General features: G+C 46.0%; 2 protein-coding genes and 1 pseudogene across 14 annotated transcripts; all 3 read right to left on the minus strand.

The window, feature by feature from the left end:
* Positions 1 to 2,794: 2,794 nt before the first annotated feature.
* Positions 2,795 to 47,007, minus strand: RASSF2 (Ras association domain family member 2). 6 transcript variants are annotated; one of them, XM_053200211.1, is made up of 11 exons: positions 46,959 to 47,007; positions 21,586 to 21,676; positions 18,849 to 18,924; positions 16,385 to 16,536; positions 14,055 to 14,143; positions 12,427 to 12,587; positions 11,495 to 11,596; positions 10,090 to 10,141; positions 9,471 to 9,592; positions 8,161 to 8,258; positions 2,795 to 6,687 (listed from the first exon to the last, which is right to left on the minus strand). In XM_053200211.1, the coding sequence occupies exons 2-11, from the start codon at positions 21,642 to 21,644 to the stop codon at positions 6,618 to 6,620; spliced, it is 981 nt and encodes a 326-aa protein (XP_053056186.1). In that variant the 5' UTR covers positions 21,645 to 21,676; positions 46,959 to 47,007; the 3' UTR covers positions 2,795 to 6,617. The 6 variants fall into 6 exon arrangements, with proteins under 6 accessions (XP_053056186.1, XP_026925421.1, XP_026925422.1 ...); XM_027069620.2 differs by lacking the exon at positions 46,959 to 47,007 and adding an exon at positions 46,737 to 46,916; XM_027069621.2 differs by lacking the exon at positions 46,959 to 47,007 and adding an exon at positions 45,786 to 46,722.
* Positions 47,008 to 78,595: 31,588 nt separating this feature from the next.
* On the minus strand, positions 78,596 to 212,407 carry SLC23A2 (solute carrier family 23 member 2). Of its 8 annotated transcripts, XM_027069611.2 has the most exons (19): positions 212,256 to 212,398; positions 186,055 to 186,178; positions 175,531 to 175,689; positions 174,680 to 174,743; positions 155,756 to 156,016; positions 137,024 to 137,122; positions 128,362 to 128,478; positions 126,120 to 126,277; positions 111,021 to 111,109; positions 109,950 to 110,020; positions 108,786 to 108,967; positions 100,667 to 100,787; positions 100,011 to 100,167; positions 95,492 to 95,639; positions 94,241 to 94,346; positions 88,863 to 88,992; positions 88,079 to 88,216; positions 85,162 to 85,257; positions 78,596 to 83,390 (listed from the first exon to the last, which is right to left on the minus strand). In XM_027069611.2, the coding sequence occupies exons 5-19, from the start codon at positions 155,861 to 155,863 to the stop codon at positions 83,158 to 83,160; spliced, it is 1,953 nt and encodes a 650-aa protein (XP_026925412.1). In that variant the 5' UTR covers positions 155,864 to 156,016; positions 174,680 to 174,743; positions 175,531 to 175,689; positions 186,055 to 186,178; positions 212,256 to 212,398; the 3' UTR covers positions 78,596 to 83,157. The 8 variants fall into 8 exon arrangements, with proteins under 8 accessions (XP_026925412.1, XP_026925411.1, XP_026925410.1 ...); XM_027069610.2 differs by lacking the exon at positions 175,531 to 175,689 and having other exon boundaries at positions 186,055 to 186,174; positions 212,256 to 212,407; XM_027069609.2 differs by lacking the exon at positions 175,531 to 175,689.
* Positions 212,408 to 247,587: 35,180 nt separating this feature from the next.
* LOC106980155 (60S ribosomal protein L10-like) lies at positions 247,588 to 248,220 on the minus strand (annotated as a pseudogene).
* Positions 248,221 to 288,358: the final 40,138 nt, after the last annotated feature.

Below are 288,358 nucleotides of genomic sequence, written 5' to 3' on the forward strand. Positions count from 1 at the left end.
TGTGCCTTACCTCTAGAATCTTCCCTTAGGATCATTTTGGGTTCAAGGTTTTCCATAGCCCCAGACATTCAATATTTGCTATGTGTGGGAGTTCTCGTCAGCAGTTTGTTCTTGAAATTATACCCCAGACATCTCTGAGACATAATTACTTTCCATTAGCAAGACATATCCACACTGTCCTGTGCCTTCTTCCCTGGTCTCTGGCACCAGCTACCCTCCTGGGAGCCCAAATTTCTCAGTGGGGGATACCGTAAGAGACCCAAAATCTGGGTGTTGCCCACCCCTTAGATGGTTCTGCAGCCACGGACAGAGTGACATTCAAAGCACGAGTTATGGGGCACCTGGGTGGCTCAGTCGGTTAAGCGTCCAACTTTGGCTCAGGTCATGATCTCATGCAGGGTTCATGGGTTCAAGTCCGCATCGGGCTCTGTGCTGACAGCTTGGAGCCTGGAGACTGCTTCAGATTCTGTGTCTCCATCTCTCTCTGTCCCTTCCCCGCTCACGCTCTATATCTCTTTCTCTCTCTCAAAAATAAAATAAACATTAAAAAAAAGAAACAAAAAATTAAGCACTAGTTAACGCTAATTTGTCTATAAAAAGTCCTTGGGAAAAAATGGATCTCACTGTAACACAAGAACGTTTAAATCAGTGTTATCAAAATATTGATATATAAAATATCCATATTATATTTTGCCTTTCACCAAAATTTGTGTTTAGATTGCAGTTCTATCATAAATTTTTTAGGTGGGAGGAGGGGCAGAGGGAGAGAGAGAGAGAGAGAGAGAGAAAGAGAGAGAATCTTAAACAGTGTGGGGCTCAATCCCATGACTCTGCGATCATGACCTGAGCCGAAATCAAGAGTCAGATGCTCAACCAAGTGAGCCACCCAGGTGCCGCTCTAGCATAAAATTTAAACTTAACTCTCAAGTTCCAACTTATGGCTCTGTCTTGAGGACCTCGCACATGAAAATTATGGTACGCTGTTTTCTAGCCAATGCGTGGAGTCAGCCTAAGTCTCGTCCACCCTGAGACATGTTGGAGAAATAGGGGCTGCTTTTGATCATCACAATAGACCAACAGGCAGAAACTGAAACTATCCTAAGGAAAACAGAACACACAGTCCCTACCAATGCACCCCTGGCTTTAAAGCTTCTGAAGTTAACTTCTATACTTCTATGACTTACATGCTTAACTCATAAGTAATCATTTTTATCTTCTGTAGGTTTAAAATGGAAAAACGCAATGTCGGTTTTACCCCAAGTCCAATTTTCCGTAGATTTGCCTGCGTCTAATCATCTTAGCAAAACCTATTCGACTGGATTCGAAACTTCACAGCTCAGTCTCCTGCTCCAACTCCGTTCAGTACTCGCTTCGTTACCTAAAATAGACAAAACCAAATTATTTCATAAAATCTGTTTCTGTAAAGAAAGCCAAAAAGTGCTGGCTCCTTGGGGGAGAAGGTTATTAGTATTTGCAGGGTAGTGTTCAGTACTCCAATGTTTGTAAGGCTTCCTGCCTGATTTGTGGTGTTGGTGGGACCCCAGATTATCTTTTGTCTTTGTCACCTACATGCACAATCTGAATAATACAAAAAACCTCACTGCCTTGGAAGGGTTAACTGCTCATCTGTTTCACCCAGCTTAGTTAATTCAGCAGCTAAAAAGCTACTGCTTGGAGTGATAACTCTAAATATAAAAACTCAAAACAGCACGTAAGGGGAACACTGATTCGTCCAAATTTTTCTCTCTCTTTTAAAAAGAAACCTATAAGTATCATTTGGGGTCATTGTTAAAAATCTTATCTTGGTTGTTAGCCTTTTTTAGAGGCCAAATGATGATGGTCACTAAATTCCTCCCGGGAACACAACTGTCGATCACATATTCAAATGTTGTGAACCACACAACCCTCCTGTGTTCTAGTTCTCCAGAAAAAGAGGACCCACGGGACGTGGGTACATAGAAAGGGATTTATTTTAAGGAACTGGCTCATGCAGTTGTGGGGGCGGCTAGTCCAAAATCTGCAGGGTGGGCCAGCAGTCTGGAGACCCGGGGAAGAGCTCGGGCTGTGGCTCAAGTCCAAAGGCAGTCTGGAGGCAGAATTCTCTCTCCTTCAGGGGAAGCACGATCTTTCTTTTAAAGCTTTCAACCTATTGGATGAGGTCCACCCACATTATGGAAGGTGATCTGCTTTACTCAAAGTCAACTGATATACAAGTTAATCTCATCTAAAAACCACTTTCACAGCAACATCTAGACTGGTGTTTGACCAAATATCTGGGCACCATGGCTTAGCCGAGTTCACCTAGAATTAACCATCACACTTGCCCTGCTCCTTGGGGTGGAACTTGGGCCCTCGTCTGAGGTCTTACATTTGGCAGCCTCTGGGGAGCTGCCTCTGACGGAGGCAAGTCCAGGTCCCCACACCCCCACAGGGTGGCTTGGCCATTTTACGGCTGGGGAAACCAAGTCCTAGCAAAAGGTTCCACGAATTGGTCCCAGGATCGTAAGAGGCCTGGGGGTAGAGTCAGGACAAAATCTTGCCTCATGGGATGGTGGCTCCCAGCTCTTTCCACCGCAATCGTTGGCTCCAGCAGGGCCTGAGCTCGCCGGGGACATTCTCATTTCACTTCTGACTTGGAATATTACAGCCAAGCCTGAGCCCATTCAAACCAGAAACTCTGGGGGAAGAAAATCAACTGACTTCCTGGATGTGCCTTCGCGTTCCCATCCCCCACTGTCCCACGGGGCAGAGCGCTGCGCCCAGCGGCCACACACAGAGCCATCCACAGAGGGACTTCTCTTTGAAAAGTGCTTTATTTCAACAAGATCTACGTTGGTGCATGGAAACATATCAAAATGTTACAGAAACGCGTCGCCCCTACTGAGGCCTTGTCAAATTACGACATGATCCCTAGATGCATCCGTTTGTAAGTTCAGAACCCAACAGTGAACCTGGTCATGTACCATTGCAGAGGGCAAATTATGATTAAGAAAAGGATACGTCACAAAGCTAAAACAAGTGGGGAAACCCTCAAGGACACTAACAGTAGTAACACACCAGAAACCATCGGCCGGGGAAGCAGGTTTGCGATCGGCTGGGAAGACTCCAGGGGTAAACTGAGGCTCTCCCTTCACCGCTTGTCCACATCTTGTGCTTGGGTAAAATGCAGGGGGCACTGTAACCTCCCACGATGGGGTCACCACTTTCAGTCCCGTCTGAAAGGCAGGTTGCTACATTCATTTTTCTCTCTCCCCCTCTCGGAGACCACTGCTCATCTCCTGACTCAGGCAGGAATTTGTGTACAACTTAAGCAGCAACTCAAAAACGTGGGTTGCGGCATGGGGACGCAGGAGACTTGCTCTGCTTGCTGTCTCGGCCCCCACATCACGGTTTGGCCACGAGGCCCTGAAATTCCCTTGTTCGTACAGAAATTTCTCTCTTGGCGATGTATCCAGGGCACCATATTTCTCCATGTTAATAAGGAGCTTTGCATTTTTTATTTTTTTTTAACAGAGCCTCTCTTAAGAGTTTCTTGCGCTTCTGGGATCCGTTGCTCCTCTTCCTTCTGACATTCTGAAATAACCACCCAACTCTGCAGAAAAGAATTCGTGCCAAGAAGTTTTGCATCTGAGAACAGATCTGTGTGTGTGTCATTGTATTTCAAAGTCTAAGCTACAGTGATGATAAAATGTCTTCATCTGGGGATCTCCAGGAGAGAGGATTATTGTTTTCTTTCCATAGGGAGGAGGGAAGGGTGCAAATATTTCTCCTTGAAGTCTCAGACCAAAACCCCAGTCCCCGCATTTTTCTCGAAGGTGGGTGGCTAATTTGAGCTCCTCCCTCCTCAACCTCGCTTAGAATCCAAGTCCACCGGCCTGGTGCACACTCCTCACCAGCACGTACAGGCAAGCCAAGCCTGCTATCTGTGCTTCTCAGTCTCTCCCCAAGGTATCCCCCCCACCCCATGTAACTCATCACCTGTCCACTCATGTGATCACCGAGAACGTGACCTTGTGCTTAATCTCACCATCACCTAGGGGAGCGGACCCCCTCCCCAGCCAGATGGACTCAGGCTTTTCCTTCATTTGATCACCTTGTAACATAAACCCCTAGAAAAAGAAAGCCAGATGTGGCTCTACTGCTTTTCACAAGTTAGGGGGAAAAACCTATAAATTGGCCTTTTGTTCCTCACACGATTTCAGGTTCATTGCACACAATTACATAACCCCTTACAAATCGGTACAGGAATTCAAAGCTGCCAGGCCATGTGATACCAGTGAGAAAATCCGGCTCCACACTGCGGTGAAGTGTCTCTGTTTCAGCCACTGCTATTTCAAAGGCCCTTTCCAAAATTCCTGATCGGGTTGTTAGGAAGTAAGAAATGATCTCCAAACAGGGTGGGCCAAAATGCCACAAGGTACGGCCCACATTACGTGGAATGTATCCTGTAAGATGCGATTTCCCCTGGCTTCCACCCTGAATCCCTCCCGCCCCCCATCTTTAAAAAGCCAGGTCTACCTTAGCATCACTTTCTCGGCAAGGGATCCGGCAAACCTGACGTTTTGCAACATCGCCATATTTAAACTATCGTAGTGCTAGTACAAATCAAAGAGAACGCTTATGAACCAGAAATAGCTGTCCCACAAAAGTTAGTGGTTAGTAGTTTGCTTTGTGGGGGTTTTTCTGCCTCGCGCACCAAGGAGAATTACTGGGGCCAACAAAGGCTGCGAACATTCAAAATAAAAAGAACTGGAAGAGAAGTTTAAGTCATTTTCTCAAAGGCAAGACTCAGGAAGTGTGTTTGCATTCACAAACCCGCTCTCGCCCATCTGTATGTAACAAAGGAAGCCTCTCCCGCCCCCGGGGTTTTCTGTGCATTTAGCAGCGGCCCACGGAGATGTCTGATTGAGACTAAGGTCGCCGGATTTCCAGTCCACACCCCACAGGGCTGGTGGCGCTGTCCCCGAGGAGGAGGTCGCCTTGCTAAGAGACCCCCGGCAACACGCCAGGTGGCAGCGTGCCATCTTTTTGAAAATCAACAATGAGACCACAGCTGTGAGCCACCTACAGAGGCCACGGAGGCCACAGGGGACAGCAGGGGGCAGGAACCTCTCTGCTGCAAACCTCCACCTTCCTTGCAGGTGCTGACCACTGGCACTCTTCCTTGGAGGGGAGGTGAAGAGATGGGGAATCTCTCCACCACCAAGGCTGAGACCCCTGATGTCAGGAGCTCCTGGCCTTGCTTGGTTGATCTCCCAGCCAGGCACCCTGCCCCCATGCATCTATCAGTCCCTCTTCAAACTGTGTCAGCCATACTGTTGCCCAGCTGCCCGGAAGTCTTCCTGATGGGGACCCCACGGGGACAGACTGTCCTGCCCTTTCCCTGCATTGGGGTCTGCTCTAAAGATCACCCAGGTGGCTGCTCAGAGGGGCCGAAAGAGAAGCTCCACCCTCCCTGTGCAGCCCGACCTGGGCCCCACCCCGGTCAATAGCAGCCTCCTCACCCTTGGGAAGACCATCTCCACACACGAGGTGAGGGCCACTTGCAAGAATCCAGTGGTTGGAAAGACTGAAGCCTTGACTTCAAACACATGGCTTCAGTATCAAGATAGTGCAGGAATCTCCCCTGGTGGTATGAAACGGGCCGGGCTCACAGGCCTGTCATTTCTGCAAGGAGCCTCTACACTTCCCTAAAGAGGGAAACTCTCTGGCCACCCCAGAACGAGGCCAGGCCCCGGCCACACTAGCCAGCTTGCCACGTACAAACTGGTGAGACCCTTCCCTCAACTCACGGAGGCACCAAAGAGTTGGGGCCGGCAGCCTGGCATGCTTAGCGCATCAGGCTCCTCTCCTGTCTCCTAGACGTGGCCGTGGAGGCGAGGACAGAGGCAGAATCCGCACAGATCATCACATATGTCTTTGTTATTTAAAACAATCCAAGTTTCCAGTGTAAAAACGTGTGGGCCTACTGCAGCTACCCCAAGGACGGTTTATCTTTTTCCATCGCACCCCCCAGGAGCATGGGGCTGTTATTTTGTTAATTTCCAATCCCCAATCCTGTTACGTGTACAGGGAGAATCTCTACTAACATATAAATATCCCAAATGGTGCGCTGGCTGAGTCCCCTCCCTTCTAAACGTGTGTGGCTTGCTCCCTGGCACTGGAGGAGAGAAATCTTCCCTCCGACTTAAACCCCTCGGATTGGTGACTCGTCTGATTTTCCCCGTCTCGGCCAGCCTACCTGCAAGCCCCTTGGCACTTGTGCTGGTTGTTTGGAATTCAATGGCATGTGAATGTCAGGTAGGCACGTGGATACACACACTTACAGTGCACGCACGCGCTCATGTGCGGACACACGCCCATGCACACATTTTGGGTCCTTATAACAAAATCAAAAGTCCTTGTGAGTGAAAGAAAGGAGTGGAGCACAGGGTTCCAGGGATGGGGAGTTGTCTGCTGGCTTCCCCATCCTGCTCCGGGCAGCAAATGGTGGCTTGGTGGGAGCTGGAGAGGTCTGCATCTAAAGGTTTCCACGGAAGGAAGGCACCCAGCTTCCTGTGCGTCTTCTCATGTCAGCGGCGGCCCCTGTGGCATCTGGATCCCCTCCCTCTTGTGGCTCAGATTGTTGCTGGGGTCTCAGCCATCTCTTCCAGCCTCTGCCGGATCATTAGCCGGAGCACGGTGTACCTGGGGACAGGAACAGCTGCGGTGGACAGCGGAAGGCAACACACACCCCCTCTTGATCTTTCCCCACCACCCGGGCCACAGGGGCCACCTGTCGCTCCTTCTGCTTCTATCACAGGCCCAGCCATCCGCCACTTTGTGGCTTGTGTTCATTTCCACACCCAGAGGACAGGAACTGAACAGACCAAATCCAAAGTGGACAACTTGACTATAGTTAGACACTCTGGCAAAAAGAAGGATGGGAAGGCGAAACCGAAACACCAACAGTAAGGGTTCCGCTAACCGAGTGCTGACTAGGCCCAAGGCTCCACGACACAGGAGCACGGGATCCTCACCTGAGCTGGACCATACGCAATTGCCATTATTTGACTACTTGGGCAGGGGGGGCTACAACAGCAGCGGCAACTTCGTATGGTTCAACCTAATATCAGCACCCGCATTTTGCGGGACAGGCTATAACAACTACCAAACGTGGGTGTCCATGACTTGTCTCCACCCTCTCCCTGAACTAATAAAGCAGCGCGGACGCTGGAGTGTGTACGGCTGTAGGACTAACGGGAACATTCCTTAAGTCCAGGGCTTGGCACCGCACAGCAAAAGCCATCTTAAAAGTTTGGCACATAGTAAGTGTTCAATAAATATTAACTGCTATCATACTAGCTATTATCATTGATACAGTAAATATTATCGGTGTTATTCGCCAGTGGCAGAAGTCAATCAACTGTCCCGCTGTATCCATGAAAAGCAGCCCGATTTATGGCTAACCATGGCAAAAAATATCATAAAACATAACCAAAAACATCAAAGTCACAATAAAAAAAAAAACCCACCCCCGAGAAATAGGGTGAAACAGGTGATGGGGATTAAGAGGTACAAACTTCCGGTTATGAAATAAAAAGTCACAAGGATGAAAAGCATAGGGAATACAGTCAATAATACTGTAATAATATATGGTGACAGATGGTGACCACACTTGCCGCGCACGGTGAGCACTGAATAATGCATAGAATTGCTGAATCGCTACGCCATACGCCTGAAACAAATATAACATTGTATGTCAACTATACTTCAACCAGGATTTTTTTTTTAAATCCTCCCCAGAGAGAAGCTTTACTGGGCTTTTCAACCCAAATGCAATTTCCAGAAGAGAAATGTTGAGAAGGGAGAAGGGTAGGAGGAAAGGATTTCATAGGTAGGGCTGTTCAGATTACTTTCCACTGCTAAGATGGCTTTCTCTGGCACGCTTTTATGTCCCACATCAAAATGAGACGCTGGCCTAAGAAGCAAAGAGACCAACACACTTATGTTTTGTGTCCCCATCTGAGATCCACATTTGTCACGGGAAGCCCCCAGAAGAAGGTCCATGGGACCCAGGCCCACACAGCTGCTCAGCACAGTCCCTGCAAGGCACCTGAACACCTGGGCTCCCTACGGCCCTGGGAGAAGCCCAACCAGCCGCCCTGGGGCCATGCGTACTTGCGTATCAGCTTCTTGACTTCCCGGTCTTCTTCCTCTTGGAGCTTCTGAATGAAGCTTTTAAGGACAGGCATCTCGAACTTTATGTACTGGGCCACCTGGGGAGGAAGAAGTAAGTCTGGGGCGCACACACACCCCCTCCCAACCCTATTCCAATTCCTTTTGGTGTCTCTCTTACGTAAGGCCCAAAGCCGCGGGCACCTATTTCTACACGGATCCAAGATTTCCTTAAAGGCGGTAGCCAAGCCTGTTCTTCTCAAGGCTGGCATCGAGATGGCTCCCTATACGTGATACAGATCTCCTAACTTCTCATTTCTCGTCCCCATGTATCCAGTCCACGACAAGGTGAAATCAAACATGGAAAAGCACTTTCTCCTGATGCAGCAATGCAGAGGAAAACCTGACCCATGGTATTCAATAAAACTCCGTGTTCGCCCCTAAGAGGATTTATGGAACCGTGGCTCAGGATGATGGTTTGCATCTCGAGTCTCAAGCAGGCGTCCAAATGGGAGCTTACTCTGGAGAGGCTGTGGGGGTGAGGGTGGTTCCCGGGTGAGCCATCTGTCACCCCCCACAAGAATCCCCACCCTACTTTATCAACTCTTCTCCACGGGAAAAGTGTATTTCTCCACCCTATTCATGGCTACGTGACTTGTTTTGGTCAATGGAATGTGTGTGGACGTGATGTAAGACACAACTGAGTGGAGGCTTCAAAGGAGCTTACGTGGTTTTGCCTGGTTACTTGCACTACAGGCACCTGCCATGAGAAGTGTACCTCAGGGAGGCACTACCCCTTAGGCCTGGGTCTCTGAATGAGACATGAAGTGCACACCTGAACTCAACCCACAGCCCCCAGCAGAGCTGCTGCTATTCGCCTGCGGCCTCCTGAGAAAAAGGTAAATGCTGTTGTAAGCAGCTAAGATTTGGGGATGTTTGTTACCACAGCAAAAGCTGACTGATGCATAAGATAAGGTAAAATCACTGCTAACTTCTTGAAGCCGCTAAGAGAGGTTTGCAGAAACTTCTCGGGCCTCTTACAGTACCCCAGAAAGGCTGAAGACATTTACTCCTTCCATGGAAACCACTTGGTGCCTGAGCCTACCTCCAACAAATCCCCAGGGCATACCCTCAGTCTAGCCTCTGCGTTCATTCTCCCTGCTAATGGCTTCAAGGAAATCCGGTATTGAGGAATGGCAGCAAAATGGGACATGGCCCTTGGCCAAAAAAGTCAAGCTATACCCCAGTTGCAGGTAACCCAACCAAATCCCCACCCACCTGAGGACAGACCAGCCGACCAAAAGGGGACTCACATCATAGGTGACTTCCTCCACCTGGTCCTTCTCCATAAGAAACACTTTGGAGACCTGCTCACACGGGCCCTGGAGGATTCGAGCTACCAGCGGGTAATCGGTGTTCTTGAGCTTCTGTTTCTCTGTAACACACACACAGCCAGGAGAAGCCCTGAGTTCGGCCTGAAGCCCTTCTCACCATAAGTATGGCCAACTCAGGGGCCCAAATGGCCCAGGCACCTTAAGAGATGCAGCCACGTAAATCAGGAGACTGAATAGTGAATGAACAATTCTTGTTCAAAGCAACCATTCCCTCCCCCCTCTCCCTAACAAAACTACCATGCTCAAATCCTTTGGAAGATACTCTACTGGAGGAATTGGTCTTATCTACCTCTTAAGAACATCCAGTTCCTCTTTAAATAAGCAGTTACGTTTTAGTGTTTGTTTCCTGACCACATACGGCATTCCCCAGTGGACTCAGCCAGTGAGCCCACTGGCCTTGGAGGCAAACAACATTTGGAGGTTTCCAAAAGCCAAACGACAAGCAAATGAGGCAGAGGTTTGGTTTGTTTGTTTGTTTGCTTTTTCCTGTTTTGAGTGAAGTAAAAATGTTCAAGTACACGGTATTTTTCAGACTTACCACCGCTGGTATGGACCACATACAAAGCAAACTCTTCTGCGGAATTCTCGATCTGAACCAGAAACAAAAGATACTTGGAGGAAGCACATATTCACACATCCCAAGCCCGAGCCATTCCTTCTTGAATGCCACAAAGCTCAATTAATTTTAGGCAACTTTTGAGGGGGGGCTATTTATCTACAGCTCTCAGAGGGGATGAGGAGAGGGGGCAGGCCAGGAACTTCACCAGTCACAGCAGATAATCAGGGCTGATGCTTCCTGCACCCTGCCAAGCACAGCGTTCCACACTTTGCATGCGTTCATTCATCTAAGGCTCCTGACAACCACTCAATGGGGTCCCATTAACCCTCATTTTACAGACAAGGGAGCAGAAGCACAGGGAGTTTTAGTAAGTTGCTCAGCTCATCCATGCAGCAGGTGATGGCTGGGGATTCGAACCCAGAGCCTGCGCCCTTAGGCCACTGAGCGACACTGGCCTCAATAAAAATAAGAATCTCTGACTCCAAAAGATAAGGGGATGATTCCTATAAAGGGATTGTGGAAAACAGAGTAACAGGACTTTAAAAAAACTCATGCACTATAATTTACACATCTACTGAAGTTCCTTTTTAAAAAAAATTTTGGGGGGCGCCTGGGTGGCTTGGTTGGTTGAGCATCCGACTTCGGCTCAGGTCATGATCTCACGGTCCGTGAGTTCGAGCCCCACGTCAGGCTCTATGCTGACAGCCAGAGCCTGGAGCCTGTTTCGGATTCTGTGTCTCCCTCTCTCTCTGCCCCTCCCCTGTTCATGCTCTGTCTCTCTCTGTCTCAAAAATAAATAAAAACGTTAAAAACAATAAAATAAAATAAAATAAAATAAAATAAAATAATTTTTTTAATGTTTATATTTGAGAGAGAGAGTGAGCATGAGAAGGGGAGGGGCAGAGAGAGGGGACAGAGGATCTAAAGGGGGCTCTGTGCTGACAGCAGAGAGCCTGATGCGGGGCTCGAACTCACAAACTGTGAGACTGTGATCTGAGCTCAAGTCAGACGCTCAACTGACCGAGCCACCCAGGCGCCCCCTGAAGTTCCTTTTTCAGAGTCGGTTCCCCAAATGTGTTTCAGAAGTCAGTCTGTACACAGAGCCCCAAACCAGGCATCAGGCCTGGGGTCTCAGAATCCCCCGCAAGTTGCCCAACAGGCTCCCGGCCTCACCTCCGGGCTTTGGACTCAGCGGGTCTAATTCAGGGCCAGGGCCTGAGAAGCTCTGCTTTGCTGACAAGCTCCCACGTGATGCTGATGCCGCAGGGTCTGAAGAACCAAACCGTCTGCCCGGTGCCCCCTTACCACACACTCTCCATGGCCCCCCTTTCCACCCCGGGCACATGCACCAGCCATCCCAGGCCAGCCAGCAGAAGGAACTTGCCTTAAATTTGTTAAGCAGCAGCTTCAGGACCTGTGGGGTGGTCATGGTGCTGTTGATGCGGACGTTGGTGACAGAACCATAGGCTGGCGTGAACACTGACGTCTGTCAATAGAGAGGTCTGGTTCAGGCTGGCAGTGGGGACAAGGACCGGGGCACTAAAACTTGGGTGTCCAGGCCCCGCGACCTGGGGTACAGGGCCCAGTGACAATGGCACTTACCCTGTGCACCCTGAGAGCCCCCTGATGGCCTGGCAAGCAGTGGGCCTTAATGTCAATAAGGCCGCCCTGGGCTTTGCCTAACTCAGGAGCTCATCGCCCACCCACCGCCCCTGAGGGAGTCTGGGGGTTCTGAGCTTGGCACGTGGCAGGGCGGGGGAGGGGGAATAGACCCAGATAAGGAAGACCTCCTCTCCAGATAAAACACGCACGAGGCCCCCTCCACTGTGACTTCCACACAAGGTCTCTGACCGCTCTCCCATGATGCACTTGCTTCCGGGGCTCGGTTCGGACCAGGCAGCAGGAGGAAAGAGGGTCAGCTAGCTTTGGGAGAGGCAGGCGGTGCAGGGACGCCCCTGCCTTGAGTCCTGCATCTCTGTGTCAGGGGCAGCACTTAGCTCACAGAAACGGGAGACCCCACAGCAGCTAAGAGGCACGCAGTGTAGGAAGTGGGTAATGTGTGGATTTTCCGGGGAGTGGGGAATGGCTCTGATGTTTGTGGGGTCATCTCACCCACCACCCTGAGGGGACTCCTGATCTGGGGTCCCTCACCCCTCACAGGGCCGGCAGAGCCTGAAGCCCACCCACAACCCAAAGACGGAACAGCAAACACTTGGCTTCCCACACGTCTGCGGCCTCGAGGGGGCGGCTGCCCGGGGAGAGACCTTATTCCCTTGAGGCTCCCCAGGCCCCCGACCCCCCCCCCATCCTCTCTACCTTGTGGTTGTAGAAATGGCCATTGATGGAGAATCGGTGGCGTCTGATTCGCCTCTGGTCACTGGGTGTCCTCACGTTGCCACGGCGACGCACCCCAACGTCACTGCGCGTGCGCATCAGCTGTGGGGTGTCTTCCTGCAGGGTCTTCAGGCCCCTGGAGTCTAAGAGGGAAGGGAGAAACGAGCTCTGTCTGCCTGGACCCGGGACGTGGCAGTTCGCACACAGTACCCTTTTTGTGGCCAACGCTACGGTACCCACGGCCGCCTCCCCCAAAATGTGTTTCATAAAAACAGTATTTCCCGCTGGGGGGGGGGTAGGGGTGGAAACATATGGTATGACGCACTGAGAAGCAATCCAGTGACAAGGTTCAGAGCACAGACTTCAGAGCCAGATTCCCAGGGTCAAGTCCCAGCTCCACCACTGCCATGTATCATGAACCCCTCTATGCCTCAGTTCCCTCACCTATAAAATGGGCATCACGGAATTGTTGTGAGAGTTTAGTGAATTAATTCACACAAAGCACTTAGAATAGCGCTTGGCACAGGATAAGCACGACATAAGGACGTGCAAGATATAGCAAGCTGACAATATCTTCAAGATTACACATGTGCATAGCCTCAGAACCAGAAATTCCACTTGGAAGAATCCTACAGACACTGATGAATGTGCGAAATGACACGTGTACAAGGCCACTAACTGCAACCTTGTTTGTCACAGCAAAAGCCTGGAATGACTTGGGGTGCCTGGGTGGCTCAGTTGGTTAAGTGTCAGACTCTTGATTTCGGCTCAGCTCACGATCTCATGGTTCTGTGGGATCAAGCCCCATGTGGGGCTCCGAGTTGACGGCATGGAGCCTGCTTGGGATTCTCTCTGTCCCTCTCTCTGTCCCTCCCCCGCTCATGTGTTCTCTCTCTCTCTCAAAACAAATAAAAGACTGGAATGACTTCAACGTCTATCAGCAGGGAGTGATCCACATTTCTTCACACAATGGAAAGAACACAGAAGTTCTTCATGGATTTGTACAGAACAGTCCTCAAAACAAACTAATAGAAACAGGGATGTACAGGGGCGCCTGGGTGGCTCAGTTGGTTAAGCGTCTGACTTCGGCTCAGGTCATGATCTTGCTCGGTTTGTGAGTTCAAGCCCCGCATCGGGCTCTGTGCTGACAGCTCAGAGCCTGGAGTCACCTTCAGATTCTGTGTCTCCTCCTCTCTCTGCCCCTCCCATGCTCATGCTCTGTCTCTCTCTCTCTGTCTCTCAATAATAAATAAATGTTAAAAAAAAAATTTTTTAAAAGAAAAAGAAACAGGGATGTGCAAAATGCTACCCCTTATGTAAATGGGGGAAGAAAAGAAATGACGTCCGACGATAAAGGTATGTTGCTGTGTATTTGCTTGTATTCATATAGAATATCTCGGCAAGATATTCTCACCATGCCTTCAGGTTTTTTCTAGGGAGAGAACCTCTAAGGTGAGTAAACAAAATGGGGAATTTTCACCTGTTTCCTTTGAATCCTCTTTGAATCCTGAACCATGTGAATTTCATTTATTTAATTTACAACATCTATAACCGCATCGGTCTTCACATAAGTGGGCCCAAAGCAGGAGCCCTGCCCTCCACGCACGTACCTGTGGGACTCGATGTCTGTTCACTCTCGGGTGGGGCATCCACTTCTGAGATCTGAATGTTGGGCACGGTGAGGGGCTTCAGGATGGTGCTGGGGAGGCAGAAAGCAAAAAGAAGCCTGGCTCAGCCCCTGTGGAGAGATACTCCCTCTCCTGCAGGGGGAGCACTTCGCCTGTGCCAGGCAGGGGACCAGCCACACCCTCATGGACGGCCCGTGCTAAGTGTCCCATGAGGCTGGCCTGGCTCCAGGGCTGAGCACTGGGTTGGGAGGGGGTATGTCGGAGAAGAATATGCTCATTCCCAGCATCTGCAGCAACATAAGCACCCAATTCACCAAGGCCAGGATGGAGAACACCGAAGAACAAAATCCACGTGCTATGTGCGTGCAGTTTCTAAGCACATACAGGTTCTATAGCTTCTTTGGGAAACCCTAATAATCTCCGGACAAGATTCCAGTTCGGATCCTTTTCTGTTGTAGGAGTGACTCTAAAGGAATCTAAAAGGAATGGCATCTAAAAGGAATGGAAAGTATCTAAAAGGAATGGAAAGTAACAGGTTGGTTGCCGTGAGGGTCAGGGCCTCATCGGAGGGGCCACTGATGATCGCGTTCTTGGGGCTCCCGGACGGAATGCTCAGCCGAGCTGGAGAAAGGATCACAAGCAGGCAGTCTGAGCAGAGTCCTGGTGTTGCCATGGTAATTGGCAAATGACTCCCCGAAGCCAAAAGGGATAATGACAGCAGCTCAGAGAAGCACACCCAAAATCAACAGAGGATTTGGCTCGAAAGGAGAATCATACTTAACCAATGAGGACCATCCCATAATGAGAAGAGTGTGGGCTCCCTGGCACCCAGCAGAGATGGGACTTATGGTCCAGGGATGATAGTTTTAAAAGACAATAAAAATTGAAAATCTGAAAGAACTTCCTGTTGTAGTAGAACTCTGGACTTCTGACCCTAGAATGGAACTGGTCAGAGCCTCTCAGGAACGGTGAGCACTGGACGCTCACAGGGCCACCGCCCATTCCCGCATCGAGGCAGAAACTGGCCTCAGCATCCTTCTGGACACAATGGTCCAGGCAGTCACGTTATTAGAGCAGGCATCAGAGCTAACATTCTTACGGTTCTGACAACTCTCTCAAAGTACTAGTAGGTTTCAAGAACCAACCAAGACCGCTTGATGTTGCAGGGATGGGGGAAGAAACAAGTGTGCAGAGTGAAGGACCCCTTAGCAGGCTCAGCCGAAAATCACGCGGTCAAACGGCATTTTAAAAATCCTCTCACTTAGGGGACGGAATGCAGCATAGTCTGGGCACTGGGATGCGGCTGTGGAAAGGGCTTGACCCACAGGAAATCAAATATGGTAGAAATGCTGAAATCAGAGTGGAGTGAGAAACCATCAAAAACAGATGAAGCCAGAGAACCTTGACTAGACATCGCAGCGCCTGATGGGATGGGCAACAACTTCCCTCCTAAAATTCCCTTGGAAAGAAAGCAGATCAGCTCCAGGGTTTGGCCACAGTGTAGCTTTCTCTCCACTTTAGAGAAAGATTGATTTGGCTGTGGAGTTTAACAGAACATTCAGCGTGCCCAACAGACAGGGCTTGGTTCTGGGTTAAAACAGAAAACACATCGCTGCGGTTTTGGCTGCGAGGTCGGCACACCCCCCCCACACTCCGGCCCCAGGGCAGCAGGGACCAGTGACAAGTGTCTGGATGGAACACAGCTAGTCGCTTGATACAAAGAACTAAAGTCCCAGAAAGAAGGCCCGGTAAAGAGGGCGGGCCTCACTACAGGTGCTCGGCCACCATCTGGCATCGGAGAGAGGGAAGGAGCAGACCTTCCCAGACTCCCAGCGGGGACCCGGAAGAGAGGGCCTCCCAGACATGCAGAGCTTCCATGTTGGAACCCTAAGTGTCTCCGCAGCAGGGTCATTCTATGAGGAGGGGTCCCCGTGGAGAGGTGCTGGGACACCAGGTGTCCCATCGGAAATCTGTAGGCTAGGCCTGGCTGGCCGCTGGCGGTTCCCCTCAGAGGCTCCGGAATTCTCCATGACGGAGGACTCACTGCTCAGCCAGGTGCTGGCTGGTGCGCCTCCCCTCTCACTCTCATCCAGTGATTGTGGTGACAGGCACAGTGGCCAGATCACACGAACATCTGCTCCTTCCTCCTCCTCCTAAGCCGAGAACAGGTGCACCCGCAGCGCAGGTGGGAGAGTGGGGCGCTGGGGTCAAGGCTCGCTGGATGAAGGTGGCATTTACCAACTCAAGAACACTCAAGAATGGAACCCCCAGACACGCCCGGTCCCCCCCCCGTCCCATCTCTCCCCACTCACCCCTGAGCCCCCAAGTTACAGCCAGAGTGCCAGGAGGAAGAGGATGGCGGGGGGCGAATGCGTTCATTGTCATCTTGCATCTGCAGGCGGATGGGCCGGCGCAACCCCCAGGAGATGTTCAGCAGCCCCTCCACGATGAACTCATCTTCCTCCTGCCCACGGAGCAACTGACACAGTGAGCCAGCCCAGAAAACCCCACCAGCGCCACGCTGAAGGAAAGCTGACAGCACCCTTCTTGATGTGTCCTTGCTGGGCACGCCCAGTTATACTCACACCCCAGCTCCAGGACGCGCCCCACTGCAAACTACCCCGATGACCTCACGGGTCAACACAAAAGTTGCCCTGAAATTCAAGTACATGTGCGTAAATTATAAAAAATGGGGTATTTTTTCAGGCGCCTGGGTGGTTCAGTCAGTTAAGCATCTGACTTTTGATTTCAGCTCAGGTCATGGTCTCACAGTTCGCGAGCTCAAGTCCCACATCCGGCTCTGCGCTGACAGTGCGGAGCCTGCTGGGGATGCTCTCTCTCTCTCTCCCTCTCTCTCTGCCCCTCTCCTTGTGCTCACGCTCTCTCACTCTCTCTCTCTCAAATAAAGAAACTTTAAAAAAAATGGGGTGTTTTTTAATACCTTGCAGAAAAAAGAATACATCTTTTAAAGTGAGACTAACCTTGCTAACAAAGCAAGAGCTAAATTCTTGCATTAGCTATTTCCCCTCCCCTACCAGGGAAAGTGATATGTGTTTAGCCGTAACATGTGTTTAGCAATCTGACCTGCCGGTTGAAGGAGATTCAAAGTAACGTTTCCCCAAGTTGATTCTACAGAATACTAGCTCCTCTAACAGGTCACCTGTTACCTTAAAAAAGGGTGTCAAGTGATCATGAGTTGGGAGACGATGTGTTAATCAGATTTCTTACCAGCAGAACTTCCCAGAGCCTTTAATTAGCTAATGTGCTACCTGACGGCTCTCCACGAGGTGAACAGGTCTTGTAAGGATTCCCAGTTTATACTCAAGGGTTGTTGACTGGTAAGAAATTAAATGTGAAACCCTTTTAAGGGCATCTGCATGTTTTATCCCCAAGAAATTAGTCTCATTGATGACCATGAAACCCTTTCATCATAGAACATTCTGAGAATTTATTCTGTAAGACGCAGCCCAGAAACGTTGTTCAAGGACCTAATCTTGCAAATGGCCCAGCCACAAATTAGAAGAAGTTTTCAGGACAATGCATAAAAGGGTCAGACCTTCTTTCCCAAGTCTCAGAAAAACCCACAGATGTTAGACCTGGGCCACAGCCACATCTTTATGCTGTATAGATAAAGATGACACCTGTCCAATGAACCACTGACCTGGATCCCAGGATCACCCTCAGAGAGGTGGGGGAAGAATAAAAGAAAGCAGGAGATAAGTGAAACAACTTTCATGTGTGGGGGAAGCTTGGGGGGAAAGCTTTATTTAAGAACAGGCCATATGGGGCACCTGGGTGGCTCAGTCAGTTAAGCATCTGACTTCAGCTCAGGTCATGATCTCACGGTTCGTGAGTTCAAATACCACATCAGGCTCTGTACTGACAGCTCAGAGCCTGGAGCCTGCTCCGGAGTCTGTGTCTCCCTCCTCTCTCTGCTCCTCCCCTGCTCCCACTCTGTCTCTCTCTCTCTCTCTCTCTCTCAAAAATACATAAACATTAAAAAACTTTATTAAAAAAGAAAAAAGAACAGGTTATATGTATGCCTTCTAGCTGGTCGAGGCTGGCATCACTACTCTTACCTCACATGATTTAGGCAAAGTAGGACTTTGCCTGGTTTAAGGGCCACAGAAAAAGTCACTGCATCTCACATACTATCCCCAACCAGCCTGCCTTAGTAGTTGAAATTCTACCATCTGACTGATATCTGTTTCTATGGATTAAATCGCCATGGCTAGATAACCTGAAAATGTGTTTAGCATGGTATTACACATATCTTCTTATCAGTCTAGAACACTTGAGTATAAATTACTCTACCAGGCTCCTATATAGCTCATCATCTACCTGATAACAGGCTTTACAGAAATGGATACAGGATGAGTAAGCTTAGATTCAGGATGGGGGCTGGGAAAAGACGGAAGGATAGCAAAGAGCATCCTGGGAAGACACCCTAGGAAGACCGCTACAGCTGTGGGGAAGGGCAGAGCATTTCCTCACAGACCTCACATGATTTGCCGATTTCATGAAAGTCCCCCTTTGGAGGACCCCCCTCACCCCCCGCTCAGCCTCACATCCCCAGAAATGTCCTTGGAACAGAAAAGCTCATCCTCTTTAGAACAAAATGAGCCTGGGGGTATCCTTCCAAAGAACTCCAGGGACACCACTGACATCCTAAATGAGAGGCCTCTCCCAGGGGCAGGAGAGGCAGGGACCCTGAGACCCTAGAGACACGGAGGCAAAGTCTGGCCGGCCCACAGGCCTTCCCCGGGGACGCCTTACCTCACGGTGCCGCAGCTGCAAATTCTGGCCTTCATAGTACAAATTGTAGGTCTTCAGATGCAGGAGAAGTTCGTTCCTTAGGGGAAAAAAATACAAAAGGTGTAACACTCTTAGCTGAAGCCACTGAATGCCGTCATTCCCTCTTTTCTCACCTCTAACCTGGCCTTCAGCCACCCCAGTCTGGGTGTCTGTCCACATGCATGTACACACACACACACACACACACACACAGCCACCACCCCCACCTTCATGTTCCCCCAAGATCCAGGTCAAGAGTAGACACCAACCGTAAGGAACAACTCCAGAAAACCAAGGCAGGCCACGCCTGCTGACGAAGCCTGGCAGTTCTGACCACGCTCCCTAAACCCAAGCTAAATACGCCATCCCCCATGAGGCACAGACTCAGAGGCCAACGCACTACAAAGTCCACAGACAAGGTTTCTCTGGCATCTCCACTGTCTGTCCTCCCTCACATATGCTGTGAGTTAGGACAGGATGATCCCTGTAGGCCTCCGTGAGACTCAGAAACTTCTGGGCTTTTCAGAAAGTTAAAAGGTCTGGACCCCACCAACTTAAGCTTCATAGACATGACCTTAGGGCGTGTTTAAAAACCCACAAACTCCCATCAACAGTGGAGTGGATGAATACAGGGAGCTGAGTCACATAATGGAATATCACATAGCTGCAAGAATATGAACGAGCTACGCACAACACGATGAATCTCACAGACGTTATGCTGAGCAAAAGAAGCCTCACACAAAAGACCACGTATCGTATGGTTCCAGGTATGTAATGTTTAAAATGGGTGCTAGAGGGGCGCCTGGGTGGCTCAGTCGGTTGAGTGTCCGACTTCAGCCCAGGTCATGATCTCGCGGTCCGTGGTTTCGAGCCCCGCATCGGGCTCCGTGCTGACAGCTTGGAGCGCGGAGCCTGTTTCAGATTCTGTGTCTCCCTCTTTCTCTGACCCTCCCCTGTTCATGCTCTGTCTCTCTCTGTCTCAAAAATAAATAAACATTAAAAAAAAATTTTTTTTAAATAAAAAAAATAATAAAATGGGTGCTAGAATTCAGGATAGTGGTTCACCTTGGGGAGCAGTGACCACAAGGGGGCAGAAGGGGGTTCTGGGCCCTGGTAATATTCTATTCTACAAACTTTTATCTTTTTATTGTATTCTAGATGCTTTCGGTTTATTTTATTTTTTGTTTATTTATTCTTTTAAATGTTTATTTCTTTTTGAGAAAGAGAGAGAGCACAAGTGGGGAAGGGGCAGAGAGAGGGGGAACAGAGGGTCTGAAGCAGGCTCAGTGCTGACAGCAGAGAGCCCGACGTGGGGCTCGAACTCACAAACTGTGAGATCATGACTTGAGCCGAAGTCAGACGCTTAACTGACTGAGTCACCCAGGTGGCTCCTTTCAGTTTATTTTTTAAAAAATTTGGGGTTGCTTGGCTGGCTGAGTGGAGGAGCATGGGACTCCTGATGTCAGGGTCATGAGTTCAAGCCCCATGTTAGGTGTGGAGACTGCTTAAGTAAATAAATAAACAAAAAAAAAAAAAAAATGTTTTTTAACTTGCCAATCTCCCTCCGAAGCCTCATATCAGGCCTCCCTAGCTGTTAGATCCTGGTTTCCAGGTGGTCCTCTGGAAACACAGCTCTCCTGAACAAGAAAGAGCAAGGACTTCCCGCCTTTGTGATCAGGGTGAGCCCGCGTTGAACCTGAGAACAGTCTATGGGAAAGTGCATGCTAGCGCCTGGGGGCTGGGAAGGGAGAGGCTTGAGGAGGCTGCCGTGTGCTTTTGCCTCATCTCAGGCAAGAGGTTATGAAGTTCGGTCCCTCTGACTCCAGCCATTTCAACACAGCGATGCGGGGCCACACCAGAGGTCAAAGCTGGCTTGAAATTCCAAGAATCTCCTGCCAAGCTAAACCTAGAAAAATCGGAGTAATTCTATGGAAGCCTAAGTGAATTAGCGAAAAATGCGACTCCAAATAACCTAACGCAAGAGCCGTTTGGCCCTTTTGAACACGCAGATCTCAAATTACTGGTCAGCAGAAGTCCCCGGGGAAATCCGTCAATGAGGAGATAAGAGCGATCCATATCTCACACAACTGCGTGTCTGTATATGGCCAAATATGTGTAAAGGAATTAAAACAATTTGGTGGCAGATAAGCTAAACATTTAGCTCAGATACAGAGCACCCAGCGTGAACAAATCCTGGTGCCGGATATAAAAATACATCCTCAAACAGATAATCTGGAAGAGTCCACTTTGGCTCACACGAGCCAAATATCTGAGCTCGAGAGATTTTCGTACATACAGAGCAATGAAACTGTCTCCTTCTGTTCGGGGGCACCTGAACGTTTAGTCAGAACACCGGCAGCACAGGGACCCAGCCCAGCTGGGACCCCCCCCCCAAAGGGACACCACAGGTAGCACAGCGAGCCACCACCATTAACTCCTCCTCCTGGGAGCCCTCCAGGACACCATCTCTTTGAGCACCCAAGGGTGCCGTGTCTTGAAGGTCTTTACTTCGCGGTCTATGGCCAGGCTCTGGGGGGGCATGTTTTTATCTATAGCACCAACCTTGCTGTGCTGTCACTAGTTCACAATCGGGAGCTTCGCTTCTTCCCCCCGACAGGAGCCCCTGCTCGCCCACATACGGAAGAGACTCCTATGCCAGGGGTTTCCAACCATGTGGGACTGGCCCCTGGGGACACAACACTACAGCAAAAAACCTTACTTGGAGATGTATTTATCTTGTCCACACGGGACTAGGGAGGTTTCGTGACTGTAATCCATTCTTCCTTTCCCTTGTCATCAGAAGGGGAGACCTATATTTGAGAAAAGACACAGGTTAAAGTCAAGTTGTGTCCTCAGGAACTCAGCAGAACCTGGACCAGGGGAGGGAGAACAGGGCTCCCTGTTCCCACCCCCGATCCACAGCAGGGACAGCCCAACGCTGACCCAGGGCTCGTGAGGTGCCACACTGTGGGCTGCTGCCTCCGCTGGCCACAGCCGCTGGGGAAAAACCACCCCAAGACGACAGCCCTTGGAAAGCCCCAGAACAAACGTTCCAGGCACAGAGAATGCTGACACCCAAGGTGGTCCCGAGGACGACCAACAAGCCTTTCCCGAAGATATCTTCACCACACAGCATAGAGATTTGTCTGACAGCGAAGGTTCAAATTCTACTGAGGTAGACTACAGATTGGTCAACTACCTAAAAATGCCCAGAGCGAGCTGGGCCCAATAAATCACAGCATATACATCTATAATCGCCATTAAAATATGACAGCGTTAAAGCCAATTTAATTACCTGGGAACGTGACAATACATTATGAAGACACAGGTTATAAAACTGTGAGTCCGATTTTGTTTAAAATATATGTAAGCATAAAACATGCATATACACATCTATATGAATGGATATCTATATTCAGATACTCAGCTATATACGTCAGGCTTTCTCAGCCTCAGTGCTATTGACATTTGGGGCTAGGGCATTCTTGGTTGTGGGGGCTGTCCAGTGCGTTGGAGGATGTTTAGCAGTATCCCTGGCCTTTACCCACCAGATGCCAGCAGCACCACCAGTCATGACAATCAAAATGTCCCCGGACATTACCCAGTGTCCCCTTGGGGCTAATTTGCCCCTAGTTTAGAACTTCTGGTATATGTACATCTGCATGTAAACGAATGAAGGATTGGCTCTCTCGGGGTAATGGCTTACCAGAAAGTTTTTTCATTTTGTTATGAGCATTTTCAAACATAAAGATTTAGAGTAAGACAATGAACAGCCATGTATGCATGGCTATTCTACCCTTAACACTTACTATATCCTTCATTATCACACATCTGTCCAGCTATACGTTCCTTTATCTATTCAACAATCTATCTTGTTTTTGATGCATTTCAAAGTAAACTAAACGCAAAACAAGTTTCATAACTTAAGATTGAAATCATGTCAAGTGTCTTCTCCAACCACAATGGTATGAACTAGAAATCAATAGTAGGAAGAAAACTGGAAAATCCACAAATATGTAGAAATTAAACAACACAATCCTGAACAATCAATGGGTCAAAGAAGAAACCAAAATGGAAGTCAAGAATACCTTAATACAAACAAAAATGGAAATTCAACATATCAGGGCGCCTGGGTGGCTCAGTCGGTTGAGCGTCCGACTTCAGCTCAGGTCATGATCTCGCAGTTTGTGAGTTTGAGCCCCGCATCAGGGTCTGTCCTGACAGCTCGGAGCCTGGAGCCTACTTTGGATTCTGTGTCTCCCTCTCTCTCTGCCCCTCCCCAGTTCATACTTTCTCTCTCTTTCTCTCAAAATAAACATTTTAAAAACTTAAAAAAAAAAAAAAGAAATTCAACATATCAAAGTTATGGGATACAGCAAAAGCAGTTCTAAGAGAGAAGTTTATAGCAATAAAAACCTGCATTAAGAAAAAAGAAAGATCTCAAATAAACAACCTGAAGGAACTAGAAAAAGAGTAAACAAAGCCCAAAATTAGACGAAGGGAGGAAATAACAATGATCAGAGCAGAAATAAATGAAAGAGAGAAGAGAAAAACAATAGAAAAGACCAATGAAATTAAGCTCGTTTTTTGAAAAGATAAACAAAATTGATAAACCTTTAGTAAGATTAAGAGAAAAGACTCAAACAAAATTAGACACGATTTGGACATCATTACAACTGATACCAGAGAAGTACAAAGGATCTTAAGAGAATATTATGAACAATTATATGCCAGCAAATTGGATATCCTAGAAGAAATGGACAAATTCCTAGAAACGTACAATCTACAAACACAGAATCGTGAAGAAAAAGAAAATCCGAATAGACCAAAAGCAAGTAAAATCGAATTAGTAATCATAAACTTCCCAGGTTTTGAAAAGCCCAGGACCAGATGGTTTCCTGGTGAATTCTACCAAACATTTAAAGAAGAATCAATATAGGGCGCCTGGGCGGCTCAGTCGGTTAAGCGTCCGACTTCGGCTCAGGTCGTGATCTCGCGGTCCGTGAGTGCGAGCCCCGCGTCGGGCTCTGTGCTGACAGCTCAGAGCCTGGAGCCTGTTTCAGATTCTGTGTCTCCCTCTCTCTGACCCTCCCCCGTTCATGCTCTGTCTCTCTCTGTCTCAAAAATAAATAAACATTTAAAAAAAAAAAAAAAGAAGAAGAATCAATATCAATTCCTCTCAGATTCTTCCAAAAGAGTTTGAAGAGGAGAGAACACTCCCAAACTCATTTCATGAGGCCAGTGTTACCTTGATACCCTGGTAGCCAGGTGAGCCTCCTACCAGAAAAGAAGCTACAGGCCAATATACCTGATGAGTGCAAATTTAAAAATTCACAACAAAATATTAGCAAACCAAATTCAACAGTGCATTAAAAAGATCATACAACGTGAAGGGCACCTGGGTGGCTCAGCTGGTTAAGCATCTGACCCTTGATTTCAGCTCAGGTCACGATCTCACAGTCTGTGAGATCAAGCCCCACATCAGGCTCTGTGCTGACAGCATGGAGTCTGCTTGTGATTCTCTCTCTCTCCTTCTCTCTCTTCATCCGTCCCTTGTTCATAGGTGCTCGCTCTCTCTCTCTCAAAATAAGTAAATAAATAAACTTTAAATAAAAAGATCACAGAACATGATTAAGTGGGATTTATCCCTGGGATGCAAGGATAGCTCCACACACATAAATCAATAAATGTGATACATTGCATTAACGGAACAAAAGATAAAAATCATATGACCATCTCAACAGACGCAGGAAATGCATCTGACAAAATTCAACATCCTTTCAGGACAAAAACTCCAACCAATTGGGTATAGAAGGAACATACTTCAACATAAAAGAAGCCAGATATGACAAGCCCACAGCAAACATCACACTCAATGGTGAAACCCTGAAAGCTTTTCCTTCTGAGATCAGGAGCAAGACAAGGACGCCCACCCTCTCCCCTCCTATTCAACACAGTCCTGAAAATCCTAGCCAGAACAATCAAGCAGTACAAACGCATACAAGGCATCCAAATCAAAAAAGAAGACATAAAATTGTCTTTGTTTGCAGATGATAGTATCTTATGTATAGAAAATCCTAAGGACTCTACCAAAAAACTGTTAGACTTAATCAATGAATTCAGTGAAGGTACAGCATAAAAATCAGCATGCAAAAATTGGTTGTGTTTCTATCCACTAACAGCAAACTATCTGAAGAAGAGATAAAGAAAACAATCCCATTTACAATAGCATCAAAAATAATAAAATACTTAGGAACAAATTTAGTCAAGGATGTGAGAGATTTGCACACTGGAAGTTACATGACATTGATGAAAGAAATTGAAAACAAATACAAAAACAAACGGAAAAATGTCCCGTGTTCATGGATCAGAAGAATATTGTTAAAATGTCCATAGTACTTAAGGCCATCTCTAGATCAACACAATCCCTATCAAGATTCCAATGGCATTTTTCACAGAAACAGAAGATATAATCCTGAAATGTGTATGGAACCATAAAAGAACTCAAATAGACAAAGCAATCCTGAGAAAGAACAAAGCTGGAGGCCTCGCATTTCCTGATTTCAAATCTTACTACAAAGTTATAGCAACCAAAACAGTATGATGCTGGCACATAGACCTCTGGGACAGAATTTAGGGACCAGAAATTAATTAATATTTATTAATTAATATTAATACAATTAATACAATTAATTATTAATACAATTAATATTTGACCAGGGAGCCAAGAATATTCAGGCGGGGGAGAAGAGTCTCTTCGATAAATGTTGGAAAAATTGGAAACTCACATGCAAAAGAATGACATTAGACCTCTATCTCACACCTGTCGGAATGGCTAGTATCAAAAAGATACAACAGGGGCGCCTGGGTGGCTCAGTCGGTTGAGCGTCCAACTTCAGCCCAGGTCATGATTTCGCGGTTCATGAGTTCGAGCCCCGAGTCAGGCTCTGTGCCGACAGCTCAGAGCCTGGAGCCTGCTTTGGATTCTGTGTCTCCCTCTCTCTCTGCCCCTTCCCCTGCTCACACTTTGTCTCTCTCTCTCTCAAAAATAAATAAACATTAAAAAAAAAAAAAAAAGACATGAGATAACAAGTGTTGATGAAGCTGTGGAAAGATGGGAACCCTTGGACACTGTTGGTGGGGAATGTAAAATGGTGCTGCCACTGACGACATGTGGTCCACGTGGCAGTTCCTCAAAAAGTTAAAAATAGAATTACCCTATGATCCAGCAATTCCGCTTCTGAGTATATATCCAAAAGGATCGAAAGCAGGATCTTGAAGAAATATGTATATACTCATGTCCGTAGCAGCACCGATCACAACAGCCAAAAGTTGGAAGCCACTCAAATGTCCATCAACAGATGAATGCATTAACGGTGTATGGTAATACCATGAAATATTATGCAGCCTTAAAAAAGAAGGGAATTCTGGGGTGTCTGGGTAGCTTAGTTGGTTAAGCGGCCAACTCTTGGTTTCGGCTCAGGTCATGGTCTCACAGTTCATGAGCTGAAGCCCCACGTCGGGTTCTCTGCTGACAGCACGGAGCCTTCTTGGGCTTTCTCTCTCCCTCTCCCCCTGCCCCTCCCTAGGTCTCTTGCTCTCTCTCTCTCTCTCTCTCTCTCTCTCTCTGTGTCAATAAATAAATAGATAAACATTAAAAAAAAAAAAGAAGAAGGAAATTCTGACACGTGCTACAATATGGATGACCTTCGAGGACATTCTGCTAATTGAAATAAGCCAGCCACAAAAGAACAAATACTGGCTGATGCCACCAATATGAAGTCTCCAAAGTAGTCAGTGTCATAGAACCATAAGGTAGAAAGTTGGTTGCTGGGTCCCCTGGGTGGGTCAGTCGGTTAAGCGTCTGACTTCAGCCCAGGTCATGATCCCATGCTTTGCGGGTTCGAGCCCTGCGTCAGGTCCTGTGCTGACAGCTCGAATCTCAGAGCCTAGAACCTGCTTCAGATCGTGCGTCTCCCTCTCTCTGCCCCTCCCCTGCTGGCACTCTGTCTCTCTGTCTCCCAAAAATAAATAAATACTAAAAAAATTTTTTTAAAAATGACGAAGCTGATACATTTTATGGGTATTTCGCCAAGATTTTTTACAAAATGGAAGGGGGAGGCAGAAAAGCCAGTGTTATCATGATACAATGTGAGAAGGACACAATCTGCTGTTGCTGGCTTCGAAGCTGGAGGAAGACAGGCACCAGCCAAGGAATGTGAAAAGCTGAAAAGGACGAGCAAGTGAATTTTTCCCCTGGGTCCTCTAGAAAAGAACACAGCCCCAGCTGACACCTTGATTTGAGCCCAGTGAGACCCCGAGATAATAAATTTGTGTCGTTTTAAGGGGCTACATTTCGGTGACGTGTTCAAGCAGCCACAAGAAACAAATACGAAAGGCCCCCCGAAAGGAGGGGCAATCAGTGTGGGGGAGGGGAGCTGAAGGGCTGAGTTCCATTCAGAAAATTCAATCCCCACCTGCATACCCAAAAGTAGTATCCTAAGAACACAACTGTTCTCTCTAAATTATAAATACTAATTTCTCTATTTTTCCTGAAGGGAAAAAATCATAAAAATAGGAATACATATGTACTGCAGGAAAAAAAAAAAAAAGAAGAAGAAGGAAACAAGAGAATCAGACCGGTGAAAAAGTTATTTTTTTAAAAAGACAATTACCCATAACTAGTGAGTAGTTTTTAAAGCACCCTTTCTATGCATATTTGAATTTACACATTTCACAAAAATGTATTGTATGCCTAGCGTGTGCCACATGTTGCGCTTCCTGATGGTGATTCAACAGCAAAGTGAACAGGCACAGTCCTGCCCTCAAGGTCTAGCGGGAGACGGACAGGAGGAGACTGTTCTGGCAAGGAAGGCAGGTATATGGCAGCACACAGAAGGGCTCTTAATCTGGACTTGGGGCGTTCCCGGGAGCTTTCTGGAGGAAGTGACCTCTCAGCTGAGACCTCAATGATGAGGTACAGCTGACAAAGGTAAAGGTGAAGGGCAGAGGGGTCCAGACAGAAGCAGCATGCACCCCGGAGCTGTGCAAGATGGGGCGGCGCCCATGGGGGCCCCTGACCATGCCAAGGAGTTGGGGTTCCACGGGAGGTGTGGTAGGCTGAATAATGGTCCCAAAGGTACCAAGGTCCTAATCCCGGGAGCCTGTGAATGTTACCTTATGAGTCCCCAGGTGTGATTAAATTAAGGTTCTTGAAATGGGGAGACCATCCTAGGTTACCTGGGAGGGCCCTAAATGTAGTTACAAGTGTCTTTCTAAGAGAGGCAGAGGGAGGATCTGCCACAGACAACCCCAGCAGAAAGAGAAATTTGAAGGTGCTACACTGGCTGAGGGTGGAGAAAGGGGCCATGGGCTAAGGAACACGATTTTCCAAGTCAGAAAAGGCAAGCAAATGGTTTCCCCCCAGAGCCCTCCTGGCACCATGGTTTGGGCCCAGTGAAACCATTTTCAGACTTCTGGCCTCCAGAATGTAAGAGAGTAAACCACCGCATCTGGGGTCATTTTTACAGTGGCAAGAGGAACACAAGGAGAGGGTGTGATCTGACTTGAACTTCAGAACGATTGCCCCACCCCACCTGCTTTGAGAAAGGATTATGGAAGGGAACGGTGGCAAGGGGACCCCTGGAGGGTCCTGACCCAGGGAAGGGGACAGTGGGGGTGGAGTCACAATGTCTAAAGGGTTTAGAGAGGTAGATGGAAAAGTCGTTGACGCATCAATAAAAAGGTTTGGAAAGGGGCACGCTGCCAGATTTGCTGTGGGGTTACACTTGATCTTAGCCAAAAGGCTGAGAAGCGATGGCCGTGGGCTTAAAGGCAGAGTCCAGGATGATGCACACACACAGGCTGCGGCTGGCAGGCACAGCCCGGTCTGTGGCCCAGTTAGGTGACAGCACGCAACTCCCAGGGCAGGAGGTCGGGAAAGCGTAGAAGGCTGAGGGGGCTGCGCTCCAATGCACTCCATAGGTCAGCGATGGGCAGAGGAAAAGGAGCCCCTGGAAGGGGAGCAGGGAGACACGGTACCCTGGAGGCCAAGAGGAAAAGGTGCCTTGAAAGGGAGGCTGGTTGGCAGAGCCGGGAACTGGTGGAAGGAGCCCAAGGAAGAAAACCCAGAGCCGTCATGGGGGAACCTCAGCCAGAGCCAACCCCACAGCCTGGCTGGAGCAGACACCAGGTTAGTGGCCGTGGACAGACGTCACCGTGAACATTCAAGTCTTTCCTCAACCAGGGAAATGTTATTCTATTCTTTCTTCGATACTCTTCTCTTCCTTCCATTCTTGGTTCTTCTTCGGCAATGTCTCCAATCCTCTTTCTCTAGCACTGTCTGTCCATCCATCCATCCATCTGTCCCTGCCCCGATCCCTCAAGTCTTGTATCATTTTTATTCAAACCTCCATCTCCTTCTTTTCCTAGAATGCTGCAGCTAACCTGGGGCGCCTGGGTGGCTCAGTCGGTTAAGTGTCCAACTCTTGATTTCCGCCTCAGGTCATGATCTCACAGTTCATGGGTTTGAGCCCTAAATCGGGCTCCAAAATGCTGGTGGAAAACCTGCTTGGGATTCTCTCTCTCTCTCTCCCTCTCTCTCACTGCCCCTTCCCTGTTGATGTGTGTGTTTTCTCTCTCTCTCCCTCCCTCAAAAAATAAATAAACTTAAAAAAAAAAAAGAAGGGGCACCTGGGTGGCGCAGTCGGTTAAGCGTCCGACTTCAGCCAGGTCATGATCTCGCGGTCCGTGAGTTCGAGCCCCGCGTCGGGCTCTGGGCTGATGGCTCGGAGCCTGGAGCCTGTTTCCGATTCTGTGTCTCCCTCTCTCTCTGCCCCTCCCCCGTTCATGCTCTGTCTCTCTGTCCCAAAAAATAAATAAACGTTGAAAAAAAAAATTAAAAAAAAAAAAAGAATTCTGTAGTTAATCTAACTCACAGATTGGGTTTTCTGCAGGACTCTTTTGTTCACTGCCTCCATCATAAGCTATAATTTGGTAATTTTGTTTTGCATCTGAAAGCAGTCTGTCCTGTTTTAAGACAAGTCCCTTTGATAGCATGCCCTCTTAAATCCACTGAACATACCAATTAGTGAATTTTTTTTAAGTTTATTTATTTTGAGAGAGAGAGAGAGAGAGAGCATGAGCAGAGGAAGGGCAGAAAGAGAGGGAGAGAGAGAAAATTCCAAGCAGGCTCCTTGCTGCCAGTGTAGAGCCCAACACAGGGCCCAAACTCATGAACCGTGAGATCATGACCTGAGCCAAAGTTGGGCACTTAACCGAATGAGCCACCCAGGCGCCCCTCCAATTAGAGAATTTAAGTCTTCTCTACAGTTATTAAAACAATCTGGTACTTGGAGAAAAAAACAGGCAGATCAATAAAACAATACAGCATATAGAAACAGACCCAAATATATTTGGGAACATAGAATGTGGGCTACATCTAAATAGCAGGGGAAAGATAAATTTTAAAAATGTTGCTGGAGAATTGATTAGCCTTTGGAAAGGGGAGGAGGGGAAAGTTAACCCCCTACTTTACTCCTTCCACCAAAAGAAATGATATCTGTATAAAAAATTTCAACATTAAAACATAAAATGCTGGAAGGAAACATAGGATATATATAAACTTGAAGTGGGAAAAACTTTCCTATGAAAGACTCAAAATCCAGAAGGCATAATTGAAAAAATACCAAAATGGAACCAATCTGTAAAGATTTTCAACTTCTGTTTAGAAAAAAATTTTTTACCCTGTCCAAAGTCAAAAGTCAATGACAACTTGGGGGAAAACATTTACAATACATGTGACAAAGGGCTAATGTCATTAATATGTAACATTAGCTAATGCCATTAATATATAAAATTAGCTAATGTCATTAATATGCAAAATTAATAAATTTATAAGAAGAAGATTCTACACCCAACAGAAAATCGGGCAAAGAACATGAATACTTTCACAGAATTCACAGAAAAATAAATTAAAATAGTTAACAAATTTACGAAGAGATGTTCAACCTCCCTAATCACTATTTTTGTATTTGCCAGATTGATAAAAAGCAAGTAGTCTCATGGCCCAAATGTGGGGATTCTCCGGGGTCCCATCGCTCTACCTGTGTTGGGTGATCTTAGCAAGACCGTCGCTATGCATCAGACCTACTGGCTCGTGTTGCCTCCATCTTTGTTTCCAACCTGAACTTCTCCCCACCTTTTTTCTTACTTTTACAAGTCTTGGGTGAGGGGTGTTAGGAAAATAATAGCCTACCACACGGTTGAATTAAAACTACAGGTAACTGGGGCCCCTGGGTGGCTCAGTCAGTTGAGCGTCCAACTCTTGATTTCAGTTCAGGTCACGATCTCGCGGTTCATGTGGCTCTGCACTGACAGCATGCAGCCTGCTTGGGATTCTCTTTCTCCTTCTCTCTCTGATCCTCCCCCACTTGCACTCTCTCTCTCAAAATAAAGAAAGAAACACAGGGGCGCCTGGGTGGCTCAGTTGGTTGAGCTTCCGACTTCAGCTCAGGTCATGATCTCACAGTTTGTGGGTTCGTGCCCCACGTCGGGCTCTGTGCTGACAGCTCGGAGCCTGGAGCCTGCTTCGGATTCTGTCTCCTTCTCTCTCTCTGCCCCTCCCCACTTGTGCTCTGTCTCTCAAAAATAAATAAATGTTAAAAAAAATTAAAAAAAAAAAAAAGAAACACAAAATAAAATAAAATAAAATAAAATAAGTAACTGATTCTAGGACCCAATCCTTTCTTTGTCTGTCTTGAGACCAACACGTGCATCTCCCTTCACAAGCTTTGCAACTATCACCACAAATCACTGGCTGCCTCCAACCAGTTGGGGGTTTTGGAGGGGGGAAGGGGACAGGGGTGGAGAGGGCTGGGGGAGACAGGAGTGAGTGTGGCGGGGTGGGGGGGGGAGTGTCAGCTAAATTAACATTCACTTTAAGTCAAACACAGCAGCAGAGCTAACAAAGGGCCGGAAATTTAGAGTTCAGTCTGATATTCCTTAAACAGAGTATTGTTCCTCGCACAAGGAGGGGTCGGAGGAAGATGGTCGATGGGGCTGGAATGTGGATTCAATTGGACACTTCCTCCAAGGCGCCTGCCAATGTCTGCAGCCTCGGAGAGAGGGATTTGTTCGGTGGCTGTTGCAACTCTTCTGCCTTGTCTCTTATTATCAAGAATTTGCGGAGCACTCTGGGACTCCAAAATGCCTTGTAAGGATCACTTACAAGCAACGCTTCCACGATGCCTTGAGGATGCACAAGTGGCAAGCCACCATCTCTCTGAGGAAGAGCCAACAAGATGGGGAGGAAGGCCGGGCTTCCCACATCGGCCAGCATCTCAGACACAGAACTGAAACGGCTCACCGTTCATAGCTTCCCACACAGAAAAAGAAGGGGAGAGAAAGGGGACACGGATGAAGGACAACTCTGACACAACACATAAACTTTATAGAAAAAGAACTTTATAAAAAGCTATTTATCAAAAATATTTTGTAATGTGGCACTGCTCTTTGGGAGTCTAAATCCTATTTACAACTACTGAACTTCCTCTGTGAACAGAGTCTTTCACTCGTCAAGCATTCTAAAATTTTTTTTTTAATGTTTTTATTTATTTTTGAGACAGAGAGAGACAGAGCATGAGCAGGGGAGGAGCAGAGAGGGAGGGAGACACAGAATCGGAAGCAGGCTCCGGGCTCCAAGCCGTCAGCACAGAGCCGGATGCGGGGCTCGAACTCACGGAGTGTGAGATCATGACCTGAGCCGAAGCCGACTGAACCACCCTGGCGCCCCTCCTCAAGCATTCTAAATCAGCACGACTTCCCTGTAGAAAGACTTTAAGAGGTGGAGTGTATGTTGAACCACATCTGCTAAAAGGTCTGGAGATGTGCGAAATATCGGGCTTGCCACATCGGGACATGAGCCTCCCGGGGTTTAGTCACACTGAAGACCCGCTGGGGCCACCAACGAGTCAGTCCTTCCTACTGGCACTGACATCATGCCTTGGCAGAATGTTCTAGGTGCTCCTCGGCTCCCTCAAATGCCTGGGCAATACCATGTACCTTGCTGGTGCAACCTAGTTTGTATGTTTCATGTGACTACCCATCCATTACTTCCTGCTTGCACCAAAGACAACCTGGGGACACGACCCTCCTTAAGATCCAAGAGAACGTTTTGACAGAGGAGAGGTTCCTACACAACTGGAGGGTGACACCCCAGCCACAGAGACTTTCTGGGTCTGCTTTTCACGCTCTGTGTCCATGCTCCTCTACAGACCCAAGCAAACTCACATGCTCCCCAGACCCTGATCCAAAACTTAGCTCCTCCTTCAAAGTGTCCCCGCTGCCCCTGGGCAGTGTCGGGGGCAGGCGCTCACGCCTCAACCTGCCCTCCACCCCAGCACTTAACCACCACACAGAAACCATCCATCTGGTGTTTCCATTATCATTATTTCTTCCAGGGAGGGAGCGGGTTCCTGCTGTCTCAGGTAAGAGGATTCCTAGAAGCAGAGCCCCAAACAAGGATTTGGGGGCACATGAGTTACTAAGGAAGTGTTTTCGAGAGAAACCTGTGCGCAAGTGAGGGAAGCAGGGCCGGGCCGGGGAAGGAACTGGGTCACCGGGGTTCAGCTGGACCCCAGCCATAGCCTGATCCCATGGGAACTCCGGCGTGTGAATAACTCCACAGAGTTGTCCCTGCTTCAGACAGGCAGGCCAGGCTTTGCTCCCGTGCGCCAGTCAGGCATCAGCTGAGAGCCCCTCTGGGAGGAGGGTCCCAGGACTGGGAACAGTTCCCAGGACTGGGAAGCAGCTAAGACTCATGAGCAATCCACTTTCTCCCACCACCCTCAGGCTGGGAGGAAGCAGCTGGGGGCAGGAGACAGCCAGGTGCCGCTGGCTGGAGGCTAAGTTGCAGGAATGGGGGCAGACTTGCCCCAGCTCCGGACCAGTCAAACCCCTGCAGCTGTTGCACAAAGGATCCCTCCCTCTTCCTTTTCACGGACTCCCCCACTCACAGGTGTCTCCAGCCTCCCCAAGAATAAATGAGGGGCCGTGCAAGCCCTTGAAAGTCACCGGCTCAGCTTCCTGTGAGGAAGGCAAACATTAAGCACTCAAGAAGCTCAAGGAGGTGGGAAAAGGCATCCAAAGCTCTCTTCGAAGAGAGCAAGGTCTCCTGTGTTCTCAGCTCTTGGTTGCTCCAGACTCCGGTGCCCTCACTCCCTTACTGTCAGGGGGCCTGGAGAACACACCATAGTTGGTTCTGGTCTCACAGCATCCCCGGGACGCTGGCTAATCCCTACCATTTCTGTTCTGGCCTAGACACAAAGGAACTGAAAAGCCCCCAGAGGGAGAAGGGCAAATGCAGAACAGAAAGGCTGGCAACCCCTGGCAGGAAAGTCCAGAGTGAGATAAAGAACCCCACTCCGTTTCCCAAACTCTCTTCCTGGTGGCACAGCAGGAGCCAGGCTTGAGCTCAGCAACCGGGGTAGGATGGGGGCCGGGGGCAACAGCCGGTTTCCAGCACCCAGGCAGTCCCAGTATCTAAGAAAGTACAGCAAGGAGAACGAGACAGGCTGGGGGAGGGGACGGCCTGCCGCAGAGAGTTCCCAGGGGGGCAAACCCCACAGAGCCGCCCTCTGACCAACGAGAGGGATGTGCAGTCTGCTAGGCCTCGGCCGAAACCAAGGCGGGAAGGAGAAGCAGCTGCCTTGAGTCACAGGACACCTCAGAGGTTCTCATTCTAGCACTCATTAAACTCTCCCTGAGGATGGGGCTCGGGGTGGGGGTGGGGGGTGGGTGGCAAGAGGAGTTGATTTTAAATTCCTGATATCCAGGCTGCAACTCATACTGATTACAGCAGACCCCCTGAAAGGAGCCCAGGCATGACCGCTTTTTTCAAAGTTTACTTATTTTGACTAAGACACAGCATGAGCAGAGAGAGCGGGAGACAGAGAATCCCAAGCGGGCTCTGTGCTGTCAGCGCAAAGCCCGACGCGGGGCCCAATCCCACGAGCCTCGAGATCATGACCTGAGCGGAGATCAAGGGTCGGACACTTAGCTTAACCGACTGAGCCCCCCAGGGGCCCCGCATGAGCAGTTTTAAAGCCTTCGCAGGTGGTGCCAATGTACAACCAGGGCTGAGAACGATCGTAAAGTCCGATAGGGATAGGGCTGTGTAGACTGAGGACACCACGAAATGTACCCCAAAGCAGCCTTTCAAGAATGGAAGGAATGGGATCTTCTCAAAGCAAACTAAGTTGGATCTTTAGCACCCCCTCCCCATTACTAATCTTTCAAAGGGGCGAGGGGATGGTGTAGAGCATCCCAAAGGATCAGTGTGTGCAGGGCCACAGCTAGCTGATGCAAAAGGGCTCCGTCATGCAGGGCACCGCACCGCAGAAGCCAGGAAGCCAGCCCCAGGCTCCAGATACAAAGGAAATGCTCGCTGGAGGCCCACAGCTTCCCCTTTTGGGGCCTGTCCCCACCTCTTCTCTGAGTGCTGCCCTGCCTCCCGGGGACAATCGGGAGCCCCTGGGTTGGAGCAGAAAGTTATCTGACACAGCACTTCATACTATAGTGTTAAAGACTTTCTTATCAGGTCTTCTGAGAGACTCCGTTTTGTCACCAAGCAGTGACAGAGGAGACAGTCCCCCTGCATTTCAGCTCCTTGGTATAGGGGCAGGAAGAAGTGTCGGTGGCAAACAGGAAACCCCAACCCTATTGCGCCACACGAGGAAGGACACAAGAGTTGTGGCCTGGGACCCTGCCAAGGTTCTAGAGATTGCAAGCGATTCCACCTCCTGGTTCCTGAACCTGAACTTGATCCTGTCCCAGACACAGGCAAAATTCAGGCTGCTTGGGAAGGAAATAGGGCACATTTTGCCTTCCACCTGCCTGCTTTATTCAATGAAAGGCCCACTTACTGGCCAGGACCAGGACCTCCCCGGGACCTGTTCACCCCACTGATCTTCCCCTCTCTGAATGCACTTCCTCTGTCCCCTTTTCCAGGCAGTTAGGCCTCCCAGTGACCCACCCACACAGCTCTCCCCATCACTCTGCTCGAGAAAGAGTCTGGCACCAAACACTGCCAAGGGGCGTAGGGTTATGGTCAAGTGTCCCAAGTGTATGTACTGCACTTTCTCAGCTTTACATTTGACCGTGAAAGGCTTTGCCAATCGCCACCTCAAAAGCCCGCTAAGCATCAAGAAAGGGGGAGCGGAAGGTATCTGGGAAGAGGCTGGCAGGTGGAAAGGGGCTTAGTGCAAGAGAACTAGCAGAACACCCGTCTCAGGAGGCACCTTGACACCTGTTTCCCCCACAAATCAGGAAAAGAACAATCACAATATTATCACCGTGCTAATAATAAAATACCAAATGCGAATAATAGACAGCTACCCTAAATGAGAGCTTACTATGGGCCACCTAGTATCTGCTTGGACCCATCGAATCCCCACAACAACCCCATGAAGAAAGAAACCCTAATACCCCCATTTTGCAGATGAAACCAAGGAGGCACAAAGACGCGAAGTAGCTTGTCCCAAAACACACAGCCAGGAAGAGACGGAGCTGGGGTCAAACGTCAGACTGTGTGGCGGAGAAGCTGAAGCCCTCGAGTTCTTGCCGGGAAAGCTTTCTTGAGGGGAAGGGGGAGAAAAGAGTTTTCAGCGACAAATCGGCTGACCCAGCCATATCCAGAGGGGTGGTTCTCACACTGGAGGGTGTACCCGAATCCCCTGGAGGGCTCGTCACATACAGACTCCTTTCCCCCCTCCCCCCCAGTTCCCGATTCAGTACTTCTGGATGGGAGAATGTGCATTCCTCGCGGGCTCCCAAGTGATGCTGCCACTGCCGGTAACAAGGCTCTAGAACCTTTATCTTACTCCTTACAAGAAAGAACCCATGGGGAAGGCTTTATTTTCACCGTTTTACAGATGAGGAAACAGAAGGTCCCAGAGGTTAGGCAACTTGTCCCAGGTCACAGAGCTGACAAGAAGCCCGGGGCTCCTTCTGTGGTACCTGGCGAAACGCCAGACATGGGGAACGGGCTGAGCAGGACAGGCAAGGATAGGCTGGCTTTAGCAGCCAGCCACGGTGGGTCCAGGAGTCCTGGGGAGGGGAGGTAAGTGAGACAGACAAGCCATAGGTAAAGCAGACCGTGCGGGAGCCGGGGACAGAGTCCTTGTCCAGGGACGGGGGCACCTGCAGTGTCACAGAACCACAGACCCTAAGTCACATCTACCCTCTGTCTAAAGAATGAGCTAGCTTCACAGTCGTGGGTCCCACAGACCACCTGCTCCCCCAGCCCGGAAAAAGCCTGGGGGCCTGACTGATGACAGATACGAGGCCTTTGCTGATGGGAAACTTGGTTCCCATCCCAGGAGGCAGCCCCTGCCTGCCTGTCCCACTGTCCAGATGAGCAGCTGAGACTCAAGCCATGCTGGGTTCCCCCCTCAGGCAGCTTGGTGTGCAAAGCCCCTGCTCTTTCCACGGTCGGCCGGCAGGGACCCCGGCCTGTTCTGCTCAGGCCTCCCGTGCGCTGATCTGAGTCCCCAGTGCGGTCGGGGCAGATATGAGGAAATGGTCCTGGGACTCCTGCCAGAAGGGCCTGCCTCCCACTCCACACCAGCGGGCGGGTGGCCAGGTGAGTGACCTGGAAAGTCACCACGGGTACTCACCCAAACAATCACCTCGCAGGCCCGGATGAGCAACTGCTTGTTTATAGGAAAGTCCCACCGGCGTCCACGAGCTTTTGACCTTCTGGATGGATGTTTAGGAGGAAATCCAAAGGCCCTCAGGCTCCCATCAGAGAACCAGGGTGTTGGAGCAGGACAGGAAAAAAAAAAGGCACTAAGGAAGTAAAAAAACGCACGCATGCGTGTGTGTAGAATTTAGACTCTGGCTCAGAGAAACTAAAGACTTAGAAATCTAACCCTCCAATCTGACAGACCTGCCGAGGAAGGGCCTGGTTACATCCACCTCCCTAAAGCAGCACCTTCGTCATCTTTAACCAGGAGGGCCTCGCCAAGATTACCCCCTTCAGGGGCTAAACTCCAACAACTTGGGAAACTCTATGGCTGATTTGGCCTGAGGAAAAGAACGGGAAGTTGGTGGAGGAAACACTGGCCCTAACCAGGCAAATAAGACAGCATTTCTTGACCTCCATCTCTCAGAACCAAGAGCTATTTTACAGGGTAGTTTAATGTTGTACCTCGGGAAGGGTGAATTAGGCTTTCCTCCGGCCCAATAGTGATGGGGTTTAGGTGGAGCCCCGACCCACGGGGAGGGCCCAAGGTCTGGATGAGTCCTTGCCTTGGGGCCCCCACTCGCTATCTGTGGTTAGCATCTCGGCTCTGCGGGGACGTGCTGACCGACCTGGGCAGGTGAGGAGGGGCTGCCTTCAGTTCTCTGTTTCTGACAAGCACAGGTTTCTTGCTGGCCACTCTTCCTGTTTACTGAGTGATTTCTCGGAGACCCATCTCTGACGTCACTTCCCCTTCCTCAGGGAACCCCAGCAGTTTTTCCTTTTTTGGTGCTGTAGGCTAAGATTCTGAGTTTTGTGTGCAGAGATCTTGGGGTTTTTGCTCCTGGCTACCCAGGGCCAGGATTGGAAACCCAAGAGCCAGGAGGGTGGGCCTCCTTCACCCCACCCACCCCCAAGTTGGGCAGGTTCCTTGCACTTCAGAAGCAGTAAGGAAGGGACAGCAAAGGAAGAATCCAATGTGTGCTGGGCCCTCCCTGGGGGCAGCCATGGTGGGGCATCTTACATCCACCTTCCTTTAACCCCCTTAACCCCCTGCGCGTGTGGAAAAATTCACTCTCACGCAGCAGATCTCAGACCCGTTCTACCAGGAGAGATGGCTCATCTGGGGGTTTCCAGCACATTTCCAGCAGGCTGAGGGGAAGTTTTCCACAAAACCACATTCACACCCTCTTCTGCCTGCCCTACAACCAGCCAAATGACCCTAAAGAAAAATCAACGGCGTGAAAAACAGGACTTCTCCTCAAAATGGGCTTCAAAGGCCATCTCTGTAAAATCTTTGCACTTCCCCGACTGTCTAGGATTACAAGAGCAGCCTCCCACGGGGCAGAGAGGAAACAGACAGGGCCAGGTAAAGAAACTTCCAGAGTCCAGTGGGCAAGTCTGTCCTTCCCAGACCTACATCCTATGGCTGACCCCCTGGAGAGCCTGACAGGCCCTTCCGGGAGCTCACTTACCAAGAAAGTTCAAGATTTTCCCACAGAACAAGGTGTTCCAGAGAAAAGCCACGTGATCCACTCCCGTGACACCTGAACAGGTGACCTGGTTTCCCAATTCTGGGTCCTGAAGCTTCCCGACCCCCTCTTACCTCAGACTCAACCTGAAGCTGAAGCATACACACCATCTCCCCTGTTCCCCACCCCACTATACCATGTGCCTGATTATCTTGTCACAGGCATAAGAAAGTACTCCTTATCCCAAATGTCTGTATGACCAGCTGTAAGATCCCGTATGGAGCTTTAGGAAGAGGGCACCGACTATCTAAGGCTACCACCCATGTCTCCAGAGCACTTGGGGCCTCATGGACCCCCACCAACTAAAGTCCTCCCTGCATGCCAGGCAGGTCACCCTGCCTGTGGACAGAACATTCAGCAGCCATAACCACAGCCACCATGGTGGGCATTGAGCAGGTCAAGTTGAGCCTCACAGCATGGAACACACAAAGGATGCTTGAAACTGAAATGGGGAGGATCTCATTCTCAATCTTCAAGGAAGATGGCCTCAACAACTCACCTCCACCTGGTTTGGATCTCACTCACTACAGGACAGCTCTTACGTTCAAGGCACAGTGAACCCCAAGACTGTAAGTGGAATAGGGGCTGTGGGGGGCTTGAGGATAAGGAGTGGGAAGCTAATGTTCAATGGGTACAGAGTCTTTGTGTGGGATGATGGAAAAGTCCTGGAAATGGATACTGGTGATGGTTGGATAACAATGGGAATGCACTTAATGTCACTGCTGTTGTCTGAATGTTTATGTCCGTCCACATTCATATGTTGAAATCCTAACCCAAAATGTGATGGTATATGGGGCGCCTGGGTGGCTCAGTCGGTTAAACGTCCGACTCCAGCTCAGGTCATGATTGCACCATCCGGCCCATGAGTTTGAGCCCTGCGTTGGACTCTGTGCTGACAGCTCAAAGCCTGGAACCTGCTTCGAAGTCTGTATCTCCCTCTCTCTCTCTGCCCCTCCTCCACTCACGCTCTGTCTCTGTCTCTCTCAAAAATAGACATTTTTTTAAAAACTTAAAAAAAAAAAACACGTGATGGGATGAGGAAATGGGGCCTTTGGGTATGATTCATAGGGGTGACTCCACCCTCATGAATGGGATTGGCACCCCCATAAAAGAGATCTCATGGAGCCCCCCCCCCCCCATCCTTTCTGCCATGTGAAGGTATAATGCAAAGTCAGGGACCTGGAAAAGGCTCTCACCTGCCCATGCTGACACCCTGACCTTGGACTTCCAGCCTCCAGAAGTATGAGAAACACATTTCTGTAGTTTTTAAGTCACTCAGTCGGTGATATCACGTTACAACGAACCCAACGGGCTAGACAGCCCCTGAACTGTACATTTAAAAGGGATAAAAGATGTAGATTTTATATTATGTATCTTTACCATAATTAAAAATAAAAAATATAAATATTTAACTTAAAAAAAGACTAAGATCAGGGGCGTGTGAGTGGCTCAGCCGGTTAAGCGTCTGACTCTTGATATCGGCTCAGGTCATGATCTCGCAGTCATGAGATCAAGCCCCATGTCGATGCTTGGGATTCCGTCTCTCTCCCTCTCTCTCTGCCCCTTCCCCACTCACGCTTTCCCTCGCTCTCAAAATAAATAAATATTTTTTTTTAAAGACGAAGATCAGTATCTCCCCAAATTTCACCAGAGACAATCACTATGAACATTTTGCCATACATCCTTCCAGAGACAAATATAAAACAGAGGGTATGATACATTTTACAAATAGCGCAGTTCAGTAACCTGCTTTTTAGAAATATATTTTTCCACAGGAATAGATGCACAGCTGTACCCTGTATTTTCTGTGGCCACACAGTAATCCAGCGTATAGATATGCGGGTCTTCCCTTCCATCTAGAAGCTGAGCGTTCCTGTGAAACTTTTGTGAGCCCAAGTGGTATACAGCGAAGAAGCAATTCCCATGAATTTGTATGGAAAAATGTTTTAGCACTCCTAGACCCCAAAAAGAACTTAGGCTTTTCCGACACCTCAGGACACATCTTGCTAACGGATATGTAACATAAATTGAAACAAGCACAGGTGCTCACAACCCCAGTTCAAAGCTCTGAGGCTCGATGCCGACATGCTGAGTGTTGGGCCCAGAGAAGGAGCCTGGCGGGACCACTCTCAGGGCTCAGGTTGTACGTAGCCTCTACATTAGTTTGCTGCAAAACAAACACTGAAGGCTATTTCTGCTTTTTCACCTATTTTCATAAAAGTGAAAATCCCCTTCAGATTTCTTTCTGTTAGAAAAAAACAGGTACAAAGGTAGATCTTTCATAAAAGCCAAGCAGCATAAAGGCAAAGAACTTTCAAAAAGCGAGGGATACCTTGTACCCTAAGAACAAGCTTCTTTTTGTTGGGATTTAGTCTCCATTTTGGTGGTGGTTATTATTACAAATAACGGTGCAAGGGACATCCCTGTGCACGTATTTTCCTGCACCTGTCCAATTATACCCTTAGGGTAAGACCTCCTACCAGTGGCATTGCTGAGTCAGGGACTCCCTCAAGAGGACTGTCAACCGAGACTTAGGAGTAAAACCGCACCAGGGATGCTGGATTCTGTCATACGAAAGTCTCCTTCTCCATGTGGACTTCTCTTGGCTTTCACTTGGAGGTCTGTGACATTGCACTGTGGTTCAGGAAAGTGGGGACAGTCTTCCAAAAGACACCAGCTCCTCTCTCCCCACCACCCAGGCCTCCTCAGGGGACCCGCCATGCCTGTGTCATGAAGAGAAACGGGTACACAAGGAAGGCGGAACGTGGCTGGGCTAATCTCTACTGAATTCCCTTTTGCCAGCAGGGAAGACCACGGCCAAAGGCTCTAACAGGGCCCAGTGCTGAGTGCCCTGTGGTGCGCAACAGAAGTATGGACACATGAAAGATTCTCCTTTGTGAAAAGTTTTGTTTTTGAGTGGACGCAAGAAGAATGCAGGGGACTCTTCCTAAAGAGACCCAGGGGCAGAAGGATCTAGTGGAAGCATCTAATTCTTTACCCCGGAGATGGGGAAACTGAGGCCCCGAAAGACAATAGCATAAACATTTCAATAGTCTTTGAGTAAACCCCAGAAGCATCTCACACAGAGTGATTCAGCCGGCTGTTCAAGGGCAGAGCTTGAACATACCCCGAATTGTGGACGCCTCGTACAATTCTTACCCTCCTTACTTGGTATACAAAATTGAAAATTAAGATCACTGAGGCCACATCCCAGCTCGGTCATGGTCAGCTACGAACTGGAGCTGCTCCTACTGGCTCTCAAGGGCTGACTATGTACATCACTTCCCGACTTAGTGTTCACGCCGCCATGTTGGTAACTTGAAATCAGCCGCGGTGGGAATACTCACACTATAGAAATCAACAAATACTACAAAGCAGGGCTTCCCCCCAACCTCTAGAGAGTCAGTTGTTCAAAATGTATCACTGGTCACAGCTTAGGTGTGAAAGCCATGAGCAGATGAGCTCAGTTTCCTCTCCTCGCCTAAGGATAGCTTATTTCCAAAGCATTGGCCATTCATGGGCCATCATAATACCCGCTCCCAAATCCACCACGGCCGCTTCTATATTAATCAATGAGCAACAAATGTCTGCCTGAATGCCTGCTCTGCGCCAGGCTCCTGTCTGAATGCACATCACAATATCACCGTGAGACAGTTACAGTTTCCATCTTACAGTTAGGGAAACTGAGGCTCAGAGACTTTAAAATACTGTTTACATTTACCGGTAAATGACTGCGAACTAAATCCTATCCTGGGTTGGTTTCCCCTGGAAGTTGACCCTCAAACAAGAATCTGAGTGCAAGTGGAAGAGGGCTGGGAAAGTGAGACAGGGAAGGGACAGCAGCCAGTGAAGGCAGCCAGTTACTAGGCAACTCTGACGGCACAGCACGTGCCCCTAAGTCACCCCAGCAGAGATGTGAGGGAATTGGGGTATTTATCACCTTCTCTCGTCAGTCACTGGTTGAGGCCAACGGAACATGGGAAGGATGCTGACAGCATCTATTACATTGCCAGGTATCATGCAGCCGAAAATGTTAAAACCACATTCAAACTCCAAATCCAATATTCTGCATTACTCTTTTAGAAATGAGCAGTTAGGGGCGCCTGGGTGGCTCAGTCGGTTAAGCATCCGACTTCGGCTCAGGCCATGATCTCATGGTTCCTGAGATGGAGCCCCGCGTCTGGCTCTGTGCTGACAGCTCAGAGCCTGGAGCCTGCTTCGGATTCTGTGTCTCCCTCTCTCTCTGCCCCTCCCCTCCCTCTCTCTCTAAAATAAACAATAAAAAAAATAAAAATGAGCACTTAATCTAACAAACACAAAATCTCACAATCTAACAAAAAACAAAATCTCACAAATCTAACTGAGTGCCCAGTATGGGTAAAGCACCATGCTGGTCAACTAAACCTATCTTGCCAAATCACTTGGTGTTGAGATGCCCAAGGACAGCACAAGGTATCTTCTTGTCAAGTTTTATCAATGGAATGAATAGGCAAAGTCCTTCTAAGTCACTTTGCTCATCCCACGGGAATTAGCCAAGAGCCCCTCCCCACCCCCCTACTTCTGGGAAAGGTTTCCTTCCCTGATTCAGCCGCAGCTGACTTGGGCAGGAGTTCTGCATCCTCAAGCTGTCGTCCCAAGCAGCCGCGCAACCTGTGATTACAGGCTCCAGAGTCTGCCTGCCATCCCAGGGCTGATCAAAAATGACCCACTGGACGCCCCACTGGCCGAGTCTGGAGGACGTCCCTGTTTACTGTGCCCGCTTCCCTCCATTCTCACACAGACATCTCCTCCAGGGGAACCCGGAGGCAGGCCAAAGAAATGAAACCAGCAATCACAGGCCTGTGGGAGCTTACCCCACCTTAAGGACTTATTTAAAATTCTTCTGGAGATGCGGGGAGGTGCTTAAATAGGGCAGTGGGTCATTAGGGTAAATCACTGGACCCTACTGTAAAGAGTGGTGGCAGAAGCAGGGAGGTGGCAAAAAGGGACCGCCGCCCCAGTTCTGTAAACCGCGTGGTCGCAGCTCTCGGCAACTGTCTTGAAGACAGAGAGACTGGACGTCTTCTGTTCCGAGCACACTGCGGAGACCTGCCCAGCTTCTCACCCTGGGGGAGAGAAGGAGACACAAGGCAAATCCCAGTCCATTTCCTAGCCTCTCAGCAGAATTCGCTGGCAATCTCGTCCTGCCTCCACACCCCCTCCCGGTGAGGACGCTTCCTGCCCGAGTACCCGGGGAGGACTGAAGGCAAGAATCAGGCCAACGTTCTTTTGTGCTTTGGGACAGCCTTTGGCACTCCAGCGGAGGTGCCAGGATGTGCGGTCCTGGGCACGGCTCCAGCCAACTCTCTCGGCCATTCCTAAGCAGCTCACGCACGGAAGGCAGACACGAAGCTTGGCTCTGGGGCCCCGGAAAACAGACGAAGAAATCAAAGCAAAACCAGTGGGTGACTGACAGGCCCCAGGTAGGACAGCGCATCTGAGAACAGGGGGGGTTGAGGAACTGAGAAGAAGGTCGTATACCACTCCTAACTAACTTCCAAGACAACACAAACTGGAGAGAGGTCCTGGAGCCCCAAACAGAAGCAGTGCAGACATGCAGAGAGGCAGGCGGGCTCTGGAGCCCCCGTGGCAGAATGAGACCCCCTCGGGAAGGTGGGGATGCTGCCAGGGCAGGAACACAGGCACAGGTGCACATGCCCTGGCCCACGCAGTCAGGTGCAGAGGGCACACACCCCACCTTCCCCTGAAGGGGGGCAGGTCTGGGGGCTCCAGGTCCCCCGGCCTCCTTTCAGCCCGGCTCCCCGAAGATACCCCTCATTTTAACCGATCTCACCAGCACAAAAATAAGGGCGAGGACCATGGGATATATCTGGGCTACCCGCCCCCCACCCCACCACTAGATGATCCTGCCTCTCAGTACGGCACCCCTGCTCTCCTGTCTTCTGAAGGAGGGTCAGGACTCCCCGCTCAGCGTCCCCAGCACAGAGAATCCCCAACTGTCCCAGCCCACCCTCCCAGGTGCCCAGGCAGGCTGTATCTACTGCTTCCTCTCCTTCTTCCAGGGCAAGAACTATCTGCTATCTTTCCCAACCTACCCCACCTCTCCGAGCTCAGCCACCAACTGAGACCTTCTTGTAGCCTCCCACGGCCCAGCAGGCTGCAGCCGTTCCCAGGCGTCAGGCTGCCTGATCCAGAGCAGAAAGCTGGTGCCCACACTCACTTTGCCACTCCAGGGTCGCTGCTCCCAAGTGGGCACCTCCCAGGCTGACTCCACACTTAGTCCCTGGGACACTGCATTCGGACACAAGCTAAAAACAAAACAAAAACAAAAATAACCCTCAAAATAACCCATATCTCTTAGCGGTGAGAACTTTCTTTAATTCCTCAGACCACCTGCAGAAAAAGTTCCCAGGAAATAAAAGTGGATTGATAAGTAAAATAAATCCAACCCCAGATTCCTCCTCCAGATGCTCTGGCAAGAAGGCCCCTGGCTCTGAATCACAGCTGTTTAAAAGAATCATTGTTTCTAATTCTTTCCTCCCATTGTACCAAGATCAACTGTGGCAGGAACAGAGTCTCACTCCAGGATGAATTGTTATTTGTCAGCTCACTGGTTCAAACTTTCATTCATCGCATTAAGGTACTTACTATAAACCCGGCCAGCACTAGTCACAGCCTCTCTCCTCTGGGAGAACCCGGATTCCGGACACCTGGGAAGCCTAGCGCTCAGCTCCTGCTGTCACTGAGGCGCAGAGGTGCTGTGAACAACCCAGCACCCACAGAGAGCCCCAGAGTAAGATGGAGCCCTCTGTCTCCCCGCCCGGCCACCTCGCCTCTCTGTGCTGTCCCCAGGGCTTTCCCAGCTTAAGAGCTGAATGCAAAGCAGGCGCCCGAAATGCAGAAGTACCCGGGTCGCCTAAGGCACCTGCCTCTCTCGGGCGAGAGAGAACGCGAAGCCGCGGTCCCCAGCGACCTCAGCACTAGCTCCGTAGGCGGGCGGGGAGACCGCAAAGGGGAAGTGCCACGAGGACCGAGGGCCCCGGGCCCCTGCGCCCTCCCGGAGGAGCCTCGGGCGCGCCGCCCGCCCGCGCTGGGTGTTGGAACCCGCCTCTGGGGAACCGTCCGTTGGGCAGGGAAGATGGGGACCGGGCTGGGGTCGGGCACTCCCAGCGCTGTCCGGGCCTGCCAGCCTTGCACCTGCTGCCCGGCCCCAGCTCACCACGGAGTCCCGGGGCCCCGAAGAAGGGGTGGGGGCGCCTTCCTGTCGCCGCCCCTGGCGCAGAGAGAAGGAAGGACCCCCAGGGGTCTCGGGGAAAGACGAGCTTGGGACCACAACTTTCTCCGACCAGAAGGTGGGCGTGCAGGGGTTGGCGCCCACGCGGCCCCCGGGGAGTCCGCACGCCCAGGAACCCCGGCGGTCGGGGGAGGAGGGAGGAGACCAGGGCAGCCGAGGACTGAGGCGCTGACCTGGACCCGGCTGGGCACACCGCGGGAAAACTTTCGGCGAGGCTGGAGGGAGGCGGGGGAGAGAGGACCGGCCCGCGCCCGGCACCTTGCGCCCCGCATCCCGCGCCCGCTGCCCCGCGCCCCGAGCCTTGCCTGCGTCCCCAGCCGGCTGCATCGCCCGCGGAGTTGAAAAGTGGGGGTGCCTCGGCGGGGGCGGGGGCGTTGCTCCAGCGCGCGCCTGGGTCAGCGATCCGCGGGCCCGGCTCAAATCCAGTCGGGCAGCGCAGGCGGCGGCCGCGCGATTGGGGGTCGAGCGCCCCGCCCTCCTCGCCTCCCCTCCGCCCCTCCCGCCCCCCTGCCTTTATCCGTCCCTACCGCGTCGGATCGGCCTCTCTCCCCGCCTTTCTCTAGCTCTCCATCTCTCCCCCGCCCCTCTTCCCTCGCCTTTCTTCCTCCCCTCCTCTCCGGCCGTCCCTCCCTCCTCCCTCCTCCCCTCCCCCTGGGGGGCGGAGCTTCTCCCCTCCCTCCCAGACAATGCTGGAGCTGCGCGTCCCCTCCTTCCCAGCTTGAGAGTCGGGGCTCCGGCTGCCGGCGTCTCTTCCGGGCTGGGGGTGGGGGCGACAGGGAGGGGGTAGGAGTGCAGGGGTGGGGAGGATGGGCTGGCTTCCCTCACCCCGTTCGGCCGCCGCCCTCTTCAAGCCGGATGGAATCTCGGCCCGAGCCCCTTGGCTCGCCCTGCGCTTGTGACAGCCACTCCCAGGGAACAGTCACGCTGCCCCTCAGAGCCCACCTCGAGCGCCCCGGATTCCCCAGAGGATGTGGGATTCATTTTCTAACCCTCTCACTCCCTTATTCCAAAAAGGGTTTGAGCTGAGCAGGGGCTAAGCAAGGCCCCTTCGACTGACGGGTGGGCAGACGTGACGGTGAAGGAGGCCAAGTTTCTTTGTCCACCTATCACCTCCCTCTTTCATCCATCCCTGGACTTCCTGGGGCTCTCAGCACCCCAGCTGCGGGGCCCCTTTTCTGTTCCCTTCCTCTTATCATAATTCTCCCCCCACATACAAACCTCACCCCTGCAGGGTGAGTCTCCGTGCCAAAAAAGGGGGCCTGATGGTTAATGGGGAGCCAACCCCAGGGTACAGCCGGCTCTGCCCTCCTGGAAGCCAAGCATTCTTCACTAAATTCATTGTTTGGATCTTGGAATGTGTCTCCCTTAGAAACAATGTTATAAATGGTGATGTGCTTCCCAGCCCAGCCACAAAAGCCTTTGAACCCAAAATGCAGCTGTAGGGTGGTGCTCAAAACTGTGTCAGCTACCCTGGAACAAGGAGGCCACTGATCAGCGTTTTCTGGAGGGGAAAAAAAAAATTATCTATTTGTACTATCCCCTTGACCTATAAACACAAAGCTCTCCCATTAATATCCTCCCCTACCCCTCAGCCGGAACTCTGTACTGGCAAGCTTCTTTGGTTTGCAGGTTAACATGAACACCATGGGGAGGAGGGGGGGGATGTATTGAGGACATGGCACTCGCTCTATGACCTCGAGGTCAGAACTGCAGGGAAGAGCTCTGTTAGAGGCAAATCCAGAGCCTGGAGGGCTCCCAGGAACCCAAAAGTCTTTTCTAAGGGGCCAGCTCTTCCCCTCCATCGTAGACTGGCCTTCCCTGCACCCCAGGCACATGACAGAGGGTGCCCCCATTTCCAGCAGGAGGGGCTGGAGCTCCCCTATGGAAGACCGCAGCCCGGTGAAGCTACAGACCGGTAGTCTCTTCGACTCCAGTCTCCCAAGAGAGCAGTTCATTGGCCCAGCTTGGGTCAGGTGACCACTCTATGACCAATCAACTGGGGTGCGGGACTCCTAGTGCAGAAATTGGGCTGCCATGTTCCCCGCCCCCAGGCTCTGTTTACAACACAATCCAGGGGTGCTTGGGTGGCCCAGTGGGTTAAGCTTCTGGCCCGGGGTTGGTGCGTTCCAGCCCAGCGTTGGGCTCTGCTGAAGGCTTGGAGCCTGGAGCCGGCTTCCAATTCTGTGTCTCCTTCTCTCTCTGCCCTTCCCTGGCTCGCTCTCTCTCTCTGAAAAATAAACATTAAAAAAAAAATTAAAACACAATCCATTCCTGTCTACTTATATTTTCACCTTGGTGAATAAATTGATTCAGTAGTTCAAGATACCAGAAAACATGGTTTTTTTTTTCCCCCATCAGCTTCCCCACACAAAAGCCAAAGAAGAGAAAGGAATATGTTCTTATCCTTCCAGGAAGTGTAGGGACAATACCGCTGTAACAGGCTTAATACTTTGCAGATATTAAACTGACACATGTTTTCTTGCCACCATCCACCTCTGGGGACATGGCCCCAGGGAAGCAGCAGATAAGCTTGTCTAGAACCCATTCTCCATTAGAAGTACAGTGTAAGCAACAGGTACAATGAAAACTTTCTAGCTATATTAAAAATAGTAAAAAAAAAAAAAAAAAGTGAAATTAATTTTAATATATCTCATTTAACCCAATGTATTCAAAATATAATTTCAACATGTAAGCAATCTAAGGACATTATTCATGAGGTATGTTACATTCTATTGCTGCACGAAGACTGAAATCGGGTGTGTATTTACACTTCAGCACATCTCAGTTCAGATGTTACATTTTTATCAAAAATACTTGATCTGTATTTAGGTTTTATAAAATTTCTATCTGAAAAAGTAGAGTCACATACCCAGGTTATTCCAAAGATACTTTAAAGTTACCCAGTAATGGGGGTGCTTGGGTGGCTCAGTCAGTTGAGTGTCAGACTCTTGATTTAAGGCTCAGGTCACGATCCCAGGGTGGTGGGAAGGAGCCCCGCTCCGGGCACAGAGCCTGCTTAAGATTCTCTCTCTCTCCCTCTGCCCCTACTGTGTGCATGCCTTCTCTCTCTCTCTCTCTCTTAAAAAAAAAAGTGTTTAAATAAATAAAGTTACCCAATCACTGAATTTAGTAGTATCAGTTTAAAAATTTTTTCTTAATGTTTATATTTATTTTTGAGACAGAGAGAGGCAGAGCATGAGCAGGGAAGGGGCAGAGAGACAGTAAGAAACAGAATCCAAAGCAAGCTCCAGGCTCTGAGCCGTCAGCACAGAGCCCAGCGTGGGGCTTGAACCCACAAATTGTGAGATCATGACCTGAGCTGAAGTCAGACACTCAACTGACTGAGCCACCCAAGCCACCCAGGTGCCCTGAGTAGTATCAGTTTTTCAATTTTAATTTTCATTAATGAAGATTAAATGAACTTAAAATTTAGCTCTTTAGGGCACTAGATATGTTTCAAGTGCTCAATGGCCACATGTAGCTTGTGGCTACCATATAGGCACAGTGCAAGTTTAGAGAGCGAGGAAGCCACTGATGAAGTCAGAGTCTCAAAGGTGACTTCCCTCTTCTCTTTAGCAAACCAGTGGCAGGAATGTCAAGCATGGCCAGAGAGAAAATGATTTTCCAAATTCCTTATGTCCCCGTTGAATATCTCAAGAGGCAGGCTTTGCCGCTAGATGAGAGGTCTACCAAATGCCTGGGGAGAAGGAAGTTATGCAGAGAAGAAAAGAAGTCCCAAGGCCCACTCTTGTGTTCCCAGTGGATTCTAGGAGAAGAGAGAAAGAAGTAGGACAGACAGCTGGAAGGAAAGGTTACATCTTCCCTGAATGTGACCTTTGACCAGAGTGAGGAGGTATGTCCCTGGGTTAAGGGAAGTTCCGGGATTGAATAGAGGGGTTGGCACCATGGGCTGCCCACCTCCTTCTCCCCTGTCCTCAGGCACTGACCTAAGAGAGGGGGCTGCCTCATTAAAGTCAACTTAGTGGATCACCATGGTCATACAGAGACAGGGCCTGGGTTTAGCTTCCTGGAGTCACCGCCCCCCCCCAAATTCCTTTGTGGCACCCACATGATGCAGAAATTCCCACCTACTCTCCAGCACCAGGGGCCTCCGAAGGAGACTAACTTGTGCGACACAAGCTTCCCATAGGGACGTCTTAGTTTGAGTTGTCTCAAAAACACAACCTGAGATCAGGACTTGGGTGCAGGTCACTTGCTTGGAGTTGATCCCAGAAAGCAGGAAAACGAGACAGGAAGGGAGGAAAAGCTCATAAAGCGTGTACAGCTGGGGCTCCATTCCTCTGGGGACCCTCTGAGGAACTGTGTAGAATGTGCCTCAGAACTGTCCTCTCTGAAGGTCAGGGGTCTGGGGCATTTATCTCATCTCCCACCAGTTGAGGATTACTCCCAGGAAAGCTTACTTCTTCTTACTTCCTGGTTGTGTGGACGCCTTTGGCCTCAAAGAAACATCTGAGGCAGAAAAGCAGGAGCCACTGCCTTGAGGTGCGATGAGTCATTGTGCCTGAAGCCGTCCACCTCCGCTATGCTGGGGTGAGAGGTGGGCTGAGGGATGTAACACAGAATACACAAATCATCTGTTCTAAGACCCAGCATGGAGAGGGGAGAGTTGACCCCGGAGCCGGCGGGAGGACATGATGGGCACTCAGAGGAAACATTGGTGAGGCCTGAGTTAACGTCGTTGGGGAGGTTGGGGAGCACCGCAGAGCTCTGAATGAGCGTGAAGCACCCAGACCATGAGGTACACAAGCCACAGACATGCAAACACTCAGGAATGGGGCCATCACCCCTCAGCATTCTGCTTTTAAGGGATGATCTGCAGCAGGCCCTTGAGACCCAGAGGCATCACCTCACATGCCACCACAGGAAGAACTTGGAGAGTCTGAGGAAACCGGAGAGTCTGAGGAAACCGGAGAGACTGAATTATTGCCTCAGACTCCATTTTTTTCCCCTCTGCTATCCAGGAGGTGAGACCCTACAAAAGAGTACCTAATGACTTATAGAGAAATAAAGAAGACTAAGTGAGGCCTGCCACTGGGACCTGAATATATCTGGACATGTCTGGCACACAAGCATGGTGGGCTGACTGGATATCTATTTGCTTGAGAGGTGTAAAAAGAACTCCTGGAAAACAATTTTTATTCTAAGGAAAGAAGAAACCAAGTTTGGTTTGGTCCAGTGACAAAGTTTTAGTTGACGGAAGGGAGATGAAATTGTCACTCAACTCTGCCCCCAACTTGGCCCTTTGGACATGTGGGATCCTAGGAAGCTGGAAGAAGCTTCTAGATGTTACAACTCAAAGGACTGTTTCATAAGGCACAGGAAGACTCTGGGGCCCAAGCAGCTATGCTTTGGGGACCCTCCTGCTAAGTAACAATTCAGGGACATACACTCCAACACTCAGCTTCTCTATTTCAAGGGCTTGGTATGGTGACATTACTGAGAAAGTAGTGGATGGATTGCCAAAATGGTCACAGTTATGGGGCCCCTGGGCGGCTCAGTCGGTTAAGCATCCGACTCTTGATTTCGGCTCAGGTCATGATCTCACTGTTTGTGAGATCGGGCCTCACGTCAGGCTCTGTGCCGACAGCGTAGAGCCTGCTTGGGTTCTCTCTCTCCTTCTCTCTCTGCCCCTACTCCCCTCTCTCTTTCAAAACAAAGAGATAAACATTTTAAAAATGGTCACAATTTCCCCCCTCCTGCAAATGCTTTGCACTTCCTCCCACAAAAAGGGGGGGCCTACCTTCCCATCTTGAATCTGGGCTGACACCGTGAGTTGCTTTGGCCAAGAGAATGTGGCAGACGTCATATTGTACCTTCTCAGAGGTACAGAGTAGAAGCCTTACATCCTTCTACTCTCTTCACTGGAACATTACTCTGCCACGTGAGTAAGCCTGAGCTAGCCTGCTGGAGGGTGAGAGATCTCAGGACCCAGAGCCAGGGCAACCCAGCTGTCCCAGCCAAGGCCCTAGATGTGTGAGAGGCCCAACCAAAATCAGTAAAGCCCTCTACCCCATCCACAGCCGACTGCTGATGCAGGAAGGAGCCCAGCTGAGTCTAGCCCAAATAGCCAACCCATAAAAGCACGAGCTAAACAGTTTGTTGTCATCTTAAGCCACTAAGGTCCCAGTTGTTTGTTATACAACAGCAGCTAACTGTTAAAGAACTTAGGAGGATAAAGGAAGAAAAAAAAAAAAAAGGTAACTGTGGGAGGTGATGGATGTGTTCACTAACTTTATTGGAGTAATTTTTTGCAATATGTACACATATCAAAGTGTCATGTTATACACCTTGAACTCACATAATGTGATATGTCAGTTATATCTCAATAAAGCCGGAGGGGGGAATACAAAAAAAAAAAAAAAAAAGCCTTTAATCCAAAGGAAGAAAAAGAACATAATAGGATAAAGTGGCCATGGCTGACATGACCAGGATATTGGTGGACGCGAATCTGGAGCCTCCTGGATTTGTTTATGAGCTTGTGAGAGATGCCCCTGGGAGTTCTTCCCCCACAGACACACCACTTCCAAAAGCAGTATGGACGTCTCGATGGCTGAAGTCTCAGGGAGCTGGCGAAAGTTCTATTTACAGCTGCTAACGTGACCATTTGTTCCCATCAAGGGGAGCGACCTGGACATTTGAGTAACAAAGACTTTGTCACTGAACCCCACAGGTTTATCTTTCACGGAGAAGGGCTATCTTAATTAAAAGAGTCCACTTTATCCACCGCCAAGAAATTTCCATAGCACCTTAAATATTTATACCGGACAGTGTCTGGATTCATCCTTGGAGAGGGGAGAGTGGGTTAAAGCTCTCTCACAATTGGCATCTAAGTAGGCTCAGGTGCGCGAGTCTCAGGCCCCACACAGGTGACCGATCTTACTAGATTTTTCCCTTTTCCACTTAAAGTGCAGACAGGGACCCGTGAGCGGAAAATAGGAAAGCAAAGTATATAACTCAGACTCGGTTCATTTCTTGCAAATATGCTTTTTTCCCCAGTATTTGGTGGAGAGCCGTAGGTGAAATTCTCTGGACAGCTATCCCTCTAAACGAAGTTCTTAGAAACAGAATTTGGTAACCGAACTGTGTTTCGGATTAGACGGAAGATTTCATATAATTGTTCTAGGAATCTATTCAAGTTTCCTTAACCCCAAGGTTGCATTCCACCAAAGCTCCCCTTCCAATTTTGGATGTATTGAAATACTAATTATTTGGTATAAAATGTTATCTTGTCATAATACAAATTGAATACACATTCCAAACTGTGTTGATAGATATTTGCTAGGCATCTATGGTATGCAAGTTGCCACATTAGGCATGGCGAAATAAAAAAATATATAAGAATCATGGAGCCAAAAATACCATCAAGCAACATCTAGTCCAACAACACATCTGGCGGACTCAGAAATTGAGACTTAGAGAAATCAACTCACCGCACCCTTTGGTTGCAAGAAACAGAAGCCATTTGAGCCAGCCTAACCAAGTAAAGAGAGACCGATTTTAAAGAAATAAAGTTTCTTGCAGAACTCATGGGAAGGAAGTGAGCCAGCACCAAGTGGGGCTAGAATATGACCTACAGTCTTCTCTCATTCTTGCTCCCCACCTCTCTGTCTCCCTCTCTCCCTCCCTCTCTTCCTGCCTGCTTTTTTAAAAAATTGTTTTTATTTATTTTTTAGAGAGAGAGAGAGAGACAGACAGACAGACAGACAGAGCACAAGCAGGGGAGGGTTAGAGAGAGAGGGAGACACAGAATCCAAAGCAGTCCCCAGATTCTGAGCTGTCAGCGCAGAGCCTGATACAGGGCTTGAACTCGTGAACTGTGAGATCATGACCTGAGCCGAAGTCAGATGCTTCACCAACTGAGCCACCCAGGCACCCCACTTCCTGCCTGCTTTTTGTATTGCCTTCTCTCTTCATATCTGCTTCAGTCTGCCCAGATGGCAGTCTTGATTCCAAAGTCTACGTGCACTTAGAGATCCTGTGCCCACCATCAAGTCACGCAGTCTCTGGGTGTCATCAGCTGTGGCCGACAGCAGGGTCGGGTGGGCAGGTGAGAAGGATCCGTGACCTCAGAAAGGCAAGGGGTGGGTAGAGGGTGGAAAGGGAAAGTGCTTGGAGTCTCTGAGTGGTCACATCGTCTGTTCATCTCCCTGCTGTTGGCCTTTTCATCTCTGACAGCCCAGGTCCGTGGCCAGACGAGATAGCCCCTGCCCATGGGATTCTGACCTCTGGGCATTCTTGAGAGATCCTGGGTGGTGGGTTCCTTGAATGTGCCATGCCTTCTCACATTCCCCTTCTCCTGGAAGCCCTTACCTCCCCTCTCTGCTGGACTATTTCTCCCATTACCCTTTAAAAAAAAATTGAGAGAGAGACAGAGAAAGACATGAGATGGGGGAGAGCAGAGCAAGAGGGAGACACAGAATCCGAAGCAGGCTCCAGGTTCTGAGCTGTCAGCACAGAGCCTGATGCGGGGCTTGAACCCATGAACCGTAGGATCACGACCTGAGCCAAAGTCAGACACTTAACAGACTGGGCCACCCGGGTGCCCCTCTCAATACCCTTGATGTAACCTCCATCAGTTTCCTCTACCCTTCATCCTCCCAACTTAAATATGCAAACTAAGTAAAAGGTCAGTTCAATCTTAGCCTCTGGTGAGTCCCCTAAGTTCCACAGTCCAACTGGAACGTTGCCTAAATCCCTTCCCATATGCTGGAACTGCTCATTCTCTGAAACGTGGCTCAAGTGCCACTTCTCTCCCCACCCACCCCATCACTTCTTCAGTGCTCTCACAGCAACGTTTCAAAATGCATCGACAGTGAGCACTTCCTCAGGTCAGCCAGCCCAATGGCCAAGATGGCGTCTTATTTGTCAGTTCATCTCGTTCTCGGTCTGCCATACTGTGAGTACTCAACACATACCTGACCAACAAAGGAAATGAAAAAATGAATCCTGTCCCATAATTTCCCACATTACTTGCCACAAGCTTTAGCTCATTTAATCCTCATAGGGCCCTGGGAGGTGGTATTATTATTATCTTCATTTTCACAGAAAAGGAAGCTGAGGCGTGGGGTGGTGAGGGAACTTGGTGAGGCGGTCTATCAGAAGGGTCTCTCGGCCTCTGTGCTTTCTGCCTCCTCCTAGCAGCCCAGTCTAGGTAGAGAATGATTCTTGCTGATCCTCACCCTGCTAGCCTCAATTAAAACCTGAAGCCAAATGGAGAAACGAGGTTGCTATATGTCCTGGGGTGAGAGTAGAGAAAGTCAGGTTATTGCTTCTTTGCAATCTCTAATGGCTAGGCATTGGAAGGAGCAGTAGCATCACCTTAGAATTCCTGGGGTGGGAACACAATGCCCATCCAGTCTTGGAAAAATTGTGGAGTCAGCAGAAGTTGGCCTTGTGCCCTGCCCTCACTCCCCTGTCTTCCCTTCCTACCCCTACACCCCCATGTTCTCTTCCATTATGATATAGAAGGCTCTGTTGGTCACTGATTCATTCAACAAATATTCAGTCAATATGAACAATGCCAGAAGTGTTCCTGGCACTCAGGAGACAAAGCCTTGTCAAGTTACTGTAGTATAATGAAAGAAGTAAGTAAGAAGTAAATATACATTACTGTTAATACTACTGTAAATATATATTACTATTAATATCATATATATATTACACACACACACACACACACACACACACACACACACCCCTGTGTCGTTCAAAGCTTTCCAATGGGCCAGAGAGACTTCTTGCTACCCCTTGGGAAAGAATTTGTCTTGGAGACAAAGATTGTGATGACAATTTTCTCATAAATTCAATCACTGAATGGAAAAAGTCACCTATAAACAATGACTCAAAGAAAAGTTACAAGCACACAAGAAAAAAAAGAATAAGACAAAGGAAAGAGGAGAAATCTAAGTTGCTAAGAGCCAGGAAAGAAGTGAAAGAGAAAAGGAAATCATCACAGAAATGAAGGATCCAATGAAGCAGGAAAACAATAGAAACATTTAGCTTGGAACATCAAAAATAAATTCCAGAAAAATGAACACCATAACATGGAGAATAACAACGAATTTTATTTGTTTGTTTGTTTGTTTATTTTAAGTAGACTTCAAGCCCAATGTGGGGCCCAACGCCAGGCTTGAACTCACAACGTTGAGTTCAAGACCTGAGTTGAGATCAAGAGTCGGACACTCGTCTGACGGAGCCACCCAGGTGTCCCAACAATAAATTTTAAAAGGAAGAGAATAGGGGTGCCTGGGTGGCTCCATCAATTGAGTGTCTGACTTCGGCTCAGGTCACAATCTCCTGGTCCATGGGTTGGAGCCCCGCATCAGAAAACTTGCCTAAACAAAAACCTTGAATTTATAGATTTAAAGGGCCTACTATGTTTTGAGAAACGGACATAGTTTTCTTTCCTAAATTTTTGTCAAAATGTAAGTTCCAGGAAGTGTAGGGACAGGGACTTTTCTCATCCTTGTTGTTCACTGTTGTATCCCCAGTGTTCAAAATCATTCCTGGCACCTAAGAACCCCCAATAAACATTGACTGAATGAACTCCTAAGGGAATAGACCAACTAACACTGACATAGCCTATTAATGTTACCGTACTTCAAAGATAAAGGTTCCTTTAGTCACCCAGCAGAAAGGTCAAATCACCCATTTGAAGAAAAACAAAACCACAAAGATCAGACCGGCTACAAACTGTAGCATGGTGACATTCGAAGCTAGAAAACCATGGACCAATCGCGTACCTCATAGAACACCACGGTGTCCGCAGAGAAAGAAAACATGGCCCAGGAACTTTGTATCAGCCCAAACTGTAGTCCAAACATAAAACATGCAAATATTTCAAAACTACAAAACTTCAGCCATCTTGAAGAAAATACCATAAAAGACTAACTCTGGTGAGCAAATGGATAGAGAAACAGAAGCAAAAACACCAAGGGGACACTGGATCTGTGGATGTTTGGGATTAAAGTTAAAACAACTCTTGGAATTCTGGTTACAAAACATGACATATTACAAAACGTAACATAGAACACCATTATGAGATAGAAACTGTAAAACCAATGGAAGTAGACGTTTGCTAAGTATCCTGATTTCTTCCTTTTTTAATGGCCAAGGGACCGAAAAGCTAGGTTGCGAGTAGGTGGCCCAGAGAACAGAGATACAGATCAAGGTGTACAAGCATCCACCATAGTGGTTTCCAGCCAGGGGCCGTGTCTGCATCTTTGGTGGTCCTGGAATTGAGCAGCACACATGCCATTCAGTGTGATGGGATCAGAGCTTATGAGCAAACTGCAGACTGCTCGACTGCCTTGCACAAAGAAGAGGCGTCTCGTGGAAACACATTAATTCATCCCCACGGAGAAATAAAGCACTCCAGCCAGTGGTAACAACAAACCAGAAATGAGGGGCAAAGAGAGGAGAGAGAAGGGGCAGGACCGACTGGACGCACGTGGATTTTGTCATCGCTGTGGTGGAGATTCAAAGGATACTGTCTTAGACGAGGAGATTAATTGTGTAATATGTGTGAGTGCTCTTTTGTATTATGTGAATTACTTGTTCCATATACATATGTTAACTAGTCAAAAAAAAAGTAAAAAGTAAACATAGCCCTGTGGGATGCAGGGAGGGGGCGGGGAGAGTGAGCTGGCAGTGAAGGAAGTCAGTTACGTGCTGGTGGGGATTTCTGGGGTGTCCACAAGCTGCCTCCTCTCTAGGGTTACATCCAGAAGGATGGGAGAATGGACAAGGAGACCCTCAGATTTCAGATCAGTTTGGGACCTGTGAGTGGGGAGGAACTGTACAACTTCCCACCAGGCACCTGGAGTAAGCTGGTGGCCATGTCATGGGGACTGCCTAGGGCATCTTCAGGAGGGGAGGGACCTAGACAGATCCAGAAAACTTTTGGGGGCCACAGGGTGTGTGGGAGGCAGCTTACATTCCCCAGACCCCAGAGAAGGGCATGGAAGCCAGATGGGAGAAAGCGGAGGGACCTGAGGGTATCTCACAGTTGGGACAAGGGGACCCACAAAAAGGCAGCGGTCTGGGCCATGCCAGGGACCACATGGGAACTCAGACATCTTGGGGGAGCCGGTGGAAGGAATTCTGTACCCACAACCAACATGACATCCACCCATGGTCAGATGTTTCCTCCCACGCAACCCCTGCCCCCAACTGCCAAGATGTTCCATAAGCCCACCACCAGCAGTTAGCAGCAGTAGCAAAATTGAGATAAGATCCTAGAGAGAATGTGGGGGTGGGGCAGGCAGAAAGGAATATTTTACCTGGAATGACCCAAGTTTACCAGAAATTAACCAGCATGTTTTCTGCTACTAGCTGAATGGGGTTCAAAGTAGAGGTTAAGTTGTACTTTTTAAAAAGTTTCACATGTAGCACGTCAGAGCACTTGGCCCAAAAATTCAAGTGAGAGAACAAGATCAATGCTTTAAATCTTTGCTTCTCAGAGTGTGGTCCAGGGACCAAACGGCACCGACCTCGCCTAGCAGTTGACTATGAACACGGGGCCAGGCCTCAGGCCACGTTCAGTTTCAATGCGGCGGCCAGGTGCTCTGGGTGGATGCGAACAGTAGAGGCCCCTGCTTTGATAGTTTCGGGTACCACTTGGAAGTGCCTAGAAAGACAGGACGAGGTATATGAGGGGGACCTCAGGAAGGAGGAACCTCTGGGTTGAGTCTTCAAGGGTGATCAGGAGTTCCTCAGGTGAAGGGCATTCGGGCAGAGCTGCGGCAGGTTCAAAGCAATGAAAAGCCTGACCCCCTCAGACAGCAGTGTGTGGTCCGGCGTGGCTGGAGCAGAAGGTGGGAGGTGAGATGTGTTTTCTGTTCCACTTATGCAGCCAAGACACGAAGTGCAAGACGAGTCGAGGTCCCTGGCTCCTGCGGTGTTTCAGGAACACAGCTCCCCTGCCCCTAGGCTTGAACATTGTTCAAACTGCAGGGCCAGACTGGGAGCCAAAACCACCTCTCTCATGGAGATGCAGGCCGGCTGAGGGGAGCCAGCTGGGGGAAGTTTCTTGGAGGACGAACACGCTTCCTGGGCCAAGAAACCTCCGGAAGGAGCCAAGGAGGCGAGGGCAGGACGGCTCAGCCAGTGGGACCAGTTCATCAGCCTCTCCGGGCCCCGTGTGAGATGCTGACCCTCCACCCAGGGCCAGCCAAATCTCTGCAGTCACAAAGCCAACTCTCAGGGCTTTTACCACTTTGAGGCCTTGACCGCCCTTCATTCCTGGCCCTGGCTCACCCCACCCTCTGCTGTGCACAGAGACGAATATTCAGAACATTCAGCGGGTTCTCCCACACTCCAGCGAATCACTCTGCTATGGAGACTTCCCCGACCCAGCAAGCAGCCCCACGCCTTCCTGCTGTGCCCTGATTGAGAACAGGCCTGGGCTGTCCAGGCCTTCCAACAACCTTAACCTCTTCCTCCCCAGACCCAGGCCACAGGGAAGGGATGGTGAGTTGTGCCTTGAAGCGGCTGAGTGACTAGACAGAGAATGTAACTTCCAGCATCGTGTGCAGATGAGCAGGGGGAGGGCTCGGGGAGACGGGCACAGATAAGGTGGCAGAGGCCAGGTCACGCGTCGTGCCACAGGCCAGTGAAGGACTTGGGTTTCATCCATACTGCAGTGAGAACCCTAAACCATGGACTTCATGTAACCATTGGGCCTCACCTCCCTTGTGGGAGAAGTTGGTGAGGTGACATCTGGAAGAAGGTCGTGGAGAGATCAGAAAATATCACGAGGCGAAACCACCAAATGGGGAAAATGATGAAGAAATCTACAAAAGGCTGCCACCTCTGTATTCAGGCTACTGTTTAAAGATGGATTAGCAAGGGGGTAAGATTAGAACATGGAAACTGGTCAAAAGGTCACCACTGAAGTTAAAGAACAAAATTGTGATCACTTAAACTACAGAGGTGTGTCAGTCACCTATTGCCACAATACTGCTGTGTAACAAACAGCCCTAAAAAACTCAGGGCTGAGAACACTCATCCTTTGCAGGGGCCCGTTGGGACAGCTGTGCTTCATGCTGTAGGCCTCAAGCTCTGCTCTACGTTCTCTGCTCTTCCAGAGACCCGTGGGCTAGCCAGGGGCCTGTTCTCCTCATCACAATGGCTGGAACACAAGAGAACACGTCTCACCCCACAAGGACACTTCAAGTCTTTAAAACATCTCATTGGCCAAAGTAAGTCACATGGCCAAGCCCAAAGTCAAGGCATGGGAAGAACACTCCGCCTCTGGTTGAGAGGAACTACAGTCATATGACAGAGGATGTGGACTCTGGGCAGACTCAGATACAATCACTTTTCAGTGGTACAAGTCGTAACACCACCAAATGCTGATCAGTGTGATAGAGGTAACAGTGAGTGTGCAGAGTAGAGGATAGATTCAGGAGATGGTTGCAAGGCAGGACCCACAGGGTTTGGTGATAGACTGGGCCCAGGAGACGAAAGAAGAGAGGACTCGTGAGCAAGTGCAATGAAGCTGGAAGAGAAGTATATTTGGCAGAGAGGGAAGGTGCTGCCTCCGGATTGAGATGCAGCCTGTGGTTATGCCACATAAGCAGTCAGCTCTCCAGTCAGGAACTTGGAGACAAGGTCTGGGTAAAGGTTTAGAATGGCCAGTCATCAGCTTACCAAAGCCTACCAGAGGGGTGAAGTATTTGCTCGTGGCCGTACTCTGAGATACGATTTTTTAAATTTATTTTTATGTTTTATTTATTTCTGAGACAGAGAGAGACAAAGCATGAGTGGGGGAGGGGCAGAGAGAGAGGGAGACACAGAATCCGAAGCAGGCTCCAGGCTCCGAGCTGTCAGCACAGAGCCTGATGCGGGGCTCGCTGAGCCAAAGTTGGTGGCTCAGCCGACTGAGCCACCTAGGCGCCCCTCGTGGCCGTACTCTGTGATGCCATGGGAGATGTGTCCTCCTTTCCCCAATCCCACACCCTGACACAGACCTCCGAAGACATCAGACCCCATGTGACTAAGTTCCAGGGGCACCATGCTCCCACCCAAGAGGACAACTCTCTGTCAGGTTCAGAGAAGCTGAAAAGACTCTGCATTGGGCTGGAAAGAGGATTTTTGTTCTAGTTTGTTTATTTTGAGAACATTAAGAAGTTTTGGAGTACTATACAACCCCCCCCCCCATTTCCCCACTTCCAGGATGAGGCACCTGTGACGTTCAGTGATAACCGCGGGTGAGTGTGTCCGAATTCAGGTGCCCTCAAATGCAGACCCCAAGACGCAGATGCAAGTGCAAGTCACTTAGGCGGGGAGGGGAAGAGGGGAGGTGAAGAACACCAACACGGGGCATGTGGTGCACATCACCACTGTGGGCGACGGGGCTCAGTCCTGCTGGGATTCTGGGAGAAAGTGTAGAACACACCTCAGCTGTCCACCCAGGGGATGAGGGAGCTGGCTACTGATGCCCTTCAACCACTGGCTGAGAGCTTCTCCTGCGTGTTATCCCCCTGGCACTTCCTGTTTGCCTGAAAGGTTCCCAGAGAGCAGCAGTAGTCGAGTGAGTGCCAAGTGCCTAGAGAATAGGAGTGGGCAGTGACAGTAACTCCCCAGGGAAGGCTGTCATCCTGTCTGTCATATGGAGTGCACAGAAAGGCCGTCTCCCTCCCTGTGACATGTCTACAGGTGTCGGTAGGAGGGATAGACCACTTCCAGGGTTTCTGGGAGCCATGGGTGCCACCTGGGAGGGAGCAAGGTGAGTGTGGCCGCCTCGGGAGACCATTTCAGGGACTTGTGTCACAGTTCACCTAGAATGGAAGGGGGTGGGGGGTGTCCAATGTGGCTTCAGTTCCGGGGCAAGCACCTTACTCAAGGAGGCAGAGTCTTCAGACGTCTCATATGAGAGACGGAGTTTCAGAGGCTCTGATGTGCAGAAAAAAGGGCACCTGGGCATCAGCAGCTGAGAAGCAAGAGCAGCCAGGGGTCTGGGAACACGGTCAGACAGGGACACGTGGCCCTGCACTGTGGAGCTGGTGAGCAACCTGGAGTGAGGGGGAGGAGGCTGGGTGGCAGCCTGGGGTAGAGGAGCTGTGCTGAACAGGTCCTGGGTATGAATAAAAAGGCACCTCCTGGACTACCTGTGCCAGAGAGGACCAACAGAAAACTGTTAACGGGTCTCAAGGGTCAAGAAAACAGTCACTCATCAACAAAAGGTTTCATTTTTGCATATATCCAATTTGTGCATGCCACCTTGGATGATAACGCAGGCCAAGGCCATGGGTGGGAGTAGGCATCCTGAAGAGAGAAAAGACGCAAGGTGGGAATCTGCTAGTTAGAGGTGGGAGCTTCTCCCTTAAACTCCTTTTGCAACTTCCTATGCCTATAGGATTAGGTCCCAAAGCCTCCCATGTCTTAGTTTGGCTTTACCCCAAAGTAGAATCTGTATATTAATTAACTATTTCTAGGTAATAAATTAGCACAAAGGTGAGCTTAAAACAATAATAAATGCTGGTTATTTCATACACTTACTATCAATCAGGGATTTGGAAGTGGCTTAGCTAAGTGGTTCTGCCTCAGAATCTCTCACAGGGGCTGCAGTCATCTGAAGGCTTGACTGGGGCTGGACAATCCACCTAGAAGGAGGGTCATGCACACAGGGGGCCTCAGTTCTGCTCCACAACATGGACATCTCAACAGGGCTGCTCAAGTGTCCTCACAACATGGTGATTGACTTCCCCAAGAGCAAATGATCCAAGAGAACAAAGGAGAAGTCATCATGTCTTGTATGACCGAGACTTGAAGACACATTGTCATTGCTACTGCATTCTACTCATTAGAAATAAGTTATGAATAGAATGCAGTGGCAGTTACAATGTGTGTCTTCCAGAAATAAGTTATGGGGGCACCTGGGGGGCTCAGTTGGTTAGGCATCTGACTCTTGATTTCGGCTCAGGTCATGATCTCGTGGTTTGTGGGTTTGAGCTCTACATCAGGCTCTGCACTGACAGTGTGGAGGCTGCTTGGGATTCTCTCCCTCCCTCTCTTTCTAACCCTCCCCTACTCTCTCTCAAAGTAAATAAACTTAAAAAAAAAAAAAGCACCTGAGTGGTTCAGTTGGTTAAACATCTGCCTCTTGATTTCACCCCAGTCCTGATCTCAGGTTTGTGGGCTCAAGCCCTGCATGGGGCTCTGTGCTAACAACTTGGAGCCTGCTTGGGATTCTCTCTCTCTTCCTCTCTTTCTGCCCCTCCCCCCTCCCCAGCTCATGCAAGTATGCACATTCTCTCTCAAAACAAATACACATAAAAATTGTTTTTAATGTTTATTTTTGAGAGAGAGCAGGGGAGGGGCAGAGAGAGAGGGAGACACAGAATCCGAAGGAGGTTCCAGGCCCTGAACTGTCAGCACAGAGCTCAATGCTGGGCTTGAACTTACAAACCATAAGATCATGACCTGAGCTGAAGTCGGACACTCAACCAACTGAGCCACCCAGGTGCCCCAATAAATACACGTTTTTTGAAAAAGGGGGTGTCTGGGTGGCGCAGTTGGATGAGCTTTCGACTCTTGGTTTCAGCTCAGGTCATGATCTTGCAGTTGGGTTCACGGGATTGAGCCCCATATGGCAGAACCTGCTTGGGATTCTCTCTGCCTCTCTCTCTGCCCTTCCCCCGCCCATGCTCGCTCGCTCTCTCTCTCTCTCTCTCTCTCAAAATACATGAACATTTTTTTAAAACAAAACAAAAAAAAGAAGTACGTTTTGAAAGCCATCACCCTCAAGAGGAGGGAAATTCACTCCACTTTTTGAAGGAAGGAGTGTCAAAGAATTTGTGAATAGATTTTGAAATCACCACACCCTTTATTTGGGAGGTCATCCTAGGAAGCACGAGTGAGGGAGTGAGGAAGTGGGACGAGGGAGGGAGGAAGGTGAATTAAAGGTGCGCTAATAAGCAAGTTACGCTGGGGGCAACTGGAGCTTGGTCCTGTGAGTTCTCCGAAACACTATGTGGAACACGCCTTAGAGTCATCCCGTTGGGGGACGGAAGTCTGGGGCACGACCCACCTTTGCCAGTCCTGCATTGGTTGAAGTTAAATCCCTGCATCTTCTGCTTCTGGGTACCCCTGCCTTCAATGGAGCAAACGCGTGTGATGCTCAAGCTTTAAGCACAGAAAAAGCAAAACGTACACGTGCTTGACCTAGGAAGCTGTCAGTGCGCCGGAAACGGTCTTCTTCTGCAGCTGCAGATGAACTCAGGTGGCCCAGGGGGATAGGAAATGAGGCAGAAACAGCATCTACTCCAGCCTACAAGGTCGTCCATTAATTAGCGCTTACCTAAGGCTCCCTTTTCATGACTGACTTCTCTTTGGCCCACACTTGAATGCTCCAACAACACTGAAGTGTTTGTCACTCCCTGCAATTGCTCTCCGGGTTCACTCTTCCTTGACTTTGCTCGGTTAGCTATCACGCCCCAATGTGAGCAAAAAATTAATGACTGTGCCTAGCTAGATGTAAGAGCAGCACAAAAAATGTGGAGCTAAAATACTGAGCCTTATTATGAGTATTTACATATACAAAGTAGAAAGTACCATGAATTCTCATTTGCCCGTCACCCAGATCCAGCAACTGTAAAGATTTCGCCACAGGCTTCATCTACTGCCTTTTCTTCCCTACTAAGTATTAAAAAAAATATTTTTTTTGATGTTTACTTATTTTTCGAGAGAGAGTGAGAGAGACAGAGCATGAGAAGGGGAGGGGCTGAGAGAGAGAGGGAGGCACAGAATCCAAAGTAGGCTCCAGGCTCCAAGCTGTCAGCACAGAGCCTGACGCGGGGCTCGAACTCATGGACCATGAGATCATGACCTGAGCTGAAGTCAGACACTTACCTGACTAAGCCACCTAGGCGCACTGCCCCCACTACTAAGTGTTTTAAAGCCAATTCCAGGGGCACCTGGGTGGCTCAGTCGGTTAAGTGGCCGACTTCGGCTCAGGTCATGATCTCGCGGTCTGTGAGTTCGAGCCCCGCGTCGGGCTCTGTGTTGACAGCTCAGAGCCTGGAGCCTGTTTCAGATTCTGTGTCTCCCTCCCTCTCTGCCCCTCCTCTGTTCATGCTCTGTCTCTCTCTGTCTCAAAAAGAAATAAGTGTTTAAAAAAATTAGAAAAAAAAAAGCCAATTCCAGACACCATGTTCTATCACCCCTACATATTTGAGTAGGCAGCTCTAAAAAATACATACTTGCTCTCTTCTGACCATAACACTTGTTTCATCTACTTTTCTACTTTGCAAAAGTATTTTAAAGCCAACTCTAAAAAATATGGGCATCTTACCATCTAATCACAATGATAAAAATATGATTTTTTAATTAAAAATTTCAGTAAATGAGTTGAAGGAAAGGATGACTGATGTTGAGATCTGAAAGAAAGAACTAGGCACCTACACAGGAAAAAATAATCAAATTGGCACCAGACTTTTAATCTGCAACACAGGAAGCTAATGGACAGTGGAATAACATATACTGATAAAAAATTTAAAAAGTAAAAACTCCAGCAACCCAAGAATCCTCTATAAACCAAGATATCACTGACAGGTCAAGGTAAAAGAGAGATATTTGTGGATATGAGAGGCATCAGAATGTCCCGTTCCTTAGGGAAATTCTCAAGAAAGTACTGTCCAAAGACAAATGACTCAGAACACAGATTTCAAGTTGAGAGAGAGTAAAGACAGGAGGAAACAGTGGTGAGCAGTGGACCTTTAAAAGAGCACACTGTCGAATTAAACAGAATAATACACAGTGTGAAACTGTGTGGTATAAATATTCAGCAAGGATTGATAAATAGAAGAGACATACTGTTAGAGAAATTCAAGGAATCAGCTGGAATGAAGGGTATTAAAGTATCTCTGCACAACTTAGAGGAATTGTATTTGTTTAATTATGAAATCTGGGAAAAGTTCAACGATATTCCCTAGCTAACCAGGCAGAGAAGGGAAAGGAAGGAAGAGATGAACACAATTTCATCACATTAATACGAAATGTTAGAAAGGTAAAACAGATACAACAAAGTAAGTGATAAGTAAAATGAAGAAAGAATAAAATCAAGAATATCAGTTAATACAGTAAGTTCAAACAGAATTAATGAACCCGGTAAAATACAGAAATGTCAAAGTGAAAATGTGAAACCTAGGTTTATGCTGTATATAAAAAGCACAGTTGAAATAGAATGACAGGTTTTCAGCACACAGATCTCTTACATCTTTGGTTAGGTTCATTCTTAGGTATTTTATGATTCTTGGTGCAATTGTGAATGGGATCGGTTTCTTTATTTGTCTTTCTGTTGCTTCATTATCAGTGTATAAGAATGCAACTGATTTCTGTACATTGATTTTGTATCCTGCGACTTTGCTGAATTCATGTATCGGTTCTAGCAGACTTTTGGTGGAGTCTATCGGATTTTCCATGTATAATATCATGTCATCTGCAAAAAGTGAAAGCTTGACTCCATCTTTGTCAGTTTTGATGCCTTTGATTTCCTCTTGTTGTCTGATTGCTGATGCTAGCACTTCCAACACTATGTTAAACAACAGCGGTGAGGGTGGACATCCCTGTCGTGTTCCTGATCTCAGGGAAAAAGCTCTCAGTTTTTCCCCATTGAGGATGATATTAGCTGTGCGCTTTTCATAAATGGCTTTTATGATGTTTAAGTATGTTCCTTCTACCCCAACTTTCCCAAGGGTTTTTACTAAGAAAGAATGCTGAATTTTGTCAAATGCTTTTTCTGCATCTATTGACAGGATCATATGGTTCTTTTCTTTTCTTTTATTAATATGATGTATCACATTGATTGATTTGCAAATGTTGAACCAGCCCTGCAGCCCAGGAATGAATCCCACTTGATCATGGTGAATAATTCTTTTCATATGCTGTTGAATTCGATTTGCTAGTAAGCCAAATTATGGAAAGAGCCTAAATGTCCATCAACTGATGCATGGATAAAGAAATTGTGGCTTATATACACAATGGAATACTACTTGGCAATGAGAAAGAATGAAATCTGGCCTTTTGTAGCAACGTGGATGGAACTGGAGTGTTATGCTAAGTGAAATAAGTCATACAGAGAAAGACAGATACCATATGTTTTCACTCTTATGTGGATCCTGAGAAACTTAACAGAAGACCATGGGGGAGGGAAAGGAAAACAAAAGTTAGAGAGGGAGGGATCCAAACTATAAGAGACTCTTAAAAATTGAGAATAAACTGAGGGTTGATGGGGGTTGGGAGGGAGGGGAGTGTGGGTGATGGGCATTGAGAAGGGCACCTGTTGGGATGAGCACTGGGTGTTGTATGGAAACCAATCTGACAACAAATTTCATATTAAAAAAAAAAAAAGAAATAGAATGACAGGGACGCCTGGCTGGCTCAGTTCATTGAGCATCCAACTTTTGATTTCGGTTCAGGTCATGATCCCAGCGTCGTGGGATGGAGCCCCATGTGGCACTCCATGCTGAGCATGGATTCTTCCTCTGTCCCCCCACCCCTCCTCACTGTGCACGCTCTCTCTCTAAAATAAAATAAAAAATAAAAATTTAAAAATTGTGATATTTTATATTAAATATGAAATTTAAAAATTTAAAGCACTAAATAGGATAAGGAGAGTCACAATATATGTCACAGCATACAAAGAAGATATAACAGCTATAAACATATGAGCACAAAACAACATGGCAACTGGGGTGCCTGGTTGGCTCAGTCAGCAGAGTGTGCAACTCTTGATCTTGGGGTCATGATTTTGAGACCCACCTTCGGCACAGAGATTACTCTAAAAAAAAGGAAACTAAATATATAAAGCAAAAATTATTAGAAACATGAGGATAATTCCATTTAAAAATTAGTGTTAGAGATTTAAATACAACTTTTTGACATGTCTAATAAATGTAAAATAAAAGCAATAGAATAATATAATAGAACTAACATACTTAAGTTTTTTGAGTAGAGAATATATTTTTTATGGATCTCGTGGTTCGTGGGTTCGAGTCCCATGTCGGGCTCTGTGCTGACAGCTTGGAGCCTGGAGCTTGCTTCAGATTCTGTGTCTCCCTCTCTCTCTCTGCCCATCCCCTGCTCATGCTCTCTCACGCTCTCAAAAATAAATAAACACTGAACAAAAAAAAATAAAATGCTAAATAAAATTGGAAACTTCTTAAATATATAATAAAGTCTATTTACTAAGATCCAGTAGGAAATATTCTAAATGGACACTCAACCTAAATCAGCAACTACCCAGGATGCCTGACCTCATCATTATTATTCAGCATTGACTTGGAGCTCTAGTATTTGCAGTACGATAAGAGAAAAAGAAAAGAATCCCAGCATCAGTCAAGAAAAAGTAAAAACTATCTTATTTTTGTCAAGAACACACTGTTTGAATTCAAAACCTAATAAAACTAAAAGAATTAATAATAGAAGTTAGTAAGCTGGCTAGATATAACACAAATATATAAAAATTCATATCTGATGTGTACAATACATGTGGAGATCTAGATCCTAGATAAAATATTCCATATACAATAACAATAAAATTATTAACTTCTTACAAATAAACCAAATGAGAGGCATAAGACATATATGAAAAAACTACAAAATCCTTTTGAAGGTCTTAAAAACAAGATTCTAACCAAATGAAAGGATGTATCACATACTTTATTGGGGAAAAATATATAAATATACTGTAATTCTAGTTAGCATCTTAACAGGGCTTCTTAGGGATTTGGATAAACTGTGATTAATACAATGTTAATAAACAAGAAACAGCTGAGGCTGCTCAGACCTCTCTGAGCCACTCCCCAGTCCCAGCCTCTGATTCAACTCCAACAAGGCAAGGATCTTCAAGTCTACAGAGACTGAGTGGTGCCCTGAGTCTCTGATTGCTGTGTTCCAGAAGTGTCCTGGGAGGGATGGTAACAACTGCAGACTCTCTCAGAGTGTGTTCCTAAGCATCATGAAGATGAAACTGACTGCCTTCACAAAGAGCCAGAAAGACCCTGGTGTCCTTGACCACATGATGCAAAAATGGAACCTCAACTGTGAAGGGCAGCTAGATTTCCAGGGGTTTCTCATTCTGCTTGGCAGCATGGCTCTGGCTTGCCATAACTCCTTTATCATGGCTTCCCATTCCCATAAACTAATCCGAGGAACCCTTAGGCCTGGCCTCCAAACCCATCTTCTTTCTTTCCAGCTTCCCAACCAACATCTCACACCTACCCTGAACCCGGTGCACTGACCACCCACCCCATGCAGTCCACTCCTGTTGGTAGTAATAAAGCAATACAGTCTTTACAAATAAAATAAAAGCCTGAGAAAATGTAATAAATATATGGAAAAGAATAGTAGGCATGGATTTGCCTTCTTATTATAATAGGAACAGATTAGTAGAATAGCCAATCATAAACATAACTTCCAGAATCATTAAGCATTTAAATGTAAAAAATTAAATAGTGAAACTCAAGAATGAAATCTTGGACTACACATGCAACCTAGGGGTGGGGAGACTGTCTTAATCAAAACAGGAAACACACTTGCTCAGCAGACACAGACATAGTTAACTATATAAACATTAATAAGAGCTCTTTATGCATCATGAATATTTAACTCTATCTGTACTGTGAAAATCCCCCCCTCCAAATTTGTCTATTAACACTGTTCCTGATATTTCTTGGCAAGAAATAGTAAAACAAATACACGTGGGGAAAAAATTATAATACAGATGAGGAGCTAAATATCCATAATACACACAAAAAAAACCTCACAAAATAAAAGACAAACAACCTAAATGAAAAAAATGAGCAAAAAATATGAACAGACCATTCATCGAAGGGAAAATCGAAATGGCTGAGAAATATTTTTAAAAAGCTGTTCAAATACATGATGGTCAAGGAAAGGTAAGTTAAAGTCCAATGAGATATCCTGTTATAGTTATTAGGCTGAGAAAAATTAAGAGAAAGGTAATGTCATTGCTGGCAGGGGTGCAGGGGTGAGGAAAGGGGTGAGATATTCTCATACCTTGCTCGCGGAAAAAAAAAATTATTATGGCTTTTAGAAAGCAATCTAGTAAGATCCCTTAACATTTAAAGTACATATACTCTTTATCTTTTTAATTTTTTTTTTTTTTGAGAGAGGGCTCAAGTGTGCAAGAGGCAGAGAGAAGGAGAGAGAGAGAGAGAGAGAGAGAGAGAGAGAGAGAGAGAGAGAGAGAGAGAAAGCAGGGCGTAAGCTCCCCCAAAGAGGGTCTTGAGCTCACTGATGCAAGACTTGGGACTCCTGAACTGTGAGATCATGACCTGAGCCGAAGTCAGATGCTTAACCGCCTGAGCCACCCACGCACCCCCAAAATACTCATGCTCTTTAGCCCACCAGTTCCACTGGTGGGAAAGTATTTTATCATTTGTTAAAAGCTCTTACAAAAATGTCTATTGTAGCTCTCTAGGACAGCTAAAAATGGAAAACACCGATATCAGCTTTGAATAAGCTACAGTGAATCCTCAGCAAGAAATATTATAAAATCTTTATGAAAAAATGAATCAGAGTGATGGTGGCTGACTTGTAGAGACTTCCGCAAGATATTGTTGGGGGAACAACGTGGTGCGGAAAAGTGTTTAAGAGGATCTTTTTTTTTTTTTTTTGGTAGAGCAAAACCTGACAAAACATGAATGAATGTGTATATGTGATGTTGATGCCTATATGCGTGTACAGGTAGGTAGGCAGTTTGCATAGCTGGAGGAACATGGAAAAATGTATGAATGCTAAAAGCAGGTTGCCAACATGGATTACTAGAGCAACACAGAAGGATGGGCAGAGGGAGAGGGAAATGGAAAAAGAAAAGCAAGCCAACAGAAAAGATGTAAAGAAGGCTGCGCTAAAAAGAAATCGTTGTGTATAAGATCTTATTTATGTTAAACTGTATCTGAGGGCATAAAATATCAGGAAACAGATCTACCTCTTCCCCTTTGTAGGAATGCTTATGCCATACTATAAAATGAAAAAAAGCAAGTTTCAGAACGTAGTATGCCACCATTCTATTTCAATAAAATCAGCAAGCACAACCCTTGTATATGTCTATTTATGATTACATACATTTGTCAAACAAGAATATAGTGGAAGGAGACACCAGATGGGTAATGATGGTTATGCAAGATGGGGTAGGATTGGGGTGGTTGGGGGAATAGTTTTCACTCTTCACATCTCTGTATGATTGAGCTGTTTTGCCAGTCACAATAAGCACATATTACTTTGATAGTTTCAAAACATCAATAAAGAAACCCTCTAATAACAGGTTCCTTTCTCTTTACATCTTCATTCATCCTAACGTCTGGCTTTGGATGTAGTCCAGCTCCCCATGCCCCATCTCACTCCATTTCCTACGTGAGTAGACATTTGTGTCCCATTTGTAGAGAGACTTGAAGTTACTTTCCACAAAACTCCCAGGTGGTGGTCAAATTCAGGGAATGTGTCTGGGTATCTGTGAGGCTCTTTGAAAATTCTGGGCCACTTAAGGACTTGGCTAGTCTAGAGAACACAGAGGAACTAGGGATGGGACCCATGACTCTACAGATTGACATATCCAAGTCTCGGCACTGGCCTGGCAAGTTCTTCCAGTGGAAGGATGTACACCATGATCACGCTCTATAAAAATATCTGTGTGTGCCTACAAGGCCTGGAGAGGACTTGAGGAGCACTGGAACCTAGCCTGTTAAGACTTTGTATCTTAACCCCTATAATCCCTTCTAATACTCTGGATGAGTATTATTTCCATTTTATAGAGAAGAAAACAGTTGAATGACATGCTCAAGGCTATATAGCTGGTCAATTTTTAGGTGGAAATGTAAGACTTGCTAGTCCAAGTTTAGGTGGTTTTTGACTTACAAAATCTCTAATAGGGCACAGTTTTGGTTGCTACAACAGATACACAAGTAATAATGGTTTAAACCAGTGTATCTCTCTCTCACATCAATTCTGTGCTGCTGTCGTTAGGATTTCAGGCTCCTCCTTTCGTATTTTCCTGCCCACCCCGGTGTTGTCCTCATTGAAATGGAATGCACTGGTTGGCCACCACTTCTGCCTTCCAGCAGGAAGGGTTGGGAGTTGTGGGGGAAGACAAAAATAAAGGTAAGCATCTACCCTTTAAGAACAAAACCCAGAAGTTGTAACTTCAGCCTTGTTTACTCCTCACTCAGCCGAGCCTGGTCACATGACCATAGTCAGCTACAAGCAAGGCTGGGAAGTGTAGTCTTGTGCCCTTCTGCAATTGCATGATCATAGAAGAATGGGAGAATAGATCCTGAGGGACACTTGGCAGTTTCTGCCATGATGGGAAGAAGGCTCTGGAGATCTGAACGCTCAAAGCTCATTATCTGATCACTGGACCACAATACAAATGGTTAGGCTCCTACTCGAGATGAAATATTTTTATTTAAAAAGTCTTCTGTTGCTCAAGAGGCTCATTCCTAAGAAGATCTCTCTGAGGGTGATTCTTCCTGCTTCAAAGTCATTGTCATAATTTTCCTGAGACCACAGTGGATCACTTGCTGCCCAAGAGGTAAAACAAAACAAATTGTACATATGTGTTTGCACACACACACAAATATATTAAAGGCCCTCTGACATCTTTGAGTCTCCAAGGGCAGTTGCTTCATAGTTGATATAAACAGAATTTGAGGCTCAGCATCTCCATAGTGGTTGAAGGTTGAGGCTGCAACGGAAGGAGAGTTTTCTAGTTGCTCTGCCCAGGCAGAGCACATCAGTCCAGAGACCACATCAGCCCAGTTCAGAGCAGCGCTGTGTTGGTGTGTGTGTTGGGGGACGGGGTGTGGTATGGGAGTGCACACTGTAGACTTCTGGACCCAGCTCAGGGACAGATGCCCAAAGTCCACCATCTGAGAGACATTCAGCTTGAACCTGTGTTTTCAAACCCCATTGTGCTCTCCCCAACTGACTTCCCCACCTGCCCCCGGTCCCTAAGGATGGAATGTTCTGGAAGATTTTATCCACCAAGCCATGTATGTCATTTAGGAGGCAAAAATCTTCCTATATAAGACAAAGGGTAGCAAACAGAGTAAGTGGTAGCTTTAGCACTTTCATATTTTTACTGAGGTATATTTGGCCACAACTGTTATTTTAATGTCAAGTACAATTTGAGGAAGTGGAATGTTTTATATTAGTATTAGAAGAGTACAGGGACTTTCCTATTTCTTCAACTGTGATATTACTACTTATAATACAATTTTCATCTTATTTGAAGAAACATGTATATGAGTAATTTGCATTTAAGACAGTTTAAAAATAAAAAAATTAGGATAGAAAAAATGGCATTAAGTGTAACCTGCAACCCCACTTCCCCAAAATAATGATCACAGATCTTGGGCTACATTTTTGTTACTTTCTTGTAAGCACATGTTCACATAAATATGAAGGTATCTGTAATAAAATGGAAATGTTGGAAGAATACCTATGGTGAGTTACTGCCAAATAAACAAGAGTCTGGTAAATGGATGCAAACTGATGAAAAGTCCAAGGAGAGGTCATCTCAAAAGGTCTAAAGGATTCTAGTTTCAACTCATAAGCTTTGGGGAAAAAGTAATCAACCAAATCCACCATAAATCCTGTTGTTGAACAAACACAGACCTCCTTCTTTAGCATAAGCGGTCAGAAAAAAATCACCAGATACATGAAAAGGTTCAATAGTCCCAAAGAAGGGTATATTTAGAGTAATTGGAAGAAACATTTGCCAATGAAACGTATGAAATGGGAGCAAAGTCCCTAAGATATGCTTTCAGTGGGATTTGAGAGGTTATTGCATCTATGAAGGCATCTTGTGGGAGTGTTTTAACTTGAAATGAAATTATTGAACCAAATTTAAAAAATGCAATGTCCCCCAATAAACTACCGGATCTGGGAATGGGGTACCAATAGCTGTAAACATCACAAAAGGAGAGACTGTGTGCTGCCTGACAGAAGGACACACAGCCACTTACAAAATAGTGCTCTCCCCCACCAATACCAGATTCGGGCCAAAGAACATATTTAAGGAGCTGTACTCAGCACTTCTTGTAGGGAACTGCAGGACAAATAAATTGCTCAACAAATAAAACTCCAAGGAAGAGACTTATCAACCAATAACAAAGTATAAACATTATGTGGATTCTATCTCAAATACTTATGAGACAATTGTAAATTTGAACACTGAGTAACTATTTGATCATATTAAATACTGTTAAATTTTAAAGACAGGTTGTTGTTTTTTTTTAACTACCTTTTGGCGATAACTGCTGAAATATTTACAGATGATGTGATATGTGAGGGATTTGATCAGAAAAATGGAGGGAAAGTTGAGAGGTGTAGATGTTTGAAACAAGACTGGCCAGGAGTCGACGCCTGTTAAGCTGGGTTGTAGGATGTGGGGGAGTGGTTATGCTTTTCTCTTTATGTTTGAAAATGACCAAAATAAATTGCTTACAAGACATGAGTAAGAGATTCAATATTCTAGAAAACCCAGTCAGTAATCTAGATCATTGCTCAGGAAATTCTCCTAGAACTTAGAGGAAATGGAAAAAGACAACAGGAGTGAAACTATATGAAACTTACAGGAGAGATCTAAGAGATGCAGTGTGGATGTAAAGTCAGAAGTCCAGGACGCGTGCATAGAACCACCAGAGGATACACGATACACATCCATTAAAGAACATTTCTATTATTGGTTTCTTCTTTGAACATGGAGCTATTTAGCAATATTCCGTACATCCAAATACGCAAACTTGTAAACTCAACTTTTTGACTTCCAACTTAATTGCTCATAGTTTAGTGGACATGTTCTGCATAACACGTATTCTTCAGATTTTTGAGGCTTGCTTTAATGCCTAGAACAATTAGTTTTTAGAAACACCCCTGAGTGATTGTGAAGAATGTGTATTCTCTAGTCGTTGGGCGTAGAGTTCTAACCATGCCCTCTGACCACTTTCACTTCTGTGCCTCACTTCACTTTTTGCCTGCCTGACGTATCAAAAGGTAAGTGCTAGAATCTCCCACTGGCAGGTGGACTTATCAGTTTCTTCCTATAGTTCTATCCATTTATACTGCATGAATTTTGAGGCTGGGTTTAAAATTGACTCTTTGTAAATTGCACCTTTCTATCATTACACCATAAACTTTCCTACCTTAACAATGCTGTCTCAGGATTTATTTTGTCTGAGAATATAACAAATAGATGGTTAGTATTTACCCCATGTGATTTTTCCCCATCCTCTTACTTTCGATTTTGTCCATCCTTAAGTAAACCAGTTTCTGGTGAGGTGCTTCTAAAATTTTTTTTTTTTACATTTATTTATTTTTGAGAGAGAAAGAGCACAAGCAGGGGAGGGGCAGAGAGAGAATGAGAAACAGAAGCAGGCTTCAGGCTCTGAGCTGTCAGCACAGAGCCCAATGTGGGACTGGAACCCATGAACTGTGAGATCATGACCTGAGCCAAAGTCAGATGCCTAACTGACTGAGCCACCCAGGCATCCCTAGGTGCTTCTAACCCTATCTGTGGTGAAGGATTTTTTGTTTTACCCAATCCATTATAGCCTAAGACTTTCAAAAAATATGCTTTAAGAGATTTATGAAATTCTGGAATTAGAGACATACAAAAATACAGGGGAGATACTTTAGTATTAAACTCAACACACATAAGACGATGTCAAATTGACTAGAAACTTTTACATACTTTTTAAAAAAGTTTTTAAAATGTTTTTATTTGTTTTTGAGATGGGAGACAGACCATGAGCAGGGGAGGGGCAAAGAAAGGGAGACACAGAATCCGAAGCAGGCTCCAGGCTCTGAGCTGTCAGCACAGAGCTTGACATGGGATTCAAACTCACGGACCGCGAGATCATGACCTGAGCCAAAGTTGGACACTTACCCGACTGGGCCACCCAGGCGCCCCCAATTTTTTTAAAAATTTATTTTTGAGAGACAGAGAGAAACAGCATGAGCAGGGGAGGGGCAGAGAGAGAGAGAGACAGAATCAGAAAGAGGCTCCAGGCTCTGAGCTGTCAGCACAGAGCCCAACGCAGGGCTCGAACCCACGAACCGTGAGATCATGACCTGAGCCCAAGTCAGACGCTTAACCGACTGAGCCACCCAGGCGCCCCCTACACACTTTTAATAAAGTTTCTAAGATGTTATCAGCTCCCGAACACATCTTCTTGCAGCCATCAACAGAACCACTTTTGAACACTGGTGTTGTTGACTAAGTCAGGATTTTGTTCTAGCCGTCCTAACATCTTCTAATTGGCAAGTTTAGTCCAATAATTGTTATTGGTGCATTTGGTCTGGTTTCTCTCATGTCTAAGACTCCTCTCTTACCCCATCAACAACTTCATATGACCTTGAATTACAATTTGAGACCAGGAGCTATATAGACTGTCCCCCTAACCCAACAAGTTCACGTGAAAACCTAATCCCAATACGATGGTATTAAGAGGTGGAGCCATTGGGGTGACTAGGTCATGATCATGGTGGGGGATTTGTGAATTCCTCATTAGTGGGATTAGTGCCCTCATAAAAGAGCTCCCCCCCCCCCCCCACCAAAAGAGATCCTTTGCCTCTCCCACCACGTGAAGACACAGTGAGAGGGCAGCATCTATGCACCAGGTGACAGGTCCCTACCAAACACTGAATCAACTGGTGACTTGACTTCTAGCCTCCCAAACTGAGAAATGTTGGCTTCTAAGCCACCCCATCTATGGTTTTCTGTGATAGCAGCCAGAATGGATCAAGACCTCAGTTTTACCAAGTTATTTACTGTTTATCTTGCTCTCAGCAATTACAATGCTTCCTAGGTTTGTTTCTCCTCATATTCAAGTACTTTATCTGAAGCATTTAAGTGAGGGCATTTGAGTGGCTAGACATGAAATTCTAAGTTCAAAGTTCTTTTCCTTCGGTCCTTAAAAATGTAACTCCATACACAAAGTTGCTGCTGAAATATCCGATGTGCATTGATCCTGGCTCTTTAGGCTCCGCTTCTGGCTTACAGTCTCTGGAAACTTTCAGAATGATCTTTGTGTTTGTTAACCTTAAATTTTACTACCCAGCAGTGAAGATGGACGAACTACATCATAGACACGTACCAACATGAAAGAATCTCACAATAGTGAGTGAAATATAACACATACACTGCTATTCTTTTTACATGATGTTAAAAACCACGTAAAACAAACTAAACGGTAAATTGTTTAAGGATGCATATATATGACAAAATTGTGAAGAAAAACAAGGAGAGGATAAACCCCAAATCTGGACAGTGATTCTCTTGGTGCATGGGGTGCCCCAGAAGAGAGGCCCATGGGGTAGAGGGTCTTGAGTATTGGTAATGTGCCATTGTTTCGCTGGGGGGTGGGACCATGGGTATTCTATTAATACCTTATACACATGTTTTGCATGTATGTAAGGTGAACATTTCACCTTGTGGCTGGTTGCCCAGTGGCAGTGCTCAGGTTAGGGTACTGGGAACAGGAGGCAGCAGATTGCACACTGGATGGGAGCAGCCGTGGTGGCCACTCATGGCCCAAACTGCCAGAAATGGACCAGGGATGGAGATGGGAACGGGAAAATTCCAAGTCAGCTCTACATCAATATACTCGAACACCTCCGCACACATCTTCAAGCCCCACCGGGAGGCCTGACAGAACGAGCTGTCACCAGCTGCTCTCAAGCTGGGCTCCGGGCCTCTTTGGCACCCACGCCTCAGCATTTCTGGCCCCTGCCTAAACACTCAGTAGGGCTTAGTCTGCTCTGGAAGCCTTTGATTCCACCGTGTGGACGGACTGGCTCTCTCCATCCAGCCTCCAGATGTCGCTGACTTAACAAGAGGTTCCTGATTTTGCCCACGGCGCAGCAGGGTGCATCCTGTAATGAAGGTTCGCTCAGGCATCCTCCAAGCGGCCCGCTGTGGTTCTCTGCTCGTGGGAACAGATGATGCTTTGGCTCCTGCTTTCCTCCTGTGGTCTTCCAGGTCCCCAACAACGGTAACATCTGAGACTTGCTGAATCGAGTTTATTGAGTCGATTTCCCTCCCCTGGGTGATGACTTTTAATTAACGACAAATTTCCTACAGACCAGCCAAAGGAGGAGGCACATTAACAGGAACTGCGTCCAGGAGAGCTTTTATTTGTACGGAACAGTTTTAAAAATACAGAATAAAATAGCTTTATCTCTACTATTATTCACAACATCTGGTCCAAATATTACATATTTTTAAAATACTTAAACGTTTAATGAAGCCATGTTAGAAAAACAATATGAAAATTCTTTTTTAAAAACTCCATAAAAGAATTACACATCTCAAAAAACAACCCCACCCCCAGATACCCTCGGTATGCAAAATAAAAATAAAAAACAAACAAAACCCCAGAAAGGTATATAGCCAAAGTCAGTCACAAAAACGCAAGGAAAATATAGGCATCCCCACTGCTTTAAGAACAGTCAGAAATTTATTAATGTGTCAAACAGAGGTTGTTACCAACGAACAAAAAAGGGTATTAACTTGAACTGTCAGTGAGACGGCGACACTGGTGAGGGTGCCCTAAGTGCCGGGAAACAAGCGCAGTGAGTCTAAGGACGCCGGGTGTTCCTTCTGCGGAGGATGACCAGGCACAGTCAAGAACAACCTAGAAGGGCAGGAATGTGTGTGAGGCTGCTGAAAAGGGGTGCCCAGCGCTAACGTGCTTTCCGCATCCACAGGGAGAAGCCGAATGTCTGTGACAACGGGCGGTCTTCTCAAGCTATTCAGGAGGTGACTGCAGGTGAAGTGGCGGGTGGGAAACGTCCTGTTGTCTGTGTCCAAATCATAAGGGGACAGAGCACAACACGTATGGCATGTGGAAACCCGGGGCCCTTCTCTGAGGCCCAGGGGGGCTCCCCTGAGAAGGGGCGCCCCCCAGAAGCCCCAGGCCCGCGTGCAGTGAGTGCACAGCCACGGTGCCCGGGGGGTGTGGCTGCGTGTGCACGTCCCAAGCACAGCGCCCACGCAACGTTGCCGCTCATTGCCAGGCAGGTTCTGGAATGAGGCTTCTGCCACAGCTCCTTATTCACCTTCTACCTGGCCTGGCCACTCTCGTGGCATCAGTATTCTGGATGATTATAGTTGCCAACTCGTAAGTCTAAGTTGCCAGTACCAATCCTTCAGCAGGGCCGTGAATGAAAGAATTACTTTAGCTCATGGTGATAAAATATACGCATGGTTAAATAAAGTATACACACATACTAGAGATTCATCAATGGAGAAATTCTATTATCACATGACATTGTCATGAAAATTATATCATTCCCTCCCTGGAGAACTGACTATTATCCTGGGTAGAAATGTTACTTTACTATATGGAAATACTGCAGTATTCATGCATAAACCAAGTCGTCATCATGAAAGTCAGTATTCTACAGTATAAAGCAAATCCGGTGTGTGAATTTGTTACCATGAAAACGGGAAACCACCAGGACCCACGATGCCTCATTCCAACTGGCCTGGTTAAGCCACTTCTCTTACCTCCATCAATCACGAGAAACTACGACATCTGAAACCCTCTTAAGAAAGAGTCTGTATGAAAGAATCTAAGTTTAATTCCCTAATGAGACAAAGACTGGAGCCATTCCCCATTACTCTATGAACCACGTTAGATAGTTTTTATTAAAACCAGTGGTGGGCTCTCCCTTGCCACCCACCTCGATGGGACAGTATCTACTGTCCTTCTAAATAAATACTTTCTACTTCTTACATTGAGATGGCCAGGGTCAATGTAAAGACGGTGGGTAGGTGTAGTCACTATGGAAACTGGAGGCTGAATGCCCTGTCCAAGAACACTTACATCCAAAACATTTAAAAACGTTCTATTGGCCAAAGTGTGGTGGATATGCGGCCCCAGAAATGCAGGCCAATAATGTAAATGCACATGACCCTTTCGTCCCTCAAAACCTCCCTTTCAGTGTGTGCTTGAACCTAAGGAGCAGACGAATACATTTCTCTTTTAATTACAGACTCATTCTGTAGCGTATTTGCCGGCAGGAGGACCACTTTCGATCATGGTTGTGTGTGCTGCACATGCAGGATCTGTTCATTATCAGGAGACTCCACTCACTCAAGTGAAAGTGAGTGCAGAAAGCACCAGACTCAATGGGACCTTTAGTTGGGCTGCCCTCTTTCCTCCCCACCTCCTGTCCCCTTCCCCCTGCCTTAGAGAATCTAAAGTTGGCCCCAACGAAACAAAAAGAGCAAAATCCATCATCTCTAACATTCAGTATGGATACAGGGCTTCCCTCCACATTTAAATGCTTGCAGAAGACATCCCCCAGACCAGCAGATTTGGAAGCTCCCAATAAAACCCGGCCCAAGGAGGGGTTTCAGAAGGGAGTGGGTTTCTGGATGTTTGAAGCACATATCCTAAGTGTCACTCACTAGGAGGGAAGATGCCCCATCAGGTTACGCTGAAAGTTAAATTACCCAATGGTTCAGATGCTTTTATTTGATATTTGGTCCTTCTGCTCACCTAGAGAACTAGAATACTGCAAATCTCTGGCCTGTTTAACAGTTTCCCCACTATTTAGAGCAGAGAAATTAGAGATGCTGAGCAAAAACACAAACAGAAGGAAACTGAGAGCAACTCAGTGCAGGATGGCTGTCGGCACTGAGTGTTAGTTAACCAAGTTAAAGAGATGAAAACCATTGACCAGTGTGCTTCTACAGTTAACTATGCACCAGATACACTTTTAAAAAACATACAAAATTAAATGTAATTTAGAATCTCATTTTTTTGTTTTTTTTGTTTTTTTTTACTTAATCTGCAATAAGATCTTGGCAAAACGGTACAGTGGCTCTGAACTATTCTTGCCAGAATACGCCTTGAAGCCCCAAACTTCCCAGGAATCGAGGAGGCTATAGTGGTACAACAATGCTGCCAAAGACATCAGAACGAGGTGGAGGAGAGCCAGCTATGGGGGCAGGAAACAGGCCCTGTGGACACAGAGCTGCTGAGAACCATGCCCTGCTGTCAGAGTCAAGAACACCCATTGGCTATCTAAGGCTCAACCAGGTTAACAAACGACCTAGGAAGCACAACCTCACGCAGCGAGGTTGCTACCTTGTGTTTCAGGGTTTCCTTTGGCTGAAAATTTTCAAACCAAATTCCACAGAAGTAACTTTTCCAGAAAAGATTTAGTGTTATTAATGAGAAATCAACAGAAGGGGCCCTGCCTACTGCTTTTCTTACCATCTTCTGCAATAACTTAAAACAAGAAAGGCAGCATTTAGCCAGTCTGATTCCCCCCCCCCCCCCCCCCCCCCGCAAAATCAAAATCCAGTGGACATTCCACATGGTAACTCACAGAAAGTCTCCTTAAGCCTTAACTGCCAGAAATGACTTGCAACAGAACTACAGGGATGAATTTACCAGGATGTCCAACCATTCAATATGGCAGCTCTGTTGATTACCTGCCTCAGCTTCCCTTCTTCACAAAACAAATTCACGTGTAACTTAACCCACGGTTTCTGGGCTCTGGTCCAGTAGTCAGTTTTGATAAATAGATTAGGCATTACAGTATTTACACTTTCATGGTATCAAGCAATACAAAACACAACCACAATAATGGTTACTGGCCTTCAAAAGCCTTGACGACAAGCTTCCCTGATGGTATCCACAGCTTTATAAATGCTGGTTCTTTTCTTAATGGGAAGTGAGGGGTGGGGGACAAGTAACAGGGATGCAAGGAAAGAGGGTCACATGGAAAAACACTGATTTCAAAAACCTGTTATAGTCAATAACATTAAATAGGAATAAAATCTGGTAATTTATAGATACGCGCAACAAGAACTGACATCCACATGACGGCAGAGTCAAGACTCCCATAAACATCTGCTTAGTGCCCCTGTGTGGCACTCTATACCCATCACACCAGCCTGGAGTGATAAAATGTCAGATAGAGTGTCTCAATTATAGTGAAAAAGAGGCCAGTATGAAATGTGCTGGCCCATCCCGGGCGAGGGTGGCACCAAGAAAGAGCAGTTGAGAATCAGATATTGACTTCAAGGTCCTTTCCTTTCCCCTCCAATCCCCCAAACAGATTTCAATTCTAATTAACGCCTGTACAGACCTTACCCACACACAGATATGGGTATAAGGTAACCATGTTGACTGTTTTCAATCAGGTCAATAGTTTCCTGCTACAGGAGCATCAGGGGACACAGAATCACATTTGACCAGTCAGATGTGACAGTGCGAGGATACTGGTGCCCCTTGAGCAGAGGGGGTCTATGCGGGTGCAGGCTGAGGTCAAATAAAATAGAAGCGGGTCCAGGTGCTTCTGGAACAGAAAGCCCCTGCACCCCAGAGGCAGCTTGTAGGAAAGCTAGCCCAGGGTGGTAGAAGGAGACCGAAACCAAGGAACCGCTGTGGATTTAAACACCCACTCCCACAGGAGGACAGGAACTTCAAGTTCAATGGACGCTCTCAAAGGCAAGGGGTAGGGCTTAAATAAGGAGACAGGTGAGACACAATATTAGACACGATCACCACCCACAACAAAAACAGCTATTTGTAATCGTCTTAGCTCTGGGTGCAGAATGTAAATGCAGATATACAAACATACAGGTTACTGCTTGTTACTCAGCAAGGAACTACAGATTCATGCCTCACTGCGGCCGGGCCACAGGGTGAGCTACAGCTATACCGTGGCCTGCGAGTCCTCATCTGAACTCCGGCTGGTGGCATTCTTCCTGAGGCCTTTCCACGTGTAGCCCGCAAAGGTTGGGCTGATGGGTAAGTAGCCGAAGCATCTGTATTTTTTAATAATGTTCATGCCGAACGGCAGATCGTAGGATTCCATGCCATCGAGCGACTTGCTCCCTTTGCCCACGCCCTTCTTCCACTTCCGGATTCCTCTTTCCTCCGGAGTACCTGTGGAACACCCCCCCACACACAAAACAATACAATGGAATGTTTAGTTTGACAGTTCCACCAAGAGTTGAGATTCTCCGACATGCTGTCCCATACATGGAACCTGCCAGGATGACAGCAAAGATCCCTTGAGGAGCAGTTGATGGCACTCAGCCATCCAGGTACCTAAACCAGAAACCTAAGAACCACTAGCCCATCCTTGTTCCTTTTGCTCCACAAACATCCCGATGTCTTTGCCTCCTCACTGCCCTCCCACGTGGCCCATATTCTCGATTCCCATTGTTGAGGTCAGTCCCACACCACGTTATTGCTTTCTTGGGTCATTTTAACAATCTCCCAACTGGTTGTCTGGTCTTCCATCTCACCATCTCTTTCTCCAAATCTGTTCTCAAAAACCAACACAAGAACTTCTAAAATGCAAAATATGATCTTGCAGAATAGGACCCGGTCTTTATTATATCACATATAATGTCTTCATAAACTGGTCAGGGCAAACCACCCCCCATCCACACATGCCAAGGTTTATCCTGCTTTGCTCCATCTGTGTGGGGTGGGGGAGGGGGAGGGAGGGAGAGGCACTTTTGCCACGTACTCCCCACTTGTCATGGATGAACATGTGAGGATGAACTTCCACGTTGTAGCCTGACAAATGAGTCAGGGAGAAAGATCTGGGCCCACAGGGCTCAGAAGCTCCTGAGCCCTTGACTTTTTCCTGTAAATCTTTCTGGTGCAGAGAGGCACAATGGCACCTGCCCTTGGCTACATGTGATACCTAACAACATACTATCTCTGCCCAAACCCAGATGAGGAGCTTAAGTATATGGTGCAGGATGAGGAACACCGTTGTTTTCTTACATTTAAGCAAGGCCCTCCCGTCCATGTTGCTGTAACAAAGTGAACTTTAATTTCCACCTGTCAGACTCCTGTGCCTCTCGCTCAATTAGTTCTGAGAGAGTTAGTGACTGACCCCCATCAATCTAACACCTTCCACCTATTCATGCATGTGATTCCTTTTGCCTCATTTGCAGCAACCTCTTGATTGAGGCTTTTTGGAGGTGTGCTGTTTTTAGGGGAGAAATCTCAACAAAACCTTCAAGTTCAAGAATAAGCCTCACCCTTCCTTGATGGAAGGTACATCAATCAGTGTGTCCGTGGTGGCACTTTCCAATGGTACCAGCAGCCTCCTCTAGGAAGCTGGGAAGGCTGTGAGGCAGGGCCCACATAGCATCACCCAGCTCGGCACAGAATGCACCCAGCTGAGAAACAAGGGCTACGGGTGTGGGGGAGACAGCTGCCTCCATCCACCTCTCAGTCACTGGTCCTGGAAAGATCCTGTGCCTACCATACTGTCTTTTGGTCCTAGGTAGCTGGGAGCCTGCCTCAGAAAGGAGGAGGAGACACACTGAAGGCTGTTAACAGCCGGCTCAGAAGAGTGTGTGAACAAGATGACAAAAGCCACCGTGGGCACTGAGCGAGGCTGTGCAAGGAGGGCTGGTGGCTTGGACAGTGCCCCAGACATCCCACCACCCTGCACCATGGGCAAGAAGCTTACCTGCTTTCTCTCAACTCAGCAAGGAAAAAAACCCACTAGGTTTATCAGCAAAAAAACTGATTCATAAAAGGAGGCTGGAGGCATCATCTTAACTGCTTTAGAAAAGACAGTTTGAACCAGTGAGGGCTCTGAACTGATTCACTCTTCCTGCTTCCGTATTTACTTCGCAAAACAAGTAATTCACATACGCAATAAGCACGTTTGGTGTATACCACATACCTGGGATGGTGTTATCCAAAATAAAGGCCACGCAGCCTCCTACAAACATAGCAGTTGTGAGAAGAACGTTCAACACCTGATCGATCCCCGTTATGCCTGGAGACAGAACACAGTGGGAGGGTCACTGCCACAGCCAGGACAGCTAGAAGGAGCACTGGGGTGGGGACTAATCACCAGCCAATGTGATGCATGAAGGTGAAAATTTCTGTTGTATATGAGCAGATAAATTTTTTGCTAGTAACATTTTCAACTATTATAAGTAATTTCCATAATAATCAAAAGGTTATCTCCATGAGGAGAATTCCCAACGATGGACCATAGAAGATAAATCTAAGAATGAAGCTTACCCGATAATGAACTAGGAAGCCACTGGGGCGTGGTGTTTGCAGATTGAGAAAAAAATTAATATAAAAGATAGCCGTTGCAAGGCTGAAAAAACTACAAACAGAACAAGACAACAAGAATATCTGTGGTGTTCACAACCAGATAAAGGGTTTCAGAATCCTGGATCACTGATGTGTGCTTTAGCTTTTAATTAGGAGCAACTGAATTTATATAAGTGAACTCCTATAAATGTGATATATTAAAATGTGAAAAGCAGCAAGAATCTCCTCATTATCAGAAGCTCACACACTTCCTAGATTTAAAGTATAAAAATCCTCAACAGAAAATAACAAGCGTTGGCAAGAGTGTGGAGAAACAGAAACCCCTGAGCTCAGGTGGTGGGAATCAGTTTGGCAGCTCCTCCCAGAGTGAAAAATCTAGAACTTCCCTATGACAAGGCAATTCTACCCCAAAGAAACAGAGAGCAGGTACTCAAATCCAGCTGATCCTCATGATTAGCAGATTCTGTATCTGAATTTACCTAAACACTAAAAACTTATCTGCAAACCCAAAATGAATCCTCCTGGCCTTCGCAGTCATTCACAAAGCAGCAGAAACTTTAAGTTGCCAACAACATGCATGTTCCTGGCTGAGGTCAATCAAGGTAACGCTCTGCCTTCTTGTTTCACCTCTGTTCTTCTCAAGTGTGCGTGTGGCGGTCTGTTTAATACCGTCTCTTCCCCATTTTTGTGTCTTTGGTCGGTGATTTAGTTGTTTAAAATGGCCCCCAAGTGTCGTGCAGAAGCGCGGTCTACTGTTCCTAAGGGCAAGAAAGCCGTGCTGAGCCTCAGGGAGAAAACGCATGTGTTGGGTGAGTTACACTGCTCTTGGCTGTTGCTCCCCTAGAAGGGACGGTTCAGAATTTGCTAATTCCGTGTTCACAGTGACCTTACAGAGCAGAACTACCATGGGTGAGGACTGACTGTACTTGTATGCCAATGTTCACAACAGCACTATTCACAACTGTCAAAGGGTAGCAACAACCCAAATGTCCACTGTTGGACAAATGGATAAACAGATTATGGTGTGTGTGTGTGTGTGCTGGTATGTGTGCGTGCACGCACACACACACACACAATGGAATACTATTAGCCATGAAAAAGAATAAAATAGTTATATACAAATCTCAAAAACATGCTAAGTGAAAGAAGCCAGAGATCACATATGATTTCATTTATGTGAAATATCCAGAACAGGTAAATCCACAGAAACAGAAAGCAAATTGGTGGTTGCCAGGGGCTGGGAGAAGGGGGATAAAAGGAATTAACTGCTTAATGGATACGGAATTTTATTTTGGGGTGAGGAGACAGTTTTGGAAACTAAATAGAGGTGGTGGTTATACAACATTGTAAATGTACTAAAACAGCACTGAACTGTTCACTTTAAAATAGTTCATTTTAAGGGTGCCTGGGTGGCTCGGTCGGCTGAGTGTCCGACTTCGACTTAGGTCATGATCTCACAGCTCATGAGTTCGAGCCGCACATTGGACTCTGTGCTGACAGCTCAGAGCCTGGAGGCTACTTCGGCTTCTGTGTCTCCCTCTCTCTCTCTGCCCCTCCCCTGCTCAGGCTCTGTCTCTCTCTGTCTCAAAAATAAATTAAAAAAAAAACACACACATTAAAAAAAAAAACTTAAAATAGTTGGGGCACCTGGGTGGCTCAGTCAGTTAAGCGTCCGACTTCAGCTCAGGTCATGATCTCGCGGTCCGTGAGTTCGAGCCCCACGTCAGGCTCTGTGCTGACCGCTCAGAGCCTGGAGCCTGTTTTGGACTCTGTGTCTCCCTCTCTCTCTGACCCTCCCCCATTCATGCTCTGCCTCTGTCTCCAAAAAAAAAAACCTAAAATAGTTAATTTTACATTATAGAATTTTACCCCCAAAATATGTATATTTATATAAACATATATTTAATATAAAATGCTTAATATAAATATAATAAATTATAAATTATATTTATAAATAAGTATAAATATAAAACATTATATATAAAATACGTATATAGTATATATGCTATATGTGTATGTATGTGTGTGTGTGTGTGTATATATATATATATATATATATATACACACACACATATATAATGTATATATAAAATGGTCCCCAATTCCGCATAAAATGTCAGCAGCCATTGCTACTTAAGATGGTTCCCCTTTGTTCATTCTTCATGACATCAGGGTATTAAAAAGGTGTTAAAAGGGTTAATCTTGAATTCAAAGTAGTTACAATCTCAGGAGAAAGACATGTACTTGAAAGTCTATGAAGCTGGGTTTTGAATTCTACGTTTTCAGAAAGCATTAGTCTGAAAAATCAAAAGGTTTTACACACAGGCATTCTCCCAAAAGACAGGGTCCCTGTAAATAAAGAGCCCTTAACGTGCACACGCCAGCTCATGCCGGAAGCACGAAGGGTTTCCAGATAAGCTGTGGCAAAACAAGACTCAAATGAGATAGACACATGGACCAATGTTCACGGAGACAATTCCTGAAGTTCCAAAGTCTTCTCTGAGCTGGTGGCTGTGGCCAGTTTTCCTTACCTGTGACGAGAGGGTTCTGCCTGAGGTAACTTGGAAGGACAAGCCCAAAGAAGATTGAAAATCCCAGGACAAAGAGGTTCCGGGAAGAATTTAAGTCGATGAACTGCAGGTTGGAGAGCCCAACAGCTGTGATCATTCCTGGAGAGAAAAACATCAGCTGGCGGGCAGCACTAAGCTCAGTACAGATGGGCGATGGAGGGGACACAGACTCCCCACCCTGCCCCTCCTCTGTCCCGCCAGAAACAAGTTGGGAGACAGAACAGTGACAGGACAGGGTCAGAATGTGACCACCTGGGTCTCTGAACCAAATGACTCCTGGCCTAAGCACCATGTGGGCTTACACAGGGACACAAACATCACATTCGCTTTCTTTAGACCAAGCAGAAAACTAAGGACATTGGTTGCCCTTTAAAACCTCTATGCAGACATCCTGATTAAACTGGAAAACCCACCCGAAGATCTGGGCCCTGATCACAACCGAATGGCACAGAGTTCATGTCAGTTGTAAATGCCATTCAGAGAAGATATCTGAGTTAAAGCAATTAGATACACCAATTAAAGATTAAGGTCATCTTATTTTTCCTAGCATAAGTACTCTACACTTGGTTCTACCTTTAACATAAATTCAACTCAGAGACTGATGTTTTTATGTTTTGAAGGAGTATTCCCTGTGTACTTTTAAATGGAAACGTATTAATTATTACCTCCCATCTTACTAAAGGGATTCCTGAGCAAATGTGAAAGGGAGGAGAGGAGACAGGCTCTCAAGGAAATGGGATTTTACCGAAGAGAGTACAGAAGAGGGCGCCAAGCACCGGATCCGGGAGGGAGGCGAAGAGGGCGCTGAACTTCCCGATCATGCCAAGAGCCAGCATGAGGGCCGCACCGTACTGAATCACCCGCCGACTGCCGACCTGAGGAACACACCAGAAGGCATTCACCGCCAGTTCTGCACAAATTTCCACGCAGGACCCTCGGGGGCAAATGTGACAGAAGCCCCAAACAAACTACAAAACTTTCGGTTAAGAGAGATGTCTCATTTTACAAGGAGGATGGCTCTCAGGACACAATTCCTCCCTCTAAAGACACCCAGAGTAAAGAGATTACCACCAACTCCCCTCTTCCTCTTCCTCCTTCCCTCCCCTCCCCTGGAAGAAGGTGGCACCAGGGCCCAGCCTTTGCTCCCTGTTCCCTGGGTGATGTCACTTCAGGGTAGACCTGCTCCTGCTCTCAGGTCTGGGCTTTTAAATACCATTACAGTCAAGGGCCAGGGTGACCTTCTAACGTCAAATGCAAAAACTAGGCTTATTCCTGCTTTTCTCTTCCAGGTTCTTGGAATTACCCTTTATCAAGTTACCCCACCCAAAAGCAATTCACTTGTCTCCATCTTCCCCACACCTTGAATCAGACAAGAGTCCCAACTATTTCTGGAACCTCCTCCCCTCCTCCTCTCCTTCCCCGTGAGAGGTGACACGGCCTAGAGGCCAAGGAGTGTGGATTCTCAGCCCCTCGCCTGGTCTGTACCCCACTCCACTCCAACCGGGGGGGCAAGCCACTTGGCTTCTTTGGGTGGCAGGATCCTCGTTTTAGAATGACACACCACGAGCTTTTGTTTTAAGGGTTAAATGAGACAAGGTGTAAAACAGTTTGAACAGTGCCTGACCAGCATGAGGCTGCAGGACAGCCTCCCACTTGGGCTTGTGGCCTCAGCCTTTCCTCTACCTATCTGTCCTGTCCGCTGTGCAGAATGACCTTTCTCACACAGTGATTCGCGAGGTCAGTGCCTCCCCCCTTTAATCTTCTGGTGTTTGGGAAATAAAACCCCTTTCTCAGGCATCCCCAGGCCTGTCTACCTGGACACTCTTTCCCACATCCCCCTTCTGGCCGGTTCTAGACACATCCTTCAAAACACTACCAAATGCCACCTCCTCTTAAAAGCCTTCCTTGATGCCAAAGGTCTGCCCCCCGACACTGGGTCTTTGCAGAACCATAATATTTCCCACATGGTCTCCTCTCTGTTCAACCTGATCTCTGCCTTCTAGAAACTTCTGCCTGGGCAGAAGTGGGATGTGGAGCCAGCACCAGGCTCCAGAATCCTGCCCTGTGTGCTGCCTTTCCCAGGAAAATACCTTGAGGATATAAATTGATAAAAGAGGTTCCAGAAGGATGACTTACAGTGAGGAGATGGCTGCTAAACTAAAATGAAATGGAATTTCAGATTTAGTCCCTCAGGTGCACCAGCCACTATTTCAAGTGCTCAACGGGAACGTGCGGCTGGCAGATCCCACACAGAATGGCACAGGTGTGCACAGAACGTCCCACACCGCACAATGCTCTGCTGGGTGGTGCTGGTCTGGAGCTTCCAACAGAGCCCAAAAGTCAAGTGGTTAAGAATCAGAGTAGAATCTTACTGAGCCAACGAAGGGATGGCTGGCTGTCCGGCTATAAGCAGGCACAGCGGACCCTGGAGCCCAGGCTCTGCCGTCAGAATCTACCGCTCCCCCCACATGTCATCAGGGCAGGGAGGCAGTGAAAAAGGGTACGCCAACTGGAGAATCAAGCAAAAATGACTTCTGTTTGGCTGCATTACATGATAGGGGAGCCTGCTGTTTTTCAGCAAACGTTTTTAGGAATCTACTATGTGACCAGCACTTGTTAGACTGGCGGGGGGGGGGGGGGATACAAAGACGAGCAAGCCACAAACTTATGATCAAATAATTGTACGGCTGCAATGGTTATGCTGTGTGGGCACCCGGCAGGGAGGAAGAGCTCTGAAGAGCTGGGGAGGGATGAGTAAGAGTTCCCTGGAGGAAGAGCATCCAGGTACAGGGAGCCACCTGTGCAGAGGGGATCAGATGTACAAGGGGTAGGGCAAGGCCGGCCTTGCTTGAAACAATAAATCCTATATGAAGACCGTACATGGAAGGCTGATCTGCCTTAGATACTCAAAAACAAGCAAACAAACAAACGGGCAGCAGCTAAGCCATTCTCCTGTTCAATGACTATTAACTGATGCCTATTACACACTTCTGGTTGAAACACCAGAAACACAGCCCTAATCCCTGTCCTCCCAGTGCGGTGTACATGGAGCCTTTTGCCTCTCCTTCCCTGCTGCTGGCTCCCTGGAATCTCTTCCCTGCCTCAGTTCTGACTTCTTTCTTGAACTCTGTGCCTCTAGGGCCATCAAAATATTGACACTGCATTTCTGGCTTTCCAGTCTTCGACAGTGTGGAATGCAGCACAGGAGAAATGACCTTCCTCTGGACACCTCCAAAGAGACTGCACTGTCAGGAGAGGTGGTATTTATTCTGTCCCTAGAAACAAACTTAGGGCTAAATATCAAGGACGCTAGCTGGTGCTTACTGTGCGTCTACACTGTGCCAGACTGCGCTAAGTGCATTACATCAATTTATTAATTGCAACGCCTGGCTTTGTAGACAAGGGCATGGAGACTCAGGGAGGTGATGTAACCTGTCCACGGTCACACTGAGAGAAAGTGATGGGACCAGGGCTGGAATCCAAAACAGTCACCTCCCCACCCCGATACGCCATCTCTCTTTGTGGGACAGACACTGGAACACACTGAGCAGAGAAGTACGTGGAATCCAACCCGAGGGCTTCTGAACACAACAGGGTAGCTGGCATCCTCAACTCCTAATCAAATAGGTTAGAACTGCCATGTACAGGGACCGTCATAACTGGATAAAGGATAACAAATGTCAGAGCTGCCAGGAAATGGGAGACAGATCCTTTGGAAGAACAAGAGTTCACCCTCTTTCTGTAGGCCATGGTAGTCTCACACCATGGCCCACACCACTGCTGTCCCTTAGAACTTTCCACAAGGATGGAAATGTCCTGTATTGGTGCTGCCCACTGACAGCCACTAGACACACGTGACTGCTGAGCCCCTGAAATGTGGCTAGTGCAACTGAGGAACTGAATTTCTTATTTCAACTAACTTAAAAGAGCCACATGGAGCTACTATTAAACTGGACAGCACAGATCTTGATCTAGAATTGTAGGATTTCAGAGCTGAGAGTTCTCAGAAAAGGGACTTGTCCCAAGTCCTTCAGCTGGATGAGAACACAGCCTCCAGCTGGTGCCTTTCTTCTGGAACAGGGACCTTCCATCAGCTGTATGGCTGGGGCCAAAAAGAAATATCTGCTCCAAGTCCCATTTCCCACCCCAATGCAGCTGTGCAGACAGCTCAATTATCCCTCTAGTGAAGTCAGCAATGAAAACCAATTCCAGGCCCCTGAATGGATGCCGCCCTTGCCCGGGGATACTAATCCAACGGGATTCAGAAAGATCAATTAGCTCATTAAAAAGTGCTGGCAGGTTGCCTTTTCAGAATAAGCTCGCACCATTCAAACTGTAATAAAGAAATTACTCCCCCAACCACCTCAGTCGCATTTCAGAAGGGAGCCTCAATGAGCACCACCACCTACTCCCTACAGTGACCCGGGTTAAGTTTTGTGAGGCTCGTTCTAAAGGGGTGCAGAAAGGGAGCTGGCTTGTTAAACCGCTTTGCCCTAGGAGTCCCTCCATCTGTAACAATTTTACTACTATGATATTTCAGATTAGTTACAGGTCTACTGGGGCCACCGCAGCAAACTGGTTAAAGGGCCCTTAGCTCTGTGTGGTCGGCACCTGCTTCTACCATGGGCAGTGACAGGACCCAGCACAGCCTGTGAGGAGTAGCAGGCAGGGCTGTGTGCAGCCCCGAGCCCGAGCTCTGTGATGGTCCCGCCCACTTACAGGAAAATGAACAGGTCAGGTGTGCACTGTGTGCTCCCACTCACCTGGATTTGTAGTCAAGATTAACCAAACTTAGTGTCTGGTTTCTTTTTATCTGGTTATAGAATCCTCCAGGGGGCGGGGGATGGGTTTCTAATTTTACAGAGGTCAGATAGCTCTAGAAGGCTGCAGCTCATCCCTAAATTCTCAGGATAGAGGGCTCAGGTGAGGGGGACCTGTGGCTCACACAGGCCATCCCAGACGGTGAGCAGGTCCTAACTGTCTCTAGCTGCCCAGAGTACAGCAGCCAGGGTGCAGGCCCGTTCCAGCCTGGCAGACGACACACTCTGGCCCAGGGCAGCTGGGATGCAGAACTTAGCAATAAATTTGGAAGGCCTAGGAGCAGGCTCCTTACAGAAGCCGGATTGTGGGGTGGGGCAGCCCCTGGTCACGTGTCTATTTGGAGGGGTGAGTCGGACTCCGGACCCAGGCCCTGCTCAGCCTGGAGACTTGCTGTAGCTTGTCAAATCCACTAACTCCGCATCAGATTTCATCTGAAAGAGAAGGACTCTGGTGCTGTGGTTTGAAAATCACATTAATTCTTTACTGTAAGGCTGATTTTTTTCCTCTAAGGACTGGCATCATCTCACATTTAGAACTAGTGCTGTCTCCTATTTCCACCTCCTCCCCTGACCCCAAAGTCCACTCTCTTCGTAACAGGGCAAGTGAGCCTTAAAAAATACCCTGACAGAGCCAAGCCCAGGGCACCCCCTTCTCCTGTCTCTGGCAGCTTACGGGGTTTGTGTGACTTTGTCCTGTTACCTGGAGGGCGTCAACTGCTCTCACCACCCTGTACTCTGCTCCTGCCCCACTGGCCTCCTTGCTGATCACGATAGGGCTTCACCCTGGCCGCGTCCCTGGCCTGAAGGTCCATCTCCATCACTCCCTCCACTGCCCTGTTCAGGTGCTTGCTCAGGGTCATCTCAGGTGAGGCTGAGCCTGACTTACTCCCCTTCACTGCCGATACCTCCATCCTGCCTCAGGTTTTTCTCATACTAACTATGCTTACTGTTTATTGTTGATCTTCCCCTCTCTAGAATGTAAACTCTGACAACGGGATTTTTTTTTCATTCACTGACGCATTCCAAGTGTCTAGAACAATAGCCTGGCACAGGGTTGGGACTTAGTATTTGTAGAATGCATGAGGGAATGGTAACACTGAGTGCCTGGCTACCGGGGCAGCCAAGGGAGGGAGACCTCCATCAGCATTTCAGAAACCTATCAATGAGAAAAAGATTGGGGAGCAGGGTGGGAAGATGATCTCAGAATCAGAAGCCTTCCTTTTGGAATTCACAGTGGTTAGACCAAATGATGAAATGGATCAACACCAGAGGCCCAACCATTTAATTAGAAAAATATCTGTACCTTAGTAATTCCCAAAACTCCAATGTTGGGACTGGACGAAGTAGAGCCATTCCCAGTACCAAATATGCCATCGAGAACACAGGAGAGACCCTCCACGAAAATCCCCCTAAAACGTAAAGGAATGGGGGAAAGAGAAACATTCATTCAATGCGGGAAACACTCTGGAATACTCTCCAAGTGGCTATAATCCAAAGGCGGTGTGCACAGGTGGGGAGCCTCCGCACTCCTGGGAAGGGTCAGAAGGGCAGAGTCTCAGGCCCGCCTCCCAGACCTGCTCAAGTAGAACCTGCATTTTCACAGGACCCCCCATGCTCACTCAACTGTGAGAAGCACTTCTGTGAGCCACACATTAGACACAGGTGTTTAAAAATCATTCCAAATGAAAGGCTTTTAGCCAGAAAACAGCCATTTGTTGGGATCTGAGACAAGTATGGGCTGTCCACTGATTTGATTCCTTTACTATTAATACATAGTTTCATCAGGAAGGAAATGCTCTGTAATTTTGTCACACTGGAACTTTTTAAATAATCAATATATAAGTAGCTCAATCATATGCAACACCCGTGGGAGAAAGCTATAAGAACCAAGACTATGAATGCTAACAGAACCAAAGCAAAACATGCTGACACCAGCCCAATGGATCTCATCACACATAATCCCTTCTGGAAGGGCAACAGTTAGTTGGGCAAGGGGGTCTTCTGTGCTCTTTTCTGCAACCCCTCAGGGTCCAATTCGCTCCTAGCTTCCAGAACGTGAAGACCAGGTATGCTGAGAGGATAAACCCCCCTGCCCATAAGTCTCTAGGTACTGCAGATTTCACCTATTCCTGCTCTTCTGGTCTCTCTAGGAATTGTAATTGTGAACAGATGACACAGTATTTACCCTTAAGAACAGTAAGGAAAACAAGAAATCAAAAAGGACACACAACCCTGACCCCAAATCAAGCAAAGAACAATGGCAGTGTCTCGCCTCTGTTCTGGTGAGTTTAGGGTCTGGCACGGTCTCAGAAAGAGCATCTTACGTGACCATCACTGAGGAAGGAAGGGTGGGGACTGCGCTCCATGCTACAGATGAGGAAAAGGAGAGCAAAATGGGGGAGGGACTTGTCCAAAGACAACCAACCAACAAAGAGCCCTGATGCTCAGCTGCTTCCACGCTGAAAGTCTTGGAAAGTCTTCTCCATGATTAACCAAAGAGCCAAGTAAGGAGGCACGGGGCCCAAGGAAGAACTCAAGTTTCTCAGGAACGTACCTATTTATCGCATGGATGGGAGGTGGCGGGGCACAGGACAGCCTTGCACAGGCGTAATAGTCCCCAATAGACTCGATAATACTGGCAACGACGGCGCTGAGCATGCCGATGACACCAGCCGCGGAGACGGTGGGCAGTCCCCACTGAACTGCGGAAGGAAAACGGAGCAGGCAAAAGTGATCAGGACATCAGAGGACTCTACACGACACACTCAGGTTTTGAGGCTCATGGAAAAAGATGTGTTTATTTTTAAATGTTCTTCATCAATGCACTACATGCCTGGAGACAGTTCCTGAGTTGGATGAAGAGGACCATAACCAGGATTGGTCTGCTCTGCATCTTTATTAAAAGTAAAGCGTTTGGCTACAAGAAAGAAGAGGGAAGTGCTTCTCTTCCTGCTTCAAAGCCACACTCTCTGTCTACTAAATTACACAGCCTGTTGGATAGGAATTCCCGACAGGATAGGAAATTTGTATGAAGAGGATTTTTAACCCTACTGTGCAAAGCAAGTAGGTGATCTTGCCCAGGAGGTGACATTAAATGAAAAAGCAGTGAAAGGTCACCAGTTAAATTTAAATCCCAGCAGTAAAGCATGGCACAAGATGCAGTCAGCCCTCCAATGTAAGATCAGCACTTTTTAAAGTAAACCGTGTTGGGGCGCCTGGGTGGCGCAGCCGGTTAAGCGTCCGACTTCAGCCAGGTCACGATCTCGCGGTCCGTGAGTTCGAGCCCCGCGTCAGGCTCTGGGCTGATGGCTCAGAGCCTGGAGCCTGTTTCCGATTCTGTGTCTCCCTCTCTCTCTGCCCCTCCCCCGTTCATGCTCTGTCTCTCTCTGTCCCAAAAATAAATAAACGTTGAAAAAAAAAATTAAAAAAAAAAATAAAGTAAACCGTGTTATAGAAAATTAAATAGTTTCCTTTAAGAAGGCAAAGATTAAGTCCCCAGGTGACTTTATTTTGAGTATCTGGATTTAGTTAATTCTACATTAGTTTTTTTTTTTATGTTATTTGGATACTGAAAGGCATGGATCTTGGGGCGCCTGGTGGCTCAGTCGATTAAGTGTCTCTTGATTTCAGCTCAGGTCAAGATCTCACGGTTTTGTGAGTATGAGCCCCATGTCTGGCTCTGGGCTGACAGCAGAAAGAAAGGAAAGAAAGGAAAGAAAGGAAAGAAAGGAAGAAAGGAAGAAAGGAAGAAAGGAAGAAAGGAAGAAAGGAAGAAAGGAAGAAAGAAAGAAAGAAAGAAAGAAAGAAAGAAAGAAAGAAAGAAAGAAAGAAAGAAAGAAAACAAACCATGGGTCTTATTTAATAAAAATATCATGAGAAACTTTTACTTTTAAAAAGAAGAGACTTTGATAATGTGCTTTCTTTCTCTGAACCACTATAGTGCAGTCACTAAGTAGGAAAGCACAGTAACAAAGAAAGATGTGTTAAATGGTCTTGTTCAAGACCAACAGTAGTTGGGGGGTCTGGACACTGCAAGACCTAAAACTGTAAAACAGACTTCAAACACAGGTGACCCACACCGGTCACAAGATGCTGGGCTCTTGTCCAGAGGCTCTGGGGAGGGTGTGCAGGAATGGGCTGGTGCTCTGCAGAATGGAGTGCAGCGTGGGGAAGGTGGGCCTGGGAGAGGCTGGACGAGCAACACCGCAGGGCCTGGGTTTTGTAACAGGAGTGACCACGGGTTTGGGAGGATAAAGAAGACAGGTGAAGTAAGGTGTGCAGAGTATGTCTGGAGTGTATAAGGGCGGAACTGCTCCCGCCTGGGAGCAGACAGGGGCATGCTTGGTCAACACGCATCTCCAGGAAGGTTTGGAGCAGATGTCTCTATCCAGCAACATTTTGTATTTTCTAAATAATCTTATAGTTACCATGTTACTGACACAGCATTGTGGTTTTTAGTGTCCTGATTTGGGGGGAAGGGATCCTTATTTTGCCATTTACTATTTCTTCAGAAATTGCCTTTTATTTTCTTAGTCTCATTACTATTTTCTTACTTTTTTCCCTTTTGCCTGCAGTCCTTTGATTTTTAAAATCTTTATTCCATCTACTTCAACATTTTAAATCTGCAATCTTCTAAATTTTTGACCCTTTTTCCATATAAATATATATATATAAATACGTGTGTGTGTGTGTGTGTGTGTGTGTGTGTGTGTGTAAATGCACTAGTCCAGGGCACCTGGGTGGCTCAGTTGGTTAAGCATCTGACTGGCTCAGGTCATGATGTCACCGTTGGTGAGTTAAAGCCCCGTGTCAGGCTCTGTGCTGACACCTCGGAGCCTGCTTTGGATTCTCTGTCTCTGTCTCTCTCTCTGCCCTCTCCTGCTCATGCTCTCTCTCTCTCTAAAATAAACAAACATAAAAAAATAAAAATAAATGCACTAGTCCACTTATTTGTTTTTTCCCCAAAAAATGCAGTAATGTAAATGTATTTTCTCTTATGACTTTAATAACATTTTCTTTTCTCTAGCTTACTTTTTTGTAAGAATATATAGAAACATGTAACATACAAAATATGTGTTAACGGTTTATGTTATTAGTAAGGCTTCCCGTCACAGTAGGCTCTTAGTAGTTAAGTTTTGGGGAAAAAAGTTGTATGTGATTTTCCGACTGTGGGGTTGGGGTGCCCCAACCTCCCCACACCCCCACCTGCTGTTCAAGAGTCAACCATGTGCGTGCCTGTGCGGGAAGCAGGTCTGTGTATACATGTTGCTGTTTTCCAGCTTTCAGTCTTAACTGTCATCTCATGTCTCCTTTCAACTACAACACCTAACACCACCCATGTGGTTACTTTACAGCAGAGTTTCTCCACCGCAGCACTGTTGACATTTTGGGCCCCAAATCGCATTTTACCAACCAATTCAGGTAACTGTTATCAAACTAGAGACTCAGGACCACCGCTCTAGATCCCTGAAAACCTGCCTCCAGGTTAAGCCAAACTGTCAGAGTGCGGCTCCCTGTGGGTGGCTTTTTACCCGGGGAGCTGCGGCAGCAGAGCCGCTCGGCCCCGAAGCGCTGCCGCCAACAGGCCCTACCGCGTCACCGCACCAGGGGCCCTGGGAGACCCCGGGGAAAGCACTTCGGACTCTCAGCACATGCGCAGCTGCTGCTCCCCAACGGCCCGCCCGGCCCTCCTAAACTGTGCTCATCCAGCGAACGGCCTGAACAGCAGAGAAGCCCGGCCAGCGTGTGCTGTGGAGCTTCCTCCTGACCCCCCTCGCCCTCCGTACCTCCTCCTCCTCCCTGCACACCCCAGGCCCCCTCCTGGCTGCCTTACCGATTTCATCTCGTTTTATCTCAAATTATATGTTTACAAACCACGCATTTATTCTTTTTTTGGGGGGGGGGTGGGGCAGGTATACAGAAATACATGTGATCTGGTGAGGAAGTTATTTTATTTTAAATGTTTTTTTATTTTTGAGAAAGAGAGCAAGCCGGAGAGGGGTAGAGGGAGGGAGAGAGGGAGGGAGGATCTCACGCAGGCTCCACATTGTCAGCACAGAGCCCAACTCAGGTCTCTGAACTCAAAAACTATGAGATCATGACCTGAGCTGAAATCAAGAGTCAGCTGCTTAGCCACCTGAGCCACTCAGGCGCCCCCAGATGGTAATTTTAGAAAGAGTAAATTTTGTCAAGTATAAATTTTGTCAACCATACAAGGAACAACTACCAAAATCACTTCCATTTAACATGCTTGGAACAGTTTTCTTTCACCCAACCTTAATATTCTCGGCTTTTCCTGCTTTTTCTCCATATCATCATAAGATGTGAAGATGTGACTGTTAAACCAGGGAATAAATCAGCACAACCCCACCTAGGTCAGGTTTGGGTTCTAATTAAAATGTCCAAATGCCAGGAACAGAGTCTTTACCATGGAACAACCAAGCGTTAATAACCACTGGACTCACACAAGTCATTTTGGGGACTGGGGCCTAGAAAGTATTATGTGTGCATCCAAGGGACACCTCAGCTTGGGACTGTACCCCCCGCCATACCACCTTGCCAAGAGTTACCCAACACTTAAATTATAACTTAAGACCCATCTTCCACCCACTGGTGAATATCAGTTTACTTCTGACAGCTGTGACCAAATAAAAAACAAAGATTATAGCTACCCATTAAAAGATTACACAAATCCCATCATGCTCGAGCAGTCGGCTTGCTAATCTTCAGGCCCCTTCTGCTCAGTTTTGGCGGCTTAGTTACTATGCAGCTTGATACTTGCCTTCTTCAAACCTGGCAAGAGACCCCTTGTCCAGGATTACATCCCAGTGGAACCAAAAGGACTAGATAATCTGAGAAGGGAGCTGGTTAGTCTCTGTGTGCTAACTACAGCCTCTGGGGACAGTGCCTCCCACCTTTCACTGTCAAAGCCTCCTACCAGTAAGCCCTTCGTGGGACCTCCTAGAACAAAGAAGGCTTTTCAAGCTGCAGAGCCTTCTGCCATCTCCCAGCTCCTCTAAGTGGGACCCTCGTGAGCTCCTGACCTGCTCTCCCCCTGTCACCAGAATACTTACACGGGTACGGGACCTTAAACCACGGGGCTACCAGAAGCACGCCCTGCCTGGCATCCGTTCGAGCGTAGAAGCCATACTTTGTGCTGTCAGGAGGGAAGACATCTGTCACTGTGAAGATGAAGCACAGCAGCCAGGACACGAGGATGGCCAGGATGATCTAAAGTGGTCCAAGGGAAAAGCTCCATGAGGCCAACAGAGGTGGTGGATGCTGGCAAAACACACACCTTCCTAGAGGCTGAGTATCAGACCCCATAGCTTCCACCATCGTCCATACTTGGCAGAAAAAACACATCACAGATCTGCTGGAAGCCTATTACTTGAGTGGAATCTCATTCAGAGAGAGCACTTTTACGTAGGAAAGAGTTATTTTAACCCCAAGTCTGGCTAGAAAATAAGAGTAATGGACAATGTGCTTGAAGAAGCCACGGGAACACAGATCGCCCTCCGTCTCAAGAACTGTGTCCTCCTGCACGTGCCTGAAAGGACTGCAGATTCAGAACCTTCTACTGCTGTTAAACTCAAGTCCATGCCAATTTGGTGGTCCTTAGTACCCTGATGTCGCCACCCATAGTTCCCCCAGAAAGACCAGCGTAAAACTTCCTTTCACGTAAACAAAGGCAATATTGTCAAGGGAAAAAAAGAAAGCGACTACTCACAGGGAACATTTTGAAAAGCTGTAACTTGTATGCAGTCCATCCTTTCTTGGATTTGTAAATTGGGAGAGGAAACTTCACGTTCCTGGCATACTGCGAAAATAGTAATACTAGGAAAATTGTCCTGACGAGAGAGAGAGAAAAAATAAATTAGGTTAAAGGCTGTATGTCTGTGTTTTAAAATAATACTCAGAGCTGCAAGGGCAAAACTAACCATGTGTGTTGAGTTGATTTCTCTACAAAGCTGCTAGTCCTCTTAACTGTTCTTTGGGAAATCATAGCTTTTGGAAATGCGATTTTTGAAAAAATATTAGTTCTTAGCATTTCTTGATACTAAATAAAATTGCCATATAAATACTTGGGCTAACTTTTCCTTGGAGAACAAGAAAACCCAAAGAATGCGCACACTCCTGCCAAATGCTCACACCGCGTAAGGGAAAAAAGATACCATCTGCAACACAACGTACACTAAAATCACAACTAAGAACTGAAAAAACAAGCAAGTGCTGCACATGCACATACACACACGCAGGCGTGCACACAGGTAAGGAGGACAGGGTCCAAGATGCTCACAGGGACTGACCACAGGTGGCAATATGTTTTGAGACCCTTTTTCTACTTTTCTGTATTTTTTGATTCACGTGTCAAGAGCATAAACTGCTTTTAAAAAGCAAAAACTCCAATATTTAAGAAGGCTACATACAGATTTCAATATTAATAACAATGCTCCCAAGAGGTCTGCGTCAGGCATTACGTGAAGGTCATCCTGCCCATCATCTCAGCCTTCTGCAGCGGTGGCTTCGAGGACAGTCCACTTCCCAGACAGAGCCAGCATTGTCCAAGATCATGCAGCCAGAGTTTGCAGGGTGGGAGGAGGCGGGGCAGGAGGTCTAGCTCTACAGCCTGGGCTCTGAACTGCTTTGTCGCAATACTTTGCCATAAGGGCAGGGATGCCGAGGTGTGCTCAGAAGTCTGTCTACCTTAAGCCCCACACTCCTGACCGAGCTGCAGTGAGGACCACAGGAGGCAGCACCATCAGCTGACTCCCCTGCAGCAGGACCCAACACGTCCTCATCCGTCTGCTACAAACGTGGCAGGTGTGGGATGGCTTCCCACCGCTGACACAATGAAGGAGTGTACAACAATGGGTTTCGTCACCCACAGGGACGCACTCTTTCACTTATAACCCGAGGGAGAGTTGGCACAAGAGTGGGTTCTCAGTCAAAGCTCAGCTTAATTGTTCCTGGGCACAGCTCCAATTGTGGAGATGGAATCATCAGCTCTGCTGACAGCCGGTCAAGTGCAGCTTCACGGTCATGTTCCTAACGAGGCGCATGGTCTGCAGCCAGCTGGAGAACAGGCCTGTGCCGCACCCCTACCTCTCCCACTTACCCAGGTGCTTGCTCACCAGGGACATGGGGGTCTCAGCCCAAACAAAGTCACCGAGCCGGTACCAGTCCAAGGTTGGAAATATACACAGTGCCCAAGTTATTCCAATTCTCTGGGGGAGAGGGGATGGTGAAGTTTAACAACAACAAAAAATGATATGGTAATAAGGAGTACTGAAACTGGCTTACTCTAAACTTAGATCAACATAAAATTTTTCACATTCAAAAGAATGCTGACTTATTTCGAAGTGAACACTATGAGATTCCAAAAAGCCCCAAGTCTATTATCATCATTATTTCAGGCAATACCCTGCTTGGCTATTATCACCTGCACGCAGTGTTCACTTTTTAAAGCATTCTTACGAGGGGACGGAGGACCCCTGGCGAATTCCAGGAAGGACGCCCATCTCAGGCCAAATCTGGCAGGGCACATGGAAGTAAGTGGACCAAGCAGATGAACACTCCACTTTTTGTTGACTCTGTAAAACCCACACCCTTCTAATTTACGTTTATCCTCAAATACGCCTGTGGGGCAGACAGGGCAGGCAGTCCCACCCACAGCAGTAAGGCAGCAGCAGAGGCTCAGAGGTGGGAGACGTGCCCAAGCTCACGTATCTTGGCGAAGCAGAGAAGGGGAAAAGATGAGCCGCAGGTCTTCAGGCCAGGGTTCTATCCACCCACTGGCTTGCTGACCTTTCTTTTTACCTTACAAACATTATGCAAGGAAAGTTATAAAAGGCAGATAAGCAAAAAGGCAAAAGCCTGAAGATCACTGTTCATCCCACCCCAGGTAACAACTATGTAACATTCTGGTCTAGATTCTAAACAGCTTCCATTCCCTGGATATTTACAGGGCATCACTGGGTCCAGGGCACTGGGGTTAGAGAGAGACACAAGACTGCCTGCCCTTGGAGCACAAATAGGTCACCATCTGACCTGAACTAGAATCATACTTCACAACGTACTTTCCAACTAACTCATAGCCCCTACGAATGCCACGACCTCAACAGGAAGGAAATCGGCAACAGCACCTTAGTGGCTACTTATTATTCCATCTTATGGACACACATCTTGGTAAACAATTTCCATATGGTATGATGTTGGGAGCAACAGAAACAACCGTGATAGATCACCCCTCCCTGGCACCTGTCTGCACATCTCCTTAGGGCAAGTTCCTAGGACTAAAACGGAGCTGTCAAATAGTAAATATCTTATTAAAAAGTTTCTTTAAAAAAAAATAATAGTTTATTTGAGAGACACAGAGACAGCGTGTGCGCGCACAAGAGAGAGTGAGCAAGCGAGTGAGCAAGCAGGGGAGAGTGGCGTGGAACCTGACGCGGGGCTTGAACTCACGAACTGTGAGATCATGACCCCAGCTGCAATCAAGAGTCAGACGCTTAACTGCCTGAGCCACACAAGAGCCCCTAAAAAGCTTCTGATGCAAACTGCCAAATACATAAAAGTTAGCAGAGTTTATAATCCCACCCAGAGACCAAAAATGCCTATTTGCTACTCACTGAAATACAAGATCTTATACTTTTTATTTAAAAAAATTTTTTAAATATTTATTTATTTTAGAGAAACACAGCGTGTTTTTATTTTAGAGTGAGACACAGTGTGAGCGGGGAAGGGGCAGAGAGAGAAGGAGACACAGAATCTGAAGCAGGCTCCAGGCTATGAGCAAACGGTCAGCACAGAGCCAGATGCAGGGCTCAAAGCCACAAACTGTGAGATCATGACCTGAGCTGAACAGTCAGACACTCAACCAACTGAGCCACCCAGGTGCCCACAAGGTCTTATACGTTTAAGTCCTTACCAATTTCATCAATTTAAAAAACTATCAATTATTTTAATATTCATTCCTTACACTACATAAGAGTATGAATTTCAGTATTGTTTGCAACAGCAAATATTTTAAACAACCATGAGTATCGATTGGGAATGGCTGAATAAATTCTATATTTCATACTATTTAACACTGTGCAATTTTACAAAGAACGAAGTAGATCTAAACACACTGTCTTAGAGAGATGAGCCCAACAAACTGTCAGGGTGAAAAACAAATTATAATGGTGAAGCTGTAAATGTGTATACGTTTGTATTTACACATATAGGATAAATACTAACTTTTTACTAGTTATTCATGAGATGTTTTCTAGGGGTGGCAGTTGGATGGATGGCAGGAACTATTATTTTACTTTAGATTTCCCTGTTTAATTACTGTTAAACTTCAAATGACTAGAATTTTAATGTATTTTGGGGGTAGAGAGAAAATGAGACTTCTCTTAAGTATTTGGTACTGGGGTGTTCATTACACTATTCTATTTTTGAATAGGTTTGAAACTGTATATAAATAATCAAAACAATGTTTTCGCAAAAACAAATGGCTCCCTTCCAGGACCTATGTGTCACTCCATTTACCCTCCCCCTTGAGAATCTAACTGTGCCTCTCTTGGCTGACTTAGGAACCCAAGTCAGTACACTCTGATCCACTACCACTCCCCCATTCTGTTAACAGAATCCCTGTGAATATGCATGTTAATAACTGGGGAGGCTAAGCCTTTCTGTGCACTAATTAGTGATCTGTACTTCCCATTTTGGCTAAATGGGTGCTCACATCTTCTCCTTCCTCCATTGTTCCACCAGGACTCTCTACTTCAGTTAGTGAAAGTATTCATTAAGGGCATTAGCCTTTTTAATGGAATTTGTTGTAAATATTTTCCCAGATGTCATTTATAATTTAGTTTCAGTGGGCTTTTCACTTATTTTCTAAAAGTTTATTTATTTTGGGAAAGAGGGGAGGAACAGAGAGCATCCCAAGCAGACTCCACACTGCTCAGTGCAGAGCCCAATGTGGGGCTCAAACTTAGGAACTGTGAGATCAGGACCAGAGCCAAAACCAAGAGTCAGTGACTTAACTGACTGAGCCACCCAGGCACCCCAAGTGATTTTTCTTTTGGTCACCCTGGCTTTTGTGAATTAAATCCACCATGGGCCCATAATGAATTTTATTAATAAATTCTAATATTTAATCATCCTTAAATTCCTAAAATGACACACCTAATGTGTTGGATTTTTGTTATTATCATCCGGAACAGCATTTTCCCAAGCCATGTTCCAAAGAGCATTCTTCCAAGATATGTTAATAGATATGACACTAAAAAAATTAGTGTGCGCAGAGCTGGATAATAAGACTTTCCGAAAAGCTTCTTCTGCACACTTGCATTTAAAAATTTTTTTTTAATGTTTATTTATTTTTGACAGAGAGAGACACAGAGAGAGAGAGACAGAGCATGAGCAGGGGAGGGGCACAGAGAGGGAGACACAGAATTCGAAGCAGGCTCCAGGCTCTGAGCTGTCAGCACAGAGCCCGACGCGGGGCTCGAACTCATGAACCGCGAGACCATGACCCGAGCCAAAGTCGGACGCTCAACCAACTGAGCCACCCAGGCGCCCCTGCACACTTGCATTTTAAAAGATCACAAGGAGACCTGCAGTAGAGCAAGATGCTGGGCTTTAGCATACTACTGCCTAAACATACCTGAACTCAGCCTGGGGCTTTACACAACTCTGGGGAGGAAGACGTAGGTCTGGGCTCTCCCTTTTGTATTAGCTCTGTCAGGATCCGCCATGGAGATCAACTTGGTTGGGAAGTTTCCCATTTCTTAAACTGCCAGAACCACTTAACCGGTGCAGGAATTCTCTCTTCCTTGAAATATAATATACTAACTATTGGAACCCAGAACTTTTTTTAGGGATAAAATCCTTTGATAGCATTCTTGACTTATGGTCACGGATGTACTCACAACCCCCAGTCCTCCCCGCCCTTACTACGAGGTGCTTACTAAACACCTGCTCTGTGACAGGTGGTGAGCCAGGTCCTGGGGGTGCTGCAGTGACCAGCATGGAGCTGAAGCCTTGCCCTCACACAGCTGGCATCCCAAGGATAAGAGAAGCTGGCTGGAAACTAAAAAAACCTGACAGAAGAAAGGAAAAGCTTGGCAGAAGGATGTACAGATACAGCTGAGGAATTTTCCCATGAATGGAGAAAAAAGCTGGAGAAATGGAAAGCAGAGGAAGGATTTGGGAGGTCCAAACATTCTAGAGGTTCCAGGAAGCGAAGAGCTAGAATGGAGTAAGGAAAGCATCCGTGAAATAATTCAATCATTTCCCACCCCCAAACGTCGGAGATTCCAACAGCGAAAGGCCCCAAGTGCCTAGTGTGAGATGTAAACAGAATGAGGGACAGCGGAGAAGGTTTCAGACATAGACGAGAAGACCTACAAACTTCCAGAATTCCTGCTTGTGTCCAAGTGGAGTTTCAAAAGGAGGAGACAGGAGAGGAGAATGGCCAGGGACTTCACGGGGCTGTGAATGAGCAGGGAGGGAGCAAGAGAGAAGCTGGAGACATTTGGAAGCATGGCCACGGGTGAGGCTTGTCCAGGGGAGTGGCAGTGGCGTGACAGGCTGGAGAGAGAAGGCAGAAAGATGGCTGTACATGAGCTGAGGGGAAGCAAAGAATCAGGGACAACTGTAGGGCTTCTGACTCCATCAGCGGTGTGTGTGGTCGTGGCCTTGCCTGAGAGCAGGATGACAGGAGGGGGACTGGGTTTGGGGACAAGGAAGGAAGCAAACGATTGACACTATTTCCTTTTGAAGTCTGAGGAGTCCTGTGTAACGGTGACTGGAGGGTGCGAACCAGGGTTTGGCCCTCATGGCTGGTGTTCGGGGGTATGGGCTGCAGGCTCACATGGAAGTCAGCAGCATCACAGGCTTGCTGGGGCCGTGCACTAGACGAGGTCTTCCTGGGGAAAGGCACGTGGCAGGGAAGTGCCCAAGGACCAGGTTCTGGGGAACCCCAACATTTAGCGCTCAGGGTGAGGAAGAGTCCATTTTTGTTTTCACGTTTTGGAAAACCACCCATTTTATTAATTTGTTGTTGTTTTTAAGTTTGGGGGCGGGTAGCACAGCTGGAACTCTTCTTCCCTGGACCTAAGGGTTTATCCCTCTATTTGTGCACTCACTCCCTCCTCTTCTCAATCAGCCTCGCCTGAAGTGTGTCCACACGCTCTTTTCCACAGAACCAATATTTGAATTTTTCACTTCTATGTTTTACATTTTTTCTATCTGTATTAATTTTTGGTCCCCTGCTTCCATTAGGCTCATTTTCATCCTATTTTTCTAGTTTCAAAGACATAAGCTCTTCATGTACTTTGCCTTTAAGATTGTATGTTTTTTTCAAGAACAACTCCGCTCTGTGTGACTGGTTTGTTCTTGTCCTCGTGTTCTAAATTATCAGCAATCATGAGTTTCAATTTCCCCTCTGACTAGGGGTGATTTACAACAGTGTTTTTCAGCTCCTAGGCGATCTGGGGGTTCTGTTCACCCTTTGTCACTGGTTTCTAATTTCACCGTATGATGGCGATTCCAATTTCTCCTTCTTGGAACTTACTGCGTTTCATAGGACATCCTTCCCTGCCTTCTACACACCCATGCTGGTGTGGGGACTATGGACCAACCTTCAGTGAAAGGAGAAATGAAGAATAGCCCTGGACATTTTCACACACCTTAATCTGTAAGGCTAGATGGATTATAGGTACGTAAAGATGCACTTTAACTTGCACACCGTGTTCCAACACAGACGGGCAGGATGAAGTGTTAGGGACTAAGTTCTGACCAGACTACTTGGGTTCTGAAAACCATCCAGCCAATTACTACCTGTGCGAACCTGGGCAGCTAACTTTGCGTCTTTGTGCCTCTGCTTCTTTTGCTGTTAAATGGGCACGATGCCGGCACCTATCTTAACGTACAATATACACGACGAGTGTTTTTATAAAGCACTAATGCAGGAGCTGGAGAAGCGCTAGCTACTGTTTAAGAATTACCGAGTAGTTCACAAAGCAAAACAAAAACCAGCGGAAACTCCCTTCTGTTATTACTTACTTTGTTTTGGGAATTGTACTGGTTGGCAAATGCCAGGTTTTGAACCATTTCCCTATAGCGTGATCAGCTCTTACACGTGTTCACCAGGCACACAACAAGAAAGCAGGCTCTGTTTGTGGCATACAGAATTCCATGGCTCTAATAATCCATCTTGTAATAAACCGAAGTCTTGGATGTCTTTACTGACAACACATAAAGGGGTAAGTGACATTTTAATGAACTTGAAGTTCTGTGCTTAAGGACCAGCAATGACTGGCAGGACTCTGGCAAGAACCATGGCATCCCCACACGTGTAGGAGGGAGCCAGGGGAGCCACGTCTCTCTCAATGCCAACAGACTCTACTTGTGCAGCATCTCTGTCTCCTGCCAATCTGGAAGTTTTTTTGAGTCTCGCTGAAAGGATTTGGCTTCGCGGTATTTCCACTCGTGTGCAAGAGACTTGGCATGACCTCAAAAGTTAAAAGCTAATGGCATCACCGTCTTACACCCCCTTCTTAAAGTCTGAAACCTCACAACCCTCCCTCTGCACATCACTCCCAAACAGGTCTTTGGAATACCGTGCTGCATGTCACTTCCCAACCTCCGGGTCTAAAACACCCTTCGGTAACTTCCTGGCAAGAAATGAATGAACTTTAAACCGTCAGCCTCTTCTTACTTTAAAAAAACAAAAATAAAAACAAAACCTATCTCCTAAGTCTTCGCGTAAATGCTCAAACTATCCCAAGAGACTGCACTCGGTGGTGGGAAGAGGAGGTGCTGACAGTCTGTGCTACGTAATCCAGAGCACTCACAGCATGGCGATGCCCCAGTGCTTCCCCGCTCTCTCTCCTGCCGCCTGGAACCCAGACAGCCCGATGAGGGCCACCGTGGGCGTGATGGTCAGGGGCCCGATGTATTTCAGCAGAGCCCCGGGCAGGCCCAGGAGGCCGATGACCACTTCTATCAGCGAGGACATGATGATGGCGCCTTGGATCTGGAACGAGAGAAGGCACAGACGCGAAGAGTGAGCTGCTTGTAGATCCAGACTCCAAGTGTCACCTGCAACCACAGTGGACAGTTCTGACAGGCAGCGGCTTATTACCTAACAAGTGTGACACTGCTGGAAAATTCCCAGGGCCCCAAAGAAACCAGTGGGGTGAGCGGGGTCTAGCCAACCTATGAATGACATGGTTGACACAGGGGCATTACAGAAACAGGAAATGGACGTATAGCCACCCTACCTCTCCCATGGAGAAGTGAGAGATTTATCATTCCTGCTCAAGACACACAACATTCAAAACCAGGCTCAGAGGAACACTGTAGCACAAAGATTCTGGACTTTAAAATGTGAGTCTCTGAGGGACGTTTAGAAGATCGTGTTATCGACACAAATTCTAAAGGAATGTTTCTATTGTGGAAAACGACCATTATCTGTGCTAACTCTGAACTAATGGTGAAGGATCTTCCAGATTTGGGAAGATGTGGATAAGTTGTTGGCCATTCTTCGTGTCTGAGGACTCCCATGCCTTGTTCTGTTCAAGTGCACCACAGCGGACAAGTATCTGTAATTCTTTACACACACACACACACACACACAGAAATGCGGGCTAGAATGAAGAGGTGTGTGCCCTCAGGCAAGCCTCTGTAGCTCTTTCTAAGGGAGCCACGCCCCTCAGCCAGTTATGCTGCAGCGTGTGAGTGGGCAGGTCTGTGGGTACCCAGGGGTTGGGGGGCGGGGGGGAATGAAGGCTAGAAACTTCTGACAGAAATACTGTCTGGCTGTACAAAGCATTTCTGCGTGCTTTATTTTATGGTGATGCCATCTACATTTAGTTTCACAAAAGAAATAAACATGTCAGTAGTTGAAAAGGAAAAGGAAGGCTTGGTGCGCATCACTACCACTTCTTGGGCACGGCCAACAATGGAGCAGGAAAGAAACACAAAGAAGCCAAAAGCAGACAATGCTCCTCTTTTACCTCACGTATCCGGGGATACCAGATGTGCTCTGTGTGCAACAGCTCTGTTGTTCCATTGGACACTGAAACATCTTGAAAACAAAAACAAAGACAACATTTTTTTGGAGTGACACCCATGTTTCACGGGATACATTCATCTTACTCTTTGTAAGATGAAATTTCCTCCCTGTTTTAAGTTTTATTTTCCATAAAACACCCATACCTAAAATTCGAGTTACAACAGTATGGCTTACCATACTGAAAGGTGTCTTCCCCAACGCTAAATGTAACCAAATTTATTCATCGACTGCGACCTCCCAGCTTGTCAAATCTGAACTGGGGGTGCACATTGCTAGTGCCAGCCTCACACAAAGACCAACCTTTGCGAGCAGCTAACGGAAACGCCCAAAAGCAAGGTTGCCTGAGGTTTTTAAAACCTAGATAAAATGGAGGGCCTTTTCCAGTTCCTGAATCAAATCAGTGGTCACAAACTAACTCCTGGGAGTAAATGGGAAGCAAATGTTGGAAAACTTTGCTCCTAGAACCTAACAGTATTTTGAAAGTATGACAGGTCTACTTGATTTTCTTAAACCTCCATCTGATCTTTTCCTGACCTCATCGGGTTATTTAAGGATCTTTGCAATCACTAATGGGGGGGCGGGGGGGAGTTAAAGTCATTTGCAGAAAACCAAAGCAGCCAGATCCTTAAAAAGCAGAGATGTTTCAGAGAAGGAATGCTGACGCAGCAAAGAGAGTGATTACTGGTGGTTCATAAAATCCACTGAAAGAAAGAGGCAGAAAAATAGCACAAATGTTCTATTCCGTTCCCATATTTATCAGTTTCATTAGCATAGAGAAATGAGGTCCTTTCTGGTCCTTACTTGCTCTGAGGTTAGGGATGAACGAGTGGGGAGAGAGAGAGACAGAAACACGATCCACAGACTGGAGTGTTCTAAGCGGTTTGTTGGTTTGTATGTTCTCTGCCCAATTCCAGAAAGGATTTAACGCTGCCAAGGGCAGCACGTCCAGGCCTCCCTTCTATCGCGTGCGTTAAAGGACCCCAATGACGTATGCGGAAATAACTGCAATTACCTGTGGTGTTACATTTCCATTTATCTAAAGACAGGATGGCTCGAGCAGGGGCCAGAAATGCAAAAGCACTGGCCTGAAACAGGGGTAACCTAAAAGAAACGAGACCAAAACCATGATCACGGCATCAGGAACTACCGAGGTAGTTCACGATTTGACAGCTTAACAGTCTTTTCCATAGACAAACAGCACATGAGTAAATGCAAGCACACGCCGAAGAGCGAGCCCTGGTCTGCAAAGATCTCCTCCGCCACACAGCCAGGCCCCCGGCTTCTCCGTCTTCCCCTCCCACTGCTCTCCCCACAGACAGCCCCAGCATGGGCCCTGGGGGAGCCCTGCACCCCTCCACCAGCCCCTGCCATCACCACCTTTCCCTTTGGGGGTGGGGGGTGTTGGGCATTTGGGCATCTCGTTTTCCTGCTGAGCTTGTGAGCTCCTTCTGAAATATCGGTGTGTGTCTTCCACTTTACGACCCTCCTCCTCTTCCCTTTCACATTCTTATTGGTTAGCACAGGGAAAAAAATCTATCTCCCCCGTCACTCCATTTTGTAAGTCAGAGGCTGCCCTCAATCCTAGAGGACAGGCATCATAATCGTGTTAGTGATCTAGAGCTATGGGGAAAGGAAAGCTGTACATTACAGATCAACAGTAGACAAGATATTCTGCTCAATCATAAAAAAAAGCATGTGGACTCTCTGTTAAATCCCCTGCCTACAATCCTCAAATGTCACCATTCAATTACATTTTAGATATTTCATGTTGACTTTCTGAACACCTGAGCTATTCAAATTCAGGAGATTTTGCTTTTTTTTTTTTAATGTACAGCATTTCAGCTACAGTTGTATAAAGATAGCTTTATGAGCTAACATGAAACCTTGATATCTATTTGCTATTTTTAACATTATTTTCAGGGTAAAATATAAAACTGGCTCCTTCTGTTTGCAGGGCTGGGAACTCTCAGATGTCCAGATCTTTCTGAAATACCCCCAAACCACCTGGTACCAGTGTCCTGGACAGTGGACGGGAACCCAGCACGTGCCCCTCAGTGCTCTGATGGCATATCCTGCCCCACCTGGAACAGGAAGTGGACTAAGAGAAGGTGGCTCTAGTGGGAAGCAGCCATGTTACCAGCCCAGGGCCAGCACAGACCACTCTGCGCCAGACACGGGTCAAGATTCTTTTGTTCTTCTGGCCATTTTAATCATGCAATGAAATCAACCAAGAGTAGGCATGATGCTAGCTTTAGAGCACAGAGACAGGCTGCACAGTATAGACCAGATGCATTGCTGGTGGTTTCTCACGTGGGCACACCCTCCACCAACCATCCATTTATAGTTACCTGTCAGAGGGGCCCAGAGCACAGTACCATCAAAAGTGGACATGAAAGTCATCTAACGTGGGAACGTATGCCACGAGGGAAACTCTGATTCACAAATACTCCTGGAGCCTAACTTTTCAGAAATGTCTTGAAAGGGCAAAGGGTGGTCCCCACTAATCAGGAATGGATGCCTTCTCAAATGGCCCAAATAACATCTGCTTTACTGTCATTTCAGATTTCCAGCAACACATCCTAGGGCCACGTAACGTGGGTTGCATTCCGCGATCTCGGCCTAGGAACGCTGCAATCGACACCACACTGGTGGCTCACTGGTAAAGTGAAGACTGGCTCTGGGTTCCACCCCCAGTGACGTGAACTGCTCTTGACCTCAGTCTGGGCACGTTACGGGGCAAACATTTTATGGCTTAACCATGACCAAAGGTCCTGAGAACACAGCTGCAAAGAAGCTCACTCATTTCAAACAACCAGGATCCTGAATTCCTTTGAAAGTAGGTGATAACAGAAAATTCCCACACGTGCTGTCTCGAAGTCTCCCAAAATGATCTGCAAAGGGGCTGCACATGCCAGCTTACACGTTCCCGTTCAGCCACACACACGCTGACCGCCACAAGCAGTACTGGCCGGAGGACAAGCGGCTGCTGTACAGGAAGGAGCAGAAGTGCCCCAGAAGTTAAGGGTGGCCTCCACAACTAGCAGAGTCAATCAGTGGCTTGACAGAAATTTTCTTAGGGAAAGTGGTGACAAGAGCTATTATTTCACCAAATAAGAACTTCCCTAAATACAAAGCCAATTTTCCAAGAAAAAGGCTGAGGACGATAAAGCACTAGATATTCTCATCTGATAAAGCAGCTTTTTCCAGCTCTTCCCCAGTGTGCAACTGATCAACCCCAGGGCTCTCCTTCCTGTACCTCGGGTCCCTGGGCTCTCCATGTAGACAAGACTGCCTATTCTTTTAATTTTGTCCCGACAGCTAGAAAGGATTCAGCTGTGCCTTTCTTTACACCAGGAGCTGACAAACTGGACCATGAACCAAGTCTGGCATATGACTCGTCTTTGTGAGTAAGGTTTCACTGGGACACAGCCTCTCCATCCGCCGACTGTCTGCGGCTGCTGTGGGGCTACGATGTGGAATCCAGAGGTCACAACAAAGACGACAGAGCCCCAAATATTTATTGCTTATCCCTTTACAGAAAAAGTTTGCCACCCTCTTCTATAGGGAAAGTAGATCTTAAATACGGAAGAGAGGTGGTGGGTTTTTGCAGATGAGTTTTTAAGGTTAACAAGATCACTAGAGGTTAGTAAGAAAAAATGTGAGCAGACAGACACTTCTGTTGTGACACATTCCCATGTCAGGCTCTGGCCCCAGGATGGAGAAAAACCTAACCAGTCCCAGACAAGACTTCCTTTCTTCAAAACTCTGCTGGAGGCGTCCCATTTCCTCCTCTGAGCCCAGAAGACCAGAGCCCTGGGCCCCTGGCTCTTCCTCACCAGCCCCTTCACAGACCTGCACTCCAGATTCTTGCCTCGGAGCCTTTGCTCTCCGCTCAGTCATCAACTCACTTCCGATGTTCAATGTTTATTCATTATTAAGGCACAGAGGCCACACCACCTCATCCAGAAAATGCTCCGGGATCTCCTTTGGATTTGTAACGTGTTCCCCTTACAACTCAGGACTTTCTGGCCATGATTTCCACAAGTCACTCCACAAGTTGCCAGGAAGCTGCTTCAGGGGTGCTGGTTAAAAATGGAGACTTCTGCATCTTACCCAGTCCCGGTTAATCAGAGTCTCGGATGGGGCCCGCACCCTGCACCCTGCATAATCACTTGTGGGCGACGCTGAGGCACCAGGCACCTCGAAGACGGACAACCCCTGGGCCAGATGAAGGGATCTACCATTCTGCAACGACAAAAAAAACTACCCTGGGCTGCCGACAGGTTTCTGCCGTGTGAAGGAAGACAGCTAGACAGGGCCACACACAGAGGTGGTGGTGCCGATGGGGCAGGTCACTGAGGCAGGCATCTGCAGGGGCCGTCACCTACCTAAGGGGCAGGAAGCGCCACACCACACACGGCAGGGGCTGTGAGGAGCGCAGGCAGAGAGAAGAGCAGGCACACACCAGAGCCACAGAGCAGCCCCAGGAGTCCTCAGAGAACTGCAGCTTGACTGTGGGCAGCACTGCCGTACTGAAGGTCAGAGTGGACCAAGGGCACGTGCCCCAGCTGGCGCCCACGGGCGAAAGCGACCTTGCTCGGAGAGGACCACCTTGGGGGAACTGGGAAAGCTGACCTTAATCCCAAAACGTCACCAGAAGGCACTCTGGCAGCCTGTAGCCATACCGTCTGTGGTCCATGCTTCCAGACTCGCTCACGCTGCGGTGTCATGTCAGCTCCAGGGACCTGCCGGCCCGGGCCAGGTCTCCGCACCTCAGCCTCGGTGGCCCCCTTCACAGCACCGAAGCTATCTGTGTGTGGACCCGCCCATCTCCCAAAGGGGCGGAACTGCCCTGACCGTGGGAACCAGGCCCTTTTACCCATCACCATGGTGTCCCCGGCACCAACTTTCACTTAACAATTAATTAATGGATTAAAGGTGCTATTGACAAATGTTATTCTTTGAGAAGAATTTTATTAGACTAAAAATAAGAAGTCTTTCTGTCATGTTGATTTTAACTGCAAATTAGGGAAAGGACTTTCTTTCTTTCTTTCTTTCTTTCTTTCTTTCTTTCTTTCTTTCTTTCTTTCCTCTCTTTCTCTCTCTCTCTCTTTCTTTCTTTATGATAAAAAGCACTGGGCAGAGAGAACAGGGAGTAAAGTGTACATGTGAATTTTCCAGACAAAACCAGACAACTTCCCCAAGGTCCCAGGGGCTAGCAGTCCTCCTTGGTGTCATCAGGAGAAAAGTCCTTAAAAAGCTTACAAGGGCAGGTGGGCCCTACAAACAGCACCTCAAAGGTAAGAAACGTTATCTTCCCAGAACTGAATCATTTAGGGAAAATGAATAAAATAAAACAGTTCATCTATACAGTAAGTACGCTAAGAATCTGGCTGACTTCCTTGGTCTACCAAGAAAGCTATCAAGTTGGTACAAAACCTTTTGTTGTGAAATAAATATTTACTCGAGTCTAAACGGCAGCATGATTTTAAAACAATAATCTCTGAGAAACATAGAGCAGGTTTGGCTTCAAAGAACTATAGTTTCAAAACTGAATCTGCCATCAGGAATGTGTATCCTAAGTGCCTTAAGGAAAAGCAAACCACAGTATGTCACAAGAAACTCTTTAACTGGTAACATTTTCCTACTGTTTCCCATATGTACATATGTTCTATCAACTAAACTATCTGGAAAGTAGCTCCCATTTCCTAAGGATAAACATACGCTCCTGCATCATCGCTTTCCCATATCATACCCAAGGACATTAACTTAACAATGTTATCTAATATTCAGACCATATTTAAATGTATCTGTTTATAAATAATGCTTATACCTGCTCCTGCTCCCCCAAATCCAATCAGAGTTCCTATACTGCATTTGGTAGTCTTGTGTCAGGCTTAGAGCCAGGCCAGACACTTCCCGAAAGGACACTGCCTGGGTGCTGGGTGCTGTCCCACAAGGTGGGACCTTTTTCCTGTTGTAATTAAGAATCTATCGCGTGATTCTTAGGCTGTGTGAATACTATATTCCCACTAGCTTATGAACATTCTTACATAGTGGGCTTAAAAATTACAATTTTTCAATTTGATCATTCCATCTGTATTTAATTAGTGGCCTTTTGTAAAGAAGAGCTTGCCTTTTTTGTCCAACTTTATCTTTTTCTTTTTTGAACATCATTGCAGGTGCGTGAATGAATTCCTTTCAAATTCAGTTTTACAATTCACTTCCATGACCATTCTTTTTAATGTGCTGTCCCAAACTTGCCCAAAGAACCTGCTCAAGCAGGTTCTCCTTCTTTATGAAGTTGACTCTCCCCCTACACCCCCCAACGCCCTGACCTCCACCCCTTATTCTTTAAGCAGTTTTTTGCTTTCTGGCACAAAATGCTCCAGGGTCAATGTGCACTTTTTTCAGCCCTGGCCTTTGAGTCATAGGAAGCCCAGGTCCATTTTAGTGGAGAATGGCATTTAGAAACCAAGATTGAGCACCAGGTGGGCTGTCACTGAGCGGACATTTAGTTAGTAAACAGAGCTACAATTCATTTTTGAATTATGGGGTCATGATACCTATAGTTCAGCCCAATACCCCTGGATTACCTTCTTTCTTTCCATATTTGTGTCTTTCCTTTTCTTACACCAAGTGTCCTGATTCTCCATCATTATCAACATACCATTCGTTTGTCTTACCCTATATAACATCATACAGCACAGTCCAAGATTTACACATCTATGTAATTACATGTCACTATGAACAAGACTATTAAGATTATTAAGATTTCTCTTTACTTTGTGCTTAGGATACACCCCACTCACGGAATGTAAAGTACTGTGTTCTAAAGTCTGTGAATGAATTCTTTTCTATGTGGTTAGCAATCTGACATATAGCTCACCTCTTTCTATAATTCAATTTTAGGTTTGCTTTTCTTCGTTTTTGATTTTATGTTTTGACTATGTTGAACATTTGTACAGTTTAAAAATCAAATCATATAGGGAGATATACCAGAAAAGTCTCACTCCCATCCCTAACCCCTCCACCCCCTTCCCACCTAACTCACTATAGTTAACCGTTTTCATTAATTCCTAACTTACCCTTACTCCTTCATACATACACTCACACACACTTTTTTGCAGCTTGTTTTTTCAATATATCCTGGAACTTACTCTATACCAGTTAACAGAGATCTTTCCCATTCTTTTCAAGGCTGCATGGGATCATACTGTGTGAGGTACAGATAGCAGCCAGTCTCCTACAGATGGACATTTAAGTGTTAAATATTTTGCCATTACAAATTATACAGCAATAAATCACTTTTTGTGTATTATTTTGCATTTATGAGAGTGTATCTTAAGAGTAAGTTTCTAGAAGGAGGATTGCTGGATCAAATGGTAAATGCACATGTACTCTAGATACTGTAAAATTCTTCTTTGTTATAAAGGTTGAACTCCTGACAGCAATGTATTAAGAATGCCTGTTCTCCCCATGGTCTTGCTATCAGAGTAGCTAATCAAAATTTTTATTTTTTGTGAATCTGACAAAGGTGAGAAATGGTTATCTCAGGGTAGCTTTAGTTTATATTCTGTTATAATAAACCAACTTATCATTTCCAGTGGAGAAGGACCATTATATAACTCTTCTGTGATCTGTTCACAACTTTTGCCTTTACAATTTCTGGTATCTTTTAAAAATACTTCATCTGCAATACATTACAAATATTTCCTCCAGTTTACCATTTTTTGTTTATGGTATATTTTTCCAATGTAAAGTTTAACGCTTTTTAGATTTAATGTCATCAAATTTACTATCCTTGTTTCTGGGATTTAAGTCCTAGTTTAAAAGTTTTTCCCGGGGCGCCTGGGTGGCGCAGTCGGTTAAGCGTCCGACTTCAGCCAGGTCACGATCTCGCGGTCCGTGAGTTTGAGCCCTGCGTCGGGCTCTGGGCTGATGGCTTGGAGCCTGGAGCCTGTTTCCGATTCTGTGTCTCCCTCTCTCTCTGCCCCTCCCCCGTTCATGCTCTGTCTCTCTCTGTCCCAAAAATAAAAATAAAAAACGTTGAAAAAAAAAAATTAAAAGTTTTTCCCTACTTCTGGGTTATAAAGGAATTTACCCTTGTTTTATTCTTCTATAGTTTCATGATTCTTACATTTGGATCTCTAATCCATTTTTAGTTGATTTAAAATACTCCTAACTAAAGATAAGTGTAACCTTTTATCTTCAAGTTCATGCCATTCTGGTTTTATAGGCAAATGCCCAGATTAGATGAACTATTCCAATCAGTATTTCCAATTACAGACTCCTGGAGATCCTTGGCTGGAAGCAGTCAACCAGCTTGTCTCCCAAGCCACAGCTCACAGCCAGAGGCTTTGTCCAGACAGAGCACAGGAATTTAGGAGGACTAGCTGAATACAATTTTGATAACCTCCTTGTCAAGCATGATAGTATCAACTATTTCCAGTCAAGAGTCTGTTAGCCTAAAATATCTGAAGAACTGAACTCATCAACCCCGCCATGTACTAAGAGGACTCAGCCAGTCTCCTAGTATCAGAAATACAGAGAAACAGCATGTCAGCTGAAGGGGAGACCACCTGGCAAAGCTAGTGTTGAAGGAGCTAACTTGAACAGCCTCAGCTGAGAGACGGCCGGTGCTCAGGCTGCAGGAGGAGCTGGATAAAGTGCCCTCACCACTTTCTGATGGCCTGAGACAGATTCTGGGGGCCCTTCCTGATCGGGGGATGCCGGCAGTGTGGCCGAGGATTGCACCCAACCACGTGCTACACGCCATCAAGGACATGCCGCTCTGCCAGACGTCCTAGACCTTGCCCACTGCACCCTTCTGCCTCACCTGCACTCACCTGCCTCCTTACTTTCCAGAAGGCCCACAAAAATAATGAGAGCCAACAGACAAGTACAGACAGGTGCCAGGAATTATCTCATTCAGTGCTCACTAACAATTTCATCATTATTAATTACCATTTTACAGATGATGGAAGGGGGCCCTGAGAGACCAGGCAGTTTTTCCAAAGTCACAAGGCTGGAAAATGGTGCAACAGGAGTGAGGCCAACTCTGAAACCAAAGCTCCCCGATGCAGCTGGTTAGGGGATCAAGGCAAAGCTCCCTCCAAAGTCATTAGCTCGGGGTTCTCACTGGCTCCCAATTCTATAATGTACTACTTGAAATGTGAGTTAAATGGACAATTTTTTTTATTTAGCGAGAAAAAAACCTGTAACCTGCTACTATGTGTCTGCTTAACGTGACAGAATATGAAAGACAGTCACCTACATGGTAATTTTGGCAAACATGTTCACCTGAATCAACGATGCCTCTGGCTGGCCCCATCCTCCAGTTTACAGAAGATGAGGGGGACTGTGGAAAAAATCAAATACCACCCTGAAGACACAATCAGACAAATTCAGACCATTGGATGCTCCATAAGAACACTGGCCTGGGCACTTTAGGAAGGTAATGTTATGCAGGAAAGAAGTGAGGACGGTTTATGATTAAGAAACCAAAGAAACACATAAAACAGATGTGCCACATGACCTTGACTGCATCCGGGTGCAGGGAGGTGAACGAATAGTTAAGGAAGGTATTTTAGCGACAACCTGAGAAATTAAATAGCCTGCACATTAGATGACATGAGGGAATGACAGTGTTCTCAGGTGTGTAAGTGGTTACAAAGGGGACCCTCATTCCTAGGAGAGCATTTAGGGGGTGAGCTGGCATGTTATCTACAACTACACAACCAATACATAAACAGAAAGCGGGAGAGATCCCAATCTCCCTCACCCCCAATATAATCACTGCGTCCTGTCATCCCTGTTAGTTTTATGAACTGTGAAGAGTTCAAGGCCCCAAACTGGAGCCCTGGAAGCATCCTGCAGCCGCCCGTGCTCAGTGAGCACATATCTCGTACAGACCCCTAGAACCCAGGCAGGTGACAGGGGAGCTCCCTCCTCAGGAGGGACGATCCGGTTAGAGAACAGGTTGCTGCACCAGCAACTGTCACTCTTGGCCCAAACCCTACCTTCTCTCAGCAAAGGAAGGTTTTGCATGCCTGATATAGGCCTGTGGTGGCCAGGAGGGGCTCCTTTGGGTGGGTGGGGGTGGGGGGACCCCCACCTACAGTCTCTTCTTTTGTGGGAGACCTCAGAGTGAGGCCTCCAAGAGGCGTCTGGGGCAAAATGCTGAAGGTAACCCCCAAACACAGCACCTGTCACACCAAGGGGAAGGTCAACATGGCAGATGAGGGCAGGGATCAGGGCCCTCCCTTCCCCCCAGCTCTGTACTGACTGGGGTGAGGGGCGAGGACTCTGGGAAGCTCAGAGCTGGACTGAGACTTGACCTCTGTTTTAAAAGGCAGCAGCAGCCAATGCATCAGCTGAGTCCTCCTGCTCAAACCTACAGTGGGGCGGGGAGGTTAGGGGGATGGTGTCAGAACAAACTTGCCTTGATCTCTTGGGATTTCAAAGTTTTGCACTAATTCTTGGAACAAGCCTGAGGAGTTCCCAGGATTGACATCACAAACTAACCAATGAAGACCTCGTTGAAAGCAAAGTGCAGGGAGTTGAGGTCAAAGGGCAGGAGGAAGAAGGAAAAGGCAGGGTGAGGAGGAGGGACGCGGCAGCGGCCGTGGCAGAAGTGCCGCCCCCAGCAGGCAGAGGCTCAGGGAAGCACTAAAGCCACAGAGTCACTCAAGTCAGGGACTGCGACCCACGACCGCCATTTCAAAACAATCAGGACCTGGGGGACAGGAAACCACCGAGTGCGCCCGGGGAGGTGTGCAGTGAAGGGAGGAGGGTCTGCAGCACACATGGTGTGGCCTCAGCCAACCGGGGGGCGGGGAACGGACGGGACATATCCCCCAAAGGAGCCTTCAGGAAGCGGCCTCTGACAGCTGGCACTCTGGGCTCGTGCCCAGTTCGCAAAGGCCTGCATCTGCTTCACCTTCAGTTTCCCTACCAATTCCGGTTATTTTTACGGAATGAAACGGGTTTCCCGGAACAGCGCACCACTCTTCAGCAGGGTGCCCGTGTGAAACGAGGAGGAGGGACAACCCGGTGGCAGCCCACAGGTCAGGGGTGTTGACACTTTCCTCCCTCTTCTGCTCTAGACCCCAGCTTCCTCAAAGGAAAGGTCCCGCTCCTCACAGCCACGGGCCACAGGTGGTCTTTAAGCCCCACGCACCCACTCCAACCAATGCAGGGGAGCATCAGGTACTCAGTATGTACTGGGCAAATATGCAAAGACACGTACACAACTCAGGCACTACGGGGTCTGAAAATAGGTCCTAGAAATCAGGAACACTGAGCATGAAATGTTGTCCTTCTGCTGCTCTAAGCCCAAGGAAACGGGCACCAAACTGCAAACACACATGCGCACACACACACGGACACACACGGCTGCACACGTGCACATGCATACACAGGCCACCTACGATCCTTACAGCTATGACACCAGGAATAAACCTCACTCCAGGCTCCGTCAGCCCTCCCTGGCCATCCTCTCTGCCCCAACTGCTTTCTGTATTTAAATGATCCCGCTGTGATCAGGATATGAATGCATAAGTCTATTAAGATGATGATTCACAGCCTGTGAGGAGGACCCACATTAGCACCCAGAACTAAAAGGTGTTTCATATGATTCATACTCCACAACTTCTCAAACCTACTGTAGAAAGCTTATAATAATATACAAAAGCAGAATAATGGCAAAACGTCATCTACAGGCCACCTTCAGAAAAGCTGCCACTCATTTTCACAAACGGAATCAGCTGGGGAGGTCATCTGCCCACGGTCAGGGGGCTGAGTAGGTCCCCATAACTTCTTGTGCTCACTGAACTCCATGTATGAAAGGAAAAGAAACCATCATTTGCCACATGGCTTCAGCTAATGCTTTATACTGGGTACTGTGGGCTCTCCCTTCCCATGGGATTATAATTCAATCACTGTAATATCCCAAAACTTGATTTCAAAAAATACATCAATTACTTTTATTAGCTGCAATTCAAAATTAGTTTTCCTTAAAACAGTAATGTTTGACTTTTAATATTATTCATCCATTAAAGCAACATCACTGCACTGCAAAATTAACCATACGCAATTAAACAGCTGACAGGTGCATCCCAACTCGATCTGAACCAGCAATGCAGCCAGCTCTGGCAGCACCGACTTCGTGGGTCTCTGGAACAGACCCGGGGATGCTCACCCTCAGCCCCTCCTGAGTGTCTGAGTACCACGGATGGATCCTCACTCTGAGATCTGACCGCCAGCCCTGCTCTGCTGGCAATACTGGAAGAGGGGGCGTGGAGGGGAGGAAGTTGGGTATCTGGCCACTCTGGGGATTTCTGCTCTTCTCCCATTCAACCTACGGGAAACTGGACAAGGGCGAGGAGGTGGTTCTGCTGGAGAGGGGAGCCCTGCCTCTTGGAGCCCAGTGGAAGGAGGGAAGAGGGCATTAGAGAAGTTAGAGCTCTAATGGAAAGGGTGGGGAGATGCAGGGGACACAGGGAGATGGGAGGGACAAATGAATATATAGGTGCAGCAAACAAACCCCAGAAGTGGTGACCAGCCAGTCAGGGAGGGAAAATTCCCTCACCCACCTCACCATCTCAGTTCATCTTTGCTCAGCAGGACCTCAAGTATAAGGTGGACAGACACTGAAAAGAATGTATCAATAACAGCTTAAGGCTTTGCAGAGTTGGGAATCCACACCAATGGAAGCTAGGATCCCAGGCAAGAAAAATATACTATTAGCACAGAGAAGTAGAACAACAGTTAACCCTGGCAAGAAGGGCCAGGAACCCAAGGGACTGACACTTCGAGGTGGGCTGCTCCCCACCCCGCCCAAGCCCAATCTCTCCAGTCCCAAGGGCAGCTGCTCAAATTCATTCAATCTTAATTCTTTAACCAAGACACATGAAACATACACCCCATGCTTTTCTTTCCATTTAAAGATCAAAGGCAGGAACAGACCTCCAGAATGCAGGCTAGAGCTAAACTCTAGCTAATCTCATCACTCAACCCCCAAACACACACACTCACTCTGCCTCCATCTTGTCTGTCTCTTCCCGCTGCCCCCTGGCTAGCTATCTCATCCCACATCTGGACTCTGCCACCTCTAACATTCTCCTTATCTCCCCACCAGACTCCTTTGCATGGATCCCCACTGCCTTTCTCTTGGATATCCCTGATCTCCTGAATCTGGCCCATAACCCCTTCTACATAGCACCCAAGTAATGTCTTTCAAGGCTCAACCCCAGTAGGTAAGTGCCCTGCCAACAGAGCCCTAGCAAGTTCCCTGTGCCCCGTTAATAACGCCCAAGTATCAGAGACGGGCCGGGCCCACAGCTCAGCCTCTGGTCAGGGGAAGCACTCACCAGCCTGACTTCCTGCCTTTGCCCCTGCCCTTCCCAGGACAGAAAATGCTCCTTCAACCCTCCTGGGCCAGGGGCCTACTGAGTGTTCAAGACCTATCTCACATGCTGCCAACTCCCCTGTGACTCTCCCTTCAAGTCCCCAGGACATCACTGCAAATCTCCGAAGGTGCACATGGCTGCCCTTTAGGCTTTGCAGCACGTGCTCCCTTCACTGCCTCCATAGCTGGGGCCAGCCAGTCACCCAGGGCCTTATATAAAGACTGTTTGCTAAGTGGGAACCAGTCCATACTTTTCTCCTCCTCTTTTCCCGGATAAAGAACGTGGACACCACTCCACACGCCAACAGCCAGAGAAAATCCACATCCCAAGACAAAACCACACCAAGTCACCCCATCCAGCAGCACATACTTGCTGGTGTGGCTGGCAGATGTGAGCCACCCCCTCCCAACTTAGAGCCAGTGCAGAGGGCCACCACAGTGAGGATGGGACTCACAGCTGCTCATGCCATCCAAGGACATGGGTGCGGCTTCCCTGACACCTCCAGCAAGACAGAGCAGGGAAAGCTACTCTCACCGAGCCTCTTGGGCATGGAGTGCAGACCCAAGCACTTGTACTGCGCGTGCAAATGTGTGCCCGTGCACACACGCTGCAGCTCTGCATGATGGGGCCACGAGCCATCCCAGCAGCTATGTCCCGTCCCAGCAGCTACGTCAAAGCCCTCTCCTGTCCTCCTCAGCTCAGCTGCTGGGGGCGGCATAGCAGCAGGGGTGAAATGCACAGACCCAAGCTGTTCTGTTTACGTCTCTTGTGCCCCGAGAATGGACAAGATGTCCCTAAGCGGGTGCCCTCCCATGATGAGAGCCCTCACTGAAAGTCCCCACCTCTCCCTTCTGTGTCACCAGCAGGCACCTGTGCCCGCCGCTGCCAGGCCCCACCGTCAGACAGGACTAAGAGCACAGTGCGTATTCTACCACAATGAAGACGCACGCATCCCTTCCCCTCTTCAGATCAACCAGCACCATCAACTCTAAGCACTGCCCAGTTCATAGATGGTTTGTGATACAAGTTCCACAGTGAGTCACTTGTTTAGAAAAAGAACAACTCCCCCAGAGAACTGGTGGCCTGTGTACAAGGTAACGCTCCAGAGTCAGCCAACAGAGTTTCTTAATACACTTAGACTGGAAGTGCAGAATCTTGAATGTTCTATCAAAAGACTGAAAGATGCACCCAAAGTTACCTACCTGGCTCTAAGAAAGTAACTCAAGTCCTCCATGGGATGCCCAGAACACATCCCCTGCCCCAGCAGGTCAATGACACCCTGCCCCTCCCCTCACGGATCCCCCAAGGAAATCCTCCCACTGAGGGAATGGATCTGCTCAGAGCAGTGGCTGCAGGCCAGCCTGCCGGGACTGGGGTGTGACAACTCCAAGAGCTGGGTGGCCTCCACCGCCTTCCTTCCATCAGCAGACCTGCCAGGGAGCTGACCCTATCCCTTCCCAGGACATCGCCTTAACACTGCTCATGGCCCTTCCTGTATTTCTCCTGTCCCCAAGTAAGGGCAACCCTCTTGAGGTCCCTGAGGATTCTGACTCCTTGGAATACAGTCTGTGATTCCCAAGCTGCCTCTAATCTTCTCCCTCCTGTACCACCCGCCGGGGAGGCAAACCCCTCCTCCGGCTGTCTCTAATGGAGCAAGAGACAGCACTCACAAGTGTGCCCTGCTGCCCTTCCCCTGGGGAGAGTCCTGCCCCAGCAGACTCCACCCTGTGAGCAGAGCCCAGGGCCAAGGAAGAGGCTGTACTGTGAAGAGGGTGGAAGAGGAGAGAGGAGAGGCACGAGCGGCCTGCAAGAGGCAGGCAAGGACGGTTCTCTTCCTTCTTGAGCCAGCTCCACACCTGTTCTAAGCTGGGGGCTGGGGAAGCGAGATGAACAAGCCAGAGCCCTGGCACCAATGAAGGGAGCACAATCCAGTGGGAAAAGACATGAAAACAAAAAAGGACAAAGTGGAGGAAGAGCCACATTAGAAGACCGTGCACAAGATTCACATGTGGGGATTCAGAGGCGGCAGCAACGGGGCCTTGAAGAGACAAGGATGCTTCACAGAGGTGGGGGGTGGGGGGCAGGCCAGGAGGATGAGCAGGGTTTCCTGGCTGCTAGGGAGCCAAGCACAGGACGGTGAAACAGCAGGTTCCAGAAGGAGCTCATCGTAGCATGGGTGTGGGGCTCAGAGGCAGGCCGGGAAGGGCGCTCGGTGGGACAGAGTGAAAGGGAAAAACCTGAAGAGTGGGCGCAGTTGGATTTTTAAACAGGGAGTGGGGGCTGCAGCCCAGCACCCGGCAGCATGGAGGAAGACGTGGTGTCAGCAAGAGGGCCGGGGACAGAGTGGGGAGGAGGGGAGGAGAGCAGCTCTGGAGGTGGGAAACCAACTGGGCATGAGTGGGGCAGTCAGGTCTGAACTAAAGAAAGTGGGGCAGAAAGGGGCTACTGGAGAGAATGAGCCCCACCGGCTAGGGATCTAGAAGGAGCGGATAGAGAGACTGAGTTTCCAACTTGCACACCTGGGCGAGAAGCAGGGCCACTGACCAAGAGAGGAAACACAGGATTGGGGAGGGGGGCGCACTGGCCACTAGGACATGCTCCCTGCCAACTCCAGCTGGTTCTTCCGTGTGGCCCTAGGTGAGCGGCACTGCTCATGCCTTAGGGGGCTTCCGCATCCCAATTCAGCATCCCAATCTCACCTGCATCCAAACGTTGTCTGCAGCAAAGTCGTGATTCCCACACAGAAGAAAATGGTCCCGATGAGCTGGCTGGTGGCCCACTGGTCGTACCCCACGCACATGGCATCCGCCAGCAGAAAGGGCACAGCGATGGTGCCACTGAAGCAGGTCAGGTAGTGCTGTGGGCGACAGGAGATGGTTGAGGGAAGAGCAAACTCTTCCTTGTGTGTGTGTGTGTGTGTGTGTGTGTGTGTTTGGATTTTATACTAACTTTGCCCCGTTGGTTTTAAAACAGCCCACGTGAAGAATCTCTGGTTTTGGTGTATACGTGCACATCGTGTGCCACATCATCTATCTTTTCCAGCATTTCTCCTTTCTAATACATTTTCCTGTCTTACCACTCACCTGAATCCAGGCCTGCACAGAGCACATGATTCAAGCACTGGTGTGATTTTGTTTACACAACTCTTACTGGAAATACCTGGCTCTTTCAAATGCTTTTTTAGCATCAATTGCTAAAATCCTAGGTCTTTTCTTCCTCTGATCTGGTGATGTGAATTGTGTTGCATGGTACCATTCTTGAAACAAATCCTAGTTCGTCATGCTAGGTTTTTCTTCTGGGATTTGATCTGCCAATATTTTATGTGGACTTCTACATCTATATTCTTGAGATAATTAATCTGCTTTTTAAATTTTTTTAATTCTCTCGGGGTCTGTGGATTGAAGTTACACAGGCTTCACTGCACAGGGTGTTTTCCATCTCTTTCTAGGGTCTGGCATTATTTGACTACCATCAGGGAAGGGTTATGGACATATGGTAGCTGTGGGAATCCTCTAGAAAGAGCCCGTCCCCTCTTCCCTTGGGCCCCAGTCCTACCCTTTCAGCCCTGGAGGGACATTCTTGGCCCTCACTGCTCACGTCCCTTCCTCCCAAAGGCCTGTCTCTTCAGTTCCCACTTCTGTTCTGCAAACTTCCTACTTTCCTTCCCAAGTCCCCCATCTCTGCTCACGTTTGCCAAAATGTGTGCAGCCCCTGACGCTCAACTGTACAACACGCAGGGTGTTCCACACAGGGAACAGAGCGTTCCTGTGCAGGACTTCGCAGAGCTGCTCACAAGCTTAAGAGCACTGCATATTGTCAAGAAAGGCACGTCACACATAGAGTTTTCCAATCCTAGACCCGGGCACACTTCTAGAGACATCTATAACATAAACATTCCCCAAAGCGAGTTTCCTGAACCTAAAGACCCCTTAGCTCCTTTGGCCATGACTCCTCCTCTGTCAGACACCTTTCAGTCGGCGTGACCAACTGCTTTCATGCCTGTGTGGGAGATGAGGGTGGGAGATGAGGGTGGGAGATGAGGGTGGGAGATGAGGGTGGGAGATGAGGGTGGGAGGTGCGGGAGTGCTGGAAACCAGGCCGAAGCATCAGGTGTGGGCAGGTACGGCCCCGCCTCCAAGTAACTACCCTGGTGTGGGTGATGAGATCGATTTTTCTCAGCATCTGAAATCCCTCAGGTTGAACAGCCCATTCCAACTTGAGAATAGAAGAAAGGGAGGCCAGACCCCCAACAGAGTCCAGGCTAAAACAGCCAAGGCAAATACAGGCCAGGGGAAAAGGGCCTCCCAACTTATGTTCTTCTCCAAAAGCCCCACTCCAATCCCTAAGAGGGAAAAGGGGATGGAGAGAGGGAAGAGGGGAGGAAAATGCCCAAGATGCAGCGACCTGGTGTCAGCCTGGGTCACCTCCCGCCCCACCCCCCTTACCCTGGTGGCCTGCCCTCTCTGCTCACACTGTAACCTGCAACCTCTACCACAGCAATGCTTCCCTTCCTTTACAGAGAAGACTGAGTCTCCCACGTGTGTCCTGGCCAACACAGCACTTCTCAGGGTCACCCACATTTCGTGGCAGAGCTGACCACGACTGGACTGCACGGGTAGGAATGACGACGAAAGCTTCTCTGCCCTCCCTGTACCCTCCCCTTTCTAGATCTCTACAGTCCTTGCTCCTTCCTTCCACATCACTGATCTTGCTCACTCCTTGAACATTTTCCTTCCTTTGTTCCCTGGTTGACCTCCTCCTCCTGTTCCTTTCTTCCTTTCACTACCCTGAAATGGATGCTAACAAGTCCCAGTCATCATTCTTAAAAGAGTAATTTATAACAAAGTCGGTAATAATAAAAATCAAAACTGAATTTTTAAAGGATCCAGACAGATGAGTCGAACATCTGCTGGTGGTCACATCCTAAGGGAACCACCTTACCTGCAACCCCAGAAATATGCACAGGTACCAGGGGGGGACGTCTTCTATGGTATAAATCATGTCCGATCTCTGGGGGTCTAGACTGCCAGTGCTATCCAAGGTCTCGGCGAGAGAGCTCTGTGAGTGAGAGGGAGAAAAGGAATTGTTTAACAAGAGCAAGGAGTAATAGTAACTCAGCTCAGTACAGCCCACAGTTACTGAACAACAACTTTATAGAGTGGTGACCATTCTCTTGTGTAAAAATAAGCCTTGGCTGCCTTTTACACAATGCTCAACCCACTCAGTGAGATGAGCTGTCCTAAGAATTTGGGGGCTCGATATCCCCTGTCACTGACTCATCCCCAAGAGCACCCAGCTTGCTCAGAACTTCTCCCCAAGCCTAGGGAACCCCTACATGGAGAGGGATGCTCCCAGGTTGAGTCTACAAAGCGATACCTTGGCATGAACAATCCTTGAGTGGTGCCCCAAAGGAAAAAAGGTTATGAAATGCTGATCACTTTGAAACAGAGAGCACTAATCTGTCCTTCCTACCCCATCCCATTCCTGCAAGGACAAAGATCTCTGTACCCTAAAAACCAAACAAAACAAGTCCTACGCCTTCCTATCAAAACACTGCTTCTCAGACACAATGCTGAGTGAAAAGAGCAAAATTTTAAGTACAGAGATAGGAAGATTTCAATTTTGTTTAAAGACTAAAACTTTGCTTATAGTTTAGGGGACAGTGGTTTTTTTTTTCTTCTCTTTCCCTCCCCCCACTGTTACTGCAGACTTTAAAAATATTAGGTGTTGCAGGCTTTTTGAGCCCAAAATTTTCACCAAGACTGAACACGTTAGATTATAGTCTAGACATTTACAGTCAGTGTCTGCATTACTTCTGAGCTAAACAGAAAACTGAAGGTAACCCCAAGTCCCCCATGTACCCTTAAAACTGCTCTGGTTTCTAAAACTCTATGAACAGTTTCTTAGAATCCACGATGAGCATTTTTTCCTAAGTCTTTTGTACTTAAAAAAGTGCCTAACAGGAAACAAAATTAAAAGATGTTCCACAAAAAAAAGTAAGGATAGCGACCTTCTGACTATACCTAGCCCCATTTGTGCCCCCTTGTCCATGGATACAGTCCACAGAAAGATGCGGACTCTCTCTGTCTGTTGCTTGATTTCCCATGCAGAGGTGGACAGGGATTTGGGGGCCAAATATTCTTGAACAAAAGGAGTGATGCAGTTCAGCCTTATCTTCTAAAGCCTAAAAGTAAATGTCTGCTGTAAGTTGACATTTGAGTTAATCCAAATGAGAACGGAGTATGACCTTTCAGAGAACTTTTTCTTACATTCAAACAACGGATATTGGCAGATTTGCATTCCTGAATGAGTTAAAATATACTATGTAAGTCTTTTAAGAATCTGGGATTTTTTAAAAGGGATGGTAGAGAAAGTACATGTGTATGGAAAATGTGATATGATATGTGGTGATGTGCAGTAAAGGATGAACAACAGCAGGACTGGGTTGTCCAAACCCTCACACATTTCAAAAACAGCTTGGTCTTGCTTGGCAAGTGGGAGAGAACCTGCGAGTTCTGGGAATATGCTGCTCTTAAGAGTGTGTCTACCTCGAGCCTTGGGCTGCCCCAAATGGTTTATGCTAACGATGCCATTTATGGTGGGGGCCTCGAACCACACAGCATCACTATGACCTTTGGAGGGGCTGGATGCTAACATCAGCCACATGGGTGGGTCAGCCATACTTAACATGGCTGGCCCCAATCAAAATAATGGATGCCAAGGCCTGAGTACACATCCCTGGTTGACTGAACAATCCTTGAGGGTTGTCACACATTGTTTTTGGGAAAATTAAGTGCTGCCCACATGCCTCTACTGGGAGGAGACAATGGAATGCTTCAGTTCCTTGGACCCTGCCCTATGTACCTTCTTCTGCTGATTTTAATCTGTATCCTCTTGCTGAAATAAACTATAATCATGAGTTTAATGGCTTTCCTGAATTCTGTGAGTCCATCTGGCTAACCACTGAACTATATTCGAGAACCCTCAACTCAGATTTTGGGAATCCGTGAACTCAGTTGACCATTTTGTTCACATGATAGAATTATGGATTATACAAAGGACAATCCAATACCATCTTATTACCCATGGCCTCACAGGTAGGGGTACTACTGCCCACAAAGAAACAAAAAAATATCTGAAAACAGAGTATATATTAACACTACAATTAACAGATTTGGACAACCTATTACAATAATACTGTGTGCAATATTATTCTAGTGATTCCAAGATAACTGGTTTTAACTATCAAAAGAACAGAAATGAAAAGATTTCATTATCTGTCCTCTTTCAGGTCTTTCACTAAGACATATACACAAACACACACCCCATTTTTCTTAGTAATGAGGGTGGTTCCATAACTCATAAATGGAACTAATATAAATGCCCATGAATGGTATTAAGATGACACAAAGTAGGAAACTATGTGGTCATGGGGGTCAATTAACCCTTGAAGACAAAATGCTGCACTGCCCCCCACCCTCGAGACAGGAATGTGTTTGGCCATTGTGAGCTATGGTACTACACTCAATTATCACTGCATGAAAATATAAACCATTTAAAACACTAAAGGAAAACAAGGCCCTCCAAAAGCTTTTTTCGATGACTACATTAACAGGTTAACAATGTCATTTTCAAAAGACTTTTCCATCTTATTCTATGGTCTGAAATAATCTAAAGAACTAGGTAATTACCTGCCCATCAAAGAGTAGGAAACTCAGAATTCAGCTTTCTGGTTAGAGCCTTAAGACTGTCAATAACCTTTTCAACCTCCTCTATCACTATTTACCAAGTCTAGCATTTTTGTGATCCATTGTGGTCACTTTTTCTCTAGGAAATAATTTATGCTAGATCAGGAGTCAACAAACTTTTTCTGTAAATGGTTATATAGTAAATATTTTATCTTTTGTGGGCTATATAGTTCTGTCACGACACAACTCTGCCACTGTAGTGCAGAAGAACCTTTGATGGTATGCCAACAGGTGAGTATGGCTGTGTTCCAATAAAACTTTATTTATAAAAATAGGTATTGGGCCAGCGAGATATAGCTTGCCAATCCTTGCCACAGGGTTTCAAACTGATAATCATAAAGTTGTAGTTAACATCTCCTTCACGGAGCACCTGGGTGGTTCAGTCGGTTGAGGGTCTGACTTCAGCTCAGGTCATGATCTTGCAGTCCATGAATTCAAGCCCCGCGTCAGGCCCTGGGCTGACAGCTTGGAGCCTGGAGCCTGCTTCGGATTCTCTCTCTCCCTCTCTCTCTCTGCCCCTCCCCCGCTCATGCTCTGTCTCTCTCAAAAATGAATAAATGTTAAAAAAAATTTTTTTAAATATCCTCCTTCACAATTCTTACATCACCTTTCACATTGCTAATATATATGTGTGCTTTCTCATTTTTTTCTTTAATCAGGTCCACCAAAGATCAAGTTCATTGGTCTTTTTAAAAAAAGCTTTTGAGTTTCAGTTAAATATGGTAGACTGACCACCTGTCACTTCCTCTAACTCCTAAAAGGACACAGAAGGAATGATCACACCACAAATTTACAAAGATGAAGTAAACAAGAACAGAAGAAATTAGATTAACCCCCTGGTAGAATATGTAAAGCATTCGCATGAGTTGTGACCCACTGGGGAGTGGGAGGAATCTAAAACCTGGGTGTTTAAAGAGGAAGAGCGTGAAGAAGTGAGCTGGTTGACCTAAAGATGCCCCGACAGGTTCTATGCTTGCAGACACAGATAAGAGTGGGAAAGGGAAGAGGATGGGCTTTAACAGCACAGACCAATCAAATACCCTGTTGCCTACTGCCTTCCTCATCCTTCAAGATATGAAAAGGTACTGTTTTAAGAGCATGAACCAGAAAGAGTTCCACCTCAGAGGTTAAATGCAATCATGAACAGTGGGATCCTCATTTGCTTCTGGAATGCCAGACACCAGGTTACAAAAGCCAGGCTAACACCCACAGGAGTCTAGACGATTCCTTTCTGGAGGAACAGACCCAGAAATAGTAGGCTTTAAAAATAACTAAAATCAAATAAATTTTAAAAAGTTTTAGGGGCGCCTGGGTGGCACAGTCGGTTAAGCGCCCGACTTCAGCCAGGTCACGATCTCACAGTCCGGGAGTTCGAGCCCCGCGTCGGGCTCTGGGCTGATGCCTCAGAGCCTGGAGCCTGTTTCCGATTCTGTGTCTCCCTCTCTCTCTGCCCCTCCCCCGTTCATGCTCTGTCCCAAAAATAAATAAACGTTGAAAAAAAAAATTTTTTTTAAGTTTTAAAAAATAATAAAATAAAACAAAATAAAATAAAATAAAATAAAATAATAAAATAAAGTCAAGTCAAGTCAAGTCAAATCAAATCAAAGTTATAGTAGAACAGAGGCGGCGCCTGGGTGGCTCAGCTGGTCAAGCGTCTGACTCTTGATTTCAGTTCAAGTTATGATCTCGTGGTGCATGAGATCCAGCCCCACATGGAGCTCTGTGCCAACAGCATAGAGCCTGCTTGGGATTCTGTCTCTGCCCTTCCCCAGCCTGCACGCTCTCTCAAGATAAATAAACTTTTTAAAAAGTCAGAAAAGAACAAAGAAAACAGAAGACAGGAATTCATCGAAGAGATTTAAAAATTTCTAAGAACTAAAGAACACGTTTGCAAATTAGACCCACCAAGTATTCAATGAATTAATGAAAACCTATTCAGATATTTTAGAATGCACTTTACCACCAACGTTGCACATTGTATTCAGATATTTTAGAATGCACTTTACCACCAACATTGCAACGTTGTATTAAGAATGGCCCCAGAATAGAAATTTAAGAACAAAGGGAAATAAAACATGGGTTGGTAGAATTTGGATAAAATAAAAAAATTAAAAAACAGAAAATAGAAGAACACGAGAAAACAGACATTATGAATAATACAATAAAGGTCACAGGCTGGGGAAGAAAAAAAAAAAAGAAATCAAACAATGTTGGGGGGGGGGCAGGAGGGAGATTAGAAATGATAGCCAGAGAAGGCAGGCAGATCCAAACACCTATCATCGGAGCCCCCAAATAAGAAAACCCAAAGAACAGACTGAAACAAAAAATAAAGATAGAATTCAAGACAGCTTTACTAAAGTAAAGGATCTTTAATGTTAAATACTCCAAGTGCCAGAAAAAACTGACCCAGAATGGTCAACATGAAAACATATCTATGTAAAGTTACTGAATATCAAAGATAAATAAAGAATCCAAAAATAGCCAAAAAGATCAAGATACTGATAAAAAGAAGAAAACAAGACTGACCTGGTATCTTCACAGCCACAATCAATACCAAAAAATGAAAGAGTAGCAACAGTAAGTTATGACTCAATTATTCTCTCAACTTTGTATCACACAATTGTCCAAACATATACAAAGGTGGAAATATGGAATGCCCACCGGTACCTGTCTCCACCCTTCAAAAATTACCAATGCTGTGTTCTTGTTTAATCTATTCCAAGAGAACTTCCTTTTTCAAGAACTTCGGGTATCTCAACTACAAGGCGGGGGGGGGGGGGGGGGGGTGGGTGCGGGGTGGTGGTAAAGAGAATCCACAGGACTGAAAGTTAAAAAGATCTTTAACTTTAAAAAGAAATCTCAACATTATGAAATCAAGTTTATCTTCTATATAACGAACTCGGCGATAACTGCAACCACACAGCTGTTGCAATGACCGGCAGGCAGCCAAAGATCCCAGTGCCGAGCTGGGTGGGATATTCAAGTGAGGACACACTGTAAATAGTTCACCTGTGACCGTTTTCACATTTCGACAATCTCTGCTCCCTAAAAGCCTCATGTTATTTTACACTCTGTCCTCTCTTCCTCACGATGGCCCTGGGAAGTTACGTGCTTTATAACCCCTTTCACAAACGAGGAGTTGGAGACTCTGAGAGACTGAGGGAGCTGCCCAGGATCTGAACAGACAGGCTGTCCCCAAAGACTGCATTTGCCACCATACTATATGGCCTCCCAGGGAGAAAGAGAGCTGCTCTCTAGTCATTACGAGAAATAGCTGATTTTTTGACGTTGTGATTAATAACAAATTGCCCGATACCCCTGCAACCACTTCACAAGCTCTTGTAAACACATGTGGTGGGGAATCTGTGAAACAACAAAATGCTAGTATTTCAATGGGAACATCTAAACCTTTTGCTTGTATTTACTTCATTTTGTTCCAAATGCCCTCTCTATAAACAAAATCAATTCTTCAACATCCCTCACTGAAAATTCTCAATGATACTGAGATCAAGTTCAGAACGCTATCTTACAGACTCACTGTTCCATGATCCTTCTGGGCCTTTCAGGAATAAATGTCTTTGAGCACATTCCAAGATGGGTACCTTGTGGCTAATACCATACTAACCAGCATTTACCATTAGTAGTTAAGTTTTGTATAACGTCAAGTGAACATATGACAACCAAGAGCATACCATAATTAGGAAAACAAGCATGAATACGGAGAACGCATGAGATGATCTCTTGGGCCCCCACTTCTCCCATCTCTCCTGCAATGTCGCATTGTTCACTCACGCTCAGCTGTCCAGAGACAGCCTGTCACTGCCCTCTGAAAAGCAAGATCCCAAAGGGCAGCATTCTTTGGTGTGAAGTTTTCTTTGCACAAATTCAAGACCGTGGAAATCCTAAACATTTCATTTTCTTCTTCTCTAAAACAGAGATAGTGGCAGCACCTTTCTAATAGAGCTTTGGTAAGGACTGAACGTGACCCATTGCTTAAAGCATTCAGCCCAAGGCCTGGACCATTAGCACTGTTTGGTACGCGGTAGCTCTTCTCCCTGAACTTGCCATTTCATAAAACAAGAAGAGTGGCCAATGAAACAGGAAGATATTCCATCTCACTGGTATTCAAGGAAATACAAATGTATCAAAGTTTCGACAATGAAAAGATTTTCAAGCAGGTAAATGAATGTCTAGCATAAATGTGCTAATATAAATAAGCTAGACACTTTTCCTACCGACAGTTCACTAGCATCAGTAAAACGTGCCACTAGAGGTGTCAGAAAGCCCTGCGTATGTTAATGCTCCTTGGTATTCATTTCAAAAGGTGACTGTCACTTACTGGATACTGGAGGAGGAAGTCTAAAATCATGACAGTCTATACCCTGGAAATTCCGGTGGCTCTGATTAAGGGCCCAGTACCCGAGAACTGGATACAGCCTAACGAGTCTGGGAATTCAGAAGCACTCTGCTGCAAGATGTACCATTTGGATGCTGAGACCCAAGCAGGCCAGGCAGTAGCTCGCTGCCCAGATCCCACTCTGCGGGCTGTGTCTCAGCTGCAGACATAGGCGTCGGTCAACATGTCCACAGTGGCAACTATAATTTCTGCACTCTGAGGAGCAGCTCAGAATCCAAAACCACAGGAATGTCAACAACTCAGCATGAATCTAATTAGCCTCCACAAAATTTATAATAGCCTGACCAAAAAGTAATATTGGTCAAGAGAGCCAAAAATGGAAAAAAGAAACCATACACAGACACAAAAATTTGATTATTCCAGAATTTCAATATGATTTCCTTGTTCTTTATCATTTTAGTGATTACACTGTAAACTTACTGTGCTAATTAATGCCCAAGCTGGGTACTATGTTTGCATGTATCAACTTTCTAGTGGTCCCTTTCTAAAATATTAAGTGTGCACTATCTAAAGTACAATTCAGGGGACTCCTGGCTGGCTCAGTCAGCAAAGCATGCAACTCTTGATCTTGGGGTCAAGCTCCACAGTGGACATAGAGATTACTCTTAAAAAAAATAGAATACAGTGGTTCTAGAAATACAGAAACTGATTAAATTAGCGAATTTTCACAACGAATACAAAATGTGCTTTAAAAAGTCTACCAAATAAAACTCAAATGAAATTGAGGAGTCTCAGAGCTACAGTACAATCTGGAAATCTCCTCTAGTCAAACTCTTCATGCGTTGGGCACAGTGACCAATCAATACAGAATAAAAAAAGAAATTAAGGCATCTGGATCCTCTTTGGGCAGGCCTCCTCTGGCCTCTGTGAATAGGGTCACACAGACTAATCTCAAGGAAATGGGATGGCGGGGGAGGCGGGGGGAGCTTCTCCCCACCTTAACATGTGATTTCTGCCCCTTTGTTCAGTCTACACAAGCTACCGCTGGCTTCTTGTATTATCTTGTTCACTCCAACGGAGTATGTACCAGGCACAATGCTAAGAACTACACAGGTTATTATTTCATTTACTCCTCACAACAACCGAAGACAGATGCTGACACTTTTATTCTCATTTTGGAGATGAGGCAACGGATGATGCCCAGAGACCTTAAGTAATTCCCTCGGGGTCCGAGTCACATTAGCACCCAGCCCTGAGTCCAGACTCACACTCTTAACCACCTCCCTCAGCATCCTGGCTAAGGCTTTTAAATATAAGAACTTCTATATGGACCTCACCTTAATCGCCATTTAGACAATGAAAAGTTAGTAACTTCTACTCCTCACCATCCCTTCTATTTCCACTATGAAGGGAACACACCCACTCGGGAGGGCCGAGACGAGCCCGGGGAAGGACAGCCACATCCCGTGACAGGGAGGAGGCTGGGGCAAGGGAGTACCTTTTCTGCGATGCCGTTTTCTGTGGTGTAGATTGCCATGAGCTCGGTGTCTTCGTTGTCCTGTTCACCGCTGGACGTGGCGCCTCCATTTATCACCACCTGAAGACAAACACTTCATTTATAGGCTGTTTCACCGTGCACCGCTCTGCCGTGTGGAAACGTCCTCCCCAAACACCTTCTGTCATTTTCACAACAGACACAAGGTGTGTGTCTTTTGCCTACCACATCAGCCAAGTTTCGAATTTTCTTAAAAGAAACTCCCAACAAGTGTGCGCCGCATCTGTACCACACATGGTTCCGATGGAGGAGAAATGCATCGTGGGTCCCCCAGGGGAAGGCCGGAAACGGAGCACCCCCAGAGAGTCCACGGAGTGGGGCCTGCAGCTCCATCCAAGGCCAAGGGAGGCACAGCTGGGCACCGGAGCTGCTGTCTCCGGACGGGTGGGAAGCATCAAGGGCGGCCTTGGTCAAGAACCCTGCCCGAGTCACTGCGTGCTAAGGATTCTGTGCGGCATTCCCAGCAGGGGCAAGTCAGGCACTGCTGATCGCCTGACGTGCTGACACTTCCCGCCGTGGATACAATGCAAACCAGCCTGCTGGTGCGTGCGGGCAGTAGTGTGTGGCATCGGACAGGCACGGGGGCCGTTCTTGCCAACAAAATCTAGCTTCTGGGCCCTCAAGGTAAGAACCAGAACTCATCTTGAGGACTGGAAGGAAACCCCTGGACACATGCAGGCCACCAGCCCTCATGCCTGCCCTGGCAAGGCACTTGGAGTCATCCGAGGTTCTGGCTGCGTTCTGGCAGCCTGCAGCAGAATCTTAAAATATTTTTACTTTTTTTTTCTTTATAATTTATTTACTTCAAGAGAGCGAGCGAGCACATGCAAATAGGGGAGGGGCAGAGGGAGGGGGGAGACAGAGAGTCCCAAGCAGACACCACAATGTCAGCACAAAGACCAATGAGGGTCTCGAACTCACAAACCATGAGATCATGACCTGAGCTGAAATCAAGAGTCGGACTCTCAACCAACTGAGCCACCCAGGCACCCCGAAATAGTTTTACTTTTTAGCCAGATAGTTCCATTTCCAGAAATCTATTTTGAAACATTAATACTAAAAATAACTGTATGTGTGAATGACAGTACAACTACATTTTGTATAAATTTTTTTAACACTTATTTACTTTTGAGGGAGAGAGAGAGACAAAGTGCAAGCAGGAGAAGGGCAGAGAGAGAGAAAGAGACACAGAATCCAAAGCAGGCTCCAGGCTCTCAGCTGTCAGCACAGAGCCCGGCATGGGCTCAAACTCACAGACCATGAGATCATAACCTAAGCCGAAGTCAGTCACTTAAGCCACCCAGGTGCCCCAGCACAACTACATTTTTAAAATAAGAGAAAAAAGACAAAGTATATAAAAAGTTTAAAATCTGATATTGCGAAGTATACTAAAGAGAAATAAAAGGTGAGATGGCATAGGGGAAGGTACCGTGCGATGTCTATAGCCTACAAAAGTTGGTACCAGTAGGGGGCGCCTGGGTGGCTCAGTCGGTTGAGCGTCTGACTTTGGCTCAGGTCATGATCTCATGGGTTGTGAGTTTGAGCCCCGCGTCGGGCTCTGTGCTGACAGCTCGGAGCCTGGAGCCTGCTTAGGATTCTGTGTCTCCCTCTCTGCCCCTCCCCCACTCACACTCTGTTTCTCTCTCCTTCAAAAATAAACACTTAAAAAAAAAAAAAAAAGTTGGTACCAGTAGTTCATAAACACCTGCAAATCAATAAAGCAAACAATCCACAAGAAATGGGCAAATGATAGGTGTATGCAATTCACAGAAAAAATCTGAATATCTAAAACACAGGAAAAGCTGTTCAACCTCATTTAAATTTATAGAAATTAAATTTTTTTGAAAAATTTCATTTTTAACATAAATTAGGGGGATATTTTAAAAGATGAATCTAGTGTTGACTAGGGTGTTGGGGGGGGAAGCTATGCTTAGTTATCAGAGAAGATCACATGGACTGGCCTCTGTAGAGGGTAACTTAGCACTGGAACTTAAAACAGGCATTTTCTTGGATCCAATAACTGAACTCCTAGAAACATCCTCCAGAAATATCCATGCAAGTGGTATGTGCATTCAAGACTGATGAATGCACTATTTTTAAAATACTGAATCCCTGGAAACAACCTAAATGGTCATCCAAAAAAAAAAAAAAAAAGATAACCAATGGGGTTGGGAGGAAATAATGATGAACATTAAATTATGGTACATCCATTTCAAAAATAATGTCATTAAAAAGAAAATAATCAAAAAGCCACTAAAAAAGAAAAAAATAAGCTGATGCACTGATAAGAACTCCAAAAAATACAGTTTTTGAAAAGAGCCACAAAACAGTAAGCCTAGAATTATCACAATTATACTAAAAAAAAAAATCTTAATAACCTCCTTGTCTTAACACTTGGGAAAGGATCCAGAAAGGTCTGAAACCAACAACAGGAAGGTTGCCCTGGGGACAAGGAGTAACGATGGCTACTTTTCATTTTTCACTCCCAATACTGCTTTAGCATTTGGGTCTTTTATAAACAGCATGTATTTGTATGGTTTTTGTATACTGCTGTTTTATTTGTATGTCTGTATGCTGCTGTATACTGGCACCTGGGGTGCCTGGGTGGCTTAGTCGGTTGGGCTTCTGACTCTTGATTTCGGCTCAGGTCACGATCTCAGTTTGTGAGTTTGAGCCCTGAGCTGGGCTCTGCGCTGGCAGCACGGAGCAAGCTTGGGATTCTCTCCCTCTCTCGCTCTCTGCCCTCCACTGCTCATGCTTGCACTCCTGCTCTCTCTCTCAAAAGAAATAAAACATTTAAAAAGTTAAAAAAAAGATGTTCACCAAAATATTAACCGTGGTTGTCTTTAATCAGTAGGGCTGTTTTGACCTTTTACCCTTTATATATTTTGAGAATTTCCTAGAATGAGGACAACTTCTTTTCACAACAGAGGAGAAATTATAAAGACTAAAGATCTAAGCAGCATACCTTAGACTGAGGAGGTCCAAAGATATTTCAATCCACTTATTTTTACAAGTGAAGAAATCGGGCCAGTGAAAAATTAAACTTCTCATACAGATTAATACCCAAGTATGAGGCTACTTTCAAAAAGTATGCCAGAGATCTCAATTACCTCCTACATAATTTTGACAGGGCAGAGTTTTCTTATGGCTCTTCAAATAAAGATTTACCTCTAAAACTACCTCTTCAAGTAATGCAATAGCTTTTTACGCAAGCTAACTGGGTTTGTGGCATTTGTTGGGCCGTAAAACCAGCTGCGGGCAACACAGACGTTCCTAGCCAAGTTCAAGTCCACAACAGGAAACTCTTAACTATCAGAGCCACACTCCAAGTCCCATCACAGCAGTGCTCAGCCCACGGAGACGCCAAGAGGTACACACACTCAGGATGAACTCTCTTACAACAACAACGCTCAGTTACTGAGTCATCAGAGAAACCCAGATCTGACTGAAAGTCCTACCCCGGCTGTAACTCACCCACATCTGCACTCATCGCTAGCCACTGTGGGGAACAACTGCTCTATGGGGACAGGGCTTCCTTTAGGGTGATGAAAGGTTTTGGAACTAGGCAGAGGTGATGGTTGCACAACACCAGGAATGTATTAAATGTCACGGAGTTGTTCACTGTAAAACGGTTAATACTGTTAACCATTTGTGTGAGTTTCACCTCAATGTTTTTCTTTTCCAATCCATATACTGGCACCAAAGAGATTTTGGCAGGAGTGATCAATTCCCACCCATTTCTGACTTATTCCTTACACATACTCTCAGTGAGAGAAGTACCATGAAATGCAAATGCTTCCCAGCCCAGGAAAAGGCTCGCGTACTCATTCCAGGAACCGTGCGAGCCCTTGCTGCACCAGGTAATGAGGATGCGGTCCTGCCAGCCCCCAGGAGGCCACCTGCAGTGGGTGCAGGCTGTAAGGAATTCTGACTCAACACGGGGTCCAGCAGGGAGCCACGAAGCAGTGCCGAGAACAGCAGTGCCACAATCGGATGTGTCCTACGATGGCCACTCTGACGCAGTGGGAGAGAGGAAGGGCGGCGTGCGGTACAGGGCATGGTGACAGGAAAAGGAGCAGACGGACCCTTTATGAGGCTAGTGCCAGGCACCAGAGACAGCAGCTGCGGCCGAGGTGTCAGTAGTGCTCTGGGAAAGGTAGTGTGGTTTGAGACGGAGCAAGGATGTGGCCTGATGCCCCCGGGGACTGGCCTGAGGGAAGCACAGCCTCACAGCTGCTGGGCATGGGCGCCTGGGAGACACCACTGCAGTACAATGGGCAATACCCTAGCCCTGGACTGAATGTTGGGGACAGAGGGGGCAAGTGTCCAGGCCACCATCCAGTTCACTCACTTGGCGGCTGGCTGGATGTAGGTGCTAGGCCAAAGAGACTGGAGCAGGGAAGGGCAGAGAAACAAATCGGTACAAGAGCATGCGTGTAAGCCAATCCAAAAGGTATGTGTTTCATAGAAGGCACACAGGAGGCTTGTTTTCCCAGGCCAGTGTGGGGCATTTATTTAACTATAAATATTACTGACCTAAATAACCTAACCATGACTTCTAACACATTTCCACAGGTCAAGCCCCCCCCCCCCCCCCGGGGACCTCGGAGCCCACCTTCCATCCCCATCAGCCTCCTGTTCCACAGCTGCACTGCTGTCCTCCACACGTGCCCTCCTCACTCTGCTCCAGTACTCCACCAATGCCCTGGGGCAAAGGGAACAAGCCTGGAAGGCAGTAGGTTCTGGAGCAAGGGAGAGATGAACCAAGTTTCTACTGAAAGGACAGGGGGATTCAGCACCAGAGAGAGGCTGAGGTGACAAAAGGCGGGGTAGGTCCACCAGGGCGCCCATCTGATCTGCTGCCCCCACTGTGTGCGCATACAGGAAATGACCCAACATTACTGAAAAAATAAAACACTGGTTCTACTAATGTTTCCTTTGGTTTATTAAATTAGCTATTCTGATGATCTATACATTTTTTAATGTGAAATTTAAAAAATCAAATGTTCAAAGCAATTCTTCAGGAAAGGCACAGACTTTTTGTTAAGAGAAAAGGATAAAAAAAATGTTGCTTATACTATTAAAGGTTCACATTTTTGAATCTCTAAATATTATTTCAACTGGGAAATAAAACATGACTTGGAAAGCTTCTCAAATGCAGTGAGACAGGTTTTCTTTTGTGTTATTAATAGCATGGCAGATAACAGGGATCTTGCATCTTTCATATCAGTAAACTGACCTAGTTTTTATTTTTAAAAAATCAGATTATTTTTGGGAACAAGATGTCCTTTCTCTCCCTGAAACTATTTGAAACCAGACTTGATGGCTTTACATTTTTTCTGAACCAATATTGTATAATCACCCCACCAGCTGTGATTTAAGCAGGTTTTCTCTGCCTAAATTTGTCCAGCTGGTGGCTTGCCATGACATGCAGGGCTCAGGTTGTCTGTGGGTAGGAGTGTGTGTCTACTGCTCAATAAACATGTCTCTCTTGGTCAAGTGTTTTATCTCTAGTAAACAAAGGCAATAGTGCTAAAGTACTTGTTTGTAAACAGTAATCCTGAGATGGCCAAACCTACAGGAAAGCAGGAGAGACAGGAGCCATAGCTGAGGAGTATCATGCTGAGGGACAGTACCACAGCAACGTCAGTTTCAACTGACAGCAAATGAGCCTCTGTTACTTGCAGAGAAGTTACAGCGAATCAGCAGCTGGACACCGGTAAGCTAAAGCGTACCAGGAACCTGGGAAACCCAGTGCTTCTGAGCAGAGGTTCAGAAATCAGTTTATCACCTATTTGAAGTCTGGTGTAAATCACCCACCACTATCATGTGTTCAGTAGCTAAGTGAGCCATTTTATACCTACTCACTTTCGAGTAATAATGAAGTACCCCGAATTACCTGTTTTCTATTAAGGTAGCACTATTCTTACCCTCCTATACATACACACATACACACACACACACACACGATTATTTCCACTAATTTCCATATCTACTCTACAATTAAAATGTGTTTAAAGAATAGAGGTATCAAGGTGTCAAGGGGCACCTGGGTGGCTCAGTCAGTTAGGTGTCTTGACTCTTGATTTTGGCTCAGGTCATGATCTCACGGTTCCCGAGTTCAAGCCCTGCCTGCTTGGGATTCTCTCCCCCCTCCCTTGCTCTCTGTCCCTGCATAGCTCATATACTCTCTCTCTCTCCCAAAATAAATAAATAAACTTAAAAGAAAAAAGAAAAAAAGAATGGAGATGTCAAGATTAGTGTTTCTCAGCCTTTAACCCAAACCCCTTTTAAATGAACATTAAATAAATAAATACATACATAAACAAACATAAAAATCTTCCACCTACTTTCAGTATTATTTGAAATTTCAAAATTAATTACCATTAAAAATAAATCAAGGTTAGTATAATACAATATATGCGAATCTCCAGAGTTTGTCGATCTTAGATTATGATACTCCAAAACATACAGTTGACAGAACTAACACAACACTAGTAACCCTAAAGTTGTCAGAGGCAGCAAAGCCCCTAACCTTGTTTTCATTGCTTCCTCAAATATGGTGGCCCCAAGGACACTCCTGATAGCCACGTGCAAGTTAAGCCACCTAGAGCAACTTACTGCAGCCTCCTTCACTTGCACTGCCCAGCCTAGGTCTTCTTAAGGTAGCCTCTTAACTTCTTCAGCCTTCTCCAGAAAGCACCTGCAGCTGCAACAGCCAAAGTACGCTTGGAGTTCCGGGTATGTCCCACCTGTCCCCTAGCACAACTTGTGCCTTGCCTCTCCCCAATTCCAGTCCCTATCCCGAAGCACTGGATGGGTTGGTGTGCCTGTCACCAGCCCCCAAAGAAAGCCCTCTGTGCTCCCCCTCCCACACATCCCATGACAATGGTGATAGAGACAGCTGTCGTTTGCTGGGCAGATTCATGCCAACACTGGATTGGGCACTTCCCTTCAAGTGAACATCCTCCCTTCAAGGGGAGATTTACAGGGTGCCTGGGTGGCTCAGTTGGTTAAATGTCTGACTTCAGTTCAGGTCATGATCTCACAGCTCGTGGATTCGAGTCCCACGTCGGGCTCTGTGCTGACAGCTCGGAGCCTGGAGCCTGCTTCAGATTCTGTGTCTCCCTCTCTGCCCCTTCCTTGCTTGTGCTTTTTTCCCTCTCTCTTTCCCTCCCTCTCCCTCTCTCAAACATTAAAAAAAAAAAAAAAAAAAAATCAGAACTTAAAAGTTTATTTTCAGAGAGAGAGAAAGAGAAAGAGAACACAAGCAGGGGAGGGGCAGAGAGAGAAAATCCCAAGCAGGCTCTGCACTGCAGCACAGAGCTGGACATGGGACTTGAACTCACAAACTATGAGATCATGACCAGAGCTGAAATCAAGAGTTGGATGCTTAACCAACTGAGCTGCCCAGGCACTGCTACAATTGTAACTTCTAATAGGTCTGTGGCATTTCCAATCATTGCTACAGCGCAAAAGAGGTAAAGAGGCTGGGGTGGAGAAGACAGACATTAACAAAGGAAAGAATATGAACAGCCGAGGAACAGAGGAAGAAGTGCTCCACCTCATTAAAATTCAAAACTAAAGCAATAAGATATCAGTCTCTTGCTGATTTTTTTTAATTAAAAAAAAATTTTTTTTAATGTTTATTTCTGAGACAGAGAGAGAGAGAGAGAGAGAGAGAGAGAGAGAGAGAGAGGATGAGTGGGGGAGGGGCAGAGAGAGAGGGGACACAGAATCCAAAGCAGGCTCCAGGCTCTGAGCTATCAGCACAGAGCCCCATGCGGGGCTTGAACTCACAACCCACAAGATCATGACCTGAGCCAAAGTTGGACGCTCAACCGACTGAGCCACCCAGGCACCCCTTTATTTTAATTTTTAAATTTTATTTTAGAAGGACAGAAAGTGAGTAGGGGAGAGGGGCAGAGGGAGAGAGAATCCCAAGCAGGCTCCCGTTCAGCTCAGAGCCCCATATAGGGCTCGATGTCATGACCCTGGGACTATGACCTGAGCTAAAATCAAGAGTCAGACGCTCAACCAAATGAACCGGCAGGTGCCCTTGACTTGCTGATGTTTATTTTATTTTTTTTAATGTTTATTTATTTTCGAGACAGAGAGAGACAGAGCATGAACAGGGGAGGGTCAGAGAGAGGGAGACACAGAATTTGAAACAGGCTCCAGGCTCTGAGCGGTCAGCACAGAGCCCGACGCGGGGCTCGAACTCACAGACCGCGAGATCATGACCTGAGCCGAAGTCGGCCGCTTAACCGACTAAGCCACCCAGGCGCCCCGGATGTTTAAATCTAAGACCTATTATTGGTACAGGGGAGGGGGCATCTCGCACAACTGCTGGGAGTATGAACTGCTGCAGTAAGGTTAACATACAGCAGGCTAACGTCTGCTCTGGCAAAGGCTGAGAAACAACCCAAGGTCCCAAGGACAGTGGATAAATTAGAACCACAATTTGCTATTATGTCACAAGTACAAACGATGTTTTCAATGGCATCAATATGCCAGGATATAATATGAAGTTAAAGGGCTTTCTACAGCAGTGGGGGGGGGGGGGGGTAGAGAGAGGGAGAATGAACTTGATAAAAGATCCCCCAAATATTTGTTTCAAATGTCTAGAAAGAAACATGCCAAAAAAGCATATTGTTTTTCTGGCTGATGGGATTCTAAATGATTTGGTTTTCCCCTCATTCTATCATTCCATAGTTTCTAAATTTCCCACAATGAACATACTTCTTTTGTAAATGAAGAAGTTATACAAATAATGAAACAATAAAAGAAACAGATGTAAACTATAAAAAATATATAGTAAAAGAACACATGAGTTTTCCTGCTATTTCCATTTTATTCCAGCATCACGTTTGTGCCATGAAGCCTGGGGCGAAACGTGATGCTTTCGAACATCCGTATCTTTTTTAAATGCCTATCTTCCACCTCAAGTACAGTATCAAATCCTAACAGGAAATTAGCTTTTTCTGCCAAAAGAATTATGGACTTAGATTATGGTAAAGAAATCAATCTGAAATACCTAACCTGTAATTGTTTAAGCCTGGGAGCCTGCCTACCTAGCTTAGGTAAACACAGTTTACCTAAGGGTGAATGGAGAATTTAGAGGTAGCAGGTTTAGGAGGTATAAACACGTACAAGAGAAAGAAACCTCAAATAGTCTAGGAATGCAAAAGACATGGGCAGGAATGACAATCAGGGCTTGCAAAGAACAAGGCTGGGAGGCTAGGAGACCAACTGGAGGTTCACATGTGGACCCCAAGAGTACCCCATTAGGCCGCAGCCATGGCGCGAATGGTGAGGGGGCTTAAGTGGGTGGGGAAGGGGAAGCTTAGGCAACTACCTTTGTTGCCCTCCAGTCACATCTGTTAAAACTCAGAGCACAAAGCAAGCATCGAGTAAGAGTAGAATGGACAAGATGTGCGTTACGGCCCGGATTCGGTGGATCTGGCCTCACACAAAATTAAGAGACAGTCAGCCAAAACGCTTCTCAACTTTGTAAACCTACTCTAGGAAGTGACTGCACCAATTCTGTTATTTCGTGATCATTTATACCAAACTGTCTATGTCCCAACTACTAGGTGAACTTTTTTTTATTACTAACATCTCTCATTTAAAACTACCAAAGGTCTATTTGAATTAAAAGCTGAAGTATCAAATACTATCTGAAATCTCAAAACCAAAGCATACAAATTCATTTTAATGGGGCACCTGGCTGGCTCAGTCGATGGAACACACGACTTTTCATCTCAGGGTTGTGAATTCAAGCCCCATGCTGGCCAAACAGACTACTTAAAAATCTTTAAAATTAATTTTTAAGAACATGAACTCTAGAAAGAAAGAAGGGAGGGGCTCTTGGGTGGCTCAGTCGGTTGAGCATCCGACTGTGGCTCAGGTCATGATCTCACGGTTTGTGGGTTCGAGCCCCGCGTCAGGTTCTGTGCTGACAGCTCAGAGCCTGGAGCCTGCTTCGGATTCTGTCTCCCTCTCTCTCTGCATCCTCCCCCACACTCTCTCTCTTTCTCTCTCCCAAAGATAAACAAACATTAAAGACAGAAGGGAAAGAATCTCACACACTATGCGTCAAAACCACTTGCATCCCATCTTTTCAGTGCTTTTATTTCAAAGCATGTATCAGCATATCCCACTTCCTAAAAAATTTTTCCAACTGACAGACTTTAAATAGCAAGTTATGCTGCCAATCTTGGCTGTTCATTTTTGACCTGTCAGGAGCATCCCTTCCCTTACGTTGGCCACTACGCAGTAGACTCAAGCTCTTATCTTACAGGAGGGAGAGGAATTAAACCAACTCTCTGGGAACCACAGCAAACATACTCTCTTCATCCTCTGACTGGTGTCAGAATCACACTCTCGATCCCAAATCTAATTATTCTTCTGAAAGAGAACATTTCCCAAGACAACTATTATTACCATCCAGCTGAGACTTAACAGTTTTAAGAGCTAACAACTCCAAGCCCTCTATTTAGGAATGCATCAGAAGAGACCCCCACGGCACCTGGCATTTAAGTCACAAGAACAAGGACATTTTGCAAGTTTCCATACTCAGTTTTTTAAATAGAACTACCTGCACCAAAAAAATCTGGTGCCTTCTTTTCACTGCTGAGGATGAGCCTGTTCAAATCTGCCATCAGAGAGCCAGCAGCCTGGAGGAATCAGAGTCATTATTACATGGTTTCTTTACCCACCCTTCCCTATCTCTGCCTTCCCTTTAAGAAGAAAAAGCAAGAGAAGGGAAGGGAAAGAATGGGAAGGAGAGGAAGGAGGGTGAAGGGACAAGAAAGAGGGAAACAGGCACCTGTCTCCCTGGCTGCACTCTTACATGGTACAGCTCTGGGCTGCTGCCCTCCCCACCCAGTACCTCTGGCTAGACCAGGGCTCTTTCTCTGACTTCCGTGTAATGACCTCCTTTTTTCCTTCACAGACTTTCTCACAATCCATCGCCTTCTTCTACTTCAACTTTGAAGTTTAAACTTTCCCTCCTTTACCTGTAACTTAAAAGACAAGGACAATGTCTTTACTGGTGCTGATAAAATGCCCCAGATCAGCAGCAAACAAGGAAGCCCTCCTTTTCTCTGGTTTGCTGGATTACGGAAGAGGCCAAATCTGGCAGAAGCGTAAATTTACAGGAAAAGAAAAATTCATTTGTAGTAACTATAAAGGTGGGAGGCAGGGGACCCAAAGATATTTTCTGATCAATTCTATAACCTTCCAATTCAAAAATATTCTTTCATTTTTAAATGCTTTGCTGTATTTGCCACATTTCCTAATGTGAATGCATATTACTTTTACAATCAGGGCAGGGTCTAATCATATAGCAGACTTTTCAGAAAGTTTCTCTGAAAGAGCTGAAATGTTCTCAGCGATTTCATATACTTATGTTTGGTTATTACCAAGGTGACCATGTAATTTCCCATCCAAATCAGGCCCCGTGTGGGAGGTCAGGGGAGCTGGATCTGTTGTGTGAATGGGAACAACAGACCTGAACCAGCATGGCCCCAGCAAACCTGAATGTCAGAGAGCCTGCGTGTGACCTTCCTACATTCCTCTTCCCACCTGGTGGCTGAGGGAACTGTCTTCTGTGCTACAAGATGCCAATGCAAACAGTGTTCAGAGCGCATTTTAGCTGGTCACTCTGCAATAACGCAGTAGGCCTGCTGCCTGGCTGACAGAAGACAAGAAGAGGGAAAAGACAGCTCGGATGCAAAGGGATCAGAATTCCCTGACTGGAAATGGACACAGAGCATCACAGAAGAGTAGGCTCTTATTTTCTATGTTTTATTAATTCCTTACTTCCCTACACCAACTTAGGAACAAACAAAGCACCCGGTGCCCAGTGTGCTTATTTCACAGACAGGTGCCTCCACGCCCCCAGGTGCCCAACCCCAGCGCCTCCAGCCTGACCTTGCTGCCCACATCCAACCCGACACCAAATCTCGTCACTGTCACGTCTACCTCTTCTCTCCTCTCAGAGCCACCTGTTTCCCCACCTACCTGTCTTTCCTTCTAGGTGCCCCCAAGGACCCCAGGCCCCAGCTTCTCCACCCCAGCAGGCCTTCTCATGGCCTTGCTACCCCACTGGGACTGGTGGAATATCCCTGCCACCGCTCTCCCACAAACTCTCAACCCACTGTCCTCTCTGGCCCTCACCTGGCAAAGGCCCTGCCCTGGCTAATCCTACAGCCCACCCATATTCTCCACCCACGAGGCTCACAATGCCTTCATGGCTGGTTGCCCACCACACTGCTTTCTTGGTTCCCCTCCCGCCTTAGCAACCACTCCTTACGTGTCCCCTTTGCTGGCCCTCCTCCACCTCCACACCCTCTTGGGCCCTCAGACCCCCTTATATCCCTAGCGACATCACCTCCCAGGTGATACCATGCAATTCCCTGGCTCTAAATACCCTCTCCCGCTACAAACACCCATGCTGCTTCCCTAAGCACCACAATCTTGAGCCCTCTTCCTACCCAGTGTCCCCGTGGCCAACACCACATTCCTGAGCTGCCCCTACCCCGCCCCCCCCCCCCACCACCACTCACCTGTCTTCCATCCACCTCAGTACTTGGCCAATTCTTCCAGATGCTCAGGGAAAATACCTGAAGCTGTCCTCGCCTGCCCTCTCTTGCTTCTATCCTCATCCAGTCAGCTCTGCTCCAGGGCCTGACCACTTCTCACCACCCCCACACAGCTAGCACCCTGGCTGGAGACACCGTCAGCTCACTGCCCTGGGGGAGTCCACTCCTGACTGGTCTGCTCCCCTCTTGGCAGCCAGAGAGAGCCTTTTAAAACTAGGCAGGGCATGCCACTCTGCTCAAAGCCCTCCAACAGTTTTTCATTGAACTCAGGAAAAGCCAAAATTCTTAGCAGGGTCACGCGGCCCACATAATCACTGATGACCCCCTCTTGCCCTCTGTCCAGCCACACCACCTCCTCAGGATCCCTCAGACGTACCAGGCACCTCCCCCTCAGTGCCTCTGCACCTGCTGCCCACACACTGCCATGGTGGGCTTCCCTCAACTCCTGCAGGTCTTTATTCACATGTCATCTTCTCGACACAGCCTTTCCTGGCCAGCTGAACATGCAACACCTCACTCCTAGCAGTTTCTCTCCTTCCCCATTTTATTTCTGCATTCATATTTGTCAATATCTAATATCTCCACCTCACTGACTTCTAGCATGCACTCCTGACTTGTCACCAGCATGGAGCTCTGAGAGGTCAGGGACTTGTCTGTTTAATTCACTACTGTTCCCCAGAGCCTTAAACCTGTGGGAAGCACTCAGCACATTTTAAGGGATGAGTTAGTTAATGGCCTACAGGTCCTAGGTGATCCCTATATGACTTCACATTGCATTCCCCACTATCCCTCTTCCTTCATTTATTTCCTTCCAGAATTTGTCGCTGGCTGCCATTTGATGCTTCTACTTCTTTGTTTATTGTCCATCTCCTCCCACAACTGAAGTCAATGCCAAGAGAGCAGAACCAGGTGGGCACCTAGCAAACATCTGCTGCAGGAAGCAGTCCCTTTCCTGCCTGCCTTCCCAGACCAGGCCACGATCCGCTCTTACCTGGACTGCCATAACACCGCATTGGGCTTCCTATCTCCAGACGCTTTCCTTTCCCAGCACCCGAGGCAGGAATTCTTTACCCCAAAGCTCAAGTAACTTTGCTACAACTGTTCATCGGCTCCCCGGCTCCCCACCTCCATTCTCTGTATTCTGACGGTACTAAGCTTGTGCCAGGACAAGGCATGGCCATGTTGTTCCCCAGCTGAACAGCCCTGGGTCTCCCTCCTCTTGACCTGCTTCACCTAGACATTTCTCAGGTCCTCTCCCCTGGGAATCTGTGACAGCCTCCCCACGCCCGACCATAACGTGGCTGGGCAGAGGCCCCTAAGGGCCGACTTGCCATCTCTCTCCTAGTGGGGTGTAGTGGCTTTTTACACGCTCTATGTGGTGCCCACCCACTGGGGGCCCTATGGGTTCCTACCATTATATGACTCTGAGAAAAACACACTAGGGAAGTGGAAACAAATTATGGATTTGTATGAACCATGAGTGTTTCTCCCACCCTTCCATAAAGTTGAACCTAATGAAGCTACTATTCAGTCCATACCCCTAACAACTCCAGACTAAATGATCTACTCTCGGCACCCACGAGAGGAGACCCCAATATTCTCACAGAGGCTATTAGAAAAAGTAGAAGACACAAAACCTTAAGGAACCCTAAACACTTCTGCCAGCTGTGAAATTGGCACTGGGACATCAACGTGTTGAAACAACAGGCTGTACTACCGGTGGGCCTCTGCCAACACCAAGTTCAGGCTATTAACTTGGTTTCCCCTGGACACCCCTCCGGGTTCAGATGACACAAGAGCCACCGACACAGGAGAACTGCAGAGCAAACACATGACCTTTACCTGGCTGGCGTCCTTAGGGTTCAAGCCTTTTTGCGGTTTTTCTGGTTCTAATTTCTTGCCACATGGCATTCGCCCATATGACACATTTCCTAGTTGCCTTTAAAAGCATACAAATTTGCCTAACAAGATTCCCATGGGATAAGGAGATCTTTTGTTATGTTTCTCCTATTTAATATCAATTCTGATCACACGATCTAACTTCTCTGAATGCCAGGGCTTTGCAAGTCTCTGGTTCTTCCTGTGACCTATTCATTGTTCTTCTATGTATGGATTTATTCTTTTTCTCTTTAAGTTCTTGTCAAGGGCCATTATTTTACTTTGTTTAAAGAAACTCTGATCCCCTTTCCATATGAGTTTCTCAAAAGTCACCTCTTGCCCCATTTGAGGAAGCTTTTATTCAGCATAGGAGGCCCAAGAGAATCTCCAGTGAGAAGATCCTCAGCACCCCACCCCCACCTCCAGCAGTCTGCTCCAGCAGACCTCCCCAACGTGGTTCAAGGAGCAGCCAGCTTTGGTTCCTGCTGCCCCAGCCTCCGGGCACTGGTCTCTCACACAGTAACAGCCGACAGCCTGAGCCCCAGCTTCTGACTCCAAAGCAAACATGAAAATAAGAGCCTGCATTTTAGTCTGGCAAGGCCTTGACCAGCAAGCAAAAAGAGATGGGCTAACCAGTAGCCTCGTGAGGCTGTCAAGCACTTGATCAGTGCGACTGAGGAACTGAATTTCAGATTTTCATTTTAATGAGTTTAAATAGCCACATGTAGCTAGCGGCTACTGTGCTAGGCGGCACAGATCTGGCGAAAAGGACAAGTATCATTTATCAGTGCACAGAGAGGCCATGTCATATAAGAGAAAACAATACACAACCAGAATCACCAAGACAGCCAGATGCTCACAGTGACAAGGAGCTGGAGGCAACAAGAGACCGAGCCTCATCTTTCACCTTTGCTCCCGCCAGAGCATCAGCTACAGCAGTTCAATCCCCGCCCATCCCAACTCTTTAAGAACATCCCCAAGAACACCTGTTAGAGTCAGCAGATCAATCCACCATACCTGTCATTAGTACTGCTTACGTGCAGCTCCTGTCTTCCTCACTAGCTGTGAACTACCTGGAGCCAAGAGCCTGTGTGATCCAACTGATAGAAAAGTCTACCTAATGCACCAGGTGAACTGTAGGCTTGGGGCAAACCCGTGTACCTCACCTTCCCATAGAACTATCAGGAGAGTTCTACAGCCACCTTTAGCTCTCAGGTTGTCAGATTCAATGAAATTAGCGTCGAGACCTTCTGGGCGGGACGAGGAACAGGGAGATACAGATGTACATCCTGAGAGCAGAGAGGCAGCGACCCAAATAATCCTACCAGCTGGACAGTAGAAAGAGAGCAGCTGTGACCTAGCCCCTTACACCTGTCCTGTTAACAAGCAAATCATGCAGAATGGTCTTCTACCTTAAGCTTTCTTAGGCAGCAATTTCACTAGTGATTAAATACGGGCAATGCAGCTTTCCTACACGTGAACTATTTCTTTAACAAATACTCCTTGTTAGACTTTAGTTTTCATCTGTTTTCCTGCTGCTTGGCCCTCTGCTTTCTCATATGCTCTGCAGGCGCTCGTGTGAACACACTTCCTGACCTCCCTGCTTCTAAGTCATCCTGATGGTGCGTGTGCTGACCCTTCACAGCCCCTCTTCCTGGAAGCTCACGCCCATGATGCCAACTCTATTTCTCTTCTTTTTCATCCCCCTTTTTGATACTTACCTTGATAGCCCGACACAGGGGTAAAAATTCCAGAAGTTCCCTACTGAAACTGCTATAATGTTAAACCGACCTTAGGTGTACATTATGTTTATATCCAACTACACGTATGCCCACGTTCTCAGCTCCCATGTACTTGCAGGAGCAAGTAGAGAACGGTAGAGGGGGTGCCTGGGTGGCTCAGTCGGTTAAGTGCTGACTTCGGCCCAGGTCATGATCTTGCAGGTTTGTGAGCCCTGCACTGCACTCTGTGCTGACAGCTCAGAGCCTGGAGCCTGCTTCTGATTCTGTGTCTCCCTCTCTCTCTGCGCCCCGCCCCCCCCCATTTGCACACTCTTGCTCTCTCTCTCAAAAATAAAATAAATATTTAAAAAAATAATTTAAAGAACAGTAGAGGGAAAAACCCCAAAACAGACAAACCTTTCTGTAACAAGAAACATAAAAAGCAACGAATAGGCTGACACTGGGCCAGGCAGGGCTCTGAGCCCAACAGACCTCGGTCAGGCAGCCCTTGGCTCCAGTGGTAGACAGGAGCTGGGGAGCCCCCACACAAGGGGGAAAAGAACCAGGTCCATTGCTCAAAGCCAGGACCCAGCAGGTCATGCCATGGTCGGCACCACTGAGGGAGAGAGTAAGACCTCTGCCATACGACCTGGTCCTCGACTGGATCCAGAAAGAGAGAATGCAAAACCACAGCAACAGAAGTGGGAAGTGGAGGGGAGAGGGGAGAAAATCTCAAAAGAAACACTCAGAAGAGGATTTCACACCTCTTGATAAATAGAACAATTGGAGAATTACTTTAAAATAAGTACATTAGGGTCCTCGGTGGTTTAAATAAAAAAACATTTTTAAACAACACAAACACACATACGAGAAATTAAGAACCAAAAATAGGCAGGAGTGAACCAAACAGAAATCTCAGAAACAAGAACTATAATTAATGCAACAAAAATTCAACATAAACACATGACCATACACAAGGAACTAGTAAACTGGAAAATAACACTGGGGAATCCATCCAGAATCGTCACTAGAAAAAGATATCCAAACCATGAGAATGCGGTTAAAGAGAAACACAGACCGACTGGAAAGCTCTAGTGTGTAATTAACAGAAGTTCATCCAAGAGTTGAGAGCAAAATACAGTTATTTTCAGATGTACAAAGATGAAGGCAGTGACCATTCACAAACCCTCAGTGTTTTTTTTGTTTGTTTGTTTAAAGAAAAGTGAGCAAAGAGGAAGGGAGAGGGAAACAAACAGGGGAATAAGTATGAAAAAGGACAGCAAATGCTGTGGGTTTAACAAACTGTAAAGTATCACAATCTGAATATGAAAATAAGTCAACCTAAAACTCGACCATAACGACAAGGTGGATGGGTGACCAAGGAAGCTCCAGTTTTTTTCTCTCAAGTAGAGGGTGAGGGTGAGCGGTCTGCTGGGCTCTCAGGCAACAGGAGAGGCAAACTGATAACCAGGCACAAAACCCTCCTTTTCATTTTTCAAAGATGATCTTATTTAAACTTGAAAAACCAACTTGCCTCTTTCTCTAGAAAGACTGTCTATGTCAATCCTAAGCCTTCAACACAGCAGAAAATACCATTTAAAATTCTCACTTTATAGGAAGAAAGAAAACAGTGATGCGAGGTGTAAAATCATTGAGACAGCTCTGTGAATTAATTAATAGGCTAAAACCAAAATGTGAATACAAGTCGGGTCAATCAATATGCTTAAAGATACATGTTCGCATCCTTCTTCCTGAGTTAATGCCACAGTGAGGCAAATTCCAGGACCATTCAGTAAGGAATCTTAGGATAAGGTATTCTTGCCCTTAACCTCATTTCCAGTATTAAGAGAAAAACAGCCAGAGGCAAGTTCTCTCTGAAGAGCTTTTTCCTTTTTTGAACCAACACTTTAGGTAACTTCATACACATGAAATCATAATCCTGCATCTGGAAAAATATTAGCATTGAATATAATGAATGTGTGTAATCAGCTTTATCTAACTGATAACACTTGTCCAGATAAAACTACATCTTGGATGCTGCTGCCATAATACAAAGCATGGACTTTTAGGTTCCAAATAGTAAGTCATCCATTCGTTCTCCTACTTTGCAATATAAATCCACAAAGCTGGGTTTGGGGTTATTTCGGTAGAACACTGTTTTGGAGAGAGAATTAAGCTCGTAGCACGCTCCAGTACACAGTAAGCACTGGGCTGATTTCATGATGGTCCCGCCAATGCATGCTTCCTTCCTGGAGCTAATCCCATCAGGTGACTGGGCAGAAAGCAGTAGAGCCAAAACCTGAGTCAGCCAACAGGGCTCCCAAAGACCATCTCACGTGAAAAGCATTTGGTTTTCAAATGCCTTAACCTTCACTGACAACAGGGGTATTAAAGCTAATCCTATGCTGATTCAATACAAAAACTACTTGAGAGTGATTCAAGAGGAAAGAAGGGAACATAGTTACCGGAAGAGTAAAGAAAGCGGGATGCTTCGCTTCATCTTCGTATTTGCCTTCAGTTGAACTTCCAGCCTCCATGGATTTGGACGTAGTGTTCTTACCAATACCCATCATTAAGAGAAAATGAGTAGTTTGGCCGTTGGACTGGAGCGGCTGGAAGAGAAGGCTTGTTCAAGCGAGGAGCCCAGGATCTGAGCTGGCTCTTCCAGTGCCAGGAGCACCCAATTCTCAGGCAGAGATGAGCCCCACAAGTGCCATCTCTAGCACCTAGAAAGAGAGGAAGCAGCCAAATCACCAGGAGCACACAAACAGCACAGGACACACATTCACTGCATTTCCTGCAGAGAAGTCAGAGCGTAAGTCACATCCAAACATCAAAAAAGCACATTACTTAATCACACTTTTCAAGTCCCCACTATTTTGGTTATATTCAGTCACACAGATTCTGAACTGGCCCCTGGAGAGTGGGACCACTGAACTGGACCATCAGAAATACCCAAATACAAAGATGAAAAGGCAGCACAGGGATTTCTCTGACATGCATTATGGTACAGATCTCACAGCACAGCACTATCCAATGGAACCTGCCACAGTGATAAAATGTTCTGTATCTGCCTTGTCCAATCCAACAGTCATTACCCACAAGGCAATTAGTACTGAGCCCTTGAAATGTGGCTAGCGCAATAGAGAAATGGAATTTTTACTTGCATCTAATTTTAACTGATTTGAATTTAAACAGTCACATGTCACTAGTGGTAACCACAGCTAATTTACCAGGATATCAAAAATTCCAAATTGTCTATAGGTGCCCAATTAAAGGCAGGGGAAGGCATTCGAAAGCATAAAAAAAGGAGGGGGGGGGGGGATAAAACGAACCCAGGATTAAATGACCAGAGTTCGAGAACATGTCAAGATGACCTTTAAATGGGCTAGAATGCCACACAAAACACAGAGCCAGAACATTCCGTATCAATCAAATGACAACATAAACCTAAACAGGAAATCAGAAAGACAAAATAGAGGAAAGGAGGTAAAAAGGCAAGAGATAAGGGAGGAAGGGGAAGGAGCACAAGATGGACCTGGAAGGCTCAGGCAAACTGATATTGTTTAAGGAGGAAAAGTGCACTCCTCTAGGCTAAGAAAAAAATCTAAGTAATAGATGAGTAGGAAATCACTGGAACAATTCTCTGTGGCCAAGTTTCAGTGAAGAAAATTAAAAACTCAATGTCAAACAACAGAAGCAGGACTTACACAATGAAAGAGATCCACCCAAAAATTAACAAGCATTTGGGGAATTTCAGCTTCCAGAAATGAGAGGACACATAAGATCCCTACAAGGATTGGCATGTGTACAATAAAACATGCCTAAGTATGCCCAACGTTTTATTAAAAAAAAAAACAAAAACAAACCACAATCAGATAGGGGTGAGAAGGGACAGAACACTCGTTAGAACAATGTCAGATCTCAGCGCCAATTACTGTTCCAACTGAGAAGAAATAACCCAGCCAAACAGTCCTGCAAATGTGAAGACACACCTACAAAGTTTAGGAATATAAGTAGGCGGACCACCTGGGTGGCTCGGTCAGTTGAGCACCCGACTCTTGATTTTGGCTCAGGTCATGGTCCCGGGGTCATGGGATGGAGCCTGGCACCAGGCTCCAGCATGGAGCCTGCTTGGCATTCTCTCTCTCTCTCTCTCTCTCTCTCTCTCTCTCTCTCTCTCCTTCTCTCTCCCCCCCCCACCCCCTGCCTCTCTCCCTCTCTCTCAAATAAGTAAAAACAATGAAGAAAGAAAGAAAGAAAGAAAGAAAGAAAGAAAGAAAGAAAGAAAGAAAGAAAGAAAGAAAGAAAGACGAAATACAAGCAGGAAAACCTCCTGTTCAGGGAATTCTGTTACAGACTTTCATTCAATAATGACTTTGGATGAGCCAGGGGAAAAACGAAATATAGGCAGATAAGAGAAAGAATCACACAAAATTTGATAGTTTGGTAGAGTGCAAGATGGGAAAATAAAGGAAACGGCTGCCAGAATATCAAGTTGCCTCAAGTAGAACAGAATCAAATGCACATATCAAACTTTTTTCAGGGGCTCGTTTGTTTTTTTGCTTGTTTTTAGTTTTCTTTTAATGTGTATTTTTGAGAGACAGAGCACAAGCCAGGGAGGGGCAGAGAGGGAGACACAGAATTCGAAGCAGGCTCCAGGTTCCAAGCTGTCAGCAAAGAGCCAGATGCAGGCTTGAACCCACAAACCATGAGATCATGACATGGAGGGGCTCTTTTGGTTTAAATATGCATGCACATTTTGCATTCTTGGTTATATCCTATCCATGGTCTGTTGAAAGCAGCAGCTCTCAACCCGGACTTTCCCTCCAGGGGACATTTGGCAATGCCTAGAGCCATCACAACCCGGAGAGAGCCACCAGCATCTAATAGGTAGAGGCCAGGAGTGCTGCTAAACATCGTACAATGCATGGGGCAGATCCCAAATGTGACCACCCCCATGACTGGGAACAAAGAGGGACAGTTCCACCGTTGCAAGACCACTTTCCATCAAGTACCCCGTGTCCTATTTCTCTACCGAATGTTTAACTGGCCCTTGTGAGCTCTACCGGGACCTACCCCCTGCCTTTGCTGTCTCTTGCAGAGCAGCACCCTTTGGGGTACCCTGAAGACAAGCCCAGTGAGCAACAAGAGGAGATGGGGCCTCTTGTACAGGACAGTGATACACTGAGAGGCTTTGGGGCAGAAGGCTCCCAGACCTGGAAGAGGGGACACCCTTTTCAAGTAAGACAGAGAGCGGAAGAAGGAGAGGAGACTGAACAATGAGCACAGAAAGATATCCTCACAAGTCCCCAGGTGACAGAGCATTCCACACTCAAGTGTTTGGGAGTGAAGAAGACAGTCTCAAGGCCAGAACCCACAGCAAAGTGCTTCATCCACATAGGCTGAACTTGAGTGGGGAAATGTCAAGGCCCAGATGCAAAGCACAGCAAAAGACAAAAGTGGGGGGGGGGGGGGGGGGCTTAGGGTCTGGTTTAAAGTTTGTGTTAAAAGGCAAAATCTCCCAGGGAATCCAACACTGGGGAAGATCTGCCTGCCCCCAGCCCCCCATCGCCCCTCTTCCTACTCCTTGAGAAAGGAAGACTAAAGCAAAGCCACTGCTATCTTGCCCCTGACCCGGTGATGAGGGAAAGGAGGAGCTGAGGGATGAGTGATGGGGCTCATTAACGATGAAAAGGACGAGGAACAACACAGTGAGAGCGACAACCACAGTCTCCCAGCTAAGCACCTGCCTCACCAGATCAACAGCCCCTTGTCCTCCTGAGTAGGAAACGGTATTGCATGATATTCCACTAATTCCAAGGGGAAGGTAAGCTTCAGAGCAGCTCAGTAACTTGCCAAAGGACACACAGCCAAAAGCAGTGGAGCAGGATTCAAACTTTAATCAGCATTCCTGCCCTAACAGCGTTTATACAAGCAAGACCCCCGGCCCCCCTCCTAGAGCGAACGTGGCCCAGGCTGGCCTGGAAGCCCAGCCGCCCGACTTGCCGTGTGCCGTCTGCCCTGAGATTTCAGGGGGGGGCCCCAACGGGGCAAGGACCACCAAGCTCCCTCTCCAGGAGCCCCCACCTGCCCCAGAGCAGGAGCTCCCAGAGCCGTACCCTCCAGGCGCTGTGCGGCATCGCCACCACCTTACCAACAACCCTACTGCCTCTGGCCTCCCTTTCCTGTTCTAGCTCGAGCACTCCACTTGTCCACACAAGCGCAGCCAGCATGCCCTTTGATATGTCCTGATGCACCTGAGAATAACAGCCCAATTCCTCAGCAAGGCCACAGGGTCACCGTGAAGCCTCCTGGGAAGCGTGGCCCCACTGCGCCGTCATTTCCATCTTTCAGGTTCTCGGGTGCTGGGTCCCTCACGAGCCCTCAAGCTCACGTACAGGCAGTGCCGCCCAAATCAACACCCTTTAGCTCGCCCCTTCCATCGGGGTAACTCCCATCAGTGCTTCCTCTGCTCGCCACCTCACCAGGAAGCACACATCCAGGAAGCGTGAGGATGGATGGCTGATACAGCGAGATCACGTCTGCCTGCCCAGCCAGACCACACGTCCACTGCCTGTATCCCTGGCTCGCGCGGCTCAATTTGGCACCTGTATTGAAGGTTGCCCGCTATTTGTACAATGAATAAATACACTGTGAAAAAATAAAGGTACTAAATATAATGTAAGGCTGAGTCTGGCTTAATACTCTTACTAAATTGGAAAAGGAGATTAACAGCCAACATTCACCACATCTGTAACACCGTGGATGCACGGATGTCAGGGACAAGCCAGGGTGTGGACATCACTGCGATCATTCGACTGACAGAAAGAGGAGGGAAGTGTCTGAAAGGAAAGGAGCAAATGAGAACCACAACCAAGAGGTAGGAAAGTCAGAGAATCTACCGATAGCCAGCTAGGCACAAAATATGTGAGCAGAGCTCCTTTGGCGCTGATTGGCTCAAACATTACCCAAATGCCAGCAACAAGCATCTGGTTCCGAAGCTGGCAAAATACCGCCCTGCCTGGCTTTGCAGGGCCCCCAGGTAAGAGTGGGTTTTACGTTGTCATGGGTGGTAAACAACAGCAAGGAAGAAGCACACGTGACAGGGTATCTGGGCCAGAAAACCTGAGATGTTTATGGAAAAGTTTACCGACCCCTGAAGACAACAGGATGAACAAATCCTGTTTAAAATGGCAATTATAGAGGAAAAAATAGTTTCAAACAGAGAGGGAGGCGAACCATAAGAGACTCTTAAATACAGAGAATTAACTGAGGGTTGGTGGGGGAGCTGGGGAGAGAGGAAATGGGTGATGGGCATTGAGGAAAACACTTGTTGGGATGAGCATGGAAGTGATGAATCACGGGAATCTACCCCTGAAACCAAGAGCACACTGTACATAGCTAACTTGACAATAAATTACGTTTTTAAAAACGGCAATTATAGCATTAAATACTTAAGTTTCACAAAAAATGTGCATGACCTTTATTTATACAACAGTCAACTATTACTAGGGATCATAAAGCAGATTTAAATAACTAGAAAAAAAAGACTCAACCCTGGAATAAGAGTGCTATTCGAATATTCATTTTCCGATATACATAATGTATATGAATTCAATAAAAATTAATACCGCAAAAGAAGAGAAAGGGGGCTAAAATTCCTGTGGAAGAATAAGGATAGCCACAAATATCTGAAAAAATAATAAGAATGTGCTCTATTAGACAGGAACCCTAACACAAAGTTGGAATAAACAGGGGAGCTCACAAAAACTGACAAACAGACGAGACAACAGAAATCCCTGAGGCCTGCTTCAGATTCTGTGTCTCCCCCTCTCCCTGCCCCTCCCGCTTTCATACACACTCTCTTTCCCAAAAATAAACAAACATTAAAAAAACTGGGGGGGGGGGGGGAATGCCTGGGTGACTTGGTCAGTTAAGTGACTGACTTCAGCTCAGGTCATGATCTCACATTCCGTGGGTTCAAGCCCCACATGGAGCTCTGTGCTGACAGCTCAGAGCCTGGAGCCTGCTTCAGATTCTGTGTCTCCCTCTCTCTCTGCCCCTCTCACGCTCACGCTCTCTCTCAAAAATAAACATTTAAAAAAAATTTTTTTTAACTCAAATGAAAGTATATTAAAATGAGGTACTTTTTTTAAACTATGTGGGTTGTTTTTAATCCCTTATTTGTAAGACAGTGAATAGACAAACTTACACTCCTAATGAAAAATAAATTTGCTAATGAAAAGGCAATTTGATTATATGTATCAAAAGAGGCCTATTAATGTTCACTTCTAACATTAATAGATATATTTACTGTTTAATATTTGTTAATTAGGATGCAAAGATTTAGGTATGAAATTGTGCACATTAACATTATTAATAAAACTAAAAATCAGGAAAAATCTAATATTCAACACTAGGAAATTGAATGGCAAAATTATGGTATATTCCTACAAAGAAATACCACGTGGTCAGTAAAAACAGGACACAGAAATAATGACTGACATGGAAAGATGTTCGTTCACCTTATATTACGTAAAGAATCAGGTTTAAAAAAAAATAGCATGCATAAGACTATGTTAAGTGAAACAAGCCAGTCACAGAAGGACAAATATGGCATGATTCCAAACTTATGGGGCACCTGGGTGACTCAGTGAGTTAAGTGTCCAGCTTTTGGTTTTGGGTCAGGTCATGATCTCACAGAGTTCGTGAGATCAAGCCCCGCGTCCGGCTCTGTGCTGAGCGTGGAGCCTGCTTGGGATTCTCTCCCTCTCTCTGCCCTTTCCTCTCTCTCTGTCAAATAATTTTTTTTTTTTTTTTAATCACTATCCTAAAGCAAGTAGGAAGCCATCACTGGCTCCTAAAAACAAAAATCTTTTTCAACCTCAAAATAAATCTGCAGCCTGACAGGGTAGAAAAACAGCAATTTGGCAAATGCTGCTATGAGCAAGTAGGAAAGTAAAATACTCAGATCTTTATTTAATAAGCTTCCATTTCTCCAGGAAGTGAACCACCAATAATCATGAACAAATGCAGAATAACAGCATTGAACCAGCACTTCTTTGGTCAACTATTCAGCCAGTGATCCTCTCTTTTGCACTTAATCTGACCATTTCTCTGCTGTTCAGGAATGTGTCGACTCCCTACTGTGGCTTCCCACAGCCACCTGACTTGGCAGTATGATGGTACTATCCAAACAGAATTTAAAGTCTGAGCTGCTCCCGGAGTTTACTAACCAAGACTTTGTGTTTCTTGGAAGCAAAACCTAAGAAAATGTGTCTTCCCATCACCATCTGGCAGTACCTACTCCAAAGCACTTAATGGCTGAATGAAGGAACCACTAAGAGTCCTCCCAAAGGGCAGAATTCTCCTGTGTACAATTCATCTTTATATTCCCAGCTCTGAGCACAGGATACTCAGTAAACATTAATCAACTACACACTTACCCCATATAGATGGCACTGAATGAATACTACATCAAAAACATAAATGCATGCCAAATCCAACTTTTACAGTTCTCCAAAATGATACAAGAAGAATAAGAATAGAAAGAATCAGTAGTTCATATGCCTAAGACTTGCATGGGAAGGTTATTCAAAATACAGACTTCTTCCACACAAATACCTGTGGACAAAGTCTCAAAGCTGTCTTCATTATAACAGCCCCAAATTCAAGACCCCAAAAGGTCCATCGACAGGCAAATGGATAAACAAGCCATGGTGGGTCCCTACAAAAAATACTCAGCAATAAAAAGGAAGCAACTACTGATGCATAAACGTGGAGAAAATGCACAGACACTATGTTGAATGAAAGAAGCTGGACCCAGGACATGCTGCCTGACTCCTTGATCTACGGTGACAGGAAGCAGACAGTGGGGATCTACTGCAGGAAGGGAGGAGGGACTCCCATAGGCAGAAGGAAGGAAACACTGAAGAAATACTCTACACCATGGTTGTGATTCTGGTGGCTCCATCTGTATGTATATCCATTTACTGTATGTGAACTATACTTTGGTAAAAATAGATTTTCAAAGGAAAAAAAAAACAATTTAAAACTCCCATAATCCCACCGACTTAAAAAATGTTCCCTCCTCCAAATTCTGATTCTGTAGACCTATATTGGGACCTGGGAACATTTTTTTTAATATTTTTGAGGTGCGGTGGGGAGAAAGAGCACGAGCAGGGGAGGGGCAGAGGGGGGGGGACAGAGGATCACAAGCAGGCTTAGAGCCGACAGCAGTGAGCCCAATGGAGGACTCGAACTCACAGTGAGATCATGACCTCAGCCAAAGTCGGACGCTCAGCCGACTGAGCCACCCAGGCGCAACCCACCCCCCCCCCCGCAACGGGAACATTTTTAAGAAACGCACAAACGTTCTGATGCCAGCGGTCCTCAGATTACCCCCACCTTTTGATGGACAACCTGGGGTGGGATAAAACTACTTTCTCTGCAGCAACCTACCCAGACAGCTGAGAGTATGACTAACAAGGAAAACTTTGGGATAAAGAAACTCAAAACCTCAACTTGCCAAGTGGTAGTTTGGTTCTTACCAAGGTACAAACAAGAGCTTTCAGAGCCGGCCAGGTTCAATGATAAAGCACATTTTAAAAGCCAATCCGTGGCTCTCTCTGCTTAAATCCCATCATTAGGGGATTATAGTTGAACTGCGGCTGCTCCATTAAATTCTGTTAAATGCTAACATTTGACCTAAATGCTTTTAATCCAAGACAAAAAAGGATTATTGGAACACATATCCTCAACTTATAGATGTTCAACTCCCTTTAATTAAATAAAAGGACTTAAATGGTTGCCTAATACATAGGGTCCTGCTTTAGAAAGTTTACAATCCTGACATTCATCCTAGCTATTATTATTCCCTTTAGGCAGCAGCGAATGAACCAGTTAGGGGTGGTTATTATTTGATCTTGTGATGACAGTTACGGTCATGGGGTATAACGGGGGGGGGGGGGGCGATCCTCCCGCAGCCTTTTCCGAAACACTCCAAGAACTTTTGCTCTTATTTTTCAAACTGCCAGTCAGTACCCACTAGTAATGGGCCATGATCTCAGCCAGAATTTGTAAGACGATGAAATTTAGCAGAACAAAAAAACCTCAGAGCGTATCTCATGAGACAAGGGTGTCTAGTTTCAAGGTAAAATACTTTACTGTGGCTCAGTCAACACACACGCACATACACAAGCCTAAAAGTCACTGATGTCACTAATGCCCTGCCGAGTGACATAGAAAGCATATTCCAAGTACCCAATTTAAATCAGGTTATTTTCTGGGCTTCAAGTAACATACCCATAGAAATAATTTGTCCAAGTGGTGCAAGATGAAGACACTGCTAAAGTGTCGTACTATCTCCTTGCTATAGGAAGAGACCGCCCAGAACAAAAGCCTCCGAGTGGCCCTTCTTCAGCATCTATCAGAGCCCTATACCAAACGACCTCCATGGCTGCTCTCAAGAAAATCTCCAATCCCCGCAATGAGCTGGTGACAGCTTTCTGTCACCATCTCAGTTTGTCGACTTTTCTCTCAGGAGGAGAAGTTTAAAAGAAGCTGGATAAAACCTGGATTTCCGGAGGGGAGCCCAGAGTCAGCTGCCAGGTTCCATGTCAGAAACCTGCTGAGAACTCCAGGAGGAACAGTCCTTGAGAGGTCACACCCCTGGGGCCCATGAGGTGCCCCCATGTGACAACCCTGCTCTGAAGGCGGAAGAAAAGGCTTCGGGCAAATATTGCTGGACTACCTGGGTGTCCCCTGAAAATGGAGTCGGGGGCCTCGGCCGCAGGGCCCCCTGGGAAGACATGGCAGATCTTCCTGGAACACCACAGGGTAAGGGAAGATCATTCCTATTCGAAAACAAGTATTTTATGAAGCATAATGTGAAAACCCCCAACTGCTAAAATGAAACAGAAGATGTTAAAGAACACTCTGTGCCTGCAGAAGACCCCTTCCGTCTCTTCTAGAGACAGGGCCCGAGAGGCCAGGGTACAGAAAAGGCTCTAGACCCAAACTGAACTCTAAATCCTAAGAGAGCTCTTAAATCCAGGCTGAGAGGGAACTGGATTTAAGCTGATGTCAGTTTACACACAGGCTGAGCCATGAAAAGTGACGGTCATGGGATCCAGAGGGCAAGACGCTGACTCATCGACTGCTCAGTTAGGGGAAGACGGGAGTCAGGCGTACAGTAAAAGGTCAAAGCAGCTAATGTTCTGCTGGTGTAGGGGCTTTAAAATACAAACTCATCAGGGATCCTTGTTCTTCTGACCTAATGTGGTAGCTAGCAGACATCTTCTGCAGTTGATCTCATCCAGCAGAAATTTCTTCCCTAAACTTTCTTTAAACACAATTATGACAAGACCTTGAGCCTCATTATCCTAACAATGCCTCTCCCACCCCAGGTACCATCCACATGGGCCACAATGACCTGCAGTTCCCAGGTCGGAGCTCAAGAAGCCTCCTCCTCCAAGAAGCATCCCTGGGTTTGCTGCCCCCCTTCCATGTTTCCATGGCACATGCCTTCTTGGTCTAGCTCCCTGACCAGGCAGGGATAGGGACAGGGATGCAGTGCCCACCACATAAAAGGCACTCAAATATTTAAGGAAAACTTGAACATTTTCCCAGAGGCAAGTCATACATCTGAAACAAAACTTGTCCCTGCCCTCCAGATTCACTCAGGGAAATCCTGTGCCCAGGACAAGTGAGGTGAGGACAGGTAATGAAGTAAATTAAAATATAGGCCAGAATTAAAATATAAATGTATATTTGAGAAAACTCAAGCAAAATCAAGTTTTATCGCATTTACTTCTACTATATGATTTAACATATCATTTTGTACAAGTGGGTTTTTTTTCTTTTTATTTAAAGACTACCTTAAATTATTAATCGGTAGTTTTAGGAGCCACTGGGAAGCTAATTTTGTACGGAATTGTAACAGCAAGATAAGAGCATGCTCAGAATTAACTGACTGCCTATTATATCCAAGATACAAACAGGATTTCACTTAACCCTTACAAAAATACCGGAAGGGCTATTATTCTCACCCTTTCACAACTCAGAAAACAGAGGCAGAGAGGCTGATTTTCCCTTGGACAAAAGCCAAGGGCAAGTGGCAGGCACAGCAATCCTGAGAGCATGAGAGCTGCTCCAGTGTCCTCAGACACCAACGGCACGAGGCTCCGAAGAGGAGCACCCACCAGAGGCCCAGTTACGTGTAAAGGTCGTTTTGGAAGAAGCTAAGAAAAGCTTCCCAGTTACTATCCATGAATGGGAAAAAGCTTCCTCCTCCAGCACACCTCCAAAGGACCTTTGCCATCTGCCAGCTCCCCCACCACCCCTTTCCCAGTACAAAGACAAACTTGAGTGCTAAGGTGACTTCTAGGGATGGCTGTGCCCTGCTAACCCTGTGGCCGCCTCGGTGCTGCTCCAGCCCCCGGCTCCACCCTCCCTTTCCAGCACAACTGAGGACTCGTGCTCCCTCTCCTCCTGCAGGGGAAGCCTCCGGAGGGCACAGAGTCACCTCCAACTGCTTTGCCACGGCTGCCTGGACTGGGAAAGGCTCAGGTGCTAGCAGAAGCATTTCCCACAATCCTTCACCCCATCGCCTCAAGCTCAATGTACTTATCAGCCCTCCCTCTGAACTACTCTTCAGACTACACCATTCCTCTCTGGAACGTTCTTATCAGTTCCTCCAGCCCCCAGCGCCAAAGCCAGATTTCCTTCCCTCACCTGCAGACAGAGGTCAAGCTCGTCCTCCCTCCTTTCCTAACTGCCCATGACACCTGCTTAGTTTTGCTGGACTTTGGCACCTTTACTCAGTCCCCTCCACCACCTGCTTCCTTCCTACCGTCCATTACACCTGCAAATCTCTTCCGCAGTTATCTTTCTTCTCCTCACGCAACCCCCACTTAATCAAGACTTCTGTCTCCTCCTCACACACTTTCCCAAGATAAGGAAAAGGGCACTCTGAAATTTCACCTACACTGATGGATTACCTGATGACTGAATGTGGGTTTGCCTAAACTGCACTGCAATTACCTGGGGCTGAGACGCTGTAATTCTTCTCCAGGTTAACCCCAAGTACACAGTGATCAAAATAATAGGTTTCCCCTGACCTTCAATAAATGGGAGCCTTTTCCCTGACCGTCAATAAACATCTCATGCCTGGGAGTATGTCATATAGTTTTTTTTCTGCAAAGGAACATATTCCTCCTAATTCATAAAAAAAATATATCCATTCAATACAGAGACTGCAACCACTTAGAATCCTGTGCTACACATGTACAGCTTTTTTTTTTTTTTTAGTGTCTGAACCTAACATTTTGATAATCCCCCAACCTTAAAGGATTAAAAAATTGATGTATTCATCTATAAAAGACTCCAGCTCTCCATGAAGTTTGTTTAGTCTGTACTCCTTTTTGTTTGTGTACTTAGTTTTCCTTGAACCCCGAAAATTCTGCATAAAAGAAAACATAAAAGGCACACAAAGCCTTGGATGGCTGGGGGCTGGACCTCACTCAGACAAGGTAAACGAGCCCCTGAAACACACCGTATCTGACATTTCAGCTGTTGCAGATGGGGTTCTAAGTTCACTGTTTCTCACATGTTTAATGAAGGTCACTGCCTTCTAAGAGTTGTATAAATGCTAATGTTCGGTTATTTAAATATTGTCAGGCGGCACTGAGAAACTCAGGCTGGAGACTTTCTAGTAACACAGCTGGGCAAGCTGGAGCCGCAGGCTCCTCACCCGCCCACAGACACACACGCAGACATAGTTGTGTATCTTCGGAAAACCAGACACACAGCCACGGACGGGAGCACATGGTCACAGATGCGTGCGTGCGGAAATGGACCCTGCAGCCCCAGATGCACATGCAGACAGAGACACATACACAGACGCTAATTCCCCCAAAGCAGAGTTCACGTACCAAAAAATGGTCTTACCTGCAGAAGGAAATCTTACCCTGTCCACAAAAACATTCGTTCATTAGCATCCCCCCCACCAACTCTCTGCTGGCATCTGTGCTGGGCTAGGACCGTTCTAATGCTCAGCCTGAGACGCTTCAGGTACCGAAGGAATTTCAGCTTTTATAACCCACACAGGCTCGCCAAAATTGTATAACCACACCACCTAGTCAGAAATGCTATCCATCTGTATTACACAACAGCCACCACCTGGTTACAAACGGTTACTGCACACTTCTAATTCGGCCCGCTTACCCTCAGTCTGTAGCAGGTTTCTACGTGGCACCTGGATATTCTATTGTGGAAACCAACCAGTCGCTGGGATCACATTTCTCAAACCCACACAAACAAGGGTAATTAAAACCTATCTTTCCAAACACTCTGTTCAGATGAACAAGTCCACCCACACTGCTTTCAGCTCCGTGAAAGGGGGGGATTAATTTTGCTTCCTGGTAATTTCTCATTTCCCCCCTTGGGAGCCCCAAAACAATTGTTTTCAAAGGTCAAAGACTTTCAAAGATTAAAAATACATTTTCCAGGCATGATGTCTTCACTCCAATGATAGGAAAAGCCACAAGTAACTGCAATACGGAGAGCCAAAGGCTGGAGCCCGGCTGCGTGTGGTACCCGCTATGCAGGTCCCAGCTGCAGAGGCCCCACTGGAGAGTCGAAGCGCCTGAAGAAACACAGAGGCACGTGCCTCTGGTACCCATAAGACGGAAGGAGCCACACCCGTACTCGGACTTTGTCCTTTCCGGTCCTGACTCCAGGCCAGGGCCTGCCAGAAGCCTGGGCGGTGGGCCTCTGGGCCCCTGGGGATGTGCCGTGAGAGGGCAAGTACCACCTCCATCTCCCCAACACCACACAGGGACCACAGGCTCAGAGAAGAAGCAGCCGGGCAGAAGGGGCATCCACCAGCAGCAGAGTACATCTTGAAAGATGTGATAAAGGCAGAGGAGACAGGACAACCTAGAGAGCAGCCTGAGAGTGACTCATCCATGAACGATCTTAGGGAAGTCCGCGGTGGGCACAAGAGAAAGATGCCAGTTGACTGGAGGAGAGGCCACAGTAGAAGCTGAGGAGGAGGTTGGGAGCCAAGAGCTTGCAGTGTCCAGGAGCAGGAGACTCACCCCCACAGGTCCCCAGAGCACAGGCCACACGTGACACACCCAAAGCATCGGGGTGACATGCCCAGGGAGACCAGAAGGCCCCTCGCTCCAAAGTGAACCGGGAGAGAAGACCCAGTAGATAGCCTACGGAAAAAATAATCCAGTCCCTGTACCCTGAACACAAGAACTGTCCTCGGGATGTTCTATGAAGATTCTCACCTCAAAAAGGTTAAACTGCAGGAACCAAAAGAAAATTTCAATTTGGAACAAAAGAGTGAAGAATTAAAAAAAACAAAACAGTTGTTATTTTTTTTAAAAAAGGGGAACAGGACCAAAAGATGACAAGCTGGGGGTGTTACAGAAGCGACAAACACAAGTGAAAACTGGAGGAAGTAGCAGAAAACTAATGGGTGGAGGACAAGCTAAAGAAACATGGGCAGACAAGGAGAAGTCCAGAAAGGCAGTTAACAGTCCACAGATGAGAACCACAGAGGGACAAAAGCAAAGAGCAAAACCAAGACATGAACAACCTGTGCTCCTTGACTAGACTTAAAGAGAACAAAGAAGCCAGTCATGTTGTAGGGCTCCGGTTTACATGAAATGTCCAGACAGGGCAAATCTCGAGAGACAGAAAGTAGATTAGTGGCTGCCTGGGGCTGGGGTGGAGATGGGGGACAAGAATGGGGAGGGACTGTTAATGAGTTTGAGATTTCTTTATGGGATGAAGAAAATGTTCCAAACTTGAAGGTGATGGTTATGCAAGTCTGATTCACTGGAGGCCGCTGAACTGTATGTGCTAAAGGGGAGAACTTTGTCGTGTGTGAATTCCATCTCGATAAAACTTTTTTAATAAAGAACCAATGGGATAGAAAATATAAAAAAGATACAGAATAAAAACTACTCTGAGATTGAGAAAAATCTGAGTACAGAGATCACAAAGGCACACCAAATTCATGCAAAATCAGAGACAAAAAAACCTATACTTGGTCACATCCTGGCAAAATAATTTAGCTACAGGAAGAAAAAGGTGTAGAAACATCCAGAGAGAAGGAGAAAATATTTGGTTTACTTAATAGCAATGATAAAGATGAGCCCCAGGATTTTCCAAGGCAGCATGAAAATGCCAGAAGGCAATAGAAAGTGAATACAGAGAACCGAGGAAAAGGTTTCCCCAAAGAATTTTATACCCACACAAGCTGCCCTTAATGTAGGAAAACCAAAAAATGCAACCTCAGACATGCGCAGGCTAAGAAAAAGGAGGTGGGGGGAGGCTGAGAGGTTGAGGTTTATTATTCCAACCACGTAAGAGGCAAAATCCAGGGAGGCCACTAATACACAGGGCTGCTAATCATGTATGCCAACCCCAACCGTCAAGGTCAGGGCAAAACTAAATAATGAAGATAAACCTAATTATAAGACTGAATGCAATGTCAAATTATTCTCTAAGCATATGGTAGGTGATATGAAAAATGTAATAACAATAAAGCAGATCAAGCAAGATTACATTAATAAAGACTGGAGACAGGCAGTAAAATAATGCTGAACCCCATCTTGCAAACAGGCAGGAGTTTTAAAACACCATTAGATCTTAGCGACAACTACTGGAGAAACAGGGGTGGGTTTTTTGGGGCTTGGTGTGTGTGTGTGTTTTAAAGGAAACCACATTAAAATTTGAAACATTACAGACTAAAACACAAACCAAACTGTAAATGAGTTAAATTCAACCTATTCTCAGATGCACCAGAAAATAAACACCAACACCCAACAATATACCTTAAAGTGTCACATAAGTAAAGCAACAGTAATGCTGCCTCGTGATTTTTTAAGTAACAGACACAATGAAATCATGCTAGGAAGTAATAAATGCGGGAAAAGTAATAAATGGGGCAAACTTCACATTGGTAAAAAGTAAAAAATTCACAAATGAAGCATCATGTCAATTTTTATTTCCAAACATTACTTCATGGACATAAAAAAGGTTCATAAACACACCTGTCTCCAAGAAGATGGGTGCAAGAGGGTGGAGGGACAGGGGCATAGGCTGCATCTCCATGTGAGTTTTCTTATCAATTAGAAAACCTGACCAATAAAATGAATAAAGCACATATGATAGGTACCAGACTGTGCATCCCACAGAAAACAGAACCTAATTTCATTGGCTAAAGAGCATTTGTGAAAACTGACCATCATCGCAAATGAAAAGTTCAACCCCCACAAAAAGGAGCATTTATTTTTTCCTCACTGCCTGAGGATAATGCCCAAAGAGATCAAAAGAATTATTAACCAACAAAGTCTAACAACTTCAAAATTTTCAACCTTTCTCCAAAATAACTGTTGGGTCAAAGGTGAAGCTGAAACTGTAAGCACACCCTTACGAAAAGGAAGAATAAGCAATAAAATATCATACACAAAGCGTAAGAAATTAGAGAAAAATTAGCTAGAAAATAGGAAAAAAAAAAAGATAAATTTGATAAATACATCCAAGAAGGTTCTTGAACACACCTCCCAAGGCCAAAGCAGATGGAAACCTTCCACTCAAAAATACACAGGCCCAATTAGCTTCCCAGGCAAATGTCTCCAAGCGCTAAGGAACAGTCACTTCCTATGTTACTCAGCTGCAGAGCACTGGAAAAGGAGAAAAAGACTGGTGAACCATTTTAGAAATCTAGTACCATCTTGATCTCCAACTTAACAACGAAAAGGAAAAAAACCCAGTATCACAACTCACATCAACAGGTAGGAAGAAGAAAGCCTATAAGACCAATGAAAACCAAAAAGGCTCTGGATAAAACTCATCATCAATTTTCAAATAACTCTTAGCACATTTGACACAGAAGAAAACTAGTCCTCCAAAAGAATCCCTATCTCATGCCAACAGCCAGTGATACTCACTCCGAAAAACCCCAAGTGGTACCCATTAAAGCCAGAAACAGATGGAGTCTGATAGCCTCCACTATAGAAGGCTGTCCTAATTCCTACAATATGAAAAAAGGTTTTAAAGGTTCTAACACTGGAGAGGCGCTGGGGTGGCTCAGTAGGTTAAGCGTCCTACTCTTGAGTTTGGCTCAGGTCACAATCTCACAGTTTGTGAGATGGAACTCCCCCTCCCCCAGTTGGGCTCTGGCTGACAGCATGGAGCCTGCTTGGGATTCTCTCTCTCCCCCTCTGCCCTCTCCCAACTCTTGTGCTCTTGTGCACTCTCTCATAATAATAAACTTTAAAAAAAAAAGTTCTAATACTAGAAGTGGAAAGACAAAGTAATGATTTACAGGTATAACTCAGAAAATGAGTTTAAAAACTTAGAATAAAATACTTCAGAAAGGTAGGTCATTACAAAATAAACACAGAATGGGCTCCTGGGTGGCTCAGTAGGTTAAGCTAAGCATCTGACTCTGGATGTTGGCTCAGGTCATGATCTCATGGTTTGTGAGATTGAGCCCCATGTCAGGCTCTGCACTGAAAGCAAGGAGCCTACTTAAAGACTCTCTCTCTCTCCCTGACCCTTCTCTGTTTCTGCGCACGTGCTCCCTCTCCCCCCTCTCAAAATAAAAATAAAAAATAAAATTGGTTTAAAAAATGAACACAGAAAAAACATGCCAAACACTAGCATTAACTCATGATTTGCTCACCTTGTAAAGTATCGTATACGTGCATGCACAAGTATACTTACTAGCAAAGGAGGTGGCAATACACCGATTACTTTAGTCATTTCTGTAAAGCAGGATTCTGAGTATTTCTTCTTTACATTCCCCTGATTTTCTAAGTTTTATGTCCCTCCCATTATTAAGGGACAAATCAGAAGTAGTTGAAATCTTAGTGCCTGGAAGTGTAGTAAATCTAGGACCAAAAAAATATGCAAAGCAACTAAAAGGCTAACCTTAAAACAAATACTGAAAAAAATGTTGAACTCTTCAGAAATCATTATGCATTTGAAAATATTTGATTAATGTAATCTCTGGTTTATGTTTTCCTTTTAAGGACAAAATCTGAACTGTTTTGAGAAAACATCCTTCTATCTGGGTGGTTATTTCTGCTTTTCCAAATAAATGTTATATACTGACATTTTAATGTTTAAAAATGGAGTAAAACAACAGAGCAAGTTTAGGATTATCAACTGGACAGAAACTACTCTGATTCTGTAATGAGCCAACTTGGGGTGGGGAAATAATTCTGGAAACACGAAGAGCAAAGGCGCTGACTTACAGCACCCCCTAGTGTTACAACATTCAACTGGCACTTGGTAAAGTAAATTGGAAAATACAAAACGGCCTCAATAAACTTCCGGAAAATTTCAAACATACAGAAACCTAAACAGAATTAAAAAACACTTTATATACAACTTACTTCCAACTATGCGTTGTTCTATGTGCAATGTCTGTATTTCATCAGAAGTATCAGAGACCACCAGGTGTCTCCAACAAGAGTCCTCTCTCACTCAATTTATTATTACAAAACCCCTTGATTTTAAGCTGGGGACACAACCAACAAAATTCAGGCAACATCTCCCGGCTTCCCCTGCAGCTAGATGTGACCACATGACTATGTTCTGGCCAATGGGATGTGCATGGAAGTACGTCCTCTCCTTCCCCCTAGCTGCAAGAACCATCTTGAGCCATGTTACTAAGTCAGTATGCTAACAACGGTGAAGCAATAAGAAAAAAGGAGCCAGGTTACGTGACAGAAAAAAAGCTTCCATTTCATATGTGGTTATATTAGAATTACCAAAACTATACTCTTTAAAAAAAAAAAAAAAATGTAGGCACAGACACAATGTGGCAAAACAACACATTTTAGAACTAACCCCACTTACTAAATTTTCAAAAGGAAATGGATCAGTACACATTTCAAACCTAGATGAATGTTATTTTCCTTCAAACGGTAGCTTCATGATCAAGGGTAAACATCTGGGTGAGATGAGTAAATTGACTGTTCACCTTGACTATCAAAGACTTCAATAAACGGGCTTGGCTTCTCTGACATTTAAAGGCTACTTGTTCATGGTCTCAAAGCATGACTCAGAATGTGTACTGACAGCACATGCCAGAACTCCAGCATTGAAAGTAAAATCAAGTTTCTCCGGCTCTCAAAGTAAATCCATTATAAAGACTGCATCCTCCAAACCCAAGATTCACATCACAGCACGGCCTAGTCAGCACCATGCAGAACACAAGGATTAGCGGGAGAAAGCACTTCACTGGGAGTCCAGAAGCCCACACTGCAGACTAAGCACAGTGGCGTATGTGCAGGAGAGTCATTAACTAGTGGGCCTCACGTGTTTTGCTCTATAAAAGAAGGGTGTTGACCTACCTCTGTGGTTTCTGCACTTCCGTTTTTCGTAATGGAACAAGCATTCTCAAATCTTATTCAAGGCCTGGAGAGAGGGAAAAAATCACAAGTAGGTGGGTGAGGTCATTAAAATAGGGACTCCACGCTCTTCACTGTAAAGTTTTAATACATATTTTCCAGAAATAAAACTAAAAAGTCCAGCCGGTAAATCAAAGAGTCCATAACTTAAGAGAACTTTGCTGAAAGCAGCAAGAAAACTACCCTGACCAAATTTCCTATCAGCAGCCTGCAAATGCTCCACTACACCCTACCACCTCTTATCACTGTTGGGTTCTCCTAACACAACGCTTGGATTTTGAATGGGGGGGGGGGGGGGGAGGTCAAAGAGCAAGAAGGGCAAAAATCAATTACTTTAAGTCATTTTAAAATAGCCAGTTTTTACAATTTAATTATTTGGGTTAAAAAAATATAGGACATACTTATCAGAACGGAGAAAACAAACATGAAAACTGCTGAGACGATACACCAAGTTCTGATCAGGACACAGAGCATTTGGGACTCCCATACCGTCCTGGTCAGTACATAAAATGGCACAACCACTTTGGAAAAAGTTTGGCCACTCCTTATAAGGTTAAAAGACACATTTACCCTATGACCCAGTAATGTTACTCCTGTTCATTACATAAATGTAAACTTCTGCTCCATCCAAAACGTGCACATAAATGTTTATGATGGCTTTATTTATGATAGCCCAAACCTGGAATCATTCACCTTTAGCCAGTGAATGGATAAACCAATGTGGCATATCCCTGCTAATGAGAGGTCATCCCACACCCATCAGATAAGGCCAGTACAAAAGAGTTTAATAATACCAACTGTTGGGAAGACTGTGGATAAACAGGAATTTTCCCACTCTCTTGCCAGAAATGTAAATTGGTTCAAACACTGGGCAAAACAATTTGGTGGCAGCTAGCAGGTTGAAGAGGTGTGTGCACTATGATCCGGCAATGTCACTTCTCAGCATCTTGACCCTGTTTTTAACAGTACATAACCAATATATCAACAGAATATAAAAGTTAAGTTCTGCTACTTAAACAGAATTTAAAAAGAGCAGTTCAAATGAACTCTATCTAGCTACTCAGGTCAGCATGCCTTGAAAACATTCCTGAATGAGCAGACTACAGAACATGTATCACATGAAATCGCTTACTTAAGGTTTTAAATCATGTAGTCAATACTGTATGTGATGTGGGTTTATGGGTATATAAACATGTAATTCAAAAGTGAAAATATCGATGCAGGGTTACCTCTGGGAGAGAAGGGAAGGAGAGGACACTAGTAAAGAATACAGAGTATCTAAAATGTTTTATTTTCTTTAAAAGGAAGGAAGAAAGGAAGGAAGGCCTAAAGCAAAAACAGCATGTTTAGATTTATTAAATCTGGGTATCTGGCATATGAGTGTTCATTCTTTGATTTTTTTTACATTTGAAATTTCACAATTAAAAAGCAGACTCTTAAAGGATACACAAAACAGACGCATAAAAACTGGTACAAGTAGTTGCCTGCTGAGAAGGGAGAGGCAATCAGACAAGGAGGGAGACTTAATTGCCTTGACTGTCCTCAGGACCTCTTAAATTTTGTTCCGTGTATATCCATTATCTATTTTTCTTTAATTGCAAACACATCTCATGTCCTCATCACCTCCAATCCCACCTCCCCCTTAGGGGGATTTTCATTTACAATCAGGCAAGGCCACTAAAGAGGCAATGGAGATTCCAGACTCCTGACTGGGCCACATCTGAGCTCCATAATCTCAAGAGGTCATTTAACCTGCTCCTCTCCAAGGGTCACGCCACTTCTGAGACCCTACCTTCTGTGAAAACACAAACCTATCTCCATAAACCAGGGAACAGGAAGCAGTTCTCCTGTGACCACAGCAGGAAAACTTAGAATCTGTTACAACAGCTCCACACAGACCATCAGTGGGATTGCCTCATTTCCTCTGGAAATGGAATAAAGTGGGCAGAGATGTATTCAGATAGTTACTATTTCTCAATACTCGAGGAAGTAGGAGGGCAGGAAGCTGAGGGGATCGTTTATCTGAGGACTTCTTAATGAACTAAGAAGCAGAAGTCATGGTGGAGAGGACAGGTGGAGGATGAAACTAGAGGAGTGAACAGATGACATAAGGAACAACAACAACAACAAAGTCAAGGGTCTGGCTGAGCCCAGAACTTGGACATGGGTGACAGAAAAAGTCACTCTGATACCTGGTTTCTCTCCAGCAGAGCATGACGGACAAAACAAAACAAAACAAAACAAAAACACAGAGAAGTTACAACAGCAGGACTGTGCCACTGAGGAAGGCTGGGAAGTCACCCAGACAATTCAGTGAGGAAACCAAGATGTCAGCAAGAGGACAGTCACATGACTCCCTGAGGAGTCCGCAGCAGGTAAAAAGGGTGAGGAAGGGAAGTGGAAGCCAGAGAGCACCGCAGTGCCTGAGGATCAAGAACTAGGAGATGAGAACGAAAGAGACCTAGGGAAGGACAGGATGTGTGCAGAGAAGACGCTCTCGAGCTCAAGATTCCAAACGTGTCATCTGGGAGAGAACAAGGCCCAGGAAAGTGGAAGTAACTGGAAATAAAAGTTCCAAAAAAGATCCTGTGAAGGGAGGGTGAGGTTTGGATTGGAGGCGGGAGGAGCCAACAACACAGAGACAATGTTAGAAGACACAGCAGAAAGAAAAGGAGCAAGCCAGGAGGCAACATTCTCAAGAAACATTAGGAACGGTTGAGAAGTTGGTAGACGGAGGCACAAAGGTAAGGGGAGGGCGGGGCGACAGACTGGTGTGGCCTTGAAAATGGCAGGCTTTGTAAAGATGAAGGCTGGAGGTCACCGTCCACTGTTCTCTCCATCTGGAAGGAGGGCACATCCAGGGAATTCCTATTCACATTTGAGATCTCTGGTAAAATCACCAATTCCTCAGAAAATCCTTCCCAGACACCTCAAAATCAAAATCAAATCACACACTTTGCTTTGCCATCCCCTCCAAAGCAACAACCACAATGCATACCAAGTATCCCTCGTCGTTCAAATGTACGCTCTTCTTGGGCTCACTCAATGAGAAATCCACATTTTTCTTAATCTACTTGGTTTCTAAGCTTTGGCTAACAAAAAATACAACTTCAGAGAATAAAGGGTACATCTAAAATTTATCCAGAGAGCCACCGAGTCAGGAAGGCTTCTGGTTCTCTGGTAAACTGGGCTTCAGAACACCTTAACCACACACGCTTAAAAATAGTCTGCTTGGGGACACCTGGGCGGCTCAGTCACTTAAGAGTCTAACTCTTGATTTCAGCTCAGGTCATGATCTCCTGGTGTGTGAGTCTGAGCCCCCCAACAGGCTCTGTGCTAACAGTGTGCATCCTGCTTGGGATTCTCTCCCCCCACTCCTTCCCTCTGTCCCTCCTCCACTCACTCTCACCCTCTCTCTCTCAAAAAAAAAAAAAAAAAAACTAAAAACATAAATAAAATAAAATTTTTTTTAAAGTAGTCTGCTTGGCTGTAAGAATTCCAAATACTGTCAAAATTTGCTTTTTATTTTTTCATTTAATGTGATTCTCACTGTATTGCTGACAGGAATATAATCATGTATAAGCTTTCTTATAAAAAATATGGAAATATAAAAGAGCATACATGAAATCAGAATCTGCTTGTAAATCATTCAAAAAATCTTAACACTACTGAATAATTGCTTAACATCCCTTCAATAGGCAGGCACTTGCATTAACTGCTGGTGGGAATAATAATTGGCTTAACATTTCTAGATGGTCATTTAACAACATCAAAAGCTCTAAAAATACACACAGCCTTTGACCCAATAATTCTATTCATAAGGAATTTAACAAAATAATTAAAATAGGCTCAATTTTTCATTACGAGAACGTTCACCTAAAAGAGTACACAGAACAATCCAGAACTGGAGAGGAAAATACTAATGTCTAAACTGGTTGGTTAAATTATGGATACATTCTTAGAATATTGTGGGGACTTAAAATTTTGGTAACAGAAGTACCCACTGACATGAAAGATAATGTGTTGAGCGTGTCCCTGAAAGGAGGAAAAGGCGGGTTACAAAACACACTGAACACTTCCATTACAGCGTGTACATACACACATGGAAAACAGGAAAAACACCAGTGTCTGGTGATTTTGTGATTACCTCCAGATGACAGGATGACTTTTTGCTCTTTTTTGATTTTTGCTTTTTCTACAGTGTGTGTATCATTTTAAAGATTTCGTTTTTTAAAGTAATCTCTACAGTTAACGTGGTGATCGAACTCAACAACCCCAAGATCAAGAATCGTATGCTCTATCGACGAAGACAGCCAGGAACCCCTATTTTCATTTTTAAACCTTAAATCACTGCCTAAGGACAGTACTAAAATAAATATGCAGGCAAGACAAACTAGGTGAAATTAAGGCACTCAAATCCTTGTAACGAGATGCTTAGCCCCTCATTTCCAAGGACTTATTGACAGCAGCTGAGTAACTAAAGAAACCAAAAGGTGTGGTCAGAAGGGAGGCACTCCAACGTTCTGCAAACTTTCAGAGTGGAGGACTCCCGATTTTCCTGTATTTCCTCACAGCCCTGTGTTCTCTTCAGCTACTTCCAAAGGCTGTTGTCATCTAAAGACAGTACTGTACTGCACTTCTTCACGTGTTTCTAGGTAAAATTCTTCATTTTAAAAGAAATGAGAAATATTCACTGGACCCTAAAATAGGGGAGCGCTGAGTAATGAACAGAATTATTGAACCACTATGCTATACACCTGAAACTAATCTAACACTATATGGTAACTACACTGGAATTAAAATTAAGAAGTTAATTAAAAAAAAAAAGAAGAAGAGGGATGCCAGGGTGGCTCAGTCTGTTGAGCATCCAACTCTTGATTTCCACTCAGGTCATGATCTCACAGTTGGTGGGTTCAAGCCCCACAGGGGGGCTCCTCACTGTGAGTGCAGAAATTCTCTCTGCCCCTCTCCTGCTCATGCTCTCTCTCTCTCAAAATAAAGAAAGAAATAAACTTAAAAAATTTAAAAATTTAAAGAAATGAGAACTATTCATTAGACCCTAAACTTCAATGTATTATAACCTAAAATTACATTTATATATAATGCAAAATTTATATTTAATATTCTTATGTATATAAACATAAACATTAACTTATTAAAATCATAAGCTAATATTATATCTAAAATCATAAGCCATAAAACATTTGTGATTCTTGGGTAAAAGAGAAAACTAGTTTAAAAAATCTGTATACATATATGTAAATTTTAAATACATTAAAAAAAATTTTTTTTTCTTCTCAAGCCAGGGAATAAATGAAATAACATCTAGAAAATACTGCCGTATCAAGCAAATTAACTGAACCGGTTCAGAACCATTTTCCAGGCAATGGGAAACCTCTCAATTTGACAGGGAAAAAAATGAGAAAGGGAAGCTGAAAAAAGCATCGTTTGATGATGAGTATATGGTATTACACAGCCCATGAATATAAGTGGCTTATGTTATGAAATACCCAAAAATCCAAAAGCTTAAAAGTTGAAAACACTACTTAATGTACATAAAAACAATGTGGGCCTTGAGCCACCCAACCCAAGAGCACCAGCCCCATGGGACTACTAAGCACTTGAACCGTGGTCAGCCCAACTGAGATGTGCTGTTAAGTATAAAATACACATCAAACTCCAAAGACTTACTATGGGGAAAAAAAGCACATCTTACTAATAATTTTATATTATGTGAAACAATAATTTTTTAATATATTAGGTTATAAAACCTATTACTAAAATTAATATTACCTATGTCTTTTTACTTTGTTTACTAGAGCTACTAGAAAAATCACATATGGGACTCCCATTATAATTGTATCGAACAGTACCGGTCTAAAGAAAGTGGATACCAGGAAAAGAGAAAAAAGTTACTGCAGAGTACACAACCATGATAATCATGATCAGACTTCCATCCAGAGAGTATGTTGTGATACTGATTTTACAAGCACACGTGCACACAACACAGGCAAGGCCGCGTATCTTAGCCCAAACATCAGAACACTGTAGTACTATGCTCCACCACCAGTTCTGTAGCCTGCCTTCTGATGGAGGGGAGCAGGTGCCATAACCTAATTTCTCACACTCACAGCACCAGAAAGAGGGAGGGAGCCAGATGTGAGAAAGGTGAAAGCAGAAATCCACATGCTAACAACAAGCAGGAGCTAAAAGGTCATAAGGGGACCTGGGGGCTCTCCCCTAGAAGCTCAGAACCAGCACAAGAAACCTAAATAAAGCTAACAGGATCTATCCATGGGGCTCAAATCCAGAGGGGCTTTGTAACTATTGAATTGCCAAGTTCTAGTTTTGTATGGCAAAACTAAAATAAAATACATGTATGAAAAAAAATTATCATTAAAAGGAATGGGACAAAGTTATTGATGAGATTTTTCCATACCAAACAGAAAGGCAGCAAAGGACTTAGGCAATTTATCAACAGCTGGTAGTAATCCAACACTAACACATTGATTTTAAAACAAAGCCCACTGAAAAGGCCAGAGCTGTTCTAATGCGCTTGGAACCCCTTCATAGTAACGGTTTCATAGAAACCATCTTCCTTCCTTACCTTCTTATGCAAGCTCTGTGATCATCATCAGTGTTTACATAGGTTTTTGAAAGTACCCACTTTTCCCAGTAAATATTTAATTCTCTTGTTGCTACCGATCAAACTATAAACAATGCAACATTTTATATAACATGTTTAGTTACGAGAAAGTGGGACATTGACGTCAATAGCACACAGTCTGTAAACCAAAATTACCAGACAGAGACTCTCAGAAATCACCCACTAATAAAACAGAGATTTCTCCTCACGGCTGAAAGTTTTTAATCCAGTTTCTATCCGAGTCCTTCCACATCTGAGGATCAACTTCTAAAACGTGCCTGAAGCAGAACTGGGTATGCGGTCTGCAGGCTTCAGGCGCTGGGCAGTGCTGGTGTTCTTGGCTATGAATGCCCAGACAAGTGTATGCTCTTGAGAACAAAGATGAAAGGTACTAACTAGCAAACCTTCTCTTTTCTCAGTTTAGTAAACTGAATATTTAGGATCTGTACTGAAAAAGAAAAGGATAAATCAACCATTTGGCTAGTTTCCTGAACTGCCAAAAGTCTCAGCACTGAGATGGAAATGGATTATATGTGAAGCCATCTGCCATCTCAGTGGACAGATTGGGACAACGAGTCAATCACAGAGACATGATAGATCCTTCCCAAACTGTGCATGAGCACTCGGAGAAAACAGCTCAACAGAGCCTGAAATGGTCAGAAATGAATTTGTGGAAATGGGATTTGGGGTCAGCAGGAAAGTCCTGAGTGGAAGGCCACCTTGGAGACCAAGGCGGGCAGGAGTACTGCAAGTCTCAAGGCCATGAAAACAGCTTAACCACAGCTCACAATGGGAGGTGGAGGACGAAAACAACTTGCAGGGTCAAAGGAGTCTCAAAAGTCCAATGTAAATGCAACATGGCTTTAATGAGACATCAGTTTCTGGGCAGGTGAGGAGAGAGAGTCCACCACTGGAAAAATCTCAAGATGGAAGGTCAAGAAGCTACTGTGTTAATCCAAGTATAAGGATCTTGGCAACTGGGATGACAAAAGGGATGACAAAAAGGGACGAATAGAGTGAGTGATTTAAAAGAGAAAAAAAAAAATCAAAGATCGGGTGTCAAAGAGGACCTCTAGAAAAAGAACAAGATTGTCTGTCTCCTTTAAATAAGTAAGGAAATGGGCTCAACAAGGCAAGTAACGAACGAGGTCTGGACATGCTAAATTTGAGCTGGGGGTGGCATGTACATCTGACAAGTGCCCACCAAAGACGAGAGATTTGAGAAAAAAGCTCTGTGCACAGAGCAGAGAAAGAGATGTGTGAATAGAAATATAAAGATGGTTAACAGAAACTCTGAGAGCTGGGAGACCATGTATTCGGCAGATATTCCCAGAGATATTCACCTCACCTCCCTCGTGGTAATAAATATTACTTTTAAGAAAGTATTATAAAAAGGCCCCAAAGAGCCAAAATAATGTTGAAAACGAAAACCAAAACTAGAGGCATCACAATTCCAGACTTCAAGCTATAAAAGCTGTAATCATCAAGACAGTATGGTACTGGCACAAAAACAGACATGTAGAGGGGCACCTGAGTGGCTCAGCTGGTTAAGTGTCTGACTCTTGGGTTCAGCTCAGGTCATGATCTCACAGTTTCATGGGTTCAAGCCCCACATTGGGCTCTGCACTGACAGTGCAGAACCTGCTTGGGATTCTCTGTCTTCCTCTCTCTTGCTGCCTCCTCACTCATGCTGTCTCTCAAAACATATAAACTTTTAAAAAATTATTAAAAAAAAAAAAAAAGACCAATGGAACAGAAGAGAAAACCCAGAAATTAACCCACAAATATATAACCAACCAATCTTCAACAAAGCAGGAAAGAGTATCCAATGGAAAAAAGTCAATCTCTTCAGCAAATGGTGCTGAGAAAACTGGATGGCACCATGCAGAAGAATGAAACTGGACCACTTTCTTAACCATACACAAAAATAAATTCAAAATGGATGAAAGACCTAAATGCAAGACAGGAAACCATCAAAACTCTAGAGGAGAAAACAGGCAACAATCTCTTCGACCTTGGCCGCAGCAATTTCTTACTACACATGTCTCCAGAGGCAAGAGAACAAAAGCAATAATGAACTACTGGCACTTCAAGATAAAAGGCTTCTGGAGGCACCTGGGTGGGTCAGTCGGTTCAGCGTCCAACTTTGGCTCAGTTCATGATCTCACAGCTTGTGGGTTTGAGCCCCGCCTCAGGATCTGTACTGACAGCTCAAAGCCTGGAGCTGCTTTGGATTCTGTGTCTCTCTCTGCCCCTCCCCTACTCACGCTCACTCTCTCTTTCTCTCTCTCTCAAAAATAATGTGGAAAAAAAATTAAAGATAAAAGCCTTCTGCACAGCAAAGGAAACAATCAACAAAATTAGAAGGCAACCTACTGAATGGGAGAAGACATTTGCAAATGACATATAGGATAAAGGGTTACTATCCAAAATCTAAAAAGAACTTACCAAACTCAACACCCAAAATACAAATAATTTAGTGAAGAAATGGGCAAAAAACATGAACAGACACTTTTTTCAAAGAAGACATCCAGATGGCTAACAGACACATGAGAAGATGCTCGACATCACTGATCATCAGGGAGATACAAATTAAAACCACGATGAGATACCACCTCACACCTGTCAGAATGGCTAAAATGAACAACTCAGGAAACAACAGGTGTTGACAAGGATGTGGAGAAAAGGGAACCCTCTTGCACTGTTGGCAATGCAAACTGGTACAGCCACTCTGGAAAACAGTAAGGAGGTTCCTCAAAAAATTAAAAATAAAACTAGCCTACAACCCAGCAACTGCACTACTAGGTATTTATCCAAAGGATACAAAAACGCTGATTCGAACGGGCACATGCACCCCAATGTTTATAGCAGCACTATCAACGATAGCCAAACTATGGAAAGAGCCCCAATGCCCATCAACTGACGAATGGATAAAGAAAATGTGGTATATATATACAATAGAATACTACTTGGTGATGAAAAAGAATGAAATCTTGCCATTTGCAACAATGCCGATGGAACTAGAGTGTATTACGCTAAGCAAAACAAGTCAGTCAGAGAAAGGCAAACATCATATGATTTCATTCATATGTGGAATTTAAGAAACAAAACAGATGAACATAGGGGAAGGGAAGGAAACATAAGATAAGAACAGAGAGGGAGGCTAACCCTAAGAGATTCTTAAATACAGACAACAAACAGGGTTACTGGAGGGGTGTTAGGTGAGGGGGATGGGCTAAACGGGCAATGGGCCTTAAGGAGGGCACTTGCTGGGATGAGCACTGGGTGTTATATGTAAGTGACAAATCACTAAATTCTATTCCTGAAACCATTATTACACTATATGTTAACTAACTTGGATTTAAATAAATATAAATCGAAAAAAAAAAAAACGTATTACATACAATTTGATGACAGCTTAAGACAACAACTTGGGGCCCCTGAGTGGCTCAGCTGGTTAAGCATCCGACTTCAGCTCAGGTCATGATCTCACAGTTTGTGAATTCGAGCCCCAAGTCAGGCTCTGTGCTAATGGCTCAGAGCCTGGAGCCTGCTTTGGATTCTGTGTCTCCCTCTCTCTCTGCCCCTCCCCGCTTGCTCGCTCTCTCTCTCTCTCTCAAAAATAAACATTAAAAAAAGAAAAAAAGAAAAAAAACAAACAACTTCACATAGAAAACAAAAAGTGGAAGAACTCCACAAATGTTCACGGTGGTGTCATTAGGTGGTGAGACCAAGGCTCTTCCTAAATTCTTGGAATTTCCCTTTTTTTTTAAGAGCAAGTATGGACTTTCTATTAGAAAATGAAAATAAATTTTTTTTAAAAAGAAATGATACCCTTTCAGCATTTATAGAAGCTCTTATAAATGTATACCTAAATACTGAATGTCACTGTTTGTAAATTAATAGTAAATAAAAGTACCACTGACATAACTTTCTATACCCACCATACTGAATACATTTAGTTTTGACAAGACAACCTGTTTGCAAGAATGTTTATTAGGCGTATAAATTCTTGTAGCTTCCCTACGGGACAATTTGTCAAAATTAAAAAAGTAAAATTCATAAGCACTGTACTCAACAATTTTACTGTTAAAAATTTACTTATGGGTATTGTCCCTGAAATAGGTGCAAGAAATTTCACTGCAATATTGTTTGCAATAGCAAAAAATTTTAAATAACCAAAATACCCATCAAGCCTTGGGGCAGGAGAGCATGGGAGGAAATGCAGTGTAAATGTGCTTATTTAGTCTCACTACTTAAATTGAAGAATGCTTGAAAAAGAAGGAACAGGTCTTCAGTCTCTTTACCCCCGGGGTTCAGACCTGTGACCCAGACATGGAGCCTCAAAGACAATAGGTATTCAAAAGTTTGCTGATTTAAAAAAGCCAAAAGCATGTAAAGGAAAAAGAAAATACTTACTTCATTACCTGTACATGGCAAGACTTTGCCTATTTTCTACTTTAATCTACTTAACAAGGAATTTGGCCTACAACAGCCCATTACCTTATCATTAGCATTAACCAAACAATTAATTATTCCCAGGATTGCATTTAGACCTTTGGTGACATGTACAAAGGGCGAGGTCAAGCACAAATGAATTCTAACACTAAAGGGCTGTCAGCACAACTGCATCATGAAATGCAGAACGAGAAAGATTAGGTTTCAGACGCACCTAAATGCCGTGACGTGAACCTGTCCATATGCTTTCCGTTACAAGCCGCTGAGCTACATTTCCCGGTGCTGAAGTCCAAGCTCGAAACCACAGGAGGATCCCGGTTGTCAGAGTCAAGACCTAGCTAGAGAAAAACAGATGATCAATAAAAACAGAGTAATAATAAACCTAGCAGGAGGCACTCTGCATGAATGGAATCTACTTCTCACTCAGCTCTGCCCAATCCTAGAACTTGCTCTGTTGCTCCCTCATTCTTAAGGAGCATCTAGGAGTCCCCAGCCCATCCCCAGGCAGAAGCACAAGCTGCACCTTCAATCCCTTCAAAATTGGCTCTCCATTTGCACAAAATGTGTTGGGAGATGGTATTTTAGAGTATCTGGAAAAAGCAATTTTGTACTTAGTTGGGGGTTTTTTCCTTTTAAACTCCATATTCCCTAGAATAAGATCTCAATTTCCAAAAAAAAGACAAAAAAACTTCTCTAGTATTCAATATGTGCCAAGCACTGTACTACACACTTCTTAAAATTAATAAAGGGAAGCCTCACTAAAGTGGAGTGGGGAAGAGACTAAGGGAAGCTAGAAGAGGGAAGCCACTACCAATCGGTCAATTACAGGAAATTGTCATCACAGACCCCAACAGAACAATCTCTACAGGAAAGAATCATCAATGACAGGCCTCGACAGAGAAAGATATAGACTGCAGCTCTACAAGAAACTGGCTACCCTTGCAACTCAGCCAATGGCAAACCATTAGCCTGAATTAGTATTCTCCTCCAATGGGCTTTGTTCAAAACAACCCCTCCCAATTTTCTCCTTCTCCGTAAGATAACCTTCTTTGTTGGACTTGCCTATGGCTTTGTTATAGCTTAATGCCCAGGAGTTGTAATTCTTGGTTACTCCCAAATAAACCCATTTTTGTTGGTAAAATAACTTTTTTTTTAAGATTTATTTTTAAATTTATTTATATTTAGAGAGAGAGAAAGCAGGGGAGGGGAAGACAGAGAAGGAAAGAATCCCAAGGCTGTCAGCGCAGAGCCCAACACAGGGCTTGAACCCACGAACCGTGAGATAATGACCTGAACTGAGATCAACAGTCGGATGCTTAACCGACCGAGCCACACAGGTGCCCCTAAAATAACTTGTTTTTAAGGTTAACATTATTTGGTGGGATCCAGAAGACCACCAACAAATCCAAGGCTAGTGAGCAAATATGCACCCATACCCACAGAGCTCACTGCTTTCTTGCCCACTCTAAAATTCTTCTTCTGGATTTTGAGCTCCACTCTTGTGTTTTAAGCTCTCCAGGAATTATTCAGAATCTGTTTTAAGGCTTGGTCCTTTATAAGAACACTCGTTTGGCCTTTGGTCCGACTCCTCTTAAGAACTAGGTCATTCCTAATAAAACTGCTAGTCCTTGGCCCAACTTCTCACGAACAGGGCTGTGCCTACCGGAACAGAGCTGGCCTTTGCTCGGATTCCTTTTAGAACCAGATTGATCATACCGTTTAGGAATCTTTCTTTCCTGCTCTAGAAAAGACAGACAAACCAAAATAAACTGCTAAGAAGTGGGATCCCAGTTATCAAGATGTTTTGAGGGTGACCCCTCTTCCGGCACCCTGGTCAGTTCCTCTTCACGCACACAGTAGTTTAAAACTCCAATGACCATTGCAGGGAACTCGCCATCTCTCCCAACTTACACTTCATCGAAAGTAAATTGGACAGCGCCGCCTGAGTGGCTCAGTCAGTCAGTTAAGTGACTGACTTCGGCTCAGGTCATGATCTCACAGTTTGTGAGTTTGAGCACCGCGTCGGGCTCTGTGCTGATAGCCCGGAGCCTGGAGCCTACTTCTAATTGTGTCTCCCTCTCTCTCTGACCCTCCCCTGCTCACACACTGTGTGTGTCTCTTTCTCAAAAATAAACAAACATTAAAAAAAAAAAAAAGTAAATTGGATAGCCATGGCTCTAAAATTGTCAAAACTGAATGGGATGCCTACTTTGGGATTGTGAAGCTTCGGAATTCTGAAGCTATAAGGAATCTAAAATTGCCTCTCTGCAAAATACAATTTCTAGATTAATAGAGACAAACAAAAGAAAGGGCTCCTGAGGCCTCTTCCCTTCCTGTCTTCTAGGTCTCAGGATGTACAGCAGCTGTCTTGTGTTCAGTCCCCACCTTCACTTAACTTTTTTCTCTGAACCTCTCCCCACTCCCTTCTTTCCTGAATCTAAGAAAACTGCTCCTTTAAAATTAAGTCTTCTGGATCTGAAAAAACCCCAAACTTCTTATGTTCCCTGGACCAAGGCCAAACTGCGAGCCAGAGTTGAAGAGTTTCCGAAAGTGACTCAGGACCCACGTTTGCTGGAGAATTTAACATAGTTACTCCAACTTACCACCCTGCCTTCTCAGATCTGTATCAGTCAGCCCATGTGCTTGTTGGTGAGGACCAGGCCTAACACGGGATGAAACTAATCCCATAAGAACAGCCTAAAGGATTCAGAGAATTAACCCTAACTTTTGGCAAGATGCTAGAACACTCGCTGGAAATCTCCATTGAGCAATTACAGTAGATTTCCTAAGACTGTTGACTGGAACAAAATTCAGGCTTCACAAAAAAGCCCGATCAACCTGTTCACGACCATTATAATCAACTCCAAATGATCTTTCAAAAAGATTCTGGTCTTCCTTTAGAGGCTGAATCCAAATGGGTAGCATTAACTGCATTTACTAACAGGCTGAACCAGGATCTTCTGGTTAAAGGACCAGCATGGAATGGGAAACTGTGCCCACTCCAGAATTAGCTAGCTCGGCAAACCAGCTCACCCACATGCTAGAGGAGTCACCTCAAAGAAAGACCACTAATATTCTCAGTTTTCGACTCTGGCAAATGAAGGTCCCTAAACAGAACAAAACCCCCTGGCTTTCTGCTATCACTGCAAAGGGCCAGGGCACTAGAAAAAAAAAAAAAAGACTGTTACAAACATAAGCATTCCAGAAGCCTTCAGCCCTCTAGCCAGCCTTTCCACTGTCCTCCTAATTCCCAGTGATGGGACTCTGAGGACCTACAAGGGCTCTTCCCACTTCTCCCCATTAACTGGCTTGGAAAAAATACTCTCCCGACTGAGAATGAATCTCTTTGTCTTGGTGACCCCAGAGCTGCATTCTCGGGGCTCAACACCACTCCTATAAAGCAGGTCCTGTCTCAGAGCATGAAAACAATTCAAATAGAGGGGGTCTCTCATAAACCTCAACAGGTTCCTGTCTCTGCACCTGCTCCCATTTGTTTAGGCCTGTTGAGATTCCCATCTTCACCTCAAGTTTCTCTACCCCATTCATTTACTGGGCCAAGATTTCTTAGGAAAGTATCATGCCAGAATTTCTCCCAGAAAAAAGAAATAATTATAGAATCAAAACCACCAACCACATGAATTAATTGACCCTTCAACATCCCTGATGGCACTATAATAGAGTCTGGGGACACTGATCATTTATCCCTATTAGATCAGCTACCATCCTCTTTATGGGCAGATTCCCCAACTGATACTGGCAGAATTCACAGTGCACCTCCCATCAAGATTCAAACAGATCCTTCAACACCTCTCCCCAGAGCTAATACCCTATAAGTAAAAAAGCCCTTTAAGACATCAAGCCCATAATAGGAGACCAGAGACTCAGGGCCTTTTTATCCCCTGCACTAGTCCCTGTGATACCCCCATTTTATCTGTCAGAAGACCCAGTGGCTAAGGATGGAGGTTAGTCCAGGACCTCAGAGCAATAAATAACACTCTCCCTTGGCACCCCATTGTTCCTAACCCCCACACACTGACATCCATCCCCACTGAAAGCAAAGTTTTCACTATAATTGTTCTATACAGTGCACTTTTACTATCCAGTTGACAGGGATAACCATTATCTTTTTGCTTTCATTTGGGAAGAACAGTACTATACCTGGACAGTAATGCTCCAGAGTTACAGAGAGAGTCCTTCTTAACTTTTTACAAACCTTAAAAGCTGATTTGGAAGATATAAAATCTTCTGCAGGCTCTGGTTGGTTACAACATGTAGATGATTTGCTTCTCTGCTCCCTTTCTCAAACCTCTTCACAGGAGACAGCATTCACCTGTTAAAACTTTTGGCCTTAAAAGGACAAAGTCTTTAAAGAAAAAGTGCAGTTTGCTCAAGCTAAAGTTCATCTGAGGGCACCTGATTTCAGAACAAGGCCTACACTTAGATCCAGGTAGCTTTCGTGGCATCCTGAACTTCCCAAAACCTACAACTAAATGCCAATTACAAAGTTTTCTTGGACTGGCTGTCTACTGTCGAAATTGGGATTCCAAACTTCTCTCTTACAGCTCAAGCTCTATAGGCTTTACTAAAAACTGACAAACCTGACTGCGTCATTTGGAAAGAATGAGAAGACCTAGCTTCGGAGACTTCATAAAGGAAAGTCTAATAAAGCCTCTTGCCCTCAGAGATCCTAATTATCAACTCCCCTTTTCTCATTGTTTGTGAGAGGGAAGAAAATGCCCTTGGAGTACTTGCCCAAAAACATGGGGGACCATCACTGACCCTTGGGGTCTTAGAACCAAGCACTGGAGCAGCCCATGGCCAGGGATCTCCCTCCTTGCCTCAGGGCCATTCCTGCCACTGCCCTTCTAGTTAAGGCCTGTGAAGGGTCACAGGCCTCCCTCTAAGCACACTTGTGCCGCGTACAGAGAAGCCCCCCTAAATCCTCACCACTGCACTCACCCAGGAGATCCCCCTAACTGTTCCTCATATAACTCCTCCTCACTGCAAGAACCTTAACCCTGCTATTCTCCCTCCTCCCTGGCAGAGACCACTCACAACTGCTTCAGACGGACAGATCACCTCTTGACTCCCTGTGACTGTTTATAGGAACCTCCTCTAACCGATGCAGATTTTTCATGGTGTCCCGATGGTTCTTAAAGGATGAAAATGGCAAATCCTGTGCTGGGAATGACTCCTTTTGAAGCCACCGAGGCAGCACTTTTACCTTTCTCTATCTCAGCCCAACAGGCCAAGTTCTATACTTGTACCTTGGCCAAAGGTAAAACCACAAACATTTATACCCATAGCTGATATACCTTTGAGGTAGCTCAGGACTCTGGAATGGTACCCAACAATGAGGTGCTCTCACCTCCAATGGGGATAAAATTTTAAATGGTTCCTATGTCCAAATTTTATCAAATGCCACACTTTGGCCAGATACTCTTTTATTAAAGTTCCTCAGCATTCTAGACTCCACTCTCTGGAGGCCAAAGGAAAACACCTCGCTGATATTTCCACCAAAGCACTGCTCTCAAAGCAATCAAGAGCCAAACCTCTGTCACAGTCCAAAGGGATATTCTCCCAAATGAAGATTTTGAAAAACTGACCAGAAACGCCCAGTAACTGGCTCCAGAAAAGGAAAAATACTGGGAACCTAATCACTGTTGGTTTGATAAAAAGAACTGTGGGTTAGACCAAATAATCTGGCCGAATTCATGGACCAATACTGGTGGGGAAATAAAGCTACAAAAAGTGTCTACCCCACTTGTCCCATGCATCCAAAACACAACGCAGAAAAAAGTGCTCACACTGCTCATTTTAAATTACCTAAGGGGCCATTCAAGTTTTGGTAAATGTATTGCATACGGCTACCCCCATCTCATAGATTTAAGTACGTTTTAGTAATGGTTTGTAGGTCTTCTCACTGGACCAAAGCTCTCTTGTAGACAGACCACTGCTACTTGTGTAGATAAAATTTTGCTAGAAAAAAATTACAACGGGACACCTAGGTAGCTCAGTCGGTTGAGTGTCCGACTTCGGCTCAGGTCATGATCTCATGTTCCATGGGTTCAAGCTCTCCATCAGGCTCTATGCTGACAGCTTGCTCAGCGCCTGGAGCCTGCTTCGGATTCTGTGTCTTCTCTCTCTGCCCCTCCCCCACTCGCGCTCTGTCTCTCAAAAATAAATAAATGTAAAAAAAAAAAAATTAAAGAAAAAATTATACCAATGTGGAGAAGCCCTCTTTAACTTCATAGTCCTCAAGGAACCCATTTCACCAGGTGCTTGAATAAGTCCGTACTGTTTCACCAGTTTTACAATACTCACTGGGTGATACCATTCTCAATCCTCAGGTTGGTCAAATGCACTAAGGACACTATTAAGACTCAATCCGCAAAATTTATAGAGACCTCCCATATCATCTGGCCTAAAGCATTCCCACTGGCCGTTCTTAACTCAGATTCACCCCTTTGGAACTCACAGACTTTTACCCTTTGAGATAGTCAGAGAAGGTCCAATGCACTTGGCCCCTGACTCCTTTGACCCACAATTAATAAAGATACACTTCGGGGACGCCTGGGTGGCTCAGTCAGTTTAGTGTCCGACTTTGGCTCAAGTCATGATCTTACAGTTTGTGAGTTCAAGCCCTGTGTCTGGCTCTGAGCTGACAGCTCAGAGCCTGTCAGCTCAGAGCCTGGATCCTGCTTCGGATTCTGTGTCTCCCTCCCTCCTTCCCTCCCTTGCACTCTCTCTCTCTCTCTCTCTCTCTCTCTCTCTCTTTCTCTCTCTCTCAAAAATAAACACACACAAAAAAAAGATATACTTCAATATTGTAAAGGCCTAACTGCTCCTACTAAAAATAACCAGAAGATTGACAGAGCAATTTCACCATGCACTCTTGAGAGATGAAGACAAGTATCACACCTTAATGCCTGGGTGGCTCAGTTAGGCATTCGAATCTTGGTCTCAGCTCAGGTGATGATCTCACAGTTTGTGAGTTAGATCCCCACATCAGGCTCTGTGCTGCCAGTGGGGAGCCTGCTTGGGATTCTCCCTCTCTTCCTCCCTCTCTGCCCCTCCCTTGCTCACATTCTCTCTCAAAATAAATAAATAAATAATTATTTATAATTTTTATAATATAAATTTTTTATAATCTAAAAAAATTATAATTTTTATAATCAAAATTAAAAAAAGAAAAGCATCACACCTTGCAACTGGAGATTTTATCTATTAGAAAAGACACCTCCAGAAAGAGTCTCTTCAACTTCACTGGAAAGGCCCCTCTTACGTACTGCTAACCAACCCTTGTGCTGCCAAACTCCAGGGAATAGACTCTTAGATTCATGGACATGTCTAAAGAAAGCAAACTCTGAGTGGACCTACACACCATCTGATGACCTGAAAGTAAAGATTTCCCTGTATTGAAGCAGACAACATCTGAGGAGACAGCTTCCTCAAGAAGCCAGGTCTGGTAGAAGGCTCAGGATACAAAGTCTCTCTTTTTCATTTGGACTATTGTTAACCGACTCTGGATTCTTTTCCAAAACTCGTGGTTTCTGAATTTCAGTTTTACTGTACTATTGACACATTTGGTTAGAACAGTTTTCTTGAGATAACAATACTGTTTTAAAATGTCTTTGAAGTTTTGTTGTTTTGCAAAAAGCCCACCAACTGCTGCTTCATGCTTATACCTGCACTGTATCTTCCCAAATGTACTCGGTTAATTCTCAGATTCTCACTATTCTGCTTTCATGACTGCTCAACGGGTGACTCCTCATCTGCATACAGGACTCTGGGTTTGCCTCTGGAGGGGGATCTTTTCTCCCCTAAACTGGAATGAGTGCCAATGAATATTTTTAGTTGGCTACTTTCAGATCTAGGATCCTGTTTTAGAACCACCACACAATTTGGAATTGTCACGTTACTTTTGATTCCATACTTGCTGCCTGTCAAACTTTTCTAACAACGTACCCAAGAAGAGATGATCTCCAACACTTACAATCGTGCTAAATATGGACTAGAAGTAGGAGGTACCTGATTGTTCTCCCTGCTCCTCCTCCTTGTTACTCAAATGTGACCTCAGATTTCCAATCCAAATAATTTCCCCCCAGTGTGGGACATTATACCCAGGAAAGGTCTTTCCTAGAACTGAGGGACAAAAGACTCTTGATCAGCAATGCCTCTGAAGAAAGATCATGATCAAAAGGGGGAAAATGTGAAAATTTATAAAGAGAAACTCAATAAAGTGGAGTCAGGAGGCTAGAAAGGGAGCCAGTACCACTGAATGTCAATTGCAGGAAGAACTGTCAATTACAGCCCCCAACAGAAGAATCTCAACAGGAAAGAATCATCAATAACAGACCCCAACAGGGAAAGATGTACACTGCATCTCCCATAAAAAAAAAAAAAACAAAACTAACCACCCCCCTGGGACTCAGACAATGACAAACCCTTATGACCCTGGATTCCCACTTTTCTCCAATGGACTTTTCAAAACAACTCCCACCTTCCTCTTGTTTCTCTGTAAAATAACCTGTTCCTCCTTTATCTGCTGGGCATAGCTTGCATGTCCAAGGTTGCAAGTCTTGGCTATTCCAGAATATATCCATTTTTGCCGGTAAAGTAACTTTTATTTTTAAGATTAACACATCATACCTGTGCGATTATCTTCATAACCACCCTCCGAACTACTGGGTCCACACTTTACAAGTAAGAACCCAAGAAGGGAAAGGCCTGGTCTGGGTCCTGGAGCTTCTAAGATAGATGACAGTAGGGGTCAGAGCCCATTACACCCATGACAACGGAGCCCTCACCTTTATAACTCTACATTGCTTTCAGTGCCGCCACTAGAATAAACTGCTGATGCTGTCTTTAATAGGGAAAACAGAAGAGACAATTTGATTTCTTAAAAATCACCTTCTTTTAAAGCGTCTTACAAACCTATTAATATACATCGGAAGGATGCTTATAAAAAAGCTGGATCACATTCCACTTTTTAGGCTGGGTTATCAATAGGTACACAGATAATTCATTTTCTTGTTTATTAAATGAATGTGTTTTTTATACTCTTGTACCTATGCAGAGGCATCACAATAAAAAAGAACCCAGAACCTGACCTGGGGAGCTATCTCTGAAACAGCTGGCAAGGCACCAGTCACCAGCCTGGCCCTCCATTATAAAGAAAAATACAAGGGTGCCTGGGTGGCTCAGTTGGTTGAGCGTCCGACTCTTGATTTCAGCTCATGATCTCGCGGTTCATGATGTCGAGCCCTGACACCAGGCTCTGTGCTGACAATGTGGAGCTTGCTTGGGATTCTCTCCCGCTTCCTCTCTCTGCCTCCCCCCACTCCCTCTCTCAAAATAAACAAACTTAAATTAAGTAAAATCACACAGGTGATGACAGTTTAGTCAGATACCAACAAGTTCTTTTTGTTAGAAAAAGTTAGCTGTGTCTACGGACATACCACCCTGAACGCGCCCGATCTCATCTTATCTCAGAAGCTAAGCAGGGTCGGGCCTGGTTAGTACTTGGATGGGAGAAAAAATTAGCTGTGAGTCAATTTTTTTTTTTTTTTTTTTTAATGTTGTGAATCTTCCAACTCCACAGTTTGTTTTGGAGCAAGTTAGCATCACAATCACTGATCTACTAGAGGTAGATAAGCAACACAAATGCCATCAGACTTGTACCATCCAGCCTTCAATAAGCCTCCAGTGATCCTATTTTTTTAATTTCAGAAACTAAACATTGGTCTTTTGCTGTTTGGAACAAAAAAATTACTACTTATTTTAATGGATTAGAATATGAATGGAGAAGTTATTTTTCTCTTGCTAAAACATTTTGCATTCAAAGAGGAAAAACAAGGTAATTTATTGCCCAAAATAAAATCTTCATAACCACAAATCTATTTTAAGCTATGTTTATTAAAAATTTAGAGTCAGAAGGGAAGCACAAAGGCAACTTCCATCAATGAAGATTAGTCAAGAAGAGAAAGAATGGAAATAACAGAAAATAACAAAAGAAAAGCTTTAAAAGAACAGCTTATTTTCGGTTAAACTGAAATTATATATTTTGTCCTTTGAGAAATGCAAGTTGCACAATATGTATAGTATAATCCCATTTTTATTAAAAGTGTAATTATACAGAACATATTTGTGGACATAAGAAAGGGCTGGAAAGAATAAAGATCAAACTGCCTTGAAGTATAGGGGGTAAAAGAGGCTGTGTGACTTTCAAAATTTGCTTTATCCAATTCTGACAAGTTATAATTATTTTCCAACACGTGTATGCTTCTTTTGTAAATCCTTTAAAACGCTAAAAATAAAAGAAAAAAAAGTAAGAAAAAAAGTTTCCATGAGGGCAAAGCTGCAATTAACAAAATCACTTTAGCTGGAAATCAAGAGAAAAATTATAGAAGGACGAGTGCAAGTACTATGACCCCATGAAGATTTGTTTTTGGAAAGTATTTTTTAAGCTGATTAGTACAACCAGTGTCTGGAAGGACTGGCTTTCTACTTCACTGGACGACTATCAGAGACCAAAACACAGAATTGGGTCATAAGTTTTAATATTGGAAAAATACAAATATATTTTTGAAAGGGGAATTAAGCAGGAGGAGCCGAACAGAAACAAGACTGAGTTATCAGGGCGCATCCTTGAACTTCTGTCCTGGTGCCAGCCAGCACCCCTCCCCTTCGTGTGCCACCACACTCGACATGAAGACCTGCCCTTTGTACACAAGGTTACAAGGCTGAGATCAAAGCCCGGGGCCCTGTGAGCAGCTCAGAGGAAACGTCACTTGGGAGCTCAATGACGCACCACCTGACTGTCCCCCACAAAGGCCACTGTGAACGCACAAGAAAACATTCACAGGGCTTCTCTACACTCTTAATTGGGGCATGCAAAGGTACTAAAAGCTATGATTTTCAGGCTTTGATTTCACAGAGAAAAAAAAAATCCAAAAAATTGGGGGAGGGGGAATAACATCCATATTCGTATAACTGTCATCTCTATATTTTAGCATTTCCTTAGAAAAGGATGTTAATACTTTAGAAGCAGGAAGGATATAGCCCTGGGGGCCAGTACCATTCACAGGCCAGAAACTAAGCAACCAAATCATTTTGTCAATTTAGTAAACGCCAAAAAAGCTGATAAAATACCTACCTACCTAATTCAAAAAAGAAAAAAACCTCTTCAATGAAAATTAAAATACCTGTGGAACAGGACAGCGAGTATCTTCTGAAAGCAAGAGCCAACACAAGACACTACATACCCTTCATGCTTCTACATGGAATTTGTATTTTTTAAAGGACTTAACAAAGGAAGCACATGTATGTACCCCAAAATCTAAATGAAATGGACAATTTTTTTAGGAAAAAAAAAAATTTAAGCCTGAATAACAGTAAACGAATAGACAAAATTAAAAAAGCAAAGACCTAGGCTTGAAAAAGGTGCCAGGCTCATACAAAATTCACAGGCCAGTTATATCCTATCCTTCCTGGTAAAGAAATAGGAAATGGGAAACCTTCCCAACTCCTTCTGGGAAAACTGACAAGCTAACAAAGAAAGCACAAGAGAAGAAAACTGTATGTTAACTTCATTTGCCAGTCCTAGATTTTTTTTTTAACGTTTGCAAATTTGACATGCAAAGAATGACATCTGGTTTCAATCTTGATTTCTTTGATCCATGTATCTATAGTTCTCTTATGAACTGTAAAGTGCCTTTTGTCTACTTTTTCAGTAGGCTTCCTTTTTTTTCTTATTCATTTGTAAGAGCTCCTTAACAAATTAAGGACATTAATTAACCCTTTGCCATGTTGCAAACATTTTCCCCAGAAAAAAATAAATGACTGCTTTTTCCTCTCTGTCACTTGAAATAAAGGATTTATTATTATTTTTTTAATCTCTCTAAAGTCAAATCTAACATCTTTTTGCAATTGCTTCTAATACTTTCAGGCTTAGGAAGTCCCTCGTCATTCCAAGATCAGAGAAATATTCGCCTTCATTTTCAGCTAGATGTTTTTGGTCAAAATCATTTTAAAATAGGGGCGCCTGGGTGGCGCAGTCGGTTAAGCATCCGACTTCAGCCAGGTCACGATCTCACGGTCCATGAGTTGAGCCCTGCGTCGGGCTCTGGGCTGATGGCTCGGAGCCTGGAGCCTGTTTCCGATTCTGTGTCTCCCTCTCTCTCTGCCCCTCCCCCGTTCATGCTCTGTCTCTCTCTGTCCCAAAAATAAATAAAAAACGTTGAAAAAAAAATTTTTTAATGTTTGACATCCACCCCTTTAAAAATGTATATCCAATAAAATCACTGTTCTAAGAAAATACCTAGTGAGTACAATTATAGTCACTTTAGTTGTAGAACAAGTAAATGCCCAATATCTAAGGGCTGGCTAACTAAATGATGACAAGAAAATGCTTTATAATAAAACACTACACAGCCATTCAGGAAAACAGCCATGCTCTATTACTAAGGTGGGGGGGGGAGGGGGGGAGGTCAGAACATACCCCATTTTTATATAAAAACTACACTTATGTGGTAAACCAGGCAGTCTAAATACTCTCCCTAAATATTAACGGTGATCCTCCCTGGGTGTCAGATTGCATGTGAGGTCTTCTTTCTTTTTTTCTTTAACGTTTAGTTATTTTTGAGACAGAGAGAGACAGAGCATGAACAGGGGAGGGGCAGAGAGAGAGAGTGAGACACAGAATCTGAAACAGGCTCCAGGCTCTGAGCCATCAGCACAGAGCCCGAAGCGGGGCTCGAACTCACGGACCGTGAGATCATGACCTGAGCCGAAGTCGGACGCTCAACCGACTGAGCCACCCAGGCGCCTCGAGGTCTTATTTCTTTATGCTTTTCTGTTTTACATTACTAATGAACATGTATTTGTGATTAGGAAAAAAAAAAAAAAAAAAGCTTGAAATTCAAGAATACACATACAAAACAAGATAATTTTGCCCACATGCTTCAGTTGCAACTGTCTTTAAAAAAAATTAAAAATGCCTTTCACTTAACATATTTAATCCCATATTACAAATAGGATAATAATGACTTCATTCAAGAAGAATGGAGGCTTGCCAATCTTCCTAATTACCCAAAGATCTAAGGAGCAATGTCTGATCTATGTTCCTGGCAAAATGACCAAATTAAAAACACGGCCCAATGACAATTATCAGTGGTAATAAGTCAAGCTCAGCTAACACAAACGGTTCCATTTTCCCCTAATAAACTGTGCCTTAGTGCGTGAACAAGTACAGTGGAGTTACACTGAAAAGCTTACCCCAAAGCTTCCCTTCAGACTGGATGTGCCTGTATCTTCTAATGACCCAACCTCTCTCTGAAACCCCCTATTCTCTGCCTGTTGGTGCCGGGTGTTCCTTAAGCCACCCAGACTTGACCACTCAAAGGGACTCCCCTGCTATCGCTCCTCCTATCCTGTACCCATTTCTGGGGCCACATCACTGTGGAAGACAGGAATAATTTGGGGACAGAACCAGGAGTGTGCCTGAAGAGGGATGACAAGGTTCTCCAGGAACCTTGCTAACCCCAAAGCTAATTCCAAAACTCCCTAAAACTTCTCCAAAGTGTCTAAGAATGATAACAGATAATGCCTGTAATCAGATTAAAGTAAATCAGGGTCAGAATCCTGAACTCAGAACCAGGGAAGACCTGTGGAGATGGTGATGCCAGGGTCCCAGCCAGGCTACTTCTTCCCAGGTGTGCCTCAGTACCCTGCCCAAGATGGTGCTCGATAAAGGTGGGTGGGAGAACGAACACAAAAGGTAAATGAGAAATCCCACAGACCCACCAGCCAAGGGCAGTAAGGGGCAGAGAGGGGAAGCAGAGACACAGGCCCAGAGAGAAGCAGAACAGATCCCAAACCAGTCTCACTTCTCAGTAGAAACTGTGGGGAGGCACAGAACGCACCCAGCACCTGCTCTGAGCCCTTGCCACAGGTTATTAACTTTCTGCCCACAACTCCACGGGTTAACAAGACTAATACTACAAACTAGTTAGGACAAGTGTTTCCAGAGACCTGGAATACAAAGGAAGTCCGTATTTTGGAAAAAGCCTAAAGGATATAATTAGAAAGAGTCACTTGAGGCTATTATTTAAGTATGATGCAAAAGTCTCAATTTTTTAATAGTACTGGACTTAAAAAGTAAGGAATTAAAGCACAGGAGCTCCATCAACCCCAAACAGACATCATACATACCCAAAGGGAAAAAGCACTAACCACCACAAGTGTCGAAATATTTTTTAATTTGAGTGGAAAGCTCCTAAGTGACATCTAGCCCCACTTTCTGGCTGTTTAGAATAACAGCACCCAACTGCCAGGTGATCCCACTTACAGTTCTCATTTATTGGGACCAGGATGTTGAAAAATCTCCAAGTTCATTTTTAACTTTTTAAAATTCAGCTGATTATTCTCCTCATACTTTGACAGGCAGATGTGAAATCTAAAAAACTTATTTTAGGCAAAATCACATCCTGACAGATTTTTATTCATCTTCAAGAAAATATTTCATTTGAAACTTTCAAGTCTGAAAAATGAGATTTTTATTTTGAAAACGGAAGCCCCCAAAATGATCTACAAGTAAAACTTCTTGAACGGATCATAAAATTACAAGACAAAATGGGAAACATATTTGCAACACTAATTAAAGTGTTAATATCCTGGTTGTAAAAAGAACTGCTATAAATCACCAGGAAAAAGATGAACACAAAACTAGAAAAATTAGTAAAGGAAATAAATAAGCCAAACAAAATACAAATGGCCCAAAACCTAACAAAGAAGTGTTCAAACTCCAAGTTATCAAAGAAAAGCAGAATAAACAATGATTCTATTCTCTGGCCAAATTGGTAAGAAAGAAAAAAGAAAAGGAAAGAACAGGAATGTTCAACTATGGCAATAATTCCCAGTCCGTTAACCTGGATGCATCTTATGTATGTAACAAAGCCTTAAAAAATGCAAATGATGTCCCTTCCAAAAAGTAGTCTAAAGAAATAATCTGAAAAATGCACACAGATTTCCATACAAGGCTGTTCACTATTGTATTATGTTCCCCACAGCAAAAAACGGCTCATAAGCTAAATGCCCAACAATAGAAGGATTTGCCAAATAAAACATGATGCATTCAGCACAAATGAGCTGTTAAAAGCCATGTTTTAAAGGGCTATTTAATGATTTAGTCATATGCCTAAAGCACATTGCTAAATAAAAAAAGAAATTGGTTTGAAAAGGCCCCGTATCTCTACTTTAAAATACAAATATGCATGTGCGCTTATAAGTACACAAACGAGAAAATTTTACTTTCAAATAAACCAGAAAAAAAAATTCAAATGAGTAAAATAAGCTAGTTTGTGTGTTTTCACCACAGTCCTAATTTCCCTTAATATTCTAAGACAGGACACCAGTTCCACTTCAGATGGCTTTTCAGTAATTCTGACCATAGCTTTATACACTTCCAACCAAGAATTCTAACCAAGAGCTTCAGTGTTCTTTAAGGGACAATCCCTAAAATAGCTGTGCATTTCCTCCATATTCTTCTCAGATCAGTCCATTTCCAAAGGCAAAAGACACAAAAATTCCTGAGAAATGACCCTCACCAGGACTGCTCTATTCTTGCTCTCTATACAGACCAGAGACAACTACCCACACCCAGAAGTCCAAAGCAAAATGATTTCATTTCTCCAGAGGACAATGTTAGTGAGCAGATTAAGAAAAAGTACACAGACCTAACACATTCCTCACCTAAGTGACCAAATGTTTCACGCATGTGGCTCTGCAGCTATAGTATGCACATTCCCATCCCGTAATATGTTCAGCTAACTATGCACAGGCTTTAAAAGGGGTATCTATATGCACTTCAGTTCTCTTACTGCAATGGTTCTCAACCCTGGCTGCACACTGGAATCACCTGGGAGAATTTTTTCTCTTAATCTCAACACTCAGGCTGGACTCCTAATCAAGGGCACCTCAGCCTCTGGGATGAGACCACGTGGATATAAAGTACTCTGGATGATTCCAATTTGCTGTCAAGGTTGAGAACCATTGACTTGAAGCAGGTTTTTCAAATAATAGATAATAAACCCATGAACAAAATTAAAAAATGGAATGGACTAGATAGGCTAGAATATCTGGATACATGCTCCTAGTGCAAATAGATATTATCTCATGAAATTTTTCTGTTAAAAATATGTAGTTCTTGGCAATACTACCCAGACTGATCTACAGATTCAATGCAATCACTTATCAAAATCCCATCTGCCTTTCTGGCAAAAATTGACAAACGAATCCTAAAATTCAAATAAAAATGCAAACGACTCAGAATAGCCAAAACAGTCTTGAAAAAGAACAAAACTGGAGGACTAGCGTTTTCTAATTTCAAAACTAAATACAAACCTATACTAATTAAGACATGCTGGTAGAAGGATGGACAGACAGATCTATGGGGGCAGAATGGAGAATACAGAATAAACCTTAACATTCATGGTCAGGTGATTTTCAACGGTGCCAGGACAATTCAATGAGGAAAGAATGGCCTTTTCAACAAATGGTGCTGAGAGAACTGGAAATCACCATAAGTGAATGAAGTTGGACCCCTACCTCACACCATACACAAAAATTAACTCAAAAGTGATCAAAGATCTAAATCCAGAAGATAAAACTCTTGGGGCACCTGGGCGGCTCAGTCAGTTAAGCATCCAACTTTAGCTCAGGTCATGATTTCACAGTTCAGGAGTTGAGTCTCGCATCGGGCTCTATGCTGTCGATGCAGAGCCCGCTTCATACCCTCTGTCTCCCTCTCTTTTTGCCCCTCCCCTGCTTGCTTTCAAAAATAAACAAACATTAAAAATAATAATAAAAGATAAAACTCTTAGGGGCACCTGGCTGGGTCAGTCAGAAGGGCATGTGACTCTTGATTTCAGGTTCCCGAGTTCAAAACCCACATCAGGTGTAGAGGTAACTTTAAATAAATAAATTAATTAATTAATTAAAACTCTTAGAATATATAGGGGTAACACATAAGAAATGGTAAATCTTTGTGACTTTGTGATTTGGGGTTAGGCAATGGTTTCTTAGATATGACATATTAAAAAAATTTAAAAAAAGAACAAAAAAATAAGTGAGACTCCAACCAGAATTAAAAACTTTTGTGTTTCAAAAGGACAGAAACACAAAGTAAAAGGACAATCCACAAAATGGGGGAAATTTACAAATTATATATCAGGTAAGAGACTGGTACCTAAAACCTATTAATAAAATGACAATGACCCAATTAAAAAGTGGGCAAAAGATTTGACAGACATTTCTCTACAGAGGACATATAAATGGCCAATAAGCACATGAAAAGATGCTCCACCTCATTAGTTATTAGGGAAATGCAAATAAGATCCACAATGAGGTAACACTTCAAACCCAACAGAATGAGTATAATCAAAGAGACAATGACAAGTGTTGGTGAGGATGTGGAGAAATGACAACTGTCAGACTGCCGACCCACCTACTTCGGAAAAGTTTGTTAGTTCCTGAAGATGTTGAACACAGAATCACCGTACGACCCAGTACTTCCACCCTTTGATATTTATCCAAAAGAACTGAAACATGATCACACAAAAACCTGTACAGGAACATTCACAGAAGCATTATTCATAACAGCTACAATGCAGGAACACCCCAGATGTTCATCAACTAACCAGTAAACAATACAGCAGTGATACATGCCACGACATGGATAAACCATAAAAACATGCTAAAAAACAATCACAAAAGGACACATAGGTAGGATTCCATTTATATGAAGTATCCAGATAAAGCAAATCCATAGAAATAGTGTAGGTTAGTGGTTGCCAGAGGCTGAGGGGAGAGAAGCATGGGGAGCCACCACTGAAATAGGCACGCGGTTCCTTCATGGGAGGATAAAAACGTTCTGAGAGAGCAGTGGGTTACATACAACTCAGTGAATATATTAACACAACAGAAGCATATCCTTTAAATGGGTGGGTTTTATGGAATAATAATTCAATAAAACTTTTTTTTTTTGAAGGTTCCTCTGTGTCAAGAGTTTCCTCCCCCTCATTCGCTCCTTACCATAACACAGTATGGATAAATAACCTCTCAAACTCACAAGCAGAGCCATGTACAGATTTCACGACCAGATCACAAAATCAATGTAGAGCACCACAACGAATTTTTTCATGAAATAGGAATACAAAATTTCAGAATACACAGCATACAAGGTTATGCATGTTTTTTTGTGAAACTTTGAGATGCACACAAGCACACTTGATGTATATATACTTATCAATGAAAAGGAGTCAAAGCTGTCTGGAAAACAGGAGTTGACTGACACCTGACACCAATTCAAAAAAACAAAAAAATAGGAGCTCTTAGAGTTGAAAACAGAAAGTGAAGAAAAAATTGAAGCCATTTTGGAGCAGCACCCTAGGCACTGAACTAAATGCTAGAAAAAGAGTTGGACCCCGTCTGCTTTTACTGCCCAAGTAATAAGACGCCCTACCCCACCCACCTGCCAGGGCCTCTCAAGGGGTTCAGAGCAGCATCTGGGGCCACTGGTAGGGGAGTCCACAGCAGACCCACAGGGAGCTCAAGGGGTGAGGGTGCAAACCCATCATTTAAGAAGGCGGGGGGGGGGGGGGGGGGGTGCGCGCGGCACACACAGGCTGCAGGATGGGCAGCCTAGACATGGTCCTGAACTCACAGTGGGTGTCAGGAGGCAGGTGCAAAAGGCAGAACTTCAACAGAAGAGGCAAATCGACATTGCTAGAGTATTCAGTGTATCTTCACGAGGATGAAAGAGTAAAGGAAGGGAAACAAGAACCCACAAATACTTCTCGAAGGGAGAGCACATTTTCAAAGCCTGTGGGTCAGAATCCCAGACACAAAAGATGCCAACAGCTGCACAATACGACAGCATGGTTAGAAAATAGAAGCCCTTGGGATGAACCTGAAGGAAAGATATAACTCATATAATTTCTCCTGGCAAGAAATTTGAGGTCATCCTCAAATCAGCAGGGAAACTGAACTTCTTTGGAGAATTACCACAATAACAGGGACAGAGACGGCTGAGGATTTTTGTGGTGTACAAAATTCCAGGGTCAATGTCAAGGTGACAAACTGTTCATTCAAAACCATTATGTATAAATACTGCAATTTAGTGAAAAAGACCTTTAAATAGGACACTTCTTTAATATCATTAAAGACTATATACAATAACGCACTCCAGTAAAAATTGACTAAAAGGACTGTTACATTAAAACATGTTCTAGGTGCGCCTTGGTGGCTCAGTTGGTTAACAGTCCGACTTCGGCTTAGGTCAGGATCTTGCGGTTCACGAGTTCGAACCCGGCATCAGGCTCTGTGCTGAGCGCCTGGAACCTCCAGATTCTGTGTCTCCCTCTCTCTGCCTCTTCCCCGGCTCACACTCTGGCTCTCTCTCAAAAATAAACATTTTTTTAAAAATCTGTAAGTACTCTACAATTTATTAAGAAAAATGTGTAAGAAAAAAAAAATCCAAATGACCATATTATTGCCTAAGAAACTCAAGAATCAACTGAAAAATAAGAACAACAGAGTTTGGTTAAGTACAACAGCAGACACAGTGCCATTTCATTTTCGTCACAGATACACAGAAGGACATGCGTCTGTCTCCCATGCCTCTGGGACAAGCCAACAGACTGTGGGAGCAAATACTGCTACTTCCAAGCCTAGCCTGTGAAACAATCTTCCACGCACAGAATTCCACGGCAAACTTAGAAGCCACATTATGAAGTCAGCAGTAAGATGGAAGGAGCCTAGATCCGTAACTCGCCACACTTGAGGAAAACAACCCAAAAAAATGCAAGAAATAACTTTATTTTGTTAGAATACATATAGCACATATAGAACACACATAGCATAACCACCCTGAGTTAATACAGGTGGTTGGTCAGAACAATTCACTATTATAAAGATGACAAGTCTCCCCAAATTAATTTACATACATTTAATAAAATGTCCCATCATTTTGAAACCCTAAACTGAAAAATACAGGAAAAAAAATTGAGCATAGGCACTATCAGACAGCAAAGCCTACTATTAAGTAATTATAACGATGAAAATAGCTAGGTCATGGCAAAGGAATAGACAGATAAATGGAACAAAAGAATAAGTCCCACAACAGATCTCCAGATTCAGCATATGATTAAGGTGTCATTTTAACTTAGTAAGGATGAATTAATGAATAAATGGTGCTAGGAAAAATGTAGAGAAAAAATAATCCTTACTCCATGCCACACTCCAATAGTTATTAAATTATAGCCACATATTTTTCAAAAGAATGAAGACACATATAAAGGAATATTAAAATGTCAGAATAGAGAAAGCACAAGAAAGAAAAAGACTGACAGATCTGAATTCAAAGCATAGACAAATATTTGCAACTTATGACAAAAAAATGCAAATCTTAATGGCTTATTCCTCAAACAGAGTGAAGCAGGATTAAAATAACATATCCAGTAGCATCAACTTTACTCAAAGATTAAGGACAAAAAATGTTCCATATTAAACCAAGCACTGATGTTTCTGGAATAGAATAAAAAATTCACGTTATTTTTAGATAAAACAGAAGACTTAAAAGAAGTGTCATGCGTGTTATACTCCCTAACACTTCAAAATATGCATATATTCCCCATATCATACTTTTGTGGAATAATTTGCGAATCAATGTCTTAATATATGAAGAGTTCTTGATAAAATATGAATTCAATAGAAAATATCCAGCACTGATCTCATACATCCATACTGTGAAGCAGAGGTAATCAAACTTTTTCTATAAAGGGCTAGACAACAATTATTTTAGGCCTGCAGGTCATATGGGGTCTTGAACGCACATGGCTGTGTTTCAATAAAACTTGATTTGCACAGGGGCCAGTGGTTCTCCCATCAGCAGCATCCTCATCACTGGGAGCTGGTTAGAAATGCAAATTACTGGGCCCCACCTCCAGACCTTCTGAATGAGAAACTCTCCAGTTTGAGTTCAACATGTTAGACAGGGAAGAGACTGCACCCCCAGCCAGTTGATTTGCCTTTGGTGACAACAAATGATTTAGCCAGCACCAAATAGGGAACAAGAAAGCCAAAGCAACGGGAGGCTGAAATTCCAACTACAGTACCAATGTAGAAGAAACAGCATTTCCAGCAGTGCTCTTCATCAGAAGTGGGGGGGGCGTGGGGGGGGGGGCTTGGGGCACCTGGATGTCTCAGTGGGTTGGGCATCCGACTTCGGCTCAGGTCATGATCTGACAGTTCATGAGTTCGAGCCCCACATCAGGCTCTGTACTGACAGCTCAGAGCCTGGAGCCTGCTTCGGATTCTGTGTCTCTCTCTCTCTCTGCCCCTCCCCCATTTGTGCTCTCTCTCTCTCAGAAATAAACATTAAAAAAAACTTTTTAAAGAAAAGTAGGTGGAGAAGACAATCCAGAGTCCTAATACCAAGACCTCCTTGATGAAGTGATGCTCCAGGATGAAAAAGCTAATGCAAGTTTAATAAAATGAAGCTGGTGGCAAAGGGCTGCTGCCTCAAAGAGAGACCATGTAAAAGAAAGGTGCATGTGTTGGGGGAGAGGGGCTATGGAAAATTCCTACAGGAAATGACGAAGGAATAGAAGGAGCGAAGGACCCAAGCTGGGGTACACAGAGGAAAATACCATAGCCAGGAATGAAAAACAGGCCAGGTAAGAAGAAGGCAGGAAAAAGGAAGAAAGATCCAGATCTTGGCATCCTCAGCTGTAAAGCAGACACAAGAGTTAATACCTAGTTCATAGGGCTGCTGTGATTAAAGGGCATTAGTGAACACAGGAGGTGCTAGGCGGAGCACCTGGCACCCACCACCAGCTTCTTTGCCCTCTTCTAGGCCAACAGGAACTTGAAAACCCAGAGCTTCAGACAAGACCAGGGAATGGCATAGTATCTCAGAGGGCCCCACGGATAACTGGAGCTTAAGAGCAGAAACCGAGACCCAAGAGTTTATTCTGGTAAATTAACCAAACTCCAGTTTCTTCATCAATAAAACGAAGCCCAGACAGAAGCACTCCGCCTGCCAGTTGCTGGGACTAACGATAATGACCTCAGGTGCTCAGCACCTAACCGATGCATACTGGCGCTGTCGTTACTGCAGTGGCCCTATCTCACAGGGCCCACCGTCTAGTCTTTGTTGGGTCTTCTCTACCACCTGAAGAGGCTCCTAGAGGGGAAGTGCATTTTATTAAACTGAGCTCACACTCGACTGAGAAGATGGGGGGATTTGGCTGTGTAAGATTCACACTGAGAGTGAACTGAGGTGGCCATCCAGAAGGGTGAGTCTCCACCAGAAACTCATTAAGATGCCCCAGGACAACTGACACCAGGGCGCCACTTCGGGCAAAACCTAGGAGAAGAACTGTATATGAAGAAGGCTTTCCTGACCAGAGAAAACCATGGTTTGGGGCAGCCAGGCAAGCAAAGGCCCAAGGCCACTCTGATGCCCTTACAGAGGGACAGACTCCCGGAGGCTGCAGAGAAAGTATGCATCAACAAGAACTGGGAGTCCAGACAATGGCCAACAGAAAGTGGCTTTGGGCTGCAACCTAAAGCTACTCAGTAGTTCGTGACCATGAGAACACTTGATTTAAATCACAAATATGATCCTCTGTGAAATTATACACTGTCCACGACTGTGTTCACTACATGTAAACAGAGGTTTCCCTACAGAGCGTATGTGCAGATCGTGCCTGCTACACTCCCTGGGATACAGGAATTTTCAAAGGTCATTTTTTATGAATCCAGATCTTTGCTTTTTGTGCTATCTTTAGATACTAGGCCTGCATAACATGTAACCCCACTGAAGCAGCTCAAGAAATGACTCTTGAATAAATAAGAAGATGGAACTCTCCTTCGTAAGTAAACGTTCAGAGGGCCTTAGAGGCCACCTACACCTGAAGACTTGCTGAGGTCACAGGAGAGAATTAAAATGAAAGGTAATGAGGAATTCTCAAGAAGATTTACATTTCCATGGAGGAGCCCCCCCAAAGCACGCACCCTCTCCCTTTATGACTGCATTTGGGTTTGTCAGTTTAGTGTGACAACTTAACCTGAGGAGGAGCTATACCAGCTCCTCAGCCATCACCGACATCTCGGTCCCTTTCATTCTAAGTGCTCAGGCCAGACCCTGGGCATTGCCCCCAACTTTCTTTCTGGCCTATCGGCAATTTCCTGGGCCCCACCTCAGAATCCCGTCATTTTTGAATACCCTCCGGCTACCCTAGTCTGACCACCACCCTCAGCCCTGCACTAGCAGGTCACACAGCTGCCCTGCCCTCCTTGCTTCTAGTTGATTCTCAAACAGCAACAACCAGCATGTCCCCGTTAAAAGCTATGTCAGCCCATGTCCCCTCTACTCAAAACCCTCCAAAGGTTTCCATTCCCCTCAAGGTAAAGTCCACATGTGTCACATGGCCTTACAAGATCCAACTCCCAAGATCTCTTTGACCTCAAAACCAAATGCTCTCCTCCTGCCTCAGGGCCTTTGCATCTGCTGTTGCCTCCACTGGGAATGCTCCTCCCCCAGATATCATATGACTCACTTCCTCCTGTCTTCACTCAAAGGTGACTCAGGCCTTTCCTGTCTATCCTTCCCAAGTTTCAGCTCCCACCCTAAGTCTTAATACCCTCAATCCTGCCAGATTCTTCTTCAGGGCACCAGATCTCATGGTCTGCCTCCTCACCAGTGTGTGAGCTCCATGTGGGCAGAGAATCTCCAACGAAGCATCCAAAACACCAAAAACATTGCCTGGCACACAGCAGGCTCTCAATAAATGTATTAATTATGTGCAAGTCCTATGAAAAGTATAAGATGGAAGCAAACCTCAGTCATTCGAGAGTCAACAATCTAGCCTGTGACAAAATAACAGGCTAGAAATAGAAAAGCCAGGGAGAAAATCGAAGACAGTGCCATAAAGCACACACAAGGCTCATTTAAATCCCGCGTCAGTAACACACAGCCTAACCTGGAGCAGGAAATGTTCCCCAGCAAAATAAAAAGCCCAGACAGGCAGCCCTCTGAGAAGAGAGTAACTACAAGAACAGCAGGGAGTAAAAATGAATTAATGAGGTTATCTGGTATTGGGAACCGACTGGCGTGTTGGGAATTTTATAGGCAAGACCTGGAAACAGGTCAGGGAAGGACTATAAAATGTTTAAATTAAAAAAGCCTAAGAGGATTAAACAAAAATAAGTTTTTAAAAAGCTTTCATTTACAAGTACAAAGCACTATGTAATTGCAAATTATGACTGCTGACTTTGAATTCCCTTAAGCAAAATGAGAAAATTCCTCAAGCTACCAGTGGTGCCAGAAAGGAGTCCCCAAAAGGATCCCAGATTTGTCTTTAGAGACACTGAATAGGATGGCAATGGCCAACTCAGGATTTCCAATATCCCAGACCTTAGGCTCCTTGAGGGCAAAAGACTGGGTTTTATTCAACAACGATTTGTTCAAACAGCACCTGGCACCAAATTAGCAGCTGCGCTAATGGAAGGCTATGGGAGGCTGCTCCTGAGATACCTAATTTCTGCAACGCTAAGACCTCTAGCCTTTGCCACACAAACGCCACAGGCAGTGTGGCATGAAACGTAGCAAAACCTCCTACAATATTCTAGCCAGGTGCTTTCATAAGCATTTCTGAAACATCCGAACATTAAAACTCAGCTTAATTAACTTTGCCACAGTCAGAAAACACAACTACTATGCAACCGTGTGGGGGGGGGGGGGGGAAGACAATATGTAAAGTTTTTGAAATACCTCTTTTCTTAAAAAAAAAAAAAAAAATCACCCCCCACTCGGAGCAAAGAAACCAAGAGAAATGCCCTGGATTTCAAAGAAAGGAGCCAGTCGCCATTTTGACAAAGGAAATGGTCTAGAAAGCAGATAGCTCATGTTCAGGCCGTCAGGTGAAACAGGTAGCTGGCTGGACACACCTGCTCATCTCCTTTAACTAACAGGTGTGCCACGAGGACTTACACGGCACACCCACTGCTGACCATTTAAAAGGCTGGTGCCCAAAAGCCATGACATTTTGGACAAGTGCAATGATCCTGACAGAGTCAACCATAACCCCTTCCAGAATTCAGAATTTCTGACCTGAAAGGCCCTTTCTAAATCTCACCAGATTCAAACACCTTCAGGGCCATCCAGGGAAAGTCCTGTGCAAAGGTGAAAAGGCAGGTGGACACAACTGGAAATGGGGAGGCCCCTGCCCAACAGAATTCAACTACAAAAAAACAGAAATAAAAAAGCTCCAGCTACCCTTGATTCTTGTCTCAGGCTTTAGAGAGGAAGAACTGGCCGGGAGAAGTCACATGGCCAATTAATGACAGCTCAAACCAGACTGCCTCGGGACTCCCGGTCTCCTGTCCTCGCACATCACCAGCCTTCTCAGCACACCCAGATGTCAGCAGGGACAGCATCTTCCCCCTCCCATCTTCCAGCATTGCAAGAATAAAAGTAACAGCTCCAGCTGACGCCCCAGACCCAGAAATCCCTTATGGGTGACTATCTTCCACCTGCAGTTGCCCTCATTTACCCTTTGCCCTGACAATCAAGAATTTCTCATCAGTCATGTTTAAACCCCCCAGCCTGTAGGCCGAGTTCCTGTCAGCTATCCATTCAAGGGTACATCAAGAGTCAAAGGAAGGAGAAAATTCTGAGCCCTTAAAGTAGTCACACTGGAAAAGCTCAATTTCTCCTTCCAGCAAGGCAGCCAACAAGGGGAATCCGCGACCCCCCGGGAAACAGGCCGGGGAGAAAGGCCCTGGGGTCAGCGCAGAAGCTTCTAAAATTACTTGGCGCAGCCTTTGTAGGTGGGAAGGAAGCAAAAAATGTACAAGGCACCCCCCGCCGCCCTCTTGATGGCCCTGAATTCCGGGGGGCGCGGGGATGCCAGCCGCACCTCCCGCGGAAGGATGACGGGGCGAGCGACCCCAGGACGCGCGGTCCGAGGGCCCGGCAGGAAGCGGCGGCAACGGCCAGTCCGGTCCCCGGGGACCCACTTGCCTCCCCGCGGCGCGGCCTGAGGGCCCGAGCGCGCTGAGACTCGCGCGGCGGGCAGGGTGAGAGCCCGGGGGCCGGGCCGGGTCCGGTGGGGCGGCGGGGACTGGGGGTCGCCGGGCATCCACGGGCCCCGCGGCCAGGCTGGCCCGCGGGTGCGGGGACCCGGGGGAAGGGCCGAGGCTGGGGGGGCGCAGGCCGCGCCGCGGGGCCGGTGACAGCGCTCGGGGGCCGTGCCAGGCCGGCCTCGTGGGCGCGGCGGGCACCTCGAGGCCGGGCCCGGCAGGTGCGGTTCGCCGGCCGGGCAGGGGGCGCGACGGCCCGCCTCTCACCTGTCTGCAGCTCGCTGGGCTCCCGTCCTGCCGCCGCGCCTCGGCGCCGCAGTGCCCGCCGCCGCCTCCGGTCCCCGCGACAGCCGCCTGCAAAATGGCGCCGCGGAGGGGCGGGCCGGGGGCGGGGAGCCGCGGAGCCGCCCGCCCCCGCGCCGGCCCGGGACCCACCTCCCTCTCCGCCCCAGACCCCCGCCCGCTGTCCTCCCCCCAGGGGAGGGGCCGCCCCCTCTCTCGCGGGGCCCCGGGCGGGGCAGCCGGCTCCCTGCAGCCGCCCCCCACGGCGTTCCCTGCGCCCCCCCCCCCCCGGTCCCTTATAGCTCCTTCCCCTGCGTGAAAATCGCCCCCCTTCTAGCGCCTTCCCGCCACACCTGCTCCTGGGGCCCACCTGGAAGGCAGAGCGCTCGCCCGGAGTCTCCCCCTCTTGGCGCCCCCCATTTACCCGGCCTGACACTGAGCCCTGTCATCGCTGCGGGAAGATAATCGTGCAGTTTGCGCGGTGCATTGGGCTCAGGGAGCCGGAGGTTTCAAGCCAATTTCACCGTTTCTCGGGTCAGGTTTTTTAACTTAACTGGAGGAGAGGTCCTCATTACATGAGGCAGACACGGTAATACAGACCGACATTTCTTAGACTCGACTACCCTGGGGATCGTGTTTAACTGCGGGTGGTGATTCAGCGGGTCTGGGACGAAGCCCGAGATTCTGCATTTCTGTAAAAAGCCCCCGGGTGAAACCGCTGGGTCAGGGCCGCTGTGCGGAAAGGCTGCAGGTAAAATTTAGCGCAAAGCAGCCCCACCTTGAGCGTTTGGGTAAGACGCACGTGGTTGGGCCCCACCCCCCGGGCTGCTGAGGCCGGAGGTCTGGAGTGAGTGATGCTGCTGCTGCTGTCTGAGGTCCACACTTAGCGAGCCAATGCTGAAGACTGTCTAAATACATGGCCAGAAACAAACAAAAAACACTAGTAATTAGCACTCTCAGAGCACCTTCCATCTTGAAACCACTGTGGTGGTTGCTGTTTCCACCGAATAACTGACTAGTTCCCCCAAGCAACTCTCGAGAGAGCTGAAGAACCGTGGACTGTGTCTGACCTGACCTGGGGAGGAGGAGATTTTATCATCGGAATTTTCTGTCTGTTTCACACAGTTTGGGGAACTCCATGTTGTAGGTATCATACATACTAATGAGGGGGGAGGGGTCTGACCAGCCACGGGGAATTTCATAAAATACAGGGGTGTAGTCTGTGTTTTTGAGAATCAGTGTGTCGTCATATTTACTTCTCTAATAACTTGTATGTTTAAAATACAACAGTTGGCTGGTAAAATTCTGTACACATTCTATTGTATGTTTACTATACTTGAGTAAAAAAAAATTTTTTTTTTTACAAAAAATATCAGGTGTTCTGATCCTCATTGAAGATGGAGGAAATAAGGCAAGGAGATTCTGTGACCAGCAGCTAGAGAAAAATTCACGTTCCCTCTCCATGTAACATCCCCAGCATCCTTCTACACCAGTGAGCGCGTTTTACAGCCAACCTTGTTTTTAGGGGGTGAGGAGTCCTAGGTATTCTGCTCAGCCACGGATGTGAGATCTGGGATTGAAAAAGGAGAGCTGTTACATCTCCAGTGTCTCTTTCTCTCTCAGAGATTTTTCTCTATCCTAGAAAAACTTCCACTTTCCCACTCTTCTTTCCCCTCCTCCCCATCGCTTCTCAGGCACTGTCACTGCCTGCTGCCTCAGACGTCACCAGTGACCTTCTAATGGCCAAATCCAATTGCCTGTTTGGAGCCCTGCCTTTCTACAGAGATGGCTCTGTAACCTTCCATTGGCTTCTCCCCCCACCTGGAAACTTTTTCAGGGATAATACTCCTGGGTCCGGTATGTGCTACAGTCTCCCCACTTCCCTTTCCGTGATGTAAGAGTTGCCCTGCGCTCACTCCTAAAAAGGTTAGTTTTCACTAACGTTTCCTTTCTCTCCTGTCTTTTCCCTTTCCCTCTCCTTCTCGAATCCCTCTGAAAGACAGCCATTTCCTCATGGTTCCTAAATCTCTCTCTCCTGCCCAGACAGATGTCTTTCTGAACTTCTAGACACACATTTCCAATTGCCCCCTGGACGATCTCCCTGGATATTATCCAGGAATTTAGAATATAGCATCTCCCTACTCCTTATTCTCCTCCCACAAACTTAGCTCTTATCTGGGTTCTCTCATTTTGCCACCGGAAACTTTGAAGTTGACTTTGACTGCCTGCCCCTCAGCCCCCATTTCCATTTTGTCAACCTCTGGCCTATTGGAACAAGGAAGTGTATCTGGAATTCTCTTCTCTGCATGTACCTTCCCAGACCCTCACTGACTCTTCCTTGGACTGTTGAAAAAGCTTCTCTCTGGACTTTTGGCCTCAAGAGTTATCTCCCAAAGCCATCCTTGTTATCATCCCAAAACACAGAATTGACCACTTCACGCCCCTTCTGGAAATTCTTGAGGGCCTCCTGGTCTACAGAATAACCTGGTAAAAAGAAACAATATTTCCCAGGACAGCATTCAAGGCCTTTTGCCAGCTAGTCTCCAGCTGCTTCTTTTTTTCTGGACAAAGTACCACTTTTTGAAGCTAGCAGACAGGAGTTGGTATCAGGATGACCTTGACTTCAACCTTGTAGGGTTCTTGTGAGGATATAATGAGATCATTTATATAAAATGCTTATTCAGTGCTTGAATTTCTCATAAGTGTAGCTTACATAGTCAATATGTATCCATGTCCTTATTTTTATATAACTATTTTTATCCTCATCAATTCAAAAAATACATGAATAATTTCATATTCGTTTCATTTTCCTATTTCCTATTCATTTTCCTTTCCTATTACAGCAGATACAAACAGGGTTTTTTCTTCCTCCTTAACTTCTCTAAACTAAATCAGCAGAACGTTTTGTGACCTGGATAATTTGATTGAAATTTCTGTCATTTCCAGGCTGTGTTATTTTTGAGAGGTAATTGTAGCTTGGGGCTATTCCATCTTTATGCAGTGCTTTTCTTTACAATATTTATTTCCGATAACTCTCCGGAGTCTAGAACTGAGATTGGCAAACTTTCCACAAAGGGCCCGATAGCGAATGTTTCAAGCTTTGTGGGCCAAGAGGCAAAATCAGGGATATTATATAGTGGTTATAAAATGAGAGAAAATGAATTTGCACAAATTTTTTATTGATGAAATTCACAATATGACACTAGTCATTGAGTATAAGCTTTTTATAGTGCAGTCCTACTAATGAGAAGAATGGAATTTGGGGGGCCGAGGGGAATAAGATTTGGCTTAATTTGAGTTCAAAGTTAGCGTCTCCTATCATCAAATCAGTCACAAATGTGCATCTGTAAAAACCATTCTTAGCTGATACAAAACCAGCCGTGTGGTGTAGTTTGCTGACCCTTCACCTAATCCATAACTCCCCTCACTTTGGGTTGTCTCCTCAGGGTAGTGTAGGGCCAATATAATTTTTTTTTTAATGTTTATTTACTTTGAGAGAGAGCGAGAGATCAGGGGAGAATCCCAAGCAGGCTCCGTGCTGTCAGCACAGAGACGGACGCAGGGCTCCATCCCAGGAACTGTGAGATCATGACCTGAGCGGAAATTGAGAGTTGGACTCTTCACCGACTGAGCCACCCAGACGCCCCAGGCCAATATAATTTATAGTAGATCTTCAATGATAGAAGAAAGGAAAATGATGGTCATTTCAAGGACTTTTCTTCTAACTCTGAGAAAGTGCTTGGAGCAGAGGGTGAACACCTCATCCGAACACCATCTCTTGTTGTCAGCGTAATGGACACTTTCTAAATCAGGCTCATATTGGGACATGCCCAGGTATGAGGCAGCATGGGGGAGCCCAAGACCTGCCTCAATAATCTCTCTCTTTCTGTTTTTTTTTAACGTTTTTATTTATTTTTGAGACAGAGAGAGACAGAGCATGAACAGGGGAGGGTGAGAGAGAGAGGGAGACACAGAATCTGAAATAGGCTCCAGGCTCTGAGCTGTCAGCACAGAGCCCGATGCGGGGCTCGAACTCACGGACCACAAGATCATGACCTGAGCCGAAGTCAGACACTTAACTGACTAAGCCACCCAGGCGCCCCTCTTTCTGTTTTTTAAACATGTTCAATGATGTTCATTGCAGCATTATTTCAAATAGAAGAAAAAAAAAAACTGCAAAACAACCCGAATGTCCATCAACTGGGAGATGGCGGAATGAACTGTGGCATAAGCGCTGTATGGAATACCACACAGCCCTCTCACCACCCCCAGCCCCATGCTCTCTTTTTAAAATTGAGATACAATTCACATAACATAGTATTCACCATTTAAAGTATTCAGTTCAGGGGCACCTGGGTGGCTCAGAGGGTTGAGCGTCTGACTCTTGATATCAGCTCAGGTCATGATCTCAGTCTGTGAGATTGAGCCCTGTATCAGACTCTGTGCTGGCAGTGCAGAGCCTGCTTGGGATTCTCTCTCCCTCTCTCTCCCTCTCCCTCTCTCTCTCTCTCTCTCTCTGTGTCTCTCTCTCTCTGCCCCTCCCCCACTCATGCTCTCTCTCAAAATAAATAAACTTAAAAAAAAATAAAGCATACAGTTCAGTGGTTTTTAGTAAATTGGCAAAGCTGTACAGCCATTACCACGATGTAATTTCAAAACATCTCATCACCCCAAAAAGAAACCCTGTACTTATTATTAACAGTTGCCCCCTATGTCCCCCTCCCTCCGGCCCCTGGCAACCACTAATCTACACTCTATTTCTATGGATTTGCCTTTTCTATTTTTTTAAAACAATTTTTTGAACGCTTATTTATTTTTGTAGGAGAGAGAGACAGAGCATGATCAAGGGAGGAGCAGAGAGAAGGGGAGACACAGAATCCGAAGCAGGCTCCAAGCTGTCAGCACAGAGCCCAACATGGGGCTTGAACTCACAAACCGTGAGATCATGACCCTAGCCCAAGTCGGACGCTTAACCGACTGAGGCACCCAGGCACCCCCGGATTTGCCTTTTCTAAACAGTTAATATAAATAAAATCGTATCACATGTGGTCCTTTGTGACTGGCTCGTTTCGCTTAAAAGGAAGTTTTCACAGGGGCGCCTGGGTGGCTCAGTCAGTTGAGCATCCGACTTCAGCTCAGGTCATGATCTCCTTGTTCATGAGTTTGAGCCAGGCTTTGGGCTCCGTGCTGACAGCTCAGAGCCTGGAGCCTGCTTCGGATTCTGTGTCTCCCTCTCTCTCTGCCTCTCCCCCGCTCATGCTCTGTCTCTCTCTCAAAAATAAATAAACATTCAAAAAAAATTATTTTTAAAACAAAGTTTTCACAGTTCATCCATGTTGTAACAGGTGTCAGTATTTCATTTCTTTTTTTAATTGTGGTAAAGTATCTACAACATAAAATTTACCATTTTACCCATTGAAGTATAGAGTTCAGTGGCATTAAGTGCATTCACACTGTTTTGTCGCCATCCTCCAGAACATTTTCCTTATCCCAAACTGAAACTGTCCCCGTTGAACACTAACTCCCCGTGGCCCCCTGGTAACTACTATTCTACTTCCGTCTCTATGAATTTGCCTACTCACATATGTGGAATCGTACAATATTTGTCTTTTTGTGTCCAATTTCTTTCACTTAGAATAATGTTTTCAAGGATCGTCCTGTTGTCTCAGAATCCCCTACTTTTTAAGGAAGAAAAATATTCTGTGGTATGACGATACCATAAAATGCCACCTTGACCACCAGGCTGACCGCCAGGAGAGACCTAGCTGTAAGTACCCCCATCGGGGACACAGTGTCCCGAGGGTCCCAGCAGTGGCTGGGAGTGCAGGGGTGGGGAGAAAATCTTCAAGGAGGAAGGTGAGATGACCAGTCAAGGGCACCCTGCAGGAGGGGTCGTGACAGCACAGGGGATCAGCCCGCCTGAGCAGGCAGGGCAGAGCTGGCCTGAGGCATGGGAGGGACTTGGGCTCAGTGGTTGAGGACTAGACAATGCCACCCAGCCCTTCTCTGAGAGCTGGGGCCCCTCCTCCCCAAAAAGAGGCAGAAATGTAGTCATCCATGTATCATCTTTCCTCTTATCTGATTGGCAAAGATTAATAACATCCAAGGATGGTTAAAAGCACAGGGAAATAGGCTTTCCCAAAATCGGTGGGAAGGAGTCCGAATTGGTCTGCCTTTTGGGAACATAATTTGGCAATATTGATTGCAATGTTTCTATGCATGCCCTGTATCTGTTAAAATATCTATGTAAAATGTACACACCCTTAACCCAGAATGCCGATTCTGGGAATCTATCTGACACAAGCCCACACCGGAGGGATTTATGCACAGGGTGCTCAAGGAAGCAACATTCCCTGCCCCTTTGGCCTCTTCCACACCCTCTCCCCTCCCACCACCCCCTCCCCCCACTGCTGGCCTCCTGGCCCTGGCTCCCCTGCCCTCTCCCTGTGCTCTACCTGAGCCCCATGCCCACCTGGTCCATTTGAAGCCCAGCCCCCATCAGCCATGGAAGCCTGCACCATGAGGCCTCCCCCCTGAACAGCCCTCTGCCCTTTATCTGTCCTTCCCAAGTGACCTCTCCTGCCCGCACTCTCCTACCCTGCAAATAACCTCAAATCCCCTACCTAACCATTTTCCCCGACTTTCAGCTTCCTGCTTCCCTCCTGGGAGACCATTTATTTCTGAGAGGTGCTTCCTCAGCCCCACCTGTCCATGGGGGACCCCTCCCCCCTCCCAGCCTCTCTGGGGGTCTCTCCGGAGACCACCTGCCCTCAGGTATCCTCTTTCTCTGCATCTCCACACTCACCACCCCCTTCTAAATCCTGTATCCTCCCCACTTCTTGCCCCTCTCTCCCCTTCTCAGCTCAGCTTCTGGAAAGAGCCATCTCCAGCCTCTGTCTCCATTCAGGCATCGTCCTCCCTTCTCCCCCTGGCAATCTGGCTTCTGTCCCTGTTTCCCTCTGAAGCCACCTAGGTAAATTGGCCATTTCCTCTACATTGCACAATCTAGGGATCTTTTCTGTGTGCACCTTACTGGAACTTTCTGGAGGCGCTTGGCGCAGCTGGTGCTGTGTTCTCTCAGGAAAATCTCTCCTTTGGGCTCTGTGGCTGCATTTCCCATTGGTTCTTCTATGTCTCTGACCATGTTTTTGCCATCTCCTTCTCAGATTCCTATTCCTTCTGTCCCTTCAAACACCGGTGTTGGGGGTGGGGCTAGTGTGTCCATTCCTATTTTCCCCTCAAAAATCCTTTAAGGGCTTCGCTGTTCCTTCTGCCTGGATCATCTTAACCTTTCCTCTGGATCATTGTGACTCATAGTTTAAGTCCTCCCTTGGTCTCTCCTGGAAACCTCCCCTAAACCCCTAAGCTGGTGTAAGCGTAGCCCTGCGTGCTTCCCAGGATTTTTTAATAAAATGATATTGAAGGGCGCCTGGGTGATTCAGTCGGTTAAGCGGCCGACTTCGGCTCAGGTCATGATCTCACGGTTTGTGAGTTTGAGCCCCGCGTCGGGAGCTCTGCTGTCAGTGCAGAGGCCACTTTGGGTCCTGTGTCTCCCTCTCTCTCTGCCCCTCCCCTGCTCGTACTCGCCTGCTCGCTCTCTCTCTCTCTCTCTCAAAAATAAAGAAAAAAAAATCAGAATGAAATTATATTGAAACAATTTGTTTTTCTTTTTCCTCTGCCTCACAAACTGTCAGCTCCTCCAGGGCAGAGATCTTGATTTATGTAACTCTGTGTGCTGACTGGTCACATGACGCCTGCCACACAGTGGATGCTCAGAAAGTAGTCAAGGATCTCAGCTGTTGGACTGAACCACTCCAGGGCCCAAGCACTGATGGAAGGTGCCATATGAAGGGAGAGGAAGACTCAGGATCAACTCCCAGGTTCCTGCAGAACTGGAAGCCAAGAGGGAAACATACATCAGAGGCAAAACACAAAAGGCCTCAAATGCCAGCAAATACTTTTTTTTATTCAGTCAAGGAGTCGTTTGAGCCTAGAATTTCATGGTCTTAGTGTTGGGGGGGGGGGGCGGGGTGGGAGTGGGGGAAGGGCCAAAATCCATCAGTAATTATATCAAGTAGAAAAGAGGTAAAATCAATCCAAGCTGTTGGAATTCAGGATGCTGTCACCCTGTGGGGGTGGATAGTGACTAAGGAGAGGCCATGGGGTCTTCTGAGGAGCTGGTTATGTTCTATGATTTGATCTGGGTGCTAGGCGTGCAGGCATGTTCACTTTGTGAGATTTCATCAGGCTGCACGCTGATGATACGCACGTTTTTCTGTATGAAAGCTACAAAGCTGGGGAGCCTGGGTGGCCCGGTCGGTTAAGCATCCCACTTCAGCTCAGGTCATGATCTCGCGGTTTCTGAGTCCGAGCCCCACATCAGGCTCTGTGCTGACAGCCTGGAGCCTGCTTCGGGTTCTGTGTCTCCCGCTGTCTCTGCCCCTCCCCGGCTGGTGCTCTCTTTCTCTCTCAAAAATAAATAAACATTAAAAAAAATTAAAAAAAACAAAAAAAAACATTTTTATTAAGTAAATGCCACGAGACTTAGAAAAAAAATTTGGTTAACAGATTTATATTCAGGAAATTGGGTGGTCCCTGTTTTAAATCACATGGCCCATCTCCAGAAGAAAGTGGCGATGAAGCCTACCTAGAATGAGTCCTGGGGCAGAAAGTCAGGCCCAGGGAGGTGACCTGGTCCAAGCTGTTGTCTCCGGGAATGTGCATCTTAGGCAACAGTGTTTATATGTGCTTATATATTGCAGGATGTGAAAGTTTAATTTAGAATATTCGTTTGGTCTTAGAACAAATGTGTCATACACCGCGTGCAGCCTTGGGGAAAAGGCACAGGGTCCCTGCCCCACCTCTGCCTTGCTGGATGACCTTGGGGAAATCATTTTACCAACCTACATGTAGGTCTCCCAAATATGCAAACTCGAGATAATTCTGTCTGCTCCATCTACCACCTAGGCTGGTGTAAGCATTAAATGATACAATTGCTGTGAAAATGTTTTCTGCAAATGTTTTCTATAGCCCTTTACAGATACAAAGTATTAGTATAAGAGGCCTAATCTAGTCGTAGGACTGAGTCCACAATTGGTTTTGAGCCATAATCACACAGTCTTTCCCTAGACTATGTTTACACTTCATTCATATGAAATTTCATTCTCTTTGTTTTTGATAAGGTCTCCAGTTATGTAAGCTCACTTGGAACTCAGGTTCTTTGTGCCCAGACTGTTGGCTGCACCACTCACTCATCTGATACAAGTTAGTACAGCCACTCTTCGCTGATCACATGGTACCTGGCAGGCATGGGGCTAGACGCCATTGACAAAACGATAGATAAGTTCACCTCACCTGCCCCAAGTGAGCCTGTGTACTAGAACGTGAGAAATCGTTGCTTACTCAGTGTCTGGCTGGGTTTCTGGTGCTCGGTGGACTTTTTCTAAGACATAAACCATAAGCAACTAAAAAGGCATTATGTTTGTGGTAAGTGCTGAAAAAGATATCGTAAAAAGGGCTATGATCCAGTTTGGGGAAGGGGTGGGCATCATAGGTAAGGTAGTAAAGAAACACTAAAGAGGGGACATGATTGGGGCACCTGGGTGGCCCAGTTGATTGAGCATCCAGCTTCCTCTTAGATCATGATCTCGTGGTTCAGGGGTTCAAGCCCCACATCGGGCTCTCTGCTGTCAGGGCAGAGCATGCTTTGGATCCTCTGTCTTCCACTCTCTCTGCCCCTCCCCTGCTTGCACTCTCTCAAAATTAAATGAAAATATTTGAAAAAAAGAAAAAGAAGGAACGTTATTACTGAGCCTTGAAGAATTCAATCATGCAAAGAGCTGGGAAAAAGGCCATTTCAGAAAGAGGGGATAGCAAGTACAAAGGTCCTAGGGCAGGAAAGAACTTATCACATTTGAGAAGCTGAAAAGTGGTTGGTATGATTGGGATGTGGCCGGTAGGAGGAAGAATGAAATGAGATAAGACTGAAGAGGAGGTCATGGGGGGCTAGATGGCGTTCTGATAGGAAGTCATCAGAGGCTTCCAGCAAGGGAGTGACATGGCCTCATTTCGGTTTTAAGATCGCTCAGCCGCCCTGTGGAGAACGGATGGGAGGGCCAAGGATAGAGCAAATCGAACAGGGAAGAGTTAGAGCAGTTCACGTGGAAGACAGTGGCTTGGCCTGGGATGAGAGCAGTGGAGATGGAGATAAGGGGCAGATTCCAAATACTTTGGAGATAAAGAGACAGGGCTTTGCTAATGCATGTGGAGCATAGAGGAAAGAGGAGAATCAGGGTAGCTTCTGGTTTGGGAGCTCGGGCAGCTGGGAGATGAGTGGCCACTCTGTCGATGGGGGATGGACAGAGGTGGGTTTGGGGTGGGGAGACTTCTTTCTGTGACATCCCCAGAGGAAACAATTGCATAGCTGCTTCCAGATTCCCTTACATGGGCTCAGGGAGGAGGACAGGCTGGAGCTGTACACATGGGAGCCACCAGTGCGATGTGATATTTAAAGCCAATAGATTCAGTAGGACCATGGAGGGAGAGAGCATAGAGGGAGAGGAGCAAAGGCCCAGGAACGGGGTCCGGGGGCTCTTCCAGCATAGGAGACTGCATCTAAGCAAGAGAGGACAGTGGGTGAAGGGGACACGGAGCATCCACTCTTAGTTGATGGGACCCTCCAGCCATAACACATCCCTTAAAAATTTGCACTCAAGGGGCACCGGGTGGTTCAGTCGGTTAAGCGTCTGACTCTTGGTTTCGCTCAGGTCATGATCTCATGGTTCATGACTTTGAGCTCCCACATCGGGCTCTGTACTGACAGTGCAAAGCCTGCTTGGGATTCTCTCTCTCTCTGCCTTTCCCCCACTAGCTCGCTCTCTCTCTCTCTCTCTCTCTCAAAAATAAACAAACTTAAAAAAAAATTGTACTCAGCCCAGATGGAGGGAGTAGAGAAGAAAATCATGGTGTGAAAATGGGTTGATGCTTGAAACTGGCCTAGAGAAAACCAGAGATCTTGGTCTCAGGGCAGGGGGTTAGACCTTTAGAAAAAAACAACAAAAAACAAAAAAACGAAAACAGGGGCACCTGGGTGGTTCAGTCGGTTAAGTTTCTGACTTTGGCTCGGGTCATGATCTCACAGTTTGTGAGTTCGAGACCCTTGTCAGGCTCTGTGCTGACAGATCCGAGCCTAGAGCCTGCTTTCGATTCTGTATCTCCCTCTCTGTCTGCCCCTCCCTTGCTCACACTCTGTCTCTGTGTCTCTCTGTCTCTTTCTCAAAAATAAATAAACATTAAAAAAAATTTTTTTTAATAAACAAAACAAAAACCACTAAAACCTAATATACTTGAAATAAGACACACAGCTTAATGTGCTGGTTGATGAATTTTTACCTATGTGTGCACCTGTGTAAGTACTACCCAGATCAAAATTGAGGCTCTTTTCAGAAATCTAGAAGTTCCTTTATGCCCTCTCCTGGTCATTACCCATCTCTCCCATGAAACCACTATTCTATCACCATCAACTGTTTGGCCCATTTTTGAACTTTGTATAAACAGAATCATCCAGCATGTGCTCTTTTGTGTCCGGCTGGTTTTACTCAACGTAATGTCTGACATTCATTCGTGTTGTTACAAGTGACAAGAGTTCATTTTGTTTCACTGCCGCACAGAATTCCATTGCATGAAGACCACCATTTATTTACTTATTCTGCTGTGGATGGACATTGGGATTGTTCCCAGTTAGGAATATCATACGCTATGAACATGTTTACACAAGTCTCTTGTAACAGGTTTACATTTAAGTTTTCATGTGGGTTTTTTTTTTTTTAAGTTTATTATTTTTGAGAGAGAGAGAGCACAAGTAAGGGAGGAGCAGAGAGAGAGGGAGACACAGAATCCGAGGCCGGCTCCAGGCTCTGAGCTGTCAGCATGGAGCCCAATGCGGGGCCCGAACACACGAACCATGAGATCATGACCTGAGCCAAAGCTGGATGCTTCACTGACTGAACCACCCAGGCGGCCCTAGTTTTCATGTGGTTTTAAGAACAGCTTCACGTAAGTACCAACAGAGTTTCGTTAAAACTCAAGGAGATAGAAGACGCAGGTGGCAATCCTCCCAGCTAGAGTTGCCGTATGTGTTTGGGACATCCATATTCCAAAAAATATTTATTATAGAGCTGAAAGTCACTTTCAACTGGGCATCCTGTATTTTTATTTGCTATACCTGGTAACCCTATCACACCTGGCCTCATTTTTGCACGTGGTAGGTTTTTAATAAAATATTTTTCATAAGCATGAATGTACCTGGATGTGTCTCTCCTTCGTCAATTCATGCCGACTAGCTCTCCGTGGGAAAAAAGACACCTGGGTATTTACCCAGAGAAAACAAAAACAGTAATTCAAAATTCAAAAAGGTACACGCGCTCCTGTGTTGATTGCAGCATTATTTACCATAGCCAAGATACGGATGGATAAAGAAGGTAACTGTTACTCAGCCATGAGAAAGAACGAGATCTTCCCGACTGTGACAACGTGGATGGACCGAGGGTGGTACGCTAAGTGAAATGAGTCAGAGAACGATAAGTACCATGTGATTTCACTTATATGTGGAATCCAAAGAACAAAACAAAACAACCAAAATACAGAGAAAACCTGGTGGTTGTCGGAGGGGAGGGGTGTGGGGGATGGGCAAAATGGGCGAAGGGGAGAGGGAGGTGCAGGTTTCCAGTTACGGAATGAGTGAGTCACGGGGACGAAAGGTACAGCATAGGGAATACAGTTAGTGGTAGGGTAACAGCGTTGTAGGGTGACCCACAGCAGCTACGCTTGCGGTGAGCACAGCATAGCTCTAGACTTGCCAAATCACCGTGTTGTACACCTGAAACTCATGTAACACTGGGTGTCAACCATACTTCAGTTAAAAACAAAAGAGAAGGGGCGCCTGGGTGGCTCAGTCGGTTAAGCGTCCGACTTCGGCTCAGGTCATGATCTCACGGTCAGTGGGTTCGTGCCCCGCGTCGGGCTCTGTGCTGACGGCTCAGAGCCTGGAGCCTGTTTCAGATCCTGTGTCTCCTTCTCTCTGTGACCCTCCCCCGTTCATGCTCTGTCTCTCTCTGTCTCAAAAATAAATAAACGTTAAAAAAAAAAATTAAAAAAAAACAAAAACAAAAGAGAAAAACCCTTCCGAGGCATTTAGCACCATGTTCGTCATCCTCTGGTGAGGTGGGATCAATCTTCATGTGTTTGTTCTGATTTTCTTTGAATAACAAGCATATTCTAGAATCTAAGCTCCAACATATAGAGGTGTGGAATTCTATGTTGGAAAGTGTTGATGGCTGCCTCAACATCTACTTTAGAAATGGATTGTTTCTGGGACGCCTGGGTGGCTCAGCTGGTTGAGCGTCCAACTTCGGCTCAGGTCATGATCTCACGGTTTGTGAGTTCGAGCCCCGCATCGGGCTCTGTGCTGACAGCTCAGAGCCTGGAGCCTGTTCCGGATTCTCTGTCTCCCTCTCTCTCTGCCCCTAACCCACTCGCATTCTGTCTCTGTCTCTCTCAAAAATAAATAAACATTAAAAAAAAAAATTGAAATGGATTGTTTCTTCTTCCAGTGTTTACGGGTGCTTGCCTCCTGGGGCTGCCTCACCACTGTTCTGCAGACACATTTTTGGACAAGTGGACAGCCTCTCAGGACAGCCTCTGCCGAGCGACCTCCTGTTACCACGCTTCAAAATACCACACCCGAGCTGCCACCTGCCATTTACTCCCCGTCATGTCTCCCCTGCCTGATTTCTTTAAACGGAAAATACTGCCTGATTTCTTTAAACAGAAAATAAGCTATTTGGAAACAGCTTATTCAGGGCATAAAAAGAGTCCATAATTTGATTTTTTAAATACAGATTTTAAGTGATATAGATAATTAACATACAACTTTTTTTATCTTTAATTTTATCATGACAAATGCTGGTTATAGAAAATGTAAATCAAAAACTGGAACCCCCCGAATGTCTAACAAGAGGGAAGTGTTGAATACATTACAGCCCAAGTGTTATACAACCATTTTCTTTGATGATGTTGAAAAATATCAAATATGGAATGTAAGTGAAAAGCAGATTAAAATGCATATAAATTAGATTGCTTTTGGCTGAAAATCACAAAGAATGCTGAGTCCTACTTACGCGTAAGAGATAATGAATATACGGAAGTAAGGAAAATATATTCTTCCTGATAACAAGCCCAGAGGTAAAGATGGGTTTGGGCTGATTAATGGCTTGATGACATCTTCAAATCATGATGTCATCAAGGTTCTTTTCATCTGTCCATCCCATCTCATCAACATATCTGCCTACTTCCCCTCAGGGTTGCAAGATGGCTCCATGGTTCTAGGTATAATGTGCATTTGTAGTAATGTCTGAAGAAGAGGGACTATTTTTTCCTATGCATCTTTTTTTTTTTTTTCAGTTTGTTTAGAGAGAGAGACCGAGCACGAGTGGGGTAGGGACAGAGAGAGAGGGAGAACGAATCCCGCACTATCAACACAGAGCCCAAACTCATGAACTGTGAGATCGTGACCTGAGCTGAGATCAAGAGTTGGATGCGTAACTGAGCCTCCCAGGTGCCCCTCCTATGCAGCTTTCCAAGAGCAAGGAACTCTTTTCCAATGGCCATTATCAGAACCTCACATCTCAGCTCAGCGGATCAGAAAGGTATGAAGCCCCCGCACCCCCGCGGGACCAATCACTGATGAGGTGTGCTTGTGCCCTGAGTGGTGTACAGGTGGGCCAAGCGACTGGTCCCCAGGGCCCTCGGACAGCCTGCCTCCTCCCAGGCGGCAGCGTCCATTTAGCTAGATGGGGCAGGGTGTGCAAAGGGTTTGGAGACAGTGGTTTCGGTAATCCTTATGCCATCAGCACCAACTGGGAATTTTTAAAAAATACAAACCCTCGGGCCCCAGCCCAGTATGGTCTAACTCTGAAACTCTGGCGGTGGGACCCAGGAATCTGTGTTTCAACAACCACATAAGGTGATAATAATGTTTGAAAGCCATTGACCTAGACTCTTCGGGATTTCCTCTTGAATTGGGAATACCTGAAAAGCGATGCCTTTTGATGGCTGATGCTGGGTTCCTTTTCTAGCACATCGTCCTGGACTGGAAAGGCTGGAAGCGAAAACTGCATTTCCGCCTGTCCAAATACTCACGCGAGTTTCTGCATGAAGGCTGAATCACGTGGAGGAAAAGGCAAGACTCAGAGAAGGTTGACTTGCTCGTGTGAACTTGGCCCAGGGGTTGGGATTCTGCAGGTGGCAGATGTGGTGGCAGCTTCCTTATTTGCAACATGCCCCCTGCGGCAGGGACAACGGGACCCTTGACATTCCAGTTCTCCGTGTGCTTGGGGGACTCGTTCTGTGACTTCTTTTTTCTGTGTGTGGTAAAAACAAAAACCAAAAAACAACAACAAAACCACATAACATTAAATTTACCATCTTCACCATTTAAATTTTTTTCTCAAGTTTATTTTGAGAGAGAGAGAGAGAGAGAGTACGAGTGGGGGGGGGCAGAAAAAGAGGGAGAGAGAGAATCCCAAGCAGCTTCTGCACCAGCAGTGCAGAGCCGGATGCGGGGCTGGGGCCCATGAACCGTGAGATCATGACCCAAGCCGAAGTCAGACGCTCAACCGACTGAGCCACCCAGGTGCCCCACATCTTAACCATTTTTAAGTGTACAGTCCAGCCGTGTTATGTACATTCACATGGTCGTACAACAGATCTCTAGAACTTCTTTCATCTTGCAAAATGGAAACTCTACACATTAAACACGAATTTCTCCTCCCTCCCCTAGCCCTCGGCAACCAACTTTCTACCTTATGTTTCTACGCTTTGGACTGCTTTCAAGGCCTCCGTGGAATCATACAGTATTTGTCCTTTTGTGGCTGGCTTATTTCACTTAACATAATGTCTTCAAGGTTCATCCATGTTGTAGCCTGTAACAGGATTCCCTTCTTTTTTTTTTTAAATATATTTTTTTTAATGTTTATTTATTTTTAAGACAGGGAGAGACAGCATGAACGGGGGAGGGTCAGAGAGAGAGAGGGAGACACAGAATCTGAAACAGGCTCCAGGCTCTGAGCTGTCAGCACAGAGACAGATGTGGGGCTCGAACTCACGGACTGCGAGATCGTGACCTGAGCTGAAGTTGGATGCTTAACCGACTGAGCCACCCAGGCGCCCCAGGATTCCCTTCTTTTTAAAGGCTGCATAATATTCCATTGTGTGTGTATACCACGTTTTGTTTATCCCTTTATCTGTTGACAGACATTTAAGTTGCTTGCACATCTTGGCTCTTTGATAATGCTGCAGTTCTGGGTGTGTAAAAATCTCTTCGAGATCCTGCTTTGGATGCTTTTGAATATATACCCAGAAGTGGGATTGCTGGATCATATGCTAATTCTATATTTAAGTTTTTGAGGAACTTCTATATTGTTTTCCAGAATGGCTGCACCATTCTGACTTTTTCTTAAAGGGCCAGGTAGTAAATGTTTTAAGCTCTGTGGGGCATAAGGTCTCTGTCACAACTACTCAACTCTGCATTATTGTGTGAAAGCAGCCATAAGACAGTATGTAAACAAGTGGGTGTGGCTGTGTCCCGATAAAACTTTATAAAAATTGGCAGCAAGCTTGCTGGCCATAATTTGTCCATCGTTGATATAGATCATGTTTCGTCAGCCCTGCCAACGATTCTGGGGGCAGTGCACATCATTTTCTGCTAGAGTAGATTGTGTTGTCCGACACTAAGAATCCCGAATAATAAAACTTGAATGAATTGCTGCTCTGTTAACAGAGGGAATGGCAGTTGGGTTCGCAACCAGTACCAACTCCTACAAAAGGCAGTGTGTGCAGTAGAAGAGAGAAAGAGTAGATGAGAGAGAAGAATGGAAGGGGATTGTGATAGCCACCCTCCCAGACGGCCCCCAGTGATCTAACCTCCTGCTATTCACACATTTGGGAATGGTTTAGGGTAGGTCAATGGTTTACAGGGTAGTTTTCTCCCACAATGAATCGGGCTGAGCTGTGTAACTCAAGGATGTTGCAGAAATGATAGCGTGCGACTTCCAAGGATAAGTTGTGCAAGATCGGCCACTGCACGAGTGAGAAGGCCTAGGTGAGTGACGTACAGAAATGGTCAATGGGACCCTTGGGCTCCGGGGTGGACCACTGAGAGCATCTACTGACACCCCATGTGGGTGTTTAAGACATTTGTTAAGAAGCTCACTGTCACTAAATGTGGAGAATGGGGAAGTAGGCAAAGAGATGGGTGGAAAGAAGGCTACTTAGAAGGTGATGAAAGTCTGGATAGGAAGTAACGAATGAGGAGCACATGGGTGGCTCAGTCGGTTAAGCATCTGACTTCAGCTCAGGTCATGATCTCACAATTCATGATTTCCAACCCCACTTCGGGCTCTGTGCTATCAGCTTCTGATCCCCCCTTCTCTCTGCCTCTTCCCCACTTGCTCTCTCTTAAAATTAAATAAACATCAAGGATGCCTGGGTGGCTCAGTCGGTTGAGCGCCGACTTTGGCTCAGGTCATGATCTCACAGTCCATGAGTTCCAGCCCCACGTCCGGCTCTGTGCGGACAGCTCAGAGCCTGGAGGCTGCTTCAGATCCTATGTCTCCCTTTCTCTCTCTGCCCCTCCCCCGCTTGTGCTCTGTCTCTCTCTCTCTCAAAAATAAAATAAACATAAATTTAAAAATAAATAAACATTAAAAAATTAAAAAAAAATAATAAAAAGTGATAGATGAGCATTTTGGCAATGGGGACACACATGGAGAGCCAGGCTGGAAAGCCCCAGCTCTGTGAGCTTAGAAGAGTTGCTTAACCTCTCTAGGTCAATTACAATAACAGTGAAAAAATGAGAGTAGTGGTAATAACACTTATTGAATGTTTTACTCCGATCAAGATACTGCTTGTCCAAAGATATTACAATTCTAACTCTTAGCCCTCCTAACAACCCTATGAGGTAGGCACAATTATTGTCCCCGTGTGATGGATGAAGACAACAGAATTCAGACACATTAAGGAACTTGCCTGAGGTCCCACAACTAGTGCTTTCCTCAAGATTTGTGATGAGGGGCGCCTGGGCAGGTCAGTAGGTTGAGCATCTGACTCTTAATCTCATCTCAGGTATTGATCTCAGGGTCATGAGTTCAAGCCCCAAGTTGGGCTCCACACTGAGCATGAAGCTTAGTTAATTAAAAAAAAAAAAAAAAAAAAAAAGATTATTGATGAGATTAGTGGTGGCCCAGGGATGAAGGAGTTGGAGGGAAATGGGGAGTGGCTGCTAATGGGGGTGATAAAAGTGAGCCAACAATGACAGGTGTTGGTTGCACAACTCTGTGGAATACTAAAAACCATTATCTTTTAAACTTCAGAAGACTGAAGTGTATGGTAGATGAGTTATATCTCAATAAAGCTATTTTAAAAAAATTGTTTTTACATTTTATTTATTTTTGATACACAGAGAGACAGAGCTTGAGTGGGGGAGGGGCAGAGAGAGACGGAGACACAGAATCTGAAGCAGGCTCCAGGCTCTGAGCTGTCAGCACAGAGCCCGACGCGGGGCTTGAACTCACAAACCGCGAGATCATGACCTGAGCCGAAGTCGGACGCTCAACCGACTGAGCCACCCAGGCGCCCCTGAAGCTGTTTTTTTAATGTGAAATACCCAACAGGTAAAGTTTATGAAAATGTGTGCCATGTGCCTATAGAAGTAATAAGTGGCTTTCAATGGTAATAAAGAGCATTTCATTACGGCGAGAAAAAAAAAAGAATTCTTCATATATCCTGGATACTCTGGATACGGACTCCTTTGGCACATGGATGTACTGGCCTAAGGCAAAACTGTGAAACTGAAGTTCAAGTTAACATGCACTTGGGTCTAGCAGGTGCCAGGTGTCTTGTGCTGCGTGTTTCTCGCCCTCACGCTGCAGGAAGGCATTATGTTCTCCATGTTGACGCTGAGATACCAGAGCTCAGAGAGGTTCAGTAACTTGCTCGATACTCTACAGCATTTCAGGGGAGGAGCCGAGATTCAAAGAAATCTAAATTCTGTGCACTGAAATTAGTGAGCTCTCGGCTCTCCTTCTCTTCACTTTTAACAACCTCATCTCCCCTAACCCTCAGCCAACTTGTCTTACTCCCCAGTGTCCCCGGTCACTTCCGCTGCGGAGCTGCCTGCCCCACGGGCGTAGGAGCAGGGGCCTTTCCAAATCACTCATCACACCATTCCCTCATCTGGTCCAAACTGGACTCTGGGCTCTTGGAAGCAGAGGGACCATATCAGTCCTGCCCATTTTTGTATCCCAGTAGTAGATGCCCAGTAGTTGGTTCCTGAATCAGTAGGAGTTTATTGGGTGAGTAAAACAACACCTCTCTTACGGTAGACGTTTTGGCTTCGTGAAGGGGGTGGCACAGATGTGTTTGAGCAGGGGACCCCGGCCAAGCATCAAGCCCCCAAATCACACACTTGTGCTTCTTTCCTAGACTCGACCTCCCTGTCCATCAGCCATGGGCACAGCCCATTTCAGTGCCCCACCTGTGGCTTCTGGCTCACTCCCTGCTGGCTGGACGGCAGCACCAAAGAGGCCTGGCCTTTTTGCCCACCTCCGCTCCCTTGCGGAAACTCCAGAGGCAGGGTGCCTACTTCCTTGAGCCCAAGCCGGGTGCATGTGCCACTCCACAGGGCAGTTCCTTCCAACACCCAACGTCTGGTTTTATTTTGTTTTTACTCCTAACATTTTTATTTTGAAAGTTTCGAATTTCCTGAACAGTTGCAAGAAAGATCCAATTAACCCTCCCTAATCCTTCCCCTACATTCTCCGTTGCACTTCCTCTCCCTCTCTCTCCTTTTTTGCCCCTGAACCATTTGGGAGTCACTGCAGACGTTATGTGACATTTCAGCTCTGAACCCTTCACCGCAAACCTCCCAGGGACTAAAGACTCTCCTACACAATCACAACTTCACACTTGGGAAAGCTAACATTGTTACTCTACTGCTTTTTAATATTCAGTCTATATTCAAACGTCCCCAGCTGTCCAATGATATCCTTTATTTTTTTTCTTTTTGATCCCGAGTCCAATTAAGGATCACAAGTTGCATTTGGTTGTCATGCCCCTTTAATCTCTTTTTCATCTGGAGTTCCTTTGCCTCTTTTTATTTTTCATGATGTGGGTGTATGCATTCGGAGAGTTCAAGTCACTTATTCTGTAGAGCGTCTCTCTATTTGGATTTGTTGATGTTTTCTCGTGCTTAGATTTGGATTCAACATTTTTGGCAAGAATCACACATGGATGTTGTATTCTTTTCAGTGCACTGTATCAGGAAGCATTATTGCTATTTTGTCCTATTATTGATGATGCAGGGCAATCGCTTTTTTTTTTTTTTAATTTTGATAAAACTTACCATTTTGTTTATCTATTCATCCATCAATGGACACCTTGGGCGGCTTCCACTTTTTGGCTACTGTGAATAATGTTGCGATCAGCAGCAATTTCATGAAGATTTTCCCCGATGTTCTCTACTGTTTGTTTTTATAGTTTTAGGTCATGTGGTTAGGCCTTTGATCCATCTTGAGTAATTTTTTTGTGTCTGGTATAAGGTCAGGTCCACCTTCATTCTTTTACACATGGATATCCAGATTTCCCAACACCATTTGTTGAATAGTCTGTCCTTTCTCCATTCTATGGTCTTGGCACCTTTGTTGAAATTCAGTTGACCAGAGACATAACAGTGTATTTCTAGGCCTCTCTCCTATTCCATTGGTCTATACCAGTAGTCTAACTATATGCCAGTTTCACACTATTTTTTTTTTTGACGTTTATTTATTATTGAGAGACAGAGAGACACAGAGCATGAGCAGGGGAGGGGTAGAGAGAGGGGGAGACACAGCATCTGAAGCAGGCTCCAGGCTTTGAGCTGTCAGCACAGAAACCGACGCGGGGCTCGAACTCACAAACCGCGAGATCATGACCTGAGCCACAGTCAGTCGCTTAACCAACTGAGCCACCCAGACACCCCTCACACTATTTTGATTACTATAGCTTTGTAGTAAATTTTGAAATTGGGAAGTATAAGTTCTCCAACTTTGTACTTTTTCAGGATTGTTTTGGCTGCCAAGGGAAGGCAGAGACTTTTCAAACAAGATTCCCGGAGATTCCACTTGGTATCATGGAAGAGATGATAGCTGATGCTTACGCACTTTAAGAAGAATGTTGGCAACTGTGTCCGGCCGCCTCGAATCCCATCTCGTGGGTTTGGTGACTTTAATATCTGTACCAAGAAGTAGAATGCATGGCCTGGTAAAGATAAAGACATTACGTCCCATTTCCCTATATGCTGTCCATGCTTCATTTATTCAAAATGTATAAGATAGCATGGGCTCAGAAGTATCTGAGCTGCCCAGTGTGTGCACCTGTGACACCTGTCTTCCCTCTAAGTGTTCCTTTCCTCTCCGCAGCCACCTCCTCCCTTATTTTCCCCACAGCCCGATGCCACATGGAAGTCATTTTTGTAATCTATTTTTATTCCTTCCCTTCCCTGCAGGCTACTTTGCTTGAACTGTACTGATGAAAAATAAGGAATACATTCACCGGGTTCTAAATTCAAGAGGTAAAAAACGTCCCTGCTAAAAGTCTCCCTGGCCTCCCTGCCATCCTCCTGCCCCGCAGCAACCGGTCTTGCTTTCTTGTACATATGTAACAAACACACTTTTGGGCCCAGGCAAGCACAAAGAACTTCCTGACCCAAACAGCTGCCTAGCAGATGCTCTCAGCCCTCCGCTGTGCGCCTTGGGCCTGATCTTTTTCACGGTGCTCCCACTCACTGACCCACCTGCCTGAGCATGGCTGTGTGCCTGAGCTTCAGTGGGAAAGCGAGACAGTGGACACAGCAGCAGGCTGTGCCTGGGGGAATTACTTCCATCTAGGAGTGCCCCCATCCAAGAGCCTTCCAGTGAGATAACTGGGCGGGGGCGGGGAGGGAAGGGAGTGAGTTGTGAGTTCTCCACTTCTCAGCAGGATTCACTCCACTTCCCACATCAGTTGTTGGTTGGAAAAGCCACGCATCACAGGCCGCCCTTCCCTATCTCCCTTCTCCACTCTACCTTCCTAATGTTTCCCCAGCTCACTTCCCAAATAAACGGTTTACTCTCACGTCCTCGTCTCAGAGTTTTCCTTGGCAGAAACCCAAACCAAGACCCACGGTATACCATACACGCTGTTCCATTGCCTGCTTGGCTTGACGAACGTAACCAGGAGGTAGTCCCGTATCACCACGTGCACAAAGCCTTCCTCATTCTTGCACGGAAACTGGAATTCCTGGCAATGTCTCTGTTCTGGCGTGACCACAGTCTTCAGGGCTGCACCTGAGGGTCCCGCCCCCCGTGGGGGCAAGGGTTGAGGTCTTCCTGCCATTAGCCCGTCCCACACAATGGGCTCCTTATTCATTTATGGGACCTCTCTGGTCCTAGCAGGTGACTGAGGCTGAAATCCCCGGCTTGAGCTTGCAGTGATGCAGGAATGAAGTATTTCTAAAGCACGTAAAATTAAAATGCAAATTCTGGGGGCACCTGGGTGGCTCCGTCGGTTGAGCGTCCAGCTTCGGCTCAGGTCATGATCTCACAGTTTGTGGGTTCGAGCCCTGCATCAGGCTCTGTGCTGACAGCTTAGAGCCTGGTGCCTGCTTCTGATTCTGTGTCTCCCTCTCTCTCTGCTCCTCCCTTGCTCATGCTCTGTCTCTCTCTCTCTCCTTCAAAAATAAATAAAAACACATTAAAAAAATTTTTTTTAATGCAAATTCTGATTCAGTAGATCTGAGTCAGGGCTCGAGATGTTGCCTTTCTTATAAGTGTCCAAGTGATGCTGGTGTTTCCTGGTCTACAGTCCATTCCTTGAGGACCAAGGGTCTAGTCTCGCCCTTCCCCAATCCATTTTGCACATCATTGTGCGCACTCAAGGGGAGGGGACTCATAAGGAAGGACCTGTGTACCAGGAGGCGAGATCATTGGGGGATCACCTTAAGGACTACCTACCACAGTACATTTATTTTTTTGAACTCTGTTTCACTGTTAAAAAAAAAAATCCCAGTGCTTGTCGAATATCCATGGCAGTTTCCTTTTTACTGTATAATTTTTTTCAAGATCTATTTATTTTTGAGAGAAAGCACAAGTCGAGGAAGGGGTAGAAAGAGGGACAGAAGATCTGAAGCGGGCTCTGCACTGAGAGCAGTAAGCCTGGAAGTGGTGCTTGAACTCACAAACCGTGAGATCATGACCCTGAGCCAAAGTCGGATGCTCAACTGACTGAGCTACTCAGGTGCCCCAATTTTTTAAACCACAGAATCTTTTGCCTTCCTCAGCACAAAGCTCTTGCTTGATCCCGTATATAATATACCAGTGAGGTAGAATAGGGGTGCTACTGAGGCTGGAGAAGGGGCCTTGGGAAATAGGACCCTGAAGTTTCCACCCCCCACACAACCCCACGGATCTCCAGATCCCCACAACCAAGCCACAGGAATTTAAAATTGTAGGAAACTCAGTTGAAAATCAGAGACCTTCTCCTATTCCAAGGCTTTAGGAGTTAAGTAACTTGCCCGAGGTCACACAGCTGCAAAGCCTTGGATTTTCCCAGCCCGCTGTGCCTTCTTGTTACAAGGCCATTTTCACACCCTTTCCTCCCACCACCCGAGGCAAAATCAACCCACCTGATTGCAGGCTTTTCCTGCCCTTGCCACATCTGAGACTCAGCTCTTCTGGGGGCATTGCCCCCACCCTGATGCTCCAGGCTTTCCCCAACCTTATCTCTTCTCAGCTCTCCAGCTGTCTTTTAAAATAAGGGCTTAAACATTGTAAAAAAAAAAAAAAAAAAAAAAAAAAAAAAAGTCCGTGTTCCCCACCCCTCCCGTGCAACTCTCTCTCCCTTCTTGACTTAGCTTCCAGGTCTCCATCACGTGGCCTTGGCCTCCGTGCCAGATAAACCTCTGGTCTTGTCTCGGTGTCCACCCCAGGAAAGCCTCCTCGCTGCCCAGGTGGTTCTCACCTTTACTTGAAATTACCTTTGGTGCTCCTGCCTAGCCTGTGGTCCCCACTGAAAACATCTGTGGTATTTAATGAGTTTTTAAAGAATTACAATGAGAAATCTTTAGAGAAATTATTGGCTCCTCCCTCATTTCTTTTAAGCATGTGGGCCATCAGAGGCCAACGAAAGCATCTTTTTCCTTGCTTCTGTCCGTGTCTGCCCAATTCTGTGGGGGCTGGGAGGAGACAAGCATTTGTCCTAAAACTCTGAACTCTGCATGTTAAACTACACATTTAAAAAATGAGATAAAGTGGACAATTACCTGGAAAGATATCACTTACCAAAACTGTTCAAAAAGTAGAAAATCCAGGGGCCCCTGGGTGGCTCAGTCGGTTAAGCATCCAACTTTGCTCAGGTCATGACCTCGCAGTTCGTGGGTTCAAGTCCCACATCAGGCTCTGTGCTGACAGCTCAGAGCCTGGAGCTGCTTCGAATTCTCCCCCTCTCTCTGCCCCTCCCTGCTCACACGCTCTCTCTCTCAAAAATAAATAAACATATACACAATTTTTTTAAAAAGTAGAAAATCCAAATACACCTATACATTAAAGTCTGAATCCAAATAAAAATTTCTACAAAACACTGCCCCAAGCCCACATGTCCTCACAGTCACTTTTGTTGCCCTCAAGGAACAAAAAAATGTCTACCTTACTCGAGTTCCAAAACAGGCTTCACCAATTTGTACGAGGCTAGTCACTAGCCATGGCTAGTATAACCCTGATCCAAGCCAGAAAGAACGGCAGAAATGGGAAACCGACCGTCCAATTTCATGCATTTAGATGTGACGGTTTTATGAAACATCCATTAGCTAATCAAATGCAGCAATGTGGGGGGAAACATTACCAAGTGGCATTTATCCCAAGAGGAAAGGATGTCACGACCATTAGAAAATAGCAATAGAATATACACAGCTTAAAGAAGCAAAACCATATGGTCATCTCAATAGATTCAGGAAAAAACAAGTGGTTAATGCAACAACTATTTTATGAAAGTACAGTCTTCCCTTGGGTTCCTGGCCCCCCACCCCCACGCCCGGAAACAGACCCTTGTAATTATCCCACCAGAGGGCAGAGGGGTGAGTGAGCTGGGGGATGTATACTCCAGTTCCCAAGAGAAAGTCATTGCTGGCAACTGACCCTGGAGCTTTGAGTCCTCAGCAAGTTCAGCCTTCCCTTTGCTGGGCCAAAGCGGCCTTCCTAGGTTTGGGGAGGATCAGAGGAGGCCTCGGGCCCAGAGAAGCTGATTCTGGCATTTGAATGTGGACCCAGGCAACCTGAAAGGTCTAAGATGGGGGGCGGGGGGCACACTGAGCACACTAGAAACAGAAGAGAATTACTTTACTCCGTTTTCTGTTGTAGCGGCACCTGCGTGGCTCAGTCGGTTAAACGTCCGACTACCGCCCAGGTCATGATCTCGAGGTGTGCGAGTATCAGCCCCGTGTCGGGCTCTGTGCTGACAGCTCAGAGCCCGGAGCCTACTTTGGATTCTGTGTCTCCCTCTCTCTCTGCCCCTCCCCTGCTTGCACTCTGTCTCTCTCCCTCTCTCTAAAAAATAAATAAACTTGAAAAAAAATCTGTTTTCTGCTGTTAAGAAATTTACCAAACAAAACAAAAAAACAAATCCTTCTTAGTGTGAGATGTTCGAAGAATTTCCTTTATTTCAACAATGTGGATGGAACCAGAGTGTATTGTGGTAAGCGAAATAAGTCAGTCAAAGAAAGACAAATAGCATATGATTTCACTCATACGTGGAATTTACCAAAACAGATGAACATAAGGAAAGGGAAGCAAAAAAAGATAAATACAGAGAGAGAGACAAACTGTAAGAGACTCTTAAATGCAGAGAACAAACTGAAGGTTGCTGGTGGGGTGTTGGGTAGGGGGATGGGCTAAATGGGTGATGGGTATTAAGGAGGGCACTTGTTGGGATGTTATGTGTAAGTGATATATAACACTGGGTGTTATACGTAAGTGATGAATCAATAAATTCTATTCCTGAAATCATTATTATGCTATATGTTAACTAACTTGGATTTAAAAAGAAATTCCCTTTCAAGTCAGAACCAAGGACAAGGATGTCCTCTATCAGTATTTTTTTTTCCAGAATAAAAAAGACAAAGAAAAAGAAGAAAAGTGAAAGAATTGGTAAGAAAACAAAAACCTTTCACTATCTACAGCTATATATGAGTAATGCTGTGTCGTCAAAAGTTGCCCCAAATTTTAGTAGGTTAAAACCACAAACATTCATGATCTCAGACACTTCCTGAAGATTAGCGGTCCAGAAGTGACAGGGTGGTCCTGGCTCAGGGTCTCTCCTGAGGTTGTAAGCAAGTCCGTGGCCAGGGCTGTGCTAATATGAAGGGAGGAAAATCCACTTCCAAGTTTATTCACAGCTACTGGCAAGAGGCTCTGATTTTCACCATATAGGTCTTTCCATAGAGAGGGCTGCTCACACAGCATGGCAGCTGGCTTCCTCCACAGTGAGTGATTTGAGAAACTGAGAAAGATAGAAAAGCCAAGATGGGAGCCACAATCATCATCTTCTTCTTCTTCTTCTTCTTCTTCTTCTTCTTCTTCTTCTTTTTAAAATTGATTTATTTTGAGAGAGAGACAGCACAAGTGGGGGAGGGGGGGAGAGAGGGAGAGAGAGAGAGAGAGAGAGAGAGAGAGAGAGAGAGAGAGAATCTCAAGCAGACTCCACACTGTCAGCGCAGAGCAAGATGTGGGGCTCGAATTCACAAAACCATGAGATCGTGACCTAAGCCAAAACCAAGAGTCAGAGGCTTAACCGACAAAACCACCCAGGCGCCCCAGCCACAATGGTCTTAAAATAACCTCATCTGAAAAGTGACATACCCTCATTAATGGCATATTCCACTCATTCCTAGTGAGTCACTATGTCCAGCTCACTCTCAAGGGGAAGGGACTAAAAAGGACCTGAGTAGCAGGAGGTGAGATCATGGGGGTCATCTTAGTGGCTCCCTGCCACAGTACATACAGGAAGTGGAATTACAAATACATGGAAAAGGGGGTGGGCTCTTTATTAAATGTGACTGGGAGGATTGGTTATCCACATAGAGAAAAGCACCAGTGAGATCCTTAGCTGAGACCACACTCAAAATAAATTCCAAGGGGATTAAAGACTTAAATATTAAAAGTAAAACTTGTGGAAGAAAATTCTGGAGAATTATCTTTATGCCTTCTGGATAGGAAAGAATGCTTAACAAGATTGAATATTGTCAAATTTAACTACATTAAAACGTAAAGCTTTTGTACAGATACATTGAAAACTCATACAGTCATGGAAAGCCATAAATAAGGTGCAAAAGAAAAGCTACAAACTTAGATAATACTCGTAATGTATATAATTGAGAAAGAATTGGTACCCCAGATATTTCTTTAACCTACAAATAATAAGGACGAAAATCTAAAGGTAAACAGGCAAAGGAATGGTTTCTATGACCAATAAACATGTGAGACACATAAACAGAAAAACACTCAGTTTCTGGGGCACCTGGGTGGCTCGGTCGGTTAAGCGTCCAGTTTCCTCTCAGATCATGATCTCGTGGCTGTGGGTTCGAGCCCCACGTCGGGCTCTATGCTGACAACTCAGAGCGTGGAGCCTGCTTCCGATTCTGTGTCTCCCTCTCTCTCTGCCCTCCCCTACTCATGCTGTCTTTCTCTCTCTCTCAAAAATAAATGAACGTCAAAAAAAAATTTAAAGAAAAACACTCAGCTTCTTCAGTACACAGGGAAATGCATATTAAAACATAATGAGATACCATTTACATCCTTTAGACTGGCAAAAACTAACCCGGCTATATTAATCAGGAACACATTAGGCTACGAGTAACAGAAGATCTAACAGTAACTCAATTATGAGATTCTTTTCCTCGCATAACAAGAAGTCTGGGGAAGTCTGGCGGTGACCAACTGTGAGCACCAGTTCCGTAGCTCAACCACACGATTGTAAGGTAGCTGGTGTGCCTCCCAGCCTCTCATCCAGTTTTAAAGCCAGAATCAAAGAAGAAAGACCAAAGCTAAATCATTGGTCCTCTTTGTCAGAAAAGAAAAAGCTTTAAAATCCGTCCAGCCAACTTTTGCCATATAAAGTATTTCAAACATCCACAAGAGAACAGAGAATGATGTAACAACACTTATGCGCCTGCAGTCAATTCGTAATGCTGACATTTGGCCAATTTTGCTTCTAATTATTCTTCTTTAATAAAGCATGGGAGGGGCGCCTGGGTGGCTCAGTCGGTTGAGCGTCCGACTTCAGCTCAGGTCACGATCTCGTGTTCTGTGAGTTCGAGCCCTGCGTCAGGCTCTGGGCTGATGGCTCAGAGCCTGGAGCCTGCTTCCGATTCTGTGTCTCCCTCTCTCTCTGCCCCTCCCCCGTTCATGCTCTGTCTCTCTCTGTCTCAAAAATAAATAAATGTTAAAAAAAAATTTAATAAAGCATGGGAGGCACAGTGTCCAGAGCTATGTTCCATGGCTACCACAGATGAAAGGGAGACGAGAATGTTGGTATTTGGTTGTCCCATCCATCTCTGCGATACAGATAAGCTATGCAGAAAGGGCTAGAACGTTACCCGGTCAGCCAGCCCATGGTGTCTAAAACACCAACGCAGTGAAAGGTGGCGAGAACTCGAACACCAAAGAGCACTTACACGTGTTTGGCTAAAGCGTCAATTGGCCCCGAAAACCCTCTCCTCCGTATTTGCAAGGTGTGAAATGCTCACACCTGTGCACAAAGACCTGCAAATGTTCATTTTAGCTTTTCTTTTGTGACAGCCAAAAATTGGAAACAGCCTAGTTGTTACTCGGTGGGCGAACTAACAAATACATTTCACGATATGCCATCAAAGGAACACGACACAGCTATTAAAACGAGTGAACTCAGCTGCGGTAAGTCAACACGCATCAGCCTGTGAAACTCAGGGCTAAGTTACAGAGGGGAGCTGCAGAAAGATATGTAGGGTGTGGTAGCATTTGTGTACAATCAAATGCCCATGAAATGATTGTGTGTTTGTGCATTCCTACCTTTGTAATAAAGGCGTAAATAGAACACAGGGGAGGAAACACCAACTTCATGGTAGCAGCTCTCCCCGGGAAAGGAAAGAGAACCGAAGTGGGAGGAAGAAACTATACCTTTCCTGTGTTGAGGACAAAAAGCCAGAAAAACAAAGGATCTGCAGCGAATTTGTCAAAACGCTAACATTTGTAATATCTGAGTTGTACATTCCTAAGTGCTGCATTATTTTTATACTTCTTTGGAGATTTAAAATACTTCATAAACTAAAAATCAAGGGAAGAAATGTGACATTTCTTGCAAAGTAGGACTGCTCAGTCTTTCACGGGCACACGAATCCTCCTCCCCCGGATCCTGCTAAAATGCCGATGGTGAACCATCGGGGCCTGGGGTGAGGCCTGAGGCTCTGCATTCCTAACGAGCTCCGGTAATGGGGCGTTGCTGGTCAAGGGCCCCACTTTGAGAAGCAGTGTTCTAGAAAGCTGTGCCCCAGGTCTCCCTAGGTGGGAGTGAGGGGCCCAGCCCTGAGATCAGAGGCTGCAGATGCAGAGGGTGCCTGAGGCCTTCCTGCCTATTTTAGGATGAGCTAGAAGCTTAATGTGTCCTAAAAACCCTCTTTCAGTCTCTCCACAGCTGCCTCCAGTGAGATTTTTCCACCCTGCCTCCTTTTTAACCTCCTTGCTGATTATTTTTTCATGCACGGGTTTGGCTTCAGTTTCTTTTACATCTTTGTAAACCCCCCTTTCATTGTGCATTAGCTTTGTGTTTCTCCCTTGATTGTTCTTTTTAAAACTCCTAATCTTACTTTGCAGGATTTTAAGCTGTAGTCTTACCCTGCTTTGTCTTCTTCCTTGGCCTTAAATTTGCCTTCCATTTTAAACCATCACTGTTTCTTTGATCTACTTTATCCCTTTATTTTCACTGGCTCTCTGTCGCCCACTCCCAGCTTTATTTTTCCCGTTCTAATTTTCAGTTTCCCTTTTCTTTCTAGCTCTTCTGATTTAATCCTCGTTTGTTTTTTTGTTTTTGTTTTTTTTTTTAATGCCCACCAACTGGTGCCCCACTGAGGCCGTGCCGTGTGCTGGTGACAGCCTGAATTCAATCTCCGCCTCCCTCCCCGTGGCCATGAAGTGTTGGACCAGTAGCTGAACTTCTCTGCGCCTGTTTCCTCATACGCAAAATAAGACTGAGAACACACTTACCTTTAGGGCTATAGGGAGAATGAAACGTGTTAATACATTAGGACAGTGACTTACTCAAGATAAACACTTACAGACATGGTACCGCCTATTCGCATTTATATAGTATGGTATTCAGCCTCCAAGATGGTCCCCAATGACCCTTACTCCCGGTATTCCACTCCCTGTGTGGTCCCCTTCCTAGCGAATGGAGTGGCGGTGAGCTGTGTAACAAATAGGACATTATAGAAATGGGGGTGGACGGCTTCCGCAGCTTGGCTTATGTCATCGTGGACATCTTGTGTCACTCATTCTGGAGGAAGCCGGCTGCCACGTCCCGAGGGAACGAGGCCTTGTGCCAATGGCCCTGTGAGCCATGAATTGGATTCTCTTGCTCGGTTAAGACTTCAGAGGGCCGCAACCCCCTGAGAGACTGAGGCAGAAATGCCCAGCTAAGCTGTCCCCAAATCCTGAACCCACGCATGAAACTATGTGAGATAATGAATGTTTTGTTTTCAAGTTTTTTAACATTTATTCATTTTTGAGAGACAGAGCGTGAGTGGGGGAGGGGCAGAGAGCGAGGGAGACAGAATCCGAAGCAGGCTCCAGGCTCTGAGCTGTCAGCACAGAGCGCCACGCAGGACTCGAACCCACGGACCATGAGATCATGACCTAAGCTGAAGTCAGATGCTTAACCGGCTGAACCACCCAGGCTCCCCAAGATAATGAATATTTATAGGAGTGTTAAGCTGCTAAATCTTGAGGTAATTTATTGTGTATTAATAGATAACCAATACACGTAGCTTTCGAATTTTCTCATTCGATTCATTTTTTTAAATTTATGTAATCCCTCAACTTTCATCATGATTTGAACCCCCTTTTCTTTTCAGGACTTACTTTCACAATGACTGGAAGAGACTGAGGCCCAGAGACTTCTTTAGTCCCAGCTTCCCTGTGGCTCCCCGAACTCGACAGCCCTGAAAGATTCTCAGGTCTCTCAGAAGATGGAAAAATGACCACTTCAGTTCTCCATAGGACCACAGGCCCCAACACGCACATTTGTTTTGCTAGAACGGGGTTGGGGGCTTCTACCCCACAAGCATCATGTGAAAAACTACACGTCATGAAATCATGGGCTTGGATTGGGGAGGCCGGTGATAAGAGTCCAGATGGGCTGGAGAGGAGCCAGGCGGCTTGGGGTCTCAGCTCAGATGTCTCTGGGAGGGAGGCCAGGGGTTTGGGGTCACATCCTGGGAGGGTCCATGCAGGAGCTGGCCTCAGGAGCTTCAAACAGACTCCTTGTTCCCTTTTGTAACCTCGGCTGCCAGACCGGACCAGTTTAGCAAGGGTGGGCATAGTCTTGCCTTTTAGATTATGGGCCATCTTTCCACCCAGAAGAATCTTGACGCAGGGATCATGGCAGGTCACATGGTATGTGACCCCTGGCAGCACAGCACCGTGATAAGGGGCACCTGCTCTGGAGTTCAAGCAGAGACCCTATCACTTTTGATCTGTGTGTCCTTGGCAGGTACTTAACCTCTTTGTGACTCATTGGCCCCTCTATATATGGGAACACGATAGATCAGTCTCATCAGGTTGCCATGTGAGGTTTCAAGGATGTAGAATGGGGCCCGGCTCAGTATAAGCACTCAGTCAATGTTAGCTCTTCATTACTCAACCTCGGAGGCACATTAGAAGCACCTGCAGATGGTTAAAAACTCTCCAGGCTCGGGGCCGCACTTACATCAGAATCCCTGGGTGGGGATTTTAAAGCTCCAGGGTGATTCCATTGAGAAGACAGAGCCCGAAAATAAACCCTCACATATATAGTCAAAGGTTTTGGTTTTTGTTTTTAATGTTTCATTGTTGAGAGAGACAGAGAGACAGAGCACCAGTGGGAGAAGAGCAGAGAGAGAGAGAGAGAAGGAGACACAGAGTCCGAAGCAGGCTCCAGACTCTGAGCTGTCGGCACAGAGCCCGACATGGGGCAGGAACTCACAAGCTGTGAGATCATGTCCTGAGCTGAAGTCGGACGCTCAACCGACTGAGCCACTCAGGTACCCCTCAAATGTTTTTTTCTTTCCCTAAGTTTATTTATTTATTTTGAGAGCAAGAGAGAAGGAGGGGCAGAGAGAGAGGAAGAGAGAGCATCCCAATCAGGCTTTTCAATGCAGGGTTTGAACTCACGACCTGTGAGATCATGACCTGAGTTGAACCATGAGTTGAACGCTTAACCAAGTGAGCCACCCAGGCACCCCAGAGTCAAATAATTTTGACAAAGGTGCAAAGACTATTAAATGGGGGAAAGGAGAGTCTTTTTAAACTATGGTGCTGGGATCGGGTGCATGGGTGGCTTAGTCAGTTAAGCATCTGACTTCAGCTCAGGTCATGATCTCCCAGTTCATGAGTTCAAGCCCCATGTCAGGCTTTGTGCTGACAGCTCAGAGCCTGGAACCTGCTTTGGATTCTGTGTCTCCCTCTCTCTCTGCCTCTCCCCCACTCACGCTCTGTCTCTCTCTCTCTCTCAAACTGAAATAAATGTGAAAAAAAATTTTTTAAGTATGGTGCTAGGAAAATTGGATAGTCACATGCCAAAAAATGAAGTTAGACCCTTACCTAACACCATGTACAAAAAATTAATTCAAAACGGATTGGAGACCCAAATATAAGAGCTAAGACTATAATATTCTTCATAGAAAACATAGGAGGAAAGCGTCATGATATTGGATTTGGTAATGGTTTCTTGGATATGACACCAAAGGCACAGGCAGGAAAAGGAAAAATAGATAAATTTGGGCCTCATCAAAATTGAATTTTGTGCAATATAGGACACTGTCAACAGAGGGAAAAGGTAACCCACAGAATGGGAGAAAATATTTGAAAATCACATATATGAAAAAGATTAATATCCAGAACGTATAGCGAACGACTCTACAACACAAAAACAACCATGATTCAAATACAGACAAGGGACTCGAACGGACATTTCTCCAAGAAAAATATACAAATGAGCGTTAAGTGAAGCACATGAAAAGATCCTCCACATCACTAGGCACTAGGGAAACGAAAATCAAAACCACAGTGAGATACAACTTCCCACCCATTAGGATGGCTATACTAAACAAAAAGAAAACAAAACAGAAAACAAGTGTTGGTGAGAATGTGGTGAAATTTGAACCCCTGTGCATTATTGATGGACATGTAAAATGGGGCAGCTGCCACAGAAAACATTATTATCGGTTCCTCAAAAAACTAAAACATAAAATTACCATAGGATCCAGCCATTTCATGTCGGGCTGTATAACCAAAATAATTGAAAACAGGGTCTTGAAGAGATATCACACCCATGTTCATAGCAGCATTATTCGTAATAGCTAAAACAGAAACGAAGTAGAGGCCACCCAAGGGTCCAAGAGATGAATAAACAGACTGGAAAAATGGAATATTATAGAGTCTTAAAAAGGAAGCCAATTCTGTGACATGCTGGAACACAGATGAACTTGAGGACATTATGCTAAGAGAAACAAGCCAACGACAGCAGGACAGATACTGTACGTTCCTACTTTTTCGAGGTGACTACAGCAGTCAAATTCATCGTAGAATGGTGGTTGCCAGGGTCTGAAGGGAGGAGGGAATGGGGAGTTGTTGTTAAACAGGTATAGACTTCCAGTTTTGTCAAATAAAAAGAATTTTGGAGGGGCACCTGGGTGGCTCAGTCGGTTGAGCGTCCGACTTCGGCTCAGGTCATGATCTCGCGGTCCCTGAGTTTGAGCCCCGCGTCCAGCTCTGTGCTGACAGCTCAGAGCCTGGAGGCTGTTTCGGATTCTGTGTCTCCCTCTCTCTCTGACCCTCCCCAATTCATGCTCTGTCTCAAAAATAAATAAACGTTAAGAAAATTTAAAAAAAAAGAATTTTGGAGGTTAGATACACAATAATGTGAGTGTGTTTAATATTAGTAAACTATACGCTTAAAATGGTAAGTTAGCAAATTTTATGTATATTTTTTCCACAATTTTTAACTTAACCAATCAACCCTAGAGAGAACATGTAATATGCTGAAAATTGATTTTTGGTAAATTATGTGAAAGGAGAAATTAAATATATCCTCCTAATTACTAATCGGTTATCCTAATATGATTTACTGAACAGTTCTTCCCTGTTCTTTTGTGTTATTTTGTGGAACATATTATTTCCTTAATTTTTAAAGATGCTGTGAATCTGTGGGTTCTTTTATAAGCCCCCAGTATTTTAAATCCTTTAATGCTTAAAATCTTGGATATTTGTGTGATCGCTCCTTAATGATACACCTGCCAGAGACTTGTCTGTTCCATTAATCTTTTCAAATGATTCTTTTTTTAATGTTTATTTCTTTTTGAGAGAGAGAGACAGAGACAGACCGTGAGCGGGGGAGAGGCAGAGAGAAAGGGAGACACAGAATCTGAAACAGGCTCCAGGCTCTGAGCTGTCATCACAGAGCCCAACGAGGGGCTCGAACTCATGGACCGCGATATGACCTGAGCCAAAGTCGGACACTCAACTGACTAAGCCACCCAGGCGCCCCCAAATAATTCTTTTTTTAAAGTTTATTCATTTTTTAGTAATCTCAACACCCCACGTGGCGTTCAAACTCACCACCCTGAGATGAAGAGTCACACATTCTTCTCAATGAGCCACCCAGGTGCCCCTCAAATAATTCATGTTTTTAGTTTAATAATCTTCATTTTTAAAAATTTTATTTTATTTTATTTTATTTTATTTTATTTTATTTTTAACGTTTATATATTTTAGAGAGAGACAGAGACAGAGAGTGAGTGGGGGGAGAGGCAGAGAGAGAGGGAGACAGAATCTGAGGCAGGATCCAGACTCTGAGCCGTCAGCACAGAGCCTGATGGGGGGTTTGATGACCTCGCTGAACTAAGCCACCCAGGCACCCCTAAAAAAATTTTTTTTTTAGAGAGGAAGCAGGATTCATCGGTGGGCATGAATAGGGAGGGGTAGTGCTGAGGTTCCCATGAGTGCAGAGCCCGCCATTCGTCCAAGGGGCCACGATCAGGGATCTATTTGACCCCACAGCCGTCTGCGATGAGTCGCTTTTCAGTCACCATGTCTTCAAATTCGTCCGCGTTAAACTCAGGAATGCCCCACTTCTTGGAAACGTGGATCTTCGGACGGCCAGGGAACTTGAACTGGGCCCTACGTAGGGCCTCAGTCACATGCTCCTTGTTTTGCAACTTGGTACGGATGGACACGATGACTTACTTGGCCAGTGTGGACCCCGGCCACTGTGCCCTGGGGCTTTCCAAGGCACCTGTGTCCCTGTCCGGAGCCTGTCAGCTCCAGCACAGAAACGTCTTGTGGATATGGATGACGTGGAAGGGGTGGAGCCGACCCCCCATGTGAAAACCATCTTTGCCACAGCCTTTCACCGTGTACTTGTTAGCACAAATGCGGGCAGCCTCCAGGGCTTCAGAGGGGAGCTGCTCCTATTCATCTGACACCACGTGGCCACATGGCGGGAACTCATCCCCTTTTGCCTTCTTACGCCCCAGGTCAAAGATGCGGATCTTAGCATCAGGGACACCTCTGCAGAAGCGAGACTTCTTTAGGAATAAACATGCCAATATTAATATAGATTCTTATTTTTCTATTTTAATCCCTAAGATAGCATACTATAATACTGTTCGGCAATTTCCTTCTTTCGTGTAACAATGGATCTTGACAGTCTTTCCACGTCACTCCTGAGAAAACGTCCATGTTCTTTTTAAGAACATAATTGCATAGTGTTTCACCGTATGTTAGGTATGGTGTTTTTGAGCTCTGGCGTGTCTGAGAATAAGCTTCTTTTCCCCTCTTACATGTAAAATCCTTGGGTCCCAGGGTATTCCTCCTTAAAACCTTGCAGATGCTGTGGTCAACACCAGGCTGATGTTTGTTTCTTTGTTGGTATCTCCATTTTTTCTACCTGCATCCTATCTTTTTCCTCAAAGTTTAGGTACTTTAATGGGATGTCTTTAGATCTTTTGTTGATTCTATTCTGAAGACAGTAAGCTCTTTTATCTGCATATTTTTAAACCTCAGGATAATTTTATTCTCACATAACTTCAATTATTAGGTCTAATTCACATGTTCTGCTCTCCTCTTCAGAAATACTAATCATATTTATACTAGCACATCATACTAGGGTTTGGGGGTTCCTATTTCAGAAAACCAGATTATCAATGGCTTAAATAAAATAGAGGTTTATTTTGTTCACATAAAGAAAAGTCCAGGGATAAGCAGTTGCTAGTCTTGGTTCAGTATTTTAAGGATGTTGGAATCTAAAGCCCTGATTCCCTTGGCCTTTTCCCTCATGGTCAAAATATGGCTGCTCCAGCACCAGCCATCACATCCCTGATCCAGTGAGAAGAAAGGTGAAAGAAGCCAGGAGGAGGAAAGGATGGTACCTGTATCAGGAAACCAAGGCGCCCCTGACAGGCTCAAAGAGTATGTGACTCTTGATCTTGGGGCTGTGAGTTTGAGTCCCACCTTGGGTGTAGAGATTACTTTCAAAAAAAAAAAAAAAAAAATCTTAAAAAAAAAAAAAAAGCAAAACTCTCCCAGCAAACTTCAGCAGAGTTTAGCTTACTATCTCCTGGGCAGAACTATGTCACAAATCCACATTTGAAGAATGTTTTGTTTTTTTTTTTAATTTTTTTAATATTTATTTTTCTTTTGGGGGGGAGGGGCAGAGAGCAAGGGAGACACAGAATCTGAAGCAGGCTGCAGGCTTCAGGCTCCAAGCTGTCAGCACAGAGCCTGATGCGGGGCTCAAACTCATGAACCCCAAGATCATGACCTGAGCCAAAGTCAGACGCTTAACTGACTGAGCCACCCAGGTGCCCCTGGTGAGTGTTTTTTTAATGCCACCTCCAACAAAACTAGGATTATGTCAGTACAGGAAAGGAGATCGTGGATAGTTCTATTGTGTCTCTGGCAGAACTATGTGTTCTCCGGCTTTTAATCCTTTGCAGCTATCATTTTCTCAGATCTTTTTCCCTCCCTTCTAGGTGAACTTTCAAAGGACATTCTCCAAAATGGATTTTAATTCTGTTCTTGGATTTTAGTTTTCCTGTAATATTTTCTGATCTCATTCATCTTTCCCCTTCTAACTTATCCTACTCTCTTTTCATCTTGGTTTTTTTCTGTGTGACTTTTTTTTTTCATTTTTAATGTTTATTTATTTTTGAGAGAGAGAGAGAGAGAGAGAGAGACAGAGCATGAGTTAGGGGGAGAGGTACAGAGAGAGGGAGACACAGAATCGGAAGCAGGCTCCAGGCTCTGAGCTGTCAGCACAGAGCCCGACGTGGGGCTCGAAGTCACAGACTGCGAGTCGGCCGCTTAACCAACTGAGCCACGCAGGCGCCCCTCTCTGTGTGACTTTTTGCTTGCTTCTCACAGAAGCCGGAGTTTCTCCATGTCATGTTATAGTGGACACTTCTGTGGAATGCCTGCTCAGCCCATCGCCCTCCCCTCCCCTTGAGGAATAGGCTTCGGGGCATTAGGAGGACCATTTTGATACTATGCTATCTATCCTGCGTCCTTAAACCGAGCTGAGTGGACCAATGGCAGTCAATTGACTCATCCTATCAGATTAGATGATCTCCCCCTGGGAGTACAAAATTGGAATTTAAAAGGACTATTTTAATCTGGTTGGAAATAGATGTTATTTCAGGAGTATGAGGCAGGCATCCAGTGGGATGCTGGTAGACGTTTAACAGCCAACTCTTTGTGAAAAATAAATGAGTATATATATAACAAAGCTTACTGATGTATAGCATATAATTTATATATAATAAAATATATAATACTCTATTGCAAATCCCACATAGCCAATTGATTCTAATGGAGAGCTTTCACTCTCCATGATTTTTGCTGAGTTCTTGTATTTGTGGCAAAACTTTAATCATAATTGTTGGATGAGGATAATTCCAACATGAATGTTATGAACATAAATTCTCATTTATGTTGTGTTATCTTAGGAAGACAAAAATAAAACAACAAAGACCTATTTCAAAACTTTTCTTGTTAGTGATAGGAGGACTTCTTTGCTGCAAAGGGTAATAGTTTTGGAACATTTGCTCAAATTTTTGTGCTATTCCCAATGCAAAGGCTATGGTGCATTAAAAAAAATTTTTTTTTAATGTTTATTTATTTTTTGAGAGAGAGATTGATAGAGTGAGCAGGTGAGGAGCAGAGAGAGAGAGAAGGAGACACAGAATCCGAAGCAGGCTCCAGGCTCCGAGCTGCCAGCACAGAGCCGGATGCGGGGCTCGAACCCACAGACCGTGAGACCATGACCTGAGCCGAAGTCGGCTGCTTAACCGACGGAGCCACCCAGGCGCCCCTATATAATTTAATTTTTAATAACAGGCATGCCTAACAGCTAGTCTACAAAATTCCTGCAAATAACAATGGGCTTTCAAGAGTCTATAAGAACCAGCTCCAGTGCACGGCTGCAGCCAAGCTCTGCCACAGGCCTAGGAAGCAGAGGAAGCCAGTGGGCAGAACCAGAGGGAGAGAGGAAGCGGTGGCGGGAGGAGGGGAAAGAGAAGGAGGAAGAGAAGAATGAGAACAAAGCAAAAATACAAAGAAAGGCAAAGAGGAGAGTGGTTGGGGGACCATGGCGTGCATTCCTGACTTGTCCAACTGCTTGGTTCCAGTCACTCCTTCAGCCTCATGCAATTCTGCATTTCTATATTATAAGGATGTACTTCATATCCTTATCACAAATTCTTCTTTTTCCTTGTGTTTCTTTTTTTACACTTTATGAAGACCAAGTTGGTAAATCCAAACCAGCTTAAGATTAATACTTGCTGTTCATGCGGGACATCTGGGTGGCTCAGTCAGTTAAGCGTCCGACTTGGGCTCAGGTCATGATCTCACATTTCATGAGTTCAAGCCCCGCATCCGGCTCTGTGCTGGCAGCTCAGAGCCTGGAGCCTGCTTCGGATTCTGGGTCTCCCTCTTTTCTGCCCCTCCCCTGATCGTGCTCTGTCTCTCTCTCTCTCTCTCTCTCTCCCTCAAAGATAAATAAACATTAAAAAAAAAAAGAAAAAACCTTGCTGTTCATACACTGAATTCTATGTTGAGGACTTTTAGGATACAATGACAAAAGATAAAATATTTATATCAATTAACATTTAGAGTCACAGTGCTAGCCACCCGACGTGTAAACTTCCCCAAATGTCTTTGACCCAAAGTTCTATATGACATGTATAGTGCTTCACCATAACACTGGTGCTTTTGTGCCTGCTTGATATTGAATTATGGGATTGTTTGTAAACGTAGCATTTAACTAAGCTTCTCTGTTTACGAATTCTTCTTGATTTCAACTGAAGTACAGAGGTGTGTGGGAGGGCAACGTAGAGTGAGGTTGAGTTTTCTGGTTTGTCGTTTACATATGTTTTGCAGTTGTGTTTAATGATGGTTACAATGTGGGTTACACTTGATTTTAGTCAAAATTATTTACAAATTGCATTGTCAAAATTCCAGCCTTTCCTTTGAAGGAGCTGTCAGTTTCACGTGAAAAGATAACAATGGTGACGAGGTTTTGTTCTCAAGTGAGACATTAGATCAAAGATCACAAGTGGGGGAGAAGGGCAAAGGGAGAGAGGGAGGCGGAGGGGGGAGAGAGAGAGAGAGAGAGAGAGAGGGAGAGGGAGAATCTCAAGCAGGCTCCATGCTCAGCACGGAGCCCGACGCGGGGCTTTATTCCACAATCCGGGGATCACGACCTGAGCTGATATTAAGAGTTGGACACTTAACCAAATGAGCCACCCAGGTGCCCCAAGGGAAAGATGATTGAATGAACCCCCATGTATGTATCATCTACCTTCAACAATTACTAACTCCTGGTCCATTTTGCTTCATATACAGACTCTTCTCCCACTGGATAACTATAAAGGAAATGCCAGACATAATGTCATTTTCATCCACAAATAAGGAAATTTAAAAAAAAATGTATTCCCAGTCTTAATTTGGTTTATGCGATCGCACTTAATATTAGTACCAAATTTTTTTCAAGTTCTATTTATTTTTTAGTGATCTTTACACCCAACGTGGGGCTCAAACTCACAACCCCGAGATCGAGTTACTTGCTCCGCCCACTGAGCCAGCCAGGTGTCCTCAGTATAATAATCTTAAGCTTCCTCTATTGAGAAATCCTGGGGGCCCTCGGTGGTCACAAATGAATCAAGCCAGATGCCCAGGAAAGACCCCTTTCCTCATTTAAGCTGTTTTAAGTTCGCAAGCACAACAATGTGTAACACAATTGAAGTTTTCTTTGTGTGGTGTGCCCAGTTTCCAGCCACGCTTCTGCTGAGTCCCCCAAAGCCATTCCTTTTCCTCAGTTTTATTTTTCTTTGGCCCCGCGGTTTTTCCTTTTTACCACTTGGAACACCAGGTTCAGAGTAGATCCCAGGAATCTGTGTTTTTAAGAATCATCGGGGTAAACCTTGCATCCGGTACATCTGAAAAAGACCAAGGTGGGAGATCCTTGGACCACACAGAGGCCTCCCTGCTCCACCAGCCCGTGGAGGGACTCTCAAGGATTTCTCTCGGTGTCACCCTCTAGGCCACCAGCGGAGCCTCTCAGCTCTCCCTTTGAAACACACTCAAGAGTCAGATCCCTCCTCACCAAATCCACGGCTACCACACCTCAGTGGAGACAACCATCTTCTGTCCTCTGGATTATTGCAGGAGCCCCCTGATGGGTGCCGCTCACCACCATTGCTTTCCTATAGTCTATTCTATTCTCAAAATTCCTATGTTGAAGCCCTAACCCCCCCAGTGCCTCAGAATATGACTGTATTTGGAGACAGGGCCTTTAAGACATAATTAAGTTAAAATTTGGTCATTAGGGCGGGCCCTAATCCAATATGACTGGTGTCCTTAGGAGAGGGGATCCAGACATAGACACGCACAGAGCGAGGACCACATGAAGTCACAGAGAGAAGACAGACGCCCACCTGCAAGCCAAGGAGAAAGGCCTTGGGAGAAACCCACCTGTCCGCCCCTTGATCTCAGACTTCCAGCCCCCATGTGAGAAAAGACATTTTTGTTGTTTAACCTCCCCCATCCGCGGTACTTGGTTATGGTACCTGTAGCAAACTAATACACTATTGGAGAATGGCTCCTGATCCCACCTCGAGAAAAAGCCAAAATTCGTACTCAAACCTACCAAGCCCTAAATGATAAATGTACCAGATTAGGTGCCCACTGTTTGGAAACTCACTGTTACCGCAAGTTGGAAGGCTGAGGAACTGCCATTGTTACATGAAAATGGGATCAACACGGTTACTGTTGCCGCAGGAAAAATCCAGAGTAGGAAGGAAAATTAGTCATCAAAAAGTATTAACCTTGGGTGCCTGGGTGGCTCAGTCGGTTAAGGTCTCAGGTCAAGATCTTGTGGTTCCTGGGGCGCCTGGGTGGCTCAGTCGCTTAAGCATCCGGCTTCAGCTCAGGTCACGATCTCGCGGTCCGCGAGTTCCAGCCCCGCGTCGGGCTCTGGGCTGATGGCTCAGAGCCTGGAGCCTGCTTCCGATTCTGTGTCTCCCTCTCTCTCTGCCCCTCCCCGGTTCATGCTGTGTCTCTCTCTGTCTCAAAAATAAATAAACGTTAAAAAAAAAAATTAAAAAAAAAAAAAAAAAAAGATCTTGTGGTTCCTGAGTTCGAGCCCTGCACTGGGCTCTCTGCTGTTAGCACAGAGCCTGCTTTGGATCTTCCGTCTCCCTCTCTCTCTGCCCCTCTCCCACGTGCTTTCTCTCTCTCTCTCTCTCTCAAAAATAAATAAGCATTTAGGGGCACCTGGGTGGCTCAGTCGGTTAAGCCTCTGACTTCGGCTCAGGTCATGATCTCACGGTTCATGGGTTCAAGCCCCACATTGGGCTCTGTGCTGTCAGCTCAGAGCCTGGAGCCCGCTTTGGATTCTCTGTCTTCCTCTCTCTCTGCCCCTCCCCTGCTCACACACTCTCTCTCTCTCCCTCAAAAGGAAGTAAACCTCAAACAATTTTTAAAAAAAGTAAAAGTAAATAAATACATATTAACCTTCACGGTGGTCACATAAATTAACGTCTCATCTCAGAACGCTTAGCCAACTCTGCCTCCTCACCTTTCTGGTCCGCTCTTCAATGGAGATGTTGGGGACAATCCCTTGGCCCTTTGTAGACCCGGCAGGACCACACAAATCGCCCTTCGTCGTCCGAACTGGGTACTGACGGTGAGTGAAGAACTGAAACGCAGCGACAGGCCATTGCTCATTGGAACGGAAGGACCGTCCATCTGTAGCCCGGCTGCACTGTTCCGAGTGCCGAGATGTTCCAACTGCGGCACGTAGGCTGGGAGAGCCGGCTGGCTCCTGTCTGGGGCGGGCAGCTGATATTCCAGCCAGGAAATGAACTGCCTCTCCTAATTGGCGCTGCTGCTCTTCATGAGGAGGGGGAAGGCAGATTTAAATGACCTGCTTCGGGCAGGGAGGTGGGGCAGGAAAGGAGAGACGGTTTGGGTGAAGAGCTTAAATGAAGACGGAGAGAATGTTGCAGGTGCCATCCGGGTCCCGCTTACCTGCTGATTAGGTTGCTTGGGCGGCCAAGACCCGGTGGCTTCGCCGACAGAAAATGTGTTTTCTCACCGTTCTGGAGGCTGGGACGTCCGACATCAAGGTGTCAGCAGGACTGGTTTCTTCTGAGGTCTTTTCCCCTTGGTTTGCAGATGGTGGCCTTGTCTCTGTGCACGTGCACATCCCTGGTGTCTCTCTGTGGGTCCTAATCTCCTCTTGGACACCGGTCAGACTGGATTAGGGTCCACCCTAATCGGCTTCCTTTTAATTTAATCACCTCTGGAAAGGCCCTGTGTCTAAATACAGCCACATTCCGAGGGCCTGCGGGTTAGTGCTTCAGCATATGAATTTGGGGGTGGAATACAATTCAGCCCCTAACACCTGCCTGGGGCAACCCTCTCCCCGCTGTTGAGTGCTTGTTGCTAGTGACTTTCAGCTGTCCCCTTCTCCGGAGACTTGTTCTGGGCCAACCAGGGTTCCCTTACCCGAGTGGTTCCTCTTACACTATTGTGTAAAAGGCTGGCCCTCTTGCCTCAAGGTGAGACCAACGCATTGGGGCTATCTGCTATGGAGCTGTCTTTGGGGTCACGGTAAGGCCAGATTCCACATGAAACCACAGCCTCCTTAGCTTCTTCCTCTGCACCATTATGCTTCCCTCACTCCCCTCCCTCTGGGAGCACTCCTCCAGTGAGTCACAGACACCTGGATCCCTGCCTCAGGCTCTGCTTCCAGGGGACCCGATTGAAGGCAGTGTTATCTTAGATCTTCTTCAGAACTACTCCAATTTTAACCCTAGAATCTAAGAATGGAAAATGGAAGTTTCTGTCACTGCATTTTGTCTTCTCCATCTTTGAAAGGGCCCTTGAATCTGTCCCCTCCTCTTTATTCCTCCAACCACTATCCTAACTCAGGGCATCATCACCTCTTGCCTAGACAATAGCTCACAACAAGGCTCCCTGCCTCAATTTCTCCACATTTTCTTCAGAGTGCCTTTCGGTAAAACTATTAGGATTAACTTTGATGTGGCTTAAAACCTTTTAATACCTACCCAGCTGCTCCTGATAACACCCTCCAGCACTCACCCTTCTCTGCCTGCAGCAGACAGTCCATATTCCTTAGCATGGCCTTCAAGGCCCTTTCCAGCAGGCCCCTCCTCACGTTTCCAGTCCCCAGGTGGGGTGTTAACTCATGTGGCCTGCATAAGGCAGTCTAAGAAGTGCAGGTGTAGACAGCCTCTGCTAGTCGTTGGATGAAGGATGTATGTCCTCCCTAGTCCAGAGGCACACGTCAAGGCTCTGTCCTTCGTCCTTCCCAAGCACTTATCTGTGCACGACAGGAGAACAGGGGGACAGGCTGCTCTGATCTGCCGACAGTAAGAATCCCAGAGGGGCAGCAGAAACACTGGATCGCAGAATCAGGACACGAACACGCTGAGAAGTCGAAGTGAAGGACTGACTCTAACCATTAGTCTAAATAAGATTTGATCAAGACAAGAGAGTTCATAGGAGTATATTTGAGAATAGAGCCTTGGGCAGCGTGGCCTACGGTACCTGTTCCGGAGCATTATCCCTGTGCCCCACAGAAGGGTTCCATTCCAGATGAGTTTGGGAAACACAACCATGCTTTTCCCTCCTGTTATAAAGTCAGTTAAACCACCAGAAAATACAGAGGCTCTGAGATGCCATAGGAGCCCTTTCTCTTTGTTTAATCCACCAGTCCTCAAACAGACCTCTTTCTGTATATCATCTATTAATACCCACAGAATTGGTGTTCCATGGAACCCGGTGTGAGAAACTCTGGCGCGGGGTTTCCTTTCCTTTCCTTTCCTCTCTCAACACGTGTGGTAGGGTGGGGGACAGAAGGGCAGGCATCTGAATAGCTGAAGAAGACCCCAGAAGAGGAAAAAGACTCTGGGGGAATCCCCTCCCTCCACAGGTGTCACCAGGTCACTGCTATCAAATTTTTACCGGAGCATCCACGAAAAGAGGAACCAAAATGTCTTTGAGAGGGACCAGAGAACGGTTCAGAGACAGGTGGATTAGTTTCAGAAAAGTGAAAAGTAAAAAGTCAGACAAGCTGTGCCCTCGGATCCCTAGGCAATAGAACTACAAATTAATAAGAAGAATTTAACCCAAAATGGGTTAACGTGAAAAATTTTACAAAAGCTTTCTAAATGAGTCTTGGTTTCAAAAGGAAGTTGAAAAAACAAATTACATACTATTCAGAAATAACCACTAATTAGAGAGCTACATGTCAGAACCTGGGCGATGTGGCTAAAGCAGTACTTAGGACAATGCATACCCACAGGTGCATTGATAACAAAACAAGAAAGACGGATGATATTAGGTGAACAAAGTTTCCAACCTAAGAAGCCGGCAGGCGAAGAGCAAAATCAATCCAAAGGAAGTGGAAGCAGAAATCATTAAAGATAAAAGCAGAAATAAATAAAAGAAAAACAAATTAAACACAATAGTACATTTGATCAATCAAAGCCGATGGTAATTCACTGAAAGAAGAACAATAGACATTTTTTTTTTTTAAAGAACATTCAGGGGCGCCTGGGTGGCTCAGTCGTTTAAGAGTCTGACTTCAGCTCAGGTCATGATCTCACAGTTCGTGGGTTCGAGCCCCACATCGGGCTCTGTGCTATCAGCGCGGGGTCTGCTTTGGATTCTCCGTCCCCCTCTCTCTCTGCCCCTCCCTGCCTGCACTTCTCTCTGTCTCTCTCAAAATAAATAAATAAACTTTAAAAAGAAAAAAAGAACATTCACTCTTTTTTTTTTATTAAGTTTATTTTTTTAATTTTTTTCCACAGAGATAGAGAGCAAACAGGGGAGGGACAGAGAGAGAGGGAGACAGAATCCCAAGCAGGCTCCATGCCCGCAGTGCAGAGCCTGATGTGGCCCTCGAACTCATGAACCTGGAGATCATGACCTGAGCCAAAATCAAGAGTCCGACGCTTAACCGACTGAGCCACCCTGATGCCCCTAAAATAGACATTTTTGGAAAGTGCTATCAAAGAAAAAAAGGAGGCAGTAAGTACAAGAACAGCAAAGCATAGATATTTGAACAGATAGAAAATATCACGTACAATTTGTAGCAATAAACTTGAAAATTGAGACACAAGCTATGATTTTTGTGAGGGAAATATAAATATCCAGGAGACATATGCAAAGATGGAAAATATTATAGGAAAGCAGGTTTGATTTCATCATATGCAATGACTTCCTAACAAATTGGAATGGTCCGTGAATGATATCACCTATGCTTCTAGGCAGGGAGTATCATAGGCCCAGATGCTGGTTGACCAGTTGTCAGGAGCAATGAAGTTGGTGCTGTCGAGGGGGACTGGAAAGAGAGAATTCTCCATTTCTTTGGTTTCCGTGATCCACCTCCCTTAGCTGTTTGTTGTTTTTGCCAATGGCCCTGGTTATGGGTAGCAAAGTTGCTCCGACAATCTCATAAGGACTAGTAGGCAGCAGAGAGGCGGTGGGTATGATCAGGAGGCCAGAGCAGAGGCCCCTCACTACTACCAGCCTCCCAGGTTCCCAGGATACATTTAGGGATGCTTCTGGAATAATTGGGTTAAAGTCAGGTCAGGGCCCATCTAATGACTGCACTCTGGGGCAGGGCTCTGACACGAAGGACAGGAAGTGACCAGCCCACAGAATGGACCATAAAGGCTGTGACTCACTGGTGGTCATGGGATGCAGGTCATGCCCCCAGTAGGCCAGATACCACAACTATGGGTCCCATTGTGGAGATGGGCAGTCCCGGCATGGGAGGTAGGCTGCATTGGTGATGTCCATGCCTGTGAGCACCAGAGAAGCAGGAACTGCCCTGAGCAAGGGGGAGAGGGACCGCCACGCAGTGGAAGGAGCCCGCAAAGTGTCACAGTTTTGGCCTCTGCCCTCACCCCTTGTTCGGTTCTGCCCACACACCCACACTGACCCAGACTGGGAAACATCACAGCCTTGCCCAGTCATGGTCAAACCAGTCATGGCCGGCAAACCAAGGAGGTGACGCATCATTGCCACACTGGCAGGCCTCCTGGACTGGGCTGGGACTGGCCGGCCAAGTCCCGGGTACTGGCCTTGGGCCATTTTGCCAGCCAGGCAGGGTGGAGTCACTCTCCCTTGAAGGACACTGCCTTCCCTGATGGAGGATGTGAAATGTTTCTCTGTCCTCCTAGAGTTTTGAAGGCATCTGAGAAGGGGCAAGACTGGGGAGCAGAGAAAGGAACATTTCTTTGTAAACAAAATCTGTCAAAACCCCAAACATACCCGAAGAACCTTCTTCCGGTGTTAGTCACACCTGTGATTCCCAGAATTTATGCCTGAATGTTTCTGGGATCAGACAGAACCTCCCCACTCAGGTCAGCTCGCAGACATGTGCGCACTCATCTCCCCCACTGACTTCTTTATATCCCCACCCCCCCCAGCCGGGTCCCCAGCTACCAACCCGTCCAGATCTGAGCCCCTATTTACAGGCGCTGGGTGTTCCCATTGACCTAAAATGAAGCTACTGTTTCAGCTGGTCTTGGCTTGAGTTCCAACAAAAGTACATTCTGGCTACGGGGAGTTTGGAAATGATTCCAGGAAGAGGTGGGGAAGTGATACAGAGAAGGAAGGAAATCCGAGGAAGAGAAGCCAGAGGAAGTTGTCTCGATCACCCGGAAATGTCACCGGTGAGGAAGCGCAGTCCACCCACTCTGCCACAGTCTTGTCCCAGGTGAGCCGAGGGCTATGGCAGGTGGCGGGTGGTATTCGCACAGCACCGTGATTCCACTCGTCCAGATGGAAATGCAAAGCAGTATTTCATTATTGAGTGGGAGAAAACTCAACAAATATTTGCGTAAGAGGATTTTTGCTCACCCTGGGCGAATAGCCCGGCAGGTTTTGTTGGTTGGTTGGGATTGGGGGTAGTGGTTGCTCTGGAGCAAATGTGGCAGAGAAAAAGAAAACAGGCTTCTCAGGAGATGTTGGGGATTTTTAAATTTGTGTTTGTTTTTCTTTGTTTGCTAGGAGCCAGCAATGCCCTGTTTCTAGGTGAATGACAATGGGATGGTTGTCAGGAGGTACTCAAAAGTCAGGTGATCATGTATCTGTAGAAGCCCCAGAAATGACAGTAAAACTTTGAAGTGGGAATGTATTTGACTCCGGCCATTAGGGAATGCCTTGGCTCAGGAAATACGCATCACTGGGCTACGTGTGGCTTTAATGCAGGGCTGGGGAAGTGAGAATACAGAAATACACTGATAGAAACGGGTGCGGTGAGGGGGGAGCTGGAGAAAGACGGGGAATTAACATACATATGAGGATATACAGATCTTTAATTACAGTGATACATATAACAAGGTGAACGTAGACACCAATATGTGTGCTTAGAGAAAGATATACAGAGATATACAAAGAGGTTCACATATGTAGAGGAGAGTTTATTTACCTGTGTGTGGTGAGATAGCTCCTGGATGTTTTCCCTTTCTGCTTATCTACTATAATCTGCTTTTCCAGAATGGACTTGCATCATTTGTCCAAAAAGAAGGTTTTAAAAAAAAAAAAAGATTGAAGATATAGAAAAAGTACAAAACAGCTCGTAGGAAAGGCTTCAGACTGGCGGACACTTTGAATTAATCTCCTATCTAGTTAGTGTTGAGGCAAATAGAGGACTTTCTGCATCACGGAGGAGGGAATATTGGTTACCCCGAAGAAAAAAGAGAAGTTATGTCCATGGTCCCAAACAGCTAATAACATACCTTGCTATGTTTCTGTCTGTGAAATAGTGGACTCCTGAAAAGCAGCAGTCTTCGACGAATGTCCAGTTTGCAATCCAGCTTTTCTAGGAGGACAGGAGCGATTCTTTGTGGGGATTCCTGATCCCAACAGCTGTCTACATGCACGTTGCTCTCAACGTCTGTGGCACATTTAAATAAATCAAACGAACAGGTCCATAATTAAATGGACTCATTTGATTATAAACACCTTTTCATCCTTTGAGAGAGGCTTTGAAATATGAAGCATCAAAAGTTATCACTAGCCATAAGTGGGGACTAAGATAGTTTAGAAAAGGCATTGTATTTGTTTGTTGCTGTGTAAAAATTATCATTAACTTAGCAGCTTAAAACCACATCTGTGTAGGGGTGCCTGACTGGCTCAGTCAGTAGAGCATATGACTCTTGATCTGGGGGGTTGTGAGTTCAAGCCCCACGTTGGGGGTAGAGTTTACTTTAAAAACAAAACAAAACAAAACAAAACAACACCTATTTATTATCTCACACTTCTGTACATCAGACATCAAGGCAGGCCTGGCTGGGTCTTTATTTATTTATTTATTTATTTATTTATTTAAAAGTATTTTTGTTTATTTATTTGCTTATTTATTTATTTAGAGAGAGCACGAGCAGGGGAAAGGCAGCGAGGGAGGGAAGGAGGGAGGGAGAGAGAGAGAATCCCAAGCAGGCTCCACAGTGTCAGCACAGAGCCCGACGCAGGGCTTGAACTCACGAACCGTGAGATCATGACCTGAGCCAAAACCAAGAGACTGATGCTCAACCGACTGAGCCACCCACGCACCCCATTGGCTGGGTCTTCTGCTCAGGGTCTCACAAGGTTGAAATCAAAGCCTGGGTAGGGATACATTCCTCTCTGGACGCTCTCCTGGGACAGAATCCACTTCCAAGCTCCTTTAGGTACCGGCAAAATTCAGTTCCTTCCTGCTGCAGGACTGAGGACCCCGTTCCTCATTGGCCGCCGATGGGGGGCCTCTCTCTCGGTTCCTTAATGCTGCCACATACCTTCCCAGGTGGTTCTCACAATCTTCAACCCAGGAATGACATATCAATTCATTCTCACGCTCCGAATCTCTTTTTCTTCTGCCTTCTGCTGCTGCTTTGTAAAAGACTCATTGTGATTAGATCAGCCCTACCCAGATAACCTCTGTGTGTTAACATCTGTGGATTGGGAACTTTAACTACAATTGCAAAATCCCTTGACAGCAGGGTCGAGGTTATTTGATTGACTAACTAGGGGATGAGAATGTGGAGTGGAGATGTGGAGTGGAGAGAATCCCATCTTTAGAATTCTGCCTACTGTAGGCATAAAATGGATCATGTAGGCATAAAGAGGCACCATATGCCCCACTTAAAAAATAACTCAAAGTGTTATTTTCAGCATATACAGAACTTATTAAGATAATGTTAAGTGGTATTAAAATTTAAAATAATGTATGTTATGGGGCTCCTGGGTGATTCAGTCCCGTTGGGCGTCTGACTCTTGATTTCTGCTCAGGTCACGATCTCACAGTTTTCCTGAGTTCAGGCCCCACAACAGGTTCTGCTCACGACCACATGGAGCCTGCTTGGAATTCTCCCTCTCTCCCTCTCTCTCTGCCCCTCCCTGGCTCGAGCTCTATCTTTCTCAAAATAAATAAATAAATAAATAAATAGATAATTTAAAAACGTACATGATAATTATAATTTAAATATTGATATAAACTACAAATATTGTGTATCATTTAAGTATTAATTATCATTTTAAGTAAGGTATTTGTCTGCCGTTAGTTCAGCAGATACATTTTTTTTAATCTTAATTTTTATTTTTTTTAAATTTTTTTTTAACGTTTATTTATTTTTGAGACAGAGAGAGACAGAGCATGAACGGGGGAGGGGCAGAGAGAGAGGGAGACACAGAATCGGAAGCAGGCTCCAGGCTCTGAGCCATCAGCCCAGAGCCCGACGCGGGGCTCGAACTCACGGACCGCGAGATCGTGACCTGGCTGAAGTCGGACGCTTAACCGACTGCGCCACCCAGGCGCCCCAGATACATTTTTTTTAAAGAGCTTAAGAAAGAGTTGTATATGGATGAACAAAATGTGATATATACGTACGATGGATATTATGCAGCCTTAAAACGGAAGGACGTTCTGACACCTGTTGCAACGTGTTATAACACCTGAGGACAGTGTGCTAAGCGAAATAAGCCAGTCACAGAAAGACAAATATTGTTTGGTTCCTCTAATATGAAGTACTAGAGGCAGAAAGCAGAGTGGCTGCGGGGGGCGGGGCGGGGAAGGGGAGGGGGGGGGGAGGGGAGGGGGGATGGGAAGTTGCTTAGCGGGTGCAGTTTCTGTTGTGCAAGATGAAGGGTTCTAGAGATGGACCATGAGGATGGCAGCAGGGTAAATGTCCTCAATGCCACTGAACAGCACACTTCAAAATGGTTAAGATCTGGGTGCCTGGGGGGCTCAGTCGGTTAAACGTCAGGCTTCAGCTCCGGTCACGACCTCCCAGTTCTGGAGCTCCAGCCCCGCCTGGGGCTCTGTGCTGACAGCTCAGAGCCTGGAGCTTGCTTCAGATTCTGTGTCCCTCTCTCTCTCTGCCCCTCCCCTGCTCACAGGCTCTCTCTCAAAAATGAAAAACATTTAAACAATTTTTTTAAACTAAGTCTAAGTAATTCTTGTTTATAGTATTAGAAGACATTACTAATGTTATTAGAAGAATGAGAATTGATTTAATTAGTTATTTAATTAGAATAATTCAGTTATTAAAAGAATTAGAATTTATTATTATTTTTTTAAGAATTGGAATTTTTAAAATATTTATTTATTTTTGGGAGAGAGAGAGAGAGCAGGGGAGGGGCAGAGAGAGAGGGAGACACAGAATCCAAAGCAGGTTCCAGGCTCTGAGCTGTCAGCACAGAGCCCGACGTGGGGCTCGAACTCACGAACCACGTGATGATGACATGAGCCAAAGCTCGTCCTCAACTAACTGAGCCACCCAGGCTCCCCAAGAATTAGGATTTTTTTTGAAATGTTTATTCACCTATTTTGAAAGAGACAGAAAGAGGGAGGGGCCGGTGGGGGGGGTTGTGGAAAGAGATTCCCAGTGCGAAGCTGAGCCCTATGCAGGGCTAGATCTCATGAACTGCGAGATCATGACCTGAGCTGAAATCAAGAGTTGGAGATGCTTAACCAACTGAGCTACCCAGGCACCCCAAGAATTAGAATTTTAAAGTAACTCATGACAGGGGCGCCTGGCTGGCTCCGTCAGAAGAGCAAGCAACTCTTGATCTTGGGGTCATGAGCTCGAGTCCCACATGGGGTATAGAGATGACTTAAATACACGAACTTAATAAAAATAAAAATAACTCGTTACAAATAATAAGACCTACAAGTTCAAATGATTTAAATAGAAACTGGAAGGCGAGAGAAGAGAAAGAAAACTTGGGCTTTCACGACCTTACGAAATAGAAGTCAATAGAGTCTGTTTCGTTGGTGACGTCTGGCCTGGAAGGCGAATTCAAAGGTCTCTACATTTTAAAGGTGACACATAGAATCAAGATGAGAAATGTAACTTCCAAATTACTGGATGGAGGGGAAAAAACTCAAGGGGGGCAGTGCAAATCCCGCTGGTCAGCAAAAGGTGAACTGTTAAGCTTCAAATCTTGGCCCTCCCACTTTCAAAGAGTAACTGTGAAGAGCGCAAGAGAGAGAACGTACACACGACATGATCTTGGTGGGAACACAACAGTACTCCACGATCGCTGCCACGCAGAAATGTATGGGTCCAAGAAGGAGAAAGGAAAGGAGCTAGCATTTCTGAAAGCCTGTTGTGACTAAGCCTTTGCTAGCTCTTTTAGGTCCGTTACCCTACCTCACCCCCCCATGACAACCGTAATTTTAAGCCAGTTTTACATCTGATGTCAAGTCATTTCCATACCTTCACACAAAGAGTTCAGCGGCAGATCCCGAATTTGAACCCCGGAATAATTGACTCTAGGGAAGAAATTCTTGAGCCTGGTGAGACAAGACTGGGACAGAATACGAAGAGGGCTGGTTATTTATTTATTTATTTTAATGTTTATTTATTTTTGAGAGAGTGCAAGCAGGGGAGGGGCAGAGAGAGAGGGAGACACAGACTCCGAAGCAGGCTCCAGGCTCCGAGCTGTCAGCACAGAGCCTGATGCGGGGCTTGAACTCACAAACCGCGAGATCATGACCTGAGCCGAAGTCGGACACTCCACCAACTGAGCCACCCACCAGGTGCCCCTATGCTTTTATTTTTGTTTTTTAGAGAGAGAGAGAACGAGAGCATGAATGGGGGAGGGGCAGAGGGAGAAAGAGAACCTTAGGCAGGCTGCAAGCTCAGTGCACAGCCCAACGTGGGACTCGATCCCATGACCCTGGGATCATGACCTGAGCCGAAATCAGACGCTCAACCGACAGAGCCACCCAGGTGCCCTGAGGGCTGGTAATTTTTAAAGTATTCCTGTAAGTTTCTTTATCGTTGTTAGGCTATCTTTTCCGTAAAAACTAGGGTCATTAAGCCTGTCAAACAACCTGTAAATTCATTATTGACAAGTCTGAAAATTGGTATACAGAATAGCATGTGCACAATTATATGCAAAATGCATTCACATGACAAAAACAGGAATGATGTGTGTGAGGGTCATGTTAAGGGAGTGGGTCGCCGGGGATTACTTTTATTTACAATGTTTTAATGTTATGTTTGAATCCTTTTTCTTTTTTTGTATTATTTTTCAATAACAACTTTTTTTAAGTTTTTTTTTTTGTAAATTTTTTTTTAATTCTTTTTTCTTTTTTTGAGACAGAGAGAGACAGAGCATGAGTGGGGTAGGGGCAGAGAGAGAGGGAGACGCAGAATCAGAAGCAGGCTCCAGGCTCTGAGCCGTCAGCACAGAGCCTGATGCGGGGCTCGAACCCATGAATCGTGAGATCATGACCTGAGCCGAAGTCGGACACTCAACCGACTGAGCCACCCAGATGCCCCTAAATTTGTTTTTAATGTGTATTTATTTTTGAGAGAGAGAGAGACAGAGCATGAGGAGGGGAAGAGCAGAGAGAAAGGGAGACACAGAATTCGAAGCAGGCTCCAGGCTCCGAGCTGTCAGCACAGGGCCCCATGCGGGGCCCGAACTCACGAACTGTAAGATCATGACTTGAGCTGAAGTTGGACCCTCAACCAACTGAGCCACCCAGCCGCCCCTCAATAACAACATTTGAAAAGTAAAAGTCGAGGAGAAAAGAGAGGGGAACTTAAGCCATGGAGTTTAAAACCTGGCTCCCAAGCTGGGACAGTGGCCTGCCTCAATGCCATCTCTGTGGCATCTCAAGACCCAGCAGACACTAGGATTGGCCTCTAAATTCACTGGCACAACTTCCGCATCCTGATGGGCAGACGCTGGCCACATGGAGGATTTCTGAGTCCTTCTGTAGGAAACCAGGCCAGAAAGTAAACACAAGAAAGAACGGACTCATTCATGCTCTCGCTCCCTCGTTTAAGGAGGCCTGACAGCCCCCGTGTCTGGGCTGCGCAAAGCCAGGAAGCCTTGGCCCTCTGTGGTCTATGCTGGGACCATCCACATGCCCAGGATACCCTTGGACTACCGGTCCCTGTGGAGCTCTGTGATACTCTCAAAGGGCAGGTGAACCTTACCCAAGGTCCAGGGGTCAGGGTCAGGGATGTCAATAATCAAGGGGGACCCACAGAGACAGAGCTGTGAAGGGGAGCTGAGGCTAAGAACAGTGGGAGAAACAGTCCCGAGACGTGCCAAACTGCAGGCACCCCAAGTCTGCTTCATTGCAGAAGATAGAAGCTTACCGTCTGAGGCTGATCTTAAAGTGCTATGGATCTACCTGCTGAGTTGCACTGCCACCTGAGTTCAAGGTCCCCCCTAGCCCGCCCAATCTGCTGGAAGGTACAGAGAAGCATTGGGCCTCTGTACCACTGGGACTTAGTTGGCTGCTAAGACGACTATCGTTGATTTTGTGTGTCTTCTCGCGATCTCCAGTTTGTCATACCTACCACCATACAATAATTTTGCTAAAATGCAAATTTTACTTATTTATTTTTTAATGTTCATTTATTTTTGAGAGAGAGAGAGAGCGTGAACGGGGGAGGGGCAGAGAGTAAGGGAGACATAAAATCCGAAGCAGGCTCCAGACTCAGCTCAGAGCCCAATGTGGGGCTCAAACTCATGAACAGTGAGATCATGACCCGAGCCGAAGTTGGACGCGTAACTGACTGAGCCACCCAGGTGCCCCAAATGCAAATTTAATTATATCACCCCTCTCTCAAAAACCTTCATGGACTCACTCCTCAGTGCCTGCTGGATAGTCAGCTTTCTTTTCCTAGTCTGTCATCACCAGCTTTCTAGCCACTTGACTTCAGTCAAATCAACCTTGTCGACTCGCCATAGAGGTGAACACAGATTCCTCCAGACTTTTGTGACCGTGTGCACACAGGTCCCTCCCCTTCCCCAGAGCTGACCCAGCAGGGGTCCTACAACAGAAGTCTTGGTAGAAACAAACTGAAAAATGACAAAATATATAGTAGACATCTTTGCAAATGTAGGGGTTACAATAGAAAAATACCATCGAGAGAGCTAGAGGAAAACGTAATCCCTATTGAAGGTCATATTTCCAACCTGTTCCCTGAAAACACCCCTCCCAGAAGTGTCAGGAAGTGGGAAAGCAATCTGTGTCCTCCCCAGGAGGGTCCTAGTGTACATGAGCACATTTACAGTTCTGAGAAGTCCTGTCATTTAAAACAAAGAGACAGGGGCACCTCGGTGCCTCAGTGGCTTGGTGGAGTAAGCGTCTGACTCTCGACTTTGGCTCAGGTCATGATCTCACGGGTTGTGAGTTGGAGCCCCGCACTGCCAGGGGGGAGCCTGCTTGAATTCTCTCTCTTCCCCTTTCCCGCTCACGTGTGCGTGCTTGCTCCCTCTCTAAATAAATACAATAATTTTTTTTAAAAATTAAAAAAAAATATGGGGCGCCTGGGTGGCTCAGTCGGTTAGGCGGCCGACTTCGGCTCAGGTCACCATCTCGCGGTCCGTGAGTTCGAGCCCCGCGTTGGGCTCTGGGCTGATGGCTCAGAGCCTGGAGCCTGCTTCTGATTCTGTGTCTCTCTCTCTCTCTCTCTGCCGCTCCCCCGTTCATGCTCTGTCTCTCTCTGTCTCAAAAATAAATAAAAAACGTTAAAAAAAATTTTTTTTAAATTAAAAAAAAATAGAACAAACAAAAGCCAAGAACAAACTAGCGTTTAGCCCAGCATGTCCCAAATGCAGTTGATTGTGGAATCCTGACTTTCTGCCCCACCCATCAGCATCCCTTGGAAAAAGCATTTTGTAGAATATGACTGAGAAGAATTACGTGCAGTTGTTCCTTTTTCACTGTGGCCTGAGATTTTTTTGAAATCTCATCATTTTTTCCCTCTATGCCCATAATATAGTATTTGAAAGAAGTCTTGGAAGACCAGTGGTCTCCCAAAGATTCTTGTCCCCTTGTCCCAGAATAATAATTTTTTTAGTTGCGCACGTGGCTATCAAGAATAAAGTTGGCTCTACCCAGCCTCCCATGCGGCTAGATGTGGCCATGTGATGAAATGCTGGTCTGTGGAACGTGAGAGAAAGGCTATAGGTTCTCGGTTATATTCACACACACACAAAGGAATATGCTCACCCCTCTCCTTCCCCTTCCTCCACCACAGTGACTGCAGTGCAGAGGGGTGGGGAGCCGTCTTGAATCATGCAGTTAAAAGCAACACAGAGCAACAAAGGCAGAGCAAGAAGACAGAAGGAGCCCGAGCTGGCAACATCACAGAGCTGAGATGCCATACCACCGTGTCCCATTCTATGAGAGGAAAAAAAACCTATTTCTATCGTGTGTAAGGTGGTATTATTTTTTATCTCTGTCACAAGCAACCAAACCTATATTGTCACAAATGCAATCACCGTTTATTATCTTGTCTGACTGGCATAGTAGGCCTACCATGTAGGACATGCTTCTCCACTTTCTAATTGTGTAGTTCTTGGGGAGTCTTCAGGACCCCATTTTCCTGTCCGTGGTGATGGTTGCAGGGGTGTACACGTGACCCATGTCGACCAAGCAGAACTCCCTCTGGGATCTTTCTATTCGGAGCTGACGGGGAAGAGCTTTTCTCTTTGCCGGTTATGACGCTGTAAGAATATGAGCTTGGAGCTTCCTAAGGATCTAGTTCCGGGCTTCTGTGGGGATTGATGACCTGAGAGACCTGGGCCAACCAGCATAGTCACGTAGGTCAGATTCCCCGGAAACAGACCGTGAAATGGTCTGTGTGCGAGAGATTACTGAGGACGGTTTCTAGGGGTGCCAGGAAGGGAGTGGGGGAAAAGAAGGAGGTGGGGGAAGGGAGGAAGCTGAGCCATGGTGGCATTTCAGGTGAAGTGTGAGCCCCACCTGGTCCCTTAAGAAGCTCTGAGTGTCGATCATACCCTAGGGCTATCCTTGCCTCGGGCAGGAAAGCAGGACCTGTCCTCTCCGGAACTCTCACTCACTGATTAAGGGCTGCCCTGAGGGATGCAAAATCCCAGTGCCTATGGAATAGCTCCAGGAACCCCAGGGCAGTCTTCCCTCGAAAGTCACAGATGCAGGTTGCGGAAGACCAGGGAGCCCCCAGGGTTGGGCGCCTAACCAGTGAAAGGGCTGCCAGAGGGTCTGGACAAGGTGCAGGTGGTAACTGCCACCAGAGCCCCCGATGGAGCCAACCTGGAGAGCCCTTGTGTTTCCTTCCCCGGGTCTTGACTTCACTGGCTCAGGCCACAGGCTCCCGGGCATTATCAAGGGGCTACTGAGGGACAGAGATGGAACCAAGTTCAGGCCGAGGCCTGACACCACTGACTGTGCTGAGTGGGCAGCTCCGGGGCTCCGTGAGGAGCAGTTGGCAAACCCCCCACCCCGCCCCCACCCCACCCCCACCCCCCGGGGCAAGCGGGCGGCCAGCTCAGAGCCAGGTGAGTCAAGCCCAATGTGAAGCTTGGGTTGGTGGGGGTTGATGCCCCACTGTGGGAGAAACTGGAAAAGGGTATGCTTGTCCCCCTCACTCTTGGACTGGCCCCCTCAACGCCACACTTTGTTCTCCTTTCTACAGCTACGCTCATCCGGTCCCATTGTGGGGTGTTCCTTGGCCATACCTGCAGCTTACTCCTTTGTGTGGCCTCTCGGGCCCTGCCCTCAGGCCGCCCGGGCCCACCCATCCGGCATCATCGGCATTGGTTTTCACAGCAATCCTGCTCACGCCTGCTCTGCCTGTAAATTATATCCTGGTGAAACTGATTAAAAAAAAAAAAATCTTTTTCCTGCAGGGGTACAACCTCATGACATCCTGTAAGCTTACAAGATTCTTATCAGGATTTCTAGCAATGACTCAAGCACCCAACTCCATCACTGGACAGGGAGTGCTGTGGTTTGGCTGTTATCACACCCCCAGAAGATAATATGACGTAGTGATCAGAGAGGCTACCATTAAATACCATTGAATGGATGGACCCACCAATGCGTGAATGCCTGTTACATACACTCTTATTGATATCCCTTAATTCATTTACTTGGTCAACAAATATTTACTAAGCAGTCATGATATGACAGGTGCTGTCCATTTAGATGTTGAGGATACAATGGTGGCCAAAAACTGACAAAACTCTGTGCCCTGATGGATTCCATTCTAGTAAAGGAGATACACATAAATAATATAAATGAGTGAACCCTGATGGATGGTGATAAGTATTAAAGAGAAAAATCAATCAGGATAAGGGGTAAGGAACATGGAGGACGGGGATTAGCATCACTGAGAAGGTGACATTTTTAAATAAGGGAACTGTTCCTTCTTTCTTTCAGGTTTTTTTTTTTTAATGCTTTTTTTTTTTTTTTAAGTTTATTTATTTTGAGAGAGAGCGAGCGAGCGCACAAGTGGGGAAGGGGCAGAGAGACAGGGAGGGAGAGAGAATTCCAAGCAGGCTCTGCGCTGTCAGCACGGAGCCTGACACAGAGCTTGAACTCACAAACCACGAGTTCATGACCTGGAGCCTGACACAGAGCTTGAACTCACAAACCGTGAGTTCATGACCTGAGCTGAAATCAAGAGTCAGACGCCTAACCTAACTGAGAGCCACCCAGGCGTCCCAAGATTTTGTTTTTAAGTAATCTCCACACCCAATGTGGGGCTCGAACTCACAACCCTGAGAGTAAGAGTCACTTGCTCCACCGACTGGGCCAGCCAGGTGCCCCTCGAGGGACCTGTATTTTATTAATTTTTTTTTAATTTTTAAAAAAATTTATTTTGAGGGAGAGAGAGGCAGAGTGGGAGCAGGGAAGGGGCAGAGAGAGAGGGAGACACAGAATCTGAAGCAGGCTCCAGGCTGTCAGCACAGAGCCCCACACAGAGCTAGAACTCATGAGCCGTGAGATCATGACCTGAGCCGACTGAGCCTCCCAGGCGCCCCACGGGACCTGTATTTTCCTTTTGCGATGGGGCCCACCAATTCCATGGCCGGTCCTGCATACAGCACTTTGTTCTTTTGGATAGGCAGTACCTTCTCTCAATACCCGCTTTGAAAGCATAGATATGGGGTGCCTGGGTGGCTCAGTGGGTTGAGCGACTTCAGCTCAGGTCACGATCTCACGGTTCGTGGGTTGGAGCCCCGCGTCAGGCTCTGTGCTGACAGCTCGGAGCCTGGAACCTGCTTCGGATTCTGTGTCTCCCTCTCTCTCTGCCCCTCCCTGCTCATGATCTGTCTCTCAAAAATAAACGTTAAAAAAAATTTTTTTTAAAGATTGTTAAAAAAAAAAAAGCACAGATACTCCCAGTAAACAAGAATGATCTGCATTTCTAATACATGAGTGTGACTTGTTTTTCTTCTGACAGCTGTGAAGTATGAGCTATGACATAGCAATTGTACCAGTCAGGGTAGGCTGCATAACAGAACCCCCCAAGTCCTGTGGCTTAAAACCTCTCACGCTGTGTGCTCATCATGGGTCAGCTGGGGATTCTGCTGTGCATCGTCCTCACTCCGGGACTGAGGCAGAGGGAAATTGTGTAATGGCTCTTCCAGCTTCTTCTCAGAAGTGACACCCATCACCCTGACTCACTTTCTGTTGGCCAGTGCCCATCACGTGGTGACACCCAGCCTGAAGGAATGTGGAAGTATAATCCAAACAGGGGCCCAGGAGGACGGGGCAGATTTGTTAATCCGTTATTCTAACACCCTTTAGTAAATAATCCATCCTTTCTCTCTTAATTCTCATTGTCCCTTTATCCTACAGTAAATTTCTTGACCTTCAGGCCTTTTTTGGGATAATCTTTCTGCTCCATTGATTTCCCTCTCGATGCCTATGCAGAGTTACTGTTTTAACTTCTGTAGCTTTATAATGTTATTTAATTTTTTTTTACATTTATTTATTTTTGATAGAGACAGAGCATGTGGGGGGGAGGGGCAGAGAGAGTGGGAGACACAGAATCCGAAGCAGGCTCCAGGCTCTGAGCTGTCAGCACAGAGCTGGACGAAGGGCTCCTACTCACAAATTGCAAGATCATGACCTGAGCCGAAGTCAGACGCCCAACCGACTGAGCCACCCAGGCGCCTCTATAATGCTGTTTAATATCAAAGAGGACCATCGCTCCTGGGTGGCTCAGTCCGTTAAACATCCAACTCTTGATCTTGGCTCAGGTTATGATCTCACGGTTTGTGAGTTCAAGCCTCACATGGGGCTCTTTGCTGACAGCACAATGCCTGCTTAGGATTCTCTCTCTCCCTCGCTCTCTCTGCCCCTCCCCCACTTGCATTCGCTCTCAAAAATAAACATTAGGGGCGCCTGGGTGGCACAGTTGGTTAAGCGTCCGACTTCAGCCAGGTCACGATCTCGCAGTCCATGAGTTCGAGCCCCGCGTCAGGCTCTGGGCTGATGGCTCAGAGCCTGGAGCCTGTTTCCGATTCTGTGTCTCCCTCTCTCTCTGCCCCTCCCCCGTTCATGCTCTGACTCTCTCTGTCCCCCCAAAAAATAAATAAACGTTGAAAAAAAAATAAACATTAAAAAAAGAAAAAGAGGGTAAGTACTTTTACCAGATTCTTCTTTGACAAATTTTTCTGGCTATTATCGTCCTTGATCTCTAGACGGATTTGAAAATTACTTTGTCAAGTGTTCCCCCCCATCTTGTGTGATTTTGATTAGAAGGGGATGGCATTGGAGACAAATTTGCGTCTCTTCACAATACAGAATTGCTAGTAATAAAATTTTCTGAGTATTTCCCTCAGGTGGTATGATTTTCTCCAAATATATTCAGTAACTTCCTACTCATTTGATCTCCAAATATTTTGTTTCATGGTTACTGTGAGCGAGACCCTTCCTGTATTGTTTTCTAGGCATTATTCTAATACAGGAGAAGCGCTCTTGAGCTTGATATTCTTTGTAACCATTTATCCTACTGAACTTTCTTTAAAAAAAAAAAAAAGTTTATTTATTTGGCGGGGGAGGGGCAGAGAGAGAGAGAGAGAGAGGGAGGATCCCAAGTAGGCTCCGTGCTATCAGCACAGAGCCTGACTTGGGACGAGATCTCACAAACCTTGAGATCATGACCTGAGCCAAAATCCAGAGTCTGTTTGCTTAACCAACTGAGCCACCCAGGCGCCCCAAATTAATGATATTTTCTTTTTTTTTTAAGATTTTTTTTTCTTTTTTTGAGAGTGAGAGAGGGAGGGAGGGTGGGACAGAGGAAGAGAGAGAGACAATCTCAGAGGGCTCCATGCTCAGAGGGGGCCCTACAACCCTGGGGTCATTACCCGAGGAAATCAAGAGTCTGGCGCTTAACCGATTGAGCCAAACAGGCACCCCAAGTGTTTGGTAGGTTGTACATGGATTTACATTTACTTATTTACAAATTATGATTAATCTCTCGCTTTCACCATTAAAAAAAAAACAAAACCTTATACTTCTCATTTCTGCAGCAAGAGTGAAACTTGCTGTGTGAACCAATGCGATTTTCATTTCCACTATTTTCTGTGATCTCATGACCACTGCTCTCCAGCCTGGCAGCAGCTAGGGTGTTCGGTGCCTACTGGCTTAGGGAAGGGGTGACACAGCAAAATGCACAGGGAAAGGAAGTCAAGTTCTTGGAATTTTTATTTTTGAATGTCTTTACCACATTTAGAAGAACAGATGAGGAGGTGACTGAGCCCTTGTACCGGGTTACTCAGTGTGGCCTCTGACCACTGCTGGCCCGTGAGCTGTTTGTCACTGGGCCATGGTGAGTTAGGTACATATCTGGAGAGGAATCATTTAGAAACGTTTATAGCAATTCGACGTTGCCACAATATCCAGACGCGTGAATGGCCGACTGGCTTCATCGAACAGTGTATAGACCAAAAATATTGATCCATGACAACCGGAAGTAAAATGATTCTTCACCCCACCTTGTTTGATCTTTAGATTAACTTCTTTAGATTAACCAAAAGGTTCTGGATTGAGAGAAAAGAGGAGAGTTAGAAGGAAGCAAGTGGGCTCAAGACCTCAAATGTGTCCCAGCGTCCTGGCCCCGCCCCCAGATGCTCTGTAAATGGAGGGCGGGGGATGGGAGAGGAGAGCTGCCAGCAGAGAACAACAGATGCCCTTGACAGACTGGGAAATTGGAACGGGAAGGGGCCCACGCCCTTTTCTAAGTGGAGCCTGGGAAGCAGCAAGTTTGGATCATTTCTTTGAGAGATGAAAAGGCCCTGGGCAGAGCTAGACGGCTGGATTGGAGACAGCCCACACACTTCCCACACACCGAGCGCGCCGCTGGGAGCAGCAGAATAATTTGCTGTGTATCCAAAAGGAGCCCAAAGGCGGTGAAGAACCTTGGAAACTCCCACTATGTAGGCCCAAGGGCCACCTGATGTCCTCGCGTGCCCAGCTGGGGTGCAGAAGGAGCTCGAGGGCAGAGACGTTAGGGAAATGTGCAGTTGATACACTTCGTGGTGAGCACAGCATACTGTATAGACTTGTTGAATCACTATGATGTATACCTTATATACTTGCTTAATATCGGGTCAGCTATCCTTCAGTCGGAAGGGAGGGAGGGAGGAAGGAAGAAATGAAGGAAGGAAGGAAGGGAGGGAGGAAGGAAGAAATGAAGGAAGGAAGGAAGGGAGGGAGGAAGGAAGAAATGAAGGAAGGAAGGAAGGGAGGGAGGAAGGATGAGAGAGAGGGAAAGAAAGAAAGAAAGAAAGAAAGAAAGAAGGAAAGAAAGAAAGAAAAAGGAAGGAAGAGAGAAAGAGAGAGAGAAAGTGGAAGGTAGGGAGGGAGGGGGGAAGGAAATGTGCAGCTGAGAACAAGGGACAACACCATGGGTACATGTATGGACCAATGCCTAAGGTCTCGACAAGACAAAGGACATCTCAGCAAATAATAGTGTGGAAACACAAGGGCCAGGTGCTTCCTCTCCCGAAGACCTTGACACCATTGGACACTCCCCTCCTGCCACTAAGATGGCTAACCTGGTGGCAAGGAGACCCTCCCATAATGACCAAGAGTAAATCTCAGGCACCTGGTGGAATGGTGACCCGTGGTTGAAATTCAGTGGAGTTATTTAAAAGGCAGAAAAAATCGAACACCATACGTCTTGCAAACTTGAGTCTATGAAATGAGATTCATGCCCACTTTTGCTTTGTGTAACCAGAATGAGAGGTGTTAATGGATACCATACCTTGTTTCTGATTTTAATGGGAATGCATCTGGCATTTTACTGTATGACATTTGCCATTGATTCTTCATGCTTTTATGATGTCAAGGTTTATCTATTTGAAGCTGGTTAGAGAGTTTTGTTATTAAATCAGGAATAGATGTCGAATTTTGTCTAATGCCTTTGGCACCTATCAGGAGCGTCATATGATTTTTGTCTTCTAACCTATTAAAGGAATGTAGTACAGAAAAGATTTTAATACGCTTTCGACTTTGCCTGTTTAACTCATCGCTGAATTTGAGCTTATAGCTTATTTACAATTAAACATTTTTTTGTTAATGTTTATTTATTTTTGAAAGATAGAGCACGGGTCGGGGAGGGGCAGAAAGAGGGAGAGACACAGAATCCCAAGCAGGCTCCAGGCTCTGAGCTGTCAGCACAGAGCCTGACGTGGGGCCCGAACCCATGAGCCATGAGATCATGACCTGAGCTGAAGTCAGATGCTTAACCGACTGAGCCCCTATTTACAATTTTAAAAACAGTATTTATAAGTGAGTTTTGTGTGTACTTTTTTAAAAAATTCATTTAGACAAGATTTGATAAGGGGTTATACTAGGCTTATAAAATTTTCTCATGCTTAAGATTCTAGAATGTAACAATTATCGACAGCCTCTCTTGAAGATTTGCTAGAAAATTTCCACGCTATTGTCCATCTGGGTCCAAAATTTGGATGAATAAGATCTTTGGCGACCCCTTTCCTATCCCTTAGAGTTAGTGGGTCTATTCGGGTTTTCCATTTCTTACTGAGTCAATTTTAGGAATTTGTATTTTATTCTAAAAGTACATTTCATTTTCATTTTTAAACTCTCACATCAAGTTGTGCTTAACATTCTCGGGGCACCTGGCTGGCTCAGTTGGAGGAGCATGCAACTCTTGATCTCGGGGTCATAAGTTCAATCCCCATGTTGGGTATAGAGATTACTAAAATAAATTTATGAGGCGCCTGGGTGGCTCAGTGTGCTGAACGTCTGACTCTTGATTTAGGCTCAGGTCATGATCTCGCAGTTCGTGAGGTCGAGCCCCATGTTGGGCTTGGCACTGACATGGCAGAGCCTGCTTGGGATTCTCTCTCTCTCTCTTTCTCTCTCTCTCTCTGCCCCTCCCCTGCTTGTGTGCACTCTCCCTCTCTCTCTCAAAATAAATAAACCTTAAAAAATAATTACTAAGTAAATAAGATTAAGAAAGAAAAAAACGGTACCTAACATTCTCTTCTCTGAGTGTCTACTCCTGAGTAGAAAGCAGTATTCATCTGAAAGCAGAATTCCCAGACTCCAGGTGGCCCCTCCAATGTCCTCTCCAATCTCACCACAAACATGAATCTCCTTTTGGGACACACTTCCCGTTACTGGAAGCAACGCTCCTCTCATTTCCTGCTCCATTTTCTTTTGTGTTCCTGAATCTTTTCATGTGACTCTTTTCATCTTTACCCACAAGAGTCTGTTTTTATCCAGTGTCAGGAGTTTCATGGGCTGATCAAAGACCGGGATTTTCTGTTCTAATCTTCTAGCCTCAAAGGAAAGTCATACTTTCTCTGGGTTATTTGCCAGATTTAGAGGATGAGCTGGGAGTGAAGAGAAGGGCTGGGCGCCCAGCTGGGGTAGGGGACGGGAGGCTAGCCTCTTCCCCATGGCACAGAGGGCTCTCCAAGATCTCACCTGCCTGTGCTCTCTCCAAGGCCCCTCCTGTTAGAATATCTTGGCAATAAGGAGCCGGCAGCTCTCAGGCCACATCTGCTTTGTCGCCTCTTACCTTCTTGTCAGCCCTGCCCCATCTGCCCGGGACGCCCTTGTGGTGCTTCTTGACTTGACAGGTGCTTCCTTGAGTTTTCACTTTACAATTATTTAAGCTATACATTTATGTTTTGTGCACTTTTCTGTATATGTATTATATTTCACAATGAAAAGGGTTTAAAAAGAATCTACATATTTTTATATTATACTTTTTTTTTTTCCTGAAAGAGTATACTAGCTTTGGAGGTGAGTGGGTAATTTTAATACAGTTCCATATTTAAATAAATTATGATTTTCCAAAGCCTGGAAAATGACCAGGTAGCAGGGAAACCCCAGGCTGATCCCAGATGACCAGAGACACTCTCGCAGTCTTGGCTGCGTCCAGAGATATTTCAACACGCATCTGTCTCCTTCCTGGACCACAGACAACCACGCCTTTGACCTGCTGCCTTCTGCCCTCATTGCAGACTGTCAATCAGGGTTTTGGGCCTCAGGACCTGATCTTTGCCAGATCTGGCTCTTCAAGGCTTTCTAAGGATCTCAAAGAGCAACAGGACGTTTTTAAAAAAACAAAACAAAACAAAACTTCAAACGCAATGAATTCTTTTTTTTTTTTTAAGTTTTTATTTATTGGGGCGCCTGGGTGGCTCGGTCAGTTAAGTGTCCGACTTCGCCTCAGATCATGATCTCACCGTTGGTGGGTTCAAGCCCCATGTCAGGCTCTGTGCTGACAGCTCAGAGTGTGGAGCCTGCTTCAGATTCTGTGCCTCCTTCTCTCTCTTCCCTTCCCCCCACTCGTGCTCACTCGCTCTTTCTCCTTCAAAAATAAACAAACATTAAAAAAAATTTGTATTTTAAGTTTTTATTTATTTTGAAGGAGAGAGAGAGAGAGGGAGGGAGAGAGTGTGAGCAGGGGAGGGGCAGAGAGAGAGAGAGAGAGAGGGAGAGAGAGAATTCCAAGCAGGCTCTGCACTGTCAGCACAGAGCCCAACGTAGGGCTTGAACTCATGAACCGTGAGATCATGACCTGAGCCGAAACCAAGAGCCAGACGCTCAACGGAGCTACCTAGGTGCCCCAAACACAATGAGTTCTAGTTCAATTTCCCTTAAAGAAAAGAAACAAGAATCCTTTCCAGGGTAGAGATTGAAAAGGAAGGAAGCTAGTCCTGTTTTGAGAGTGGCATAACATATATTTATTGAGCAGTTGTGGTAAATAAGTTAATGAGTGAAGTGGTGCCCATGTCTTTTAACTTGGCTAGGCCAGCAGAAGCGAGAGCAAAGGCCTAGCAACTGGGTTGAATGACAGAGAGGCCACTGGTGATTGGAGGTCCAAGCAGCAAGTATAATGTTGATGTCACAAGCTTCTCTGCGCGTGGGTGGTGGGAACACAGCAGAATCCAGGCCCTGCAAGGGTTTGGGGGAAGAAGGAAACATGGTACGAGCAAAGAGCCCGTGGTAAGGATCCGTGCAGGAGAGCAGGAAGTGGGGGGGATAAGAAAACGGGCCCACATACAAGAACGGGGGGAGGCAAGAGGAAGAAAATCAGGGCTCAGTTACTGAAATCATCGCTCACTTTCCCTCTCTTCTGTGGCACAGAGAGCAAAGAGAAAAAACGTTCGTGTGTAGTTTTGCTGGGACACCGACAGCTAGATTCCTTTCACCCAGGGCCAACACAGACCTTAGGACCCCGGGCAGTCCTAGGAGAGCGGTTCAGCTTCTCAGGGACAAGCAGGCTGTGCAGACTGACCCACTCTGACCTTTGTCCCATTTGCTAGAGAATGAGGAATCCTGATTGCAGAAGAGAAAGTGAAAAAGCAGAGAAGCAGCATGAGTTTATAATAGGGCCCCCCCCCCCCCCCACCAAACTCAGGGAGTTGATGATGCCAAGTGCCTCTAAAAGTGGAGTTGAGGTCAAGCATACATGAATGGATTGGCTAAAACGTCTAGTTAAAAATTAGACTTTATGTGTTTATGAAAATACAACAAACTTTTGATTTGTGTACTTTTATGTATGCTATACTTCAATAAAAAGTGAAAAATAGAATGAGTTAAACCCGACCTCTCCTCCCCAATTCTAAGAAACAGGGCAAAGATCACTCCAATACCCTTGCAGAAATCTGGAAGCTTGCTCTTTGCAGAGGGTTTGTGAAATCAGGGTTTTTGACCGAGAGGCTGGGAGATACCATTTACAGGTGAGGTGAGAGCAGCATACTGAGAACAGGGGGTTAAGTAAGTAAAAGTCTACAGACCGAATGTCGAGACTCCCAACTCTTGTTGCCAACTTTGTTTTCAGGCACTGGTGGCCAGCCCTGTCTGGGAAAGACCAGCCTCAGGGAAAGATCGAAAGTTACTGACCACGAGTATTCCCCAATGAATGGTCCCTGCAGAAGATCCCATAGTCAACAAGGCCCTTCCCCAGGCACAGAAGCTGCACTGGGTTTTGTATCCTGACTCTGTAACATGAGCTGACAGTCATGGATCACCTGAGAGATAGAGACTGAAGTGAAGAAATAGAAAAAGCAACCTAGAGAAAAGAAAGGCATGCAGGGAGAAGGAAACTCCGAAAACAAACCATGAATATCCTCAAAGACAGTCATTCATTCATTCATTCATTCAACAAATCTTTTCACTCAACAAAGACTACCAGTGCCCCTTGTGCCAAGCATGGTTCTGAGGTGCTGAGAACATCAGTGAACAAAACAGGTGTTTGCCCTTCTCAGTGGCGTGGGGTGAGGGAGTGGAACAGGACAGAAAGCAATGAAGAACACACACAATAAGTAAAATTAAATAGTGAGCTAGAAAGTGACAATTGCTATGTGTAGCATAGAGTCGGGCAAGAGAAGGGAGCCCGGGAGTGCTGATGCTGTAGGCAGGGGTGGGATGCGAGTGTGGGCAGGTTGCAGTATTATCATGGAGGCCAAGGCATGCCTTACCGAGAAGATGCAGTCTGGGCAAAACCTTGAAGGAGTGAGGGATTCTGGGCAGAAGGAATAGGTAAGGCCAAGGTGCCAAGGTGGGAACACTGAGGAGGCTGGTATGGCTGGAACAGAGTGAGCAGGAGGTGGAACAGCCCATGACAGGGAGGCCAGGGGGAGGAGAGATCATGTCAGACCACATCAGCCACTACAGGGACACAGGATTTTTCTGTGAGTCAGATGCAGAGCCACCGAGGAGGTATTTTGAGAGGAATGACATGATACGACATATTTTCAAAGGACCATTCTGACTGCCATGCTGATAAGTGAATCTTTATGTCTTTTTTTTTTTTTTCTTAAATAAGATCTATACCCAACGTGGGGCTTGAACTCACAACCCCAAGGTCAAGAGTCGCATGCTCTACTGACTAAGTCAGCCAGGTGCCCTGATTCATTCACCTGATTCAGGTGTCCAGAATGTTTATGTTGATAATATATTGAGATAAGAAAAGATGTTATGGCCACAAAATAAAATTTTGTTGCCGTAAAAAGAACACGCAGAACACTGAAGAGAGTCTTTGGACATTAAAACCACGATAGCAAAAAACCAGAAGGTATGACAGAAGAGTTGGAAGACAGAGCTAAGTAAACCTTCCATAAAGGACATCAAAAAGACAAACTATGGAAAAAAGGCAAAAATGTGAAAAATAGGAGAGAAAAGGTAAGGACCAATGGCTAAAGAAACAATCCCAGAAACAGAAAACAGAGGCCTTTGAGTGAAGGAGCTTATCAAAGAAATTGATTTCAGAAAATCCCCTAACACGAAAACATGTGAGCTTCCAGAGTGCCTGTGCTGGAGAAACACAGGCCATCAACAAGACATGTCATTGTGAAATGTCAGAACACTGAATGCCATCCTACAGGCATCCAGGGAGAAAAACAGTAACAAAAGGAAGCACCGAGAATCGGAGGGGCACCAGACATCTCCACAGAAGTCACATGGGAAGCTGAAGGCATTGCAGTCACATCCTCACCTCTGGGGGACAATAAGCAGGCAGAGAACAGGGCAGCAGGCTCCGGAGAGAGTTCAAGATGACACGGATAGAATTCCAGGGGATGCACATGGAAATGGTGGGATCGAATGGCTTGAATTAGTGACAGTTACGTAGAAAGTAAACAAACAGGATTGTTAACTCCAGGGAAAACTAAAGGTTGTGCCAGAGGGGAGAAGTAAGTCATAATACGTGTCCTGGCTAAGCTGCAAATAGGGTTTATATATTCTTAGTCATGTCAACATTTAATGTTGATCCGATCTGAGTCACGCCATTATGCGGAGGAAAGGGACGACTGCAAGGATGTGCGTATGATGGGAGACAAGGAGGGAACAGAGCAAAATCTCCATTTTCTACCAGATAAAGTCAATTGATTAGGCCTAGTACTGAAAAATTGTGAAGGGGTAATATAAACACTTTTTGTTGAACTCTCAAAGTCAATACAAAGAGATTCAGGCGGAAGAACAGAAGGAGGGTGGTTTGTCCCTTGGAGGACGAGGCAGAAGGGGTTGCTGAGAACTGCTGATTTTCATAACGAGCCTGGTTGTAACTACTTAACTTCGTAAGATACGTGCGCTGATCGTTTTGAGAAAAAGAAAACAAAATTTAAAAAGAAAGCCCTCATAGCTTCTCATTCCTTAGCTGGTCACAACCTAGTCCCACTTAATCTAGGCAACCTAATCCCCACTCTCCCAGTGCCCTGCCTGGACACAGCACACCCATTGCCAGTTGGGGTTCAGCCTAAGTTCCTTCCCACCTGCCCGGGGTCTAGCTCAAGTCCCGTCTCCACCAGGCCCTTCAGAGCCTGCTGAACCTCCTTTCCTTTCTAACCCACTTAGCAGAGCAACACTTTTCTAAATTAGCATGTATTAATATTACTTATTACATTTGGTTAGCTAGTTCAGGTATGGATCTCTTCTCCCTAAGTAAGTTGCAAACTTCTGGAGGAAGTCCACGATTCTTTTTTGATGCCTGGCAAATGTGTACAGTGGGTGCCCAAAAAACATTCCATGAATCAACTTAAAAGTATTCAGGGGGTGCCTGGGTGGCTCAGTTGATTAAGCATCTGACTCTTGATTTCAGCTCAGGTCATGATCTTGCAGTTCGTGAGCTCGAGTCTCACATTGGGCTCTGCGCTGACAGTGCTGAACCTGCACAGGATTCTCTCTTTCTCCTTCTCTCTCTCTGCCCGCCACCCCCCCCCCCCCCCCGCGCCTCTATCTCTCTCTCAAAATCAACTTTTAAAAAAAGTAGAATTCAAGGTGAATTAACAGACAGATTTAAAACAAAGTCTGGAGATAAAATAAGATTAGATTAAGGCTGGGACTGAAAACAGAGCTGCCTTCTAAGCTTTGTGGTCTACTTTTTTGGTTAATGTTTCCAAGTTGGCTTGTTTTAATAAGGAGATATTTTGCTCCCATGTACTCTCAGGTTTCAAGTTTTGGTGACCCGGGCCTTGGAAAGTAAATGTAATGTGCTCTGCCCCAAACCTATGTGACTCTAGAGACTTTGTGCCTGCCTTGTTCTTCTACATTGCAAGACCCCGATCTCTGTGCTTTGAGAAGTTAACTTCTTTTAGGGCCAATCGATGAGATAAGACTGGAGGAGAGAGACTCCCCGGCCCCTTGCTGGAGGCGGGGCGTAAACACCGGGAGAGCAATGCAGAGGAAGACCATCTTGAGTCAATGTTCAGAATGAGCAGGAGTCCTTGATCTTGGGCCAGCATCATTCCGTGCTCTTTTGGTGTCACTGTGGCTGCCCTCTGCCATTAAATGGGGAAATACTTGGCATTATTCTGACATGCCCAAGAAGGGGAAACTTGGAACTCTCAGCAAGTACCCTGTCAATATGTTCTTAAGTCTTAAAGGGCTCACATCACAGCTCAGGGGACAGGAGCCTGCAGTTCTATCCAGAGACGTTACTCAGCCCCAGCTCCTCATGGTTACAACTCTTGCCTGGTGCCAGTCACCTTCCCAACTCTGCCAGGCCACAAACCCTGCTAGCAGTGTTGGTGATTCCACCGTTGTCACCTTTTCAGTTGGGGGGGGGCACTGGTCCCGAGGGTGCTGGTCTAAGTGCAAACTCTGTGGATACTAAGCCCAGGGAAAACCCTCTCAAAAGATGAGCACTTGAGCCAGGACTGGAGCATTTTCTAGTTGGCTCTTCTCCAGTTAGTGAGAGGGATGAAAGAATGGAGGCACTGGAGACCCACCCAGCCAGGGAGGAAAGCCAGCACCTCCAGTGTTCAGGGTAAACTAAGCCACCAGGCCTGGCTTCCATTGAAACTGCCAGAAAACAGATCCTGCCTCTCACTGGGTCCTAAATTACACTACCTCCGGAACACTAGAGTGTGCTTCCCCTCCTGCCATGGCCTTTCCCCATCTGCGGGACTTCCATTTTGATTTCTCACTGCTCACACAAAGGATCTTCACAAAACCTTCTTGCGTCGTGTCCAGGCCATTTCTAGGAACCTTCCTCAAGACACTGGGAGTTACTGTTTCAGCTGGAGAGTAGTGGTGGATCAAGGAGGAGGAGCTACAAATTCTGGGTGCCCCCCCCACCCTCAGCCATTGGTGCTAAGGGGAGGTCTAGCCCCAAAGGGAGGAAACAGATTAGGAGGCACAGGGCACCAAACCATTGCTTCTCAGGCACTGACACGCAGTGCACCCCCTGAACGTCTTGTTTAAATGCAGGTTTGGATTTGGCAGGGCTGGGGCAGGCCCAAGCTTCTGCATATCTAACTCCTGGTCCACAGGCCACACTTTGAATAGCAAGGGGCAAGACTGAGGAGGGACAGTGGAGAGGGAGGTGAAACTAGGGACCACGGGAAGAAAGGCGAGGGAAGGCCAAGCTCCAGGGTGACACGGTCCGATAGCACTACAGCTGCACCACCTCTGGTCTCCAGGGCCCTCTCTGCAGGGCCTTCCCGGGCAGGGCCTCCGTTGGCCGCACTGCGGTGCTTTGGTCCTTTCCCTTCGCCTCTCGTTCCACGGGACTGGAGCACACAGCCTCCCAGCTGCATGCTGGAGAGGGGCCAGGGTCCGGAGACCTCGTCACACCTCCGGTTCCTTCAGGGGAGCCCTGCCTCAGCTGGGGCCGACCACCACGCCAGCTCTGCCCAACGGCAGCCAGGGCAGTTCGGCCACGGAACAGAAGATTCTTCAGGTTGGCCCCAGGAATACGGATGGGCTTTCTCCCCTCCCGAGCCTCACCCCAGGCACCGCTCCCTGAAGCGGAAGGGGTGATTGTCTTCACCTTCTCAGACCGCAGCCTCCATTTACTGAGTGCTTACTACGTGCCAGGCTCTGGTTGAAGCCCCCTCCCACATTAACCTAATCTTCACAACTACCCTAGGAGACAGGACTTGGTTTATCCCCCACTAGATAAGGAAACTGAAGCTCGAGACGTAACTTGTCCAATAGCTCCCAGCTAACAGGATTCGGTCTACTCCTCCTACCCTTGGCATTAAACCATAATGTGAGGCCAGGAGCCTGTGGGACTCTATCTAGGAGAGAGGCCTCAAGATAGGAGTTTAGAGGACACAAGACAACCCAGGTGAGTTTAGTTTAGGGCACTTGGAAGGTCAGCAGAAAGTCAAAACTGTTATTGTCCCCCTACCAGCTTCCCTCATCGCACCAGGAACAGCAGGCTCTTCTGTGCCAGCTGGCAGGGGACACGGCAGGACCCTGGAGGGAACTTACAGGATGCCTGGGAACTGGGTTCAATGGCCTGAGCAGAGGGTGCCAGGCGGAGACTCGGCTCACCAGGCGGCACCCAATCTTTCTGAAGAGCAGCTGGCCTGCCAGGCAGCCGATGGGAGGGTCATTTGGGAATGTCTGAGTCAAACGGTACCAGCCCAACTGTCCACACCTCAGAGGAGCGGCACATAGCATCCTGACGTGCAAATGCGCTCTCAACGTTGGTTCTCCATTTATTTTTTTTTATGTTTTTTTTAATGTTTATTTACTTTTGAGAGAGAGACAGAGCGCGAGAGGCAGAAGGGCAGGGGGGGAAGTCACAGAATCCAAAGTGGGCTCCAGGTTCTGAGCTGTCAGCACAGAACCCGACGCGGGGCTCGAACTCACGGAGTGTAAGATCATGACCTGAGCTGAAGTCAAACGCTTAACTGAGTCACCCAGGTGCCCCGTGGTTCTCCATTTAATAAACCAAAGTGCCCACAAGCACTGGGCTGGACTTTGTGGGTCCCTAAGACACTCTCAGCCTTTAGTGAAGAAAATTAGCAGGTTGGGTATAAAGGTAACCAAGCAACGGAGAACTGGAGAACGCTGCTCAGATGAAGCTGCTTTACTACCTTGCTGCAGTTGGTTGGGGCCTCTCATAAGGAAGAACAATCTGTTGATTTTTCAAGAAAAGCCCCAAAGCAAGATAGTGTGAACCTTCCCATTTTTGAAAACAAAACGTAGGCCAACACCTGCGGCCACTAGTTTGCAACCTCTGCTCCGCTGCCTCCGCCATCTAACAAACCCTGGCAGAAAGCAAGCAGTCAATATGCGTCTGCCACGTGCCCAGGTGAAGCTCATCCAGAGGCAATGGGTCTGAACCTGCATTAGACGTAGAACAGCTGATCCAATCGGGGAGGATTTTTAGCCTTGGAAATGACTAAAGAGAGAGGCCTAACAGTTGTTGCAGATAAGAAAATCCTCATAAAGCTAGAGCACATGGTTTGGCCAACACTGTAAGCGGGGAGATGGGGAGAGGAAGGCTGCTTTCAGGTAAAGTGTACAATTGACCTTGGTCCCCACTGCTGCTGTCTATAGCTCTGCCCACCCCCCATACCCCACTTCTTTACTTGTCCAGGCCTTGAAGGCATCTATCTGGCTTTCACACTTGGTAAGGGAAATTCAGACTTTGCCTTCATAGGAGTACCAAATGTCCAACCTATTAGCTAAGAACATTATCCAATGCAAGTGTTTTTTCCAAGGATTAAAATGAAACAGAGTATGTAATAAAAGTGCTTGGCACAACATCTGGCAAAGTGTTCAAGAAACATTCACATTATGAAGGTTTAGATGTTTTCTTTCTTATGAGATTTTTTTTTTAATGTTTATTTATTTCCGAGACAGAGACAGCATGAGTGGGGGAGGGGCAGAGAGAGAGAGAGGGAGACACAGAATCTGAAGCAGGCTCCAGGCTCTGAGCTGTCAGCACAGAGCCTGATGTGGGGCTCGAACTCACAAACCGTGAGATCATGACCTGAGCCGAAGTCGGTCGCTCAACCGACTGAGCCACCCAGGCGCCCCGATGTTTTGTTTTTTAACTTTGAGAGAGTGAGCGCGCAAACGAGGGAGCACAAGCGAGGGGAGAGAATCCTTAACAGGCTCCGTGCTGTCAGCACAGAGCCTGACTTGGGGCTCGATCTCATGAACCTGACCTGAGCCAAAGATCATGACTTGAGCCAAAGTCGGACATGAACTGAATGAGCCACCCAGGCACCCCTAGATTTTTTAAAAGAGCATGGCTGATCTCCATGGATATGGAAATATCTGCCAAAGTAAGTGGGCGGGGGGGGGGGGGGGAGACAGGGGGGGAGGAAATTATAGACCTATACAATGGGAACTTGAGTTTTAAAAAAGGATATGTACGTTCATGTGCTTAGAACACTTCTGGAAAGGTGTATTAGACAACCTTAGAGACTGAGTCTGGGGAACAAATATTTACCTTCTACCACAAAATGCTTAGTTCTCATTTTATACCCTTCTGTTCCATTTTGAGTGTTTTCCCCTTACTAGCAGCATCATTGCCCTTATTAAAAGGACCAAATAATTTGGTCTGCCCAAAACCTTCTGGTCTGAGCTTTGCTTTGCAAACAGTTCCCAGGATAAAGTGTAATAGATCTCAAAGTCTCCAGTGTCAAGGCCCAGGAACTTCAATTAGAGTACTGGGCTCCCCAGCCTCCTCTCCTATTACCAAATGCATCTAACTTTGGAGGCTGCTTCAGGCCACCCCTGCTTTGTCCGTTTTCTGTGCCCTAGGTTTTTTTTCTTTTTTCCTTCCCCATGTGCACTTTGCTCTGTGGATAGTATCACCCAGCTTTTACATACTGTTCCAACAGTGACTACTCACTTTCTGTCTCTGGCCTAGTCTCCCTCCTGGACTCCAGATCCATGCTTTGTAATTGCCTATTCAACAGTTCCATGTGGATGGAGAGTACACATGTAAAATTGAACACATCCCAAACTGAATTCATCTTCCCCAATAGACCTGTTCCACCCACAGCCCTCCAAATCTCAGTTGATGGCACTTCCAGGCTGCTAGTCACCCACGTCCATAAGCTTGTGGTAAAAGGACAACTGAGAAGCAGTCCGACCCACAATGCCAGTTATCTAAAAATGAAGATGGCCCTGGGTACTGGGATCAAAAATATATAATCACTGAACTAAAGGGTATTATGCTAAGCAAAATCAGTCAGTCAGAGAAAGGCAAATATCAGATGATTTCACTCATGTAGGATTTAAGAAAAAAAACAGATGAACATGGGGGAAGGGAAGGGGAAAATAAGATAAAAACAGACAGGGAGGCAAACCGTAAGAGACTCTTAAATACAGAGAACAAACTGAGGGTTGCTGGAGGGGAGGTAGTTGGGGGGATGGGCTAAATGGGAGATGGTCATTAAGGAGGGTACTTGTTGGGATGAGCACTGGTTGTTATATATAAGTGATGAATCACTAAATTTTACACGTGAAACCAAAAAAGGAAAGAAAGAAAGGAAGGAAGGAAGGAAGGAAGGAAGGAAGGAAGGAAGGAAGGAAGGAAGGAAAGAAAGAAAGAAAGAAAGAAAGAAAGAAAGAAAGAAAGAAAGAAAGAAAGAAAGAAAGAAAGAAAGAAAAAAGGGGGACATACAATCATTAAACTGTTTTCTGAAGTAAGGGGTGCCTGGGTGGCTCAGTCA

Source organism: Acinonyx jubatus, chromosome A3 (assembly GCF_027475565.1).
Source record: "Acinonyx jubatus isolate Ajub_Pintada_27869175 chromosome A3, VMU_Ajub_asm_v1.0, whole genome shotgun sequence".
In the NCBI taxonomy this organism is placed as follows: Eukaryota; Metazoa; Chordata; class Mammalia; order Carnivora; family Felidae; genus Acinonyx; species Acinonyx jubatus.

Bases quoted from the DNA above. Each gene is read 5' to 3' on its own strand.
- RASSF2 (XM_053200211.1), bottom strand. From the start codon at position 21,644: ATGGATTACAGTCACGAAACCTCCCTAGTCCCGTGTGGACAAGATAAA. The intron at 10,142-11,494 runs GCAAGTTCCTTC...TTTCTGGTTCAG, and splicing joins TGCTGCTTAACAAATTTAAG to ATCGAGAATTCCGCAGAAGA. The intron at 9,593-10,089 runs GTAAGTCTGAAA...TGTGTGTTACAG, and splicing joins TGTGGTCCATACCAGCGGTG to AGAAACAGAAGCTCAAGAAC.
- SLC23A2 (XM_027069610.2), bottom strand. From the start codon at position 155,863: ATGATGGGTATTGGTAAGAACACTACGTCCAAATCCATGGAGGCTGGA. The intron at 111,110-126,119 runs GTGAGATTGGGA...CGTTTCTTTTAG, and splicing joins CAGACAACGTTTGGATGCAG to GTTACCCCTGTTTCAGGCCA. The intron at 83,391-85,161 runs GTATGTGGTATA...GGTGTTCCACAG, and splicing joins TTTGGATAACACCATCCCAG to GTACTCCGGAGGAAAGAGGA.